Source organism: Taudactylus pleione, unplaced genomic scaffold (assembly GCF_031769625.1).
Source record: "Taudactylus pleione unplaced genomic scaffold, aTauple2 ptg000093l, whole genome shotgun sequence".
NCBI lineage: Eukaryota > Metazoa > Chordata > Amphibia > Anura > Myobatrachidae > Taudactylus > Taudactylus pleione.
Window position 1 is genome coordinate 3,865,481 of NW_028284495.1, and position 288,358 is coordinate 4,153,838.

The 288,358-nt window shown below is 44.5% G+C and overlaps 1 protein-coding gene across 2 annotated transcripts; it reads right to left on the minus strand.

Moving 5' to 3' along the window:
- Positions 1-5,226: 5,226 nt before the first annotated feature.
- Positions 5,227-240,736, minus strand: RGS20 (regulator of G protein signaling 20). Of its 2 annotated transcripts, none has more exons than XM_088469753.1 (5): positions 240,552-240,736; positions 29,571-29,719; positions 15,862-15,948; positions 8,573-8,807; positions 5,227-6,379 (listed from the first exon to the last, which is right to left on the minus strand). In XM_088469753.1, exons 1-5 carry the CDS (start codon positions 240,666-240,668, stop codon positions 6,191-6,193), a joined length of 777 nt encoding a protein of 258 aa, XP_088325879.1. In that variant the 5' UTR covers positions 240,669-240,736; the 3' UTR covers positions 5,227-6,190. The 2 variants fall into 2 exon arrangements, with proteins under 2 accessions (XP_088325879.1, XP_088325880.1); XM_088469754.1 differs by lacking the exon at positions 240,552-240,736 and adding an exon at positions 94,640-95,128.
- Between the last annotated feature and the right edge of the window lie 47,622 nt (positions 240,737-288,358).

Sequence of the window (288,358 nt, forward strand, 5' to 3'; positions counted from 1 at the left end):
CAGCCCGGCATGTCCGTAAAGCCAGGCGTGCCCCCAAGAGTGATCACACACCCTTTTCGGGCACGTGCCAGAATGATCTTTCTCTAGGTCTGGCGGCGGACCTAGAGTGAACAGTTATCTCCCATTTGTGCCAATAGTTCAAAACCTTTTAATATTTTTCTTTACTTCCTCTTTTAAATGGTGACCATCTTTGAATAATGGCAGACAGCGATTTTTGTGTTTCTAGGCATTTGGCAAATTCAAATCTCTCAGGACTGGGATGTGGTAGAGCCTTGGGACAAAAAGCATTGTTCTAAGCAAGGTTTGGGCTGCATTTAGGGCTTGGTGCGGCACATATACAAGATTTTGATATTGCTAAGGCACACCATCAGTCTCCAATGGGAAAAATACACACACACACATTGGCTCCCAGGAGAAAAAAAAACACACTGTCCCCCACAGGAAAAGAACACGCACATTCACCCACACAGGAAAAAAAAAAAAACACGTCCCCCACAGAAAAACAAATATTATTGCCCCAACCCCCCACAACAGACTTACCTGACCTGTCAGTAGCACAAAAGAGAGAGGAGTTCCCAATCCATCCCTGGGACTGGGAGAAGGAGGAGCCGTAATTTGAGAAGGGGTGCTGGGAGGGAGAGAGAAAGACCACAGCAAACTGGAGCAACACTCTACTCATTAAAAGCCTTTGTCAGCTGGCAGAGGAGACAGTCTCAGATAAGTCACTCCCATGAGGCTGTGCTGCTGCTGATCTCCACAGGTCAGAGAAGCATGTGATGGGCTCCTCCAATCAGAGCTCGGCATATGCAAAATCCACCTATCTGGCATTTCCCTTACCTATCAGCCCATCTTAGATCTGTCATAAGTGCCGTGGCAAGACTGATCTTTCTAGCCACTCCACATTTGCCAGTCCCCTGCAAATCCCTACACCGGCTTCCTATAACTTTCAGAATTCAGTTCAAATAGCCACACTTCAAATTAGATCAAGAACATCTATTTATAACTTTTCCAACACAATTTTATTTAAAAACACAACACTAATATTTCATATCGATCAACCATATATTGTCCCATCGTGGCTTTACACGTCCCCTGCAGCTGCTCCTCTGAACAGCTGCAAGGTATCCACTGTGAGGGCTGCGAGTTGCTATATTTACATTTCTCTGGCAGCTGCTCCTTTCTGGGAGGGGGTCCTGCCGGCTTTCCTGATCAGCAGCACGTCAGACACCAGGGAAGAATGCAGGGATACAGAGGGGCTGGTAGGTCCCACGGCCATTGGCGGCTGCTGGAAGATTATTTTACAATAATAATGTATGGCGGTATAAGTTTTGCAAAGTCGAAAACTATCCTATGGTAAATAGACATACAACACACCCAAGAGTCCTCTGCAAAAGCATGATGATGGAAGAAGGGTATGTTCTGTATACATGGTCCATACTGAGTATTGATTTGCAGTGTACTTTGGGGAATCTGTTATTTGATATATACAAACTAATGATACTGCTTTTTATATCATCCCATGCAATGGAACCATAGCTGCATGAAAGCAGCATTTATGTATCCAACGGTGGGCATGCACATACAGATAGAATGCCTGTCATACCGACAGGCATTCTATCTGACAGCCAGCAGATATCACGGGCATACAATGTGAGATTGGCCCCGATATTTGTGCTCCTCCCGAGATATCCACGTTCCTTCCCTGTGAAGTAATGGGAAATGTCTGTCAGTCAGCCGCGGCTGGGTATACACTACTCAATAGGGCTGACTTTCACTTTGAAAATATCGGATCAAATGGGTATGCCCGACCGATCGATATTTTCAGATGTGCAATTATCTGGCCAATCTGCCGATAATAGGCGGATCAGCCATATAATTATATAGTGTATGTCTAGCATTGCCAAGAGAGTTTGTTAGGTTAGACTTCCTCTAACATCAACAACACTGATTATTTTCATAGGTGTCTTGAAGTCTCTCATCTTGTACTGATTTCTTATAGTCCTTTTCATACAGTCTAATGCACAGGTTCTCAAACTTGGTCCTCAGGACCCCAAACTGCATGTTTTCCAGGTCTCACAGAATAACAAATGAAATAATTAGCTTCACCTGTGAATCTTTTAAAATGTGTCAGTGAGTAATGAATACACCTGTACACCTGCTGGGTGACCTGGAAAACGTGACCTGTGTGTGGTCCTGAGGACAGAGTTTGAGAACCTCTGGTGTAATGCATTTCTGATCAGAATCCAGAACATTGCACCAGTGATGGGAATTTCTTCTGATGGACATTTATAAAAACTTATTTACTACAGGTAACTGTAGAAAAAATTGTGTTGTCTCTTCAACAAATCAGTTACGATCATGGTATAGGCACTGTACAATTTACAGAATAAAGGAAATCTCCCTTTGTTTGCTATTGGCAAAAACACCCATCTCATAGTGCCCATGGAAAGCTTGCATAATTAGCCCCAGCATATGGCCAGTCCAGTGCTCTCTCATGGATCAGTTTATTTTCTCAGATCTTTGTGTACAGACGTGAAGGAGTAGAAAAGCTAAAAATGCACTTGCTACTGCGCAATCTTACAAAGACCTTATTGCAGCCGTGACTGCATCGCGACTGGGTCTGTATGCTATTAATGCGGCGGCCGATGGTTTTCTGGCTTTGGCGCTGTGTATTAAAACGCACCATTGGAGATTGTACAAGCCCTATGGAGTTGCAGAATCTCAGTCTGAACGTGTCGCCAGTGTCAGTAAAACTTTGTCCTGTAGGCATAGCTGCTGGCCGAACACGCTGCTTCTGGCTAGCCACCTACCAGGAACACCCACTCTTTCATCCAAATTTCATCTGCACCTCCCGGCAGTAAACATCAGGACGCATACACCGTTATACTCGGACGCATGCGCAGACTGAAAACATTGGCTGTTTGCATGCAGCATCGACGCGATTTACACACGAGTCAGGCCCTATATGTCTTTGAAACATTATTATTACATTGCTTGATGTACGCTCAAAAATGCACTTCTCCACAGTAGCGCAAAAGAACAATTCAAACCACTATACTGCAGAAGAACAACAGTAATCCCGTCGTGAAGCCTTGCACAGATCATTATAATCACTATGATCTGTGCAGGCTTTGTTAGTGTAAAAACAAAATAAATGGTTGAAAAGAAAAATGCATGCTCCCCCTCCTCTGCAAATTTATAACCAGTCCTGTACCTCTGAGCCTAGGCTGGTATCGGAAAATAGGGGGGGGGGGGGGGTAGTGGCGTGAGGTTCCCTCTGTTTTCAAATAACCAGCACTCGGTTGAACCAGCCGGAGGACACACCGCATGGGGTCCCCTATCATAATAGTACCCAAGAAAAAGGGGTTCCCCACCCCAAGGACAAACCTTGTTAGCGGTGGGTGCAGAGGTAATTCTAATTAAGGAGTTAATAATACTTTGTTTGTCAGATGGCTTAAAAGTCCCAGCAAACCTCCCCTGACATGGTGGCACTTATCAAACCAGCATGCCTGGACATTTAGGGCCAGTGGGCACCTGTAAAGAAATATATTAAAATAAAGACCGTACACACACCGTCTCAAAAGTATGTTGTAGTTATAAAATAAACACTTCCCCCACATCCCTCTATCAGAAATCTTAGTAGACTAAGGACCATATTCAGTTAGACGCGAAAAGCCGTTTTCCGCAAAAAAGTATCGCGGATGACGTAATTTCGCCAGGAGGAAACTTATCACCGTATTCAATTCCAAATAGTTTTCGTGTACGCGAAAACGCAATGTAATAGTCGAAAAAGATTCGCCTATGAATAGGTGGTGAAAAAAAGTGCAGAATAGCGGTTTTGGGGTGCAAATGTCAGGAAACTACTCAGCACCCTTGAGACAGCCCTCCAAAGCGTAACTGCATCAAAAAAAAAAATGAAGAACACCCCAAAAAATTACTTTGAAAAAGGGGGCAAAAAAGTACAAAGTTGGAGTACAAACTTAAAAACTTGCGAAATAAGCTTTTGGGGGGTCTGCAAGTATGTGGGAGGTGTTTTTTTTTTTATTGCAGGTGCTTGCTGAAGGTACATTTTTTACAACTTCACTTTTGCGATATTTAACCATCCCAGCACCCATTTTCATGTACCCCAAATTTGCTGGGACTAGTTATTTTCTCCAAAAAAAACTGTTGAATGCTATTCTTCACCACTGTGCAAAGATGCTGATTAGCAGCTATTGAGAGCATTTAAGTACCCCAAATACCTTCAGCAGGGCTATTCGGGGGCATCTACAGTGATCCCCAATGTTAGTGCATCTTTTGGGGGGTGTCAGGCTGATTTCCCCAAATCTGACGGCACTCTTTGCCTATTTGCGTTTTGCCGGGTCCCGTCTTTGCGTATTTTGGAATTGAATAGGACGAAAAGTTTTCGCCTCCAAAACACGCGAAGTCAGCAAAAAGTACGGCAGGCGAAACCTTTCAGACTTTTCGCGTCTAACTGAATATGCCCCTAAACTGGACACAAACCTGGTAGTGAGAGCCCAAAGCATCCAATATTCTACCAAAAAGTACAACATTAAATTCTACTTGGTCAATGCCCATATTTTGTCATTGTAAGCGGTCATCAGCCAAGTGCACTAACTTGGCCCCATGTCACTATGTTGCTTGTCCCTAGTGCTAAATTACCAGATCTGTTCAATTTGGTCACCTATGTGTGTGTGTGGTCAAATTGGAAATGGAACCAGTAAATTGGCCAATCAACTACATACGGCCATATATCATGAGGGGATTGCGAAGGGCTACCTTAAACTCTCCAATTATATGCAGTTAATGATGAGTACTTCTAATAACTGAGTATAATCCTAAAGCTACTAGTGTCCAGCTTTGTTAATTAAATACTCCGATGCATATTGCATAACGGTATATACTACTTTTGCTACCCTTGTGTTTTTGCTGTGACACCCATTACTGCCCCTATTTAAGCTGGTGGTATAGACTAAAAGCATAACTTAATATGTGTACCTAATATGTTCTCTATTTGAAAAAGACTGATCTGGTAATCCTATAATAACCCTGCATTGCAGGAGGTCAGGATATCACAGTTGCTTACCTTTGCCATCCTGTGACGTAACCAAAGTAGCCTACCAGTCATACCACAAAAGGAAGAAGATGAAGAGTGAGGCTACCGGCCTCTAATTTACTAATCCCTTTAAAAATAAATGCAACTATTCGGATAAAACTATTGTGCTTTATTACAGTTTCATACTTTTGTTTTACTAAAGGATGTAAATATTTAACATTGTTCCTTTAATTTCTCTCATTGCAATTAATTATTCAAAATCATTTAAAACATTCACACATTGATAGTAGAATCACTGGTCTTTAACAAAAAGCCAGATTTGTTCAATGCCCCTGGATCTGCTAAATTGGAGGTTGTTCGGAAATAGTTTCCATCAGCCAACTGGTTGTTTATTGTGTGTGTGCGCGTGCGTGTGTACATATACATATCTATGTATACACATACACACAACCATGTATTATATCCCTGAAGACAAGTGGAAGTACCCTCCCTATTAAACAATATGATTTGCAGATCATAAACGTCATCAAGGTGTAAGAGTCCAACCTAGTCCTAGGAAATAGACCAGGGGTTCCCAACCACAGTCCTCAAGGCACACTAACAGTCCAGGTTTTAAGGATAGCCATAGTTGAGCACAGGTTACACAATTAGTACTTTAGTTATTTTTATTTAACCATCTGTGCTTAAGCATGGATATCACTAAAACCAGGACTGTTAGTGTGCTTTGAGGACCGAGGTTGGGAATCACTGAAATAGACAAACACATCAAGGCACTTCCACCAGGGTAACACTTGTCTTTGAATATATACTAGTTACAGTTGTAAAAATACAACTACTATATTTGATATATCATTTATAAACATTTCCAACTCTTTTTTTTTCTTTTCTTACTTGGAAAATACACTAAAATGGAACACTAGCTTCATCAGGCATGGCTTTGAGTAGTGCTCAGCCAGAGATAATATTACATAGTCCATATTAAAATATGCCTGAGTAGAACTTTCAGGTAAATACCACGGTAGCTCTAAACTCCCTGCCAAGTGTAGTACCCATTTTTTCATTTGCTTTAAATAAATAAAAATAACAATAAAAATAATAATATTAATTGATAAAAAACACAAAACGCAAACAAAACTAAGACTCGGTGGTGTCCTCCGATAAGGTCTGAAGAAGGTTTTTGTAGATTACAGAGTTCATAAAACGTGGGTAGGAGTCTCTGTGCATTAAAGTGTAAATTTGGAGCTGGGCGTCGTCAAACGTGTGTTGTGTGGGTTCCAGCATGTTCCTGTTGATGACTTCCCTCACTCTGGAGTCCAGGCTGACCTGAAAATAGCAGTATTTTATAACAATATTTAATCCTTTGTTACAGCAATCTTTCCATGTGTAGCATGGAGAAAGAGAGGACCACTAGCTGATCCCCCTCACTGTGAGCAGGGCAATGCCAGTGCATGCTGTGCTATAACAAGCTACCATCTCTGTATATAAAAAAAATATTTACGGTGAGCAGCTCTAATGATTGACAGGTTTGTTTTCTTGTCTCAAATCGTAGTAATGATTTCATCCTAAATTGTCTGAGAATATAATACTAGAAAGGTCAGACTGTTTCAAGTATAATTGTTGTCTTTCACACCAGGCCTTAAGAAGAATCTCTTGGGGAGAACTCACTTGGTGATCGCCTTAAATGTCTTCCTATTGTTTATATACATAGTAGAGTCACTGTAGACTGTAAATCTTTAATAGTGGGAAATGCATTTGGTTTTATTAGGCTAACGGAAATATTAGAATCCTCACAAAAGTTCTTTCTTGATCCCGAGAGTGACGACAATCCCATGTAATCATATATATGTCTCATGGCTGATGATGATCACAATCACAATACTGTGGTTTGGTTATCCTTCATTGCCTGAAAGACAACTCTTGGAATGTAAATATTATTCCCCACAGCGGAGTAAATTGAGTTTTCAGGACGTTGGAGCAATATGTCTTCTTTCTGTATGATGCTACTGTTGCTACAGAGCAGTATAGAGAGAACTTGAGGATATCACATGGGTGCAGGGTGTGTGGTGCGGAGCCCCCCTGGACCCAGGGGCCCGTGTTCCCCGCACACCCTGCACCCATTATTGATGCGCCCCTGAACCTGAGGGTTTCTCAGATGTCCGTTCAGGCAGCTGATCCGTTGCTGCTTCTTTGGACATAGTAGCGGATCTGAGAAGCCGGAAGGAGGCGTCTTTTTACACAAGACGCCTTTTGCGGCATTTACATTTTGTCGCACAGCTGCTGCTTACAAAGATGCAGCGGATGACACAATAGCCTCCATCTCTGAATAGACCCCACAGTACACTGGTACAAGGTGATACAAGTGATGTTATGGCCAGCACAGTCGCACTGTGGTTAGCATTGCTGCCGCATAGCCTGGGGCCATCAATTCCATATCAGAGCACCAACTATGTACAGTTTGTGTGTACTCTTTATCTTGGCTATATATAAATGTAATAATTATTATATTAGCATATAGCAGCCATCAAGTTATCTTCATGAATAACTACCCAATACCCTTTACTTCTCCTGACTGTCAGCCAAAGAGACATGACTGCTATCAATAGCTGCAGTGATGTCTGCTGAACCACACTTGCAGTTTAGTGCTAGAAAGGAGAAAAGTTACTGGAGAAATGTGGCTCTAAGGTGTGTATACAGCAAGTCTTATCTGTATGTTTAGCTATGCTATGTTTGTATAGTACAATCCTTGGTGGTGGCTGCTACATATATGCCTTCATAACAAGTGAAAGATCTATTGATAGGGAAATATAACACCTACATGGGTTGGGTACACAATCCCAGCGTAATCCCGACGTTGGAAATACCGACACATGCAGGTAAATATTGCAACCTTTCCCCTAACCCTCCCCTCGCCTAACCCTCTCTTCCTGCAGCCTAAACCTAACTGTTCCCCATCGCAGCCTGACCCTAACCCTCCCCTCCCGCAGCCTAACCCTCCCCCGGTGCCTAACCCCTAACCATTTATTACAGCAATAGGCTGTCAAGTGAGCTGTCTTGCTAAAACAGGGCCGGATTAAGGGGGAAGTTGCACCGGGGAGCCCACACACAGAGGGGCCCCACACATCGTCTATGTGATCCTGCCGAGAACAGGTGTCCAGCGGCACCTCCTGTTTTTTTTTTTTATTATTTTACTTATTTTATTTACTATTTTTAACATAGATCAATAGGAATTAACTAACAATAGTACTTAGCACTCAGTCATCCTAATACCTTGTCTAAATCTAACTACTCTGAACTGCTTACATATACACAGTGCAGCATACTATTATCTACCTCACTATGATTCAAAAAAGATCTAAAATTATATGTTTGTAAGACTGAATAAAAATCGTACAAAATAAATGTCACCTGCTGCCGTCAGCATCAGTTCCTGAAAACTATCTTGTTATGCCATAAGCTAGTCAGAATTTCTGAAGACATTGACAAATTGAGGTACCAAAATGTGTCGTATATACGTACCTCTTTTGGAGACAAAATGGAAATGTAGTCCTCATATATTAGCCGGGCTTTCTCCTCTATCACATTTTTGTTGGCTTCCTTTTTCAGATCTTCACAAGCCATCCAGAAGAGCATGTTCTCCTCGCTAAATTCTGTTCGGAGAAATTCCCGGAAGGCATTTCTCCCTGCAGGAGTATTCATAAGCTTGTCGAATGACTGACCCCAAGAGTTGACATCTTCAAGGGTAGGCGTTGGACTAATACCGGGAAGAAAAGATTAAGATTTACTAATGGATAAATATTGCTACTGGTACAATATTTAACTAACTCTACACATCTAAATATGACAAAATATTCCAACTGTGTGGTACTTATCTGGGTGTCCCTTGAAATATGGGCTTCACACACGCAAGTTGGGAGTTAATCCCATTTACCACTTCCCATCCTACTAAATGTAAGCGCTTCCCTACCTGACAGCTATATAATTAACAAGTACTCAGTACATTTTGAAAATAGTTGCAGTCAAGACAACTCCTGAAGGGACAAACAGACTGAAGTGAGTAGGGCTTTTGGTTGTTGATCCCACTTACAAGTGGCACCCGTATAATTAATAGTACCCAAATTACTAATCAGGGTGGGCAACAAAGTAGCTATCTCAGCTGCACTCATTGCAACCTGATAGCATTTCAGTGGGTGTGGTATATTATATAAATGCTCAAAATGTCAACATTCATTAAGTCGACATGCCAATGTTGAAATGGTTATTATAACGACATTGATCATGTCATTCATAATTTTGATATTCACCATGTTGACATTCAGCATGTCAACACTGATTGTCTTTTTATTTTAACCCTAATGCTAACACTAATCATAACCCTAAGGCTAATTGAAATGTTGGCACTATGTCATAATTTTCATGGTGTCGACATTAATTATGCCGATATTTTAACCATGTCAACATCATGAATGCTGTCAACATTCTGAATGTCCAGATGTGATAAAAAAAAAAAATTAAACACACACAATTAATATATACAGTATAATGTAAAGACAATCCAGATGTTCACTCACTCTGATTCACATAAGCTAGGGGTGGGCAATAAGCAGCCCCCAGTTCTTGTAGAACTACATATCCCAGAGTGCCCTGCCACAGTTTTGCTATTTGGCAATGCTTAAACTGTTGCAAGGCATGCTAGGATATGTAGTTCAACAACAGCTGGCGGGCCGCTTATTGCCCACCCCTGTGACTTAAGTTATAAATAAGGCTGGCCAAATTAAAGGGCTGATTCTCAGTTGCATGCAAGTAACATTGTGCATGGATCTCATGGATTTCAGCATATTACACATCGTGCTTAAGAGCAGTAATGCCATAGCACGTACAGTAACTCTCCTGTATCATGGGCAATTTCCTTGCTCAATCCCAGCTCCGAATGGAGATGGGATAATCGGGTGCAGATACTGTACATCCAACTCAGAATCAGCCCCTAAATGTAGGGTGGTACTGAAGTGATAGGACAATGGTCTTTGACATTTCAGGTTTCTGTCTCTGCAGAATTTTCATCTTCTTTACAAACGTAGGATTGTTTCTAGTTAGTGGAGGCACCTCTCCAGAGCAGAAGGTCAGTGTGTAACTTCACGCTAGGGCATAATGCAGTATTAGGTAGACTTGTATAGAGATTTTCAGGCAATGTTTTCTTATGCCATTAGAAAAAACAAACACAGTAAAATCTTGAAGTGCTTGGTACCAACTTAAAGCTGGGTACACACAGGGGCATAACTATGGGAGACAATGGAGGTGCCTGCCGCCGGGCTCCAGTTCTGAAGGGGCACCTCCTCCATTATCCACAACATATTCACCCCACTTAGGGCTGTAACTATGTACCTGGAGTGTACCGTCATGGACTCCCAATACATGGCACCCCTCCACAGCGCCTGAGAAGCCACCATACACTAGTGGAGAGCTCCATGTCAGACCATCAGCTGCTGCCTTCATCTATCTATAGCCTGTCTGCATGTGAACTTCTACATTACAGTGTCAGCGGCTGTGACGGGGAATGGCATCAAATTATAACTTGTCTCCGGGCGTCTGGGATGAACTTACGCCACTGGGTACACACCTTACGATATATTGTATGACACAGATCACAATGATATATCATACATATCGTATAGTGTGTACGCCTGATCCGTCATTCACGACGGTCATTTAGTTAAATTTTGAAGAGAACTGTTAGTTATCAACTCTAACTGTTACTATTAATTGATAATTGTTTGAGCAACAGCACCAGTCGCCCATAGCTAGTTACGGCCCTGGGATGGATGTATAGATAGATACAGATTAATAGGCTGATCATGTGACTTGCTATAGAACTGTAAGTTATCAACTGCATCTATTAATATGTCTACTGACCTTGTAAGCTTATTTTAACCTAAATTATTGATTATAAATACATTATCAAATCATTGATAGCAGTGGCGGAATGCATGCAGGAGGAGATTTTTCTCCTCAGTATACTGACCATGTGACTTGTTACATCATAAACAGCCTTTGTGATGTCACTCAGCTTTGGTAAAAAGGTCTCCATTTTGTAAAGAACTGTCAGTTATCAACTGTATATGCTTGTTTGACATTTCACAATGTAAGGTATGCCTATTTTAACCTATATATGTAAATAATGATAGATAGATAGATAGATAGATAGATAGATAGACAGATATATAGATAGATAGATAGATAGATAGATAAATAGATAGCATTGGTGAAATGCAGGTAGGATACAATTCATAACTTCAATAGGCTGATCTGTTAGTATGTCTACTGACCTTGTAAGCTTATTTTAACCTAAATGATAGATAGATAGATAGATAGATAGATAGATAGATAGATAGATAGATAGATAGATAGATGTTGAAATGCAGGCAGGATATTATTTTGAAACCTGTTAATATGCTTGCTGACTGTGTAATGTAAGCTCATAGATAGATAGATAGATAGATAGATAGATAGATAGAAAGTATTGATGAAATACAGGTTGGATTTGATTTATAACCTTAATAGGCTGATCATGTGACTTGTTATAGAACTGTCAGTTATCAAATGTATCTGTTAATGTCTACTGACCTTGTAAGATTATTTTAACATAAGTGATAGATTATAAATACTGTGACAAAAGCACTGGTAAGGTAATGGTTAAACACGGGAGTTATAGTTGCCACAGGTTTCTGACCCACAATTTATTAAAATCCCAGGAAAATGTCTGTGATAGCAAAACAGACTTCATAGACGTTTGGGGTTTAGTAAAAGCCGGGTAAGGCTTCCTAAGGTTATGGATGGAGAGTGAGGGCGGGCTCTATCTATTAGGCCAGTGATCAGGGAACAGGGGTAAATAACTCCACATGGGGTAAAAATGAAACTCTTGGGGGTAATGGACGGACAGCCGGGCATGCATATGAATGATTCTATAATATAGAATGATTCATATGCATGCCCGGCTGTGCTGCAGGGAGGCTCTAAGCCGGACACCCGCTGAGATGTTATTACCAGCGGGCACCCGGCTCCTTCCCTGCAGCGCCGCGTTAGCCGGAGGTTGGAGTTCTCTTCTGAACTCCAGATTTCGTCTCTCTCCATACGCACTATGGGAGAGACGTCATGACGTCTCTCCCATAGTTTCGAGGAGCAGCCTGGCAGACAGGACGGCGGCGGATGCAGGAGCAGGGATTAAGGTAAGTGGTTTTTTTTTGTACAAGCGGCAGTACAGGGGCATTATATGGGGGCACTACTACAGGGGCATTATATGGGGGCACTACTACAGCGGCATAACTATGGGGGCACTACTACAGGGGCATAACTATGGGGGCACTACTACAGGGGCATAACTACAGGGGCATTATATGGGAGAACTACTATATGATTTCCTTCCTTTCAAATCAAGGGGGTAACGTCGGCGTATCTAAATATATTTTGGGGTTAAAGGTAAAAAAGTTCCCTGACCCCCGTATTAGGCCAATATTTTCCCAAGCATTTTGGTACGGGAGATTCAACCTGTATATGTAAATAATGTTAGATTAATATACAGACAGATAGGTAGATAGATATGGTGAAAAGCAGATATGATACGATTTATAACCTGTTAATAGGAAGTGGTTAATTAGATCAACACTAAAAAGGTTGACAGTGTAAAGATCGACACCACACAGTCAATAGGTTGACAGGGACAAAATGTTGACAGGGACAAAGGTCGACACACAAAAGGTCAATGTGTATGCATGTCAAAAGGTCAACACCTTTTTTTTCTAACCCTAATCTTCACCCTAACCCTCCCCTTGGTCTATAATCCTAACTGACCCTCCTAGTGTCAACCCTAACCATCGGGGTAAGTGCCTAACCCTAATTGTCCCTCTTGTTGCCTAACCCTAACTGTCAGGGTAAGTGCCTCACCCTAAACGTCCCTCCTAGTGCCTAACCCTAAAAAACATACACTATTAGCCCCATTGTCTCCATAAATACATACAAATAGAAAAAAATGCATCATTTTGTGAGAAAACTAGAAAAACTATTTTAATACTTATAAATCATGGCTGACTGTATGACCAGCTAGGCAGCTGGTCATCATCAAGCTGATGATGGGCCTATTTATATGTGGAGGTCTAGAACTGGAGATCCATGCGCCCCATCCATCAGGCCCTGTTTATCGCATTGTTCCATCTGCTGTTCTGCACAGCAGATGGGACGATGAAATGAATGACGCGGTGCTGTTATATGCAGCATGTAATGACTCAGCATGTGCAGCGCACTCAGTGTATCGTTACATTGCATAGCACCGTTGCTGGGTCACACCAGCGTATGGTGTGTACCTAAATTTGCCTGATTATCTCTGTGCCCAGCCTCCAAAGCTGTCCACATAAACAGCAATGAAAAGCACAGCTCAGAGGCAGTGGCGTAACTAGGGGGGGTCGTGCAGGACACGTGCCCTGTGCGGAGGGGGCGCTGCCGTCCCCGGTCCAGGTCAGTGTTTTTAGTCAGTGTAGTGTGGACCGAACAGAGTGCGGTCCGCATTACACAGTAACAAACACATCACCGCCGGTGCCGGGTAGTACACTCATACTACCTGGCGGTAGTGTTTGTTTTAGCAGCCAATGAGAGTCAGACAGACTCTCATTGGCTGCTGTGCCCATTGCCGGAGCCGGGCTGGAGCTCACTCATGAGCTACGCCTTCCGGCTCCCGCAGTGGGTGATGGGAGAGAGACGGCATGACGTCTCTCCCATAGTGCCAAACGGGAGGACGGAGGAGCGGACGGCGACGGACGCAGAAGAGGGGAATCAGGTAAGTGCTTTTTTTTTTTTTTGTGTGTGTCTGTATTATATATATAAGGGGCACTGCATAGGGGGGACCATTACTGGGGGCACTGCATAGGGGGGACCACTACTGGGGGCACTGTATAAGGGTCACTACTGGGGGCACAGCATAGGGGGGACCACTACTGGGGGCACTGTATAAGGGTCACTAGTGGGGGGCACAGCATAGGGGGGACCACTACTGGGAGCACTATAAGGAGCACTGCAAACGGGGGACCCTTGCTGGGGGCACTGTATAAGGGGCACTACTGGGGGCACTGTATAAGGGGCACTACTGGGGGCACTGTAAAAGGGTGCACTACTGGGGCCACTGTAAAAGGGGCATTGTATAAGGGTGCACTGTATAAGGGGCACTGTATAAGGGTGCAGTACTTGGGGCACTGTATAAGGGGCACTACTAAGGGCACTGAATAAGGGGCACTACTAAAGGGGAAATTGCATAAGGGGCACTGCTACTGGGGACATCGCAAGAGGGGCACTACTACTGGGAGCATTAAGGTGCATATGGAATGGAAAGGAATGTTCCCAGAGTAACGAGAAATGGTGGTGTGTCATATTGACACGCCCCCCTTTTTCAGTGGCTACGCCCCTTGTGGCATGTGGCCACGCCCACTTTTTTGGTGCGCGCTAAAAAGGTGCGCACATACTTGGATACAAGCTTAATTTTTTTACTTGCACTGCGCTCCAGGGCCCTCATTCAGACCTACTCTGGAGCGGCTGTCCGCTCGCAAGTGGGTCGATGGTCCCCACTGCGCATGCGCACGACGGAGGGAGCTCCGTCGTGCGCATGCGCGAGACCCGACGAGCGAAGGACTTTCCTTCGCTCGGAGTGTCTCATCAAAGGGGGCGTGCTGTCGATGGTGACTGACAGCACGCCCCCTTTGGTGGGCGTGCCGGGGGCGTGCCTGCCAGACGTAGGCGTTCCCAAAGGAACGCCTACCGTCTGAAGCCGACCCCACTGACATCACTAGTGATGTCAGTGGGAGTGATTTTGGCTCTGATAGAGCCAAAATCACTCCTGGCCTTGCGGTTGAAAAACCCAACCACAGGCTTTTGCTCGCAGTTACGCTCGTATATGCTGTGGGTGGTGACCCACAGCTATACGAGCGTCCAGGAGGACGCTCCATATTAATGGAGATGGGCCCTGATTCAGAGCGAGCGCTCTGGTCAGAGCGTCCGGCTCTGAATCAGGGCCCAAATACCCTAGTTACGCCACTGCTCAGAGGTGACCACAAGGACATCATGCTGACACATACAGCTTATACAAAGTCTTATGTTTTATGGTAACTTCAATGAACGTCTAAAGCTCAAGTCCCACAAGTGTCTTATCTTCCTTCTTAAGTGTACAGTATATTTTTTATATAGATTCAGAATTAGTGCTGTGGAAGGGGCTGCAGCAGCAATTGGACCCTAGCGTGAGGAGGGGCCCATAGCTGCTGAACAATGATCAGTGGCAATAATTCCGCCATAACCTGCATCCACAGTCACCTATGAGCCTATGCAGTGAAGCCCAGCGGGACCACACTGCTGATGCTCTCCCAAGTTTTGCTCTAGGGCTCAGTGATGTAATGTGCTGCCCCTGTAAGTTCCTGGCAGTGACTTTGCTGATTTGCACAGAACAGATATATAGATGTGTGGTAATGTATGTAATCTTGTTAGTAAGCTGAGTGCTGTCTGGTGTACAGAGATAATTCATCCCAAATAATTACAGCTTTGAAGCTTCTGGTGAATGACAAAAGATTTTGTAATTTGTTTTACTATTTATTCTGTGTAATAGTTAAAGGGCATATAATGGGAATTAATAACCTCCTAAACTTGAATAGTTTTATATAACAATTGACAATTAATTTAGAACTTGTTGACACCTGGTTTAATGAGATTAGTGGGGAAATTGCTATTTATTTATTTTTTTAGCTAATATCGGGCCACTCATACAGAAAGCGGTCACCTACCTTTCTTCACAGTTTGGTATGCCTTCACCTCGGATTTCATTGGAAGACCTTCTTGTTCTCTCATCTTCCTGATTTCTGACTGTCAGACTATAAAAAAAAAAATCACAGCAGATTAATGTATATAAAATAAGAAGTCATGATACTTGCCAAAAAGAACCTTCACATTCTATGCAATAATGTGGAATTTAAGTATCTATTTAAATAAAAATGATTGATTAAAAATACATTTGGATTAATGCAGTAACAATTTTCCTGATGGTCCAGTGCTGTCACTAATCTCGAGGGCCCAAATATTGGTTTAGTCTACTATGGCATCTCCCACTGGGCATATGTTATGGGCAGTAGCGTATATATAATAGGTGCATAGAATGTGGTGTACACTGGCCCATGGGTCAAGGGAGCCCCCGCAATAGAAACCATGCACCCAGAACACACTGCTGTCCAGTGGGGCCCCACTTATGCCTGCTACTGGCTGTGTCTTCTTTCAGGTAACATCCTCGGAAAGCTTACACCAGCGTAGGAGATAGACCCTTTGCTATCTTCTGGACATGCACCATCTTTCTTAAGACATCTCTGGAAAGTAGGTATGTGAGGCCAGGAGGGTGCTGCACAGGGAATGGGGAATTCATTAATAAGTCTGAAATGACTAGCCTAATATATCATACACTGGACCATTTGTGCAGGACATTACCAAATTTTGGGGCCAAAATGGCCATAGCTTCCTGATTTAGGGGATGGGATGGAGGCAGCCAGGAGCAGTTTGGAGGATTGAGGAGTTTGGACTGGTCTAAATTGTTTCTATTTCTAGTGTTTGCCACTGTGTATGTTGGCAGGTATAGTAAAATATATATATGTATCGCAATAGGCGGCACTCACGGCGACTTCACAAAGAAGACAATACACTCGTAGGTAAGTATATCAACGTTTCAGAACTCTATTCAAGGTTCTTTCCTCAGGATACAATCTATTCAAGGAAAGAACCTTGAGTTCTGAAACGTTGATATACTTACCTACGAGTGTATTGTCTTCTTTGTGAAGTCGCCGTGAGTGCCGCCTATTGCGATATAGATTTTGTCCCTTTCTTTGCTTGGGAAGGGCAATTGAGGAAGGCACCAGGTGCACATTTCAACTTTAACCAGATGGAGTGCTGGCCATAGTTGCTTAATTGCTGTGAATATATATATATATATATATATATATATAAAATGGTGTGGTATATTGAGAGAGATAAAACCAACATGATTGGACACACTAGATCCAATGACCGTGCATAATTCCCAACGACCACACACCTCAGGCCTGGTCTACTTCCAACTGTAATCTGAACCTCATCACAAAACCACAACTGTATCACTCCACAATAAACAATAACATCTCTCAGAGGCAAAGACTTACACTGCTCACAGAAAAGCAGCATATCACTGCCTCACACATCACTGCCTCACACATCACTGCCTCACACATCACTGCCTCACTCATCACTGCCTCACTCATCACTGCCTCACTCATCACTGCCTCACACATCACTGGCTCACTCTTCACTGCCTCACACATCACTGCCTCTCTCATCACTGGCTCACACATCACTGCCTCACTCATCACTGCCTCACTCATCACTGGCTCACTCATCACTGCCTCACACATCACTGCCTCACTCATCACTGGCTCACACATCACTGCCTCACTCATCACTGCCTCACTCATCACTGGCTCACTCATCACTGCCTCACACATCACTGCCTCACTCATCACTGCCTCACTCATCACTGGCTAACACATCACTGCCTCACACATCACTGCCTCACACATCACTGCCTCACACATCACTGCCTCACTCATCACTGCCTCACTCATCACTGCCTCACTCATCACTGCCTCACACATCACTGGCTCACTCATCACTGCCTCACACATCACTGGCTCACTCTTCACTGCCTCACACATCACTGCCTCACACATCACTGCCTCACTCATCACTGGCTCACTCATCACTGCCTCACACATCACTGCCTCACTCATCACTGGCTCACACATCACTGCCTCACTCATCACTGGCTCACTCATCACTGGCTCACTCATCACTGCCTCACACATCACTGCCTCACACATCACTGCCTCACACATCACTGCCTCACTCATCACTGCCTCACACATCACTGGCTCACTCTTCACTGCCTCACACATCACTGCCTCACTCATCACTGGCTCACACATCACTGCCTCACTCATCACTGCCTCACTCATCACTGGCTCACTCATCACTGCCTCACACATCAGTGCCTCACTCATCATTGGCTCACACATCACTGCCTCACTCATCACTGCCTCACTCATCACTGGCTCACTCATCACTGCCTCACACATCACTGCCTCACTCATCACTGCCTCACTCATCACTGGCTAACACATCACTGCCTCACTCATCACTGCCTCACACATCACTGCCTCACACATCACTGCCTCACTCATCACTGCCTCACTCATCACTGGCTCACTCTTCACTGCCTCACACATCACTGCCTCACTCATCACTGGCTCACTCATCACTGCCTCACACATCACTGCCTCACTCATCACTGGCTCACACATCACTGCCTCACTCATCACTGCCTCACTCATCACTGCCTCACACATCACTGGCTCACTCATCACTGGCTCACACATCACTGCCTCACTCATCACTGCCTCACTCATCACTGGCTCACTCATCACTGCCTCACACATCACTGCCTCACTCATCACTGGCTCACACATCACTGCCTCACTCATCACTGCCTCACTCATCACTGGCTCACTCATCACTGCCTCACACATCACTGCCTCACTCATCACTGGCTAACACATCACTGCCTCACTCATCACTGGCTCACTCATCACTGCCTCACACATCACTGCCTCACACATCACTGGCTCACTCATCACTGCCTCACTCATCACTGGCTCACTCATCACTGCCTCACTCATCACTGGCTCACACATCACTGCCTCACTCATCACTGCCTCACTCATCACTGGCTCACTCATCACTGCCTCACACATCACTGCCTCACTCATCACTGGCTCACACATCACTGCCTCACTCATCACTGCCTCACTCATCACTGGCTCACTCATCACTGCCTCACACATCACTGCCTCACTCATCACTGGCTAACACATCACTGCCTCACTCATCACTGCCTCACTCATCACTGGCTCACTCATCACTGCCTCACACATCACTGCCTCACAATCACTGGCTCACTCATCACTGCCTCACTCATCACTGGCTCACTCATCACTGCCTCACTCATCACTGGCTCACACATCACTGCCTCACACATCACTGCCTCACTCATCACTGGCTCACTCATCACTGCCTCACTCATCACTGGCTCACTCATCACTGCCTCACTCATCACTGGCTCACACATCACTGCTTCACTCATCACTGCCTCACTCATCACTGCCTCACTCATCACTGGCTCACTCATCACTGCCTCACACATCACTGCCTCACACATCACTGCCTCACTCATCACTGCCTCACTCATCACTGGCTCACTCATCACGCTCACTCATCACTGGCTCACTCATCACTGGCTCACTCATCACTGCCTCACTCATCACTGGCTCACTCATCACTGCCTCACTCATCACTGGCTCACTCATCACTGCCTCACTCATCACGCTCACTCTCTCTCACTCATCACTGGCTCACTCATCACTGCCTCACTCATCACTGCCTTACTCATCACTGGCTCACTCATCACTGCCTCACTCATCACGCTCACTGGCTCACTCATCACTGCCTCACTCATCACTGCCTCACTCATCATTGGCTCACTCATCACTGCCTCACTCATCACTGGCTCACTCATCACTGCCTCACTCATCACTGGCTCACTGAGAAATATGTCAAGAAATGTCCGAATTATTTCATGACTCAATAAACCTGACATTAGTCCTCACCAAATAAATTGGACAGGATTTACCTGAGCAGTCACTTCAAAATCCAGCACAGCAAACGGTGAGCAACATGCCGGCCCTGACCCTGATGCAGCATTAACCACTTAACTGTCGATTTTTTTTTCTAAAATCTGCTCAGAAATTGTCTGGGTTTTTTTATGAGTGAATTAGGTAGAACATCTATTTCAACTTATCCAAAATGATTTCATTAAAAAAAAAAAAAAAATTATATATATATAAAATATTTTTTTAATATTTGTAAAAAATTGTTTTTTTCAAACATCAGATCACCACCATCGGAACATTGGGAACATCGGAAACATCGCGACTTACCTTTTCCCAACGGATGCAGCCACGAGGTACACACTAGGGGGCTGAGGGGGATTAATTTATTTTTTCCCAGCGGCTGTTAATCTCTGCAGCCGCTGGGTGGGGGGTCCTGCTGTGCTGAATGATCAGCAGTGATCAACAGCGCCACAGAAACTGGGGGAGGGTGCAGGGAAGCAGAGGGACCGGAAGGTCCCTCTGAGAGCTGCTGCCGCTGCTCGCACTGTTTACCTGACTGGTCGTATTACTGTGACCAGATCAGATAACACATAGCCTGGTGTGGTCAGAAAAATGCGGCCATGCCAGGCGACTGGTTAAGTATTTCCTACCAGTACAATTCACCGTACAACATGTTTTCTTTCCAAAATGAACCACTTTTACACATTGTTGCCCAGTTAAATGTTTATTCATTAAAAATAATTCAAATAAAACAGCCAATTCTGTACAAATGTTTCCTCCTATTCTGTATCTGTGTCACCTACATCATCTCCACATAGAATTATGTTGTCACAACAGGGACCATTTTATTAGATAGATGTACCGTTCCTGGGTGTGCAGTCGCCCTTTACTATACGCATGCCTTGGGTGGCTGAATACACTCGGCCTTTGGCCTCGTGCATCACTAAGGTGTGTGTCTATCAGAGCGTGACTGCACACCCAAGATCTATATATTTTTTACATATAAAGCAAAGATATACTGTATATGTCCAATAAAATGTGTCAATTTGACATAAACTGAAGTTAATTATGACGTATACTTATATGTTTAAACTAGACAGATAAATAACCTCAAATCACTCTTATAATTTTTTAACAACAAATAAATGAAAATGAACATCGGGCCTGATTCAGGTTGGTTTGTAAGGCTGCGTTCTCACACTGCCGGCCGATGTTTGCATTCTGCGCATGCGTATGCATCGCAGTACGCGTGCACGAACCGACCGTTGCGATCAGGAAACGATCGCAGTAAGCACACAGTCCCATTACACAGTGATTGACAGGATGTGAGCGTTTGGGGGTGGAGAGGGGGGTTGGTCGGGCAAACGCAGGCGTGCCTGTGCGTTAGAATGCCGTTACAGGGGCATGCATAATGAAGCCCCTGAGACTGTATACGTAGCCAGACATCTAGTAGGCGACAGGAAGTTTAGCAGTTTGTGCGGCAGGTCATGGTCAACCACAACTGTGCATATGGGTTCCATGTTACTCAATGTTACCCATGTTTTCGCTGACTTGCAGATGCATGTCATGGGATGTGGGCAGCTTTATACAGTGATGGGCGTCTTGGTATGGTGCTGCGGTTGCCGTGCAATTGCATTCATTAGCATATTTTCCCAGCGAGCGGGTGCGTGCGAATGCAGCCTTGCGAACCAACCTGAATCAGGCCCATTGTGTTTTACATAAACATAGAAATTAAATAATAATATTATTATAAGTACAATTTAAAAAATAATCCTTAGCTATTCACTAAATAAGTATCTGTGTGGTATTTAATAGATACTACATGAGAGTTACAGTGCCGGGGGGTTTCATGACTTTATAAATATATTTATCAGGTACTCTGAGATTTCTGCAGAATTTTTAAATAAAATATTTATTCTTGGATGAGTGATATATAGGTCAGAGAGGGAGCTGTTGCACAGTATATATATACTAGACTAGAACATACATTATTTATTTTTTAGTATGTTAATATATATCTGTTTACCTTCAGAATGTCTGTCTTATGGTATGTTATTACACCTACCAGAAATATTTTGGGCTGACAGCAAAAAATAAGTATTAGATACGCTGGGTGTGCGGCCAAGTATGGGGGCCACTTAGAGGAGGGCACCCTGACCCGGCCACATCCACGGCCAGCAACATCTAAATTTAAGCTCGAATGTGAGGGTGGGTGGAGTCAATGTGACACATTCCCACTCACACTGTACTCCTCACCACACACTGTGCTCCCCATCCTACTCTGTGCTCCCCTGCACCCAGGGTTGTTGCTAGATCCAAGTTGGTGAAAGGACCTCTGACGTCACAACTATGTGACTGCTACGGCATGGCCGGTCAGCTACCAGTGTTACTATCCACGTGGGTATAGAGGGGGAATTTAAACCTCTGTCGAGCAAAACGAGCCCTCGAGGGGACACTTTTGACCCCATTCTGAACCTTGCCCCTCCCCCTTTTGCAGCGGGTTGTGACGTCAGAAGTCCTTTACAGCACCTCGTTCTAGACCTAACCCTGCACCCAGGGGCGTATCATGGGCAGAGCTGGTGGAGCTTCTGCTCCTGGCGCCAGAACTGGCATGGGGCGCCAGTCTGGATGGATCAAATGGATCAGTGAAAGGTGTTGGAGTTGAGGAGATGCGAATAGCATCTCCATCAGACCATAACTTGGCACCCAAATTCAGACCGCCAACTTTAAAGGTGAGGTCCCTGAATAGGAGGCGAGGGTGTTGAACAGGAGGGAAGAAGGGGAACAAGAGCGCCCTGTGTAGGCTGGAGAACTGTGTGTACGAAACGTTGTGTAAATGCCGTCTGCTGAGCTGAGCTGATAGGTGACAGAGACAGACGCTAGGTGCAAGGTCAGGGGGTGCTGCAGCTGCCTGGAGGCAGGGCCTGCCAACTGAAGCCCCAGCTTTCAGTTCTTGTCCCCGATGTGAAGTGCATCTGCACAGTGTAGTTGTCAGGCCACTCTCTCACTATTTTTTCTATTTTAAAGTTTGAAATAGTCTGCCAGTACCACTCCCGTGTACAAAATGCCACATGCTGCTATTGGCATATACAGGCAGCATGTGATCACTGTATTGGGGGCACAGCTCTTACATTGCACACAATGTGCCTCCCCAACTCTGATCCCCCACCTCTTCTGTTTCTCCCCTTTGTTCTCCCGGACCCCTGCTCCTCCCCCTGCTTCCCTCACTGTCCTAGCTGCCTGCATTTCTCCTCCCCCAGTGTGTAAGTTCACATCATCCCCCAATACTCCGTATATATACAGCTTTTCCCACAAGACCACAGATCCTTAAATTTTTTCAGCGCACGCCAAAGTACACCAAGCGGTTCTGAAAGCAATATTCACTTACCAAAAAATTTGGGCTAAGGCCTGCCCTGTATACACAGATCCAGTGTTGTAGTGCTCTATTGTCAGGCCCCATAGCATACAGTTTTGGAGGGTTGTAGAAACTGAAAGCCCCAACAGGTCTTCACCGTGCATGCACCGGTCACTGCGTATGCTATTGAGAGCAGAGGGGTCACCTTGAGACCAGATGGATTGCCATCACTGTGCACCTCTCAACTCAGGGGCCACATTGCGACTGCATGCCTTACATTCACATCAGTTGTATCACTAAGCATTTCTATACAGTAAATTAAAATATTTTACTATGTCGTCATAAATAAACAAAACAATGAAAAAATATAAAAACTGATTGAAACAAATCAAAGAATCTGAATGGTCATCAATATCCCCTACTGCATCATAAAACACAATATAAACAATTTAAATAATGTAGGCAATGGATACAGTTAGTGGCCACTATCCATTGGTGGCAGCAGGTGTGGATTTGAAGCTGCACACCCGCACCTGCAACCATAAGAGACACAGCTCTGATTGGCTCTTGACCAGCGCACATTTGAATTATGACAGCGGGCGCTGTGTCTCTGTCAAGGAAAGACTGTGGTTGGCTGCCTTGCCCAGGGTGACAAAACTCCTAGTTTCAGCCCTGGGGGGCTTTTCCAGGTTGTAATTTTTGAAGGTTTACCCCAGTACATATGGCTAGTCATGTGTATTAAAAAGGTTTGTAGCAGTTATCTGTATAGAATTGCGTAGAGATATCTACCATGGACCCCTGGCACAGCAAGCCCCATAGAATTCTATTGGGCTGCAATGTACCCATGTGCATCAAGCTTTGGAAAGTGGACATTTTTCGGAGCTTGTGTCTGATAGGCAATGCCATCTATACAGTTAACCAATGGGCTCCTTTATGCAACAAGTAGGGCCGCTCATGCGTAATAGGACTACCAGGATCATAAACATGAAAGTCAGTACTTTGCCGGGACAGCTCTACATCAGAAAAGCGGGTTCTGGACTATAGATAGACAGTAAAAAGAACGACAATGTCTAGATAGACACCATATGTTAGACAGTCAATAGATCGACTGGGACAAAAGGTTGACAGGGACAAAAGGTCGACACACTAAATGACAACATGTTAGAAGGCCAACGGGTACAAATGGTCGGCTTGGTCAAAAGGTCAACACAAAAAAATGGTCAACCCAGAAATTGTTGAGACATTATTTTTTTTGCTTTTTAGGGTTAGGTTTAGGGTTAGGCACTTACCGGAGGGTTAGGGTTAGGCACTTACCGCGACGGTTAGGGTTAGGCACTTACCCCGACGGCTAGGGTTAGGCACCAGGAGGGAGGGTTATGGTTAGGCAATTACCGGAGGGTTAGGCACTAGAAGTGACGGTTATGGTCAGGCACCTACCCTGATAGTTAGGGTTAGGCACCAGGAGGAGGGTTATGATGAAGATTAGGGCTAGAAAAAAAAAATCAAGTGTCGACCATTTGTACCTGCCGACCTACTTAGATGCCGACCTTTAGTGTGTCGACCTTTTGTCCATTCGACCTATTGACTGTCTAACATCTGGTGTCTATCTAGACACTGTCGACCTTTTTACCGTCTATCTCTTAATCAACACCCCGGAAAAGCTGTCCAGGCAGGTAAGTAATCATGCATACCAGTGTTAAAAACAGGATGTATCTCGAAGTATTTGTGGTACTTGATATATGCCGCCCTCAATCCCTATCTTTTACTATTTAATTGAGTATGGCAGACATCACCAAGTTGAAAATGGCAATTAAAGGTCAGGTAATTATGGGACGTTTAAGTCTGTCTAGCCTAGTGTAGAATAGAATGTGTCTGCTGTGAGAATAAGTAGGGGTAGGGTCATTCTGAGCTCCTTGTTGAGGGGGGGGAGGTCACTTCTTGACTTAATTTTTACAAATGGTAACTTGGGGAGAGCTGTATCAAAGCTTGTATAGAGTGGAGAAGACATATGGAGAAGGTGCCCATAGTAACCAATAAGCTTCTACCTAGCATTTATCAAGTACATTCTATAACATTATAGGCAGAAGCTAATTGGTTGATATGAACAACTTCTCAATTTCTCCATCTTCCCCAGCGTATCAGAGATAAGAGTGGGTGAGAACATGGGTTCCAGTGATCATTATTACATGGGATTTGGGGAGACACATAAAGCATAAAAATAAAAGGGCTGATTTTGTAGAGTGGAATATATGTGCTTATGGGCAGAGTGGAGGCAACTGAATAGAGTGCAGAAGCGGTTGGAAAAATGAAAGAGTACAATTCTAAAAGCGTCACACAGATCAGAAACCCCCAGAAATCTGGTCACAGGAGGTAGAAGACATTGTAACAGCAAAGTGTACAGACAATGAGAAGTCTAAAGATAAAGGGGTCTCTTTATGAAATAGCTCAGAAAATACAGATTTTCTATCACCATTCATCCTGGCAATGGAAAATCTTACTGGGATGATGCTCAGCAGCAATATTGCCAGTCAACAGTAGGCATAGACTAACTGCATTGCTGGCCAGTTAGCCTCCCTTTTGGCAGTGCCAGGTCACACATTCGCACTGCACCTGGGTTCTGGTAACAGGCTTTCCGATGAAGGCTTTTAAAACATAAAAATATTTAAAAAACAAAAAAAAGTTAAAAATATATTTTTTTTGTTAGAGGTGTAATAAAAAAAAACTTTATTTGAATAATACAGCAATATTTCTTGTTTATCACACCCTAAGATGACAATATCATAAGAGGAGAGATGGGATTTCATGGGAGAGATGGGAGTCCATGGTATATATGCAGTAACTAGTTTCTCAGTGATGGCCATCAGAGGCTACTCCTTTTATAGATAAGCCCCAAAGTATTCTATCTGGTTAAGAAGAAAGCTGAGAAAAAACTAATATGCCTAGGCTGCAGCTGAAGAGAAAACGGCACAATCAGTAATTAAAGGGGACAAATAAGTGACAATGCAGAAGAAAAAATAGTAAGACTGAAGATGGAGGTAGAAAGACTTATGCTGCATACACACGTAAAGATTTTCTGTCCAACCAGCCAACTAGTTGATTGGTTGGAATGAAAATCTGGTAAGGTATGAAAGCAAATGACAATCAGCAATTTGCTCCCAAATGCCGGAAAATGGACAAAAACTGTTGTTTGAACAAATTGTTTAGATCAAACATTTAACAAGCTTGTTTGACGACCATTTCATCTGTTTTCTGGCATTTAGGAGCAAATTGCTGATCATCATTTACTCCCATACATTACCAGATTTTCATTCCAACCAATCAACTAGTTGGATGGTTGGACAGAAAATCTTTACGTGTGTATTCAGCTTTAGGGAGAAATTAAATTAACCGCGATAATGCGATAACTTAATGTGTGTTAAGTTATCGCATAGTATTTTTCGCATCTCTTGCCTATGGGGGTCATTCAGACCCACTCGCGAGCGGCAGTACGCTCGCAAGTGGGTCGATGTTCCCCTCTGCGCATGCGCACGACGGAGGGAGCTCCATCGTGCGCATGCGCGAGACCCGGCGAGTGAAGGACTTTCCATCGCTCCGGGTCTCGCATCAAAGGGGGCGTGCTGTCGATGTTGATTGACAGCACGCTCCCTTTGGTGGGCGTTCTGGGGGCGTGCCTGCCAGACGGAGGCGTTCCTATGGGAACGCCTACTGTCTGAAGCCGGCCCCACTGACATCACTAGTGATGTCAATGGGAGTGATTTTGGCTCTGATAGAGCCAAAATCACTCCTGGCCTTGCAGTTGAGAAACCCGACCACAGGGTTTCACTCGCAAGTCCGATGGTCGCGATGGTCAAGACCATCGCGACCATCTTGTTGGACGCTCGTATATATGCTGTGGGTGGTGACCCACAGCTATACGAGCGTCCAGGAGGACGCTCCATTTTAATGGAGGTGGGCCCTGATTCAGAGCGAGCGCTCTTGTCAGAGCGTCCGGCTCTGAATCAGGGCCTATGTCCCCTCCCGTTTTTCGCACATGGGAAATCTGTCCGTACTTCAAAAAAGGCAAATTGAGATAGAAAAACAATATAGAAGTATATTAGTGGATCTAATAAAAGTATTTGGGGTTCTTAAATTATGTCAAATGGCTGTTATATGTATATTTCTAAACCAGTGAAAAAAGATAAAAAGCAAGTATTTTCTGCAAATAAAATGTACTCCTTAAATTGGGGGTGCAAATAAATGCATATACGCAGTATATATTTGTGTCATCTAAAGGCAGTTTTTTAAAAACCTTAAAAATATGCTTCTGGATACTCAATGGCCGACATATCGTGTACACGTCTTCCAATGTGTACAGACGTCGTTCACAGACATATCGTGTTGGCTGTGCAGCACAGCCGATGGCAGATATATCAGCAGATATATCTGCTCATTGTGCTGTGCGTACGGGTGGTCAGCCGCCCGCCCGTACACTTGCTGCAGAGGCCGCCAGGGAAGGGCTCGCGACGCGGGACCACTGTGATGGTTGTTCAGTGTGTATAAATAACCATCATGTGTAGATCAGTCGATCTGCAGATAAATATATCTGGTGTGTACCCACCTTAACACCCACCTGTAATCTTAAAAACGCCTGTCCCTTTCATATAGCACCCCCATATACCTGTCCCACATCAATTAACCCATTTTCCAACACTTTTTACTTTTTCACCCCAAAAATTACATAATTATTGGCCAAATTAAGCTAATTAAAAACTTTTTTGCCTAATTACTCATTAAGGAGGGTATCCCAGTCGTTCCGAATCAAGTACTGATATTTTTACGCTAAAAGAGGGGTTTTGCATAACTTATCACCTGCTCAGAAGGTGGTGAAAACGTTTGCTATGAAGAATTCGCAGATGCAAAAAACGTGGCCAATAGGATTGCCCGATAAGTACAAATTTGCTAATTTTTCGCTGAAAGGGGGCTTATCGTGGCTAATTGAATTCCCCTTTAGGGTTTAGCAGGTCATCTAATAAAAGTTTTCTGTTCACTACTTACAGTAGATGGAGAGCAGCAATAATATGGAAAAAGAGCGAGTAGCCCATTCATAGATAACAGAATCCAATTAGAACTCTCCAGACTGAGAGAGGACAAGTCAGTGAGGCCAAATACATTCAAGAGCGCCAAAAATAAAACCTAAAGAGGTGCTGGATACACCATTAACTGGACATAAGTGGAGGCAGCAAATAGGACCGTTGCATTAAATGAGAGTACCGATAATCATTTATTAGGATACTTGTACAGCTATGACAGATACATTGAGCACTCTACATTCCTCCTGAAAGGTGTGCAAGCTGCTGTTACAAGTACATAACTATCCAGTCTAAACTGACAGTCCTCTTATGAGGGAGACGTACTGTAGGGGTCTATTTATTGGGCTAAAAAACATGGTGAAAGGGCAGTTTCCGCATAATTTAAGCATCATGCAACACAGGAAAGCTCAGAGGGGTTGAGAACGGGATGCTCAGAATCCCAATGCCAGCATCCCAACAAAGTTAGGATACCGGCACCTGCAGGTAAGTATCCTAACCATAACCCTACCACTAAACCTAACCCTCCCTCCCCACATCCTACACTAACCCCCCCCTCACAGCAGCCTAACCCTAGTGCCAAACCCTAACAGCTAACCCTCTCCCTAAACCCAATACTTACCGTTGAGATGCCTACTGCCGGGATATAAACTACAGCCTGCTCAGAGATATCTCATACATTAGGCAAACTAATGCTGCAGATAACAGTATCTATTACTCTCAATGTGGACTGTGGTTTGGGTTCATTTACCAAGCTTGACTCCAATAGCTGACATCATCTTCTGATGATGTCAGCGTTCTAACTCAGGGAGATAAAGTGAAGTTGCCCAAAGCAACCAATGATCTTGTGTCGTTTCATAGACTGTGCTAGATAAATGAGTTACAGTAGAAGCTGATTGGTTGCTTTGGGCAACTTTTCCACTTTAACTTTCCCCAAGGCTTTATACATCTCCCCCCCCCCCTTTCCAATGAGGAGAACATCGCCATAAAGGGATCTCCTGATCTCTCTGTGGCAGACTTAGATGCTCCTCACATCCCCTCAATCACAAACTGATACTGTGCGTGGGCGAATTATGCGAAATGTCAGAACCGGCAGAAAAGTCCAAGCTGGTGAGAGGTCAGGGGAGATTGGTTAATAATACCACTGCTTAGACTTTAATCTCTGTAGTATAATAATAACATCACTACGTACATTTATTTTGAAATGTTGGCAACAATATCTATGATGTATGGCAAATCATCATTTCTCCATTTCTGTTTACATAGATAACTGTTCATTTTCACATAATAGTGTTGATAACAACATTGTAATGTAAAGGGCACTATTCACATACCATGAGCAACTGCAGCAACAGCACCAACAGAAGCAACAGGCGTTCGATCCCCTATTCCCAACTCCCTGTTGCGCCTGAGAGGAGCTCACTGTCTCCTGGTGCACTGACATCTGCCGTTTGCGCATTTCCATCCGCTCTGATCCCATGGGCTGAAACCAAAACAAACATCTGTGTTAGACAAATGAGAAAGAATAAATTTGTTTTGTCAAGTAAATCGCCCCTAAGGACAAAGTTTGAATAGCTCACACTACTATAGGTGTTGTTGTTCAGTATCCATAGACGTATAAAATCCAGGCTGATTTGGATTGTAGTAAAATGTGACAGCCATTAATAGCCCTTCTCTGAAATACATCACTCTGAATCCCTGGTAAATGTAATGTAATTATATAACATACAAAAAGAGTGAAACAATGAATTGTAAATAAACCATTTTAAATAAAATATTCAGTGCGCTTGTATGTGTCTGGGCCAAATCATAATTCAACAACATTTATATTTATTGTGTTCTCTGTTGGTCTATAGATATACTGTACACTGAATAAATAGACCACTTGGAGCGATTGACTACTGTAGACTTGTGTCAATGCTGCATGTAGTCAGCATTCTGGGTTGACCTGTATGGAATCACCAGTTGCAGCAGGGAATGTGGCATATTTATCACCATCCTGCATAGCCCATTGTAACCCGCTGCCTTTTCATTTCATCAAGTTATGTGAGGCTCCACTGTCCTTGGAAAGATCTTCGAATCTAGCAATGTTTATAAGCTATGCCTGGTCCTGGTCCAAGCACAGCTCACTCAATATCTCACAGATCTCCAGCTGAGTAGGTTAGAGGAAGCTGGCCTGGGAAAGAGCAAAACCCATAAGGACCACGCTGGAGTCATGGGTATATGTAACAAAGGCACTAAATAACCCCAAATCCTGTGAAAAAGGGAGCTGTGATGCTTCCCCATGGATAGCAACAGTACAAGTGCCAATACATTCTCCTATAGCATCAGTAACAACATTAGAGCATTTTTTTTGTATTTACATTTTCTAAATTTTTTAATGTATTTTTTTATTGAAAAGCTTATTTTTTTTTATTAGTTTTGCGAAATCTGGAACTGGAAGCAAAGTATGGTAAGCCGGCTCATGCAAGTGTTCCTTTACACTGAACTGGTCTGGCAAACGGTAAGGCTACTCTTACCACCAGAGCCGTAACTAGACTTTTTGGTGCCCTGTGCCAGAAAGAGCATTGGCGCCCCCCTTATTTTTCAAAGGGACATAATGCACCCAAAAAAGGGGAATGGCCTCATGGGGAAGGGCCAGGGAAGAGATAGGGGAGGCCAGGAGATGCTGGGGATAAATAGGGACATAATATAGTGCACCTGAGAGAGGGTCATGGCCTCATGGGGAAGGGCCAGGGAAGAGATAGGAGAGGCCAGGAGATGCTGGGGATAAATAGGGACATAATATAGTGCACCTGAGAGAGGGCCATGGCCTCATGGGGAAGGACCAGGGAAGAGATAGGGGAGGCCAGGAGATGCTGGGGATAAATAGGGGCATAATATAGTGCACCTGAGAGAGGGCCATGGCCTCATGGGGAAGGGCCAGGGAAGAGATAGGGGAGGCCAGGAGATGCTGGGGATAAATAGGGACATAATATAGTGCACCTGAGAGAGGGTCATGGCCTCATGGGGAAGGGTCAGGGAAGAGATAGGGGAGGCCAGGAGATGCTGGGGATAAATAGGGACATAATATAGTGCACCTGAGAGAGGGTCATGGCCTCATGGGGAATGGCCAGGGAAGAGATAGGAGAGGCCAGGAGATGCTGGGGATAAATAGGGACATAATATAGTGCACCTGAGAGAGGGCCATGGCCTCATGGGAAAGGACCAGGGAAAGATAGGGGAGGCCAGGAGATGCTGGGGATAAATAGGGACATAATATAGTGCACCTGAGAGAGGACCATGGCCTCATGGGGAAGGGCCAGGGAAGAGATAGGGGAGGCCAGGAGATGCTGGGGATAAATAGGGACATAATATAGTGCACCTGAGAGAGGGTCATGGCCTCATGGGGAAGGGCCAGGGAAGAGATAAGGAAGGCCAGGAGATGCTGGGGATAAATAGGGACATAATATGGTGCACCTGAGAGGGGGCCATGGCCTCATGGGGAAGGGCCAGGGAAGAGATAGGGGAGGCCAGGAGATGCTGGGGATAAATAGGGACATAATATAGTGCACCTGAGAGAGGGTCATGGCCTCATGGGGAAGGGCCAGGGAAGAGATAGGAGAGGCCAGGAGATGCTGGGGATAAATAGGGACATAATATAGTGCACCTGAGAGAGGGCCATGGCCTCATGGGGAAGGACCAGGGAAGAGATAGGGGAGGCCAGGAGATGCTGGGGATAAATAGGGGCATAATATAGTGCACCTGAGAGAGGGCCATGGCCTCATGGGGAAGGGCCAGGGAAGAGATAGGGGAGGCCAGGAGATGCTGGGGATAAATAGGGACATAATATAGTGCACCTGAGAGAGGGTCATGGCCTCATGGGGAAGGGCCAGGGAAGAGATAGGGGAGGCCAGGAGATGCTGGGGATAAATAGGGACATAATATGGTGCACCTGAGAGGGGGCCATGGCCTCATGGGGAAGGGCCAGGGAAGAGATAGGGGAGGCCATGAGATGCTGGGGATAAATAGGGACATAATATTGTGCACCTGAGAGAGGGCCATGGCATCATGGGGAAGGGCCAGGGAAGAGATAGGGGAGGCCAGGAGATGCTGGGGATAAATATGGAAATAATATAGTGCACCTGGGAGAGGGTCATGGCCTCATGGGGAAGGGCCAGGGAAGAGATAGGGGAGGCCAGGAGATGCTGGGGATAAATAGGGACATAATATGGTGCACCTGAGAGGGGGCCATGGCCTCATGGGGAAGGGCCAGGGAAGAGATAGGGGAGGCCAGGAGATGCTGGGGATAAATAGGGACATAATATAGTGCAACTGAGAGAGGGCCATGGCCTCATGGGGAAGGGCCAGGGAAGAGATAGGGGAGGCCAGGAGATGCTGGGGATAAATAGGGACATAATATAGTGCACCTGAGAGAGGGCCATGGCCTCATGGGGAAGGGCCAGGGAAGAGATAGGAGAGGCCAGGAGATGCTGGGGATGAAATAAGAGGAAGCTACATGTGAGAATGATAATAAACAGAAATTTGACAGGCCCAAACAGCGCCCCCTGCCCTGCGGTGCCCTGTGCGATGGCACCGGCCGCACTACCCTAGCTACGGCCCTGCTTACCACTGCCGGCCAATGCCGCTGGAGAGCTGAATATCACTCAACTGCTCCTGTGACTACTTTAGACAAATCACCGGAAAAAAAGATTTTCAATTGGCACTTTTTGTGATAATTTGATAAATAGGTCCCTGAATGCTTTCTCACAGGCGAGCAGTGCATTACATACATAATAACAGAATTACAGAATAATGTCAGTTCATAAAACTTCATTATAGAAATGTAAGTGAATCGGAAAGAACATAATATCATACCTTATAAATACGACCCCTTTTAGAGGGTCCCTCTTTTACAACATATTTTATGGGTGTGGTATAAAAGATCGTCAGTGTCTAGATAAGCAGTCAATAGGTCGACACCAGATAGTCGACAGGCAGCAGGTCGACAGGATCAAATGGTTGACACTTAAAAGGTCGAATTTGAATAAAGTCGACCGAGTCAAATTGTCAACTGGGTCGAAATGTTGACATACAAATGGTCGACACAGAAATGTCAACACTTTATTTGTTATTTCAACCCTAATCCTTACCCTAACCCTCCCTCTAGTGCCTAACCTTAATTGTCCCCTTCCGCTGCCTAACCCTAATCCTCATCCTAACCCTAAAAATTATGTTGACTTCTTATGTGTCAACATTTTGTGTATCAACATTTTGACCATGTTGACCATTTGACCCATATTGACTTTTTAATTGTCAACCATTTGAACCTAATGACCTTTTGACTCTGTCGAAGTATTGCCTGTCGACCGTCTATCTAGACAATGTAGATCTTCCATCTGGATACCTTATTTTATCTTTCATTTGTTTTTTTTTATTTCTGTGTATTTCTCCCCCCTAAGGGGCATATATATTAAACATTGTGGAAGTGGCAGTTTTTTTCTTCAGTGTTTGTTGCAGCAGAAATAATAATTTTTTTTACATGATTATCTCCGCTATGTACTATCAATTTCTACACAGACAGCACTTTCGATAAAGTGCTGTCCCTGTGAAATACTTCCTGGCACATTGGAGGACTCTTTCGAAAGACTCTTCCACAGTGACTGATGCTGCACTTGTGCACTGTGTCAATCTCTGGAACTCCTCGGTTCTAGATGGAGGCTCGTAAGATGCCCCTCCTACAAAAATGCCCTCTTGGACATAATGTGGCTACCACAATCTGAGAATGGTGTGTTAGTCTTAGGGAACAAACGCTGAAAAGCTACACCTTTTGGAGCTTGGCATATAGCAGGGATCAGACTTCACTCCAGGGGCGGAACTAGCGGCGGTGCAGCTGGTGCATTGCACTGGGGCCCGCTGTGGTGCAGGGGCCATAGCCATTCCTGCACTGCCACTAGTCCCCCGGACCCCACAAGTGTAGGGCAGACCGCAGTGAGAGTGGCCTGCCCTACACAGTTTACAAACACACAGCTGCCAGCGGCAGCTCTGTGTTTGTAATAGCAGCCGGTGAGAGTCAGGCAGACTCTCATTGGCTGCTGCTTCGTCCATGGAGGGAGCCGGCTGGAGCTCACTCATGAGCTCCGTCTTCCGGCTCCCTCTGCAGCGGGTTATGGGAGAGACGTCACGTCATGACGTCTCTCTCATCCCATGGTGCAGAGCGAGAGCGAGCCGGGAGGAGCGTCCGGACAGCGGCGGTCGTCGGCAGGAGCGGGGATCAGGTAAGTTATGTGGTTTTTTTTGTTTGTTTGTGTAAGGGGGCACTTGCACAGCATAAGGGGAGGGGGTGCTACTATGGGGGCATTGGCACAGCATATGAGCTACTGGGGGCACTTTATAGGGTGGGGGGGCGCTACTATGGTCACTGTATAGGGGGGCCGTTACTTGGGGCATTGTATGGGGGGGTGGCCACTACTGGGGTCACTGTATAGGGGGGGACTACTACTGGGGGCACTGCATAGGGGGCATTACAACTGGGGGAACTGCATAGGGGGTCTACTACTGGGGGCACTGCATAGAGGGGACTACTACTGGGGACACTGCATAGAGGGGACTACTACTGGGGGCACTGCTTAGGGGGATTACTACTGGGGGAACTGCACAGGGGGGATTACAACTGGGTGAACTGCATGGGGGGGCTACTACTGGGGGCACTGCATAGGGGGGGTTACAACTGGGGCCACTGCATAGGGGGGACCACTATTGGGGGTACTGCATAGGGGGGGACCACTACTGGGGACACTGCATAGGGGGGGTCTACTACTGGGGGCAATGCATAGGTGGGACTACTACTGGGGGCACTGCATAGGGGGGACCACTACTGGGGTACTGCATCGGGGGGACTACTACTGGGGCAATGTATAGGGGGGACTACTACTGGGGGCACTGCATAGGGGGGCCACTACTGGGGGCACTGCATTGGGAGGCCCAAAGCATATTCTTGCACCTGGGCCCACCACTCTCTAGGTCCGCCACTGCTTCAGTCCCTATTGACAGTAATAGGGACTGCGAACTGCAGCAGTAGGTAGCCTTTTGCACAAATTGCTGTCCAACCAAGGTAAACAAAACCAAAAACCAATGGCCCCCATTTATCAATGAAGCATAACGCCTTCAGCGCTCACTAAAGGGGTTATGCCACCCTTTCTTGATTTAACAAACAGCGGTAATCGAAGATTTCAGGTCTTTGTCATGCATTGATCTCGCCATCTTTTAGATGGCGAGAGCGATGCTGTCCCCTTTGCTGACAATTAAGATCGGTGGTGCCTTTGAGGCTTCAACAAAGCCTTCCAGGCACTGCCAGGTCCCCCCCGTCATGCACATGCGCAGATGGACAGCCGCGCATGTGCATTACATCGGCGATCTACACTTGCAGCGTTAGGCTGCCAGCAGGTGAGCAGAGGACCCCTCCGATGAGGAGGACTTCGCGGGACTTCATCGGAGGGATGAGTATTGATAAATACTAGTGCCATTTTCGTTTATATCACAGTGATACTAAACGATAATTGCCACTGGTATTTTCGTTAGTTTATAAATGGGGCCCAATATATTTTTAAAAGATCAATGATGAGCGTATAAGTTTTCTGACGTCGGTTGTGGTTCCTTACTAAAACTAACCATGTGCTTTATATTGTTATGATATACCAATTGGGGGATATTTCGTATCATGTGTTTAAAAAGAGTGTAAATATAGCACATTATGCTGCTTTGTGGCAGAACAGCTCAAGTGACACATCAGACTGAGGGGCCTATTCATTAAACATAAAAATTCAATGGAGATAATTAGCTTTAGAACTCTCATGGAGTTCTAGCTAATTATAGGTGGAATTCATCATTCCACCTCTCCATAAGTATCTATTCCGAAAAGCTGTCATTTTTGCGATGACAGCTTTTCGGGAAATAGATTCTTTTCCCTGCCTACACTACCTTATCGCGTCTGGAAACAGTGCTGCGCATGCGCTGTTACATCTGTAAAACCAGCGCATGCGCAGCACTGCCTACAAATGCGTTAAGTTTCGTACCCCCCCCAATCCCCCCCACCCCCCTCTGCTCACCTCCCCCCCCGACTTACCTGTCCGCGCAGCAGCCTTCGGCTCCGTCCTGCTGGTCTGTCATGTGGTTTCCCAGCAGACCACATGACAGATTAGAAAAAAAAAATTTTTTTTTTCTTTTTCTAAACTTTCTTGTGCTCTGCTGGGAAGCACACATGTCCGACCAGCCTCCGAAGCCTGACGACGGAGCAGAGCGCCGGAGGGACTCGTCGGGGGACCTGCACACGCTGATACAGGTAAGTGGATTCTGCTATTCGCCACCTCACAGTGGCGAATAGTAACTGCATCAAATTCCGAAAATTGATAATTATCGGAATTTGATGAATACCATAATTTCCACATCCCCATACTAATGTATGGGGATTGTGGAAATGAACGCAGGGGAACTTAGCAAGGAGATATCTGTGATATCTCCTGTGTTAAGTCTGTTATATGTCCTTAAAAACGTTATTTTAGTGTTGATGAATAGGCCCCTGATTGTTAGATTGATAATGATGCATTGTTATGTAGTAGTAGTAGTAATAATAATAATAATAATATATTATATATATATATTTATATAGGACTCTTCTCCCAGTAGGACTCAAGGTTTCTTACATGTGCATTTAAAAAACAAAATACAAAATAAGATTAACAGAAAAGAGAAATATTAGTGAAGGGACATTAGTGGAGTGCTTGTAAATATAAAAAATCATTTGAATCAGAGTACATAAGGAAACAATTAATTAAGGGTTAGAGGGGTTTTACAAATATATTACAGGCTCAGCTACTGTAGCTTCTTTAAACAACACTGTTGGCACAGTAATTTTTATTTCCATCTCTGTATGTGGAGCCTATTCCTCAATTAAAATCCTATTTGATCAGATATGATAGGATAGCAATTTGGTCATCCATTGACCAAGGTTTTGTCTGTGCAATGTCACTGGCCTATCACAGTGCAACAGTCATAAAGTTTAATTGATATACTTTTCACAGTTTAGTTAGTGGGGTCAGTTCAGTTACGGGTAATGTGTCACTAAATACCACTGCAAGGTTCAGCTGCGCACATAATTGCCCGTTACGGTATCCACAAGATTGCTAGTTTTACTGCACATCTCCATAAGGTGCTGAGTAAATCTAGCAATGTTATTGATCACCATGCTTCGTCTTTCCACAAGGGCACATCTGTCATCACATTTAATTGAACCCCTCCACTGAGTCAAACAACCGAATCGCCACATGGTCAGTATACAGTCTAGCCTTTGCTACATGCAGTAAGTGCCTTGGTAACCACTTAGTAATGGTGTGCCATAGGGGTATAAAGTAGATAACTAGAACAGTTTAATTTTCGGTTCTTAAACCAATGAAAAGATCATTTTGTTTTAGTTGTGTTTTATGTTGTTTCTATAAATGTACATGTTTTATCACCTTCAATAGTGCATACCATTTTACAGAAGAGTTCTGCCCACATTTTTCAAGCAGAATTATCCAGTGAAGTATACTGTCTAAGTTTGGTTTCTGATACACAGGGCCTGATTCAGAGTTGCCGATATTTTAGCAGTTGAGCGATTATCAGTAGTCTGCGCATGCGTCTGAGTCACATGGTGCATGCGTCAAAGTACATTACCATATTCACTCGCAGTAGGAGTGCTACATTTTGAGGGTGTTACATCCTACGTCTGCGATCACGAGCACAGTAAAGATGCCTCCGGGCGTCTCAGTACATGTGGCCATTCTAAAAGACCACAGGGTTACTCAGGAGGCCGATTATTGAAGGATCTGCGATCATCTCTGCGTCTTTGGATGCAGATACTTCGACTTGCAAAGCCGCAGGTGGATGTCTCAAAACATTCATCGGCTTCTGTGACATTTGCTAGACAGCTACATAGATCTTGATGTTAGCCTAACAATCAGATTTCACTAGTACAGAGGTTCTCAAACTCTGGGCCTGATTCAGAGCCGGACTCTCTGACCAGAAAGATGATGGTCAAGACCATCGCGACCATCGGGCTTGCAACGAGACCCTGCGGTAGGGTCTCGGTGACCGCAAGCCCTGGAGTGATTTTGGCTCTATCAGAGCCAAAATCACTCCCACTGACATCACTAGTGATGTCAGTGGGGCCGGACCCAGACGGTAGACGTTCCCATGGGAACGCCTCCGTCTGGCAGCCACGCCCCCCGCACGCCCACCAAAGGGGGCGTGCTGTCAATCAACATCGACAGCACGCCCCCTTTGGTGCGAGACCCCGAGCGACGGCTTCCCCGTCGCTCGCCGGGTCTCGCGCATGTGCACGACGGAGCAGCCTCCGTCGTGCGCATGCGCATTTGGGTACCATCGACCCGCTTGCGAGCGTCCTGCGCTAGTGAGCGGGTCTGAATGAGACCCTCTGTCCTCAGGACCCCACACAGTTCACGTTTTCCAGGTCACCCAGCACATGCACAGGTGTATTCATTACTCACTGACACATTTTAAAAGATCTACATGTTGAGCTAATTATTTCACTTACGAATCTGTGAGGAGACCTGGAAAACATGCACTGTTTGGGGTCCTGAGGACCAAGTTTGGGAACCTGTGCACAAGTAGTTCCTTTCTGATGCAGCACATTTGCATTTATGTTAGTAAGCAATCGCTAAAGTGACTTCTTCATTGTCAAAGGTGATAACAATGGCATTCAGAGTCAGGTCTCCAACAAATTACTTATGTCATTCAATCACCACATCATCAGCACATTAAACCTGACGACATCGCATGCGACCGCGTGTGCGTGCATATCAAGCATACACACTGTACGATATGCACAAGATATTGGCCAGAACATAACAACATTGTCTCATCGTACCCAGCTTAAGGGCCTTATTCAGCTTGGAAGTCTGTGAACGCATTTTTGCATTCCGCGCATGCCCCGCAGCGCGCGTGTGCAAATTGCCCACTGCGATTGCGAAAATGAACACAGCGGATATGCAGAGCCATCACAGAGTGATTGACAGGAAGCACAGTTTGGGGGTGGAGAGGGGGGTGGTCGAAGAAATGCAGGCGTGCCTGTGCATCTGAACGCCGTTACAGAGGCATGCATAATTAAGCCCCTGCTATGGCATACACAGCCAGAGGTCTAGATGGCGACAGGAAGTTTCACAGTTTGTGAGTCAGGGTCAGCTCAACCACAACTGTGCGTATGGGTCCGATGTTACGCAATGTTACCAATGTTTTCGCTGACTTGCGGATGTATGTAATGGGAAGTGGGCAGCTTTATACAGTGGTGGGCATCTTTGTTTTTAGTGCTGCAATCGCATTAATTTGCATAATTTTGCAGCAAGGGGGTGCATGCGATTGCAGACTTGATGCAGCTCCTCCAGGGCCTATAATCCTGGCTGCAAACTTTTCCTTTTCACGGGACTGTGGGCTTGATTCAGACCTGGACGCTAAGCTGCGCTTTCTCGCTGCCAAAAGGGGCCGGGTATGCAAGTACCGCGATCGCACTGAATGGCTTAAGAACGCTCTGTACGTCTTAGAGAGCGACAGCAGTGAGCGCACACCGGACTATAAAGACGCCCACCTTTCTTTCTTAGCACACGTCATCTCCAGGAAGTGTGTGATTAATCGGTTACATCGAGAGCCATCGGAGCTGCATGCAGCGCTTGAGGTAGACTCTACCCCACGCAAGCACTGCGATCACTGCAGGGGACATGTACAATGACGCTTCCATGCTAATTATGCACACACATAAAAATGCCGTTTAGACGCCCAGACACGCCTGTGTTCGCAGCACCACTCCCCTATTCACATGCACCTTCCCCTGTTACCACCCACAAACGGCGCTATCTGTCACTCAAAGTAGCGTCCAGTCTGTGTACTACGAGCGCATAATTCCCGAGCACAGTGAGTGACTTGCGCATGCGCATATTGATGCATACGCAAAGTGCGATTATTGGCCAGAATGTGCGTTCGCGGCTTAGCGTCCGGGTCTGAATCAGGTCCTGTGTCTGTGGATGAGAGAATTTTTGGAACCTGCACCATCAGTGTCAGAAGGCCTCCCACATCAACCTGGACAACTTACATCTGTGCCGCCTGTACCTCTCCCTGCCATATAAGAGAATACAGCCCCCTGTACCACGTATTAGAATATCGCTCCCTGCATTTCATATCATAGCAGTCCTCCCCACTTCCCCATCACTGAAAAAATAATGAAAATAATTGGTTCAGCAGATAAATAAAAAATAAGGGTAGAAAAAAACAGCTAGCCTTACATAATAAGTAATAGTACCAAAAAGAATTGAAGCGTCTTGTTTGAAAAATTAGGCACACAAGTTATAAAAAGAAAAAGCAAATTTAATTTCAAATACACAGTTCCTTTAGTGCATAAAATGCAAATCAGTGCTAATGGTCTGCGTTAAAGCTCTAGATATCGATTGAATTAATATACAATAGTATTGCCAGATAGAAAATATTATACTAAAAAAAGAGAAAAACCAATAAAAAATCAATTAAAAGGCAATCAGTTAGTTCGCTAAATGTCCTGTGCAATGGAACTTACTCTCAGGAAACAATATAATCATGCGTCCAATATTATTGATATATGTCTTGAGGATATGTCCAAAGAGCAATTGCACATGGGTACTCCGCTAGGATTATAAAGCCAAGCAGTGTGTAAAATGTTTCCATACCATGTTTTGATATATGCCCGCAGAGTGTAGACACTTTCTGGTGCAGAGTGGGTATACCGTGTTCCACCGCCCCTCCGTGGGGATGCGTACTCACTGCTCGTCAGCGGGAGTATGTACCTGTATCTGTATACGGTCTCCAGTGGGTATTTATGAATGGTGGATTCCACTCGCCGGCTACAAGGCACGGTAAGCCGGCTGGGCTATAGGTGATGAGATCACACTCAGGTGGATGCACCGCTGTATAATGGGCTAGTGGTATGAATGGGGCAGTTCTTTTCACCCATTAGCAAAACAAATTTCCCAGCAAATAGAGCTACGCAAAGAACTCCTTGACGCATTTCTCTGGGTTTGTTCATCCCAGTTTCCTCAGAAGTAATAGGGCAGCACAAACAATAGAAACAATCTATTTTAAAAAGTTAATGGGTACAGAAAGGCTAGTATTTACTTACCTTATACTGTCTGCCTCTCTTTAGGGCCCATTTATTAATGATCGCATTTTGCAATGTGATCAGGTCATGCAGTACCGCCCATGATCGCATTGCAAAATGCGATCATAGTGGCTGAATGTATGATCCGGCACATGCAGGGTGACAGGCTCCAAAAGGAGTCCGTTCCTGCAATGTGGCCAGAGGCTGCTGCGCATGCGCAGTCCCGCAGACTGCACATGAGCGGTACCCATTGCCGGCGGAGGGATCTGGGAGATCCCTCCGCTGGCTGACATGTGGTAAGTCCCCATAGGCTACAGCGGCTAACGCTATCTTCATATGGCGTTAGCTGCTGGGGCCAATATCGGGAATGCTGTGCCTTCCGGATATTGGTAAATTTGGCAGCATCGCATCCCCCATAGAAACCTATGGTGAGGCGGCTGCCAGCGGCAATGGAGGGATTGCAGCAGGTATCGGAGATACCTGCTGTGGTCCCTCCTTCATACATCAGATACTTAGTATTTGAGGTAAACCCCCCAAAACAGGTATTTTCGGGGAATTTACCTCAAATTCCCTTTGACAAATGGGCCCCATTGTCCACTCTCACTCCGCTAGTGTTCTGAACTGACAAAGAGTACAGGAATACAGTTGTGAGTGGACCGCCGCCTGATGCAGCCCAGTGCAGTCTATTGAATAGTGCCACATCATTGATGAGGGCCATTAGCACTGTCAGCAGTAGGCCTGTCATAACAGGATCAGAGGACTGATAGCAACTCCTCCCACCCCCCCTGCTAATTTGCAACAGCTGTCCCTTATTCCATGTGGCACCCTGAGTAATGCAATGGGGCAGGGCCATCCACTTTATCCGGGCCCCTTTCTTGTGTACGTGTACTTGTTGTACCCCCTGATTGCAACCCTGGGTGAGGGGGACATAAATGAGAGACAGGGAGACGGTAGGACAGAAATGAGAGTCAGGAAGTATGAAGTGGACAAAGTTGAGAGACAGGGGAAAAAAACCCAGTGCAAAGCCGGGCATAATAACTAGTGACCCGACATATGATGAGTCGTACATTAAGGTAACATGTCGGCATGCCGGGTTTGACCTCACAATGTCTCCGTTGTGAGTGTCAGCATTTGAGTTGTCGAACTGCTCACTACATAACTTTTCCTTTTCCTATGTATCTAGATTCTAAAGTTTATTTACATCACTGGACTAGTACTAACGAGCAAAATATGAAATAGACAAGTATTGGCAGCACACTAAAGAACCATGGAAAAACTATATCAGAAGAGTCTCTAATGGCTCCGTGGAGTCTTTGGGTCTGAGCGGTCTGTAATTTCTTGTACTATTTGTAAAGAGAATATGAACCATCTAAGCAAATATCTCAGCTATGTAGTTTCCCTTGAAACATTAACACTGAAAACAAACAAGTTTTTGGCAGCACCAGTACTAACAATGGGACCTTTACCCAATATGAACATACATTTGTATTTAGTTTGCAAATAAAAAAGAGAGGTGATAATTAGGATAAACAACAACAAGCAGTGACCAGGGAAATGCATTGCATTGTTCACATGCTGCAAAAAGTTTATCCATAAGATAAAACAATTTGCATGTAATTTGCAGGTGCTCAGCCTGGAATAGCAGCTGAAGTTAGTACTCTCGGGCGTCCCACTAGTTGCTCCTCTCCCGAGACGCCACGTCCTCCAGGCCGCAGGGTCAGACAGTCTCCTCGGTCACCAGGACACGCGGACGCCGAACTGGGGCAGCGTCTGTGGTTGCTTGGAGACCAAGACACCAGGCAGTCACGGGCAGTGGTTAAAGTGAACAGGAACGGTGTGGAACTGAGTTCCGTCACCACTAATGGTAGGTGGAACTAGTTCCCCCTCTGCCACATCCCTGAATAGAAGTCCTACAGACAGAATACCACTGTCTGATGGCAGCCGCCTCCCCATCCTTGGTTTCTGGCTCCATGTTCCTCCTCCTCCTCCTCCTCCACCCACGGCCTGCCCCTCCCTGTCACTCACTTTGTGGCCCTGTATCCTGGCTGCTCCTTTTGCAGCACAGCGTATGTGACGTCATGCCTTCACTGCTGCTGCATAGTGCACTGAGGAGCCATGAAGAGGAGCAAGGGCCAGGACGGGCACAAAGGTGAGCTGCTGCTACAGGGACATGGGGGGGAAGGGATAAGCTGCTGGTGGGAGAGGAAACACAGGGGCAGGGAGCTGCTGGTGGGATAGGAAACACAGGGGCAGGGAGTTGCTGCTAGAGGGACATGAGAGGGATAAAATGCTGGTGGGAGAGGAGACACAGGGGCAGGGAGCTACTGTTAGATGGACCCCGGGGGTATAAATAAACTGCTGGTGGGAGAGGAGACACAGGGGCAGGAAGCTGCTGGTGGGAGACACGGGCAGGGAACTGATGGTGAGGGACACAACGAGGTAAGCTGGAGAGACACAGGGGGTGGTGTTGGAGTAAAGACACAGGAATGAGGTGCTGATGCTTGTTGAACACATGAAGATGGTGCTGAAGAGACAGTGGGATAAAGAACTTTTTTTTTCTTTTTAAGCGACCTAACATTGTATACTCAGCTGATGACAGGAGTGCTAAAAAGGCATCTACAATGTTTTTCACACTGTCATAGCCCCCAAAGCTTCTAGCCCCCAGGCCCAAGGCCATTCAATTTAAAGTTTCCTATACACAACAGTGTGTGTGTGTAAAGATTAGTCTTCACGTTGTTCTGGACGTTTAGAGTTCCTCCGCCTAATGTGTGTGTGTGTGGGGGGGAGTAGGCGGCGCGGGAGGTGAGTTCCACCACCTCTCTAGGACCACTTTAAGCCCTGCTATAAAGGATTTATTAAGAAAATTAAAAGGCTTTAAATTCATGATTACAGTATAAGTAATAAGAAAGTGTGCTTTACAATGACAGGAATGAATATATAGTGATTTGTTTATATTCAACCAGTGTCCATATATCTACCTTTATTCAGTTACTAGTGACCTGCCCCGGCTTTGCACGGGAGAAATTTCATCTCGCCACAGCCCCTTGCATCTCATAACAGCCTACTAATTCTTACTCCATACCCCCTGTATCTCACAGCAGCCTCCTGCTTCTAGCTACCACCCCCTGTATCTCACAGCAGCCTCCTGCTTCTAGCTACCACCCCCTGTATCTCACAGCAGCCTCCTGCTTCTAGCTACCACCCCCTGTATCTCACAGCAGCCTCCTGCTTCTAGCTATCACCCCCTGCATCTCACAGCAGCCTCCTGCTTCTAGCTATCACCCCCTGCATCTCACAGCAGCCTCCTGCTTCTTACTCCATACCCCGGCATCTCACTACACACAAAGTAGTATAACACTACAATTCCCGGCGCTAGTAATATATCTAGAAAGTGTTAATACCTTCTGCAAGTAATTGAGGGTCTAGTTAGGACCCAAAAGATCAAAGGATATCTAGAAGATATGCAAGAATAACAATAATCACTGCGCTGGTATTGATATTTTGTAATCCAATGGTTTCAAAAAGATATAAACGTGTGCTCTCTATGATGCAAACAGGAGGCTGATTACAATAATATGTTTATTCAAACACAAATTAAATATATCCACATATATCTCAGTAAAGAATCACATAAATAGCAACAATAATCTCATGAAATAATTTGTATTCAATTGCATAAAAGTATATAGTAGAAAAGTCTTTGAATAATATTTCTATGGCCAGTAATTAAATAATCACATATCACAGAGCTTACATTCCAACACAGACATTTTATGAAGTGTCTAAAACAACTGGACCAATGCTGTCATTTTGGTTTGGAATACAATGTGCAAAAACCGTGGTAGTATTTTATGGAATGACAAAAAAAATGAGCACATGCTGAACCAAATATGTGTTACACCACGCATACTGTATCTCCCACCAAGTCTCAGCAGGACAGGGGGCTGGTTACATCTCTTAAGAAAATATCTAAGTTTTACAGTTGCACATGGAGACACTTGCCTCCCCCGTGTGTAACAATGCAAAATGCTCCCAACCAGCCCGCTAGTGTGGGAGAATGTCCTAGTCACAGAGCAGTCCTTTCCAATTGTACCTGTCCATTGAAGAACTGTACAGATGAGAGGATTGCACTTTGAACCTGGGGCCCATTTATTTTATATAAAACAGGTGTTTTCAGGGGGTAACCACAAATATTTAGTATCACTCCCATGTCTGAAGGAGGTACTGCAGCAGATATCTCCAATTCCTGCTGCGATCCCTCCATTCCTGCCAGCAGATGCGATGCTGCCAGATTTACTGACTATGGCCCCCACAGCTAACGCCCCCACAGCTAACGCCATCTGAAAATGGTCTTAGCCTGTTGTAGCCTATGGGCTTCACTTTGCATAATTAGCCAGCAGAGGGTTCCCCCGAAACCCTCCCCAGCAATGGTGGCCACGCCCTGGCAACTCTCTGGGCACATCGCACAGACAGGCTCGTTTTGGAGCCCCTGTGCCTGCGGGTACTGGATAATACATTCCAGTGCTATGATCGCATCTTGCAATGTGATAATGAGCAGTAATATCTTGCCCAGATCGCATTGCAAATGCAATCATTAAAAAATGGGCCCCTTGTGTTTCATGAACTGGCAAATTTCAGCAACTACAACATATAAAGAAGGATATTTATCAAACCTGTTAAAAAAGAGAAGTGGCAGTGTTTTCCCATAGCAACCAATCAGATTCTAGCTATCATTTGTCTAGTACATTCTAGAAAATGATAGTTATAATCTCATTGGTTGCTGCTATGGACACCACCCATTTTCCTTTTTAGTGGTTTTGATAAATCAACCTATGGTAAATGAATACAGTTAATAACCCAAACACAATTTCTATTTAGCGCCATATTTGGGTAAGAAGGGGGACCTGCTGAGATAGCTGTACACCTCCTGTGTACTGTACAATGTACAGTCACCGCAACATTGTTATCAGAGATTGTGAGTATTCAGTGCTACAGTATTTAGTAACAGCAGAAGCCCTTTGGAAAATTGTACCCTCAGAGATTACCCAGTTCCTGTCTTGTTTTGCTGTTATTCCCCTATGGACATTGTTTTCTTTTCCACTGCTCACATATGGGTTGTACGTATTTCTGCTGAGAAACAGTACAGCCTTCGTTACAAATTTCTTTAAAGCAAAAGAATCATTTACAGTACTATATCAAGGAGATACAGAACTTAGACCATCCCATCCAAATATATATCCATCTGTAACGCATAGATGTAACTACTTCTATTGATATCCGTATAATTATTACTTATTTTCAGTCAGATTTGCTTGTTTTATCATTTGCAAGTCTGTTTAAAAAAAGGGTGCTGGCTTCCATCTGTTACAGCAGTGAGAGGTGCTGGACACAACATCACAATGGGGATACCAGGACAGGACTCCCCTAAGAAATGGTGTATGGTAGGTGCACCCATGGCCGGATTAAGGCTTGTGGGGGCCCTGGGGCAACTAAATTGTGGGGGCCCCCACCGAGCCACATGGAGTCTACCCCCCCGCCACACGTTAAACACACATATATATGTATATATATATAGCAAATATATATATTATATATAACATACACACTAACACACACATATACAGTATACACATACACTAACACATATACATACATACACAGTATACACACACTAGCACATATATACACATTAACACATACATACACACCATCGCATACACAGTATACACACACTAACACATACTGTATATACAATAACACATACACATTTATTTATACACATAAACACATACATACACATATATAAACAATAAAACAGTATACATACACTTACATTCTATGCAGCTGCTGCTCACTTCATTACGGCTTGTCGTGTTGGCTCCACCCCCATTATGGCTACGGTAGTAGCTGGGGGAATTGGTCCATCAGGGAGGGTTTCTAGGTACCCAGAAACCCCCCTTGCATGCTCTAGTGGTGGGGGTCCCTCTGTGTGTGGGGCCCCAGGACGACCGCCCGTCGCTAACAGATGACATACGGAGCTTGACATAGAGAGATTTTATTCCTTGGGTTAATGGAGATACAGTAACCTCTTTATCAACTTTGCATCTCTTCCATGATTTTACGGATCCCTGTGAACATTTGGCATCCCACCATGGAACTTTTTACAATACAGTTTGAGTCTCCCATATCCAAAATGCTTGGGACCAGGGGTATTTTGGATAACGGAATATTCCGTATTTTGGAATATTTGCATACCATAATGAAATATCTTGGGAATAGGACCCAAATATACACACAGAATGCATTTATGTGTTATATACACCTTATACACACAGCCTGCAGGTCATTTTATACAATATTGTTAATAATTTTGTGGCTCAAACAATGTTTGTGTACATACATGAAATTCATTTATGTATCATATACACCGTATACACACAGCCTGAAGGTAATTTTATACAATATTTTTAATAATTTGTGCCTTAGACAAAGTTTGTGTACATTGAACCATCAAAAATCAAAGGTTTCATTATCTGAGTCATGGCAAAATTATTCCGTATTTTGGAACATTCCGTATTTCTGAATATTTGGATATGGGAGACTCAACCTGTACCTCCAAATTAGGCATTTTTACACATCTCTAGTTCACTCTCTGGGCCTGATTCAGACCCGCTCGCGAGCGCTGAGCGCTCGCAGGCGGGTCGATGGTGCCCTAATGCGCATGCGCACGATGGAGGGAGCTTCGTCATGCGCATGCATGAGACCCGCATAGCGACAGCCAAGCTGTCGCTATGGGTCTCGCACCAAAGGGGGCGTGCTGTCGATTTTGAGTGACAGCACGCCCCCTTTGGTGGGCGGGCCGGGGGCGTTGCTGCCCAGACGGAGGCGTTCCCATGGGAACGCCTTCCGTCTGGAGCCGGCCCCACTGACATCACTAGTGATGTCAGTGGGAGTGCTTTTGGCTCTGATAGAGCCATAGCACTCCTGGGCTTGCGGCAGCGAGACCCTACCGCAGGGTCTCATCGCAAGCCTTGACCATCGCGACCATCTTTTTGGCTGCTCGCATAAGCTGTGGGTGGTCACCAACAGCTATTTACATTTTTAGGTAGGAGGGCCCTGATTCAGAGGAAGCGCTCTGGTCAGAGCATCCGGCTCTGAATGAGGCCCTCTGTCTTTAACGTTCAATCATCCTGAGCTAGCCTTAGGGATTCATATGGTGGAGACCTTGGCTCTAAAGGAGTGGACTTGGATTAGTGAGTCATCTGCAAAATCTTCCATGCCCAAATAACGGAAAATACATATAAGTGGTTATACAGATGGAATCTAGTTCCTACCTCTCTGCAGTCAATCTACCCCTCATTGTCTGACAAATGTTACAGAGACTGCAATCTTGAGGGCACCCTGGCCCACATATGGTGGTTTTGCCTGAAATAAAGACCTTGATGGAAATATGCCTACAACTCGTTATACATTATAATTATAACATTACCGGGTTCCGCCTCCTCTCCTACTTGTCATACTCACTTTTATCTAGACTGATCCTGAATGTACCTAACCACTCCCATATATTACTTTACCAGATGCAATGACGTCAATTGCTCAACAACTACAATCTGGATAAGATCAGAAACTCTTTCCACTTCCATATTGATTAATTTAATTTGCAATATATAGCACCTCAAACATATTACAAGCATGCTGCACCATCATCCCAATAAATTCACCAGTGTTTGGTCCCCCTGGACATCACATCATGAAACTCCATTATGAAATTGACTGTGCTCCGACCCAATATCAGTAGACTCATCCTTTTTAGTTTTCTCATCTTTCCCTTACTAACTTCCCCGTGTCCTTTCTCCTCCTTCTATTTTACCCCTCATATCTTTCTCCCTCCGTTTCCCTACTCCAATCTTGCTACTTCATTTCTCTTCAATAACCATTGCAATTTTTAGGTCTCACATTGTGCTTTTTGGGGCCAACTTTCCTCTCACTGTATATGTAGCTTGGCTTTGGTGTATACTCATCCCCCATCTTCACTTTTGTCATTCTGCACCCTTCCCCCCATTCTTGTTTGAGAAATATAAAAAAAAACCTTTGTTTAAAAATGCAGCCTAGTGCTTCACAAAGGGTGCCCCTGAAATTATACAACCATGCTGGGTTGATGCAATGCAAGCACTATGGCCCTGATTCAGAGCCAGACGCTCTTTCAGAGCGCTCGCTCTGAATCAGGGCATTTTTTTTTATTTTTGGAGCCGGCCTCCTGGCCACTCGCTAAGCTGTGGGTGACCACCCACAGCTTTTGCGAGCGGCCAGGTGATGGTTGCGATGGTCGTGACCATCGGGCTTGCGACAAGACCTTTGTGGTAGGGTCTTGTTCCTGCAAGCCTCAGTGAGCTTCCTGCTCTAATAGAGCAGGAAGCTCAACTACTGACATCACGAGTGATGTCAGTAGGGCCGCCCTCAAATGGCAGGCGTTCCTTCGGGAACGCCTCCATTTGGCCAGCCACCCCCCTCCCCTCCTACAAAACAGGGCGAGCTATCGATCAGCCGGAGGGACAGCCGCCCCATTTTGTTGCGAGCCCCGGAGCGAGAGATTTCTCGTTCGCTCCGGGGCTCGTGCACGCGCAGTCAACCTGCTTGAAAGCGCATAGCGCTTGCGAGCGGGTCTGAATGAGGCCCTATGTGCAAATAAAGAATATTTCTGTCTACGCAGGTTTATATAGAGAAGAACACAATAATGTGTCCTGTATTTAATGCAGAGGAATTAAACTGGTTTCAATCTCCCATTACATGCAGATTATAGAACGCTGTCTACAAACTGCTACATGCAGCTGAATAAAAGTTATTTCCATGGATAAAAGCAGCTTACTGCTGTTTGATGCAATCAGTTATAATATTTCTTCATTCCACTCAGTACCATTCAATGCAGTGGTAAAGGCACAGAGGACACAATATTTAGTATATTAACTACTCAATGCTGATACTATAATAAAAATGGTAGTAGATGTTATACAATATTGGGTTACGAGCAAAGCAAATTTAATATGTGCCGACAGATTTAGAGTTGGGAAGGAGTTTGGCTGGTTTCATTATAAATTGCTTTGTAACTATAAAGCTGCCCAATATTTGTGGGCTACATGCAAAAGCAGCCCATATTTACCCTGCATGCCATAAAATTTAATGCATTTACAACTCTTGCACTGCAACATGGTTTCCCAGGAGCAAAGTTGTTCCTGTTTTTTGCTCCTAACTCTGCAATAGCTAATTAAGTATGAATGGAAATGTGATTTACATATATTTAAAAAAAATCAAGCTATTTTGATTGGAACTCTCAGAAATCAATATTTTTCTTTTTCTTTTAAATCCCTTTACCTGCAACAATATAAGAAAAAAATGCTCTGTTACATACATGTAGCATGAAAGTGCATTACCCCACTCAGGGCCTGATTCAACTTGGATCTCAGTTGCTACGCAATTGGCCGATTGTTGCATACCGCGCATGAGTATGCCATGTAGTGTGTGTGCGACCAGCCACTGCCATTGGGACTGCAATCGCAGTGATTACGCAGACCCATTGCAGAGTGATTGACAGGAAGTACTGTTTGTGGCTGGTGACGGGGGAATAGTTGGAGAAACGCAGATGTACCAGTGCGTTCACACGCCGTTGCATGGGCGTGCATAAATTATCCACTGCGATGCCCTACGCAGTCTGTGGCCTCATAGCGTGCGTGGAAGTTAGCAATTTCTGAGTAAGGTCGGAGCTTGTGCAAGTGTGCATGAGGCTGCGATGGTACTCGATTGTACCGATGGTTTTGCAGTCTTGCTTATGTAGTGCTGCAGTGGCATAGCGATTGCAATGACTTAGCATACTATCGCAGTTGAACTGAGTGCGTAATCGCAGCTGCAATCGCAATAGCGATCCAAGTTGAATCAGGCCCTCAGTCACTTACCTGCACTTGTCCAAACCGTGACCCCACATAATGCAGTTTGGTTAGTTTGACTACACGGACCAATAATTGTACCGTTGTGTTCCTATCATACCCAATCACAATGTCACTTGGATTAGATCCCATTGTTACGTTTGAGCTGGAGGATCAGATTACAGTGGTGTAGGAATGATCTAAATGTCCTGTAAAATATTGCTCTACATTTGGTTGCAAACATCTGCATATTTCACTAGTGACATGGAACTGTGCCTGTGCAAAGTTGTATGTAAGTCTAAATACTGTATGCATGTTTTCAGACATGCTTAGGTCGGTGCAAGTCCACACTGATGATGATGATGATGATGATGATGCGTATTAAACCAGACACATGGACAAGGGCAGCCCACTCACAAAGTTGCTTACAACCTCTGCATATGGGCACATAAATCTCTGCAAATGGGTATTCCATGTACAAGGCGTTGGAGCATGTACGATCCTCTATGTTTTTGATTAAATGCTCTATGAGCATTTTAATCACAGCGCAAAAGTTCCCATGTCAAGCCATCCTTAGCATTGGCGGATTTTACCTAGGGGCTGCAGTTCCCCCAGGAAAATACACCACCTCAGTGAGACAGTTGCAGTCTGAGACTGCATTGGCTACTCTGTGACTGGCAGTATCTTCCCATTGGAAGCTCTACCTGCCAGTCACATAGAGGACAGACAGTCCCAGGGGGAGATGTTTTCTCCCAGATCCATTGAGCAGGCTCCAGGACCTGGCCTGCAGCCCCCCCTCCTCTCCTTCGGCAGCAGCAGCAGCTCTCCTCATCCAAGAGGGTAGGAGCCGCTGGTGATCCTTAGGATACTTATATTGCCATCACTGAACTTTGTGAGAATGCCGCATTAAAGCCCAGTCACACCTACTCAGTGGCAAGTGGAGATGTGATGGAAATGCATACCTCTTTGCATCCAGGGCCAGCAATAGAAATCTTGGGCCCCACCCCAACAGGGTCCCCTATCCCCAACTGTGTCTTTCAGCCTTCTCACTTGTGTTGCATCAGCCTCAACCCTCGTCTCTCCAGCCTCATCCTCGTCTGTGTCGCTCCAGTACCATCCCTGTCTCCAGCCTCATCCCCTATGTCTCTCCATCTCCAGCCATCCACTAATTTCCTTTCAGCTTCATTCCCCCACCCTGTGTCTTTCAGCTTTATTCCTCACTCTGTCCTTCAGCTTCATCCCCAGCCCCTGTGTCTCTCATTTTCATTCCCCAGCCCATGTCTGTCTGCCTCATTTTCCACCCTGTCTCTCATCTTCATTCCCCAACCCGTGTCTCTCAGCGTCATTCAGCCCTTGTCTCTCAGCTTCATACCCCAGTCCCCATCTCTCATCTTCATTCCCCAGGCCCTTTGTCTCTCAGCTTCATTCCCCAGCCTGTCTCTCAGCTTCATTCCCCAGCCTGTCTCTCAGCTTCATTCCCCAGCCTGTCTCTCAGCTTCATTCCCCAGCCTCTGTCTCTCAGCTTCATTCCCAAGCCTGTCTCTCAGCTTCATTCCCCAGCCTGTCTCTCAGTTTCATTCCCCAGCCTGTCTCTCAGCTTCATTCCCCAGCCTGTCTCTCAGCTTCATTCCCCAGCCTGTCTCTCAGCTTCATTCCCCAGCCTGTCTCTCAGTTTCATTCCCCAGCCTGTCTCTCAGCTTCATTCCCCAGCCTCTGTCTCTCAGCTTCAATCCAACACCTGTGATTCCTCATCCCTGTGTCTTCTGCTCCTTTACCCCCTCCTTCCCTCTCCCTTCATCTCCAGCCCTACACCACCCAACCCATGTCTCTCCAGCTCAGCCCAGCCAACACTTACCTGCTGCCTGCTGTCCTGTGTCTCTTCCCTGGTAGCTTGGGCCTGACATCATGCACGCTGCGTCGGGCGGCCAGTCTCCTTCACTCTACATGTGCATGTGCCCTACTTACAGCAGTTGCAAGGGGGACACATGAGCTTGGCTCCCAGGATTCCTAAGGGGGTAGGACCCCTCAGAAACTTTGTACCCCCCTGTCACCAGGCCTGTCTGCATCCCTTGTCCTAGTGTACTCTTAGTTTCGGAGTTTTAGGAGTGTGAACACATGCAAGATATTCTTTGTAAACAGGCATATGATCAACTCATCAGACACAGGGTATGACACAAGCAATTTGCTCTGAAGCTGCTTTATAAGTGCAGCAAGGAAAGTGTGAAAGCCGTTTACGTTAAGTTTTGTTCATTAGGAATCCATTTTATTATGGCAGACTTTAAACACTCAGTCAAAGCAATTGGCTTTAACAGCACTGCTGTCTTGTAACGGCATTTAAACTGCTTGGTAAGATCTGGCATGAAGGTTTCCATAGCTGAAAAAGCTGTAGCATTTAAAGTGAACATGTTACGCCAACCTAAACTCACTATAATGATTACTCATTACATATTCATAAGAGAGACTATTACAATACAAATCTTCTTCAATGTGTTGCCAAAGGTCTGTGCTTATACAAATGTGCAGACATTATTGCTAGCATTTAGGTTTAGGGTTACAGATCAACAGTAAATCATAAACCGTAAAATCAAAATCATATTTACAATAAAGGTTAGATAAGTGCGATTATTAATATACTTGATTTTGGGCCTGATTCAGAGATGTATTATAATGCTGTCGCAGCAGCGAATTTGTACACTGAGGATATGGGTAAATATGCGAATGTTATACATTATAAAGTGGGTAACAATGTGTTTTGCTTTTATTACTATTACATATTAAATTATAAGTAAAAAAAACTGGTTACTATTAAAAATTAAGTTGTTTGTAACTAATATCCACAAAGAATGAAAAACTTGTTTATATCAAATAACATGAAGCCACAATTAATGATGAAATAGTAGTAACATGTTTTAATAATAAAAAATAACATACTACTATATACAGGGATGATGTAAGATCGACACTTGTACATTTGCAACTAACCATGGATACTTTTCTTCTTATATACTGCATACTGACACAAGGCAATAGGGACCACATCGCTCTCACCATCTAAATCTTAGATTACCTCTGTTTGTTAAATACAGAAAGCATGACATAACCCCTTAAGTGAGTGCTAAAGGAGTTATGTATCATTGTTAAATGGGGGCCTTAGTGCCCAAGGGATATTCAGAAAAGTAATTTGCCTAAGGTCAAATATACTGTACCTGAAACAATGCTAAATCATTTCTTCCCATAGAAGAGACAGATATACTGTACATTTGTACTTTGTTTTCTCATTTGTTTCCCACTTAAATCATCAAATTCAAGAATACAAATGAACAAAACAAATGTTAAGTGAAAACATTTGTTTAGTTTCTTAAATGATCATGTCTGAAGTTTTTTTGAGGATTTAGGGCTGACTGTGGGCCTGATTCAGAGCCGGAAGCTCTGACCAGAGCGCTCGCTCTGAATCAGGGCCCTCCTCCCTCAACTTGGAGCGGCCTCATGGACACTCGCATAGCTGTGGGTTACCATCAGGCTTGCGACGAGACCCTGCAGTAGGGTCTCGGTGACCGCAAGCCCTGGAGTGATTTTGGCTCTATCAGAGCCAAAATCACTCCCACTGACATCACTAGTGATGTCAGTGGGGCCGGACTCAGACGGTAGGCGTTCCCATGGGAACGCCTCCATCTGGCAGCCACGCCCCCGGCACGCCCACCAAAGGGGCGTGCTGTCACTCACCATCGACAGCACGCCCCATTTGGTGCGAGACCCATAACGACGGCTTGGCCGTCGTTATTCGGGTCTCGCGCATGCGCACGACGGAGCTCCCTCCGTCGTGCGCATGTGCAATTCGGCACCATCGACCCGCTTGCAAGCGTCCTGCGTTCGCGAGCGGGTCTGAATGACCCCCTGTGTGTTTTAGGACTGGACAATTGCCCTTTAAATGTAGTTAGCCACCTGAAGTATTACTGTCAGTCACTGAGTATACTCACAGTTGCTGCTATCACACTCATATATTAATGTTACATACATTTTCACACAATATGTATGAAAGCTGTGTATTCAAACACCACCATAACTAGAAATTTTAGCATGTGGGACAAGAGAGAAAATGAACACCCCCTTGTCCTCGAGCCAGATTAACAATGGGGAAGATGGGACTACAGCTCCAGGCCTCCACATAAAAATAGGCCAATCATAATGACAGGATGAGAATACTGGATAGTAGTCCAGTTTGCCACATGGTCAGACATAAATCATAAATATTTAATTTGTATGTAATTTTACTGCTCTTTATTTATTTTTATTTAGTGAGACATTGTGGCTGATAATGTTGGGGTGGACACGCCCACATGCCCACATGCACTGGCCACACCCACACAGGGCTGGTCATGGCTCTTATGCTTATTACAATAGGCCAACAATAATTTTCAACCCCAGGTCCACGTGGCTCTTAATCCAGCCCTGATTGTCCTCAACTCAATTTAACCTAAAATATGAGTGAGCTGATGTTGGAAATACAGACATTTCCATTCCTCCTCACATTTATTTTGATGAATCTGGACAAGGAACACGTAGAACGTTAACCAATAGTGTATCTCATATTACAGGAGATGTGTTAAAAGTTAAAACTATAGTGTGCGGATGCAGCAAAGCAAGAAATGCGGTCAAACCGCATTTATCATATACATCAAGTCCCAGAATGCGATATATTCCGAGGCTTTGATGTGGTGGGCAACGCCATCTTCAGATGGCATTGCCCAATAGAAGGCTATGGGCTTCTATTCGCAAGACCCACAATTGGATCCTTCCTAGTACCCCCGCGTCGCGCATCCTTCTGCGCATGCACAGAAAGACGCCAGATGGAATTCTGGTTCATAAACCCGGAAGTCCCTCACTTGCAAAGGACAGCTCTTACCGAGAGAGCTATCCTTTGTGTCGCCATCATGCATACCAGAGTAATTAACGCCGGCATGCATGCGAGGAGTAGCGGGATGCATCGCATCCTGAATGTTATGTGTCATGCATCCCATCCCCAAGAGAGATAAAATGGAGAAGTTGCAGTCTTTAGAATGACAGCAGCTTAGTTGCTATGGACAACTTCTCCACTTTATCTCTCTTGAAGGTTTGCTATATATCCCCAATTGTGAGTACAGCTTCAGACAGAATAGCTAAGCTGCTCGCAGTCAGCTTAGCTATTCCGTCTGTGCTGATATGGTAATGTAGCAGGAAGCATCACACCTCCTGCTGCATTACGTACCCCGCAGTATTGGATACTCTGTAGACCATCGGCTGGCTAAGGTGACCCATGGGGTCATGCAGCTGTGAGGAAGAGGCCAGGAAATCTCTGTCAGCCGACGAAGATCCTGACCTCTTCCCTCCCCTCCCAACGGCGGCGACACGCTTCTGTTTGAGGAAACGGAAGGCATCGCCACCCCTTCCCCTCCCCAAACAGCAGCAAACTGTCAATCACTGACAATCTGCTGCCAGTTTACGTACGGGCTCGCAGACCTGTTCTGCACATGCACAGAACGGGTCATGCACCTGCGCAAATTCCCAAACATCGGGAATCGGCGTTCAGCAGTGCACTAACATGCACTGCTGAATTAGGCCCTATGTACTAAGCCTTGGAGAGAGATAAAGTGGAGATAAGTACCAACCAATCAGTTCCTAGCTTGCACTTTACAGGCTGTGTTTGAAAAATGACAGTTAGGAACTGATTGGTTGGTACTTTATCTCCGTCCACTTTATCTCTTTCCAGGGCATAGGGAACCATTTATCAGTGAGTCTTATCATACGCAAAGAGTTTTAAAACTCGCTGTGCATGATAATGGTGCTCCAGCCAATTGGCTCCTTACTGTCATCTGTTTGGAAAATAACAGTTGGGAGCTGATTGGTTGAGCACCATTTATCATATGCAACAAATTTTAAAACTCGTTGCAAATGATAAAATTCTTTGATAAATGGGCCCCATAGAGCCCTATGTAATTTGTCTGACTGTATTAATTTTGTCTCATGGCAAACAATGAGAGAGATTTGATTATAGCAGTGTATAATGGAGGGCACAACACACACCCGCACCTCCTACCTGGGCCTCCAACTTCTAAATCTCTTGGAGGCTACGGTAAAAAGATGTCGATTATGATAGACAATCAGGCAGGCTCCAGCATGACTTAAAACTGAGTTTTGTAAACATTATATTGAATAACTTGTAAAGGGGAAACACAAGTCAAAGGTGATGCTAAATAGTCTTAGGATTTTTGTTGAAAAGTGTTTGCAATTTTTTTATATTCTCTACTTAAAAAAAAAAAGCACTAAAAAGCACAATCAAAAAGGATTACAGAATAAACTGTTTTAACCAATATTCTTACCTTAGTGGTACACTATTAAAAAATAGAAATCTGGCTCTACTTTGTTCTCTGGGTTATAGTGAAGGAGTAAGAGTCTCAAGTTAATTTGCAAACATTACATAATACATCAATGGCTACAAGTCCCTGTAAAATACCATATATGTTTCATGATACTACTGAGAGTATAATCTTTCAATTAAAAGTAATGATGTGCTGGTTCGGATTAGTTTGGATTTTCCCGCCAAATTTTGATTTTTCCCCCCAAAAATCTGGTCTCAGCAAGAGGCAACATGTCATCTTTCATGGACCAACATCATCTTTCATGGACTTTTGCCTCTTTGTGAGACCCGATTTTTGGCGGCAAAAATGCAAATTTGGCGGGAAAATCTGAACTAATCCGAGCCTGTACATACCTAATTAAAAGCAAGATATTTTTGGATGATAGTTTCCATTTAAAATAATCACAAAAAAGTTTTGTTTTCCATCAAAAACAATGTTAATAGTTTTACAACATAATTAACTATAAATACAGGATGTCAACAACTTGTGAGACATACTTAGAGGCAGGGTGCAGACATTACCACAGCAAAATAAAATAAAGAAGAATGGCATATGCGGTACAAGTGTTATTTATAATTTCTTCATGCAAAAGTATTGATCTTTATGTAACTATGTCCTGGAAACCTTGGTGATTATTTTTTGCAGTGAAGATAATGGTCCTCTGGAGGCTCAATGCTGCATCGTATAATCATTGTGCAATTAGCATGTCCAAGTGACACAGTACACCACTACTCACTTTCTACCATGGAAAGTCCTACGCATTTAGAGATGAGCTACATTTTCAAATCAGAATATTTACCTCAAGGCTGATTTGGGCATGGATTTCTGCACGTTACACAAGGAATGGCAAAGCAAAAGTGTATTTTGAAGACTAAATACATTTGTGGGAGATTCTGTCGCAACTTCCCTCATATATAGTCCTAAAGTACAATATAAAAAGCCAATAATATCATTAGGCAAATCTAGGGTGTCAGCGGTTGGTGACATCTAAAACACTGGATGACATGTGACACTGGCGAAGCCACGTGGTGCGCCAGATGCTGACACAGAGTAGAATCAACCAGCAGCTTCCTACCAGATAAGTTTCCCACTGCTGCTCCTCCATGTCTGTGATTGGCTGGGTGTGGGGCACTTGGTTTTGATGCCTCAGCTGAGGAACAGAGATTATTACTCCCTCCTCCCAAGTTAAGAAGCCGTAGGAGGATGTGCCATTTCCAAAGCTGGAGAGCTGCTACCTAGGGCTCCCCCAGAACTAGTAATGTGTGGGATTGGCCAGTGATATGTTGGCGTGTACACCTCCTACACCTCAATGTCTCCATAAATATTAGAACAACTGCATCATTTTGTGAGAAAAACAATTTGATACTTATGGCCAGCTGGTCATCATAATGTCACCTCCCCCCTGGGAATGCCTGTCCTGTGTGTGACTGGCAGGTAGCGCTTCCAACGGGAAGTCACTGCCAGTCACAGAGTGTAGCCAGTGTAGTCAGAGACGGAATCGGTATGATATACCGCTGCACGGGATGCCGGCGGTCAGAAGACCAACAGTAGCATCCTGATCCTCAAAATCCCGGCAGAGGCTGGTAATTACCCTAACCCTCCCCCTCTCACTCCCTAACCCTCCTTCAGTGGTGCCTAACCCTAACCTCCCCACGGTGGTGCCTAACCCTAACCCCCCTTCCTGCACCCTAAACCTAACCCTCACGGAGTGGTGCCTAACTCTAACCTCCCCACGGTGGTGCCTAACCCTAAACTCCTCTCCCAGCAGCCTAACCCACCCTGGGGGTACCTAATCCTAACCCCCCCATCCCTGGCCTAATGCTAGTATACCTTCAGGATGCCGATGTTCAGGATGCTGACTTCGGTAACTTGATCCCTTCAGGATTGTGGCGTAGACTTCCTGACGGGCATCTGGATTTTGGAGTTGGTATACCGACGTCCGGCATCCTGTCCTCCAGCATCTTAACCGCATCCCTCACAGACTGCAACTGTGCTAAATCAGATGGTCTATTTTACTTTTCCCCACTTAGAAGCATAAACATTGGCAAGTGCACATTCAGTATGTCGGACACTGTCTCTGTACTTAACAACAAAATTACGAGTGCAGTCCAATGAGATGACTGTGTCAGTGAGTCACTTTATGACTCACAATACTTGCAGCGGCACACGATCCTTCACCTCGTGCCATAATTATCTTCACCCCAGGAGGTGCTAAGAATGAACCAGTGCAGTGAGTTGGATGTTACACAGTTTCTACTTGACATAAAATAATTTGGGGAAACTATTGTGTGGTAGAATATGGTTATACATAAGTAAGGTGATGGAGTTGGGGGATATGATGATATTGGGGGAGATTGGATGAGACATGATGGTGAGAATGAGATTGATGACATGAAAATAGAACTATACATGCCCCGTTGTGGTGCTTACATGCCCCTCAGCACATAATATACCCTCTCTAGGTTCTAAAATATTTTTTTGGTGCAAATTTTGCTTCTTGCAAGTTGAATTTTCCCTACTCATACTTCCCAACATTTATACACAAATATAACAAAATAAGTCTGCTTAAGCTCAGACTGATTAAACCAAGACCCCATTCCTATCTACCAGAAAACACCCACCTCTTTTTGCAAAATCCCATCCCTGGGGACTGTTTGGATGTATTTTCTCTTGCAAACACCACTTAATAAATCACCCCATATATACAACAATCTGCATTTTTTGAAAGTCAGCCAAATAGTTTTTTTTTTCTTTCTCATGCTGCCCGTTTTGTCTGAGTTGCACCCCTGTACCTCAGTGAAAGTAGGGGTCCAAAACAAGGTTAAACATCTCTAACAAAAATATAGTGCAATGTAAATAAAGAAATTAGGAATTGTAAATGAAATGTAACAGTATTTTTCTTGCATCTTACTTGTAATAATTTATATAACGGTAACCTTGAAATATGAACCAAACTGCGCATAATTCAATTTGAATAAGGAACATCCACATACAATTGTAGTTGTCGGTGTAGTGATAGCTTATATAACAAATGTAGATATTACTGCTAGCTGGTGTGTGGAGTAGCAGTGTGATACAGGTATGTATTTCCCTTGCTGCTTGAGGGAATCTGCTTACATCCCTCATTGGCCCATTAAGCAGCTAGTTGCTGTTGCCGTGCATTTCCCGATGCAGAAACAGGACATGAAATATCACTTACAGAAGTTCAACACATGATACATAGAAGGCATGTATGAGATCAGCAGCTGACCGGATGTGCTGGTCTTTGTAGTGTAAATTTGAAGTTTGTTTGAGGTACCTTCTAGTAAGTTAGCTCTGAATAAATGACCTAATAAAGGGGCTCTCGCTGTTTTGAGCGAAGACTACCTGAAGTCAGAAATTATGTGAAATAGAGCATTTTTCATCATTGTAAATGCATGTAACTAAGCTTTGTGCCATATATGCAGAAATAGAAAGGCAGCTTTTTTAAGGGTTTACAGTGTTGTGCTAGGGGAATTTCTGTGTGTGTCTCCTCTTTAGAATTGCATAGCATAAAGGTATGCAGATCTTTTCTGTTTTTGTAAATGTGTTACATCACAATATCATACCTCCCAACATTGGGGAGGTTGAGATTGGAGCATGGCCTCGCGGTTTGCGGGCTCCTGAGCTGCCCCCAGTCTTACTTCATAGTGTATGGATGGTTGCACACAGTATCCATTCACAGTTGCTCGGGTGGGATGGCAGGATAGTGTCCGAAAAGCGCGACTGCCTCACCAAAATCAGGACTGTTGGTAGGTATGCAATACTGTACCACCCAACACTAGGAATCCCGGAATTGGGACATGTCTACGGCATGCTGGGTGTGTAACTATATCATAATGAGTATGGTCACCGTGGAATGCCTGCTAGGCCACTTCCTCATCTATAGAACCACCATTTAGTATGGTGAATGCACTGGAGGCACCTGCAAGAGAATACCTCTCAACCCTTCACAAATTGGGAGAGTGGAACAATGCTCTAAAATGGGGACTGTCCTTCCAAAAACTGGAATAGTCAGGAGGTAGGCAATATGGCATTTTTGTTGATTAGATGGCAGAATCTATTTTAAAGATGTTGATAAATGTGAACAGAGGTTATAATTATTCCAGCATGTTTATAAAGTGTTTATTCAAGAATAACAGACACTGTATAACACTAAAAGAGTTCTCCAGTTATTATTATTATTTTTTATCTAATCTCTCTTTCTAAACCATCTTATTTAGTAGGAAGCAATTTCTGATTAATTTCCCAAATGTTGTCTTTTCCATATCCCTGATAACGGTAACTAATTATAATGCTCTATACTGTAATAGCAAGGGACATATTATCAAGCCAAAATCACCTGGAAACAGCTGTATCTGCAGGATTAAGGCACCTCTTTACTATTGGGGCAATTTAACAAGGACTGAATGCAAAAGATATCAGTCTGCGTTCAGCTCAGTAATGTAAAATACCATAGTCCTCATAACTATCAATGGAGAACGCAGTCTACACTAATTTATCAAAGTCCTAAAAGCATAGCTTTACTGAGCTTTACCCCTAATAGCTGTTGACATCTTTAGATTACATTAGCCAAAATAGCTTTTCGTATCCCTCCCTGGCAGCTTGGACCAGGGCAGTAACTAGGGCTGTGCGAGCTGTGCCGTCGACCATGGTGCAGGCCCTGGGGGGTGGCAACTTCACTGTCCCTCAAACGGCACCCATTAGTCAGTAGTGTTATTGCAGAGCCACCTGGAGCATCCCAGGGATGCTCCGGGCATGCCCCCTGCAGCCTGTAGAGCCACCCGGAGTGTACTAAGAGCGCTCCAGCCAGTGCTCTGTTCCTAGAGTCTTTCTCCTTACCTGGCCTGGAGTTTGTGGGTGCACGGTCCAATCACTACACAGTACAAGCACCTTATTTGCCACTGCTATAAGCAAACAGTAAAGGAGGTTTTAATGGGGCAGAGTCATAGCTTGGTCAGTATTCTACCAGATAGGCATGAATTCTTTATAAAATTGCCACATTTATTACTCCATTATTCCTGTTAATAGCGGTGATAACAGATGCTAATTAACACAGATTATAGGTGGCCCTTAATACACAGGCCCCAATAATTATAATAATATGAGTTACAGTATAATAATGGAATGTGTGGAAGCTAGAACGTGGGCACAATATCAAAAACTGTGAGGTTTCCGTATTACAGCACAGGGTCTGCAGTTATTGAGGACCGTGGTGATAAGGTTAAATAATACCAGTGTTTCCTATTTTAAAAAGTTGCTTTAGAAACAGGGTTGATGGGGGAAAAAAAAATAATTTTACATGAAGACCACTTTGAAGTAGAACTTTCACCTATACACAACACATTAAAGAAATATCCGGTCCAAAAACAAATATATACTTTACTTTTTTAATGTATATTCTATTTACATTTACTGTGTTACAGACGTATACTTTCTTATATATATAATATAATATATATATACTACTGTTCAAAAGTTTGGGGTCACCCTGACAATTTTGTGTTTTACATGAAAACTGACTTTTATTTATCAAATGAGTTACAAAATGAATAGAACATATAGTCAAGATATTGGCAAGGTTAGAAATAATGATTTATATTTGAAATAATAATAATTTTGCCCTTCAAACTTTGCTTTCGTTAAATAATGCTCCTTTTACAGCAATTACAGCATTGCATTCTAGCTGTTAATTTGTTGAGGTAATCTGAAGAAATTTCACCCCACGCTTCCTGTAGCACCTCCCACAAGTTGGTTTGGCTTGATGGGCAATTCTTGTGTACCATACGTTCAAGCTGCTCCCACAACAGCTCACTGGGGTTGAGATCTGGTGACTGCGCTGGCCACTCCATTACAGACAGAATACCAGCTGCCTGCTTCTTTACTAAATAGTTCTTGCATAATTTGGAGCTGTGCTTTGGCTCATTGTCCTGTTGGAGGAGGAAATTGGCTCAAGCGCTGTCCACAGGGTATGGCACCTACTCTGGTTAGAGCCTGTTTCTGCTGTTGTCTGAAGGGAGTAGTACACACCGTTGTTTTAAATGTTCAGTTTCTTGGCAATTTCTCACATGGAATAGCCTTCATTTCTAAGAACAAGAATAGACTGTTGAGTTTCACTTGAAAGTTCCCTTTTTCTGGCCATTTGGAGAGTATAATCGAACCCACAAATGTGATGCTCCAGATACTCAACTAGCTCAAAGGAAGGCCAGTTTTATAGCTTCTCTAACGAGCAAACCCGTTTTCAGCTGTGCTAATATAATTGTACAAGGGTTTTCAAGGGTTTTCTAATCATCCATTAGTCTTCTAACGTGCAAACACAATGTACGATTTGAACACTGGAGTGATGGTTGCTGGATGTGAGCCTCTATACACCTATGTAGATATTCCTTTAAAAACCAGACGTTTGCAGCTAGTATAGTCATTTACCGTGTTTCCTCGATAATAAGACACTGTCTTATTTATTTTTTTTGGTCAAAAATACTACATAGGGCTTATTTTCGGTGTAGGGCTTATTTTAATTAACACTGACAGCATCATGCCCTCAGTCCTGCTTTATCCCCATCATGCCCTCAGTCCTGCTTTTATCCCCATCATGCCCTCAGTCCTGCTTTTATCCCCATCATGCCCTCAGTCCTGCTTTTATCCCCATCGTGCCCTCAGTCCTGCTTTTATCCCCATCGTGCCCTCAGTCCTGCTTTTATCCCCATCGTGCCCTCAGTCCTGCTTTTATCCCCATCGTGCCCTCAGTCCTGCTTTTATCCCCATCATGCCCTCAGTCCTGCTTTTATCCCCATCATGCCCTCAGTCCTGCTTTTATCCCCATCTTGCCCTCAGTCCTGCTTTTATCCCCATCGTGCCCTCAGTCCTGCTTTTATCCCCATCATGCCCTCAGTCCTGCTTTTATCCCCATCATGCCCTCAGTCCTGCTTTTATCCCCATCATGCCCTCAGTCCTGCTTTTATCCCCATCATGCCTTCAGTCCTGCTTTACAATTCTTTACTTACCATTATTTTTTTCCTCTTTTTTTGTTAGGGCTTATTTTCGGGGTAGGGCTTATTTTGGACCATTTTTCAAAAGTAAGGGTAGGGCTTAATTTCGGGGTAGGTCTTATTATCGGGGAAACACGGTACCACATTAACAATGTATAGAGTGTATTTCTAGTTGAATGTTATCTTCATTGAAAAAAACAGTGCTTTTCTTTCAAAAATAAGGAAATTTCTAAGTGACCCCAAACTTTTGAACAGTAGTACGTGTATATATATATATATATATATATATACACATTCTACACTGACTGTGGGCCATTAGCTTCTGCTGTAAGTTGTTGCTAATTTGTTCTGTTCATTCTGCCACCACCTGGACAGTACTCTTCTCTCTGGCTGCCACAGAAACTTAAAGCATCATAGATCCAAAATGTTCTCATTTTTAAATACTTTTAAAGAAACAGAAGTTGAGTATCTTTTGTAGTTGTGACCAAAAAGATACATTTCTGTTTCATAAGTTTACAGAACTTTGGGGTAAATGTATGAAGCACTGAAAAGTGTGGAGAAGTTGCCCATAGCAACCTTCCTAATATTTTATAGACTCTACTTGATAAATGCTACTTCAAAGCTGATTGGTTGCAATGAGCAACTTCTCCACTGGTCCACCTCTCCACGCTTTCCACTGCTTGATACATACACTAATGTTTTTTAAAAATGACAATTAGGAGCTGATTGGTATTCCTTCACGGCCACAGCTGCATCTTTTGCCTCAGCTGTGACTGTGTCTATATGATAATGCCACGACCAATGATCTTCCTACTGAGACTCCCACTGGCTACAGAGCTGAGCCATCTGCTCCATCAATTGCACCACCAGCCCAATAGCAGGAGCAATTTCTCCATCTGTACATGGCATCCTGTGCATGCGCTATTCTGGTATAAGACACAGTCTCTGTCAGTGTCATGCCCGTGTCTGCCTAACCATCCCCCTGTTAACTCCCGGGAACACCCATTGAAATCCTGGGCCGTTGCCTCTAAATTTACTCTGTGTCTCCCGTTAGTAACCATCAGGACGCATGTGCAGACATAAATCACTTCCTGCTTGCATGTGACACAACACTGCATGCACCTCCAAATCAGCCCCCTTAATGTGCTCCTGAGAAACTTTCTGTGACATTACCAAACTGCAGGAAGTCTGACTTGCTCATGATTGGCTCTGAATCATATGAGAATAGTGGCACAGGATATCCAACCCACACCAATAGCTACATTAAATAATGCCTAAGACATTATAGCAAGAACTGCAGCAGACAAACTGTGTGACCTGTCCCACACAGTCCGTGTGACCCCCCCACCTCCTATCCCTACCTGCCCCTGCTCGCCCACCTGTGGAATTTTAATAAACGGTGAATAAAAAAAGAGAGTCTGCATAATGCAGTGGGTTCCAGGCTGGGTCGGCAGGCCCCCTACGCTGCCGGGCCCCATAGCAAGCGCACCCCTTGCACCCTCTATAGTTACGCTAGTGTACAGCTGCATAGCAGTGACGTATGGTGAGGTCAATGGCTGGGCAGGCACACATGGAGATGGTTCTGAGTGCTGGGAGCCTGTTTCACCCCCTACTCCCTGTAACTCTCCTCTCCCTACACTAAGCTGCAGTGTCCATTGATTATCCTACCTGCATCACTGTTCTTCTCTTACTGCTGCTAACTAAACTCCGATCTCTAAACAATGCAGTGCACTTCCTGGTCACATGACACATCCAATGTGTCCATCAGTGCTCAAGGCACGTTCACCATACTCAGAGGCATGCCTCTATTAGCTCTCTTTCTGTGCAGCTTACTGCTAGTGGTGTGGCCCCAAGTGTCTGCTGAATAACATTCTTCATCCAAGCCATAATCCCTTCCATAGGCCGAGGCATCTCCTGCTGTACGTTTTCTGAAACACATGTAGGATATATTCTTTTACTATGTGCTTCTGGTAAACTCTTATCAGAAATGGGGCGTACTGGCCACCTAGGCATATGTCTTAAGATAGACTGGGGGGGGGGGGGGGGGCATATGAAGAAGGAAATCCAGATCCTATTTTTCCTAAAACTAGAAGATTATACATTAGTCCTGCCAGTACTACTATGGATCCTAATTAGCCTACAGCAAATAAGGATATATGGTCTATGCGGGAAAAACTGCTAAGCTCATACTCTCCCCTATCATAAAACCTTCTGTGTTTAATAATAATGGTCAGACAGCCACTGGAGAGGTAATTAGGGATAAGCAGCTTCTGAAGCATGATCAAGAGTAGTCTAATATAGACTTGCAAGATGCTGACGAGCCTTTAGCTCACCTCTAGCGCCACACCTGACGTCATACACTCAACTCCACTGAGCATCATGGATGCTTTAACCCAGAAAACAAGCTGTGCTTGCATAATCCAGGCCTAGTGGGCTACAACTACAACAATTTATGTTCCTTTCAGTTCACATTCACAGCAAAATGCAAAGCAGATTGTTTATAAGATTTGGACTTTTGTTGAACTGTAATACTGGGAGTAACAGTCTCTTGCCCCATGAACTTTGTCTCATTTTTACTCAGATAAGCTAATATCCTCCTTTTATCCATTACTTGTATTTATTTATATTTAATTAATTGCTATATGTCCACATTGTATTGAATGATGTATTATTGTATTATTATATTTATCATGTGATTACCTTCTGTGCATTTATTTGTTTTTATCTCTACCTCTATAGAATACATTATATATATATATATATATATATATATATATTTTTTTTAATATATTTCATTGTTGCACTTTACATTTTTTAAACCACTGCATTATCACGTACAGGTATTTAATTATTTTGAATGTGACTTATTAGCTTGTTATTTTATGCATTAGCACTTTTTAGCAAATTGGTCGCCCACTTGTCAATCACAGTATTCTTTTACATTTTTAATTAAACACCATTAGCTCACGATTATTGACTTAAGGCTGACGCCCATTTTCTTAGGGCAAGGGTTGCTTTAGTGAATTTATATATGGTTAATTTAATCTGATATATTGATTGATCAACCACTGTGTGTCTTGGTGCCGTATCCACATATTATTTTGTGTCTTGGTGCCGTATCCACATATTGTTTTCATATATACATATATATATATATATATATATATATATATATATATATGTATTGTGACACAGTCAGATTAGGGGTCCCTCTCCTGGGTAGAGGTCTCCTTCCTTACACACACACACAGCAGCAGGGAAGCAGCACACCAGTCTGGATGCGAGTACAAGCTGGTCGGCGCCAGTCTTTATTGTACCATGTCAGAAATAACATAAAGAAAACATAAACATAAATCCTAGCCCTGTCGGGGCACTAACTTCACAGGTGGTTCCCTCACTACCAGAACCTGGCAGGGCCTAATGCCCTCACCAGCAACAAAGGCACAGCACAACACTCACAGTTAGGTTTTCAAGTGTCTCTGAGCAAACTTCCTGCCTGCTCTCCCACGTGAGACACTCAGCCCTAAACACACAAGGCTTATATTGGCCACTCTCATGTGGGAACCCTAACAAGCCTGTTACCAGGCTGCGAGAACCAAAACCTGGAGTGGCCGTGGGTGGAGCCCTCCCTCTCCTCTCACCCACAACCCCCAGGTCCCAAACCGGCTTTTCAAAAAGCCGAGACTCAAGCCTGCTACACTGCAGACTTTCTCCTGGGGGTTTAGAACACATAAGACAGGAATCTGGGACAAATGTACCTGCCACAGACCAATTTACCAGTGATCCTATCACAGTATATATATATATTAGGGGTGTGCACCGGCCACTTTTCGTGTTTTGGTTTTGGATCTGGATCTTTCTTCGTGTTTTGGATCTGGATTGGTTTTGCCAAAACCACCCTTCCGTGTTTTGGGTTCTGGGTTTTGTGTTTTGGATCTGTATTTTTTTTTTTAAAAAGCATAAAAACAGCTAAAATCACAGAATTTGTGGGTTTTTCTCCTCCTATGCTATTATTAACCTCAATAACCTTAATTTCCACTCATTTTAAGTCTATTCTGAACACCTCACACCTCACAATAGTGTTTTTATGTCCAAAAGGTGGCACCGAGGTAGCTGGATGACTATGCTAAGCGACATGAGTGGGCGGCACAAACACGTGGTCCATCTAGGAGTGACACTGCAGTGGCAGACAGGATGGCAGTTTGAAAAACTAGGCCCCAAACAGTACATAATGCAAAGAAAAAAAAGAGGTGCAAGATGGAATTGTCCTTGGGCCCTCCCACCCACCCTTATGTTGTATAAACAGGACATGCACACTTTAACAAACCAATCATTTCAGCGCCAGGGTCTGCCACACGACTGTGGCTGAAATGATTGGTTTGTTTGGGCCCCCACAAAACAAGCTGGCAATTAATCTGTCCCTGCACAAACTGGCTCTACGGAGGCAAGATGTCATCCTCATCCTCCTCATCCACTGATTCCTCACCCTCTTCAGTGTTGTGTACATCCTCATCCTCACAGAGTATTAATTCGTCCCCGCTGGAATCCACAACCACAGGTCCCTCTGTACGTTCTGGAGGCTGGTCTCCCTGGAAGAGTTGATAATTAATTTTTATGAACATCATCTTCTCCACATTTTGTGGAAGCAACCTCCTACACCTTTCGCTGACAAGGTTCACGGCTGCACTAAACACTCTTTCGGAGTACACACGGGAGGGGGGGCAACTCAGGTAAAATAGAGCCAGTTTGTACAGGGGCCTCCAAATTGCCTCTTTTTCCTGCCAGTACATGTACGGACTGTCTGACATGCCTATTTGGATGCTGTCACCGATGTAATCCTTTAACAGACAGACGCACGCTTGTCGCTGCTGCTTTGAGGATGCAGGTGCGGCTACAGCCCACAAAATTCACAAAGACAGAAAAAAAAGATTTTTTTATTTTTTGTGGAGCGCACTTTGAGGGTTACACCACCCTTTAACAGACAGACGCACGCTTGTCGCTGCTGCTTTGAGGATGCAAGTGCGGCTACTGCGCATACATTTCACACACAAACACAGAAAAAAAAGGATTTTTTATTTTTTGTGTAGCGCACTTTGGGGGTTACACCACCCTTTAACAGACAGACGCACGCTTGTCGCTGCTGCTTTGAGGATGCAGGTGCAGCTACAACCCACACAATTCACAAAGACAGAAAAAAAAGAAGAATTTTTTTATTTTTTGTGGAGCGCACTTTGAGGGTTACACCACCCTTTAACAGACAGACGCACGCTTGTCGCTGCTGCTTTGAGGATGCAGGTGGAATCTAGACGGCATTTGGAACCGGGGACACACTACCTCCATCAATTGTCTAAATCCCACTGCACTAATGGCGGATACCGGACGCACGTCTAACACCAACATAGCAGTCAAGGCCTCAGTTATACGTTTTGCTTCAGGATGACTGCTGTCGTACTTCATCCTCCTCGCTAAGGACTGTTGGAGGGTCAATTGTTTAGTAAAAGTAGTGGTGTTCCTACTTCCTCTCTGGGATGATGAACAACTCCCAGCAGCAGCAACAGCACTAGGAGGAAATGGTTCTTGATCTTTCCCTATTTTATTTTTATCAGAAAAAGTTTGGTCCTCCATTTATGTTATATTGATATATACGTGTGGCTAAGGCGCACACAAACACAGAAAATATTTTTTTATTTTTGTTGGAGACTAGTGCACTTTGTGGGTTACACCACCCTTTAAGAAATGAGCCAGCCGGCCCTTTACTTATGGGACACAGGCGCACGCTTGGCGCTGCTCCTTTGTTGATGCATGTGCAGCCACAGTGCACACAATTCACAAACACAGAAAATATTTTTTTATTTTGTTTGGAGTGTACTTTGGGGGTTGCAGCACCCTTTAACGGATAAGCCAGCCGGCCCTTTACTAATGAGACACAGGCGCACGCTTGGCGCTGCTCCTTTGTTGATGCACGTGCAGCCACAGTGCACACAATTCACAAACACAGAAAATATTTTTTATTTTGTTTGGAGTGCACTTTGGGGGTTACAGCACCCTTTAATGGTCAAGCTATCCGGCCCTTTACTTATGACACAGGCGCACGCTTGGCACTACTTTGTTGATGCACGTGCGGCTACTGTGCACACAATTCACAAACACAGAAAAAATATTATTTTTTTTGCACTTGGGGGGAGCACCCCTGATGGACAGAGCACCGCCTGGACAACACTACAGCACCCCTTTAGGACTGGGACACTGCACAACACAGTCCAGCCAGCCCCTATGGACTTTGGAGGAGTGGACACAGCCCCTATGGACAACAGCAGCACAGCGCAGCACAGCACAACACTGCACTACACTACACAGCCCAGCCAGCCCTAACTCCCACCCTCCCTCTTCACTGTCCACAGCCGAGTGAGAAAATGGCGCTGAAGCGAGTACCTTATATAGGATCCAAAACCTGCGAGACCCGGAAGGCGGGATGATGACGTTTTGCCTCAATTTCAGATCCGAGTCAGGCGGGAAAAGTCGAGCCTGACTCGGATTGGGGGGGCTCGGGGGGGTTCGGATTTCAGAAATCCGAACCCGCTCACCCCTAATATATATATATATATATATCTTATTACTGTTGGGGATAAGGTAATTTTTTCTCGTGCAGACGGTGTGTTCTGGAGCACCTTGTCCACAGTTCTGACGTGTCCCACTCGATGTCCGCAGTGAGGGGTTAAACAGTCCAGGGAAATCGCTACAAATGTATGATACCCATAGCAAAAATGTTACAAGCCCCCCTACACACCCAGCACAATGTCTTCCCCATCCCCAGTCAGTAGTCTTTAAGGCAGAGAATTGCATTAGAAGTAAACTGGGACATTAGAAGGAATTATATACAGTATACAGTTGTGTATTTTGCATATAGCATACCTGTCAGGACAAAGTCATTAGACAGCCATATTAACCTTGTACTTTAAAGCATATTTTTCCTCTGGGACAGGACCCCTGTGTTGGTGCTGCCAGACACCAAAGTAGTAGCATAGCCTGCTATAGCTATAATTACACCCTTGACAAACTGCTTTAAGTGTAAGCTTATATCATCATCTAAAATGTATTATTTCTTTTATGTTCCTTAAGGTACTATTAATTGTTGTAGAATATTTTGCATAAATAAATTAGAATTTTAGATTTACTTATTGTATATACTGTACATGAGGCTCTTCAGAGACCAAAAATACAGATCACAACTGTCACTATGATGGGTATTATGAATGAATGTAACAACTAACTGTACCACAACCTGACTAATGTTGTTTATTGCATATTACAACATATTGCTTACTGACTCACAAAATGTGAGCTACATTTCTTATGACTAATGCTATGTCTCCTATAGGCAGCTGTTTCCTGAAATTTACCTCTGACTCACATTAGATGTGTTTTTTTACATTTAACTGAACATGTAGTGAATTTAACTCAATTTGCATTGTATGCAGTAGACTGACTCACTTGGTAAATACTGTATCATTTCAGTATGCGTTTCTAAGACATGACTGTTTTAGGATTTGTGATCTTACGGATTCTTTTTGATAGTTTGATAACACACATATTACAAATACCATCAGCTAGCATGAAGTCATTGAAAAATCTCCTATTAGACTGAATGGGCTTGTGACATCAGAATAAATAACAAATGTCAGATATGTACGAGAAGTCTGTATAATACATACATCCTCTAATCAGTTACTCGGCGGATAAAAAACAAATGGCCGCGACTTTTTGCTATTTAATTAGGTAATCTGTGTTAAGTTAAAGTGGGTCTCAATGGGAGTTTATGCAGCGGTTAGCTTGCAGCCTTTGAGTGGGGATAAAGTAGTTAAAAGTCTATCAGGGGTATTCAATTTGGAGCAAAAATTTCGGAGTAGGCGATAAATAATCGCTGAATATGTCATTTTCGCCGATTTCAATTATCCCCGTATTCAATTTCAAAGACTTTTTGCAGGTTCGAAAAGTCTTTGAAAAAAAAGGGGTTTAACTTTTCACCACTGAATAGGTGGCGAAAAAAAGTGCACAATAGCCTGCACCCCTGGGAATGAAATTTTAAAAATAACTGTGTCAAAAAAAGTTTTTTAAAAAATTGGGACACCCCGAAATATTAATTTAAAAATTGGGGTGAAAAAAAAAAGGAAAAAAAAATAAAAAAATAGGGAAATAGGTTCAGGGGTATTCTGCAAGTATGCGGAAGGTGTTTTCTACAATAGGCTATTAGCGGCAGGTGCATTTTTGAAGAATTTTAAAAAATTACTTTAGGGACATAAAAATATGCTGGTACCCATTTTCATGTACCCCAAATTTGATGGGACCACTTAAAAAAATGAAAAAAATAACCTAAGTGCTCTTCTGCATCACTTCTTCAATGTCGGAAAAAAAAGACCTGCCGCGGCTATTTAAAACCCCGACTTTCATTTGCAGGCTAAAACGGGGGTACCCATAGTGATCCCCCATGTTTTGACAGCTTTAGGGGGATCCTACAATTTTTTCCAAGTAAATCCCGTTTTTTTTCGCCGATCCTATTTCGCCGGCTCCCATTTTCGTAGATTTTTAATTGAATACGGGGATAAAGCGGGCGCGCGCCTGATACTTTATCCCAGGAAAAGCTCCAATGTGGAGCGAAAAGTCCAGCATGGACTTTTCGCTCCCGTAGAAAAAAAAGTAGTGACCAAGGGCAGAACTGTTGGAGCACTCCTCCTAATAGATAATTATGCATTTGGAGACATTTAGATTTGTTCAATAATTACAAGTAATTTTTCAGGTGATTTTCTGTAACAAGCATAAAAATGTATTTAATCATATATGACTGTGGCAGATTTTACCTAGGGGTGTCAGCAGTGGTGTCACAAGGAGGTTGCGGGGGCAGTGGCGTCACAAGGAGGTGCAGAGCAAGTCCATCCATCACTGAGAGACATATCCTCCCTCTGGGCAGGTCAGTGTAACTGGTGGTGTCAAAAATGTTTTAGTGTTATCTAAGGGGGTTGGTATTTGGGCGGGGAGAGGGGTGGTATTAATGTTGTATGTGTGTGTCGGGGTGGGGTGTATTAATATTGTGTGCGCAAAGGGTCATAGGCGTCTTTATAATGGGTGCAAGGTGTGCGGTGCACACAGGCCCCTGAGTCCAGGGGGGCCCACACCGCACACCCCGCACCCATAGTTAACATTATACTTACCCCTCCGCAGATCCCGAAGTGCTGCGCCGCGCGGCAGAGCAGCAAACACTCACTGGGAAAATGGCGGTGACCATTTTCCCAGTATTTGCGCATGCACAGAAAAGATGTCCCTGGGAAAGTAGGCGCGGGTGCCATTTTCCCGGAGACCCACACATGTGCAGTAGATTATGGCATGAAGGCAGAAACTACTGCGCTAAAAGTGTGCTTAGCCACTGACATAGAGGAGGGGGCCCAAACAGAGGCTGCACACAAGCCCCTTCCTCCCTTAAAACGCCCCTGTAAAGGGTGTATTAATTTTTGTGTTATATGTGGGTCACTGATGCTCTCTGTATTATATCACGTCCACTGCGACACTCTCTGCATTATATGGCGGGCATTGTGACACTCTTTGCATTATATGGTGGGCACTGCAGCACTGTGTATTATATGGAGTGCACTGCGGCACTTTATTACATGGCGGGCACTGCGACACTCTCTGCATCTCATGGTGGGCACCTGGGCACTCTCTGCATTATATGTCGGGCACTACAACACTCTGCATTATATGTTGGGCATTGCAACACTGCATTATATGGTGGGCACTGCAGCAATCTGCATTATATGGTGGGCATCGCATCACTCTGCATTATATGGTGGGCACTGCGGCACTCTGCATTATATGGTGGGCACTGCGGCATTCTGCATTACATGGTGGGCACTGCGGCACTCTATTACATGGTGGGCACTGCGACACTCTCTGCATCTTATGGTGCGCACTGCAGCATTCTCTGCATTATATGGTTGGCACTGCGGCACTGTGCATTATATGAAGGCACTACAGCACTCTATTACATGGTGGGCACTGCGGCACTCTATTACATGGCGGGCACTGCGGCACTCTCTGCATCTCATGGTTCGGCACAGCGACACTCTGCATTATATGGCAGGCACTGCAGCACTCTGCATTATATGGTGGGCACTGTGACACTCTCTGCATTATATGGCGGGCACTGTGACACTCTGCAATATATGGTGGTTTGCGACACTTTACATTATATGGTGGGCACTGCATCACTCTATTACATGGTGGACACTGCGGCACTCTGCATTATATGGTGGGCACTGCGGCACTCTGCATTATATGGTGGGCACTGCGGCATTCTGCATTACATGGTGGGCACTGCGGCACTCTATTACATGGTGGGCACTGCGACACTCTCTGCATCTTATGGTGGGCACTGCAGCATTCTCTGCATTATATGGTTGGCACTGCGGCACTGTGCATTATATGAAGGCACTACAGCACTCTATTACATGGTGGGCACTGCGGCACTCTATTACATGGCGGGCACTGCGGCACTCTCTGCATCTCATGGTTCGGCACAGCGACACTCTGCATTATATGGCAGGCACTGCAGCACTCTGCATTATATGGCGGGCACTGTGACACTCTGCATTATATAGCGGGCACTGTGACACTCTGCATTATATGGCGGGCACTGTGACACTCTGCAATATATGGTGGTTTGCGACACTTTACATTATATGGTGGGCACTGCATCACTCTATTACATGGTGGACACTGCGGCACTCTGCATTATATGGTGGGCACTGCAGCACTCTCTGCATTATATGGTGGGCACTGCGGCACTCCCTGCATTATATGGTGGGCACTGAGGCACTCTTTATTATGTATATGGTGGGTACTGCGACACTCTGCATTATATAGTGGGCATTGCAGCACTCTGCATTATATTGTGGGACTGCAGTACTCTATATTACGTATATGGTGGTCACTGTGACACTCTTTGCATTATATAGTGATTAATATGACAACTCTGCATTATATGGTGGGCACTGTGGCACAAAGTGTAGCAGATGCTGGCACCTTAATGTAACGGGACTAAAATGGGTTTTTCCCTCACCGTACATACATTTCAGACTTACAATGCTGATAGCTGTATACAAGGTAGTCCAAGGTTACTAGAGCTACAGCTTCTAAACCCTATGCCTTCTGGAGACTGGTCGTAAAAATTATTACTTATCTAGTTTTAAACTATAACGAGAATACCAGATTCAGCGCTATTATTGTTATTATTTTTATTTTTAATTTGGCTCTGGACCTGTGCATTTTTCTAAATTTTACTTTTGCTCCTCTGCTAGCTAGCCACACCCCTGGCTAGCTAGCTTTGCACCGCCTCTCTTCAGTGGGCCCCTACCATTGCATTCCCCCTGTGGGCCCTTTGTGTCCCAGTCCATCACTGCCCTCAGTGAAAGGAGCCGGGTGCTGCTCTGTAACATTAAGTGGTCCCCGGGTGCAGTCCGCAACTCCGGGACCTCCCCTCCACCGGAGTTCCCCAGTTGTTGAGGGGTTTGAGTTGTGAGGCCACACCCCCTTTCACGAGGCCACACCCCCTTTTCCCCAGCGCCGCGCGCACTGAAGCCCTCCCCACACCGGGTGCAATAGTGGGGAGGGATGCCACTGGGCGGCAGACCCCCAAGTAATATCTGCCACCTCCAATGAGCCAGTTGAAGCCCCTGCACTGGCTACAAAGGCGAGGGAAGCACTATCTCACACACAGGATAGGCAATTTTGGTGCGCCACCCCCCCCCCGATCCAACTATATCATAATTAATACTTTTATTAATCAAAAAATCAATTTCCTTATTTTTAATTACATAAATTATTCCACAGAAGACAATTCCAAGAAGTCTAGAACCCACAGTGGAAAAAAAAAACACACGTACATACACACACTGGACCTCATTCAGACTTGTCGCAAGTACTGAGCCCTCGCAACCGGTTCGATGTTAAGGCCCTGCCAACGTGCAGCGGCCGCACTGTGCGTGCACAAGCCCCGGAGCGAGAGAGAATTTCTCTCACTCCGGAGCTCACTACAAAAGGGGCGGCTGTCGATGTTGATCGGCAGCTCGCCCCGTTTTTTAGGCGGGGCGGGGGGGTGGCTACATAATCGGAGGCATTCCCAAGCGAACGTCTGCCGTTTTGTGGGCGGCCGCACTGACATCAGCAGTGATGTCAGTGGGGAGCTTTCTGCTCAATCAGAACAGGAAGCTCCCTGGGGCTTGCGGTTGCCGAGACCCAACCTTAGGGTCTCGTCGCAAACCCCTATGGTCGCGATGGTCTTGACCATCGTGACCATCAACCTGATCGGTCGCTAAGCTGTGGGTAGTAACCACAACTTAGCTAGCGACCAGGAGGCCGCACTAAAAAAAAGAAGCGGCCATCCTCATTCAGAGAGAGCGATCGCTTCTTGCGACCGTCTCTGAATGAGGGCCATAGTCCTAGACAGGGAGAAGAAAAAAATACACACACATTGGCCCCCACACTGAAAAATACACTTATTGTCTCTCACAGGGAAAAAAACATTGTCCCTGACAGGAAAAGAAATACACACATTGGCTGCTACAGGAAAAAAAGCACACACCCACATTGACCCCCACAGGAAAAAAAATAAAACACACTGATTCCGTAATAGCCCTACAAGAAGAAATAAAACACATTGATTCATTGCCACCACAGGAAAAAAAATATAACACACTGATTTAATGGGGTCAATCCAATTACATGAGAGTTGGGTACTGCGAGACGTTCTTATGGTGAACTCGCACTGCAAATTTCAGTTGCAACCTAATATGCATGTCTGAGCTGGTACATATAAAGTTATATATTCACAATTGATTGCTATTCATTTCTATGTGCTTAACTATTGTGTATAGATATCAGTATACTTTATTTTATATATGCACTCTTCTGCCTGTGTTTATGTGGATGCACAATGGGCCTGGCCGGCGGCACAACACGGGCAGTCTGGAACTCCGAACGTCCGTACTGAAGCACAGCGGGTTGCCCCCCTCATGAAGAAGGGTAGGAGCAGCTGCTGATGTGGGACATTTATTTTGGGATGTTGTGCTTGGGAGTGTTTTTCCCTAATATTTATTAAGCTTGCTAAAAAAAAAAAAATCGCATTACAGACATTTTTTATGTACAATAAAAAAACATTCTACAGGCTTTAATTTGGTAAACAACTGTTTAACTATGATTTTTCCACTGTTAATAAAAAAAGGTAACAATTATCCATTTGACACCTTCTAAGAACCTCAATTAATTTGTTTGCTTATGGCCACTAATAACTTTCTATACCGTTATCAAATTTTATTTGCCACTTTTCTGCTGTACAGGGCGCTTTCACCACTATTTCATGCACTTCCCCCCAGCAGTACCAGATTAAGGTCCACTTGGGCCTGGAGCTGAAATTTATGAAGGGCCTATTGTGTGTGACCAATTTTGAGGGGGTGTGGTCTACACAGGGGTGAAGTCAGGGCGGTGTCAGAGAGGTAATGGGGGCCATGGAAGGCTTCATGGGGGTAGTGCAGAGAGGTAGTGGTGGGCATAGAAGGGTCAGGTGGTAGTGGGGAGAGGTAGTGATGAGTATGAAGGGGTCAGGGAGGAAGTGTAGGGAGGTAGTGGTGAGTATGTAGGGGTCAGGGAGGAGGTGTAAGGAGGTAGAGGTGAGTATGTAGGGGTCAGGGAGGAAGTGTAGGGAGGTAGTGGTGAGTATGTAGAGGTCAGGGAGGTGGTGTAGGGAGGTAGTGGTGAGTATGTAGGGGTCAGGGAGGAAGTGTAGGGAGGTAGTGGTGAGTATGGAGGGGTCAGGGAGGTGGTGTAAGGAGGTATAGGTGAGTATGAAGAGAGGTCAGGGAGGTGGTGTAAGGAGGTAGTGGTGAGTATGTAGGGGTCAGGGAGGAGGTGTAAGGAGGTAGAGGTGAGTATGGAGAGGTCAGGGAGGTGGTGTAGGGAGGTAGTGGTGAGTATGTAGGGGTCAGGGAGGAGGTGTAAGGAGGTAGTGGTGAGTATGTAGGGGTCAGGGAGGTGGTATAAGGAGGTAGTGGTGAGTATGTAGGGGCCAGGGAGGAGGTGTAAGGAGGTAGAGGTGAGTATGGAGAGGTCAGGGAGGAAGTGTAGGGAGGTAGTGGTGAGTATGCAGTGGTCAGGGAGGAGGTGTGAGGCGGTAGAGGTGAGTATGTAGGGGTCAGGGAGGAGGTGTGAGTAGGTAGTGGTGAGTATGTAGGGGTCAGGGAGGAGGTGTAGAGAGTTAGTGGTGAGTACGAAGGGGTCAGGGAGGAAGTGTAGGGAGGTAGTGGTGAGTATGTAGTGGACAGGGAGGAGGTGTGAGGAGGTAGAGGTGAGTATGTAGGGGTCAGGGTGGAGGTGTAAGGAGGTAGTGGTGAGTATGTAGGGGTCAGGGAGGAGGTGTAAGGAGGTAGTGGTGAGTATGGAGAGGTCAGGGAGGAGGTGTAGGGAGGTAGTGGTGAGTACGAAGGGGTCAGGGAGGAAGTGTAGGGAGGTAGTGGTGAGTACGAAGGGGTCAGGGAGGAAGTGTAGGGAGGTAGTGGTGAGTATGTAGTGGACAGGGAGGAGGTGTGAGGAGGTAGAGATGAGTATGTAGTCGTCAGGGTGGAGGTGTAAGGAGGTAGTGGTGAGTATGTAGGGGTCAGGGAGGAGGTGTAAGGAGGTAGAGGTGAGAATGGAGAGGTCCGGAGGTAGTGGTGAGTATGTAGGGGTCAGGGAGGAAGTGTAGGGAGGTAGTGGTGAGTATGGAAAGGTCAGGGAGGTAGTGTAAGGAGGTAGAGGTGAGTATGGAGAGGTCAGGGAGGAAGTGTAGGGAGGTAGAGGTGAGTATGGAGAGGTCAGGGAGGTGGTGTAGGGAGGTAGTGGTGAGTATGTAGGGGTCAGGGAGGAGGTGTAAGGAGGTAGTGGTGAGTATGTAGGGGTCAGGGAGGAAGTGTAGGGAGGTAGTGGTGAGTATGTAGGGGTCAGGGAGGAAGTGTAGGGAGGTAGTGGTGAGTATGTAGGGGTCAGGGAGGTGGTGTAGGGAGGTAGTGGTGAGTATGGAGAGGTCAGGGAGGAAGTGTAGGGAGGTAGTGGTGAGTATGTAGGGGTCAGCGAGGAGGTGTAAGGAGGTAGAGGTTTGTACGGAGAGGTCAGGGAGGTGGTGTAGGGAGGTAGTGGTGAGTATGTAGGGGTCAGGGAGGAGGTGTAAGGAGGTAGTGGTGAGTATGTAGGGGTCAGGGGGGTGGTGTAAGGAGGTAGTGGTGAGTATGTAGGGGTCAGGGAGGAGGTGTAAGGAGGTAGTGGTGAGTATGGAGAGGTCAGGGAGGAGGTGTAGGGAGGTAGTGGTGAGTATGTAGTGGACAGGGAGGAGGTGTGAGGAGGTAGAGGTGAGTATGTAGGGGTCAGGGTGGAGGTGTAAGGAGGTAGTGGTGAGTATGTAGGGGTCAGGGAGGAGGTGTAAGGAGGTAGTGGTGAGTATGGAGAGGTCAGGGAGGAGGTGTAGGGAGGTAGTGGTGAGTACGAAGGGGTCAGGGAGGAAGTGTAGGGAGGTAGTGGTGAGTATGTAGTGGTCAGGGAGGAGGTGTAAGGAGGTAGAGGTGAGTATGGAGAGGTCAGGGAGGTGGTGTAGGGAGGTACTGGTGAGTATGTAGGGGTCAGGGAGGAGGTGTAAGGAGGTAGTGGTGAGTATGTAGGGGTCAGGGAGGAAGTGTAGGGAGGTAGTGGTGAGTATGTAGGGGTCAGGGAGGAAGTGTAGGGAGGTAGTGGTGAGTATGGAGGGGTCAGGGAGGTGGTGTAGGGAGGTAATGGTGAGTATGGAGAGGTCAGGGAGGTGGTGTAGGGAGGTAGTGGTGAGTATGTAGGAGTCAGGGAGGAAGTGTAGGGAGATAGTGGTGAGTATGTAGGGGTCAGGGAGGTGGTGTAGGGAGGTAGTGGTGAGTATGGAGAGGTCAGGGAGGTGGTGTAGGGAGGTAGTGGTGAGTATGTAGGGGTCAGGGAGGAGGTGTAAGGAGGTAGAGGTGAGTATGGAGAGGTCAGGAGGTAGTGGTGAGTATGAAGGGGTCAGGGAGGAGGTGTAAGGAGGTAGAGGTGAGTATGTAGGGGTCAGGGAGGAGGTGTAAGGAGGTAGTGGTGAGTATGTAGGGGTCAGGGAGGAGGTGTAAGTAGGTAGAGGTTAGTACGGAGAGGTCAGGTTGGTGGTGTAGGGAGGTAGTGGTGAGTATGTAGGGGTCAGGGAGGAGGTGTAAGGAGGTAGTGTTGAGTATGTAGGGGTCAGGGAGGAGGTGTAAGGAGGTAGAGGTGAGTATGAAGAGGTCAGGGAGGTGGTGTAGGGAGGTAGTGGTGAGTATGTAGGGGTCAGGGAGGAGGTGTAAGAAGGTAGAGGTGAGTATGGAGAGGTCAGGGAGGTGGTGTAGGGAGGTAGTGGTGAGTATGTAGGGGTCAGTGAGGAGGTGTATGGAGGTAGAGGTGAGTATGGAGAGGTCAGGGAGGTGGTGTAGGGAGGTAGTTGTGAGTATGTAGGGGTCAGGGAGGAGGTGTAAGGAGGTAGTGGTGAGTATGTAGGGGTCAGGGAGGTGGTGTAGGGAGGTAGTGGTGAGTATGTAGGGGTCAGGGAGGTGGCGTAAGGAGGTAGAGGTGAGTATGTAGGGGTCAGGGAGGTGGTGTAGTGAGGTAGTGGTGAGTATGTAGGGGTCAGGGAGGTGGTGTAGGGAGGTAGTGGTGAGTATGTAGGGGTCAGGGAGGAAGTGTAGGGAGGTAGTGGTGAGTATGGAGAGGTCAGGGAGGTGGTGTAGGGAGGTGGTGGTGAGTATGTAGGGGTCAGGGAGGAGGTGTAAGAAGGTAGTGGTGAGTATGTAGGGGTCAGGGAGGAGGTGTAAGGAGGTAGAGGTGAGTATGGAGAGGTCAGGAGGTAGTGGTGAGTATGAAGGGGTCAGGGAGGAGGTGTAAGGTGGTAGAGGTGAGTATGTAGGGGTCAGGGAGGAGGTGTGAGGAGGTAGTGGTGAGTATGTAGGGGTCAGGGAGGAGGTGTAAGGAGGTAGAGGTTAGTACGGAGAGGTCAGGGAGGTGGTGTAGGGAGGTAGTGGTGAGTATGTAGGGGTCAGGGAGGTGGTGTAGGGAGGTAGTGGTGAGTATGTAGGGGTCAGGGAGGAGGTGTAAGGAGGTATAGGTGAGTATGGAGAGGTCAGGGAGGTGTTGTAGTGAGGTAGTGGTGAGTATGTAGGGGTCAGGGAGGAGGTGTGAGGAGGTAGTGGTGAGTATGTAGTTGTCAGGGAGGTGGTGTAGGGAGGTAGTGGTGAGTATGTAGGGGTCAGGTAGGTGGTGTAGGGAGGTAGAGGTGAGTATGTAGGGGACAGGGAGGTGGTGTAGGGAGGTAGTGGAGAGTATGTAGGGGTCAGGGAGGTGATGTAGGGAGGTAGTGGTGAGTATGTAGGGGTCAGGGAGGTGGTGTAGGGAGGTAGTGGTGAGTATGTTGGGGTCAGGGAGGAGGTGTAAGGAGGTAGAGGTGAGTATGGAGGGTTCAGCAGACTATGACATGTCTGTACCTTTAACTGCATGTGACAGGTATGATATGTGATGAGTCCACCTTAGCCAGAATATGGGGTAAGAAAGCGCACGAGGGACATGTATGGGGGTGAAACTGCTGGAAGCTGGCTTCAGATAGTAGGTACCTGGTGCTGAGATGGGGACAGTATCCCTCCTTTTGATAGGCTGGGAGGAGGGGTCTCACTGTGTAGAAATGGGGCTATTCATGCTAGCATCTGAGCATGCTATGCCTCGAGCCCCCCCCCCCTTGCACTGGGAGCAGCTACTGAGACTATACTCAGTAGTACAGACCACTTACATTACTGCTAGCAAAGTAGCCACTGTACTGACAACCTGGCAGCAGCAGGGAGGAGCTCTAGTATGTCACTGGATGGTGGAGGTAAGAATTTACCTTCTTCCGTCTCCCCTACAGCAGCCCAGTAACCCCTGCATTGCTGGCACTGGCCCCAGTACATATACACTGTCAGCTGCTCAGTTACTAGTACTGACCTCTGCTCTTGCTTCAGGCTCGTTTCATTCAGTTTCATTGACTCGTTCTGGCTCCTCCCACTCTGCCCGGCATTTAACCCTGCATCAGGTGCCACAAAGCTGTTCTCGCTCACCTCTCCGCCGCAAGGGGGCACAAGGGCCTGCCCCTCCTAATACTTTCCTATCTCTAGGTGCTCACCTAGTCAGTTTTCCCGCCACCTGCGTGGAGTGCAGTAGTGACCTTCCTGGCCTCTCAGGCTCATTGCGCCCGAACTCGTCCGACTTTTAAAGGTAAGTATTCTCTTTATTTTCTCACAATATTGTGTATTTTGCTCATTTTATGAATGAAAATTACATTATTTTGCTGAAATATGTAGGTTTGTCCAGGGTTGCCTCTTAGGCACACTGCACCTCTTAAGATTTAGTATTTGTTGTTTTACTTGCTTTAAGGTTAATAAATGTGGTTTTGTGAATCAGATTTCCATATTTTCTCTCTTTGTGCATTGTAATGAAGTTCACTGATCACTTTAAGAACATTAGAATTGAGTTAATTAGGTGCTAATGACGATTTTATAACAGGCACCTGTCAGGCGCACCGCCCGAACCTGACGCAGGGTTAAACACCGGACATTGGGTGCTTCGGGCGGCTGCTGTAGCCTGTAACCGGAAAAAAAAATTGCAGATCTTGTGGGCCTATTTTGATGGGTGGGCCTGGAGCTGCAGCTCCACCCGCACCATTGTTAATCAGGCACTGCTCCCCAGGTCGCATACTGTAGAATTACTACAGTGGTGCCGAGGAGGAGGGCGGGGGAACAGGTACGACTTGCCTGGGCCAGTTAAAGGAGCCCAGGTCAGCTGCTCCCCCACCCTATTTCGGTGCCCCTGGGGATAAGCAGTTAGGTGAGAGTGTCGCCAAGAGTAAAGATGGGCATCTCAATTGATGTCACACGACAGGCTGGGAGTGGGGACAGGGCTAATGCAGCTGGGCATAGTGCTGGTAGAGGAGGAGCACTTACTGATGAGCAGGGCAGTTGCAGCCGGGATAGAGGAGGCTGAGAGCAGGGATGATGCCACACATGATCAGTAAGTGTCAATAGCACTAGAACACATGCAGGCCAGGAACAGCGGGACACCCCCCTCTGGAGCTGTCCCTTTGCTGACTGTGCAGCACCGCACATGAAAAAAAAAATTGGTTAGGGAGTGTGGCTACATGTTTTAGATTTAGCCATGCCCCCAGTACCCGAGCCCATCTGAGCTCTCGATGGCCCTGCACATGTGCTGTGATAATCATTTTCGAATTGAATAGCACGGCAGGTCGAGGGAGAGCACATGCTGAAAACAGCCTGCAAAGTGCGCATTAAGTTTACATGCACTAAATTCTCAGCTTTACATGGCTAATTCAATAAGCCCCTAGGAGAATTTTTCAAATTTCAGACTGACATTCCATCCCATTACATGAACACAGACTGCATGGTCTCTCTCTGCAGCCTCACTGTACTGTATCTTTTAATAGTACATTGTCCTTATAGGGTTTACTACCCTGCTGATTGGTCATTCTTGTCGTCACAGATTTCTCTCCAATGTGTCATACTGCAACTAGCACAAATTTCACCCGGGACTCTGTTGCTGGACCAGGTGGAAGAGAGGCCCTCAGAGACTTTGCCTATCTTTGTGGTTTATTACCACCATATATATTTAGCTTTTACATGATTTAGAAATATTACATATTAGTTTTATTTTTCTGTTTCTCTTTCAAAATATACAAGTAGTCAGCAGTGTTTCATTGTTAATACAATGTTGCATCTCTTTTGATTTTATTTATCATTAATCATGCATTTCCTTTATTTTTCATATACAGTATTTACTCTTACACTGGCCAAACTAACAATCATTTAAAAACTATTGGTCCAATGTTGTCTATATGCTTTGCAGTTTGGTATGGCTGCTTAGTCATTTTCCATCACACAGAGATTATATTTCACAGTGACAGTATGACCTAGAAATGACTGTTATGCACAAAATATGCTAGTATAATGACTACATCCATCTACTGTACTACTGTATGTATGCCATCACTGGCCTTGAGGAATGCAATGGCACACTTGCAATGTACAGTACATGTCTGTGGCCAGTTTGTCAATCTTATGATTTGCTTATGTGTAGCTAAAGAAATCCATCAAGTGTAATGATCCAGCAGATTTATTCCATCTGGCCAGTGTGGCAACTACATACGGACTGGGCTCCAGATCATATTGTGAGCTTGGGCTCCCATCATATTACCTATCACTAACATCAGCCACCATACACGTACTGCATTTATTTTCACAGCACCCCTAGGCCAAAAATGTCCTATTAAGAAACTCAGCAAATATTATTATATTAAGTAAATTGTACTTACCTGTCATTATTACCAGTTATTTATATAGTGCACAGATATTCCGCAGCGCTTTACAGAGAATATTTGTCCATTGACATCAGTCCCTGCCCCAGTGGAGCTTACAATCTATTGGCCTGATTCAGAGCCGGACGCTATTTGTGCTCGCTCGTTCAGAAAAAAGGGGTGGCTATTCAAATTAACCGTTCGCTCTTTGCGGTCTGTTCACGCCTCTAGGTCTGAACGAGCGTACAAAACATGCGGTCGTTTTTTGGAAAACTAAGCCCCCTGGCCGCTCGCATCCTACGTCATGTCCGCTATTTATTAGATTAATCGAGTACATCGACCAGCGTATGAACTGCTCGCTATTCTTGTGGTTGGTTTTTCCTATCACAATCTTGCAAGCAGTTCTGACTATAAAATAACCCAGTGACGTGGTCAATGACGCTGCTGTATTAATTATGCACACCCATAAAACGCCCGTTTTGACCTTTAAGCATGCCTGCGTTCGAATCTCCACTCCCCGTTTTCAAGCACCTTCCCCTGTTACCACCCACATATGCATCCTCCTGTCACTCAAAATAGCAGGCATTCGCTATTTAGCGAACAAACGATTTTCGGCCGCACTGACTGGTTCGCGCATGCGTATTACGATCCGTACGCATGCGCAGTTGTGCAAACATCGCTCGGAATGAACGAGCGGCCGCTTACGAGCGGCTCTGAATCAGGCCCTATATTCCCTACCACATGCACACACTCACAAGGGTTAAATTTTGTTGGGAGCCAATTAACCTACCAGTATATTTTTGTAATGTGGGAGGAAGCCGGAGTACCCGGAAGAAACCCACGCAAGCACAGGGAGAATATACAAACTCCGCACAGTTAGGGCCGTAGTGGGTATCGAACCCACAACCTCAGTGCTGTGAGGCAATAATGCTAACCATTACACCATCTGTACTGCCCATTCTCAGTTATGTGGTGGTGGACAGAGCTATGCTTTTTGTCCACATAATTTAGATAGGCAAAACCAGTGCTTATGGCTGCCAATCACATTGACCAAAAATAATTTTATTTGGTACTGGACCATCAACCCATGGCACCCCTGTAAGAGACCTGTGGCACCCCAAGGTGCCATGACAACCAGTTTGGAAACCACTGCACTATACAATTATTGGGACGATTTGCCAATAATCAGGTGATGTTTCTTTGTATAGTGTGTAGGCATGAGCGTTTTGGCGGTCCGCTGATAAAATGATTAAAAAACATCCACAATTGCATTCCTTCAATTATCCGATCAATCGGCCAAGACAGAAAATCTCGGCCTCAATCTTCGAGCAGTATGTGTCCATTCTCGATAATCTGCCCATATTTCCTATATTTACCCATGACTACGTCAACATCCTTCTGGGCGGACATATGCAAAATCAGTGTGTTGTGGCCAAAATCGGTAGCTTCTAATAAAAAAATTACATAATGTTGTATCACAGATATTGGGGCTTTCGATTTGTCGAAAAATCACCCGTTTGTTGGCCCAATCAAAAATATCGGACAGTGTGTACCTAGCTTCATGCCTGTCCAGAGTCTATTTAGCATACACGGGCATTTGTCACACTAGAGATTGTTACCACTACCCACTGAATAAGGTGGAATTACTTTATCGACACATTTAAAAATCTCAGAATGAATCCTTCATCCCTCATGCCATAACTCACTCCTGAAATCCTCCACAGCATCAATTGGCAATGCCATAAATAACATAAGAAGTAATCTGGCTGCAAAGAGCAGTACAAAACTCCTTTGCAGTGTGGCACAGTAGCAGTGATGTGCTCTGTAAATATATTGTAGCAATCACCTTACAAATATTCCGACTTACACGCTACTATTTAAAATCAGCTGTTTTTGCCCATGTTTAGTGGCATTCACATGCTAAGATGACAGCCAGTGTTTCCTGGGTCTTGTGCACTACCTAGAAGTTGACGTCTACACACAGTTTAGTTTGCACACAATTCTTTAAGGCTTCAACCTTGATTGCCTTGTTATACTTTAAATGAACCAAGTTGAAGACAATGTCTCAGGATGCTGTGCGCCTACATTCAGTGACGGAACTTCATCAAGGTCTCCTCCAGGGCATCCGCCCACATTGAAAATGCCCATGTGCTGAGTCTCTAACACTGCACGTGGCTCTAACGTAACAGACAGCACAGATTACAATGACAAGGCACCGTAGGCTGAAGACCCAAGTTTTCAGAATGTGCCCTCTCAGCATCCCTGGTGACAACCCCTGACACTTGGCGTCCGGAGGCGAACACTTCAATTGCCTCCGAGAGTTACATCACTGGCTTGACTCAATGTCCATGGGCTCCTCTAAGCAGCTGACAGCTTGACAATAAATTACAAGTTACTGTTGCAAAGTAGAGGAGGACTATAAACAGGTTTAAATGACACTTGCATAGTGGTCAATAGTGCAGCACTCCTTACACAAAAAATTACCTACATTTAGGAGTTGGCAGAAGAAAACCTCCTTATAGAAAAACTTCCTATAAATTATACCACTTTTCTACCAAATTCCTGGCCCAACCCGGAATTTGGAACATGCGTCTAAACTGGGTCAGACCCAGGACAGACTCCTTTCATACCGTTGCGCTGACCCAAGTTATTCATCTGCAAGTGCCGGTAAATCCGGATCACCCCATGCTGTAAACAGAACACTGATCGTTTGGCCTGAGTTACTCATTTAAACTGCCCCTTAACCCGGTTCCATCCTGTGTCCAACGCTGGTTGCTACCCGGGTTGAATTCCCAGGTCACTGGACCTGGTTTATTTTTTTAGCACCCTTTTCCACTGAGCCACAATCCAGGTAGACTCAGCAATAACCCGGATTATTATGGCAGTGCGAAAAGGGGAATTAATAACAAAAGTCAATGTCTGAAATATGCAAGGCAACCAATCAGCTTTGAGGTTGCTTTTATCAAGTAGAGTCTATAAAACATAGGTATGGGCTGATTGATTGCCGCTGGCACACTTCTCCACTGGCACGCTGGCACACTTCTCCACTGGCACGCTGGCACACTTCTACACTGGTCCACTTCTCCACTCTTTTCACTGCTTCATACATCTACCCCAAAGTTCTGTAAACTTCTGAAATAGAAATGTACCTTTTTGGTTACAACTACTAAAGATACTCTACTTCTGTTTCTTATAAAGTATTTAAAAATAAGAACATTTTGTATCTATGATGCTTTATGTCTCTGTGGCAGCCAGAGAGAAGAATACTGTCCAGGTGGTGGCAGAATGAACAGAACAAATTAACACCAACTTAGAGCAGAAGCTAATGGCCCACAGTCAGTGAGGACATTTAAGATGCAAAAAAATTGAATATTTCAGCAACACATTGTAGAAATCTTTTAACGTTTCTGCGGTAGAAATGTAGAAATGTTTGACCCATGTTCCATTTAAAAAAAGTTACAAATTATGCACAATTCACAGTGTGTTTACTGAAAATGATCAACAGGCACAAATTGCATAAAATAAAACCCAAATAGTTACATAATCTGTTCTAGGAGCACAAATCCATGGTCACAATTTGAATTCTAAGATGCTACAGAAGGGTAAGAGTTAAATGTATGGTATTCCCATCACTGATAGGATTAATTGACTTTATTGAACCAAATATATATGTGGTAGAGGGGTGGGACATGGAGCACCTGTGTATGGATATTTTAGAGGGGTGGGACATGGAGTACCTTTGTGTGGATATGGTAGAGGGGTGGGACATGGAGCACCTGTGTGTGGATATGGTAGAGGGGTGGGATGTGGAGCACCTGTGTGTGGATATGGTAGAAAGGTGGGACATGGAGCACCTGTGTGTGGATATGGTATAGGGGTGGGATGTGGAGCACCTGTGTGTGGATATGGTAGAAAGGTGGGACATGGAGCACCTTTGTGTGGATATGGTAGAGGGGTAGGACATGGAGCACCTTTGTGTGGTAGAGGGGTGGGATGTGGGGCACATGTGTGTAGATATGGTAGTAAGGTGGCATGTGGGGCACCTGTGTATGGATATGGTAGAGGGGTGGGGCATGGAGCACCTGTGGGTGGATATGGTAGAGGGGTGGGACATGGAGCACCTGTGTATGGATATGGGACCTGATTCAGAGCCGCTCGTAAGCGGCCGCTTGTTCGCTCCGAGCGATGTTCGCACAACTGCGCATGCGTATGGGTTGTAATACGCATGCACGAACCAGTCATTGCGGTCGGAAATTGTGTGCTCGCAAAATAGCGAATGCCTGCTAATTTGAGTGACAGAATGAGGCGTTTGTGGGTGGTAACAGGGGAAGGTGCTTGAAAACGGGGAGTGGAGATCCGAACGCAGGCGTGCCAAATGGTCAAAACGGGCGTTTTAAGGGTGTGCATAATTAACAAAGCAGCGTCATCGACCACGTCACTTGGTTGTCTTTTAGCCTGAACTGTTCGCATGATTGCGGTAGGGAAATGCTACCACAAGCACTGCGAGCAGTTCATACACCTTTCGGTGTACTCGATTTATCTAATAAATAGCGGAGATGACGTAGGATGCGAGCGGCTAGGGGGCGTTTTTAAAAAAATAGCGAGCGCATGTTTCGTTCGCTCATTTAGACATAGAGGCGTCAACAGACCGCAAAGAGCGAGCGCTCTATTTAAATATCCGGCCCCTTTTTCGGAATGAGCAAGCGCAAATAGCGTCCGGCTCTGAATCAGGCCCATGGTCCGTGTTGTAGCTAGGGTAATGTGGCCGGTGCCATCACACAGGGCACCGCAGGGCAGGGGGCGCTGTTATCAAATTTCTGTTTATTATCATTCTTGCTTGTAGCTTCCTCTTATTTCATCCCCAGCATCTCCTGGCCTCTCCTATCTCTTCCCTGGCCCTTCCCCATGAAGCCATGGCCCTTCTTTGGGTGCATTATGTCCCTTTGAAAAATGAGGGGGGCGCCAATGCTCTTTGTGGCACAGGGCACCAAAAAGTCTAGTTATGGCTTTGGATATGGTAGAGGGGCGGGATGTAGAACACCTTTGTGTGGATATGGTAGAGGGGTGGGATGTAGAACACCTTTGTGTGGATATGGTAGAGGGATGGGATGTGGGGCACCTGTGCGTAGATGAGAGGTGGGATGTGGGGCACCTGTGTATGTATATGGTAGAGGGGTAAGTCATGGAGCACCTGTGTGGATATGGTAGAGGGGTGGTACATGGAGCACATGTGTGTGGATTTGGTAGAGGGGTGGGACATGGAGCACCTGTGTGTGGATATGGTAGAGGGGTGGGACATGGAGCACCTGTGTGTGGATATCTTAGAGGGCTGGGATGTAGAGCATGTGTGTGGGAGGGGCATATCTATAATGGGTGCAGGGTGTGTGAAAAAACAACAGGCCCCTGGACCAGGGGGGCCCACACCGCACACCCTGCACCCATACTTCCTAATAATTACCTCTCCGAAGTCCCACGTCGGCTGGAGAGGTGCTACACAGAATGCCTGGAAAGTGGCCGCAGCGAACACTTTCCCGGCATTCTGCGCATGCACAGTAGTAAAATCGCCGGGAAAATGGCTGCTGCACCATTTTCCCAGTGTCCTGTGCATGCACAGTAGACTCCGGGCACAGACTAGTGCCTGGAATCTACTGAACCTGTCAGTATGCTGTGGTCCCCGGAGAGAGAGGAGGGGGCCCCGGATGTGAGTGAACATGGGCCACCTCCTCTCTAAATACGCCCCTGGTGTGTGGACATGGTAGAGGGGTAGAATGTGGGGCACCTTTGTGTAGATATGGTAGAGGGGTAGATGTAGAACACCTATGCGTGAATTTGGTAGAGAGGTAAGACATGGAGCACCTGTGTGTGGATAAGTTAGAGGGGAGGGATGTGGGGCACCTTTGTGTAGATATGGTAGTGGGCTGGGATGTAGAGCACCTGTGTGTGAATATGGTAGAGGGCTGGGATGTGGGGAACCTGTGTATGTATATTGTAGAGGGGTGGCCTATGGAGCACTTGTATATATAAATAGTAGAAGGGAGGGAAGTGGAACACCTGTGTGTAGATGTTGTAGAGGGTTAGGATGTGGAGCAACTATTTGTGGATATGGTAGAGGGGTGGGACACGGAGCACCTGTGCGTAGTTATGGTAAAGGGGTGGGAAGCGTGGAGAACCTGTGTGTAGATATGGTAGAAAGGTGGGACATGGAGCACCTGTGTGTGGATATGGTAGAGGGGAGGGATGTGGGGCACCTGTGTATGGATATGGTAGAGGGGTAAGACATGGAGCACCTGTGTGTGGATATGTTAGAGGGGAGGGATGTGGGGCACCTGTGTGTAGATATGGTAGTGGGCTGGGATGTAGAGCACCTGTGTGTGAATATGGTAGAGGGCTGGGATGTGGGGAACCTGTGTATGTATGTTGTAGAGGGGTGGCCTATGGATCACTTGTATATATAAATAGTAGAAGGGAGGGAAGTGGAACACCTGTGTGTAGGTGTTGTAGAAGGCTAGGATGTGGAGCAACTATGTGTGGATATAGTAGAGGGGTGGGACACGGAGCACCTGTGCATGGATATGGTAAAGGGGTGGGACGTGGAGAACCTGTGTGTAGATATGGTAGAAAGGTGGGACATGGAGCACCTGTGTGTGGGTATGGTAGAAAGGTGGGACATGGAGCACCTGTGTGTGAATATGGTAGAGGGCTGGGATGTGAGGAACCTGTGTATGTATGTTGTAGAGGGGTGGCCTATGGAGCAGTTGTATATATAAATAGTAGAAGGGAGGGAAGTGGAACACCTGTGTGTAGATGTTGTAGAGGGCTAGGATGTGGAGCAACTATTTGTGGATATGGTAGAGGGGTGGGACACGGAGCACCTGTGCGTGGTTATGGTAAAGGGGTGGGACGTGGAGAACCTGTGTGTAGATATGGTAGAAAGGTGGGACATGGAGCACCTGTGTGTGGATATGGTAGAGGGGAGGGATGTGGGGCACCTGTGTATGGATATGGTAGAGGGGTAAGACATGGAGCACCTGTGTGTGGATATGTTAGAGGGGAGGGATGTGGGGCACCTGTGTGTAGATATGGTAGTGGGCTGGGATGTAGAGCACCTGTGTGTGAATATGGTAGAGGGCTGGGATGTGGGGAACCTGTGTATGTATGTTGTAGAGGGGTGGCCTATGGATCACTTGTATATATAAATAGTAGAAGGGAGGGAAGTGGAACACCTGTGTGTAGGTGTTGTAGAAGGCTAGGATGTGGAGCAACTATGTGTGGATATGGTAGAGGGGTGGGACACGGAGCACCTGTGCGTGGATATGGTAAAGGGGCGGGACGTGGAGAACCTGTGTGTAGATATGGTAGAAAGGTGGGACATGGAGTACCTGTGTGTGGGTATGGTAGAAAGGTGGGAGATGGAGCACCTGTGTGTGAGTATGGTAGAGGGCTGGGATGTGAGGAACCTGTGTATGTATGTTGTAGAGGGGTGGCCTATGGAGCAGTTGTATATATAAATAGTAGAAGGGAGGGAAGTGGAACACCTGTGTGTAGATGTTGTAGAGGGCTAGGATGTGGAGCAACTATGTGTGGATATGGTAGAGAGGTGGGACACGGAGCACCTGTGCGTGGATATGGTAAAGGGGTGCGACGTGGAGAACCTGTGTGTAGATATGGTAGAAAGGTGGGACATGGAGCACCTGTGTGTGGATATGGTAGAAAGGTGGGACATGGAGCACCTGTGTGTGGATATGGTAGAAAGGTGGGACATGGAGCACCTGTGTGTGGATATGGTATAGGGGTGGGATGTGGAGCACCTGTGTGTGGATATGGTAGAAAGGTGGGACATGGAGCACCTGTGTGTGGATATGGTAGAGGGGTGGCGTTTGAAGCACAGGTTTGTGGGTATCATAGAACAGTGGGAGTAGAGCAACAATGCGTGGATACAGTAGAGAGGTGAGACATGGAGCACCTTTGTGCAGATATGGTAGAATGGTGGGAGGTAGAGCAAATGTGTATGGATAAAGGAGAGGGGACAGTGACTTTAATTTCCCTTCAGATAAATACTAGGCATACATACAAATTGCATGCCAGTCATTATCTTGTCGCTATGGAATTAAGTAACAGAGATAATCAATGATTGTCCAGCAATGTAAACCTCCTATTTTAGAGATCCCATGCACACAAAATTATAGACAGATCAAACTGCTGTTTGATCGAGGATTTATTTAAAAACAACCCAGATTACACAACCTAAATGTTTATACAATCGATTCCGTTGAAGCTTGTAAGTACATCTCTCACTCCGGACCGATTCATTAACTGCATTTCTGTACAGCTGCATGGTGAGGCTATGACTGCAGTCCGATCTCAGCCTCTGCCCATCCTGTGCCCAACGTGGGCATCCCCGCCATGCCAAACACTGACTCTCAATCCAGTTATAAATTCATTATGAATGTCAAAGTATACCAAATAACAACGTACTGTAGCATCTGAAAAACATGATTACCTAATGTGCAGGGCGACCTACTACAACTATATCAAAGGAACCCGCAGTGCGATCCTATGAATCAGGTCTAAGCAACCTGTGGCATGCCCACGCTACTGGAATGGAACTACAAAACCCAGCACGCAGATGGCGGTGTAGGGTAGGACATTCTCACAATAGCTCTACCGTTGCTACATATTTTGCAAAAGTGCTATGATTGCCAGTTAATGCAGCGTCCTTCTAATTACACAATATACTGTTAATTATACTAAAAGACAAATTATTGAAAAAGAGAGTAGAATCTCAGTAAGGGAAGGGTGGTCAGATGAGAGAGGACTGTCAATGCACTAATAAGGCACTACACTGGCATCTGGGAAAATGGGGCATGCTGTCTGCACTGGATGCTTTCACAATGCAGGGAAGAAGTGCTTACAGTGTACCAGAGTCCAGACATACCTGTAGAAGGGCTGCATAGTCCCTGTGTATCAGCAGCAGCCAAGATGCGCTAAAACGAGCGCGACAGGCAATGCTAAACTCACATGTCACTGCAAAGAGGAGAGCAGCAGCCCAAGATGCACACATGCTGGTATTGCCTGCACACTATATCTAAGCATATATATGTAAATGAATAATGCCATCAAATAGAAATATGGCATTATTCGATTCAACTTGCTAAACTGTGCCCTTTGCCAGTTTTGCCAGCGTGTGTGTATTAGATAGATAGATAGATAGATATAGATACATATATATTATCCTGGTTTCCTATGACAAAATTCTCTGGACATTTGCATCTTCTATAAGACATGAGATCTGAAAATGGAACCCGTTGCCATTGATGGGTAGCAAAACGTTCCATATAAGCAGTGGTTTGGATGGCAATACATTATAGTGTTGTATCATGCACACTATGGATAAAGGGAATAATAGAGCCACGATAGCCATATACATCCCAACAGAACCAGTTTTTGGCCACATATTGCCCGGTGTAGTCAGCCTGCTATTGCCAATACGGAATACTTACAATTTCACCATCAATGCTGGGGGATTGCTGCAAATCTTTGCCTTGATCACATCCGTTGAAGCTGGGCAGATCACCCAGGGCTGGCTGCTCATCATCCATGCGCATGCGTCGGAGGCTTCTTGTAATATTATTAGTATTGTTATTATTATGCTGATTATTAGTAGTATTGTTATTATTCCACGTTATGTCCCTTAGTTTGTAAACACACACAAAAAATTATCCAGAGAAAAAAGAAGTGTGATGTCTGGCTGTAAGACAGATCACTGGGAAGGCTGAGGCAGGGTGTTGCTTTCATGTAGCTACTGTGGCTGGAAGAAGCCCAGAAGAGGGGATGCAAGTGGTTATATTGAAGAAAACGAGAGGTGAACAGAACAGCCTTCCTTTCTCGCTGAGTCCCTTGACATTACCCTGAGCTCACAGCAGTGTGTGTGCATCCTGTCTAGGTGTGCACAGAGTAATGTGTGTGTTTGTAGGAGTCTGTCAGCCTCACTGATTCATACATACACAAGGATGGGTATTATCCGAACATCCTCAACTGCACATATAAACATAGCATAGGATCTACTCAATATTATTAGTGCTACCTGCAGACTATAACATACCTGTAGAATCTGCATTTGTGCTACAAATATCTGAAGTCTCATTTGTTTTTTTAGAAACGTAATTAATACAGTTAATCCATTTTAGTTACGAGTTCAATCTGTGCACCCCAGCATATGTCTTACAGTAAATCATAGAATTATTGTCGTAATGCAACTTTAATATTTGTGCCCATAATTGCCCCCTGGCACTGATTAACCATGTAAAGTACTTGCAATAATGTGTACAGTTATTTCCTTGCGGGAATCAGTGTGCAGGTATCAGTTCCTATTATTTCCACCCATAGTACATGAAGCTTTTTCTTCAGACAAAGGACTTGTCACAGCACTATGCACAGCAGCTCTGCAATGTTTCCTGCAGCAAAAATTCAGTTGATATATAAATAACATTCACGTCACTTCCTCTAGTGTCACCGGAGCAGAAAACAGGGTTCCCTGGTTACTAAGACAAATCAAAACAAGGATTTTGGACCAGTTACCCATTTCCTTGTATGGAAAACCCCTATGGTGCCTGTTAGCTCTCTACCTGCACGTGATGCACCCTTATATCATAAAATAACCTTTACATCAACAGGCAAGAAGCTGGACTGTTGAAGCGGTCTAACTATCTTTATATTAGAACAGGTGTGATGGGAAATTTGATACCTATATTATTATACTGTATGTTACGTATTCTAATAATGTATTAAAATATTTTACATATATACATATGTATGTGTATATAAATATATATATATATGTGTATAAAATCAAGAGCCACTATAGCCACTCTTTCATATTTACAGATAATAATCAGTGCAATTACAATGTTGTATCAAAGTATCTACATTTATTATCACAGAAGCTCACTGAAATACACTCAACATTTGCACAAGTCTGCAAATCAATGTGGATAAACAATGTAACTCTGGACAGTTTTACTGTGTATGCTATTGATAAGAGACAAAAACACACGTGTGCATCAGCTGTTTCAGGTGTGTTGTTTGTTAGTCTGCAGATTGCCTGATTGCAGACTAACCTGTCCCAGAGGCTGCATCTACAGGTGCCAATTGGCACACTCTGTGCAGGAGTGAAAGCTGGGCTGGTTGTCATCTAGGTTTAACCTCTTCAGGCTCTGCTCTATGGCCTATAATGATAGCAGTGCATATACTGCTAATAAAGTTCATCTAATGGATTTCACAACAGCATCAGATTATTACTCAGATGTATACAGGTACTTTTTGTAGATAGTGCTATGCAAATTTACTAAATTGTATATATGCGGGAAATTTTGCATGTGCGTTTTGTCAGTACTGCCACTGCTTATATTTTATTTTCTGATAACGTTATAGAATTGATGAGGAATGTCATTGCTAATGTTTTAACTTTAACGTATTGCCCTCCACTCCATAGCACTGATAAACCTATGCACACACAGTAGCTGCAACTGGTATGGATTTGTGTTCAGCACCTCGGACAGCGCAGGACACATTGCCATCTCATTGCTAATGCGCTGTTACTGCCACTGCCGCTAATTCATTATGCCTTATATCTATTTAATGAACCTATGCTGTTAATGCATGCTGCTTCCATTAAGCACTTTGCACATAATAATATCCAGCCAACTCATAGTTTACCTCATATTGATTTGCATCACAAAACCATAAATACATATTTTATTTGTTTCACCCTGTATATATGGGGATTCTGAGGACTTCGCCGATTATATATATTAAAATGGTTACAATCAGACATGTAATACAGATATACTTTACTTTAATTAGTTATGTAATTATGAGCCCCCACCCCAAGCCTTCATTTGAAGAGAAAAAAAAGAGACACTGTGTTATCTTTTTGCACCATGCTATGGTCTCATCGTAATGACAAGTGCAACTCTACTTGCTACTACATTATATATGTATAAATAATCGCCACGTACTTTTACTGCTGTATGTACAGTGGAGGGACATGGAATATACAGTTGGCTTAATGAACTACTACAGAGAAGTCTGCTTTATACCTTTCTAGCCACTAAATTAGACTAGTTAGAGCAAACACTAATTTTCATAAATGTGTATGCTATCATATAACTCAATTTGTAATCCTTAGCTTATTTTTGCAATGTTTGCTTTATTTTACATTTTGTTTTTATAAAATAAATCACCGGTGACATTTACAACAAACATAACTCGTATAGAAGTAAGATGGATAGTTGAGATATTTATAACCAGCAACTTAAGTTATTTATTTTCAATTATATCTATGCAAGGTGTGCTGGTGGTGCTCCCCTGGGTATACCAAGTACACATAAAACACATTGGAATAATTATCTGAATGAGATACCTTTATTTGAATCTGCATAAAGGTAGCATATGATACTGTATAGGTTTTGGATTTACATTGAGTATAAGATATCTATTTTCAGTTTCATGTTTTTGGATATTTTCACCATCACAATATCAGGTATTTAGCATCTACAATTTTTTTTTAATGTGGATTGGGTAAAATTTACCTTTTTAACTTAAAGCCATATAAATATTTGTCTTTATTGTGTTTTTTTTCTAAGTAAGGAAACACTTTTGTCTACTCACTCCAGGGAACATAAATTTTCCCACCAATATTTTAAATAAATAATTAATAAAGTTTATTTTAATTCATCAAACACTGTACATCATTACACATACATATATCAGTGTGCCCCCAATACCAGTTTTCTTTCTTTGTTTTGCTTCTTGCAAAAATCCCCTCCCCCTTTTAAAAAAAAATGTTTTACTTTACCACATGTCATTTTAAATATATACCTAGAACACTACAACATAATAAACAGGCTGAAAATCGACCTTTATTTAGCAGCCCACTTATTGACCTGAATAAAGTGAGTTTTCATGTGATCACTTTGGTGATCACTAGAAAAGCCAGTGCTCTATTAGTAATAATGCACCACCAAGCATAAACTATTTATATAATAATTGAGTATTGCATGTCCTGAGTTGGACATGCGTAGTAAGAGCATAGGTTCATCTCCCCCTCATCTGCCTCTCCTTACTAACATCTCTCACTGTTACAACATAGAAGGGGGAATCCTGCAGCACAAGCTCGGCACAGGGTAAATAAAGTGGGGCGGGTGGGGCTGAGGTGACCTGGAATGTACTACGTCCATATTAATTGTTACATATATTAGAAATCACCCCAGATATCTATGGCCTGAATAAATCACCCATAGTTTATCTATCTATCTATCTATCTATCTATCTATCTATCTATCTATCTATCTATCTATCTATCTATCTATCTATCTATCTATTGCTTTGCTTAGTGGCCCTGTCACGGGAGTGGCCCCTGTGACCAGCAGTGTTATATAGACTGGTGGCAGCAGCACCTTCACCCACCACTCACACCAATGTCACTGTGTGCCCTGTGCACAGACTGCTATGCAGCCTATCCTATTCAAGTGAACGTGGGCCCAAAGCACCGCTCCCCCCACCCCTTACTGGCTGCGGACATGGTGCCACACCTTTCTCTAGCATTGATTATGTCAATTAATAATCATCCAACAGAGCTCCACAGCAAAATGTCAATGGGCAGAAACTGCAAAATACAAAAAACAAAAATAATAACAAAATACTCGTACAAATATGACAAATATGACAAAAAGGAGTCACTAAATATGACAGAGTAAATGCAAATATGCTGAGTATAAACAAAAAAGTTGACCAGAATTTAAACAACTATTATCAAGTATCTCAGACTGAATACAAATGAATTTAAACACTGTAGTAATAAAGAACTCTAAAGGGAATTCCAATCTCATAAATCACATAGAAATTGTAAAGACTGAGATCTTCTCTTTTCCAAATTCTGGTATTTTGTGAAATAAAAACAATACATATCGTTAACAAAATAATACAAAATAGTACAATAATATAGATACTAAAACAAATATATATAGACAATATTCATAACGAAGGGGCAGAAATAAAAGGAAATAGAATAGAGGGGGGGGGGGGAGGATATAAGTATCCATAATTCTAGGTGCCTCTAAGGCAGAGCCTTCTATAGTAGAGACATTTAATATTTCAATACAAAAAACTTGAACAAAATTCTTCCAAATCTCTCAAGGGAAACAGTCACAGTATATGAACTAAGTCAGCCTTTGGTGCAAGTACCACGTTGTGGTTTCAAAAATGTTATTAATATGGGATTGGGTGGTGTTATCCAAATGTGATATATAAAATCCCCATTTTCTTTGGAAACGCTCTACACCCTTCTCTATATCTGGTAGAGTGTCATGCCGGTCAAAGTAGAGTACTTGAAGTAACATACGTTTGACATCACTAAGAAAAGGAGGGGTCTTTACCATCCAATTTATGAGAATAGCTTTCTTAGCGATCATCACTATTGTCGTAAGGAGCGGTATAACTGTTTTTTTATTGTGTGGGGATACATCCCAATTACTAAAATTCGCTAAAATTAAAGCTAAAGGGTATTTTAGCAGACGTAATGATAACAAGTCATTTATAAAGCACATAAGTTTATCCCAGAATTTGCGGATGCGTCCACATTCCCATATATTGTGCCAGAAGGTGGCTTTAGAGGCTTTACATTTCACACACTGTCTGTCACGTCTGAAACTGGAGAAGAGGACGTGGTGGGCCTCAGTTGGGGAAAGAAACGGAGACGAGGGGCCTGGATGTACGTTCTCCTCATCCACAGGTCTTGAGTGTTGGCGAGACCTGGCAAAGGTGCGGAGTCTAACCCACAGGATGGTGTTCGCCAGTGACCCCCCCAATTGGGATATGGGCTTAGCTGCACCCCGTGAGCAGGTCGCGGTCCTTTGACCAGGTACCCAAGCCCTGCAGGGATAGAGACACTACACCCGTGGCCCAGCGAGGATATGCCTGTTAGGCACAACACAGTCCCTGAAAATACTGTATAAACAAGAACTTGACACGAGGATCAAAAACGTCAATAAGGCTTTTAAAGTGGGAAGTGACTCACGGTTACTTGAGACGTCACCAGAGATAGAAGGCACACGGGTAGAGGTGGTAAATGTTGTAGCACGGATGTCCACGGGAGACGTGAAGCACATAGGTGGGGATGGTCACACTGCTGCACGGGTATTCACCAGAGACGTAAAGGCACACAGGTAAAGGTGGTAACACTGCTGCACGGGTATTCACCAGAGACGTAAAGGCACACAGGTAAAGGTAGAAACACTGCTGCACGGGTATTCACCAGAGATGTTTAGGCACACAGGTAAAGGTGGTAACACTGCTGCACGGGTATTCACCAGAGATGTTTTAAGCACACAGGTAAAGGTGGTAACACTGCTGCTGTACGGATGAATAGGAACCTGGACCGGGAACTCACTAAGGCACGCTAAGAGACAACCGTTGTTCAGGCAATTTCCCATAACCTGTGGGACAGTTTTATACCCAGGGGAACCCTTAGACAGGTGCACAGCATCAGCTGGAAATGAGCCTATCAGGAGGAAGGATCCAGTCACATGGGCCGACTGTCATGGCGGCGCCCATGTCCGGATTTGAGATGCCGGACACCAGCCCTCCAGGAAGCCACAGCCAGCGGGGAGAATCGTCAGTTTCTCCCCCGCCGTTGCGCAGGCCGACCGACCACCCAGGATGAAAGGGGAAGCCGGCGGTGCGGTAAGCTGGCGCCGATCCCCGGCTGAGCCCTGACAGTACCCCCTCCTTTAAGGGTGGGCACTGAACACCCACCAGGCTTATCTGGGAATCGCCTATGAAAACTCTGGATTAGTCGCGGAGCGTGTACATCAGAGGCTCTGATCCAGGCCCTTTCCTCGGGGCCGTAGCCCTTCCAATCAATGAGATATTGAAGGGTGTGCAATCTTTGCCGGGAATCCAAGATCTTCTCCACCTCAAATTCAGTGCCTTGTAATGTCTTGACTTGAGGCAATTTAGGGGAACACTTCTGAAAACGATTGAGCACCAGGGGCCGTAAGAGAGAAACGTGAAAAATATTTGAAATCTTCATTTGAGGGGGAAGTTCCAATTTATAAGTTACTGGACTGATTATCTTAATGATACGATATGGACCGATAAAACGCGGAGCAAGTTTCATGGACGGGACTCTTAAGCGAATATTTTTAGAAGATAACCAGGCCCTGTCCCCGACTCTGAACAGGGGAACCGCCAAACGTTTCCTGTCCGCAAATTTTTTGTAATTCCTAGAAGATTGCTTTAGAGATAAGTGAATTTTATTCCATAGAACTGAGAAGGATTGAATCTCTTGATTCACAGCTGGAACATCTATAGACGGAAGCTTCTGGAAATCTGGAACTCGTGGATGTCTACCAAAAACCGTAAAAAAAGGAGTGGATTTAGAGGAAGAATGAAATTTAAAGTTATGAGAAAACTCTGCCCATGGCAGGAGGTCCACCCAATCATCCTGGGAAGAAGACACAAAGAGCCTAATGAAGGTCTCCAGCTCTTGATTGACCCTTTCCGTTTGACCATTCGACTGTGGGTGGTAGGCTGAGGAAAAGTTCAGTTTGATTCCACAGGTACTACACAGGGCTCTCCAGAATTTGGCTGTAAATTGAACACCTCGATCAGAGACTATTTCCCTGGGGAGACCGTGTAATCTGAAGATGTCTCGAATAAAAATTTTTGCCAATTGAGGAGCAGAAGGAAGGCTAACGAGCGGGATAAAATGTGCCATTTTAGAAAAGCGATCCACGACCACCCATACCGTGTTATGTCCCTTGCACCGAGGTAATTCAGAAATAAAATCCATTGAGATGTGGGTCCAAGGAGCAGTTGGGATAGACAAGGGACGAAGAGGACCAACCATCTGTCTACGCGGAGTTTTATGTTGGGCGCTTTTGATACAGGAGCGGACAAACTCCGTGACATCCTTCTTCATGGTCGGCCACCAGTACAATCGAAGTAAGAACTGGTAGGTCTTGGTGATTCCAGTGTGACCTGCGAACAAGGATGCATGAGCCCAAACCAGCAAATTTTTACGTAACTTAGGAGGTGCAAAAATTTTCCCAGGTGGCAAGGACACTACTTGAGTAGGAGCAAATACAATTGGGTCAAAAATGGAACGAACTTGAGAACACTCCTCCTCCTCCAAGTTAGTCATGAAGGAGTGAGATAATGCATCGGCCTTCTTGTTCAACACACCAGGACGAAACTGGAGTTTTAAATCAAACCTAGAAAAAAAAAGTGACCATCGCGCCTCCCTGGCATTTAACCGGTGTGCAGTTTGTAGATAGATCAGATTCTTATGGTCTGTAATAATCGTGACAGGAAATTTGGCCCCTTCCAGAAGATACCGCCATTCCTCTAAGGCTAGGCGCATGGCTAGAAGTTCTTGGTCGCCAATAATATAATTTCTCTCGGCAGGGGAAAATTTACGGGAGAAAAATCCACAAGGATGCATCTTCCCATCTTCAGCAGACTGAGATAATACCGCGCCTACTCCAACGGAGGATGCGTCCACCTCCACAATGAATGGTTTGTCTATTTGAGGCTGACAGAGAATGGGAGCTCGAGAAAAGGCACCTTTTAGGTTTTGAAAGGCTTGTACTGCTGGAACAGACCATTTAGAAGGATTGGCTCCTTTCCTTGTGAGGGAGGTAATGGGTGCTACCAGTGTAGAAAAGTGTGGAATAAACCTCCTGTAATAGTTTGCGAATCCTAGAAAACGCTGAGTACCTTTTAACGACGTAGGCAGGGGCCATTCAGAGATTGCCTTTAGTTTATCAGGATCCATCTGGAGAGTCCCCCCGGAGATAATATGGCCTAAAAAAGGTACTGAAGTTTGGTGAAACATACATTTGGAAAGTTTCCCGAAGAGGTGATGAGTGCGAAGGCGGAACAATACCTCCCGTACATGAAGACGATGACTCTGTAAATCTCTGGAATAGATTAAAATATCATCGAGATAAATCACAACAAATTTATGAAGAATATCCCGGAAAACCTTGTTGACGTAACCTTGAAAAATAGCTGGTGCATTACAAAGACCGAAGGGCATTACGAGGTACTCAAAGTGTCCGTCTCTGGTATTGAACCCGGTCTTCCACTCGTCCCCGGCTTTAATTCGAATCAGATTATACGCACCACGTAGATCCAGCTTCGTGAAAACCTGAGCCCCTTGAACCTTGTCAAACAGTTCTGAAATTAAAGGTAGCGGGTAACGATTTTTTATGGTGATTTGATTTAACCCTCGATAATCTATACAGGGCCGGAGTCCACCATCCTTTTTCCCTACAAAAAAGAAACCTGCCCCTGCAGGAGAAGAAGGCCAAATGAATCCTTTAGCAAGGTTTTCCTTAATGTATTCCTCCATGGCCGCGGTCTCAGGCACGGACAAAGGGTAAACACGGCCACGTGGAGGACTTTTCCCAGGAAGCAAATCAATGGCACAATCCCAAGGTCGATGCGGAGGCAGTTTATCTGCGGCTTGTTCACAAAATACGTCAGCGAAGTCTTGATAAGCCTCAGGCAAGCCCGGCTGGGGGGAGTGTTTAGAATACTCTGGTCGAAGGGACTTCTTAGCCGAGTTGGCAACCATCGCTTGGTTACATACTGGAACGACCTTGGTCAAACAATCTTGGAAACACTGTGAACCCCAGGATGGGATTTGCATAGCATCCCAGTTGAACACAGGATTGTGTTTTCTCAACCAGGGCAGCCCTAATACCAGCTCATAGGAGGATTCGGGTAACACAAAAAATTCCAGCATTTCATGATGTAGGCACCCAATTTGGACAGACACCGGATGAGAGAGTGAAGAAATGGGTAACCCCACCAGAGTTTTACCATCTAGACCAGACAGTAACAATTTATTAGGTAGGGAAACGACTGGAATACCCAAGGTGTGAATCAGTGTCTCTGCAATAAAATTATCAGCAGCACCAGAATCAATTAAAGCGTGAACCTTTCTTGTCCTGGACTTATGGGAAAGCGACACTACTAAAAGACTTTCAGATAATTGGGATGGCTTGAGCATAACCCCCAACTGAATGCTCCCTACTTCAGTCAGGGTTTCGCATTTCCCGCAAGTAAAGGACAATTCCTCAGAATGTGGTTAGGTGCAGCGCAATAGATACACAATTTATTTTGGAAGCGTCTATTGCGCTCTGCCGGGGTGAGTTTGGCTCTGTTGACCTGCATGGGTTCGTCTTCACTAGCTAGGGTGGGTATAGGCGGACTAACAGCTGAAGAGCGGACTGGTAGACGTTCACCTCTTCCCCTACTAGCCCATCTTTCCCGATGGCGAAGGTCAATTTTGATACAGAGAGAGATAACGTCAGCGAAGGATTCTGGCAAATCTCTGGAGGCGAGCTCATCCTTCATCCTCTCAGAGAGCCCATGAAGGAAGGACGCTTTAAGAGCTTCCTTGTTCCATTTTAATTCAGATGCCAGGGTCTGAAATTGGACTACATACTGCCCCACGGACCGTGTGCCCTGTCGCACTCGGAGGAGGTCAGAGGATGCAGAAGCAGAACGGCCTGGCTCGTCAAAAATTCTCTTAAATGCGGAAACAAATTCCTCGTAGGTAGATACGATGGAGTCGGCCCGTTCCCATAGAGGGGAGACCCAGTCTAACGCTGCTCCTCTTAATAATGAAATCACATATGCTACTTTGGCCCGAGACGTGGGAAAGTTCTGGGGAAGGCATTCGAATTGGATTTCACATTGGTTGCTGAACCCGCGGCACCGCCTGGGGTCGCCATCAAACCTTTCTGGAGTGGCAAGCTGTAGTCGGGGTTTGGGAGTAGGAACCACCGGTGGAGGACCTGATGGAGAGGGTACAGGAACCGCAGGCAGGGGAACCGGGAGAATAGAAGCCAACGTGGTTTGGATCGAAACCAGTTGCCTCGAGAGCTCCTGTAAATACTGAGCCACTTGTTGTTGTTGCGCCTCCTGGTTGTCCATCCGAGAGGTCCACTCTTGCAGAGACCCAGTACCTTGGGATCCTGCAGCCTCCATTGGGCCTGAACAAACTGTCACATCTGAAACTGGAGAAGAGGACGTGGTGGGCCTCAGTTGGGGAAAGAAACGGAGACGAGGGGCCTGGATGTACGTTCTCCTCATCCACAGGTCTTGAGTGTTGGCGAGACCTGGGCAAAGGTGCGGAGTCTAACCCACAGGATGGTGTTTGCCAGTGACCCCCCCAATTGGGATATGGGCTTAGCTGCACCCCGTGAGCAGGTCGCGGTCCTTTGACCAGGTACCCAAGCCCTGCAGGGATAGAGACACTACACCCGTGGCCCAGCGAGGATATGCCTGTTAGGCACAACACAGTCCCTGAAAATACTGTATAGACAAGAACTTGACACGAGGATCAAAAATGTCAATAAGGCTTTTAAAGTGGGAAGTGACTCACGGTTACTTGAGACGTCACCAGAGATAGAAGGCACACGGGTAGAGGTGGTAAATGTTGTAGCACGGATGTCCACGGGAGACGTGAAGCACATAGGTGGGGATGGTCACACTGCTGCACGGGTATTCACCAGAGACGTAAAGGCACACAGGTAAAGGTGGTAACACTGCTGCACGGGTATTCACCAGAGACGTAAAGGCACACAGGTAAAGGTAGTAACACTGCTGCACGGGTATTCACCAGAGATGTTTAGGCACACAGGTAAAGGTGGTAACACTGCTGCACGGGTATTCACCAGAGATGTTTTAGGCACACAGGTAAAGGTGGTAACACTGCTGCTGTACGGATGAATAGGAACCTGGACCGGGAACTCACTAAGGCACGCTAGGAGACAACCATTGTTCAGGCAATTTCCCATAACCTGTGGGACAGTTTTATACCCAGGGGAACCCTTAGACAGGTGCACAGCATCAGCTGGAAACGAGCCTATCAGGAGGAAGGATCCAGTCACATGGGCCGACTGTCATGGCGGCGCCCATGTCCGGATTTGAGATGCCGGACACCAGCCCTCCAGGAAGCCACAGCCAGCGGGGAGAATCGTCAGCTTCTCCCCCGCCGTCGCGCAGGCCGACCGACCACCCAGGATGAAAGGGGAAGCCGGCGGTGCGGTAAGCGGGCGCCGATCCCCGGCTGAGCCCTGACACTGTCCTGTCTCATCTAATACCATATGAGCTCTACTACTTTGTGAAATATAAGCCCTGTGTAAAATCTTCACATGGACTTCCTGTAGGCGGGCTGAGTGTAAGATTCTCAAGGTGTTCTCATAATATCTCAAAAGAGTTTCAGGAGAATTTACTGCAGGGATATCCATTGCCCACCTCACCACGCATTTGTGCCATAGGGAGTTTGCTTTAGATGAAATTAATTCAGTTGTCAAAAATTTGGTTTTGTAATTATTTTGTATTGTGAACGTAAATATAGAATCTAATGCATCTTTTGCATCTGGGTCTTACAAAGCAGGAGGTATGTGTTGAATAAAATGTCTGACTTGTAGATACATAAAGAATAGCGAATTAGGGAGATTACATTTTTCTTTAAGAGTTTGAAATGTAAGAAGGGAGCCCCCTGGGTCAAAAACATCTTTGACTTTCGCAAGACCCTTAGTTTTCCAGACGAGGAAGTGGGAGTTTTTTAAGCTCGGGCTAAACATAGGGTTACCCCAAAGAGTGGTGTATTTTGTAGAGCTGGCGCTTCGGTTGAGTCTCCGGTTAATGGCCCACCACGCCTTGTAGGTGTCTCGAAAAATTATATTATTTAAAATTGAATTGGGGAGTTTGGGTTTAGGTGTCTGTAAAAGGGCACTTGGAGCAAAGGGAGAAAGTAGATCTGTTTCTAAAGACAGATCCGTGTATATATTACGTTCAAGACACCAATCTAACACATATCTATAAAATACAGCTTCTGAGAAATCTTTCAGATCCGGGATACCAAAACCACCCTTCCTTCTATTACATTGAAGCTTGGCTAAAGCTATTCTGGCTTTCCCGCCGCGCCACAGCAAAATAAATACTTATGTGTCAGTCGACTTCGGTCCCCTGCCAGACCGTTCAGAGACATCCAACAATCAATATAGATTGTTGCGTCTCCTGTGTGGGCGCTTGCTAAGAAGGGCTAAATACAGTGTTGTGGTGTCCCCTGTGTTGGCGCTTGTTAAGGAGGGCTAGATACAGTGTTGCAGCCGGCTCCTGTTAAATCCGCTGCCTCTAGCTGCTGCAGTATACGCTTGCTGTGTCTCCTGTGTGGGCGTTTGTTAAGAAGGGCTAATTACAGTGTTGCGGTGTCTCCTGTTTTGGCGCTTAAGGAGGGCTAGATACAATGTAGCAGCTGGAAAGGAAAATAAAACGACATGCTGGTACGCATTAAGCCTTTTATAACCTACTGCAGCGTTTTTCAACCACTGTGCCGTGGCACACTATTGTGCCTTGAGCTGTTGTCAAGTGTGCCAGGAGGTCAGAGTAGTCAGAGCTGAAATTACTTGTACTGCTTGCCCTGGCAGTGCTGGGCTCTTCAGGGAGGCTCAGGTGTGCCCTGGCTGTGCCCTATGGAGACACAGTTGTGACATAGGTCATGCCCACCTGCACACTGCTCCCAGCTCTGCACTGTGTGCTCAGTCACTGAGTGTGAGTGAGCAACCCCAGCCGATGAGGGACAGGACAGGGATGACAGTAAGCCTTCTCAGCTGTTTTTTTAATTTTTTCGGTGGGACCAATGTGTTTTTTTTTATTATGTTGGGAGCAGTGTGATTGTTTTTTTTTCTGTGGGGGCCAGCCAATCTTAATTTTTTTTTATGAGTGGGCCAGCAAATGTAATTCTTTTTTTCTGTGGGGGCCAAGGTGTGTGTTTGTTTTCTTTCTGTGGGGACCATTTTGTTTTATTTTTTTTTCTGTGGGGCCCAATGTGTTTGTTTTTTGTGGGGGCCAATGTATGTTCTTTTTCCTGTGGGGGGCCAATTTATTAGTGTTTTTTCCCGTGGGAGCAAATGTGTGTGTTTTTCCCATGAGGGACTGCTATTGCTAAGGCACACCACCAGTGAGGGACTGATGGTGTGACTTAGCAATTTTTAAATCTTGTTCGGTGTGCTGTGAGTTGAAAAAGGTTGAAAATCACTGATGTGCTGGATAAAATACCTAACGAGTGTCTTCCCTATGGGTATTTAACAGAGGGGTGTGTAGGGTGGGCAGTGGAGATAGCAGGAGCTGGCTTTCCTAATGGGAGTCACTGGACAGTCTCACCACAACGGGGTGGCTTCTCGCCTATGCTGACAGACCACATAGGGCATAACCACTACCTTTATTTAAGCGGATGATAACCTCAGATTGACACTGATAAACAAGGTGAGATTAATCTTTATACCTGCAGTTGGGCATGGCTGCAGGACTGAGTATTTCAAATGCAGCTTTGTGCATAAATGTACTGCACTGTTTTGGGACTCTAAACCACGGACAAAAGTGATTACTTTTATTTCTATAGCATTACTACCTCATATTATAGATTATCATACTTCCTTACAATGAAATGCACAATTAAAGGAAATTGACCTTTCTGGTTTATGAGAAGCGCAGCCACCTATGGTTTAACAAATTGTTTATTAATGGTGTATTGTCTTCCACGAATGTATCAGTTTGTTTTTATTGCTAGTATTCAGTGTACTTACTTGTTCAGTAACAATTTTATATTGAATAATACAAATTATTGTTGCATTGGATGTTTAATAATCTTTTCAGATTGGAACATTTGCACTTTATATAGTTTTTATATTATTTATTAATTATTATATTATATTTATTAGAAATGCTTCTATACTCTTATAGTGCTGTTTTTCTATATTATTCACTTCTGTTTTCTTTTGGTCAGCAACAAATTATTACAGCATCTTGGTGTATGTGTCTCATGTAATTGTCACTTATATTTAATATTTTTTGTATAATTGTTTTATTCCTTCTATAGCGCCTGAGGCTATTTTCTTTTATATAGATTATCCTTAGTATTACCTTTTTTATTTTCATCTCTACTATTGTACTTTTTTGAATGTCCTCTACAGAGTGATTTTCACTTTTCTCCTCTACAGAGTGAGGATTCTTTCTGTTTGTGACATAATTTTCCTTTGTTATATAACAGCAGTGTTTAGAGACTGTAGATGTGTGTTATGTCATAACTATCTGGAAGAACATCACTGATACTGGTGGGAGGGTTCAGAGTTCAGACCAATAGTCATTACATGCAAACGCTATTACATCATTTTTCAGCTTTACATATAAATATGTACATATATGTATATCGGGCCCAATAAACTAGTACATATATAAACAAACAAGTAACAATGATACTCTGGAAGAGGTCATAATAAAAACATAGGTTTATTTGACTCCAATGTAACGTTTTGGGTCAGTGTTATGGTGCACACACACGGTACAACGGGGGGACAATCAGATAACGATAACGATCGTTATCTGATCGTCCTGCATGTGTTGGATGATTGTTCTCGAACATCCAACACATGCTGCAAGCCCCTTACAACTATAACGACCCGCGATTAATGATCGCAGATCCCTATAGTAAACAGACTAACCTGGTCAATATCGACCAGGTATGCCTGCTTGCACGGACAACCGAAGATGGTCGATAACGACCATACGTGGCCGCGCACGACCACCGTTTGCTCGTTTGCAGGGCACAGAAGCTGTCAGATTTAAACGATAACGATAGGATCATTATTGTCATCGTACAAATCTGACAGCTTACCTGACCGTGTGTACGCACCATTACTATTGCTAACACTAAGATATTGCATTTGATTCAAATACACCTGTGTGTTTTTAATTTAACTCTCCTTCTTTTCACCCTACCTAAATGGATAAAAGCCATCTATATATTTGAATTATAGTTTGTAAAACTTTCCATTTATTTTTTAAATCATTCATCAAGGGATATTGCATCACAAATAATAGACATTGAAATTCCATATCTAAAAAATACATTTTTCAAAAGATATTTTTACAATTCTGATCCTTTTTTCGGATATGGAATTTCGATGTAAATTATTTGTAATGCAATATCCTTTGAGGAATGATTTAAAAATAAATGGAAAGTTTTACAAACTATAATTCAAAAATATGGATGGTAGGGTAGGGTGAAAAGGAGGAGAGTTCAATTAAAAACACTCAGGTGTATCTGAATCAAATGCAATATCTTAAGGTGCATACACATACAACGATTTTTTTAACGATTATCGATAACGATATTGTTTATCTTTCAATCGTTGACAAAATCGTTCACTTTCTGAGTTAAAATGATGAATGATTATCGTTCATGCGCGTTCACTTTTGTAGATTGTAGTTCAGTCAGACTGACCAACTCAATGATTTTCAGTAAGGGAATATGCAAAAATCGTTTGTAGTTCAAAAAAATCGTTCATTACATTTAGTAAATGAACGATTTTAGTAAACGATTTTTGTTAATTTTTCTATTGAGAAAATGAGCGAAAATCGTTTACTAAAATCGTTCATTTACTAAATTGTTGTGTGTGTATGCACCTTTAGTGTTAGCAAGAGTCACACTGACCCAAAATGCTACATTTGATTCCAATAAACTATGTTTTTATTATGACGTCTTCCAGAGTATCATTGTTACTTTTTATTGGACCCGGCATGCACATATGTATATATTTATATGTAAAGCTGAAAAAAGATAAGAATGATGTAATAGCGTTTGCATGTATTGACTGTTGGGGGTAAATTTACTAAAGTGAAAGTTTTTAGAAGTGAGTTTTAGAAGAGATGTTGCCCATAGCAACCAATCAGATTCTACTTAACATTTAACTAGCACCTTCTAGAAGATAATAGCTAGAATTAGATTGGTTGCTATGGGCAACATCTCTTCTAAAGCTCACTTCTAAAAACTCTCACTTTAGTAAATGTACCCCGTGGTCTGAACTCTGACCCCTCCCACCAGTATCAGTGATATTCTTCCAGATAGTTCTGACATAACACACGTCCACAGTCTACAAACACTTCTGTTATTTCCCCTACTTACACATAACATACAACATCATGTTGAAAAGAACACAGACACAGAAAATCAACCAGTAATAACATTATTGACAAAGGAAAATTATGTCACAAACAGAAAATTCACTCTGCAGAGGAGAAAAAGTGAAAATCACTCTGTAGAAGGCATCTCAAAAAGTACAATAGTAAAGATGAAAATAAAAAAGGTGATGCTAAGGATAATCTATAATAAAGAAAATAGCCTCAGGCGCTATAGAAGAAATAAAACAATTATACAAAAATATTGAATATAAATGACATTTATATGAGACATATTCACCAAGCTGCTGTAATAATTGGTTGCTGACCAAACACACGCTACACATGCTACACACCCCTCTGACTAGATTCCCATAGGGAAGAAACATGTTAGTGATCTACTGACCAGCACTCATACCAGCATGTGGTCTTCCTTTCATTCTGCTGACCCAACATTTCAATGTATGATTGCTGACAAAACACATCCTACATTTCAATAATTAGTTGCTGACCAAACACACCCTACACACGCTATACACCCCTCTGATGAAATTCCCATAGGGAATAAACACATTAGGGCTTATATCCAGTGATCTACTGACCAACACTCATACCAGCATGTGGTCTTCCTTTCATTCTTGCACCCCTATTCACGTTAAGTCACACAGTAGTGCTCAGTATTCATGTTACACCACACAGTAGTACCCATTATTCACGTTATGTCACACAGTAGTACTCCTTATTCATGTTATGCAACACAGTAGTACCCATTATTCACATTATGTCACACAGTAGTACTCTTTATTCATGTTACAACACACAGGGCTCTTTTTACTACAATCCGCATATTGAATGTAGATTGTAGTGTGATATTAACGACTGAATTCGCATTGCGAATTCAGGCAATAGCACAGGGATTTACTACAAATCCCTTGCAGGGACAGAGCTTGCGATAAAGCTCTGTTCCTGCAAATCTCCTTCGGTGCCTTATCACGGTATTTTCGCCAAAAATACCATGACTAAGTGCCCGCACATGCGCCGACCTGCCGCCGCTGCTAACCCCTAGCACTAAGCCTCACCCCCCGCGATCGCGGACCCCCCACGACCCCCCCTCCCCTCCTGCCCTTAATTACACTTACCTGCATGCTCTGGGCTTCCGCTGATGTTCTCCATGCCTCCGGTCAGGTGATCTCCCATACTGCACTGGGACCCGATCACCTGATGACCGGGCAGCAGTGCACTATGGGAGACCAGCTGACCGGAGGGTAGTCATCACCGGAGGCCCGGATCACCGGTCCCTGGAGTCAGGTAAGTCAATTTTTTTTTTTACTATTTTTTTTTCTTTTTTTTACAGTAATCAGCTTGCGGTCTGTTTAGACCACACAGCTGATTACTGGGACCGACTCCTGGCTCTGCTCTCCCTGTTAGAGCGGAGCAGGAGTCCGGTAACCGGGGGAGACCATGGATAACACCACCTCCAGGTGGCGTTATTATCACAGGGCTTTCCCCGATATTTTTTTACAATTTATTTTTAGTAACTCTGGTCGGATCACATTTCCCATTACAATTATGGGAAATGCAATCTGCTTTACTAAAAATAAGTGATACTTAGGGGTTGGAGTAGAATTTTACGAATTCTATTCCAATTGCCCTGTAATAACTATAGGTGATACTAAAATTATGTGAAAAGGGTGTGAAAACACCCTTTTTCACTTTATTTTAGTCAAAATAATGTTAATAAATAGAGCCCACAGTAGTACCCATTATTCACATTATGTCATACAGTAGATCCCCTTATTCACGTTATGCAACACACTAGTAATGCCCCTTATAACATAATGCCACATTGGAGTAGTATCCTTACTCTCCACTAGGGCACCATGCACTGGGTTGCTTATGCTCTGTTGCTTTTTTGGATTTTATGGTCACCAATGTACCAATGTATATTATCCATGTCCTTGTCCTGCATTGTATTGTACTGTAAGTCACTCTTTTGATTATGTATTGTGTAAGGCGCTGCGGAACACTTGTGGCGCCATATAAATAAATGATAATAATAATAATATCCCTTATATACATAATGCCACACATTGGTAGTGCCCTTATGCACAGGTGTTAACCAGGGGGAAGGGGGGGGACACGCGATCGTTAGGAGGGATGGTGCAGGAAGATAATGAAGGTGTAAGGTGTTGCTGTTTGCTATTCAGGGGGGTATTCACAGGGGGGTGGTGCCATGATTGCAAGGTGGGGATGGGGTAGGAAGATACTACAGATGCTGCTGTACAGGTTGGAGGTGCCGCAATCGCGAGGGGGGTATGGGGCAGGAAGATACTGAAGGTGCTGCTGTTCGGGGGTGATCGCGGGGGGGTGTCATGATCATGAGGAGTTATGGGGCAGGAAGATACTGAAGGTGCTACTGTTCAGGGTAGCGGATCATGAGGGGGAGGGTGATATAATCGCAAAGGGGGGATGGGGCAGGAAGATACTAAAGGTGCTGCTGTTCACGGGGGTGTTTGTGCGGGGGGGGGGCCCGCGATCATGAGGGGGTTGAGTTATGGGGATACTGGAGGTGCTTCTGTTCGGGGGAGGTTGGGGGTACCTGAGCTGCTGAAGTCCGCTCACAGCCTCACACTCTTCCATCACTATTGGCCTCTGCCCCACTACTCCGCTGCTGCCATTGGCCCATTGATCTGTCTGGGAAGCTTAACTCCGGACTGCATGAAAGCCGGGCGCACTGCAAGTGATATGTGGGCACCCAGCAAACAGAGATTGTGGTGGCGGCTGGTTCCTGCCCCAGTACATCCCGTGCTCTGTGCGGCGGCACCGGCTGCACCACCCTAGTTACGGCCCTGCATCTCCCCCCTGTTAGCAGAGTATGCGGTGATACCATAATGAGTGTCACAACCTGTTAGGGTTAATGTGAGTAGCAGTGGCGTAACTAGGGTATTTGGAGCCCAGGGCAAATTTGAAAACGGAGCCCCCCCCTAACATACGGATATGTGCACACGACGAAGGCGCGCGCGGGAAAAAATGGGCGTGGTCACTTAAAAATGGGGCGTGTCAACATGACACACCCCTTTATTTTCACGCTGAACATTCCTATCCATATGCACCTTAACCCCAGTAGTACTCCTTATACAGTTAGGGTTAATGTGACTATCAACATGAACCACGAGCAGATGTGGTAGTAGCAGTGGCGTAACTAGGGTATTTGGAGCCCAGGGCAAATTTCAAAATGGAGCCCCCCCCCCAACATACCGATATGTGCGCACGCTGAAGGCGCGCGGGGGAAAAAATGGGCGTGGTCACTTAAAAATGGGACGTGTCAACATGACACACCCCTTTATTTTCACGCTGAACATTCCTATCCATATGCACCTTAACCCCAGTAGTACCCCTTATATAGTACCCCCAGTATGCAGTTGTGGTCCCTCTTATGCAGGCCCATAGTAGTGCCCCTTATATAGTACCCCCAGTAGTGGCCCCCCAAATGCAGTGCCCCACGTAGTGTTCCCCTTATGCAGTGCCCCCAGTAGCAGTCCCCACAATGCAGTGCGCCCAGTAGCAGTATCCCCTTATGCAGTGCCCTTTATATGGTGCCCCCAGTAGTAGTCCCCCCCTATGCAGTGCCCTTTATATAGTGCCCCCAGCAGTAGTCCCCCCCCATGCAGTTTTCCCAGTAGTGGTCCCCTTATGCAGGCACCCTGTAGTGATCCCCCCTATCCAGTGCCCCCTGTAGTAGCCCTTCCTATTATTGCCCCCAGTAGTGGTCCCCCAAGTGCAGTGCCTCTAGTAGGCCCCTTTCATAATGCCCCCAGTGGTAGTTCCCCCCCAAGTAGTAGTCCCCAGTAGAGTAGGTCCTCCCAAAGGTGCCCCCAGTAGTAGCCACCCCTCCCCCAGTAGAGGTCCCCCCAGTAGTAGGCACCCCTCCCCCAGTAGAGGTCCCCCCAGTAGTAGCCACCGCTCCCCCAGTAGAGGTCCCCCCAGTAGTAGCCACCCCTCCCCCAGTAGAGGTCCCCCCAGTAGTAGCCACCCCCCTCCCCCGTTGTGCAGATAGGTTACAAAAAAATATATATATATATATCTATAAAAATATACCTGAATCTCTGCTCCTGCTCCTGGTCCTGCTCGCGACGCCGCTCCCGCCCGGGCGGGCGCGCTCAGCATTATGGGACAGACGTCATGACGTCTGTCCCATTACCCACTGCAGGAGCCGGACGGAAGTCCGGCTCTTGCAGTGGGTGCTGCAGCAGTCAATGAGAGTCTATCTGACTCTCATTGGCTGCTGTTTAACCCACGCATCGCCGCCAGCACTGGCAGCAATGCGTGTGTTATGCACAGCCTGAGCCCGCCTCCTGGAGGAGGGAACGGGCTCAGGCGTGCAGCACAGGACCGGCGCTGGAAGCCTAGCGCCGGTCCTGTGTAAATGTGTAGCGCTGACCGCACTCATTGCAGTCGGCGCTACACTGGCTAACTAGGGCGGGCGGGCCGGTACCGTGGCCGGCGGCGCCCACCCGCGCCGCTGGTCCAACGGCGCCCAGGGCACGAACCCCGCCTGCCCTGCCCTAGTTACGCCACTGGGTAGTAGTAGTCCCCCAGGCAGAAAGTTAAACCAGGGTATGATACACCTTGGCGAAGATCAGGGGCATATCTATAATGAGTGTGGGGTGCACACAGGTCCAGGGGGGGCCTGCACCAAACATCCTGTGCTCTTATTATCTAAAACTTACCTCTCCGGGGTCCCACATTGGGTTTCTCAGCGATGAACAAAACCCCAGAAAATGCCCGCTGCGGCCACTTTTCCAGCGATTTGCGCATGCGCAGTGAGGAAATCGCTGGGAAAATGGTGGCCACATCATTTCCCGATGATCTGCTCATGTGCAATAGACTCTGGGCACACTCTAGTTTCCAGAGTCTATTGATGCTGCACTGGCCGGCCAGCCACTTTAGTCGGCTGCTGGCCGCTAAGGAGAGAGGAGGAGACCCCAGACGGGGAATGCATATGGGCCCCCTCCTCTCTTAAGACACCCTTGGTGAAGGGACAGATCATGCTAAACGTATAATGCAGTTGTTGGTGCTGGTGGCGGTTAGCCCACACATGGTACAGCTTAACCAGTTCTTAGATTTATTGAATCAGGTAGAACAAGAAGCAGCATATGGCACAGCGATATCAGAGGTGTAACACGGCATGCAGAACATATAAGTTATGGCAGCCTGGAGCTTAGCGTGTTGCTGGATGTTGTAGTGTGCCTGGCATGTTTGCAGTAAATACACTGGCAGATGGTAGCACTGGTGCCCTGTACACTACAGTGGTGATACAATGTACTTCCTGTTCTGTATAGCTCTGTATGCTATGAGTATCATGGGTCTGACCATACGCATGGAGCGCCAGGGAGTAAAACGTGAGGATATGACACTAATGCACAGTAGCACATGTTAGAAGCGAGGCCTGTCTGACTGAGCTCTGGCAGGTTATAGTGACTGGTGAATTACCCAACCTTATCAGAGTACTAGGAAGAGTCAGTGCAGGAGTGATCTTCTTCCAACACCCCCAAACAAGGGGAACCTGCCACATGGGAGGAAACTATAAAGTTCTCAAGAATCATGGTGCAGTCATGCCCCTTCCTTGTACTGGGCAAACTCAATGCCATTCATAAGTCTCAACAAGTAGTGCTACACCTTTATTGCCTATCTGACCTACTCTGTTAGTTGCTTACAAAATCATAATGTGGGTTATGGTTCTCTTTTATTTAATTACAGTTATGTATATTGCTCACACACATTTCCCAGCGCTTTATAGAGAATATTTTAAACTTGCTAGTATGTTTTTGCATTGTGGAAAGAAACCAGGGCACCCAGACGAAACCTACGCAAACATGGTGAGAACATGCAAACTCCACACATATATGACCTGATTCAGACCCACTCGCTAAGGCGCCATCGCTCGCTGGCAAGCGATTTTTGATCAGTGCGCATGCGTATAATTCGCAATGTGCGTGCGCAAGCCAACTTCAGCGATGGGGAATTGTGCGCTCGTAGTACACAGACTTGCCGCTACTTTGAGTGACAGATAGCGCCGTTTGTGGGTGGTGACGGGGGAAGGTGCTTGTGAACAGGGGAGTGGTGCTGCGAACGCAGGCGTGTCTGACCGTCAAAACGGAGTTTTGAGGGCGTGCATAATGTAAAGGCACCGTCATTGTCCACGTCAGTTCCCATCTATTACAATGGAAGTACTCGCAGTGCTTGTGGTAGCCCAGGGTCTACCACAAGCACTGCGTGTGCAGCCGATGGTTTCTTCCTCTGCCGATGTATGCAGTCAATTAATAAAGTAGCAGGTGTTGCTCATTGCATTGTATAATAGCAATGTGGATGCGTAAATTAGCATTTTTTTTAAAACTCTTTTTGTTTGTTATTTGGATATTAAGAAAGATACCAATCAAGAAAAAAACTTTTAATTCACAAACAATAGTCCATATATTTTTAAAGTTCACAAATACATGTTTTTTTGTTTTTTGTGGTTTTTAAAGTGAAATTGTCTCAAAGCCATAGCCTATTACATTTACCCCCAGGTCAATGTGAAAAAGCTCCAACAGGTGTATGTTCAACTCTGCATCAGCCTTATAGTACACAAAGCCATATATTATTAATATGGGGAAGGTTGAGGAATTTTATAATTGAGCATTCATCTGAAACTTATGCAGGAAACAGTCTGTCCCTCCTCTGTGTGCTGATGTCATATCTGTAATTACTGCTCCTACTCTGTGTACTGATGTCATACCTCTAATTACTGCCCCTGCTCTGTGTGCTGATGTCATATCTGTAATTACTGCTCCTGCTCTGTGTGCTGATGTCATATCTGTAATTACTGCCCCTGCTCTGTGTGCTGATGTCATATCTGTAATTACTGCCCCTCTTTTGTGTGCTGATGTCATATCTTTAATTGCTGTCCATCCTGTGTAGTGATGTCATATCTGTAATGACTGCCCCTCCTCTGTGTGCAATGTCATATCTGACTGTCTCTTCTCTGTGTGCTGATGTCATATCTGTCTGTCTGTCCTCTGTATGCTGATGTCATGTGTGTAATTACTGCCTTTCCTCTCTACTGTTAGAACCTGAGTTTGTTGTGGACCCGGGGTGGTAATAGGAGCAGACACCTGAACAGAATTAAATTGAAAAGTGTGTTTTTTAATGGGTGAACTTGCAGACATATACACGGATAAAATAAAGTCCAGAATATTAAGAGGATGGTGATGATTAGAAACTGTAGTGAAGTAAGAATAATGTCCGGGTAGTGGCAGAACTAATAAAAAGTCTTTGTAATCCAAAAGGTCACTGCAAGGCTGCACACAGGGTAACAGTTACTGATTGATACTGGTGAGATGAAATCTAGGGAGGTTATAGAGTAATTGGATTAGCAGCAGCTGATGAATTGAATGGAGAGTTGTACTGAGACGGCTCAGTGTAGAATCAGAGAGCTAGGTAAATGGAGGCAGTGTAGGGACAGGGTTAACTGCACACTCAGGTCCTTTGGCAGGGAAAGGGTAGATAGATGGTCTAGGATGGTTCCAGCAGAAGACTGGGAGCAGGCAGGGTGATGTAGGCTGCTTGGAAGATGGGATTCAGCAAAAGCACAGGTGAGCACTCAAATAGACAGGTTTTCAGGAGCACAGAAACTCTCTCACAGCATGCGCTGTGAAACTTGTTGCATTGGCAACTATGGGAAGCTCTGAACTCCCTTAAGTACCCAGTGCAGAATCATGATAGGTCAGAGAGAGCATGTGACACACCAGGATTGGAGCAGCTAAGTCACATGACCAGAGGCAAAATGGCAGCACCCATACCAGAGCGGAATGAAAAAACCACCAGGCTTACCCCGGCCAGAATGACACTTGGAACACTGTGCACAGCCAATGTCCGCTGCCAGACACCAGCCCCTCCACTGGAAGGACCATGCCACAGCACCCTCACAGGTAATACTCATTGTCCCCTATGCCGAGAAACACGATAGTACCCCCTCCTTATGGGTGGCCTTAGGATACTTACCATGCTTCTCTGGATGGGCAGAGTGAAACTTGATGAGTGTAGGAGCATGAATGTCTTGGGCATTAGTCCAGCAGCATTCTTCCGGGCCATAGCATCTCCAATCCAGAAGATACTGTAACTGACCCCTTCGGACACGGGAATCTAAAGCTTGGGACACTTCAAACTCCACACCTCTCTCTGTTTGGACACGGGGAGGAACTGGAAGTAATTACAGAAACTTGTTGAGAATCAATGGCTTGAGTAAGGATATGTGGAAGGAATTAAGAATTCCTAGATAGGAAGGAAGTTGGAGACTGTAGAAAACTGGATTAATTACTTCAGTAATGGAAAAGGGTCCAATGAATCATGGGAAGAACTTCATTAATGGAACTCTAAGGTGCAAATTACGGGTAGAAAGCCAAACTTGATCCCCAATTTGCATTTGAGGCACTTTCCTTCGCTTCCTATCCATCTGAATTTTGCAACATGAAGAGGTCTTCTCCAAATTGGTGCAAACTTGAGCCCACATTGAGGCAAACCTCTGTACAGTGTCATCCACAGCTGGTATGTCAAAGACAGGCAGACTCCGGAATTCAGGGATTCGAGGGTGAAGGCCGTACACAATAAAAAATGTAATTTGATTGGTGGAGGAATGGTAAGAAGCATTGTGCGCAAACTCAGCCCAGGGAAGAAATTAAACCCAATTATTCTGGGAAGACGACATGAAGATTCTTAAAAAGGTTTTGAGATCCTAGTTTACTCTCCCAGTAAATCCATTACTTTGCGGGTGATAGGCTGTAGAGAAATTCAGTTTCACTTGCAAAACAGAACAGAGCGCTCTCCAAAACTTTCCTACAAATTGGACACCGCGATCTGAGACAATCGCAGCAGGAAGTCCATGGAGAGGAAATATGTGTTGAACAAAAAGATGAGCCAGATCCGAAGCAGAAGGTAATTTCTTCAGAGGTACATAGTGAACCATTTTTGAAAATCGGTCTATCATGACCCAGATGGTGGTATAGCCATCAGAATTTGGTAAATCTGTTATAAAATCCATGGAGAGGTGTGTCCACAGGAGAGATGGGATGGGCAGAGGTAAAAGTTCACCAGCTGGCCACCAGTAAGATCTGCTTAGGAACTCCAGAATCTTCCGAATGCCAGAGTGACCTGCGAACCGTGAAGAATGAGCCCATGTAAGTAGCTGCTTCCTTAACTCCGGGGCCACAAATGTTTTCCCAGTAGGAGGTTGTAGTTGTATTGCAGCAAATACTTTCGACTATAATACTGGAGTACTACGTAGAATCTCAGAATTGTTGTCACAGGATATGGATCTTGACAAGGCATCAGTCTTAAAGTCAAAGTGAACTGGAAACAAGCAAATATATTGCCCATCGGTCCAGACTAGGACTCATGCACTGGATATTTTTTAAGAACAGAAGATTCCTATGATCAGTGAAGATGGTAAAGGGGAATTTAGCCCCTTCCAAAAGGTATCGCCATTCTTTTAATGCCAATTAACTACTAAAAGTTTTTGTTCTCCTATGGCATAGTTTTTCTCAGCTGGAGAGAACTTCTTAGAAAAAAAAAACGCATGGATGGATTCGATTATCATAAAATCACTGGGAAAGAACAGCTCCCACTGCCTCTGAAGATGCATCCACTTCTAATAGGAAGGGTCTATCCAAGTCAGGTTGTCTTAAGACTGGAGCTGTTATGAAAGCCTGCTTCACAAGTTGAAAGGCTGTTTCTGCCTCAGGAGGCCACAGAGCGGGTTGACATTTTTGCGGGTCAAAGCTGTAATGGAAGCCATTAGAGATGAAAATCCCTTGATGAAATTTCTATAATAGTTGGCGAATCCAAGAAGTCTCTGAACAGCCTTCAATGTCTGAGGTCGAGACCAATCCAGAATTGGCTGAACTTTTTTGGGATCCATTTCTATACTGGAACCGGAGATGATCTCTGTGGCCTCCTAAGGCAGAAACAGTCTTTCAACTTCTGAAGCAGGCTTTCATAACAGCTCCAGTCTTAAGACAACCTGACTTGGATAGACCCTTCCTATTAGATGCCATTTTCCTCATAGGTCGTACTTTGGGAAGACAAGATTGCTGACAACTTGTACTCCATGAGAGAACCTGCATAGTGCATCAGTCAATCCTGGGGTTGTGCTATCATAACCATGGTAATCCTAGAATAACTTGATGGGAAGCCTTGGGTATCACTAAGAACTTAAGATGCTCAGAATGGAGTGCTCCAATACGAACCAAGACTGGCTGAGTCTCCTTAGAGACAGTTCCATTTACCAGAGGTTGTCCATCTACAGAGGTCAGGGAGATAGAGAGATGTACAAGGAATTTGTAGCTTGTCAACAAAACTAGAGGTCACAAAGTTTCCTGCTGCTCCAGAGTCTAACAGAGCAGTGACAAAAACAGGTTTAGGCTTAAGATCTACGGCTAAGATCAAGACAGAATCTATAGATTTTGGGGATGGACTTATTACTCCTAACTTGATGTCCCCAGGAACAGTTAGGATCAGGCGTTTCCCGGCTTATGGGAACAGGTGACCACCATGTGCCCCGATTCTCCACAATATAGGCAGAGGCTTTTTAAAATTCTTCTCTGTCGTTCCTCTTTAGAGAGACGGGTATGATTCACCTGCATGAGCTCTTCATCTGTAGGAGGAGGTAGGCGGGTAGGAGTGGATAGTGGGGGTGACTTGTAACGGTCAGTTCTATGGTTCTCAACCTGGCGTTCTCTAAATCGTAGATCTATTTTATTGCAAAGAGAAATCATATCGTTAAGATTAGTTGGAAGCTCGCGGGTGACCAAATAATCCTTTAATCGATCAGAAAGTCTGTGTCAAAAAGTTGAGGTAAGGGCTTCTTCATTCCATTTGGGCTCTGATGCCAAATCTGAAACTGTACAACATACTGGCTGACAGGAGGGGTTCCCTGTTTTAAAGTCATAATGGATGAGGCCAAAACTGTTCTTCCTGGCTCATCAAAAATCCTCATGAATGATGTTATAAATTCAGTATAATTGTCCAGAAGAGGGTCTGAACTGTCCCAGAGTGGAGAAGCCCAATCCAAAGCTGAGCCGGTCAATAAGGACATGATATAGGCCACTTTAGTTTTAGCAGAAGGAAAGTTATCTGGTTGCAAAGTAAAATGCACATCACACTTATTCACACTTATTCAGAAATCCGCGACATAACTTGGGACTGCCATCAAATTTACTTGGCATAGGTAGATGCAATTGGGGAGATGCTCTGTAACCTGTATTATCAGATGGAAGAGCAGGTGTAACCACTGTAACATTTGAAGTAGTCAAAATAGTTTGCATGATATCTTGACGTTTAACCATTTCTTGAAAGAACTGAGCTATTTGATGTTGCATAGCTTCCAGGTTTTCCAAACGGGTTGCTATGGTCTGAATTAAATCCATTCAGGACTCGTGTCCCATGGCCGAGTCCATTGGGTCAGTGTAAACTGTTAGGATCTGGGTTTGTTGTGGACCCGGTGTGGTAATAGGAGCAGACACCTGAACAGATTTAAATTGAAAAGTGGGTTTTTTAATGGGTAAACTTGCAGACATATGAAGATGGACGGTAGAACAGCGCTCTCGTTGACCAGGGGGTGGTGTGTTATGGTTTCGGGGTGCTGCACCTTTGTGTGGGAGTACCTTTCCCGCACTGAATACGTATGGGGGTAGGGGGGGTAAGATGCACTCTCCCTTCTAGTAGTGGTGATGGTGATGACTTGTGTGTGTTTGTGAGTGGTGTTAATTGGAATGTTTCTTCTGGTGGTGGTGGTGTTTTGGGAGTGAGAAGGAGGGTGTGATTGGGTATGGAGTGTAGTTTGGAGTAATGTGAAAAGGGGAATAGGATAGGATCAAAATGAGGCCAGCGAGACACAGTAGTTTGGGGCAAAAATATTTTATTGAGTAGTCACAATGCTGCTCTGTTGAGATCCCGGGCAGGTGGGTGGGGTTCAGTGATGAGTGGTGATGAGACTGGGGAGGTAGGTGGACCCTTTCAGGGGGCTCCTTCCCATGCGGTTCAGTGACCTTGCACGTCACCCCTGCTGGACCTATGGTCGACAGTCTAGGAAGTCTCAGGGGGTGGGGGGATGTGAAGAGTGGGTTGGAACACCTGTGCGGCATCCCGCGTGTTGGTGCGAGTCTTGGCAGCACTTACCTACTAGTAGGTTTTTTGCTATGGTGATGTAGGTCGACGTTGCGGCTGTTGCAGGTAGGTTGGAAGCTGCAGGTTTGTTGGTGAGCTGGATCAGCATGTTGCTGGTGCGCTGCAGGTGCATGGCTGTTCTGATTGGTCTGTGGAGGTCAGCGACTGGAGTGTGCAGCTGAGGTTGGCTCTTGGTCATGCCGCTGGTGGTGCGGAGCCAGAGGTGTGGATGGGTGAGCTGCTGGGAGGCTGGGTTGCAGCGTGTGTGCTAGGAGGGGGGGTGGTCTGCCCGGGATACTGATTGGAAAATAGCTGGGGAGGAGGGGGGGATATGGAAGGTGTGACCGGGATGGAGCTGGTCACTGGCGATGTTGGCTGTGCGGACTTGCGGCCGGATGTGCAGGGTGCTCTTTGCACTGACGGTCCCTCGTGGAAATGGTGATCGATGGTGGAGACAACCCTGGCCAGGAGTCAGTTGTTGAGGACGCCTGGGAGGGGGGCGGGAGAGAGGCTGGTCTGGGTTTGAGCCAGACACTGGAAGTGTGAGCAGTGCGGACCAGCGGGCGGGTGGACTGAGAGCTTTCTGCACTGGCGGTCCCTGGTGGGGATGGGGATCTTAAGTGGAGGTCAGCCTGGATCGGTGTCAGGTTTGATGTGAGGGTCTACAACGCGTTTTGGCACAGGTGCCTTCTTCAAGACATGCAGACATGTACACGGATAAATTAACGTCCAGAATATTAAGAGGATGATGATGATTAGAAACTGTAGTGAAGTAAGAATAAATTATGTCCGGGTAGTGGCAGAACTAATAAAAAGTCTTTGTAATCCAAAAGATCACTGCAAGGCTGCAGACAGAATAACAGTTACTGATTGATACTGGTGAGATGAAATCCTGGGAGGTTATAGAGTAATTGGATTAGCAGCAGCTGATGAATTGAATGGAGAGTTGTACTGAGACAGCTCAGTGTAGAATCAGAGAGCTAGGTAAATGGAGGCAGTGTAGGTACAGGGTTAACTGCACACTCAGGGCCTGATTCAGACCCACTCGCGAGTGCTATGCTCTCACAAACGGGTCGATGGTGGCCCAGTGCACATGCGCATGACGGAGCCGGCTCCGTCTTGCGCATGTGTGAGACCCGGATAGAGATAGCCAAACCGTCACTCTGGGTCTCATACCAAAGGGGCGTGCTGTCGATGTTGAGTGACAGCATGCCCCCTTTGGTGGGTGGGCCGGAGGTGTGGCTGCCCAGATGGAGGCATTCCCAAGGGAATGCCTACCGTCTGGGGCCGGCCCCACTGACATCACAAGTGATGTCAGTGGGAGTGCTTTCGGCTCTGTTAGAGCCGAAAGTACTCTAGGGCTTGCGGCAATGAGACCCTACCACAAGGGTCTCATCACAAGCACGATGGTCGCAATGGTCTTGACCATCGCGGCCATCTTCCTGGCTGCTCGCTATAGCAGTGGGTGGTAACCCACAGCAATTCGAGCGGCCAGGAGGCCACTCTAAAAAAACAGAAGGCTGGCCCTGATTCAGAGCGAGCGCTCTGTCAGAGCGTCCGGCTCTGAATCAGGCCCTGAGGTCCTTTGGCAGGGAAAGGGTAGATAGAAGGTGTAAGATGGTTCCAGCAGGAGACTGGGAACAGGCAGGGTGATGTAAGCTGCTGGGAAGCTGGAATTCAGCAAAAGCACAGGTGAGCACTCAAACAGACAGGTTTTCAGGAGCACAGGAACTCTCTCACAGCATGCTCTGTGAGACAAGTTGCACTGGAAACTATGGGAAACTCTGAACTCCCTTAAGTACCCAGTGCAGAATTGTGATAGGTCAGAGACAGCACATGACATGCCAGGACTGGAGCAGCTAAGTCACATGACCAGAGGCAAGATGGCAGTGCCCGTTCCAGAGCGGAATAGAAACACCACTAGGCCTACCCCAGCCAGAATGACACAGTGCCCATGTAACACTTTGCACAGCCAATGCCCACATCCAGACACCAGCCCCTCCGCCAGAAGGACCATGCCACAGCACCCTCACAGGTAATACCCATCGTCCCCTATGCCGAGGATCCCTGATCGTGACATCTGTGTTCTGATGTCATATCTGTAATTGCTGCTCACCCTCTGTGTGCTGATGTTATATCTGTAATCACTCTCTCTCTCCTTTGTGTGCTGATGTCATATATGTAATTACTGCCCCTCCTCAGTGTGCTGATATCATACCTATAATTGCTGCCGGCCCTCTGTGTGCTGATGTCATGTCTGTAATTACTCTCTCCTCTGTGTGCTGATGTCATATCTGTAATTACTGCCCCTAAATTGTGTGCTGATATCATATCTATAATTGCTGCCCCTCCTCATTGTGCTGATATGATATCTATCATTTCTGCACCTCCTCTGTGTGCTGATGTCATATCTGTAATTACTCCTTCTCTTCTGTGTGCTGATGTCATATCTGTAATTTCTGCCTATCCTGTGTAGTGATATCATATCTGTAATGTCTGCCCCTCCTCGCTGTAGGCTGTTGTCATATCTGTAATTACTACCCCTCCTCTGTGTGCTGATGTCTTATCTGTAATTACTCCTCCTCCTTTGTGTGCTGATATCATATCTATAATTACTGCCCCTCCTCTGTGTTTGATGTCATATCTGAATGTCTCTTCTCTGTGTTGCTGATGTCATGTCACAACCACACCTTTGTGTGCTGGTGTCCTATGTGTAATGACTACTAGTTCTCTGTGTGCTGGTGTCATCTGTAATTACTACTACCCCTCCGTTTGCTGATGTCATATCTGTGGTGACTGCCACTCCTCTGTGTGCTGATATCATATCTGTAATTACTACCCTCCTCTGTGTGCTAATGTCATATCTGTAATTACTATCCTCCTCTCTGTGTGCTTATGTCATAGCTGTAATTACTACTCCTCCTCTGTGTGCTGATGTCATATCTGTAATTACTCCCTCTCCTCTCTGTGTGCTCATGTCATAGCTGTAATTACTACACCATCCTCTGTGTCCTGATGTCATATCTGTAATGTCTGCCCCTCCTCTGTGTGCTGATGTCATAGCTGTAATTAGTCCCTCTCCTCTCTGCATGCTCATGTCATAGCTGTAATTACTACCCCTCCTCTGTGTGCTCATGTCATAGCTGCAATTACTACCCTTCCTCTGTGTGTTGATTTAATATCTGTAATTATTCCCTCTCCTCTGTGTTCTGATGTCATATCTGTAATGTCTGCCCCTCCTCTCTGTGTGCTGATGTCATATCTGTAGTTACTACTCCTCCCATGTGTGCTGATGTCATATATGTAATGACTGCCCCTCCTCTGTGTGCTGATGTCATATATGTAATGACTGCCCCTCCTCTGTGTGCGATGTCATATCTGACTGTTTCTTTTATGTGTGCTGATGTCATGTCTGACTGTCTGTTCTCTGTGTGCTGATGTCATGTGTGTATTTACTGCCCCTTCTCTGTGTGTGCTGATGTCATTTCTGTAATTACTGCCACTCCTCTGTGTGTTGATATCATATCCGTAATTACTGCCACTCCTCTGTGTGCTGATATCATATCTGTAATTGCTGCCACTCCTCTGTGTGCTGATATCATATCTGTAATTACTGCCCTCCTCTCTGTATGCTTATGTCATAGCTGTAATTACTACTCCTCCTCTGTGTGCTGATGTCATATCTGTAATTACTGCCCCCCTCAGCAAGATGTCATATGTGGAATTATGGCCCTTCCTTTGTGTTCTGATGTTATCTCTATAGTATCTGCCCCTCCTCTGTGTCCTGATGTCATATATCACTGCCCCTTTTCTGTGTGCTGATGTCATATCTGTAACTACTACCACCCCTTTGTGTACTACTGGTGTCATATGTGTAATGACTACTACCTCTCTGTATGCGATGTCATATCTGTAGTGACTTCCCCTCCTCTGTGTACTGATGTCATATCTGACTGCCTCTTCTCTGTGCTGACATCATATCTGTAATTACTGCCCTTCCTCTCTATACTGATGCCATATCTGAACTTACTGCCCCTACATGTGTCCAGTTCTGCTAAGGGGAGCAGCATGGGAATACTTTTCTGTTCATTTTATATACTCGTATTATGTTTCTTTCTTTTTTTCATACTCTGGGGCCTATTCATCAACACTAAAATAATGGTTTTAAGGACATTTTCCTTAATTCCCATTATTTTAGTATTCATTAACACACTTAGCACAGGAGATATCACTGATATTTCCTGGTTAAGTCTGCCTGCGTTAATTTCCACACTCCCCATACATTAGTATGAGGATGTAGAAATTAGGCTATTCATCAATTTCAGAAAATTATGTATTTTTGGAATTTGATGGTGTTACTATATGCCACTCTAAGGTGGCATATAGCGGGTTATACTTACCTCCTGTCAGCTTGAGCAGGTCCTACTCGGCTCCCTCCGGCGCTCCCTCGTCCCTTCTCAGACTCCCTCCTCCTGCTCTGGCTGTCTGTTCACCCCGCTGCCGCATGCTGCTGCTGCCAGGCAGCGTCTCCCCTCTGTTCCCGGCGGTGACACTTGTAAGGGAATCGGTATGATATACCGCCGGACGTTAGCACGGCGGATGTCATACCATACCAATGCTGGAAAGCAGACAGTGAGGATCCCGATGGAGGTGAGTACCCCACTATCACTAACCTTTCCCCCCTAACCCTCCCTTAGGGGTGCCTAACCCTAACCTCCCCCCTAGTGCCTAACCCTAACCCTCTTCTAAGGGCCTATACCTAGCCCCCCCTTCCCCACAGCCCAAACCTAAGTCTCCCAAGGGGGTGCCTAACTCTAACCTCCCCCAGGGGTGCCTAACACTAACCCCCCCTTCCCCTAGCCTAACCCTAATCCACCCGGGGAGGTGCCTAACCCTAAGTCCCCCCCCCCCCCCGGGAGCCCCTAACCTAACCCTCTCCGTTCGGTCTGCCCGGCGTCAGGCTTCTGGCGTAGGTATAATGACAGGCGTCAAGATTTCGATGCTTGTCATTATACCCCTGTCGGGATTACACAGTCGGGAAGCCGGCGGTCAGCATTTAGACCGTCGGCTTCCTGACTGCATCCCCTTTTAAGTGCTCCTTCAATTAACTGTTTATTACAGCTGGCCGGGAAGGTGGTGAGTGCGGGGGAAATAGGATGGAGGGGAGGGATGCCGGAGCCACCAACACTGCCGGAGATCCATTCTTGTATAGTGGAGTGGCCAGTGGGAGAAGGAGCGGGTCCTGCAGTCGGGACCTGGCCAGAAAAGTGGTGAGTGTAGGAGACATATGATGGGGGGGGGGTGGCAAGGGGGCCGGGGCCACTACCATTGCTGACAGATCCATCTTTGTATAGTGGAGCGGGCAGCGGGGGATGGAGAGGGCCCTGCAGTCTATGGCAGCCGGGACTGGCCGGGAAGTTGGTGCGCGGGGACATAGGATGGAGGAGGGGTGTGGAGGGCATAGAGTGCGGGGGGGGGGCGGAGCAGCTGCCGCCGCCATGTCTTTGTACAGTGGAGCGGGCAGCAGTGGTGGGAGGGAGGGGGTCCCACAGCTGCTACATTCAAGCCAGGCTGATCCCGGAGACAGGCAGAGGATGCAGACGGGCAGGGAAAAGTATATATTTTCTGAAAAGCTGTCATCGCAAAACTGACAGCTTTTCGGAATAGATACTTATGGAGAGGAGGAATGATGAATTCCTCCTGTAATTAGGTAGAACTCCATGCGAGTTCTAAACCTAATTACCTCCAGAGAAAGTTAAGTGATAATGAATAGGGCCCTCTGTCTTTAGCAAAAAATTATTTTTCCAAGGAATAATAAGGAGAGAAGCTATGATAATAATGCCATGGGCTGCGTCATCACAAAGCATCTTTGCTTTACTTTTCTGCTGTATCCAAACTGTGCCGTGATGCTACATAATAGATCCAATATATCGGTAAAGTGTCATTCCCCCTTCATGCTCGACTAAATGGATAAAGGGGCCTATTTACTAATCAGTGTTAGGAGACAGAGTGAAAAGTGATAAGAAAGTGATGAGATGCCAGCCAATCAGCTCCCGACTGTCATCTCACAGGTTGTGTTTGAAAAATGACAGTTGGGAGCTGATTGGCTGGCACCTTATCACTTTCTTATCACTTTTCACTCTGGGCCTGATTCAGAGCTGAACGCTCTGACCAGAGCGCTTGCTCTGAATCAGGGCCATCCTATTTAAATGTGGAGCGGCCTTTTGGACGCTCGCATAGCTGTGGGTTACCAATTACAGCTTATGCGAGCGTCCATGATGATGGTCGCGATGGTCAAAGCTCGGATCTCCCCCTTAGGGATATAACACTGCTATCAATTAGGGAGAAGGTGTGTAGATTTATAATTCTATATGGAAAAGCATATAAGTCAAGTCACTTTGTGGTTAGGATGCAATGATAAGTGCTGTGGGTTCTTCCTGTCTAATCACTAGTATTATTATTTTTATAGTAAAGGTGCGTACACACTATATGCTCCCTGAGCGATATCGTGTAGTGTGTCCCCGGCTCTCTCCCCCATTCCCCAACATGCAGCAACCTGACGAGGTCGTCAGATTGTGCTGCATGTTCAGGCGATAAATCTCCCCACAGCATGTAAAAAGGCAGTTAGAAGCTGATTAGTTGGCACTTTAACTCTCTCCAAAGCTTGATCCATCACCCCCTTAGTTAGTTATGGTTTGGTTAGTAAACAATGTATGGTACTGTAATTATAGGTCTGATTTTTTTTTATTAATTAAATGGGCTTTGGCGAGCAGTAAGCGCATGGTTGCTTAGTAATAAAGCTGTCTAACTCTCATTTTATACTGCAGTGTGTGTAAAGTTATACGGCACAAACATCTTTGACACTGGTAAGTTATGTTTCCATTAGGGATGAGCGGGTTTGGTTCCCTGAGAACCGAACCCACCCGAACTTCGGGGATCCGGGGCGATCCGAGACCAAGCTCGGATCTCCCTGTGCCCCGGATCCCTCTCCTGAGGCAAAACCTTGAGATCTGCTGTCGGATCTCGAGGTTTTGCCTCGAGCGGCCATTTAAAAAAAATGCCTTTGACTTTAATGGGCAAAGTGCTGATTGGCTGACAGAGCCGCCTGTCACGGCTCTCAGCCAATCAGCATTATGGTGCTCATTTGCATGTAGCACGGACTCGTGAGATCTGTGCTACATGCATCTGTGTGATTGACAGTGACACAGAGCACAGATGGGTCAGTGAGACCCGTCTGTGCTGCTGTGTATTTCAATGATACAGATGCACGCAAGGACCAGGAGATCCGTGCTACTTGCATCTGTGTCATTGACACAGAGCACTGACGGGTCCGTGAGACCCGTCTGTGCTGCTGTGGTAAAAAAAAAAAAAAAAAAAAAACCTGTGTAAAAAAAGAAAAAAATGGCATGCACCCCCCCAAAAAAGAGCAACCAGCCCTGGGCATTAGTGACCCAGTGCTGGGTGTGCTTAAATACAGGGGACAAACGACGTAGGGTCCCCTGTACTTAAGCACAACCAGCACCGGGCTAGTCAGAACCAGCGCTGGTTGCCAAAATACGGGGGACAAACGATGTAGGGGTCCCCCGTATTCTACGCAACCAGCTCTGGGCTCTGATCCGGTCCTGGTTCTGGAAATACAGGGGAAAAAATGAGTAGGGTTCCCCTGTATGTTCCAGAACCAGCACTGGACTGCTGGGGGAACACGTGTCAGAGCAGACACTGGAGCCGGAGGTGCTGCAGCGGGCAGGTAAGTGCGGGACAGGGGGAAGGTATGTGGAGGGGGGAGGGTGAGGACACACAAAATTACCGCAGCTGTAGTCAGTGCTGCGCATGCTCTGGTTTTAAAAAATATGCACAGCACAGATTCCAGCTGCAGTAAGGTAGTGTAGAGAGGGAAAACTATCTATTTCACGAAAAGCTGTCATCACAAAAATGACAGCTTTTCGGAATAGATAGTTATGGGGAGGAGGAATGATGAATTTCTCCAGTAATTAGGTAGAACTCCATGCGAGTTCTAAACCTAATTACCTCCATCAAATTTTAAGTTGTGATGAATAGGCCCCATAGACATATGGATAGCCATTGACAGGTTTACCATCAATGGTCATGATTAGTTGTGGCTCTAACTAACTGAATGGGAAGAGGGATTTGGTGGGCAGTGGGCCAATCAGGGAAGAGGACACTGCTATTGGATGCATAAGGGGGTGGGCTCCACCAAGTCGTGATAATGCCCCTTTTTCCTTTTTGGCAGTGACAACTTTGTTTAATTAGATGTCGCAAACTATTGCACTCATTATAAATGCAGTCACTTTGTACCCAAAATCCAAGTGTTCATACACAAGCATTTACCCAATGATAAGTGCATGATGTTACAAAATTGCATTTGCATGCTCATAAATGAGCTTTCTTTCTTCTTATTTTTTTTGACATTTAAACATGATTAAAAATAAAGATTCTGGTATTTTGACACGGTAGACGGATAAGAGATAATCCCAGAATAAATACAGTCAGGTCCATAAATATTGGGACATTGATAGAATTTTCATATTTTGGCCTCTATTCACCACCACAATGGCTTTGAAATGAAACAAACAAGATGTGATTTAACTGCAGACTTTCAGATTTAATTTGAGGGTAATTACATCCAAATCAGGTGAACGGTGTAGGAATTACAACGGTTTCTATATGTGCCTCCCACTTTTTAAGGGGCCAAAAGTAATGGGAGAAACTAAACAATCCTAAATCTAAACTTTCACTTTTTAATACTTTGTTGCAAATCCTTTGCAGGCAATTTCAGCCTGAAGTCTGGAACGCATAGACATCACCAGATGCTGGGTTTCATCCCTGGTGATGCTCTGCCAGGCCTGTCTTCAGTTCCTGTTCTTGGGGCATTTTCCCTTCAGTTTTGTGAAGGGGTTTTTCTTCACTAGGGAAATAATTCTTTTGTCATCCACCACAGTTGTTTTCCGTGGTCTTCCCGGTCTTATGGTGTTGCTGAGCTCTCCGGTGCGTTCTTTCTTTTTAAGAATGTTCCAAACAGTTGATTTGGCCACACCTAATGTTTTTGCTATCTCTCTGATGGGTTTGTTTTGATTTTTCAGCCTAATGATGGCTTGCTTCACTGATAGTGACAGCTCTTTGGATCTCATATTGAGAGTTGACAGCAACTGATTCCAAATGCAAATGTCACACCTAGAATCAACTCCAGACCATTTACCTGCTTAATTGATAATGAAATAACGAGGGAATAGCCCACACCTGTCCATGAAATAGCTTTTGAGTTGATAGTCCCATTACTTTTGGCCCCTTAAAAAGTGGGAGGCACATACAGAAACCGTTGTAGTTCCTACACCGTTCACCTGTAATTACCCTCAAATTAAATCTGAAAGTCTGCAGTTAAAGCACATCTTGTTTGTTTCATTTCAAAACCATTGTGGTGGTGAATAGAGACCAAAATCTGAAAATTCTGTCAATGTCCCAATATTTATGGACCTGACTGTATCTAGGAGTATCCTAGTACAATTAGTACAGTTACTGTAGGGTTTTTGCCTCTACATAACCAGGTTAATTTTATGTTATGCATTTGTTTATATTTTAGTCTATATATGGTATATTTTGTCAGAACAGATTGGGTTTTCTTTTGCCAGCTTCTTCAAATAAATATGGTTTTATTTTATGAGCTTTTTATAGGGAAAATGTGTTGGAAAATACATGATTAATACATGCTAAGTATTAGCAACAATAAAAGGAATTGTTTGATCAGGAACATGCTGTGACAAGTTTCAGTGTAGCACTAATTCTCAAAGTGCTTTGTGCCTCCTCCATTTATTATTATATGTGTGAACAATTAGTGCAAGCTCAAAAATGTACCCTCTAATGTAACCAGTCTCATCAGCATAAGAATATAAAATCTGTTTATTGTGTACATGGCCCATACTTGCCTACACTCCCAGGAGTCGTGGGAGGCTCCCGATTTTTGGGTAATCCCCCGCACCCCCTAAGGAGTAGACAAGTCTCCCGCATCACGCCAACTTCCTAGTGAAGTGGTCAGGATGGGGAGATTTTTTTAGATTTTCAGAGAATCGCGCAGTTTAGCCCCGTACCCTCTTCCCGGCCCCACAAATCGCTGGGTTTTCATGTAAAGGGGCGGGGCCTAATGACGGCTATAGTAGGGATGGGACATCGAAAGAAAACATTGGAAGCACCAATGTTTTTAACATTGAATACAAAACATTGTTTAGTCCTAAACATTAGTTCTGGAACATCAATGTTATCCGATGTTAACCGATGTTTCTATTTTTTTAATTAAACTACCTACTTAAACATATAGGCCCTCATTCAGAGCCACTCGCAAACAGCAGTACGCTCGTTGCGTTCCGATGTTGACTAACCACGCATGCGTCGGTGTTACACTGCGCATGTGCGTACGGCAGATTGCGAGCTTTTTTTCTGTCGTTCCTAAAATAGCGTACAGGAAGTGACATGTCAAATGTGATTGACAGAACAGGGCGTTTTTGGGTGTTGACGGGGGTGGAGATGGAAAAACGCAGGCGTGGCGAGGCGTTTTTGGGGCGTACATACATTAGCAGATGCGAACGTCAAATGTGTTCGGACCGTCACATACGTCACTGGAACATCCTCTTTCCCCTCAAAATGCTCGCACAGTTTAGGGTCTGGATTACTCGACCACATTGGCGATGGCCTTCTCCTCCGTCCCGGGACTCCATGATGTTGCAGCGATTAATCGCGGGTGGTCACAAAAGCAATTAGTGTTGTATTGAAAACCGGCTTGGTATGTGTTTGGAAAGCAGTTTATTGGGATAGCACAAAACCGTACGCAGGTGGAGATCATACCTGCTAATGTCAGGATTACACAATCAATTGGCGTACATTTTTGGGGGTTTTTTTTGGCCTCAATTTGTTGTTTATGGCCTATTGTGACAATAATGTCATCATGTTTTAATTAGCTCCCCTTTTTTTTTTTAATGTGCAATTTGCATCGTTATGTGATTTTTTAAACGTTCCTTCAAGAGGCCTTTTTTTTATACAAATGAAATGGTTTTTGGTGTCCTTTTTTGCCTTTAGGGCCAGGATTAAATGTAACCCATTTGTACAATAATGTCACAATACAATGTCAGATTTTTTTCATAAATTTATTGTTTAAACACAAACCAATTGGCATAATTTTTTTATTTTTTTTTTCTGCCAAAGATACTTTTTATCCAAAAAAAATAATCAATAACTGATAACATAAACGTACAAAAATAACTTAAAAACATTTCACAAGAAAGGAGAGGGAAGTTTTGACCAGAAAGGAATATGAGCCAAGCACAGAAGGAGTGTGGGAAAAGTCGCCATTGCTGTCACCGTTTTTTCGCCCGTTTGGATGGGGGAGGGTGGGCGCCAGACCGGGTCCGGGATGCCATCGGGCTGGCCTGTCCAGAGGCAGATGTTGTGGCCTCTGGACTAGGCACAGGGCTAGGCACATTTGGAGGATTGGCTGATGTTGTGCCAGAGGTGGAGGATCCTGATGTTCCGGCAGGAAGGGAGGTCGGCTCCACCATGTGCTGGCGAACGAGCTGCTCCAGGGCATCGGCGATGCGGATGTTGGCCCTGGTATTTTCCGCCAGGGCCTGACCAATGGTCACGTTGGCCGCAGCATTTTGCTCCAGGGCCTCAGCCACCCGTAGCAGACTGGCGTCCATCCTCTGCAGAATCTCCGTATGGAAATCCGATTTGAAATTGAGTTCTGTGAGGAGGCCCACTGCCTGCGAGGGGGCACGCCCTGGACTGGCTTCTGCAGGGTCCTCAGCCGGATGTACTGGTTCCTCCCCTGCAGAGCCAGCAGAAATTCTGCGGCCAAGGCTTCCCTTTAGAGCAGACTCATCCGCCTGTGTCTCTGTTGGAAAAATGAGAAAAGAGTCACATTAGAATCTACATATTGGCACAATAGCATTTCAGAGTTGGTGACATCACAATACTTACCTGGGCCAACATGAGGAGCCGCAAAGTCTGGCATGTCCGTATCCATGTTGGACACGCCAAACACCTCCACAGGCTGCACACACCCCTGTGCCAGCTCTTCTAAATCCGTCAACTCCAATGACACAGGGGTGGGACCCCCACCTGTCCCCCTTGCATGCCTAGCCCTGTCCGCGAGTTTTTGCTTTAGGCGATATTTGAAGTCGCCCCATCTGTGGGGAAAAATGGAAGCCATTATCCTTTGGTTTAAAATGGGGTTTGTTTTTAGGGGGGGCAAGGGTTTACTTACCGCCGTTTGACATCCCGGGCTAGACGGACATAATCACCCACTCTATTGACAGCAACGGCTACCTCTTCCCACATTCTCCACTTCTGGCTTAGACTCATATTCCTGTCTGCCTGTGGCAGGATGTCCACACACTTCTGGATCAAAACCTCCATCTCCTTTCTTGTGAAATGTGGCTGCCTTTTTTTTTTGCCCGCTTTGGCCGGAATACTGGGCCAAGCAGCCTCTTCCATGTCATCCTCCTCACCTATTTGTGTAAATTTACAGAATTCACAAAATCACAACTTGCCTAATCTTATGTTTCAAATTAATCGTTGATAGAAAATGCATGAAAGACTTACCGCCTGACTCTTGTGCATTTTTTCCCTGGTCTGTCGCCATGTCTGAGGTCCAAACAAGAAATACACCAGAATTTGAATGTGTTTTCGTGACGTATTTATACATGCGTCCTTATTTTGCGGCCGCATCATTGATTGTGCGGCCCTATGATCCCTCCTTAATTTGTGCGGGAAACGAAACACTATTTATGGCTTGGTGTGTCTCAAGTCGAGGTGGCGTTTTTGGATTGTTGGAGGTTATCTTCGCTGGAGTTTATTGATTGCTTAGAAAGGAGTTGGAGGTTGGAGATTCGTTTGTTGGTTAGATTTGCGTTTTTTTTTCCGTTATCTTTGTTGGTTTATATTTTTGGGACCTCGTTTGTTGATTTGGTAAGTTTTGTGAAGTCTAACTTTTGTTCAATTGTTGTTTCATTGTGTTTCGTATATTTTGTAATTTTTGGATACCTAATTTATTCTATTTTAGATTTTGTTTATTTTCGACCCCAAAGACCTTTTGATTTTGCATCTTAGATATTTGCTCTTGGTAAGTCCATTTTTTATCTTGTATTAGCGAACTAATTAGCGCATTTTTAGTAGTTACTCTTGTGACTTGTATTAGCGAACTAATTAGCGCATTTTTAGTAGTTACTCTTGTGACTTGTATTAGCGAACTAATTAGCACATTTTTAGTAGTTACTCTTGTGACTTGTATTAGCGAACTAATTAGCGCATTTTTAGTAGTTACTCTTGTGACTTGTATTAGCGAACTAATTAGCGCATTTTTAGTAGTTACTCTTGTGACTTGTATTAGCGAACTAATTAGCACATTTTTAGTAGTTACTCTTGTGACTTGTATTAGCGAACTAATTAGCGCATTTTAAACAGCTTAATAATCATTCTAACTTTTTGATGGTTTAGCTTTCGCTTTTTGAGCCAACATTTCGACCCGTTTTGATGTACTGTGTTAAATGTCGCTTTGCGGTTTTGCTAAATGGGTGTTTGGCATATTTGAACTTTGGTCTAGCACAAAATGTATCCACAAAAATGCAGAGTGAAATGTGTCAAGTAATTTTGTTGTTTATTTTCAGTTTGGACGTATCATGACAATACCCCGGCATGTAAGCAGCAATGGATGGTATCATCAAGCTAAGTTGTTTTAATATAGTTTTGGGGTGGGTCAAAAGCCTTACTTTGAAATTTTTGAATTTCAGGTTGATCTGGGGCGGATTGTTCTGGCCATGCTCCCGGAAGCCGACCAACCTCAATCTCATCCCAGGCGTAGGCATCGTAGGCATGCAAGGCCCCAGATATTTCGAACACGTGTCACCCTTTTTGGAATGCCCGATGATGAGGTTTTAAGATGCTACCGTCTACCTCCCAAAATCATCATATACACTCTCTCATTAATAGAAAGTGATCTTGAGCGGCAAATTGACAGTCCAACAGCAATACCACCACTGACGCAATTTATGGCGGTGTTACATTTCTGTGCCTCAGGATCGTTTCAAACAACGGTGGGAATAGTGGCGGGCATCTCCCAATCCTCCTTTTCCCGGATCCTGAGGGCAGTGATGGAGGCACTTTTCAAGCACCTCCATCATTTTATTCAAATGCCTTTGGATATGGGTGCCCTTAGTGTGGCCAAGGCCAATTTTTACCAAATAGCTGGCTTCCCACACATCATAGGGGTTGTGGATGGTACTCACATACCACTTCAGCCTCCAGCACGGCTGGAGGCAATATTTAGAAACAGGAAACACTATCACTCCCTGAATGTAATGGTGGTATGTGATGCCTCCCTCCAGATCCTGTCCCTGAATGCTAAGTTACCAGGAAGTGCACATGACTCCTTCGTCATCCGGCAATCCGGGATATGGCAGAAATTAACCAACCTACAAGCTGGTGATGCGTGGCTTCTGGGTAAGTGGAGACCTTTAGTACATAACAATGTTAAGCTTGATACACAGTGTTCCTGATGTTGTCTCTTATTTTTCACAGGAGACAGTGGATACCCTTGCATGTCCTGGCTGCTCACTCCTTATTTGGCTCCCACACCAGGCCCACAAAGTGAGTATAATTCCGCACTTACAGCCACCAGGCAAGTGGTGGAGCGCTGTATCGGCCTTTTAAAATGCCGATTCAGATGCCTCCACTGCTCTGGTGGCGAGCTCATGTATTTGCCGGATATGGTGTCGAAAATTGTGGTCCTGTGTGGGATATTTCACAACATCGCCATAAGGAGTGGTGTCCCAATGCAGCCAGAGGATGCCTTACCTGAGGATGGCCCCCCCGAGGTTGGTCGGAGGTCAGTATGTGGGGGGGCCATACGCGATGATGTGGTGGCCAGATTTTTTAGGTAAGTTTGACCCAAACTACAGTGTTTATACCTAATGTGTTTGTGTTTGTTTGCGAACATCTAATTTATTTATTTTTTTTCACCATCTTCTGTTTGTTCACATAATCTTTGCCACTCCAACGCTCACTACTTCCTGCTACCCTTACCAAACCTGGATCTGGTGATTTTGTCCATATATTCTGGAACCCATATCGCAACGCCATGTTTGTGGAATCATGTTGGCATGGTCCTTCGTCAACCAGTTCTTGATTGTTTTTTTTAATTAAATATTTTATTTGTATGTGTTGTATTTGAGATTATCACTGTTTTTTTTTTTTGGGACTGACCACTTTGATTTCTCATTTATGTTGTGAATAAATGTTTGGAGAGTGAAATGGTCTTCCTTTTTTTGGACGTTAACAGCAAGTGTAACCAGGTTAACACACCTTACATTTGACTAAGGGGTAATCCAGTACTGACACCAGTTGATGTAAACTGAAATATGTTAGCAGGTTCCCAACCCACACCAAAAGGAAGCCTGTCCAAACCTTTGGATTTTGAAGATTGGCCTAAGCAGCTTGCACACCAACTAGGAACCTGTAAAATGGCGAAATATCTAATTGACACTACACCCAAAAAGGGAAATGACATTGTTACTGTTATGTGTTTCTTGTGGCTGTTTAACATACAAATACAAAATACAATCTAACTTTTAAAAAAGGGAAATCCTTGCAGGAACAGTCTACTTATGTCAGGGAAAACTATTTTTTTTTTGGAAAAAAAGAATGAGCCAGAACGTATATTAGAACTACAAAATTTATTTACAATACGAAAATAAACAAAAAAAACTACTGGCGAAGGATGCCAGACAGCCGGTCAAGGGCCACAAGAATGCCAATGACATGTTGGCGCATCTGGCCAACACAATCGTCCACCTCTTGTCGACGCCTCTGTTCCTCTGTGGGTGAGAAAAGTGTGTGGATTAATAAAACAATAGGGAATCCACATTAAAAAAACAAAAACACAACTAAATCACTCCTAAACCGAAAAAAGAAAAACCAAAACAAAAAGGGGGTGCTGGCAAAAATACAAGGCCTATGTACAAATTCACACAGGTGTGATATGTGTATGTTGAAATCAGCAGGAAGAGGTAAAGGCAAACTGCTAAATCACCAAAAGTAAACCAAACAAGCACGAATAAAGGCACGACACATGATTACATACAAACAGTTTGTGGTTAAAAAAAATGAGAAAGAAAAACATACCGGGAGCCAAAACGGGAGCTCCGGAAGTCCCTCCATGTTCCTCCTCGGAGGAGCCTTCATTCCCCAAAGAACGGGGAGGGGTAATGATGGACTCCGGGGAGGGGGTAATTGGAAGAGGGGTGGGTGGAGGAGAGGGGGAAGTGGGACGGAGGGGAAGGAGGCCCGACAGTTCCGGGAGAGGGTCTGGGAAGGCTGGGGAGGAGTGGGGTATAGGGGAAATATTTGGGGTGGAGTGTTGGCTGGGGGTTGGGGATAGTGGCCGGGAACGCCGTCTGGCCGGACAGTGACGGCGTAGTCTTGGCTGTCCTCCTAAAATATGTCAAACAAATTGAGGTTAGTTTCTGGGCAAATCCGGGGCCCAAATAAAAAAAAAAAAACCAGCAACAAAAAACATGCAAAAAGGAGTAGAATGAAAAAAACAGAAATAGAGGGAAAACAAGCACACGCTGATATGAGGACAAATAATTAATTAAAAGACAGACAGGAAAACATGCACACGCAGATATGAGGACAAATAATTAATAGGACAGACAGGAAAACATGCACACGCAGATATGAGGACAAATAATTAATAGGACAGACAGGAAAACATGCACACGCAGATATGAGGACAAATAATTAATAGGACAGACAGGAAAACATGCACACGCAGATATGAGGACAAATAATTAATAGGACAGACAGGAAAACATGCACACGCAGATATGAGGACAAATAATTAATAGGACAGACAGGAAAACATGCACACGCAGTTTGCCCCACAAACACAAACATGAAAACCACAATACATAACACTTACTTTCAAGGATCTGCATGCGAAAGCATGCCAGCAAGCGGGGCGTTCGCCGTTGCAGGTCTGACCACCTGCGCTCAAGCTGCCCGATGTTGCGGCGAGAACCCAACGACCGCAGGCGGGACCATGCCTCCGCATACGCGGAGCGCTTCTGCCGGTTGGTGATGGGTGGAGGCTGGCTGGTGATCCGCCTATCCATCACCTCCGTAAGCACCAGCAGCTCGCGCCTGGTGAATGCGGAGGCTCATGATGGCAATGGAGTTTTTCATACAAAACATTTTTGATAAAGTGTGGCAAAAATTTCTGATTGGCTAATGTATTTTGGAAATTAACAGGAGCAATTTTATTGGTTAGTGTATGAGTCATGTGTTCAACAGGGCCAGAAATCTCTGGAGAGTTATGATAGGCTTGATGCAGTGACATGCGTTTGCAAATTTAAATAAAGAAATGAACCCCGGAAAATATGCGGGGATCCACAGCAATAGAACAATTGTTTAATTGTGGTTCACATGTTTTTTGAACAATAAAAGCGAATGTTCCATCCGTACGTATTCTGCGGGTAAACACAAACACGGACAAGAGTAAAGTTTCTTGCATTGTGTTGAAAAAAAAATAAAAATTAAGCTAATTGATACATTGATTGGCCTGATACGATTGAGGGAGGTAGGCAGAATAAAGGAGCAGGTAATCGACATCTGACAAGGCCACTTCCGGTTTCACTTGTGCGTGCGTTCCCTTCAAGCCATTTCGGGGATGTACGCTCGCTATTTCGCACGCTCGTTAGTTAGAGGAGGGGTCGCCTGAGTTTAGGGAGGAATTTTAGATGCGAACGAAAATACGAGCGAGCCATTGAATTTAAATAATTTTGTACGTACGCCTAACGTACGTGCGCCCGCTTGCGAGTGGGTCTGAATGAGGGCCATAATACACTAATAAACTTTTGAAATCATACTTATGTTTATTTGATGGCGGCTTATAGTATGTGTGACTACTGCACAAGCAGCAACCTGCAGCACCCCCCACCCCCTCTTTCCCGCTTTAGCTCTGCCTCTATCCAGACCACTGCTGGACACAGTGATCGGGCAATATATCGTGTGATATATATATATATATATATATATGTACTAGTATGCACGTGGCGAACATTTCGCCAATTTGAACCCAGAACATACAGCACATACAGAAAATGCTTTGCTAGATAATGGCTAGATCATATGTTAATATGATGGCATCGGGTAATAAAAGATGTGTCTGAAACATAACCGGCTAATGCCCTTTTATGGTTTTTTGGGATTTTTTTATTGTAACATCTCGCATATTGTAAGTGTGATGATATATTTGACCATGGACTCTGAAGCAAAATGGACCGTTTCCAGGGGAATTGCAAGCTGAGCCCCTATAGATGCAATTGATAATGCACTGTTACTCTGCCTCACCGTCTCCCAGCCTCCCGCCAATCAGCGGCTGCCGGCACCTTTCATGGAAACCAGAGAAAAGAGGCATTGCTTTCGAGGCGCAAACCCAGTGCTGAGTGATTGGGAGTTGCAAGCCTGCATTTTTTATTCATCAAATCAGAGAAAAGAGGCACTGCTTTCGAGGAGTGTGCTGATTGGCTGGGAGTTGTGAGCCTGGAATCGACGTGTTGGAGAAGTAGGTGAGGAAAGACCACCTGCAACGGCAGCTTCCTCACGTGTTGTGCCGCCCGCACCCTCCCTCATTATGTAATAGCTACGTCATGCAGCCAGTCGGCCAATCAGGAGCTGAACTGGGCAGTACATAAACATTGTCCGCACATGGCTAGGGTGCTGGGTCCATGTGAGAGCACAGACCACCAGTAGTGCGTGAGAACAGAATCCAGAGGCGGTCACCCCTATCCCGCTTCCCCCAGATCACTGTGCCGGCTCTGTGTTCTGGTAGTATTCTTGAGATTTTTAGGTTAGCTATACCAAAGCATTTATTATGGTTTTTGTAATTTTTTTTCATCAAATTTTATAGTTTTATTCCAAATTCTGTAATTTATTACTGATTGTAAACCGTTGCAAAAGAATCACATTAATATCTTAATTAGTCTTTGAGATATTCAAATTCAAAGAGCATTTTGGACAAATGGGATATATATATATATATATATATATATATATATAAAAATCTGTGTATGTATGTATATATATATATATATATTCATATATATATTATATATTGTGGTGAGAGGTGTTGTCTCTCACCTGAATTGCCCACATTCTGGTGCAATCTGTTCCCTCCTGTGTGTTCTGCATTAGCAGTGGAGGTGTGGAATTCCAGGTTTTCACATTTACACAGACCCAGCTGGAATAATCACTGGAGCACAGGAAGGGTTTAAAACTCACACGCCTGATGCTCATTGCCCTGATGCTGAGAAGCAGCCAGGAAGTAGGGACAGTGTTGTAATGCCAGGGTCCAAGGGCTATGCTGAGAGAGCATGCCCAAATTGTGGCTGCAAGCCACTGCTGACTGATTAGCACAAGGAGTGCTGAGACTTTAATGTTTGTTTGGTTATTTTCTGTTATGTGCCTGTATGTGAGCAGGCCTAAACTCACATATGCTAAAGTGCAGTGTCTGGTGCCAATAAAAGACACTGCTTTACCGAGTACCCGCCTTTCTGGATTCCTCACTTCAATACCCTGTGTTACAATATATATGAAAAATACACATACATACACGCACATATATATATATATTTTTTTTTCAAAAAAAGTCCCCAAAATGGTCATTTAATTTATTATCACATTATAACTCTTTATAAAGCTTTATTTGCCCATCCTCCTAACCTGCTGGACCAGGATTCATTTTCATCAAGAAAAAAGACAGTGGCCTTCGCGCTGCATTGACTACCGTGGGCTTAATGATATAGCCATCAAAAACCATTATCCACTGCCTCTTTTCATTAAACGTGACCTTCAAAGGGTCTACAATTTAAAAAGATGAGTGGAAAACTGCTTTTAATACCAGGGATGGACACTACGAGTACCTTGTGATGCCTTTTGGGCTCAGCAACGCCCCAGCTGTGTTCCATCAATTCTTCATCAATTAAATTTTCCAAGACCTGCTCTCTCATTCTGTTGTAGTGTACCATCAACAATATTCTCATCTTTTCTCATGACCTTCAAATACATCGGAAGCAGTTTAAAAAAGTTCTCCAATGGCTGCAAACTAATCATTTATATTGCAAGTTTGAAAAGTGCATCTTTGAAGTTCCATCCATTGCATTTTTGGGTAATATTGTATCTGGAACAAGTCTTCAAATAAACCCTGAAAAAGTAAAAGCAATCCAATTTTGGTCCAAACCTTCTTCACTGAAAGCTACGCAAAGATTCTTAGGGTTTGCTAATTATTATCGAAAGTTTATCCGTTGGTTCTCCACCTTGAGAGCCCCCATAACTGCTCTCACACAGAACGGTGCGAACCCAACTCAATGGTCTCCAGAAGAAAAATCAGTTTTTCAACTCCTTAAGCAGGCGTTCATTATCGCACCTGTTCTCCGACAACCAGATGTTGCACACCCATTTATCATGGAGGTAGATGCATCTACTAAGAGAGTAGGAGCAATTCTTTCTTTTTAACCCTGCAGATTCTTTTCCAGAAAATTCTCTCCAGCGGAAAGAAATTACCCAATAGCGGAAAAAACTTCTTGCCATAAAAATGGCATTTGAAGAATTGCTAGAGGGTGCTCAATTTCCCCTCATATTATTCACGGATCATAAGAATGTTCTTTTCCTAAAAACCGTGCAATGTCAGTCTCCTAGGCAAGCCTCATGGGCCTTATTCTTTTTGCTCTTCAATTTCAAGTTGACTTTCCGTCCATGATCTCAAAATGGGAAGGCGGACACTTTATCTTGCTCTTTGTCACAAGAGGAAGATTCGTCTCCAGAGGAACTTCATCCAATAATCAACTGTACAGTGTTTGCGTCCACCAAAGTGTCTGAGACTCATCCATTGGGAAAAATCCTTTGTGAAACCTGAGCTACTTGAAAAACTCATCCAATGGGGGCATGCCTTTCGGTTCTCAGGTCATGTTGGTGTAAAGAAGACTCTAGAATTCATCAAAAGGTCTTATTGGTGGCTGTCCATGAGAACAAATATTCAAACTTTCATTCCCTCTTGTGTAAAGTGTGCTCAGCACAAAGTTCCTCGTCAAGGCCACATAGGTCCTCTGCATCTTTATCCATTCCAATTCAACCTTGGTCCCATATTTCAATGGATTTCGTGACTGATTTGCCACCATATAAAAGGGTTCAAGACAATCTGGGTCATAGTTGACTGGTTCTCAAAATTGGCTCATTTTATAACTTTGGCCCTCATTCAGAGCCGTACGCTCTGAGCAGAGCGCACGCTCTGAATGAGGGCCGCCCTCCATAAAAATGGAGCGTCCTCCTGGATGCTTGTATAGCTGTGGGTCACCACCTACAGCCTATACGAGCGTGCATTTTGATGGCCGCGATGGTCGTGACCATCGCGACCATCGAAACTGCGAGCCGGAGCCTGCGGTTGAGGTTTTCAACCGCAAGCTCCGGAGTGATTTTGGCTCTATCAGAGCCAAAATCACTCCCACTGACATCACTAGTGATGTCAGTGGGCCGGCTTCTGACGGGAGGCGTTCCCATGGGAACGCCCCCGTCAGGGAGGCACGCCCCCGGCACGCCCACCAAAGGGGGCGTGCTGTCAATCAACATCGACAGCACGCCCCCTTTGATCAGACACAACGAGCGAAGGACTTTCCTTCGCTCGTCGCGTCTGGCGCATGCGCACGACGGAGCTCCCTCCGTCGTGCGCATGCTCAGTGCAGAACATCGACCCACTTGCGAGCGGACAGCCGCTCGCGAGTGGGTCTGAATCAGGCCCTTTGTCTGGACTTCCCTCGGCTCCCCAGCTGGCCCATTTGTTCATCTCAGAGATTTTTCATTTTACATGGCATTCCAGTCAAAATCATCACGGACAGTGGGATTCAATTTGTCACAAGGTTTTGAAGATCCCTCTGTTCATCTCTTCAAATCAAACTAAAATTCTCCACAGCCTGTCACCCTCAAAGTAATGGCCAAACAGAACATGTGAATTAAGACCTCAAATCCTTTCTACGTTTGTATACTTCATCATCTCAAGACAATTGGGTAGAACCATTCCCTTGGACCGAGTTCTCCCACAACAATACCTATCATACGTCTTCTGGATCCACTCCATTCTTCACTGTTTACAGCCCTCATCCTAGAGGGGATGCAGTTAAAATAACAATGATGGGCATTCTGGCAGTCAGAATGCCAGCTCTGGAATCCCGACACCTGTCAGAATCCAAGCATTGGCATCCCAACCGCCAGACTCCCAAGAGTAAGTAGTGGGGTTAGGCGGAGGTTTAGGGTTAGGCACTAGAGGGAGGATTAGGGATAGGCACTAAGGGGGGGAGAGTTAGGTTTAGGGTGCAGGGAGGGGAGGTTTGGATTAGGTACTAGGAGGGGTGGTTAGGGTTAGGCACCCAGGACAGATCGTTAGGGTTAGGATACCGACCAACAAAGTATCAGTATTCTAACACTGTCGGGATGCTGGCATCTGGATTTTGACCCCTGGGATCCCGAACGCTGGCATCCCATTCCCATCCTATTCAAGAGTACCAGAGTTTCAGTCCCTTCCTGCTTTTGATGTCCCTGCAGCAAGTTTACCCTTGCAATGATTTGCAAGAATCTGAAAAGTGTCTCATGCTGCTTTGAAAAAAATCTTCTATTTGCTATAAAATATTCACTGATAGGAGAAGGAAAGCAATACTGTACCTCAATTGCAAATAGGTGACAAAATATGGTTATCTACACGGAATCTTCTGTTAAGAGTACCAATGAAGTTTGCACCTTGTTACATTGGACCATTTCCAATCATAAAAGTCTTAAACCCAGTTGCTTACCAACTTAAATTATCTCCTTCACTTTGGATACCCAACACCTTCCGTATCTCACTGCTTAAGCCTCTTGTCCTGAATCACTTCCAAACTAATTCCCCAAAGGGGCCTCAAGTTCAAACCCAACGTGGAGTGGAATTCAAGATAGAAAGAATTCTGGATTCTCACTTATGTTACGGATGTTTTCAATATTTAATTGACTGGAAAGAATACGGTCCCGAAGAGAGGTCCTGGGTTTTTTCAGAAGCTGTTCATGCTCCTCTTCTTATCAAGAAATTCCACATCAAGTTTCCACAAGCTAAGGCTGCTTCTAAAGGAGGAGGGACTGTCACAAAGCAGCTGCAACCAGGTCTCCCCAGCCTCGGTCTGTCTCACCTATCCTGCAGGTTAAGGATATCCAGATTTGCCTGGGATATCTGTTCAGCATACAAGCTGCAGCATGTGTCTGTGTTGCTGGATTCCCTTCCAGGCTGACTATGCACCTGAGAGTCTCTCGGTCTGTGAGGTCTGCAGATTCTTGATTATAGCAGAGTTTGAAGTCCAGCTGTTAGTGCTGGACCTTAACTGCAGATTTCATGTGGAAGTATCCACAGTGTTCCCCACGCCAGAGTTCCCTCCAAAACTCAGTATGGGCGCAGATCATGTTGGACTTAGTCACACCAGCTGCACTGCTACACCTGTCCCTCCCCGGGGCACGACGCCGATCCCATGGGAGCATGGGACCACCTGAAGCATGTGGACCTCCGCATCACCCCACCACCACCCAGTGGCTGTAACCAATCACCCTCGTGGCCACCAGTCCACCTGATTAACCCGCGGGACCACGGAGGCCAGGAACATCACCAAGCTTGGCATCAGGACATTTACTACAACTGCTACCCACCGTGGACCCCTCCCCAACTACCGGTAGGTAAGTCCACCATTAAGCAGAGCGGGACGCCGCCATCTCAATAGACTCCCTGGTTCACAGCCTACACCATACGCCGGTTGCCATAAGTCTGTCGACCAAAGGTCCAGCAGGGGGACATGCAGGAGTGAGGACCGCATGCCAAAGGAGCCCCCTAAAAGGGTCTACTCACCCCCCCAACCATGGGGCGTACCGAGACTATTAGTATCATTCACTGGATGTCAGCATACGGAACCACCTAGGGAGCATTGTGTCTACCCAATAAATAGGTTTGGATCCAATATCATTTGTCAGTTTTCATTCTATCCACCCACCTACACAACACCACATCCTCTCCATACTCCCCCCTTACCCCCCCCACCCACAGACCGCTCCACCACACATCCTACACCTATGACCACATTCTCTCCCCTTTTAGGAGTACACGTATACCCACCCCCTTTTGTCGCATTTACTTAGCAAGAAGTGGTACTCTTGCATACGTTGCAGCACCTACCAGACCCCCTTTTTTTCCCCAGCATATAGGTCCTACTTCATCACCACTATTGGAAGCGCGGCCTACCTCTTTCAAGCTTACATGACTCTCCTCCACCACTCAGAGTGCTGCTCCCAGATTAGCTGACCACAGCAGCCAATCCCCAATGGTCCAGGGGTATGTAAGGAACTTCCTGGCAGTCTGCTGGTTCAAGTGCTTAGTTGTTAATATCCTGCTGCAAGCTGCTAGAGTATTATCTCCAGTTCCACCAGCATTATGACTTCTAGCGCAGTTTCCATACCCAGCGCTCCTGGCTCCAGCATTCCGGTTCAATCATGGTGTCCAGTATTCCGGTTCAATCCTGGTGTTTAATTTCTCTGGTTCAATCCCGGTGTTCAATACCAGACTTTAATACACCACTCTACTCCTCTCAACTGCATGAAGAAAAGTTATGTCAGACCCCCAGCTTCTTCCCAGACCTCACTGACTCCATTCCAGCCAGTGCCCTCAGTCTGGGTCCATAGCCAAACACATCCGTGACTTGAGATCAGAGGTCTTCACCAGTGTCTCACAGGGGGAATTCTCAGGTGACATTGCGAGATGCCACTAACTTGCTCAGAGTTCAAACCTGGTGGAATTCATCATTATTGCTCATTCTGTATTCTGCTGTTTGGGTCTGGTATTACTATGGGAACTGGAATTCTATAACCTTTCATAGAGGGTTGGGTGTGATTATACACCTTTCCACTTACTGTATGTGAGGGTTCACCTAATTAAATTATTGCAAGTTGTATACATGAACTTAAGTGAGTGAAATAGCAAATATATTGTGACTTTGTATAACATTAACATTCCTGATGGCTAAGTTTGGTTATATATACTTCATTAGGTGGCATAGTAGTTAGCATTGCTGTCCCATAGCTCCGGGACCATGGGATAAATTCCGACCAGGGGACTACCTGTGTGGAGTTGGTATGTTCTCCCCATGTTTGCGTTTAACTACATGAAACCCTGTGTGTTCATGTAGCAGATAATTTATACTAAACATTCTAATAACGTCAAGAACAGATTTAAATAACTAAATACAGTATTGTCTTTGGCACTATATAAAAAAGGCTAATTATGATGGGAAACTGTTTTGAAGACTGTTTCATTGTATTTTCTTCTTTGCTAGTCACTGTGAATAGTACCGTAGATTATGCATTGTGAATCTTGTATCCCTTTATAATCCTAGAATCATTATTATATTTAATATATTACAATCATGTTACTATCAATTTATTTAAATTCAAAATGTATTTCAATAATGTCTAAATAACACCCTCCTGCTGCCACTCAAATCTGCTGCATTGCGCAATAAGTTGCACCATCTGATGCTCTAACGGGCATTAAAGCAGCCCTATGTTTGCTCAGAATGTCTGTCTGAACATGGCTGCTGGTGCCAGCTGTGAAAGAAGATGCAGTTACTGGCCGTGCCACACGCCCATGTGTAGCTAGTCAGCCCCCTGTTACTATACAGGAACGCCCACTGAAATTGTCTTTCACTCTGCATCCAAATTCATTGTGTACCCCCCGGCGGTGACCATCAAGACTCATGCACAGTGTGACTCAGACACAAGCGCAGACCGAATGCGACCAAAATTGACACTGCATGCACCTATGGATGTACCATATTTATAATCTGTCCTCCTAAAACTAAACTTTTACCTGGTCTATGATCTCAAACCATTGGATAAATTTGGGTTATGTACAGTGGTCCAACTGAAACTTTATAAATTACAGTATGGCCGGGGCCACAAAGCCCACAATTGTATATGTTTAGACTACTAAAGGCCTAATTTTAGATGCTTCTAGAAGAGAGAGATAGAGAGATAGATATAGAGATAGAGAGAGAGAGAGAGAGAGAGAGAGAGAGAGATACGGGAGAGGTTGGGGACATTTTACTGAATGCTACTAGTAGCATGCACATCATATTTGCCTATTCTGGGAGGTGAAGTAGTCTCACATTTTCCAGGTAGTCCACTGCACCCCCAGAAGAGTTGCCGCATCTACTGTACTGCACCCCGGCCATTTCCAAGTGAAGTGGGCAGGATGGAAAGATAATTGGGGTTAAAATGCAGGTAATCGGGTCATTTTAGATCTGCCGCCTCCCCACTGACCCGTGACTCCAGACATTTTGCCATAACGGTGCAGCATCAGATCATCATTGAGAACATTGGTGACGTTCTGAGTAACCGTGGGTTACTCAGAATGTCCATCATAAGTAAGGTACCGAGGATAATGAACTTGCATCTGAACATGCAGTTGCTGGCATTGGCATGCCTCTAAAACACCTGCATTTTGGATGCTCCTCCCAGGGACAGAACTATGGGAGACAATGGAGGCACCTGGCGCCGGCTCCAATACTTAAGGGACACCTCCTCCATTGCCCACAATATATTCACCCCACTTAGGCCTGTAACTATGTACCCAGAGTGTACCGTCATGGAGGTCCAATACATGGCACCTCTGAGAAGCCTCTATACACTAGCAGACTGCTCCGTGTCAGACCATCAGCTGCCGCCTTCGTCTATCTATAACCTTCTTTTGTCAGTGTGATATGTCCGGCGCCCCCCTCACCCACAACTTTCTGTCTTACCAAATTATAACTTGCCTCCGGGCGTCTGGGTTGAATTTATGCCACTGGCTCCTCCCCATCGTTGCCCCCAAACCACAGCCTATCACTCAGGCTGCAGCTTCCGCAGCTTCCCCCCCATTGCGACCAGAGCTGCAGCAGCATTGCGACACATGCAGTCATTAGCGTCCGGGTCTGAATCAGGCCCTTAGTGTCATAGCTATGTGCTGTTTCTGAAGGAAGCTATGGAATCTTGGGGCAATTAATATAATTGACAAAGGACCAATAAACCTGTCAAAGTCTGGTTTATTGCAAGATAACCAGCTCCTATGTCACAGAGCAGAGAATTTGAACAAAGAGAAAATGTTTTTAAAGCAATGAAATACTATATATTACAAATTGTCATTTTCTGGGGAATCAGGGTCGCTCGCAAGCGGGTCAAGGGTACCCAAATGCGCATGCGCACGACGCAGGGAGTTCTGTCGTGCGCATGCGCGAGACCCGGCGAGCGACGGGGTAGCCGTCGCTCGGGGTCTCGCACCAAAGGGGGCGTGCTGTCGATGGTGAGTGACAGCACGCCCCCTTTGGTGGGTGTGCCGGGGGCGTGGCTGCCAGACGGAGGCGTTCCCATGGGAACACCTACCGTCTGGGTCCGGCCCCACTGACATCACTAGTGATGTCAGTGGGAGTGATTTTGGCTCTGAAAGAGCCAGAAGCACTCCAGGGCTTGCGGCAGCGAGACCCTACCGCAGGGTCTCGTCGCAAGCCCGATGGTCGTGATGGTCTTGACCATCGCGACCATCATCATGGACGCTTGCTATAGCTGTGGGTGGTAACCCACAGCTATGCGAGCGTCCAAGAGGCCGCTCCAAATTGAGGTAGGAGGGCCCTGATTCAGAGCGAGCGCTCTGGTCAGAGCTTCCGGCTCTGAATCAGGCCCCCAGCCTGTTGATGAGAAATCGTCTCAATTCAGCTAATTTTTTTTCCTTGAGCATCAGATTACACCAGAAATTTAGTGAGGTCTGCAATTTCTGTGTTTTGTTTCTGTTTTATTAAAAACTAGCTGGGATACCCGGTATTGTCCGGGTTGAAGACTGGACCATGAAGTACACCTGGAGCTTTTATTTGCTTACATTTCCTCACCTATAACCCCATTCCATTGATCCTAAAAAGGACCCCACTGTTTGTTAACATGCATGCAAACAGTGGTGTAACTACTGTGGGTGCAACGGGTGCGGTTGCAATGGTGCTCAAACTGCCTCTATGGCCACCCGCTCCCCCTGCACCCATTCACGTACACAAGGTGGGCCGGTCCAGTCAGGACCGCTGAGGGGGCCCCTTGTGGAAGCGTTGCATGCAAACACAGACGGGTGACTAATACATATGGTCACTTAAAAAAGGACTAAGGCGGGGTATCTAATTATCCGCATTAAATTACCGCGGCTAATTACATCACCCAGGGCTATCCAATTAGCCCCGAAGTCGGCCTGACACCGGCACTTATCTGTTTCCCTTATCTGTTTCCCTGAGTCCCTGAAAAGAATCCACGATAACTGCCATTTTTTTCACCTGAAAAAAGGCGAAAACGCATAGGTCCGCGATCTTTTCGTTGCATCTATGTGTTTTTGGGAGAACTATCCTATTATTTCAACCAAAATAATAGGATAGGGTGAACAAACCATCGGCGAAAATCGGGGCTAATCGGTGAAAAATCCCTGCTTTTCGCCGATCCCGATGGTCAATTAGTGCCCGAACAATGGCCCTGATACAGAGCCGGACGCTCTGACCAGAGCGTTCGCTCTGAATCAGGACCCACCTCCATTAATATGGAGCGTCCTCCTGGACGCTCGTATAGCTGTGGGTCACCACCCACAGCATATACAAGCGTGCAAAATGATGGTCGCGATGGTCTTGACCATCGCGACCATCGAAACTGCGAGTAAAAGGCTGCGGTTGGGTTTTTCAACCGCAAGGCCAGGAGTGATTTTGGCTCTATCAGAGCCAAAATCACTCCCACTGACATCACTAGTGATGTCAGTGGGGCCGGCTTCAGACGGTAGGCTTTCCCTTGGGAACGCCTCCGTCTGGCAGGCACGCCCCCGGCACGCCCACCAAAGGGTGCGTGCTGTCAGTAATCATCGACACCACGCCCCCTTTGATGAGACACTCCGAGCGAAGGAAAGTCGCGATGGCTTGTCATTTATGGGCATCCAGAAAATCTGCCCTAACTGGAGAGGAGGTGACATTTCAAAAGAATTGAGAAAAAAGGAAACAAAATTAATTTTCTGGATGCAAACCTTGCAACCTGGAGGTTTAAATATGGATATAGAGATAAATGCTTTCCTTTAAATACCTATTAATCAATTAATTCCATAGATTGCTTAAATTTCTCAAATTTTTACATCACTTTTTAAAATATAATACCATTCTCATAATAAAAATACAAAAACGCAATACCTTAATTTTTATTTATTTCTAAAAGGAAATTATACCTAATTATAGAATTAGGTTTTTAATTGAATCAATTAAATCTTTCAATAAAATGGAGCACACGGGATGGAACGCTATCCTTGAAAAAGGAGCCTGAAACACGTTGGTTTTAGCGCACATCTGACACACAGTGGAGACGCAGTGACATCATCACACTGCACCTTTGCAGCATCGTGCCGTTTACACGGACGAAGAAGACGATCACCCCGTGCAGGGAACCAGCCGGACGTAGCGGAAGCCTTTAAAGGTAGGCAGATATAGGGAGAGACAGCTAGTTTTTCACGTCTGACTCCATTATCACACCGCACCGCAAGGCATGTAATCGGAACCCTGATGTCAATTATGGACTTCCCTAAATATCTTTTACTAATCCCCTTTCTTTACAGGTATTGCGTTACATTTATACATGTTTATTCACAAGCGCTCTTTATTTGTTACATAGCGATAAGATACTGTATATATGATTTATGTAGAAACTCTTTCCGGGACAGTGGTACTAATTAATAATAATAATAATAATAATAATTTGTTTAGTAAAGTGATAGCTTTTTATTTTTGTTTAACTTCCAGGTTCTGACACAGCTTTTTCACTGCTCATGTTTTGTCGGGTGGAGTAGGTATTACCCCCGGCCACTGGCCGGTGGTTCAAATCCCGACAGTGGAAGCCCGGCAGGGGTGAAAATCCTGATCGCTAATTAAGGTAAGTACCGCTAATCTAATTCCCCCCCTAACCCTAACCCTCCCTTAGGGGTGCCTAATCCTAACCTCCACCCTAGTGCCTAACCCTAACCCCCCTCTAAGTGCCTAAACCTAACCCCCCTTCCCCGCAGCCTCAACCTAAGTCTCCCAGGGGGTGCCTAATTCTAACCCCCCCTTCCCCTAGCCTATCCCTAACCCTCCCGGGGGGTGCCTAACCCTAAGCCCTAAAACCTAACCCTACCCTGTCCGCGCCTGGCGCTTGGCCTACCTTTATTTGGTATGCCGGGCGTCGGGCTCCCGGGTAAGGTCTGATGACAGGCGTCGGGATTTCGACGCCTGTCATCAGTACCTTGCCGGGATTAGACAGTCGGGAAGCGGCAGTGGGTATTTAGACCGTCGGCTTCCTGACTACATCCCGTTTTATCATTAGCAGAAAACATTAGTGACCGGAGGGAGGGGTGGATCAGGAAGTCTGTCAGAGAGGGGTCAGAAAATCCCTCTCTAACAAAGATCTTCCCACTGCTTAGAACAGTTATCATCAGTGGCGGCTCCAGAGGTGCACAGTACAAAATTCAAATAGGGGATCCACACCAACTGCCAAACGCTGCCAAACATCACCGGCCGGGACTCACTGGCAGTTGGTGTGGCTCACCTATTTGAATTATGGACTGCACTGCAGCCCCACCCCTGGAGCCACCACTGGTTATCACCATCTTCAGATAGCATTGACTCTTTCTGGGCCAAATTTTTAAAAGCTTATTGGAGCTTGGAAAATTGTCACAGAGCACAGAGAATAATAGGGATTGTGGTATTCTGGGTTACTTAAGTGATATCTCCTGTCTTCAGCGTACAGTAAATTGCCTTAATCATGCAGAAACAGCCATTTTGGCTTGAAAAATACGAATACTGTCAACCCATGAAAATATCCTTACTGACAATTTTAAGAAAATGTAATGATGAGTATACATTACTAACACTTCAAATCATACTTACCTACTCTCCCAGAAGTTGCAGGAAGCTCCTGAATTTTCAGGTATCCCCCCTCACCCCCGGAAGAGTGTCTGGATCTCCCACATTCCACACACTTCCTAGTGAAGTGGGCAGGATGGGGAGATAATTGCCGGAAATCGTGGCTCATTTTGAAGGGTTCAGAGCTAAATGATTCAAAACTACATTTAGCCCCACCCCCTCCCCACAGTCCTACAATTAGTGGCAGTTTGTCATGGCGGAGGTGGGGCCTAATGACATAGGAGCCTGGCCCCGCCCCCGAAGTGGCCAGCATCGTCACCTCTCCGGGTTTTTCTCAGAGAGGTGATTAAAAGAGTTGGCAAATATGCTTTAAATACAATTCTAATGGCAAAACAAACTAAAATATTAGAAATAATGTTTAACAGTCCTAAAAGCAAAAACACTGGAGCATCTTCAGTATAGTTTAGTAATGTAGGAATGGGATTGAAATACCGGTGGCCGGTTCAAATCCCGACTGTAGAAGCCCGACAGGAGATCCCGATGCCGGCTGGTAAGTATCCTAAGTACCCGGACTTACCTCGTTCAGAATGGCGTCTGTCAGGATTCCGGCGTATGGATTAAGATACAGTAGGCGTTGGTATTTCGACGCCTATCTTAAGTCCCGTGTCGGGCTTGAACCATCAGCATTTAGACCGCTGGCAACTCGTCCAGCGTTCTAATAACTACATCCCGTAATGTAAGTACAATAGTTGTCCTTTCACTGTGATATTGCTTCAGATCATTTACTGACAGTTTATACCCATTCCTTGTATCACTAAATGGCATTGCCAAGATTCAGATCTAGTTTATATTAAATATATACTACAAAATAAGACAGATGCTGCTGGCATTGAAACAATAGAAGTAGTACTGTGGAGCTGATCAAGCTTTATGAACAGAAATGTTGCCAAGTATGAACAATTATGCTGACAAATCTTAACCAACACCGTCCCTGAAAATCAGCTTCAGGTGACCAGTATGAAATGTATAAATGAATCTGTATTTCAATATATATATATATATATATATATATATATATATATATATATATATATATATATATGATATATATAGTTACATTACAGATAAGATACATGCTGACATGTCATCTAGATGTTCCAGCCCCTTCACTAATGGATTGGAAAAGCAAATTATAGACTGAATGTCAATCCACTGATATATCCCATGTGCCTCATTTTCCATTATTACCTGAATAATTTCCTTCTTTCCACATCTATGTGACTGTCTGAGTTTCCAGTAGTGCATTAGGTTGTATAACTAAATCCAGAACAGATCATTGCTAAAAAGCCATAGAATGTCTCTCTCTACTGGAATAGGTCAATTGGATTGCTGAAATAATATATTTACATTGTGTATGTACATTATTGAAAGCCACATGTCTCAATGCACATTGACCATTTGGCCCCTATAAGAAAAGTGTATAGTGTGATCTAGACTTCAGTATGGATCGAACTGGCGATATTGGGCCCCATTTACAAACGAAATATAACCCCTTTAGCACTCGCTAAAGGGGTTATGCCAGGTTTCTGTATTTAGTAAACAGCGGTAATCTTACATTACTGCTGTTTGTACAGCATCGCTCTCGCCATCTTTTAGATGTCGAGAGCGATGCTGGCCCCATTGCCGGCAATGGAGACCCGGCGGTGCCTTTCCGGCTTCAGCGAAGCCTTCCAGCCACTGCCGGATCTCCGTGTCATGCACATGCAGACGGACAGTCACGCATGCGCATATCACTGGAGCCCTGACGCTGGAGGGGTAAGTATTACTAAATACCAGTGGAATTTTCGTTTGTGTCACAGTGACACTAAACGAAAATTCCCGCTGGTATTTCGTTTCGTTTGTAAATGAGGCCCTTAGTGATTTGTGCTGCTTATCACTATGGCATCTATAGATGGCCTATAATCAGGCAGGGTGACAAGGGGGGACTACGGGTACACCCATACCGGGCCCCAAGGTCCTGAGGGGCCCTGAGGCCCAGACAGGCACAAAGCGGGGCCACGGAGGGAAGCAGCAGCAGAGCGCCGCACACAGGACAGGCCAGGGTCCTGAGTGGCAGGGGGCGGACACGCCAGACCCGGGGGAGGGGGCGGGCAGCACTGTGTTCCTGCAGGAGCTGCTGGCGGTGTCGGTGCAGGCTACAGAGCTGGGCGGCATGGAGGTGAAGAACGTGTGGGAGAGCGACAAGCTGAGTGCCTTGAATATCCCCTCCTCGGTGTACACTGTGCCCCCTGGTGCCTCAGGTGCGCATAAGGACTGGACTTGGCAATACCCACTCCGGGTCCCTCTCCTCACAGGTAATACATATCATTGTGCAGCCCCCTCTCTGCACTGTAATGTAATGCAGCCTTGCGGTGAGTGTGTATCTAAACAGTGGACTGCGGTAGTAAGGGGCTGGGTGCAGAGAAAGGGGAAGGGGGTAGGGGTTGAGTAAGGTGAAGGGGTTTGGGGCTGAGTAAAATGAAGGAGGATAGTGTGGGTGCTGGGTCGCAGCTGGCGGTGTGAAGGTGGGGCCCCCAGAGACATCAGTGTACCGGGTCCCGAGATTTCTATTGCCGGCCCTGCCTATAATAGCATCTTCTGCAAATTGGTTTATATTATACTACAGGAAATACAGCAGTCATTTACATATAAATAATGGAATAGAAACAATATCACTGCTACTGCAAAGCATTGACAAAATTGCAAAACCAGCTTGTTTGAAATATGTTTTACAGGACATCAAATAGTCTAACACAGTGGTTCCCAAACTGTGCGCTGTGGCACCCTGGGGTGCCTCAGGACACTTGCAGGGGTGCCTCAGGTTGGTGGTCCAAATCAAATTATTAATGGTCAATGTAATGTAAATATGTGGACAAACAGAAGCACAAACCTGTCCACCACCACATAACTGACCCTAAGGATGACAGGTAAGCACAATTTACTGCACTTTACTACTTTAATAAATTTTTTTCTAAATATCTAAATTACAAACTTTTGGCTTAGGGGTGCCGTGAAATCAATGTTGATACTCTAGGGCACAGTGATTCACAAAAGTTTGGGAACCACTGGTCTAACACATTGCATGCGTGCATTTTATGCGTGTTTCCCTGCTCCAAAAAAGATTAACTGCTGTGCAAATAACAGTTTGTGACATTATATACATATTGTTGTAGAAACATATGGGACAAATTCTGATTAGCCGGCTATAGCGATATCTGCATGAGTGCAACATTGCTTTATGAGAAGAGCAGATGTCACAGCGCTGCCTGCTACCAGGAGAAAACATTTGGCCAGGTTAGTTATCAGAGACATGTCATAACTAACCAAGCTACTTACTCCTGTAAGGATGGGTCATAAGCAGTGGTGTAACTAGGGTAATTGGAGCCCAGGGCAAGATGAAAAATGGTCCTCCCCCAAGTATAAGTGCGTGCCAAAGTGGGCGTGGCCACTGACAATGGGGCATGTCAACATGACACACCACCATTTCTCGTCACTCTGGGAACGTTCCTTTCCATTCCATATGCACCCTAATACCACCAGTAGTAGTGCCCCTTAATAAATGCCCCCAGTAGTAGTGCCCCTTATGCAATGCACCTAGTAGTAGTGCCCCTCATGCAATGCCCACTGTAGTAGTGCTCCTTATTCAATGTCCCCAGTAGCAGTGCCCATTATGCAATGCCCCCTGTAGTAGTAGCCCTTACGCAGTGCCCCTTATGCAATGCCCGCTTGTTGTAGTGTACATTATGAAGTGCCCCCAGTAGTAGTGCCCCTTATGCAATGCCCCCTGCTGTAGTGTACATTATGCAGTGCCACTTATGCATTGCTCCCAGTAATGCCCCTAATACAGTGCCCCATATACAGTGCCCCCAGTAGTGCTCCTTAAACAGTGCCCCTAGTAGTGCCCCTTATGCAGTGCCTCAAGTAGTGCCCCTTATACAATACCCACCTTACATATATAACACACAGACACACACAACACAAAACACAATATTTATCTGAATCCCCACTCCTGTGCCCGCCTATGTCCGCTCCTCCCGCTCGCCACTAAGGGAAAGGCGTCATAACTTCTCTCCCTTCACCCACTGCGGGAGTTGGAAGGCGGAGCTCATGATTGAGCTCCAGCCCAGCTCCGACCCTAGGTGCAGCAGCCAATGAGAGTCTGTCTGACTCTCATTGGCTGCTAAAACAAACACACCACCGCCGGGCAGGCAACAGTGGCAGTGTGTTTGTTTTACTGTGTAGTGCGGACCACCCGACCTCCTCTAGTTATGCCACTGGTCATAAGGGACAAAGAAGTAGTTGATGGACTGGAAAAGATAGAATTATGAGGGGCAATGTTGAAGAGTTGGAGAATGTAGAATCCTGAGGGACAAGCTGAAGTTAATAAACAAGCAAAGAAAACAATACTCTTGAAGCACCAGTTGGGAAATGCAAATCCAACTTTGATCGAGGGAGTGAAGGTCTTATAAAGGCTGCATACAGATGAGGTCTCACACCTAAAGATTAACTGGTTGGCTAATCAGAACAAAAATCTGGTAATGTATAGGAGCAAATGACAATGGGCCTTTTGCTCTCAAATACTGGAAAATAGACACAAATGGTCAGTCAGACAAGTTGGGTAAATTTGATTATACCAATTTGTCTGAACAACCGTTTTTGTATGTTTGGGAGCAAATGGTCGATTGTCATTTGCTCCCATACATTACCAGATTTTAGCTCCAACCAATTCTTTAGGTGTGTGGCCAGCATTAGTCCTAATTGACTTATGGAGCGTACACACGGTCAGATTTGTCAGACTTGTCAGATTTGTCAGATGAACGATTGAACGATTAAACGATCTGAACGATTTGAACGATTTTGCCAAAGTTTTGAACGATTTGAACGATTGAACGATTTTTGACTGCATAAAAATGAATGGAATCGTCCAAGTCTGACTGCAAACCCATCAGATGTCAGATATCGTTATCTGACAAACGGGAACGCGCATCGTTGATCGTCCATCGTTCAGGCATGTCAGATATGAACGATTTTCCTTCAGATATGAACGACTGAACGATTTTTAAATCGTTATCGTTCATATCTGAAGGAAAAATCTGATCGTGTGTATGCACCATTAACCTTTAGAAAAGTTTTGATTGCAGTGCAGTTGTTGATGTGCACTGCCACCTGTGGTTTGAAGCTGTTATTGCAGCGGATTGGGGTGTTTCTTGCTAATGCGGATTAGTTGCATTTATTAACCTAATATAATGCCCAAGTGGAAACACAAGATATGTTGTGCAGGAGAAGATATTTTAATGTTATAAGTTTTATAGATAGCACATTACAGGGGCATCTCCCCTGTTTAGTGGATGGCTTAAAGGCTAAGGAAATGTAATTATTCATGGTAATTTACCGCAATCTAATTGAACCCCAGGGGCTATTCAATTAGTACCGAAGTGCAGCACTTACTGGGGATTTTTTTTCACTCTTACACAGGCAGTGAAAAAAATCCCCCATAACCAGGTGGTTAATGGGTGCCACAACCCTGTTAACGAACGAATCCATGAACTCTTCATTGACCTGTGTTAATGCCCGTTAACACATGAATTTAACATGTTTTAACAAAGGTGTCGGGTGATTTAAAGAAGGTACAGGGGGAGACATTCTTCAAAGGAAGAGAAGCATTAGAACCGAGGACATTAAGACAGCAGGGAAGCAGATTCAGAGGAAATTTGAGGAAAAATGACTTTACAGATACGGTAGTGGATAAGTGGAATAGCTTCCCCTCACGGGTAGTAGAGGCTAATTAGAGCAATTTAAACATGCTTGGGATAGACGTAAGGATATCCATAGAAAGAACTAAGGATCAAATAGGGGTTGATTTTACCATAACATTAAAAAAGGGGCAGACTAGATGGGCCAAGAGATTCTTATGTGCTGTCAAATTCTCTGTTTCTATGTTTTAATGACCTTACTCCTTCCAAAAAAAAAATGATCTGAACATAAGAGTCCAAGCCTGGACCTATTCTTGACACCCTTTACCACCCTCCAGGTACAGATTTCAAAATATGTACAGTAATACAAATAGCCAGTTTTACTAAAGCAAAAAAAAATTACATGATGGTGATTTCTCATCACTCTCATGTAAATGTGGACATTAATGATAGTTACTATGAAAAAGTTTAAAAATGTGCCTTATAGTTTTAGTAGACAAGACTTTGAAGTGATGTTTTTTTAACTCTTTGCACTGTGCGCTTTTCCAGCTAGACCCACAAGTCTAGTAAACTAGCAGCAGATTTTACAGACCACTCTAAAAAACAATGGATTATGGTCTTAAATCTATACATTGCACCAAGTGTACTGATATTTACATTGTCCAGTTCATCAATATGCACCATCCTGATGGGAGACTCTGCATGAGATGAAGTGTTCACAAGCAGACTAAAAGGCTGATTCATAGGTGGACGATACGCAGCGGCAGTGCTAAAATATGTAAACACCACAGGAGGTGTCTTGTGTAAAAAGACTCCCACTCCCAGCTTCTCTGATCTACTGCTGCATCTGAAGACACAGCATCACATCTGATCAACTGTGTGAACATCGCCGAGCTATCGGACATCTGAGTAACCCTAAGGTTACTCAGGATGTTCTGCAAAACTATGCTGCGTCTGAGGATGCAGCCACTGGCGTCGGCACACCCAGAAAATGGGGCCGACATTCCCCCATTTTTTGAAACTCTCCCCATCACAATCCTCAAACACCAGCAACACGTCAATCATACTGCGGCTTTCAGGGGAACTGTGACCAAGGTTGCAGGACCAGATTTGTACAAGCGCAATGCGGCTACTGCACATGTGCAGATCTAAAAATCAGATTTGTGTGAATATCTATTCAACTTAAATCTCTGCTTCAGCCTCTGTGTGCAGGATGGATCCTCATTCTGCACCTACATGGAAATACAACATTTTATGTAGTTCGGCAAGATGGCAAAAGAACTTCAGGTGTAGGGGATTGCCTTTTTGGGATGACATTCCCAATACAGTGGGTGACTGCAGATCATCCTCCCCTCGAACAATGAACTCAGGTGTACATGTGCTCAGATATAATGGAGGTCAGGTTTTAACCTATACTTTCGGGGGGAGATCTTTGGCATCACCAGGGTGCGTTTAGACGGGAAAGCGAGTGGCTGGCGCGCGGGGGGGGGGGGAGCGGGTGGTTAGAGGGTGGTTCGAGAGACTTGCCCACTTTTCCAGGTGGCTAGGAGTGCCACCCAATTTTCGGGAGTCTCCCTGCCATTCCGGGAGAGTAGGCGAGTATGATAATACCCTAGCCCACTATTAGCCACTGCTCATGAAAAGAGTTAAATCTGGCTTTGTACTAATATAATATACTATTTCCTTATTAGCACATCAGTCTGACTGTCTGACATATCATTGTTAATCAGTTCTGGGTCAGGCGCATCCACGGTCACTTTTCCGTCTGGCCACGGATGTCTGCTTCCTACACTATGGTAATGTCCGGATCCGCCTGTGTATACTTAAAATCAGTGTAACTGCATCTAGAAGCCTATCCCACCCACTGATCTTATCAGACGCACTTTAAGCAAGGAGGGGGCCCGTGCACAGGCTCGATCGGGCCCCCTCCTCTACGGTGCCGCAGTAGATTCTGGCACTGTGCCAGAGTCTACTGCGGATACTCAGGTCTCCGGGAACATGGCGCCGGGACATCTCTACTGCGCATGCGCGAATCAACACGGAAATGGCCGCAGTGGCCATTTTCCTGGTGATTTCTGCAGCGCCAGGCCGAGAGAGAGGTAAGTATGTGATATTGTGTGCAGGGTGTGAGGTGCGTGAGCCCCTCTGGACGTAGGGGCCCAGGTGCACCACACACCTTGCACCCATTATAATTACGCCCCTGGATCTTATCATTGGTATCAGGAATTACACCGGCCCCATGCTGGGTGCGAAAGACCCATCTGAAACAGACGTTCTATCTCCGTTCGCATGCTGCCAATGATCATTGAAGTTGCCCTAAATGCCTATTACACTCCCATAAAACAGATTAGTTCAGTGTGATTGGAGGCTTGCATCCTAGATACTGCCCAGAGCAGGGCTGGATTAAGGTTTGAGGGGGCCCTGCGGCAACAACTTTATGGGGGCCCCTATCAATATAATTGTATATATTTATATATATTTATATATAGTTATATACACATACACCACACATATATATTTATATACTTACACATACATACAGTCACACAGAAAAACACATATATACACCACACATGCATGTGTCACACATACTGTACATTACACACAAACATACATACACACTCACACACACACATTTCACACACACACTTACCTTGCACCATCTGCACTGCATGTTGTGGATGGGGAGGGGACCTGGCAGGAAGGCACCATGTTATTAAGCTCCGCCCCCCCTAGCGGGTTTGGCCGTGATTCGCGGGTCAATCAGAAAGGGGCGGAGCCAAATGACACAATTGTAATGGAAAAATGCATCATACTGGCTCCGCCTCCGGCCGATTGACCCGCGAATAGCGGCATTTTGCCGCGAGGTGGGTGGGGCTTAATAATTGTGCCTGCTCTTGTGCAGCTGCTGCTGCTGTGTGGGGGCTCTTTAGGCCCCTGTCGACCCCCTTATAATCCGGCCCTGGCCCAGAGACATCCATCTCATGGATAGTGTGGTCCATCGAAGGATGATTCAATTATTACGGACTACCATACTCTCTCTGATATGGTGCATACTCAGTCACTGATCTCTTTTCTTTAGCACATGCAAAGCTTGCCTAAATCCACATAAATCTGCCCGCATTGCACTAGTGTTCCACTCAGAGTCAGCTCTAACATTAGTATGTGTCACAAATTGCAGAACTGGACGCAATTGTTACATATATTACGCTCTACCCCTTAAAACACAAAACAGTATAAACATGTGAGAGTAGAGAATTTCTATATCCCAGGGATTATGCTACGTACTCACAGCAGCAGTCAGGCAGGTACATCACGGGCCAGCAGATCTGGTACTCCTTTCATTTATTTATTTGTAGTTTGCACTTTGCAGTAAAAACATATTAAAACAGCTAGAAAAACAATCTAACAATGTCTAATTAAAATGTCTTATTAAACTGAACGCAGTGCTCCTCTGTGACAGGATTCACCACCCAATACACAGCCAAACAGAGCTTCACAGTGTAATGCTTACTTGCTTTGTTACTGGGCCTCTTTCTAGGCTAGCATTACCTTTCTGGCCTACAGCGGAGAGCACCTTCCCTGCCATTGCACACCCCTTTAATAGTAAGATGTGCAAAAAAAATGGTAGTTGCTCAAATCAGCTTAATTGCATAACACAGGTGGTTGTAAAGGGCGGGGTTTACACTGAACACAGAAAAAAAAGGATAGTAAGATGTGCGCCAGAACATTTTTGCAGGATTTGTATTTGGCTCTGATTCATTGTCCGGCTTTGGATTTGGATTTGGCAAACCACCGTGACTGGTTTTGGATTTGGATTTGGGTTTGGATTTTTTGACAAAAAAAGCTAAAATTACATAATTTAGGCTTTTTTTTTTGTTCTTGGAGTATTATTAACCTCAAAAACATTCATTGCCAGTCATTTACAGTCAATTTAGACCACCTCACAATATTGTTTTCATCATTATTGGCCAAAGGCTGCAGTGAGCTGGCTGGTTACTAAGCGACAGATCAGCGGCACAGACACCACAGTTTAAAGCACATCTATGACACATGCCACACAGCAGTGGCAGAAATGAAAGGTAGAATTGTCCTTGGGCTCTCTCACCCACCCAGTTGGGTACGGCCAGCAGAGTCACAGTACTTGTATACACAGTGGGCTACAGCCCAAGGAGTCAAAGTGCTTGTATACACAGTGGGGTACGGCCAGCAGAGTCACAGTACTTGTATACAGTACACAGTGGGGTACAGCACAAAGAAACAGGGTGTTTTTACTTTTTTTAAAACTTTTATTATTTCTTTAAAACTTTTTAAAACTTTTTTAAACTTTTCTTGCGTTAACTTATCACAGTACTTGTGTGCTATGAACATGCAGTGGGCTCCGGCCCAAGGAGTCACAGTGCTTGTATACACAGTGGGGTATGGCCAGCAGAGTCACAGTACTTGAATACACAGTGGGGTACTCTGGACACAGCACAGTTATTATAATAATATATATAGCAGAGTCAGCGCAGCATACAGCAGTGTGCCCCCTATAAACACTGGCTACAGCACATTTGTTAAATTAATATATTAAATATAATAATATATAGCAGAGTCAGCGCAGAAACCAGCAGTGTGCCACCTATACACTCTGGCTACAGCACAGCCCCTTGTGGGACTCTGGACACAGCAGCACAGTTGTAAATTAATATATATTATTAAATAATAATATATGCAGAGTCAGCGCAGCAAACAGCAGCGTGCCCCCTATACAGATAATGGCTACAGCACAGCCCCTTGTGAGACTCTGGACACAGCAGCACAGTTGCTAAAGTTATATGCAGAGTCAGCGCAGCAAACAATACAGACTCTCCAACATGACCCCTTCCATACGGTACAAATTGCTCTGCTCCAGGACTTCCTTCTTAATTGATGAATGCAGACACCTGTGCTGAAACACCTGTCTTATCTATTAACTAGTTCTGCAATCATTAATTAAGTGGGAAGTCCAGAAGCAGAGCATTTTGTACTGGGTAGAAGGGGTCATGTTGGAGCAGGACCGGCAACGGGGAGACTAAGGGGATACCCGTACTGGACCCTGAGGTCCAGGACCGGATGGGGCTGTGGACGTGGTCTCTGTTCTAGCCGATGGGACCCATAGCAGCCGCCCAGCCCAAGAGTCCCCTGTAGCCTGGCCTGGGCAGCACTGAGCTCTTCTGGGTGGCTCAGGTGCGGCTCAGTCTGAGCCTGACCTTTAGGTGAGCAACACGGTGGCATGACATCATAGTTCACATTGCCGCACATCAGGCAGGCTGTGGTGTTGAGGGGAAGGGAATTTAGACATTACTGTTGACGGGATGGAAGTGGATAGATCCCCAGATGGTAGAGGAATAGGGGCTGGGGAAGATGATGGGTGCTGGGGACGGAAGAAGGTGAAGGGGGCATAAGAAGCAGAGGAAGGTGATGGGGCTGGTGACAGTGGAAGGTGATGGGGCTGGGTATAGAGGGAGATGAAGGGGCAGAGGAAGGTGCTGGGGTAGAAGTTGACATGGGTTGGGGGTGGAGAAAGGTGAAGGGGACAGGACGATTATGGGGGCAGAGGAAGGTGATAGGGGATGGGGCAGAGAGAGGTGCTTGGGGCTAGGGATGGAGGAAAGTGAAGGGGCAGAGGATGGTTGATGGGGCTGGGACAATAGGTGATGGGGGCTGGGGCGGAGGAAGGTGATGGGGGCTTCCTGGCTGAGGATGGTGATGAGAGGCTGAATTTGAGGAAGGTGATGAGTACTGTGGATGGCTGGCTGCAGACACCCTCCCTCCTACCCCTGAGGCATCCACAGCATTGTCATCAAGAAGACCTTAGTAGAGACAGCAGACAAGAACTACAGCCAGTATCATCCGTGATAGAGAGACAGTGTGGTAAGTCATAGTGTATTTTTATTTTATTTTAAGGCTAGCATATCTTTCAATTAACATTTTCATGCTTCACATATCACACATGCAGGGAAGGGATGTGTGGGATCGGGGGTGGTGGTGAGAAGGTGGGGCCCCAAAGACATCAGTGTACCGGGCCCCGAGATTTCTGTTGCCGGCCCTGTGTTGGAGGGTTGGAACAGTAGCGTGCCTCCCATACACAACCTGGTTGAAGTTTAACACGGCCCCGAACACAGCAGAGTACGCGCAGCATACAATAGCGTGCAGTGAAAAGGTGCCAATCCACGGTCACGGCACCTATACAGAGTCCAAGTCCCGTGAGAATCCGACTCTGGTAAGTTGACGTTCGGCCTCGGCTGGGGATCCGAGTCTGGCTGGAACACCTGAGCCGCGGCTTGGGTAATCTCAGATTCCCACTGTTCGGAGCGGTAGGGATTCCTTGGAATCCGGAATGCTCATCTCTAGTAAGAACACACCTGCTTGCCACGGTTTGACATATTTAATAGCCATGGAGTCCTGAGTACTAGACTACAGCACCATTTACATTGTTAAGCGCATGTTTGTTTGCACAATTGTACTTTCTTTTATGAGTCTTTATATACACAATTCCATGTCTATTAACCAAGTTCATGGTCCAAATGCATATATCAGGAGTGAAATATGCAGAATTTCTACCTTTTTATGATATTTACATGGGCCTGATTATGTGGGAGCAAAGCAAAAAACAAGCAAGTGACTTTGTACCTTGGCAAAACCATGTTGTACTGCAGGTGGGGCAGGTTTAAAAGGTGTGATATATTAGGTTGACATTCATAATGTTGACATTTATAAGGATAATATGAGAAGTTTGACAAGGTTGAAATGTTGACATGCAGCATGTGCTTAGCATGTCAGCATTCACCATGTCAACATTTATCATATGGACACTGCTGAAATATCGACATCATAGCATGTCAGCAGACCATCCCTGGTGGTGTAGCAGTGACTTACCTGGTGCTGGCGGCAGCGGCATCTCCAGCGGCGACTTCCCAGTCCCACGTGTGGAGCAGTTCCGGTGCAGACATGTGATGTACAATGATCCGGGGAGTATTCCCCTCTATACCTAACCCTAATCCCTCCCCCTCCCCCTACTGCCTAACCCTTACCTCCCCCCGCACCCATTTGTCCTGAAGCCTCACCTCTGAGGATGTCGACATGTTGGCTGTCGACATTTCAACAATGTTGACATCATAACTGTGGACATTGTGGTGTCAGCATTGTGAATGTCGACCTTATGACTGTATCTCGATTTAAAATGTGCACAGATATTTAGATTTGGGAGGGGTGTGTACAAACTGACATCTAGGGGTATATTTACTAAAGTGCGGGTTTTTAGTAGTGAAGATGTTGCCCATAGCAACCAATCAGATTATACTTAACATTTGTCTAGCACCTTCTAAAAGATAATAGCTAGAATCTGATTGGTTGCTATGGGCAACATCTCCACTTCTAAACCCCCACACTTTAGTAAATATAGCCCCTACCGTAAAAAAGTGTAAAAATAAAGCTGCCCAGCATTTGTGAGCTACATGCAAAAGCAGACGGTATTTACCCTGCAGGCAAAAAAATAATTGTATTTGCATCCTTTGCATTGCAACATGGTCTGTCCAGGTGGTGCAGAGTTACTTGCTTCTTGTTTGCTTTGCTTCCAACTCAGACCCCTATTCAACAACGAAGCATAACCCTTTTTGCGCTCACTAAAGGGTTTACGCCACCCTTTCTGGATTTAGCAAACAGTGGTAATCAAAGATTACAGCTGTTTGTCAAACATCGCTCTCGCCATCTTTTAGATGGCGAGAGTGATGCGCTCCCCATTGCCGGCAATGTAGACCCGGCGGTGCTTTTCCTGCTTCAGCGAAGCCTTCCAGGCACTGTCGTGTTCCTGTGTCATGCACATGCGCAGACGGACCATAACACATGCGCATTGCACCATCGCTGGCAGCGTTAGACTGCCAGCAGCCCAGTGGAGGACCTCGCCGAGGACGAAGACTTTGTGGGACCTCGCCGGAGGGATAAGTATTGGTAAATACCAGTGAAGTTTTTGTTAGTATCACAGTGATACTAAATTAAAAATCCTGCCGGTATTTGCCTTGGTGGTTAAATGGGGGCCTCAGAATCAAGCCCACTATGAGGGGTATTCAATATGAAACGTTAACTTCACTGTCGAAGTTAACGTTTCATATCGGATTTTTTTTCAGCGTTAAGTCTGGTGCGCCTATTCAATGGTGAAAACTTATCACCGTTTTTTATCAAAGACTTGTCAAAACTGCGATAAGTCTTTGAAATTGAATAGGGTGTAAAAGTAAAACCTGCGATAATGACGTCATAATTGCGATATTAACGCAAAAACGATGTTATCGCACCCATATTGAATACCCCTGTATGTGTTGCTAATCCTTGTAAATCAAATATTATTCCCTGGGAGCATTAACTATAATATTAATTCAAAAAAAGAAATATGTTGGAAACTTAGGTTTGACTAGTGTTATACTACAACTCACAGGCAGATGTCAGCATTACACCATCAGTTCTCTTAGGAAGTAGCGTACAGGTTTTCATAATATACTGATTTACATTGCAATGTATTGCATGTACTAAGTATACATTATGAGTAGGTTTTCTAAGGAAAATCCCATTTCTTCCACCCAGAATGGTACATTTCTTATTTCCCTACTATTCATACTCCTGTTGTGTATTCTGGGCCTCATTCAGCACGCATTACAAGTCTGCAATCGCACGCATCCGCTCACTGCAAAATTATGCAAATGAATGCAATGGTAGCGCTATACCAAGACACCCACCACTGTATAAACTAAAGCCGCCCACTTCAAATTACATATATCCATATATCCGCAAGTCAGCGAAAACATTGGTAACATCGAGTAACATCAAACCCATACGCACAGTTGTGGTTGAGCTGACCCAGACTCACAAACTGAAACTTCCTGTCGCCATCTAGATCTCTGGCTGCATATGCCATCACAGGGGCTTAATTATGCACGCCCCTGTAACGACGTTCAGAGGCACAGGCACGCCTGCATTCCTTCTACCACCCCCACTCTCCACCCCCAAACCGCACTTCCTGTGAATTGTTTCCCGATGGCTCTGCGTATCTGCTGCATTCACTTTTGCGATCACAGTGAGTGGTACGCGCATGCACGATGCGGTGCATACGCATGCGCAGAATGCAAAGATCAATTCGCTGCGTGCGTCCGCAGACTTGCGATCCAATCTGTATGAGGCCTTCTATCCAGAAAGGATCATTTTTTTATTTTTTTTTATTTAAGGTATGGTGCAAAAACATTCCGTGAGAGTGACTTTTTATTGTGGCATTCACCAGATCGCACACATTATTTTAGTCACTAACACAAAAAGATGCAGAAAAAAAAAGGTTATGGAATATGTAGCACCATGATTGATAATCTGTCTATTCCTTAACTCTTAGCATATCCCCCTCATTAGTCTTATTCAGAGTTAAGGCCCCCATACATCAGAGATTGATTGCAGCAATCGTGCAATTTTCAATCAATTGTGTATAAAAATCTTTCCCTTTTTCAATCGATTGCAGATTGCAGAATTGCCACAATCGATTTGAAAAGAGAAATATTTTTATACACAATTGATTGCAAATTGCACGATTGCTGCAATCAATCTTTGATGTATGGGGGCCTTAAGAAGTAAATCTGGCTAGAAGGATATCACTTTGGGCCAGGGGCGTTTTAAGAGAGGAGGGGGCCCGTGAGCACTCAGTACGGGCCCCCTCCTCCCTCTAGCGGTGCCGCAGTGGCCGTCGGGTGCAGTACAAAAATCTACTGCGCATGTGCAGGTCTCTTGGAAAATTATGCCCGTGCCATTTTCCAGGGGGCAGCAGTACTGCACATGCGCAAGACACTGGGAAAATGACCGCTGCCATTTTCCCAGTGATTTTTGCTGCTCTGCAGTGCCAGCCGGATGCTGCAGAACAGCAGTCTGGAGACAAAGGACAGGTAAGTATAGAGATTAAATGAGTGCAGGGTGAGCAGCGTGGTCCCCCCTGGACCCAGGGTCCCGTGTGCACCCCACACCTTACACCCATTATAGATATGTCCCTGCTTTGGGCTCTGGCATGCTGTACTGTATATAGATTTAGGCCCTGATTCAGACCCACTCGCGAGCGGCTGTCCGCTCACAAGTGGGTCGATGGTCTGCGCATGCGCATGACGGAGGGAGCTCCGTCGTGCGCATGCCCCAGACGCGACGAGCGAAGTACTTTCCTTCGCTCGTAGTGTCTGATCGAAGGGGGCGTGCTGTCGATGTTGATTGACAGCACGCCCCCCTTTGGTGGGCGTGCCGGAGGCGTGCCTGCCAGACGGAGGCGTTCCCAAGGGAACGCCTACCGTCAGAAGCCGGCCCCACTGACATCACTAGTGATGTCAGTGGGAGTGATTTTGGCTCTGATAGAGCCAAAATCACTCCAGGCCTTGCGGTTGAGAAACTCAACCACAGGCTTCTGCTCGCAGTGGCGATGGTCGCGATGGTCGAGACCATCGCGACCATCATCCTGCACGCTCGTATATGCTGTGGGTGGTGACCCACATCTATACGAGCGTCCAGGAGGACGCTCCATATTTATGGAGGTGGGCCCTGATTCAGAGCGAGCGCTCTGGTCAGAGCGTCCGGCTCTGAATCAGGGCCTTAGAGTTGGAGGATGGACCATCCAAGCTGTGTTCCAAATTATAGTGTAAAAATAACATTCCAACTATTTTTGTGCTACATGAGAAAACTTCATAGTCCGGGCTTACCTGGATGTGCTCCTAACTCTAAATGAGGCCCTATGTGTACAGAAATAAGGGATCATCTTATATATAAAATTCATTGGTCTGTTTGTTTGTCTGTCCTGTCATGCATTCGGATACCCCTGCACCGATTGGGATGAAACCAACGCAAGGTGGTCCAGTTGGATTCTGGCCAGGTTTTAGGGAGGTTAGGGTCTCGTTTGGACCTCCCGTTAGTGTATGCTGGGCAGAACTTTGACTTGGGGAGCCTGTTCTTAGCCTTCCACTGAATGGATTTGGATGAAAACTTCGCAGAGTGGTGGCAATTGGTCTGGGATGCCTGGCAATCGGTCTGGGATGCCTAACTTAATAACTTGAAAATTAGGTCTTGGTTGGACCTCCTGTTTGTGTACGCTGGGCAGAACTTTGAACCAGGGAACCTGTTCTGAGCCTTCCAATGGATGGATTTGGATGAAAACTTCACAGAGTGGTAACATTGGATCCCAGAAGATATGCTAGGGGGTTGAGGTTCCTATCAGACCTCTTGTTGATGTACACTGGGTGGAAAATTTAACCGGGGAGCCAGGGGTGTTTCTAGAGAGGAGGGGGCCCGTGTGCAGTCTCTGTCTTGGGCCCCTTCCTCTCCGTCTGGTGGCTGCGTGGCCAGCGCCGCACTTATAGACTCTGGGCACTAGAGTGTGCCCAGAGTCTATAGCGCATTTGCAGGTCACCTGGAAAATTGCCGCGATGGCCATTTTCTCTGTACTGCGCATGCGCAAATGACGGTAAAATGGCCATGGTGGCCATTTGCCACCCATATTTACAGCGCAGACACCGGCACCGATGTGGGACTCTGGAGAGGTAAGTATAATATGGGTGCAGGATGTGCAGTGCGGGCCCTCCCTGGACCCATTATAAATACGCCCCTGCGGGGAGACTGTTATGGGCCTCCCACTGGGTGAATTGGGATGAAAAACTTCAGAGTGGTGGCAATTGGTCTGGAATGCCTATCTTAATAACTTGAAAATTAGGTCCCGGTTGGACCTCCTGTTGGTGTACACTGGGCAGAACTTTGACTCGGGGATGCTGGCCAGAACTTTGATCTGGGAAGCCTGTTCAGGGCCTTCCACTGGATGAATTTGGATGAAAACATCACAGAGGGGTGGCAGTTGGTCTGGGATGCCTAACTTAATAAGCTGAAGATTTAAAGCCGGGCAACGCCGGGTTCTTCAGCTAGTACAAGTTTAAAAACACTGATGTACATACAATCATGTAGCAACTGATGATTAACTGCTAAATGTCTGACACTTCCATATAGATAGTTTGGAATAGTAAAATAGAGATAAGTCTGCAGTAAAAAAGAAGAAGAATTCTTACATTATTCCCCTGATCTTAGGGCTTGATTCAGAGAAGGACGCTAATCCGATCGCAACTGCGAATTCACACAGACCGCAGCAGCGAAAATATGCTAATAATTTCAAAGTTTACCCGAGCATAGGAATGCCCACTGCTGCCTTCTCATATGCGTCTGATGGCGCATACTAGCATAAATATCGCTAATATTAATGCACATCGACCAGCCATGCAGCCCTTGCAGCAGATATGATCTGTCTCAAATACAGTAGCTTTCCTGACACACAGACGGCTCTCATGCTGCATAGGAGATCGCAATGGCTAATTTATGCACGCCAATGTAACAGCATCTAAATGGTAAAACACACATTTGTTTTTTCTAGCCACCCCCTGTTACCTCCCCCAAACACTAACTACATGTCACTAGCTTTGCAAATGAATTCTCTGTGCATGTGGAATAGCAAGACAATCTCTGAGTATGCGTAGTGCAACTTTTATGCATGCGCGCAGTAGAAAATATCTTGTTCTGTGTAAAAATCGCCATTGCGTACATCTTTGAATCAGGCCCTTAGACACATACTGATGAGATACAGAACCAGCCAAGGAGGTATTTAGGAGAGGATACATATGCGTCTCTTACCTAATCTCATTCTTAATCATCAAATGATGACCCTAACCCCAGCATAAATTATGGAATCCCCCCACCCCCTCTACAGCATATCACATTATTATAATCTCAGGTCACACTATTTAACAGGAGCAACATATTGCACTCAGATTTTTTGATCTGAACATTGTCACGGCCAGGGTATTTCAGCATGGCGCTAGGCGAGTGTTACCTGTGAGGTCATTGTGGCGCGGGCTGTCTGGTGGCGGAGCTGGTGTCTGGCGGGGGGCTTTAGTCTGCCTTTCATCTTCTAAAACAGGCCTTTATCTCAGCACCAGTTCTTCGACAACCAGATCTGGACAGGCCTTTTTTGTTGGAAGTAGACGCATCATCTGAAGCTGTGGGAGCAGTCTTGTCTCAACGTTATGAGGACAACCGAGTCCATCCGTGTGGGTTCTTTTCTATAAAATTCTCACCTGCCGAAAGGAACTATGCCATAGGTGAGCAAGAACTACTAGCCGTAAAGTTGGCGTTGAAGGAATGGAGATATTTGCTAGAAGGCGCCAAGTTTCCATTTACTGTATTTACGGACCATAGAAATCTCCTATTTCTCAAAAACCTCCAATGTGTGAGTCCTCGTTTGGCCCGCTGGGCAATATTCTTTGCCAGGTTTCAGTTCACCCTAACCTTCCGGTCTGGAGCACTTAATCAGAAGGCTGATGCCCTATCGAGATCTCTCCTCTGTGATGATCAATCTGAAAATCAAAGCAATACCCCTGTCTTGGAATCAAGAGTTTTCGCCGCATTACAAGTTCAGCCTCCTACGGGAAAATCATTTGTGGCCCCGGAATTAAGGAAGCGGCTTCTCACTTGGGCACATTCCTCTCGCTTCGCAGGGCACTCAGGCACTCGGAAGACCTTGGAGTTCCTGAAAAGACACTATTGGTGGCCTTCTATGAAGGCAGATATCATGGAGTTCATCTCTTCCTGCTCCTCCTGTGCCCAGCATAAATCATCACGACAAGCTCCAGCTGGGGAATTGCTTCCATTACCTACTCCATCAAGTCCATGGACGCATCTCTCCATGGATTTCGTCACAGACCTGCCAGTCTCTCAAGGCTTCAACACTATCTGGCTTGTAATAGACCGATTCTCTAAGATGGTACACTATCTACCGTTGAAGAAGTTACCTTCTGGCCCTGACCTGGCACAGTTGTTTGTCCAACACATATTTCGTCTACATGGCCTTCCTGCTGAAATTGTCTCTGACCATGGTGTGCAGTTTACTGCAAAATTCTGGAGGGCTTTGTGTTCTGTTCTTCAAGTGAAGTTAAACTTTTCCACGGCCTACCGTCCACAAAGCAACGGCTCCACCGAGAGAGTTAATCAAGATCTAGAGACTTTCTTAAGAATTTTTATGTCATCTTCCCAGGACAATTGGGCTGCCTTGCTGCCGTGGGCTGAGTTTGCACATAATGCTTCCTACCACTCGTCAACTAACCAAACGCCATTTCAGGTTGTATATGGCCTTCATCCTCGTGTTCCCGAATTCCGAAGCCTGCCTGTTTTTGATGTTCCGGCCGTGGAGGACACGGTGCGGAATTTTGCTGCCATCTGGACTCAAGTACGGTCTGATTTGTTGAAGGCATCCTCTCGCTATAAGACCCAGGCCGATAGAAAGCGTAGAATAGTTCCACGCATGCAAGTTGGAAGCCAGGTCTGGTTGTCCACCCGGAATCTTCATCTGAGGGTTCCTTCTATGAAATTTGCACCATGCTTCATTGGTCCCTTCTCCATAACAGAAGTCATTAATCCAGTGGCCTATCGTCTACAGTTACCCCCATACCTAAAAATCCCTAATTCCTTCCATATTTCCTTATTAAAGCCCCTGGTCCTGAATAAGTTCCATAATGCTCTACCTGCTTCTCCTTGAGTCCAGACGGAGAGAGGAGTTGAGTTTGAGGTCGCCCAGATCTTGGACTCTTGTCTACGCAGAGGTCATCTACAGTATTTGCTGGACTGGAAAGGTTACGGTCCAGAGGAACGTTGCTGGACCGATGCTCATGATGTCCACGCTCCCACGCTCATCAGGAGATTCCATTCTGCCCATCCGGAGAAGCCTGGTGAGTGTCCTGAGGCCACCCCAAAAGGGGGGGGTACTGTCACGGCCAGGGTATTTAAGCATGGCGCTAGGCGAGTGTTACCTGTGAGGTCATTGTGGCGCGGGCTGTCTGGTGGCGGAGCTGGTGTCTGGCGGGGGGCTTTGGCTGCGCGCGTTGTTGTGCGGGCCTGTTGTCACTCTGCGCTGGTAAGGCCTGGCGGCGTCTCCATTCCATTTGGCATGGGCGCCGCCATCTTGCCTTCTGGCCATGTGATGCAGCAGGCCAATCCTGGTGAGTCACATGTTCCCTCCAGACAGTAACAGCATGGCATGGGGTATTTAGGAAGGGTCATTGCCTTCCTTCTTTGCCAGTGCAACGTGTATCTCAGCCTAGCTGAGAGGGAGTTCTCTGTGCTTATCCTGTTCCTGTGAATTCGCTGTCTGCCAGTCTGCCTGTCAGCTCCTAGCTCCCACTGGACTACCCCGCTTCCGCCATCACCCTTGCCCACACCTGAGTGCCTGAGCCTGCTGACATCCTGCTCATTTTGCTTCAGTTCACTACCTGCATACCTGGCTTGATTATTTTCAGTTCACTACCTGCATACCTGGCTTGATTATTTTCAGTTTCACTACCTGCACAGCTCTAATTGTTTGTACTTGGACATTAACCCATTACTCCCACCACAGAACTCTTGTGCACATTTATATATTCCTGGACTTTTATTTACTGCCACATTATGTTTTAGGCTTGGTAAATAGACCCATAGGAAGGATACCTAGCCAGCATTTGTGCAAACATGCCTACATTTTCACCAGACAGATAGGAGGAGTTGAGTAGAGTATAGTACACCAATGTAGGGATGGCCATCAAATGGTGTCATCAATGTTTTACCATTGTGCCATCATACCTGCTTGTAAACAGCAGTGGGTGGCATATCAATCATGGAAGGGCATGGCAGCTAAGAAGGTTGGCATAAGGGTTGGCATATGGGGGGGCTATGTGCCATGTCCCCTGCGATGGGGGAAAAACCATTGCTGCACTCTCTTACATCGATGGAGGAGAAACATTGGACGCCCACCATTGATGGCAAAACCTTCGATCATCAGTGGCGAACCAGTGGCAATCCAGTGGCAAACCAGTGGCAAACCATTCATTATTAGTAACCACAAAAGATGCAACGGTGTAGGCATGACCACTGATGGTCATGCCTACACCGTTGCATCTTTTGTAGGGAAGTAGTGCACAAATTAAACTTAAATTTGCAGTGCAAAATGGGGTAAAGACGGGTCTCATGCAGGGGCATTCCTTGGGTGCCATCACCCTTGCCCACACCTGAGTGCCTGAGCCTGCTGACATCCTGCTCATTTTGCTTCAGTTCACTACCTGCATACCTGGCTTGATTATTTTCAGTTCACTACCTGCATACCTGGCTTGATTATTTTCAGTTTCACTACCTGCACAGCTCTAATTGTTTGTACTTGGACATTAACCCATTACTCCCACCACAGAACTCTTGTGCACATTTATATATTCCTGGACTTTTATTTACTGCCACATTATGTTTTAGGCTTGGTAAATAGACCCATAGGAAGGATACCTAGCCAGCATTTGTGCAAACATGCCTACATTTTCACCAGACAGATAGGAGGAGTTGAGTAGAGTATAGTACACCAATGTAGGGATGGCCATCAAATGGTGTCATCAATGTTTTACCATTGTGCCATCATACCTGCTTGTAAACAGCAGTGGGTGGCATATCAATCATGGAAGGGCATGGCAGCTAAGAAGGTTGGCATAAGGGTTGGCATATGGGGGGGCTATGTGCCATGTCCCCTGCGATGGGGGAAAAACCATTGCTGCACTCTCTTACATCGATGGAGGAGAAACATTGGACGCCCACCATTGATGGCAAAACCTTCGATCATCAGTGGCGAACCAGTGGCAATCCAGTGGCAAACCAGTGGCAAACCATTCATTATTAGTAACCACAAAAGATGCAACGGTGTAGGCATGACCACTGATGGTCATGCCTACACCGTTGCATCTTTTGTAGGGAAGTAGTGCACAAATTAAACTTAAATTTGCAGTGCAAAATGGGGTAAAGACGGGTCTCATGCAGGGGCATTCCTTGGGTGCTTAACCCTTACCCAGCAGGTCAGAACAGGACTGGTACCCCTATGGAAAGGTGTAGTGTGAAAAAACAGAATCACCTCCCCCCACCCCCATCATTGCACTGAAAAGCTCCTGAGCTCTTCCTAACCTTCTTGGCTGTGGAGTAACTAACAAGATTTGGGCTCCTAGTTTAACAAATTTGCTATGATAGTGGTCCCAGTATACAGGGAAGATGACCCTAAAACTTTAGTTCACCACTTTATTATATATCTCTTGATCCATCATAGTCAAAGACTAAATGGAAATAAATTCCACATAAAGACTAAACATTACCAAGGAGTACATGGGGACTGTGTTATTACAGCTGGTGAGTGTGCCTGCAAATGTGTTTCTCTACTGAACGGCATCCATTAAAGGGATCCTGTGAAAAAATAAACAATTCACATTCTAAATTGATGTAATGAAACTAGTGGAATCGGTATGAAATACTGCCGGCCGCACGGCCGGCGGTTCGATTCCCGGCAGCGCCTGGCCAACCACAGCAGAGTTCCCGGCAGCGGAAGCCCAACAGCGCTGGAAATCCCGATCGTCGATAGGCAAGTATGTTCTAACCTAACTCCCTAACCCTCCTTAGGGGTGCCTAACCGTAACCTCCCCCCCAAGTGCCTAACCCTAATCCCCCCTCTAAGTGCCTAACCCTAACCCCCTCTTCCCCGCTGCCTAAACCTAAGTCCCCCGGGGGGATGCCTAACCCTAATCCTACCTCCCCCTAGCCTAACCCTAACCCTCCCGGGGGGGGTTCCTAACCCTAAGTCCCCCCCAGGTGCCCTAAACCTAACCCTCACCCCCCGTGGTTGTCCGCTCACATCGCCCGGCATCCCTTCGATCGGGATACCAGGCGCTGGTCTACCGGCGTCGGGGAAATGTCAGGTGTCTGCATCTAGACGCCCGGCATTTCACCCTCGCTGGGATATGACAGTCGGGAAGCCGGCTGCCGGTATTAAGGCAGCCTGCTTCCCGATTGTATACCAAACTAGTCCATGATTTATTTAAGATATATACAGTATATGGCTAAAGCGAGCAATATTATAGGACAAACACAAAGCCTTTATTTAATTGAAAGTGTTGACATTAAAGGAGTAGGAGTTTGGTTTGATGTATTGTTTATGTTGGATGAGGACCACTCTACTATGCCTCATATACATAAAGCAGTATAGGACCTGCCGAGGCTCAGCAGCAGTCTTGTCCTCTGACATACGCTACTGCTCATTTGCGCCGTCTTTCTTCCTTATCGTTCCCAGAGACTGGACATGCTTTCTGAGGCTCCAACCATAAGAGCCATACAGAATACCACAAGTACCCAATACTGCCACCGCTATTACTAAGGGGCATTGTGCCACTAACCACCAGGGCATACATCATCCTGCCACCTGGTGCACTACGACACCCAGCAATACCCTTACACTCCAGACTGCTCCAGTATTGTTAATATACCTGTTCATCCCTGTGTCTCTACGCCAACTTGTTGTTCTATCTGGTTAAATAAACCTGGTTAAGCTGTACCACGTGTGGACTAACCGCCACCAGCACCTCTGCAACCTCAGCAACTCACTAAACATCCTGTACACCCAGGGCCCAGTGTACACCCATTGTACTGTCTGTGGTTATATACATATATTTATATGATATAATCAATCAAGTAAAGGACCCCAGTTTCCTTCTCTGGTCACTCCAAGAATACTGTTGGTCATGTGACCAAACGCACTCCACTATACACTGCTGTTAGTTTACAATACACTTTCTTTGTTGTGGTCTTGAGTGCAGTGAGATAGCAAGCACCATTATCTGCCCTGAGTAGACCATTGAGTGTCACTGGTGCAAAATTACTGCAATGCACAATGGGAGTAAATTTACTAAGCGACAGCTTGCAAACGTTTCTTGTTATTGGGGTGTTTAAGAAGGAAACTGAAAATGTCTATACTATTCAAAGCAAAACAGCATTCTTTGCTGTGAATAATTCTGCTGTTCTTAATTTCCTGCTGAAACATGCTGAGAAGTGACGGCTTCTTAGTAAATTTACCTATGGGAGTGATTTGTAAATGACAGCCACTGATTAGTCCAGCTGTTAGTTGAACCCGCCCCTTTAAAGGCTAGCCTACATGAGTGATTTCTACTTGCACACTCTTAATATATATCAATCTCCCCATATTCATTCGCATTATAGTGTCATGAGCTCCGTTGAATATTAAATATTGTATTTAATCACTACAAGTTAATTTCAGGTGATTAATCTTCTCTGTAAGATTTTTATGGAATAAGCGATTAATCAGTCTCTGAAGAAGTGACTCGGGGTAGGAAATGCTCATTGAAACGTAGAACAAATGAATGTTTAATTTTTCCCTATGGGTGATTAATATCATGCAATTTGATATGATTCAAGTAACAGTATATTTTCTTAAGAGACTGAAAAACACTATATAGCTCTAATCAAAGCTAGAAGACTAGAGACACATTTTCAGTCTCTGAAATTAATCTGTTAGAAAACACTGTGATACATTGTTCTACTTTGTATTATAACCTATGTATATCTCTGAGATCAGGTGGATGGCATTTCCTGCCTAAACTTTTTTTTAACAAAGTATGTTTAACTATTTAATTCTCTGTTAACATGTATTTATACAGCGCTAGCATATTGTATTCTGACTGGATGCCTAGAATCACTTGATCTAATGTGGCACAGTTAAACAGTGGCATTACGCAATCAAAGATGATGGTCATACTATGGGATGCAGTCAGAAAGCCGAAATGCAGACAGCCGGCTTCCCGACTGTCAAATCCCGGCAGGGTACTAATGACGCCTGTCATTATACCTATGCCGGGATCCCGACGCCTGGCATACCGAACGAAAGTAAGCCGGACGGCGGGCGCGGACAGCCGCACGTAGGCTAGGGGCTCCAGGAGGAGGGGCATAGGGTTAGGCCTCCGTCTGGGAGGGTTAGGCTAAGGGAAGGGTGGTTTAAGGTTAGGCACCCCCGGGGGGAGGTTAGGGTTAGGCACCCCCCCGGAGGGCTAGGTTTAGGCTGCGGGGACAGGGGGGTTAGTTTTAGGCACTTAGAGGGGGTCAGGGGCACTGAGAGGGGGTGGGAGTGGGTACAAATTACCCAGGCCCAAGCTTGCTGCAGAGGCCCGACGGGGGCCCGGGTCCGGCACCGCTCCCCCTCCCTCTTAAGTCACAGCAGCCCAGCAAACGCTGCTGTGTGCAGGGCTGCACTGGAGGACTGCTCGTGGTTGCTATAGCAGCAGCTGGAGCAGTCTCCTATGTCTATGGGGGGAGTGATCACGCTGATTGCTTCCCCCATTGGCTGTGCGCCGGGCTGAGGGGCACACAGTGCCGCCCTTCCCAGCCCCAAATTTTCTAAGGGGGCGTGGCCACACCTCCTGCAATTAGGCCATGGCCTCTGTCACCTGGTCCCTGCGCGGCTCTTGTTGGCCCTGAGGGGGGGGGTTTAGGGTTAGGCACTAGTGGGGGAGGTTAGGGATAGGCAGTAGTAGCATGGGGATCGTTATGGAATCCCGACACCCGGTGCCGGCAGCAGTGAAGACCCCGACAGCTAAAATGGTAAGTATAAACTAACTGTACTCCCCCTTAACCCTAACCCCCTAAAAGAAGTCCGCTCAGTGGGCGTGTTATGGGAGTATCGCTGGCATGCCAATGCAAGTGGCTGCGTACACAGGTGCACAGCCACAGGAATAGGAGGCCATAGTCAGATGGAAAATCTGCACCTGTCATAGGAATTGGTGCGACTATTGGTGGAGTCTAAAGATGCAGCAATCGGTGCTACTGCCGGTACAGGCACTGAAAGCGGGCACCTCAGGCTTTGCATATTTAACTGTACTGATGTGCGTGCCATTCTGCGTCCACTTCTGAATTAGGCCCCATATATTCTATTGCACCTAATTATTTATTCCCTTATCAATGCATCTTTCTGCATTCCCTTGGTCATCCTATTATCCTACTGTGGCAAAGTAATGGACTTACCACAGGTCTCTAGAAAAAATCTTGTTCTCAAACCTGCTGGCAGACTTCAAGGTGTTGCTGCAGCCAAGCCGAACACTTGGGGGTAAATTTACTAAACCATAGTTTTGCAGGGGTATACAATTTGATGAGGATCGCCATTAATTGATAGTGATTTATAACTTAAAAATAAAATAACCTGTCGTCGATCCCCTTTGGTTTCTAAACCCCTATCCCACTGTGGTCCCACCACAAACCTGACATAAATCCAGAGCAGTTTTGAAGCAGTACACAAATCCCTGGGATATGTGCATGCTTCTATAGTTAAAAAAATAAAAAATTAATGACAAAATGAAAAAGAAAAATGGAATGGGGTTCCCCAAAACTAATAACTAATTCTATGCCTTAAAGCCTCAGTTGGTAAAATGGAAAAATATGGAGGGATTAAAAGAGTGTGGTCCTCCTTATTTTTCACTAACCAGTACAAGGCTTTACCAACCTGGGCTGGTGGAACCATAGAGGGGAGGCCCATAATGTGGGGGTTGCCCTAATATGAATCTAACTAGCCTTAGGCTAGTTAACATCATGCTCTCTGTTCTCCTGATTTATATACTGTCAACCTGGTTATCAATTTTGGGCAAGGACAACCCTACGGATCTGTGTCGTGCTTTGGACAAACCCATCTGTCAGAAGCAGGTCATTTATTTAGGCAGGACTTCAACAAGTTTGTGGTGAGTTCTAAACCTGGGCTATCTATTATTTTACTGGGCCAAAACAGTAATGGTGATTTAATGGTGATTTCTATTCTAAAGTGTGGTTTGTCTTCAGGATTTCAGTGTTTTGTGTTTAGTAAATCAGCAAGGTGCAATCTCGCCAGGAAAACACCACAATGCAGTTGGGATTTTAAACCCACCATGTAGTACATATAACACCTGGGCTAGTTAACTCTATATAGGGTGAGCCCTCAGACTAAGGGGTAAATTTACTAAGATTCGTGTTGGTCCCGATTCGATCCGTTTTTAAACACGGATAAGATCGATCAAAAACAGCCATTTTTTTCACAAAAAAAATGTGGAATTTACCAAGCTCCTGAGGTGGTCAGGATAGTGTTGTCCAATGGTGTATTTGATCGATCATGTCTGTGTTAAAACCCCGAGTTTACTGCCCAAGTTTCCCTCCTGAACAGGCTGTTTGTGTATGTTAGTGTACTGTAATGGGTTAAATTTAAAAACAAAAAATTATGTAGGACCCCCCCCCCCCCCAAAAAAAAAAAGACGTAACCAGCCCTGGGCTGCTCACCCAGTCTTGATTCCTAAAAATATGGGGGGAAAAATGAGTAGGGTCCCCCCCATATTTTAGTAACCAGCACCTGGCTGTTGAGCCAGTCCTGGTTTTAAAAATAGGGGGGAAAAATTGTGGGTCCCTCTATATTTAAAACCAGCACCAGACCAAAAATCGACCAGGGTGTAATGCCACAGCCAGGGGACCCTATCATCAGGTCTCCCTGGCCCAAGCATTATCACCCCAAGCCGGTCAGCCCAAGCCTGGGATCTCAGGGGAGGTGGGAACTCCCAAGCATCCCAGGCTTAGATAAACTATTGTTTTTTACAGTGGTTCTACAGGTGCCAGCATGCCTGCCCTTTGGCACTTGTGGAACTACAAGTGCCAACAGGCGGCAGGCACCCGTACCCCAATGTAAAATAAATAGTTAATAAACCACAACACTGACACACCGTGTCAATCATAACTATATTACATACACCTACCTCACTCACACATGGCTGCCAGTTGATTTGTCCCCTTCTCCATGTAGAAATCCAATAAGAGTACCTGGAAAAAAGATGTTATACTTAACACTATCCTTGCGCTGGTCTCCGTAGAATCCCCGGACTTTGCAAGAAAAAAACGAGTGACCCGATCCATGCCGGACAAGTATTGGTATGTGTTGTCACATATACCAATACTTCGAATGACAGGAGACAGGCCTGTATTGGAAATCCCATGGCCTGCCAGCCAATTAGAGGCCGCTTTACATGTAGAGGCCGCTCATTGGCTGTAACCATTTATTGGGGGGTTCCCACCTCCCCTGAGATACCAAGCTTGGGCTGACTGACTTGGGGTGCAAATGCTTTGGCTGGGGAGAACCGGTGATAGAGTCCCCTAGCTGTGGCATTACACCCCGGCCGGATTTGAGTCCGGAGCTGGTTTTAAATATAGGGGGACCCCTACATAATTTTTCCCCCCATATTTTTAAACCAGGACTGGCTCAGCAGTCAGATGCTGGTCCTTAAAATAGGGGGGGACCCTACACGTTTTTCCCCCCGTATTTTTAGGAACCAGGACTGGGTAAGCAGCCCTAGGCTGGTTATGTCTTTTAGGAGGACCCTACGTAATTTTTATTTTTTTTATTTAACCATTTACACACTGTTTCCATGCTGAATGAAAAGTACTTCTGAACTGAGTCAATGGTATTTTCATTTCTAGTGAAAAAAAATGGCCGAATTTACGGGGTTAACACGGCCGAATTCACCCCCCTAAATTAAAAAAAATAGTAAATTTCCGTGTTGGTAAAAAACAATATTTTTACCCGAGTTTGCAATCTCGGATCAACACGAATCTAATTGTGGGAACACACCTGGAAGATATATCTGCAGATTGAGTGATATGCAGATGTATCTTTAGATGATGGTCGTTCATACACAATGAACGGCCATCATCTATCCAGCAGCTGCGGGTCCCGCTGACAGGAAGGCGGATCAGGGCCGCGCCCTTCCCCGCGGTTGCTGCAGTGTGTGTACAGGCAGTCTGCAGACTGCCTGTACACACTTGCCGATGGACAGATATGTCTGCAGACATATCTGTCCATTGGCTGTGCAGCACAGCCAATGCAATGTGTCTGTGAACGACACGGTTCACAGACATATCGTCTGTACACACTGGCCGACGACCAGCAGATAAATTGGCTGATCAATTGATCAGCCAATACTGTATATCGGCCAGTGTGTACCCAGCATTAGTAAATTTACCCCTAAGGGAGAAAAAGACATGGGTTTCAAAACTAAACACTTGGTAAATTGCTGGGGTTGAGCTAATAAGTTTGCTCTTTTCTCATGGGTGAGTGATCGATGATGGATAAGCTGGCTGATCTGATAAGTGATTTGTGTTAGCTTAGTGATAGGAATTGTCAAGGTAAATTGTATATATGTTTACATATTGTGTAACATCCTTACAATAACTTGCATGATTGTTTCAACACTAATACATTGTGAGTGTTAGCTTGATGATGTCAGTCAGGGCCTTAATTAGGTTTGGGAAAGTGGCGTCACCGCCCAGGGTGGAGTACCCAGGGGGAGGCACCATATACCTGCCTGATGTGTTGTATTAAGCCAAAGTTACGAATGCACTGCTGTCTTCACCTCTTCATCAGACGTGAATCTTCATCCTCTTAGGGCTTGTTTCAGGGGACCAAACAGGTGGTAGTCTGTTGGGGCAAGATCATGACTATAGCAAGGATACTTAAACACCTCAAAAAAAGTTTTTGGATAGTGTCGACAGTATGAACAGCGGTGTGTGAATGTGCATCCCTTGGATAGCAGTCCTCTGCATTTTGTTTGAATTTTAGGCTTCAGCTCTTCACTGTTGTTGAACCTGTTTCCTGATAATGTTCCAATACTGGCCTTTGAGAATCCCAGAAAACTGTAAGCATAACTTTTCTAGCTGATGGTTTCTCTGTACTCTCATAACCTGACTACTATATAAATATTTTTTTCTTGGTCGACGATTGAGGATGTTTCTATTCCACACTCTGCCGTGTACACTCAGGCTTGTAGTGATGAATCCACGTCTTGTCACCAGTAATGATTCTTTTTAAGAAACTTTCATCTTCCTTAGAGTATCGGTCCAAATTTTGTTTGCAGATGTCCAAATGCTTCTGTTTGTGCTCTTCCGTGAGTTGTTTCGGCACCCATCTCGCACAAACCTTTTGAAACCCAAGTCTGTCGTAGATTATTGCATAGGCAGAGCTATGGTTGATTTGAAAATGATTTGCAACATAATCCACTGTCACTCGTCTATCCAACAGAATCAATTCACGTGCACGCTCTATGTTCTCATCAGACATGGACGTACACAGGAGTCCGGCTCCTTCTTCATGGCTGACACTTGTGCGGCCTTCTTTGAACTTGTATATCCATTCATACATACTTCTTCATGACAGAACACTTTCTCCATTCTGTGCACAAAGTCTTCGAGAAATATCGGCATTAGACTACAAAAAACTAATCACTGCACACTGCTCTTCTTTCGTGCAAATCACAAGTGGGGCAGCCATTTTTTCTGGCACTGCTGTCACAAATGAACTGACGTAACATGTGTAAACCTGCACAGTGACCTAGTACGGAAAACGTTGATAAGATGTGCGGCCAACAGAAGTTTTAATATAACTGGAGTGTGAATAATTTTTGACTCACCCTCGTATCTATTATATACTGTATATATATATATATATATATATTAAGAAAAGCGGCAGCACTCAGCAGGACTCGTGAAAAAAACACTCACTACGGAGGTATGGTGTCCAACGTTTCAATCTCTTTTAGTGTGAGATTTTCATCAGGGAACAATAAACAAGTGAATACATACATCTTATTTATACATACAGGGTAATTACTCACCCATGTGTTGTGCATAACGCGGTCCAGGCTGCCGGGCAGGTTAAGGTGACGTCATCACAATGCGTATACCCCACGTGCCACAGCACGTGATTACACCCAGTGTTAGGTAACTATGGTGATAGTGCAGGTAAAAGCTGCCAATAGCGGCAGTAAAGTTTTTAGGTAACCAAGATAATATGGATGAAAACTAATCTTGCGAGCAAGTCAGGGTGACCTTATCACAATGCGTGCACGCAACGAATTATAGCACGCAATCGAACTCAATGTAAAGTGACTGGAATGATGGTGCAATTAAAAACTGCCAATGACGGCAGTGAGGTTATAAGTAACCATGGTGACATAAAACATAAACATAGCCAAATGACTCATATATAATAGCCGATCATGGCTGTAATGCAATATACTTTAGAAAATAATGGGCCATCTGAATGCACATATAACACAATTCGGATACAAAGTAACATCTTATAACTTCAACGAGAAGGTATATTAGAGAGTCAAACCAATGCAAATAAATATATGAATATAGCCAAAAAATCTGAAAATGAACAAACAAAAAACACAAATTACACATATTGGAATACTTATAAAAAACAAGATAAAGACAGGTTTTCATTTAAACCATAGGGTGCAACACAGTTCATGCGGTCGATCCATTTTGCCTCCCGTTGTAAAAGTAATTTCTCTCTATTGCCTCCTCGTAATAGAGGCGGAATATGGTCCACAATTTTGTAGCACAGGGTGGCAAGGGAATGTTTTTTTTTTTTAAAATGTCGTGCAACCGGTTGTTCGCTGTCACTTCAATTGAGGGCTAATCTAATGGCCGATCAGTGTTTTGCCATGCGCTCTCGAAATTGGCACACCGTCTTGCCAATATATAAAAGTCCACAAGGACAACGTATGGCATAAATAACGAAAGAGCTGGTGCATGTTAGAACATGATTAATACAGATTTTTTTTCCAGAATAGGGGTGTGATATATAGTTGCCGGTTTCCATATATCGGCAGGTTGTACAACCGAGACAGGTGTAACAGCCAGGTCTTTTGTGCAAAAAGGTATTTTTTGAAATTGAAGGTTTATTGAATCCCGTGATATCATTGTGAATAAGATGATCCTTTAGATTTGGGCCTCTGCGATAACAGGACAACACTTTAGAATTTTTGAAAGCCGATAAAGACCAATGTTGTTTCATGGTTGAGTTAATTTGAGAACTCATAGTAGAAAAAGTATTGACAAAGAACATTTTTTTAGATGTATCAGTATTACGGTTCGAAGACTTAAGGCACTCTTCTCTTGGCATTGATAGAACTTTAGACATGGCTTTATTAAGCATTTGCAGGCGATAGCCTCTTTGATGAAATCTGTTTAACATATTTTGTATTTGTTTTCTCGCTTCTAGGTCATTGCTCACTATGCGTCGAATACGCAAAAATTGGGAGTAGGGTAGTCCTCTTTTAAGGGAGACTGGATGGTGACTGGCAGCATGTAGTAGGGTATTTTTGTCAGTTGTCTTAGTATATAGATTGGTTTCTATGGTGTTTCCTGTCCAGTATACCGTCACATCTAAATAGTTGATTTGTGAGCAGAAATGATTAATCTGAATTTCCAGTGACTCCTTTGGTGTATGCACGTCCCAAAGTGCACAAAAATCTTGCCTCCCCCTAGGTAGATTAATCATTTCTGCTCGAGAATCGATCTATCAACCCATTTCGAAGTATTTGGATTTTTACCTGCAACCATTAATCTCAGAAGAACCTTGTTTCCTTAAAGATACTACGGCATTTTTATTGAAATTAAATGAATTAACTAATTTACCAGTCACTACTTCTTTGTGTACTATTTATGTCATCAATCTATACACAAGTATTCCACACCATGAAGGCTTAAACACCATGTCCGAATACTTAAATACCAACTCCAAATATTCTGGACCTGACATCAAGTTTTTTATAGATCTATTGGAATTAACTTTATGTAGAAATAATTTTTATTTTGACGGTAAATTTTACTTACAGCTTCAAGGTTGCAGTATGGGATCAAATGTCTCTCCTTCATTGGCCAACATCTTTATGTTCAAACAAGAAAGAGAACTTTTTTTCAAAGAACCTGATTTTGTCAAACATTTATTATTTTTTGTTTGTTATATTGATGATATCTTCCTACTCTGGTCTGGCACTGCTGAAGATTTTGACTTAGCTATGAATAAAATCAATACTCGCCATTCAACCATCAAATTTACTTGGGACCACAATGCTCACAAATCAACTATTTAGATGTGACGGTATACTGGACAGCAAACACCATAGAAACCAATCTATATACTAAGACAACTGACAAAAATACCCTACTACATGCTGCCAGTCACCATCCAGTAGCCCTTAAAAGAGGACTACCCTACTCCCAATTTTTGCGTGTTCAACGAGCAATGACCTAGAAGCGAGAAAACAAATACAAAATATGTTAAACAGATTTCATCAAAGAGGCTATCGCCTGCAAATGCTTAATAAAGCCATGTCTAAAGTTCTATCAATGCCAAGAGAAGAGTGCCTTAAGTCTTCGAACCGTAACACTGATACATCTAAAAAAATGTTCTTTGTCAATACTTTTTCTACTATGAGTTCTCAAATTAACTCTACTATGAAACAACATTGGCCTTTACCGGCTTTCAAAAATTCTAAAGTGTTGTCCTGTTATCGCAGAGGCCCAAATCTAAAGGATCGTCTTATTCACAATGATATCACGGGATTCAATAAACCTTCAGTTTCAAAAAATACCTTTTTGTACAAAAGACCTGGCTGTTACACCTGTCTCGGTTGTACAACCTGCCGATATATGGAAACCGGCAACTACATATCACACCCCTATTCTGGAAAAAAAATCTTTATTAATCATGTTCTAACATGCACCAGCTCTTTCGTTATTTATGTCATACGTTGTCCTTGTGGATTTTTATATATTGGCAAGACGGTGTGCCAATTTCGAGAGCGTATGGCACAACACCGATCGGGCATTAGATTAGCCCTCAATGGAAGAGACAGCGAACAACCGGTCGCACAACATTTTTTAAAAAAAAAACATTCCCTTGCCACCCTGTGCTACAAAATTGTGGACCATATTCCGCCTCTATTACGAGGAGGCAATAGAGAGAAATAACTTTTACAATGGGAGGCAAAATGGATCGACCGCATGAACTGTGTTGCACCCTATGGTTTAAATGAAAACCTGTCTTTGTCTTGTTTTTTATAAGTATTCCAATATGTGTAATTTGTGTTTTTTGTTTGTTCATTTTCCGATTTTTTGGCTATATTCATATATTTATTTGCATTGGTTTGACTCTCTAATATACCTTCTCATTGAAGTTATAAGATGTTACTTTGTATCCGAATTGTGTTATATGTGCATTCAGATGGTCCATTATTTTCTAAAGTATATTGCATTACAGCCGTGATCGGCTATTATATATGGAGTCATTTGGCTATGTTTATGTTTTATGTCACCATGGTTACTTGTAACCTCACTGCCGTTATTGGCAGTTTTTAATTGCACCATCATTCCAGTCACTTTACATTGAGTTCGATTGTGTGCTATAATTCGTTGCGTGCACGCATTGTGATAAGGTCACCCTGACTTGCTCGCAAGATTAGTTTTCATCCATATTATCTTGGTTACCTAAAAACTTTACTGCCGCTATTGGCAGCTTTTACCTGCACTATCACCATAGTTACCTAACACTGAGTGTAATCATGTGCTGTGGCACGTGGGGTGTACGCATTGTGATGACGTCACCTTAACCTGCCCGGCAGCCTGGACCGCGTTATGCACAACACATTGGTGAGTAATTACCCTGTATGTATAAATAAGCTGTATGCATTCACTTGTTTATTGTTCCCTGATGAAAATCTCACACCAAAAGAGATTGAAACGTTGGACACCATACCTCCGTAGTGAGTCTTTTTTTCACGAGTCCTGCTGAGTGCTGCCGTTTTTCTTATTCTGTGCATGGAGTAGTTCATTCTACCCGGGGAGGGCATCCAGGCAAGTAAAATACATTTTCTATTTAAAACTGTTTTTCATTGAGTGCCGGTCTCATGGACATATATATATATATATATATATATATATATATATAGTGTATATTATATATTGTATGAAATATATATATATATATATACCAGTATGTACAGAAGGCGGCACTCGAAGACTCAGAGTAAAGTGAAATAGTGAAATACCCCCAACTGGGGTGTCCTGAGAAAGGGGGTTCCATCCCCAAGACGTTGACAAATATAACTCCCCAGTTGGGGGTATTTCACTTTATTCTCAGTCTCCGAGTGCCGCCTTCTGTACGTACTGGTGTATATTGAGGGTGCTGTCCCTCCAAAAAGGAACTGAGGCAGAGTAGTTTGGATTTTTACATGAGTGCCGGGGCATTGCTGGCTATATATATATATATATATATATATATATATATATATATTCCATAGAAAAAAAACCTTACAGTTTCACGTGTCCCATTAAGGCTTCATTAGACATGATCTGAAATTTCACAAAACCTACTGAATTTCTGCCACTCAAACTCAGAAAAGCAATGAAATTTTGATCATTAAGGCTAATACCTTAATGGACTTGTTGCTTGCGCTCTACAGATATGGTATGCCATCACACCCTGTGGTTAACTGCAGATTCAGCACTCTCACAGAGTGAGATTGCAGTCACTCACAAAATGGTGGAGCTGCTAATTCACATAATTGTGTGCTCATTGGAACACACACATGCAGTCTATGCAACTGAGGTCTGAGATGTTATGTGACACACACATCCTACTCAGTGCCCATAATCTTCCCATTCGTTCACCTCAACAATCCCACTGGGTTCCAACATTTTTCTCACTCCATAAATCCATCTCATTCAGTATACACATTCATCTCCCTAATTTCTAAAACTATCATACTCTGTCTATGCATGTACACTATTTGTGCCTCCATGCTGTTCTATCTTCCCCAATCCCTAGAGCTATGTGGTCTCCTAACTGTGCTAGTTCTTTATTCCCTCATTCGCACCAATCTGTCTTTCCACATCCATGCTCCCCTGTATTCTTGCATCTGTGCCACTATGTTTCCTTCCATCTGCACCACTACTTTCCCCCCAGCCACGGCTCTATGTCTTCGGTAATTTCCCCCTGACCTCTACCCGGAGACATGATCCGGACTGGTCTCCTCTCACTAACCCGGTGTGTCCTCCTGTGCAGGAGTGAGTCAGTGTGACAGCCCCAGGCCTTGTACTGTTTTATATATATGTGTGTATATATATATATATATATATATATACCATGCCCCCATCTTATGAACTCCTTATGGGACAATTCAATTTATTCCATTCAGCCTTAATATAAGGACATGACCATGCCCTTATAATAAAGCACTTTTGAATTTTCTGTTGACTTTCCTCCTCTGAATAAATTAGTAATGTCATGAACACGTGCTTTATCAGACTCCTCTGGCACCGCTCGAACCAGAGGACTCATTAATGTGAGCCAGGGTTTATCACTGTGATAATGTGCCCACACCAACCCCAAAACACCCCCCTGCCCCACTGTATCACAAAAATGTATGTAATTCCCCTCCAGTTCACTTAATAAAAACAAGGTGCAGGCTAAAATGCAGCCATGTTTGTGCACCCAAGCGAAGCCAGAGGAGGAGACCACCAACTGACATTGCTCAGCAAGTTGAAACTCCCTATCTCTATAATGGGGCACTTGTGGGCTAATAGTTTAAAAACTGTAACTTTATCTTTACCTGAACCTCAAAAGTGCCTACCCTGGAACAAGAGCTACCTAAATAATATAAACCCCAAATATAAATTCGCCCTGTACCTTGACTAAAGCCTTCCCAAAAATCCCCCATAGACTACAGCAGAAAAGTGGTTCTAAGTGAGAGTGGCCGAAAAAACTGACAGTTGAAACTTTAGATTACTCCCAAATCCTCATTTTTTTGCCCTGAAATTTGGCATACAGCACCAAGCGACAGTTCTACTCACCCATGCCAAATTTCAACTTGGTACCATCAAAAGCTTTTGAGGTGTAGCCCCTTAAACACCATGCCCCCCCCTCAGGAATTCTCTATGGGAGAATGACGTTTTCTTCCGATTCAGCCTTAATATAAGGACATGACTGTGCCATTATAATATATATGCCATTATAATATATATATATATATATATATATATATACATATATACTATATATATATATATATATATATATATATATATATATATATATATATATATATATATATATATATATATAAAAAGCACTAATCCACGGCACTCACCATTCCTAGATTTGGGGTGCAACATGGTATGTGACCACATGGACATTAGTGTTAAACTCAAGGTATGCTATCAAGGTTTAAAGCTCACAGCAACTTTGCTTTTAAATGTGAGACAGTTACCAAGCACACCTGTTGCAAAGCACCTAGGAAAATAGCTGACACAAGTTAGATAACTAGTTAAAAGGGGTGCATGAGAAAATGTGATCACAAAAATGATTAATTATAAAAATTAATCATAATAAACAAAAAGCACTAATCAGAATTATAACATGGACATAGCCATCACATTAGTGCTAAACACTAATGTGATGGCTATGTCCATGTTATAATTCTGAGCAATAGAGTAGGGACTTGCAGTAAAGTGGGGTCCCGTGAAGGGGGCTGCAAGCTTAAATGCATTGATCAATTCATGAACCAAAACCCCACTGTTTATTATTATTATTATTATTATTATTATTATTGTTAGTTATTATGGCGAGTGCAGAGCCCTGTGATTTCTATTTAAACAATGTGGTCACATACCATGTTGCACCCCAAATCTAGGAATGGTGAGTGCCGTGGATTAGTGCTTTTTGTTTATTATGATTCATTTTTATAATTAATCATTTTTGTGATCACATTTTCTCATGCACCCCTTTTAACTAGTTATCTAACTTGTGTCAGCTGTTTTCCTAGGTGCTTTGCAACAGGTGTGCTTGGTAACTGTCTCACATTTAAAAGAAAAGTTGCATCCGTGCCACTATGTTTCCTTCATTCTGCACCACTACTTTCCCCCCAGCCACGGCTCCTGGGGGGCTGGGGGGAAAGTAGTGGTGCAGTATTCTTAACTATATGTAATCTAAGGGTGGGTACACACCTGCATGATTTGGGCCGAGTTGGCCGATATAGCTATATCGGAATGACAAATCAGCCATATCGTACAATGTGTATGCCCGATTTGCGTGCTCCCGCAGTCACATGCATTATCGTGTAACTGGCTGTGCAGCACAGCTAATCACACGATTTCGCATGAGGCTCCATACATAACAATGAAGGACGGAACAAGTAATCGTTCCGTCATTCATTAAATCGTGCAGTGTGTACCAGCAATCCTGCAATATCGTCCAGGGTGAAGGCAAATCGCCCTGAACATCTGCACAATTGCCGGTCGTTTAGATGTGTACCCACCCTTACACTCCTCTGTCGCAGGCTGTGGGCTGATGGCTAGTATCCAGCCCTTTAACCTCTATATAATCCCATGAGGACAGTGGCCTAACTATGAGCAGCGCCGCAATTAGGGGGGGCTAAGGGGGCACCAGAGTAGAGGGGGTGACGAGGAGAGGCTGCCAAGGTAGGGGTGCCCCAGGTACCTGCATGTGTAAGAGACTATAGAAAAAAAATTGAACACCCACAGTGCGCTCACTAGCAGCCTTCGCTTATGGTATTCGAGAAAAATCACCAAGTTCTCAACATCGATCTAAATTTCAAAATAAGTTGAATACCACACTGGGAATGGTGCTAGACATATATAAAAAAGGGAAAATTTTCAAATCACAAGGATTAATGACAATAACAAAGTTTCATATGTAAATGAATAAATGCAGAGGATATTCTTCTCCACAACAATAAATAGCATATACTTAGTCCATTGTCAGTCCAATATAAGCAAGTTTTCATAGACTAGATATCTAGTGAAATTCCTCCACTCTTTATTCCTCAAACATGGATGACCGATAAAGAAAAGCCAGAAGATATATTCATAATGTAGTATGTTCTTTACCTGCTAAAATATAGAGTCTCTCTTATCAACACACAGTGAAGAGCGTGCCCCAACTCACAGGAATAATCACCACTGAAATCATGTAAAGGTTTCTTTAATCTCCACCTTAAGTTGTGTACCCCTCAAATGGTATACATAGACGTACCACACTTACGAATTAAAGGTACTAGAAGCTCCTATAAAGGTATCTTTTTTATAGGGATCTCTGTTGTTCACTTCTTATCCATTCATTCATCACCCAGGGAAAAATCGTAAACCTCAACCAAATATGGAGAAAACTTGTATCAGAAAACAAAATGCTTCTCCTTCCAAAAGGAATTTTTTTTTTTGGTAAAAACAGGTTTATTTATGATGAAAAAAGATACAAAAAACACATATATAAAAAATTCAGGAATCCAAACAGTGGCGAGTGAAAATACCTGACCTGTGCAAAGCTGTTAGTATAGTCCGGATTTCCAGGTCAGGAAAACCACTACAGCCACCACAGACGAGTCCAAAATAACAGAATAAGTCCTCTCCCACCGACGCGTTACGATACTACTGTGTCTTCCTCAAGGTATGGAGAGGACTAATGTAAAATACCCTTTTATACCATCCTTCCTATTCCTAAAAACTAGACATGGAACAACTAACCCAATTCACCCTCACATAACCCAAATAAGCGTGGAAAAGATCCATCTCAGGTATTACACCGAAGCCTAAACGATTCTAAACAGCGGGTGCCATTTTGTCATGGATTTTCTTATTCACACACTGATACTTTCAATCCCCGGCATGAATGAATCTATAACTTAAATAGAGATCCATCAGTATACCCATCCAAATATAATCAAATACAGCCCATAAAAAACAGTATGAGTATACATAAAAACATATAAAAAAATAATGATCATATAAAAAACCAGTGGAATATAATAAACCTGAATAGTAAAAGAAGGAATCCATAAAAATCATTTAAGCTTGAAATGCTGGTATATTAATACCAATAAAAATATACATAAACATACTTTAAAATACTGATCATATAAATACCAGAGTGAAAAAACAACAAGAGAAATATGATGATAAACCAGAGTAATAAAAGGAGAAATTCATAAAAACCATTTAGCTCGAAATCAAGATTAAGACCCAAAGGTGCTAAAGTATTAAAAGTATAAATAAGTCTAATTTCTTCCTTAGTTAACCTTTTAAGAGTGTCCTTGCACCTCTTTGAATCCTCAATTTTTCAAATACCATATAAGTTTTTAATATCTTGTACCGAGCAATTATGTACTTTTTTAAAATGATCAGAAAGGGAATGGGTTTCTAACCCCTTCCTTATATTATTCAGGTGTTCCCCAATTCATACCTTCAAACATCTTTTGGTGCGGCCAATTTAAAATTTTCCACATCAACATTCTACCACATATATCACATTTTTAGAGTGACAAGTAATAAAATCCAACACTTTTAGGGTCCTCCCATTAATGATAACTTCATCTATTTTCTTTGTGGTAGTATTTTTTGGTATATTCCTACATCCAATACAAACCCCACAACGGAAGAAACCAGTAGATTTAATTTGTACCCCCTTAACCCCTATAGATGGATGTAGGCTTCTCACCAGCTTAGCTCTCATATTGGCCGCATTTTTATATATATGCACCGGTTGTGATGGTAAAGCTTTTCCTATCACTGGATCTTTCATCAGGATGGTCCAGTGCCTCTTAAAGATCTTTTCTACTTCCTTATATTGCGAGTTATAATTAGAAACAAAGGCCCACTTAAATCTATCATGTTCCCCAGAGTTAAGTTTAGGAATCAATAAGTCTTCTCTATTTACCTCATATGCTACTTTGAGGCCTTCTTTCACTTTATTTTTATCATAACCGCACCTTAAGAAGGACTCTTCCATCTTGGTGGCTTGACATTCAAAAACCTCTACATCTGTACAATTCCTGCAGGAATCTGGGGAACAGCAACTCGCGAGTGGGTCTGAATCAGGCCCTTATTCTGTTATTTTGGACTTGTCTATGGTGGCTGTAGTGGTTTTCCTGACCTGGAAGTCTGGACTATACTAACAGCTTTGCACAGGTCAGGTATTTTCACTCGCCACTGTTTGGAGTCCTGAATTTTTTATATATGTGTTTTTTGTATCTTTTTTCATCATAAATAAACCTGTTTTTACCAAAAAATAAAATTCCTTTTGGAATGAGAAGCATTTTGTTTTCTGATACAAGTTTTCTCCATATTTGGTTGAGGTTTACGATTTTTCCCTGGGTGATGAATGAATGGATAAGAAGTGAACAACAGAGATCCCTATAAAAAAAGATACCTTTATAGGAGCTTCCAGTACCTTTAATTCGTAAGTGTGGTACGTCTATGTATACCATTTGAGGGGTACACAACTTAAAGTGGCGATTAAAGAAACCTTTACATGATTTCAGTGGTGATTATTCCTGTGAGTTGGGGTACGCTCTTCACTGTGTGTTTATAAAAGAGACTCTATATTTTAGCAAGTAAAGAACATACTACACTATGAATATATTTTCTGGCTTTTCTTTATCGGTCATCCATGTTTGAGGAATACGACTCAGAAGAATAAAGAGTGGAGGAATTTCACTAGATATCTAGTCTGTGAAAACTTGCTTATATTGGACTGACAAAGGACTAAGTATATGCTATTTATTGTTGTGGAGAAGATTATCCTCTGCATTTGTTCATTTATATATGAAACTTTGTTATTGTCATTAATCCTTGTGATTTGAAAATTTTCCCTTTTTTATATATGTCTAGCACCAATCCCAGTGTGGTATTCAACTTATTTTGAAACCTACATGTGTAAGTTTGGAGCCGCATGCCGGGACCTGAAGGCAGCCATGAGAAACACAGCACCACCATCAGACTAATGTGACGCCAGGCGTGAGCCAATCAGAGTTGTGGACCGGCAGCCAATCAGCAGTGGCTGCTGGTCCGCAAGCTCTAATTGGTTCGCAACCAGCGCCACATTAGAATGACAGTGGCACTGACCGATCCCCAGCATGTGGCTTCCCCACCCCATGCCGCCAGAACTCACCCACCACGTGGCCCTGGCAGGTAAAAAGAATGAGCTGCTTACTAAGAGATCTCATTTTAATGTGAAAGTCCATTTTTAATAGTTTCATCTGTCATTTCTGGGACTGCTGCTGTCACTGGGGGGCATTACTGTGGCAAAATGTGTAAGGGGTCTTACTGTGACATAATGTGTAGTAAGGGGAATTACTGTGGCATAATGTGTTGTAAGGGGCATTACTGTGTGGCATAATATGTTGTAAAGGGCATTACTGTGTGGTATAATGTCTAAGAGGCATTACTGTGACATAATGTGTAGTAAGGGGCATTACTGTGGCATAATGTGTTGTAAGTGACAATACTGTGTGGCACATTGTGTTGTACGGGGCATTACTTTGGTGCATAATGTGTTGTAAGGGGCATTACTGTGTGGCATAATTTATTGTAAGGGACATTACTGTGTGGCATAATGTGTTGTAAGGGGCATTACTGTTTCACATAAACATATAAACACACATCCTTTTTGTCCTCTATGTTGTGGTTCCTGTTTTCTGGGGAAGGAGGGGGGGCAAATTGCTGTCTTGCCCCAGATGACGAAAATGCTAGTTTTGGCCCTGCTATGAGAGGAGCATCAGTTGTCTTTAATAGTTTGAAATGGTAATACTACTTTTTTTTTTACAGAGCTGCAGTATAATATTACTTTAATGCCACCTTCACAGTTCATATCTGAAAATATATGACACCACTCAATACAGTGGGGGATATATCTCTAATCTTGGAGATAGATTGCGTGGAGAGAGAGAAAATACCAGACCATCAGTTTTTAACTGTCATATTTCTAGCACGACTTGTAAACTGACAGTTAGAAGCTGATTGGTTGGCTTTATCTCTCTCCAAGATTTAACAAATCTCCCCTAATGGCTCTTAAGTAGTACATCAATGTGAGTTAAGTATGTGATACTACTGTGTTTACATAAAAACAGGGAAAAATGCCTCTAATGTGTTCTGTATACAGCACTCATGTGAAGTCGTTATTGCATGCTAATTGTTCCACTTCAGTTCAATCCTCATTTATTTATTTACATAAGCAAAACATCTGTTCAACAAATGATTTGCTTACCTTAGTATACTGTATGCGTGCTACTAAAGGTAATAGTGAAAAACTTAATACTAGATTATGAAGCAGATTTCTAGCTCCTCTGTATACTCAGGATTCATTTCTTTCATGGTATATTGTATATTATAATTGTATTATTTGTTGACTGAATTTTCTTAAAAGTGAATTAGTACTAGAGCTGGAGACACACTGGTTTGTTTTCTAAATATGTATGTTGAAGATCAGGCATGGTGTTTTTCAGGAATATGAATAGGGGGGGGGGTAATGTGTATAGTCCCAATCATTTGAAAAAATTGGCCCCTATACTTGGGACCCCTTACCAAGAGTTATTTATCTAAATTGAAATTGGTCACACTATTAAATTAGGCCATCCTATGTTTGACAAGATTAGTCACAGCTCTTATCAACAGTTAGGCCATGTAACCAGATTTAATGTGTGTCCATACAGTAAAACTAATTGGTCCAACCTAAACAGATGTTGTATGAATATGTAAAAGTTCCTCTGCCATTACAGGAACTAAGGGCCTGATTCAGATCTGCTCACTAGGATGCGTTCGCATGTAGCCTGCCGATGTTTGTAATCTGCGAATGCGTATAAGATGCAGTGCGATGGCGTGAACCAGTCCCTGTGATCGCAAAGCGATCGCCACTTGTACACAGACATTCCGCAAGCATGAGTGACAGGTCGCGCCGTTTGTGGGTGGTGACAGGGGGTGGTCGATGGTAACGGGGAGTGGTGGTACAAACGTAGACGTGTCTGTGCATCTGAACGCCATTGCAGGGGCATTCATAAGCAGGGCCGGATTAAGGGGGGGGCGACAGGGGCGGTTGTCCCTGGGCCCCCACACACGGAGGGGCCCCCACTAGCAGCGGTGTGCTGTCTGCAGCCGCCGCTAGTGTCCCCTCCTCTAGTGTAGTGTATACCGCGCAGTGAGCGCGGCCACACTACACAGTGACATACACACAGCTGCCGGCGTCAGCTGTTTGTATGTTACAGCAGCCGATGAGAGTCAGACAGACTCTCATTGGCTGCTGCACAACGGAGGGAGCCGGCTGGAGCTCACTCATGTACTCCGCCTTCCGGCTCCCCCGGCAGCGTGTGATGGGAGAGACGTCATGACGCTGACGTCTCTCCCATACTGAATAGGGGGGCCGCTACAGAGGGCACTGAATAGGGGGGCCGCTACAGAGGGCACTGCATGGGAAGGGGGGGCGCTACTAGGGTCAGTGCATAGGGGAACAACTACTGGGGGAACTACTACTGGGGGCAATGCATAGGGGGGACTACTACTTGGGGCACTATATAAGGGGCACTGCATTGGGGGGGCACTACTGGGTCTGGGGGCACTATATAAGGGACACTACTGGTGGATTGTATAGGGGGACCACTACTGGGGGCATTATATAAGGGGCACTGCATAGGGGGGAGCACTATTGGGTCTGGGGCACTATATAAGGACCACTACTGGGGGACTCTATAGGGGGACCACTACTAGGGCATTATATAAGGGGCACTGCATTGGGGGGGACCACTACTGGGTCTGGGGGCACTATATAAGGGACAGTACTGGGGTACTCTATAGGGGGACCACTACTGGGAGACCACTACTGGGGCATTATATAATGGGCACTGCATGGGGGGGACCACTACTGGGGGTCCCCCCTATGCAGGTCTGGGGCATTATATAAGGGGCACTGCATAGGGGGACCACAACTGGCTGCACTGCATAAGGGGCATTACTACAGGTGGCACTGCATAGGGGGGACTACTACAGTGGCACTGCATATGGGGACCATTACTGGGGACACTGCATAAGGGGCACTGCTACTGGGGACATTGCATAAGGGGCACTACTACAGTGGGCATTGCAAGAGGGGCATTACTACTGAGGTGAATAAAAGAAAAAAAAATGTTCTTAGAGTGACGAAACTGTGGTATATAGGGGCCCCCACAAGTTTGTTGCCCAGGGGCCCCCACAGACCTTAATCCTGCCCTGTACATAAGTAAGACCCAGCGTTAGCATACACGTCACATGGCTGAAATACACACAGCAGCACTCACAGTGCTTGTGGTATTGTATGGTCAGCTACAAGTGCTGCGTATGGGTCCGATGTTACTCGATGTTACCGATTGTTTCATACACTTCCTGGAGATGACGTGTGTTACTAAGGGAAAGTGGGCGTCTAAAATCCTAGCGAGCCGGTCCGAATCAGGCCCTAAAAGTTCTAGTTATCTTCATATAGTTGTTTTCTTAAAAAAAAAAAAAAAAACTGTTCTCCGCGCCCTATAAAAACTCAAGTTTCTGGTTAGTTTATTAAATTTTTATCAGTGGCAGAACTAGAGAGTGGTGGGCCCAGGTGCAAGAATATGCTTTGGGCCCCCCTATGCAGTGCCCCCAGTAGTGGTCCCCCTATGCAGTGCCCCCAGTAGTGCCCCATATACAGTGCCCCCAGTAGTGCCCCTTATACAGTGCCCCCAGTAGTGCCCCTTATACAGTGCCCCCAGAAGTGGTCCCTTCTACACAGTGACCCCAGTAGTAGTCCCCCCTATGCATTGCCCCCAGTAGTAGTCCCCCCTATGTAGTGCTCCCAGTAGTAGTCCCCCCTATGCATTGCCCCCAGTAGTAGTCCCCCCTATGCAGTGCTCCCAGTAGTAGTCCCCCTATGCATTGCCCCTAGTAGTATCCCCCCTATGCATTGCCCCCAGTAGTAGTCCCCCCTATGCATTACCCTCAGTAGTAGTCCCCCCCGTAGTTTGCAGTGCCCTCAATAGTAATCCCCCCTATGCATTGCCCCAGTAGTAATCCCCCCTATGCAGTGCCCCTATGCACTGCCCCCAGTAGTAGTCCCCCTTATGCAGTGCCCCCAGTAGTATCCCCCCTATGCATTGTCCCCATTAGTAGTCCCATCTATACAGTGCCACTAGTAGCGGCCACCCTATGCTGTTCCAGTTCCATGCCCCCTTACACACACACACAAACAAAAACACAATTTACCTTAACCCCCGCAACCTGCCACGACCGCCACTGTCCGCTCCTCCCAGCCCACTCTGCAATATGGGAGAGACGTCATGACATCTCTCCCATCACACGCTGCGGGGGGAGCCGGAAGGCGGAGCTCATGAGTGAGCTCCAGCCGGCTCCCTCCATGGATGCAGCAGTCAATGAGAGTCTGTCTGACTCTCATTGGCTGCTATAACAAACACACAGCCACCGTTGGTGGCCGTGTGTTTGTTGCTGTGTAGTGCTGACCGCTCTCACTGTGGTCTGCACTGCACTTGTGGGGACACTAGCGGCTGGTGCAGCAGCGGCTATGGGCCCCTGCACCACAGTGGGCCCAGTTGCAAGCCACCGGTAGTGACAGTTAAGCTAAACACAAAAATAGTGTAAGTCAGGCACAACTGCAATAGAGTCAGAACTATGGCTGATAATATAAAGATGGATGGCCAACTTGGACAAATCAAGTCAATGAATGTGTCAACATGGTCCCTGTCATAACTTATTCAGACTTGGCAGTGATGCTGGGACTTCTGAGGACTGTCTGGTGTAACTTTTTAGACTCTCCATGGCGGTGCTGCCTGTGGCCCTGATTCAGAGCCGGACGCTCTGACAGAGTGCTCGCTCTGAATCAGGGCCGGGCTATTTTTTTTTAAGAACGGCCTCCTGGCCGCTCGCATAGCTGTGGGTGACCACCCACAGCTATAGCGAGCGGCCAGGAAGGTCGGGCTTGCGACGAGACCCTTGTGGTAGGGTCTTGTTGCCGCAAGCCCCAGAGAGATTTCGGCTCAAACAGAGCCGAAATTTCTCCCACTGACATCACTTGTGATGTCTTTGGGGCCGCCCCCAAATGGAGGCGTTCACATGGGAACGCCTCCGTTTGGGCAGCCACTCACCCGGCCCGCCCACTAAAGGGGACGTAATGTCACTCAACATCGACAGCATGCCCCCTTTGGTATGAGACCCGGAGCAACGGATTGCCCATCGCTATCCGGGTCTCGCGCATGCGCAAGACGGAGCTGGCTCCGTCATACGCATGCGCACTGGCCCACCATCTACCGGGTCAGAATCAGGCCCTGTATTTGGTGTGCATGGCAGTTCTCCGTTATTGCCCATCAGTCTGGAGGCTCTATCATGAACTAGCTCCCCAATGCCATTGTGCATACTTATTCTCTCTCCTGGGGTAAGCAAGTTCATATGCTACCCTAGCCTTCCTGCAAGCATATTTTGAATTGCCACCTCTTCAAGCTCTAAGCAAATTGTGCCTTTTTTCGTGACACATTTTTTGCTTGTAATTTAGATGCAAATTCCATTCAACTTTGTACTCACAGCTATATCTGATTAGCTGTATGACTTCAAGTAATAGCCAACACAAAGGTGAGAGTAGTCAAACAGTCTTTGTCAGATACTAGTAGTCAAAACAATGGCAAAGCTCTGGGTAGAGGCTTCAGTCAACAAACAGGCAGTCAACAAAGTTCAATGATTAGGGAACAAAACAGGTGTCTGGCAATAATATATCCATATAAACAGTAGCACACATGTCAGAAAAGAGAACCTGTTATGTACACCTAAATGATGCCTTGCCTGGATTTATATAGGCACAGAGCACCAATTTAGGTCATCCGCACTTCCTACAACTCAAACGTATATTAGGCAAGGGCTAGTTAGACACCCCCTTCTTCCCACTTCAAGTGACCTTTGCATGGACATTTATTCCTCATCTCCCCTTCATCTTACCTTGTGAGGAGCAGGGATGAGGTAGAATCTTTTCTTTTTGGAAGTCTGGCACTGAGCTGTGGCATCATAGCCCTATTGATATGATCTGTTGGTGTAGAAAATGGGTGATTACAATTAGAGATGAATGGTTCGGATCTACTTAGTTACATTCCGAAGTAGTTTGGATAGCCAATAAGATAAATCCGAACTTGTGCTGATTTGGCGAAAAGAGCCAAGTAGAATTAATCTGCTCATCTCTAATTACAATAGGTACCAGCGGAATATGAAATGGAGGTTAATCCACACAATGGGTCCTTAACCAGGCTTGCAGGTTTATTGGTTATAGCGTTAACAGTGGTAACACCCACAGTGGTGACAGCGGTACACTGTAGTGATAACAGCAGTGGCTATAGCAGCGGTATTGCAGGTAATATTCCACGGTAATCAGTCTTACCTCTGAGGAGCTAAGACACCCTCTAAACCTTAACCTCTTAGAAGACCATAAGCCCAGCTCATGTAAACTCTGCTGAAGTTTATCCCTAATGTTCTTTAGCAGAACATTCATTCTAGGAAAGGTTATTAGTAGAAAAATAGATTTTAAGTTTCTAAACAATGCTGAATTGTAGTATTATCCACTGTTAATACAATATATAACTCGTACATTATTCATTTGCAGTATTTGATTGTCAAAGTCATTTTATTGGGTAGCTGTGGTGTTTTTCAAGCATACCCAGGGCCAACCTGACCATTACTCAGTATACGCAGACATGTAGGGAGCAAAGCAACAGCCGCCATGCTCCCTGCACGGAGCAGCAGTGAAAGCACCACCCATCCGCCCAGTCTCCGGGCCACTTTGGAGTGAGGTGAGAGGGAGGAAGGGGAAGGGGCATTCAAGAGATGTGCTGCTTACCTGATGTAATTGGGTCTGTTCGCTCCTGTGCATACCTTCCTACGCCTGAAGTTTTGGGAGCTCGTCCTGCTTCCCGAGAGAGTAAACCTGCTGTAAGGATCCCTTGATAATGCAATTGGTGGTGAATCCCAACATCGTAGCCCAGCCCCCTGCTGCTCAATGGTAAAATTGTGAAATTGAGCAGCCGGGGGTGGAACTGTGAGGACATGAGTGACAAAACCACACATCTTCCTCACAGGTATGTGACATTTTCCTATTTCACATATCTCTGACCTGTACTGTACTCTCCTTTCAATAAATTAATGTATACATACTGTGCAGCCAATCTGTTTACTATTCTCCCTTCTCTTGTATGTAACTGCATTGCGATGGTGGGCTTTATGTAGCCTTCATACAGCAACTGTTAAACAAATAACTGTGAGAGGAGAGAGATAGTAAGTGTATTGTGACATCTGAAATATTACTATGTGCCATACGTCCATGCTTAAGGGGTGTGACCAGCCTCCAGAGGGGGTATGGCCAGCCACCACAGCGACTCGGCTAAACATTAGAGGGTGCATGGTCTGGGCTCCTCTATATATATATATATATATATATATATATATATATATAAAATACTGATAGTGGATGCATGATAATGTACCAGATTGATAACTACAATGCACTGTAGTGAATACACCATAGTCCTGGAAATGCCATATTATGTAACATATGTACAGTCTGGAACCAGGCCCCTAGAGGAGGGGGTGGGCCCTCAGGCAGTGGGGCCCACCAGGGTTTTCCCCTGTACCCCTGTGGGCTAGTCCGACCCTGCATACGTTGACACTTTTGCAAGGAGTTTTATTGGAGTCTATGGAAGAGTTTTTGCATTGCTTCAAACTTCAAAGCAACAAGTAATAATGTACTAATTAATATTGCTCACTTTTTTGTAACCTGTAGTTTATGACAAGTGTATCACAAATATTACCATTTTATTATTACAGAATTGAATTAAGTTTCTTCCTTGTTATAGATAATGGTGCACTGAAGAAGAAACAAGCATACTCGTTATTTACAGTTAAAAACTTTTTATTATACCTAACAGTGCATGTTTTATTCCACCCTCCCCCACCCCGAAATCAACCATTTAAAAAAAAGAATAAAAAAACCTTTTGCAAATTATTATTTTTAACTGATTGGTACAAATAATAAAAGCATGTATAAAACATGTAAGATATTAAAAAGATGTATTGTTTTATAATTAACATTTGGCTGTTTTTCATTTTCATTTCACCCAGATTAAATTATTCTGCATTTGCACAGAGCGTCTTTATTCATTTTAGCAATATATAAAAGTCTAACGAAATCATATTTATGAATTTATGTTTGTGAATAAATCATATTTTAATTAAATCTGTGGGAGAAGGATACATTCCCTATGTCGCCATAAAGTATATCTGCATAACTTAGCAAGGGACTGTTCTTGTCTGATCAGTGAGAGCATCCAACATAAGTGGCTGAAGAAAATATAAAGATACAGGGCCTAATTCAGAGACGGACGCTCTGAAAGAGCGCTCGCTCTGAATCAGGCCGTTTTTTTTTTTTTTTGTGCGACCTCCTGGCCACTCGCATAGCTGTGGGTGATCACCCACAGCTATTGTGAGCGGCCAGGATGATGGTCGCGATGGTCAAGACCATCGCGACCATCGGGGCTTGCGACGAGACCCTTGTGGTAGGGTCTCATGGCCGCAAGCTCCAGAGAGCTTCTGGCTCTAATAGAGCCGGAAGCACTCCCACTGACATCACTGGTGATGTCAGTGGGACCGCCCACAAACGGCAGGCGTTCGCATGGGAACGCCTCCGTTTGTGAAGCCACTCCCCCGCCATGCCTACAAAATGGGGCGAGCTGTCGATCAACATCGTCAGCCGTCCCTTTTGTAGTGAGCCACGGAGCGAGAGAGCCATCAACCCGCTCGCGAGCGCTCAAGCGATTGCGAGCGGGTCTGAATCAGGCCCACAGTACAATGTATTTGCCGTCCACAGAGAAATGCATTCAACTTGCACACTTTGCCTTAAATATACACACTTCGCCTTCATGAGTCACCCAGAGCCGGCCCTAGCTAATTTGGTGCCCTAGGCAACATTTTGACTGGTGCCCCCTAGCAGATAATCCCACCACCATGGTTATGGCTGGTACACACTAGACGATGACTAGTGTGTACCGACCATGTAAGTGACTGGACCCGGTGGAGAGCTCACATCGGCAAGCACATACAGACTTGCAGATGCTAGCAGCGACGAAGTGACGGTGGGGGCCATGCTGCATTCGGCAGCATAGCCCTCGCTAATGATGTCGCCATTCAGACCTGCATCTAGGTCCGAGGAACGACTGAGTTTAATGCACTCCCATCTATATCTTCACAGAAGTAGGGTGCACAGCTGCTTACGCACACATACATGTCTATAAAAATATACATATATAAACTAGGGATGTGCAGGCGCGGATAGGTTCGAGTTTGCACGTGGAGTTCGGATTTTTCCCTCCAAAAAAACGGAACTCAGAACGAGGCAAAACGTCATCTTACATGGACGAACATCATCATTCCTGGACAAAAGACCAGGAATGATGATGTTCGTCCATGTAAGATGACGTTTTGCCTCGTTCGGAGTTCCGTTTTTTTGGAGGGAAAAATCCGAACTCCACGTGCAAACTCGAACCTATCCGAGCCTGCACATCCCTAATATAAACATGCACAGTGCACTGGCCGCCAGGGTAAGTATAGGAGTGGTGGGGTTGTTGATATGGAGTCACTATGGGGTGGCGGTCAGGAGGTGGCTGCGATGGGGCTTGGGGCGGAGGAGGACAGCAGAGAGGGGGTGGTATCAGCCAAAGAAAAGATAGAGCAGAGCGGGAAGGGGGGGGTGTCAGAGACTGAGGTGACAGGCAGTTAAACTATATACAGTGTGATGCATATATAGTTATATATATATAACTTGGCAATTGGTAATTATGGCAGGGTGCCTGGCTGTAGCGTCCGCAGGATGCTACAGGCAGCACTGCTTCAGTGATGCTGGCTGCAGGGCGCCATTACAGGCACCCTGCAGTCAGAAGCAGAGGCCGTGGGATGTCGACGTTGCCACCCACAGAGCACTGCACTCTGTGCGGCCGCACCGGCCGCACACCCCTAGCTACGGCCCTGAAGGTCCTCATGGACCTGGAGCTGAAATTTCTGAAGGGCTTACTGTATTCCAACACAGGGGTTGTGGCCGGTGCCACTGGAGTATGGGTAGGACTCCGATAAGAGCCTGTCCTGACTATCAAGAAAAAGTGATTGCATACAATTAAGCATAACATATATATATATATATATATATATATTATATATATATATATATATATATAGCATCCAAGTGAAGGCACTCCATGTCACATTAACAAAGAGCTGCAGCGGTGCTCAGGCTTGTAGCAAGAGATACAATCAAATCAGAAAAATGGCACTCCCAGCGGACTTTGAGATACATACGACAAAGCACTAAGTTGATATCGACGTTTTGGATTTTACTCCTTCATCAAGATATACAAGAACATGTATATGTTCATATACACACACACACACGTAACTTAAAACCACTTTGGTCATTACTTATCTAATTTGGTGTTTTGCCGAATCCCAATGTATGCATAGAAGTCCGTATCTCCATTACAACAATAGCCTACCAACTCTACACATCACAGCAATCGGCAACACCAGCTCCACATTACAGCAGTACCACACATTTCCTGCACATTACAGCAATCGGCAATACCAGCTCCACATTACAGCAGTACCACACATTTCCTGCACATTACAGTAATACTACTATCCCCACCAAATATAAATGCTCCAATCCTACCACAATCACTCCAAAACTACCCCAAAATGAGGTGCAAGGGAAAACTTGCAATGTTGGCACTGGTCGACATGTGCACAGCAGCACTTTACACTAAACCGATTCGGCCACTATGGACCGGATTCAATACCCCGCTGTTAATAACCATGCCGGGAATAGGGTGGTAGCTATTCAATTGCAGCCCCTTTTCCTTGCACAGTAAATTACCTGCTAACGCACGTTATCCATAGGATCCAGGATAAGTTCCCGGAGCTATGGGATAAAAGTTTCCGATCAGGGCACTTACTCCTAAGGTTCGAGCTGAAATCTATGTTAACTGCAGATCGTGGGCTATAATTGAATAGCCCCAGCAGATCAATTAGATCGGTGGTTATTAACCGTTGCTAATTGAATCCAGCCCTATGTGTTTAAAATATAAGTCACTTAATACACAGACATAATTGGAATACATATTATAGGTGTGCTGTAGGAATACTCAGGGCCTGATTCAGAGGTGTACACTATTGCACTGTCACTGCGTCTTTTGCCCCAGCCCGACTGCATCTTTATGTTAATGCCACTGCCAATGGTGTTCCTACTGACATGTCCAACGGTCGTGTCACTAAAGCACCGCTGTGTACACAAAGATACACCACTGGTCGCACCATTGGACATTGCACCGGCCCTATGGAAATGCAGAATCTCCATCTGAACATGGTCACCGATGCCAGCGCAACTGTGGGAAAAGACTCGGTTGCTGACTGTGACACACCCGCATTTGGCTAGATACCACCCTGTCACCTCACAGGAACGCCACTGAATTGCCTCTCTCTGCATCCAAATTCGTTCTGCATCTCTTTATGGTAACCATCTGGACGCATGTGCAGTGTGACTTGGATGCATAAGCAGACTGAAAATATCGGGCACTTGCATGCGGCATCGCCATAGCGTGCACATCTGATGAGGCCCTCTGCTTTTTGATTAAGGATGTCTTGGGAAATCTACTAATAGTGGGAAAGTACTTTAAATACAAGATGCTAATAATATAGACTACCTTAAATTTAAAGCTGGGTACACATTAAATGATGTGTACCTAGCAATGCGATGGACAACCTACCCTGCCGATGGGCCGACATATCGGGTGGCCGGTTCACATTAGACGATCCGGTGCCCAACCGACTGATATGTCAGCCCCTGTTGCATCCCGCTGCATGGGGTCATCAGTCGCATCGTCAGGTTGAGCTGCATGTAGGGCCGACCTGACGATGCAACTGACAATCCCACGGGAGCGCGCAATGGCCGACATAGTGGGTACACATTAGACGATTTTGACGATGTCAGGCCAAAAATTGTCTAATATGTACTTATTTTAAAAAAATTGTTAGACCATATTCCTTTAACTGCCCACTGTCACCCTCCACACTTCTTCAACACCCCCCACCCACCTCCACACCAATTCTCTCAATAGGGCGGGATGAGGTAAAACCACTGAAAATTGTGTTGCCGTTTTCAATGAGGTTTTACTGCATTTCCAATATGTACTAAGAACCGGAATGATTACAACAGGAGAGATGGGAGAAAAACAGGGAGAGACAGGAGGAAGACAAGGGGAACAATATGGAAAGACAGAAGGTACACATGTGGAGATGGGAGGAACATGGGGGGTGGCAGAACACTCACAAAATATATACATATATACACACGAATATCTATACAGACATTTACATTCACACATCTATATATAGATGCACCTGATTTAATTAGTCCTGGAATCTGGATTGCTGAAGCTGGATCACTCCTTTACTGAAGATCATTGAGTAGAAGTAAGAAGGGAAGGAGTCAGGAGTTGAACTCTCCCACTTTGCCCATGTACATCCATCATCATTAGTTAGTTACATGCTGTGCCCACTACTACTGCACAGTGCACAGTCAAACATGGGGGAGGGGCTAAGTGGAATAGAGCGAGGAGCTCAAGGAAGTGGAGTTGTGCTTACGCTGCTGTGACTGGCCCCCTCCAGCAAGTAATAAAATACTGGCAGTCATCACTACACTACAGTAATTGCTGTGGCCCATTCAGTAAAGCCTCAGGTGGGGAAGGGGGGGTCGCGGCCCGTGGATGGGGGTGGGGCCTCAGTAAGGGGGCGGTCACTGGCAAGCTGCTATGGCAGGGAAAAAAATCCTGTTTGCAGCAGCAGCACAACCGTGGAGGTCTAGTGGAAGGGGGGTGGCAGGGGGGCATCGCCGGTTTTTAAGTGGGCGGGGCTTTGGACGGCCTCCAGCGGGGCATCGGAGGCAGGCTGCGTAGCAGGAAAATAAAATATTCCTGACTACAGCAGCATAGGCAGCTTTAACGGAGGGGAGCAGCAACAGAGCTGCCCACCTAGGCTTAGAATGCCTATGCCTAGGGCGGCTCTGCGTGCACCCAAGATACACACAATTCAATTAGAAAAGCCAATTCGCACTACTCACAGCAAGAGTGTGCAAATTTTGTCCCAAAAGAGCGAACAGGAAAAATAGCATAAAAAAGTGGGGAGAACTTCCTGGACCCCAAAAAAGTGAAAACTTTGTTAACATAATCATATAGAAGACTGTTAGTGGCCATAAGGAAAGTACTGTACTTTTTTAAATGGTGTAAAATGGGTGATTTGTGCATTTTTTTTTAATAAAATAAGTAAAATAATGTAAAAAGCTGCAGAATTTTGTTTAATTACAAAGGTATTAAATGGAAAATGCAAAAAGAGTAGAAAAAAGCATGCTTTTGGGGTAATTTGAGGCAACTACTAAAACGATAAAAAGTAATTTTTAATTTTTTTTGTTGAAATAAATACTTTACAATTTTGGGTGCATTATTTAGCTAAAAAGCTTATTTTATTAAATTGTAAATTGAGGTCAATTATTTTTTTTTCACCCTAAAAATTACATGTAATTATTGGCCCAATTAAGCTAATTGAAAACTTCCAAATGGCTAATTAGTCATTTTTTTTTTGGGGGGGGGGGGAAGGGGGTCCAAGAGGTTCTGAAGCAAGTCCTTACATTTTTATCTTAAAATAAAGATTTTATTTATTTTAATTTATTTATTAACAGTTTCTTATATAGTGCAGCATATTTTGTTGAACTTTACGATTTTCCCTACCTTTTCACCTGTTCAGAGAGGTACAGTACGAACACAAACGGGCAAATTTACTGTGAGAAAAAAATGCTAATTTGTAATTGAATAGTAAATGTAATTCGCAATGCAGGGAAGGCACATAAGCCTGGGAACATCCCCAGTGATAATGTTGTAGAGTTGTGTCACCCCTTTGAGCAATCTGATCATAGATCCAGAGCGGGAGGTGAGGGAAAACTCCTGCTTAAAGCATGGCCACAGGGAACACAATGCGATTTCTGTATGCATTTCACTTAGAACTTCAGTTTCTGGCAGACCAGTGTTAATAGTGGGTTACAGGGAACCTGGAAAACAGATCAGTGGTTTTAAAAAGGCAAAGCTTGTTGGCAATCTATTGGACTTGACAGCTGCCAAGGGAAGCTGGGAGATATAAATCATGAATAGGGCCTGATGGTCTCTTGCTGTCCTGAGCACAAGTTAGGCAGCTCTTACATGTGCAGTTACATTATTGTCTGCTGAGCCTGGTTAAGGCTGGCGTTTCACTTATAACACTTTCAGACCAAAGCCGGACCTTCAACACTGCTTTTTCCTAGGTTATCAAACATGGGTAGGATCCAGGTCACAGCTCCTACATCCCTTTCACACTGCACCTTAGTCCCGGGTTATTTCAGGGTTGAGCCCTTTCACACAGAACCCGTGTCAGCCCTGCAAAACAGTGTGTGTCATAAGAAATTTACTTTTTTGGGACACACAAAGTCGAGGTAATGAACAGTGGGTGGTTTCCCCACAGGCCCCCGGCAATTTGGACCCAGGTAGATCCTTCACACAGAGAAAGGACCTGGGTTGACCCAGCTTGACTCGCCAATATCCTGGGTTCAAATCTCTGTGTGAAAAGGGTATTATATAGTTTTGTGGTGGGTAGTTAGTGGCAGAATAATTTGCTTCTATGTCTAAGTTGTGATTGCCTGCCTGCGCATAGTTAGGCAAACTCCTTATTTTTCCAGTGAGTGGCTGTCTTGGCAGTCTTGACGGCCATTCTGTACTATATGAAGGTGACTTCCACTTAGTAAATACCTGGGACAGTACTCTTTCCCTTGGTATTTTCAAAAGGATCCCTGTGTATCATCACAGGACACTGTACATGTTTGCTTAGTCACCAATAGTTTGACCACACTCCTTATCAGATGGCAGCTGCTATACTTGACAGATTAAGAGAACTCAACTTACTTAAAAGTTTTGACCCCAAACTTTGTGGGGTGTGACAAGGGACCTTATATTGACCGTTCCGTGCTTACAAATTCTGCACTAATTACTGCAACATTCATTTTAAATGCTGTGAGCACATTGAAGGCAGCAAATGCTGTATTAATGATAGTGCATGATGATGTTTTAAAGTATTAGGACTAGTATGTAGAATTTTTATTGTGATAATCTTGAAAAGTAATTTTAGACTTCTGCACAAGATACTTGTTTTACTCCTCATTTTTCTAATTTCATCTAGAGATGAGTGAAATTTTCTAAACTTTTCAGTAGACTATTTGCTTTCTCCCCCATTTGACCACAAACTTTTGTATGTTTTGCCTGTGGAATTAGGCCATGCCATGCCATAGTCACATCACACAGAAGAATGATCGACCTTGGTTGTTCAGCTCTATTCATAGTAGTAACTATCTATTCGCTTCTAACCATTCACCATGACAGGGCTTTCTCGGAAGCTCTTTCCCAGGCACCTCTAGAATGATAAATGCAAGCAGTTATTTAAATTACAGCCTTTCGATTAGGGGTGATATTTTCACACAAAAACCACATTTTAAATGTGCATTGTGGTAAAACACAATTGTTATATTTCCCTAAATCTAATAACAGGGGCGTATTAAGAGAGGAGGGGTCCCAGGTGCAGTCTCTGGGCCTAATTCAGACCCGCTCGCGAGCATAGGACGCTCGCAAGTGGGTCGATGGTGCCCTAATGCACATGCGCACGATGGAGGGAGCTCCATCGTGCGCATGCGCGAGACCCGCATAGCAACAGCCAAGCTGTCGCTCCGGGTCTCGCACCAAAGGGGGTGTGCTGTCGATGGCGACTGACAGCACGCCCCCTTTGGTGGGCGTGCTGGGGGCGTGGCTGCCAGATGGAGGCGTTCCCATGGGAACGCCTACCGTCTGGGTCCGGCCCCACTGACATCACTAGTGATGTCAGTGGGAGTGATTTTTGGCTCTGATAGAGCCCAAATCACTCCAGGGCGTGCGGCCACGAGACCCTACCGCAGGGTCTCGTCACAAGCCCGATGGTCGCGATGGTCTTGACCATCGCGACCATCATCATGGACGCTCGTATAAGCTGTGGGTGGTAACCCACAGCTATGCGAGTGTCCAAGAGGCCGCTTCATTTTTAGGTAGGGGGGCCCTGATTTAGAGCGAGCGCTCTGGTCAGAGCGTCCGGCTCTGAATCAGGCCCTCTGTCCGGTGCCCCCTCCTCTCTCTCCAGCGGCCGGCAGCGCATTCACACCAGTGCTGCAGCAGTTGACTCTGGGCACTAGTCTGTGCCCAAATTCTACTGTGCATGCGCAGGCCACTGAGAATATGGCTGCCATCGGCCATTTTCCAGGCGATTTTTACAGCGCTGACATTGCAGCTGTGGGACTCCAGAGAGGTGAGTATTTAAAATATGGGTGCAGGGTGTGTGGTGTGGGCCCCTCATGACTAATTAGGATCTTCTCCAATCAATACCACAAGCCAGTAAAAGCACTTTAAGTAGCTGGATTTATATCACCCACAGGACTTTGCTCCATGTACATGAACTGCCTCTTGAGCGAGTGCCAAGGTTATTATTATTATTATTATTATTATTGTTATTGCTATCATTTATTTATATGGCACCACAAGTGTTCTGCGACGCCTTACAAAGTACATAAACAAATAGGGGACTAGTGACTTACAATACAATACAATACAATGCAGGACAAGGAAATGGATAATATACATTTCTACTTTAGTGACCATAATACCCAAATAAGCAACAGAGTATAAGCAACCAAGTGTTAGTTGCCTAGTTGGGAGTAATGGTGCGTACACACTAGATGATATGCTCCCTGAGCGATATCGTCTAGTGTGTCCCCGGCAGGGTGTGCTCAATATCGTTCATGACATTGAGCACACCCGCTGAACGATATCATTAACTATATCATTCAGCGCCGGGCTCTCTCCCCCATTCCCCAACATGCAGCAACCTGACGACATCGTCAGGTTGGCCTGCATGTTATCCCGATGAACGATGATGACGGGAACGCGCGTCGTCGTTATTGTTCATCGCTTTTGTGTAAAAAATGGACGATAAAGTGGACGACTGAACGATAACAATATCGTTATCGTTCAGTCGTCCACTTTAATCGCCCAGTGTGTACCCACCATAAGAAGTAGATGAAAGTAAAGTATGGAGAAGCACAAGAGTGTAGAGGGCCCTGCTCATAAGAGCTTACCTTCTAGAGGGGAGGAGCAGAAAAACTAGTGTGACACAGATGGGGTAGACAAGGAGAAAGGAGTAAGATCTTATTGGTTATTAATTAATCGTATGTATAAGTTTTTATTTCGTGTTTTTGTCTATGCATGACTGTCCCCTTATGTCAATTCTAGATATTAAATGAACCATATATTTTATTATCTTAAATATTATTTGTAGCGCTGTTTTTCTAGATTTTGTATTTATATTTAATTATTATGACCTATTATAATTTTCTTTGCCTATAAAAAATACAAATGGCTATTTTCTGTGTGATGGTAAATACTTCTATATGATTTTTTTCCCATCACAATGAACAAACTGATGCAGCTGTCACATTCTCTAAACTTCTAACGCTCCATTGTTGTTTCAAATGCTATTTTCTTATTCAAAACACAATCTAGTCATGAAAGATTTATTCTTGTGGTTCATGCAATGGACAGAGAATATAATACAGTGCACAATGCATGTTTATGTTTTAATCATTTGAATGTGCTGCTACATATTATTATTGTAGATATTTTGACAAGTAGATTGTCTGATTCATCTGCTACTAAATATATATTCCAGCTCCCTGGGGAATTGTAGTGCGTACAAAATACAGGATTCTGATGTAAGTTAGTACAGATTTGCGCTGACCCCTGCTATTTGGTTTTGGATCTGGATTCATCTTCATATTTTGGGTTTCGTTTTTCAAAACCACCATCAAGTGTTTTGGTTTTGGATGTGGGTATTTTTTTAAAAAATTGATAAAAAGTTTTTAAAAATAGCTAAAATAATGTAATTTGTGCAATCCAAAACCCAAAGTTTGGATTTAAAATCTGAATTTCGAACTGTGAAAAGATCAGAACCGCAACTTGGATTTATCTGGATTTCCACAGAAGATCAGAACAGAGACTCAGATTTATCCGGATTCACGAAATTCGGTCAGATTTGGACTTCTGGGGAACCCGAACTGCACATGTCTATTATTTAGTTCATTCTATCATTCATTCTAGAATTCATTCTACTATTTCTACTAATAATAATACAATGATAATGCAGCAATATTGAACCATTTGAACACAACTGGTAAAGCTGACCACTTCTTTCCATATCAATTATAATATTAGAGTATTTAAAGTTTGAAACATCACATAAGAATTTTCCCAATTGAATGAAAATGAAATAACTTTGTATGTCGCTCCCAAATGTAGTGTAACTATTTTCATTAAAAACAATGCTTATTTTATGGATTTATTTTGTTTATTTAATTATACTTAATGATATTAAAGGTTTGATTTAGTAAAGAGAAATCGCTCCTAGACTTTTTTTTTAGCTGGTTAGATCTCTAGTATAACGGTAGAGGCATTCTTTGGGGAAATAAAGAGATTGGCAGTGAATTGGCCATTGGATGAAATAACAGGGGGAGATGTACTAAGCCTTAAAAAGTGATAAAGTAGAGAGTGATAATGTTCCAACCAATCGGCTTCTAACTGCCATATTTCAAACACAACCTGTAAAGTGACAGTTAAGAGCCGATTGGTTGGTACTTTATCAGTCTCCACTTTATCACTTTTCAAGGCTTAGTACATCTCCCCCAGAGAGGTGTGTTTTTAAGGGCTACTTCAGGCATTTATGGCAGAGCGCTGTGTAGTAGAATGAGAATTTTAGAGCAGAGGAGCAGAGGAGGAACATCTTTAGTTAAGAAATAGCAGGTAGAACAAAATGTTACTTTATGGAAATGGAAAAGAACAGCGCAAATGGGAGTGGGGGAATGTTGCATGTCTACTTTTGCTCTCATGCACCTATTTTTATATGTCAGTACATGGATTTCCAGGTGAAGATGTCTACAGAGGTGCAATGTATTTGTTATATGATATAAGGAGTTGGGCAGATTTTAGGCAGATCCCGATCCATGAAAGAAGGTCAGGCACAAGAGTGCTCCTTCTTATTTACCCACACTGAGCAATGAGAGTTTGTGTTGTGGGAAAAATAAGAGAAAGGGGAGGAAAATATGCATTTAGAGGAAAATATCTGCTTTGCGGAATGGTGCATAAACTTTTTCTCCCCATAAAACAACTGTATATTTCCACCACTTGTGAGCCGTGATCGGATCCTATACTTTTTTTCGGATAAATTTTTCTCCTTCTAGTTGAACTGTAATATAAATACACAAAAGTGTAATAAAGACAATCCCACTGTCTCTATACTTTCACACATTCATGATTAAACAATAAATGGAACTAGAACAGCGGTATTGTAGCAGAAAACAGAAATTATTAAATACATGTGTATGCAGAAAGTGTTAATAGAATTGACTTTGAAGAGATATTTATATTTCCCCGAGTACATTTTCAGATATATACACAGAGCTAGGCAGACATTAATTTTCTCGGTCAGTTCCAAGGGCCATGGAACTTGCTTGATGGACAAGTAGACAGTCTTGCTCAAATAAAGAAGTTTTGTGGATCAGAAATGAGGCAAAATGAACAGTGCTGTGGCCCTGAGATTGGACAGAACAATCAGACAAAAGCTGAGTCTGTGCAGAAGTCTCATCTATGCACCATAAAATAACTTAATCAAATGTGCTTTAACAACCAACTGAGCTTTCCATTCCTCTACAGCGTACAGATTACGCCATCTCAGGATGGCGTAATCTGTGCTGTGAAACCATAAGAGCAGGGAAGTTGAAAACTTCCCTACTCTGGACCCAGCACCCGCTGCTGTCTCTGCCCCCATTAGCCCAGCATCCATTGCAGCATGTCTGACGTGACCTGCTGCTCCTTGACCCCGGCACATGTGCAGTGGTAAGCAGACATATCGGGCTCCTGATATGTGTGTCTTCTCACTGCTTCTAGGGATCGCGGAGGGGCCAGTTACCACACGAAGACGCCCAGGTGAATCTACATGAATGGCTACAAAACATCACTATGGGGTCTATTTACTAAGCAGTGTTAGGAGACAGAGTGAAAAGTGATAAGGAAGTGATAAGGTGCCACCCAATCAGCTCCCAACTGTCATTTTTCAAACACAGTCTGTGAGATGACAGTTGGGAGCTGATGGCTGGCACCTTATCACTTTCTTATCACTTTTCACTCTGTCTCCTAACACTGCTTAGTAAATAGACGCCCAAATATCGCATTGATGTGATAAATAGTGATTTTTTTTCATGTTCTACATGAATAGACCTCATTATCCCATTACATGAGCTACATCAGATATTAGCTTAACTTGATATATTTTCAAAGATAGACTTTTCAAAATCTTAATAACATCCATTCAATTTCCCATATGGATATGATCAAATGCAAAACAAACAAATAAATAAACTAAATAAAAACTAGTTGTCATTGATAATTAGAGATGTGCGTGTCCGGTTCCCAGAGAACTGACAACAACCGAATTCAGGGGTTTCCGAGTCAAGCCGAGACGTACTCACTTTGGGGTATGGAGTCGAACCGAGTCCCGGTTCTAATCTTCCTGCGGTTCGGAACTCAGGTTTAAAAACCGAACTAGGGTGTTGGATTGCATGCTAACAGGTCAAAATTACGTCATTTTAGCTGTGTTTTTTTATGTTTCTAATTTTTAAATAAAATACAGAACGAAAACTAAAACACGAAGATGAATCTGGATCCAAAACCAAAACACGGGGCTCAGCACACATCTCGGTTGATAATATTTAGGGTCTTTTTAGTAGCACTAAACATGGCGACTGAAAGGGGCCTACAGGGAAAGTAGACTGATTCCATAGAATGAGTGTAGTTAGGGTGGATCAGTGCATGCCCAATCATGTCGTTGGATCTGTGTGCAATGTGACCAAATGTAGTAGAAACATATTGACCCTTCATATTGCAGCTTTAATTATCCTAGCATAATTTAGGAAATCAAAGCTAATGTCTGGTTACTGCAGGTTATATCATATATGTAAGCATTAGTGAAAATCCATGACACTCACCACAGCAAAAATCCAATACAATGGGGGAGATGTATCAAAATTTTTACAGAGTGAAGAAGTGGATAAGTAGAGAAGTTTCCCATAGCAACCAGCTTCTTGTTACTTTTTCAAGTACATTCTATAAAAATGATAGGTTGAAGTTGATTGGTTGCTATGAAAAACTTTTCTACTTCTCCACACTTTAGAAGGTTTAATAAATCTCCCCCACTGTATTCAAAATGGATTGCGTTATCCCTGGGCAGATTGTGAAAATAGTCCCTTACCAAACAGCTGTTGTTTTCTAGTGTAAGTACAGTTTATTTACACTTCTGTTTTATGTTCTTATTTGTTGTGTACTGTGATTTTAACCATGTGCGTACTGAAGTTCAGTTCCGATATTCAGGTACTGTATATGCACAGCGATCCCAGTCACTTACCTACTACCACAGATCTACTTGTGTAGTGTTACATAAGCCCTGTTTTTTTCCTATATTTTTCATAATGCAGTAATGTATATTGACTTTAAAGTAATTAATTTCAAATGTATTAATTTGACATTTACCCACAACAGCTGTTGTTCTTATATTATTGCTAGTGAATTCCAGGTTTTTCCTGTTACAAAGAGCAACACTAACTTATAATAAATGGCTCGACAGACAAATCCGGTTGTGCTCTAAATGTATTTTTACTTACAAGTAGGACGACGAGCAACTAAAAATAATCTGTCTGACATTCGGCTTCTGGTACTGTACATTGAATTAACTAGACTTAGGGTTTTAGTACTACATAAGATCACAACCAGCTGTGGCACAGTTTATATTAAAACCCACAGCACTTTCACACAGTACATAGAGAAAACAGATCATCAGATGTTCTAAGATCTGGAATAATTATTATTAAATGTGTGTGTGTTTAATGTTAGAAGGCAATGAGCAACGTGTATGAAAATGGTCCAGCTGATGACATTCTGCGAAAAGTGTGCAAATTAGCATACAATATTAATCTTAAAACATTGCAAAGTGCTATAAAAATGTCATTCAAACAGAGAAAAACACACAAGATTATCCTTTAGACTGAAAATAGAGTGATAGAGCATACATCCAGGGCATCAAACAAATTAGATTTTAAAAAGTATATAATCATGCTGTCCAATCTATCTATCTATCTATCTATCTATCTATCTATCTATCTATCTATCTATCTATCTATCTATCTATCTATCTATCTATCTATCTATCTATCTATCTATCTATCTATCATCTAGGCCAGTTGAAATATCAAAATGTTTTTTCAGGCATCCTCATACCCCTTATTCTCTTTCTCTGTGTAAATGTATATAGGGAGCATACTAACAATCTCATAAAGTAGAGCGCACGGTGAAAAATACAGTAGTTACAGTTTGTCCAATCAGAAATAACTCAGGTAAACCGCAGTGCCATTGTGGGATAAACCAGACAGCTGTTTCACCACCGAGACAGCTGACAGGTATATCCCCACCATGGCGTGGTGGTTCAGATGAGTAGGTGCGGCCGGTGTTCTCCCCATTAAAGTCTATGGCATGCACATGTATACGCACGTGCACGCCATAGATGCGGGCACACTAGTCGCGCCTTCCATGCCACATCGCGGGATAGATGAGCGTGGCTACAGCTGTATAATCATTTATATACAGTATATATTAATGGCTGCTCTAATAAGATTATCATTTAGCATTTAGCATTGTTTACAGCGACTGCTATGAAATTATAAAGCATGCATTTATCTAAGTATGATTACATTAATATTTAAAGTTTAGGAAGCTATTAAGATAATACATATCATTTTGTAAATATATACAAAACTAAATAGAAATAAATAATGGTAGGAAGATGAAATATAAATGAGATGGAAAATTATAGGAGGGAGGTGGAATGACTTTGGGAAATGTAAATGTTGGGGGATAATTGGAATAATATGGTTATGATATAGAGGAAGAGGAAATACGATGAGATGAAAGCAGATGGAGCAGTATGAGATGAATAGGGAATGTTATGACAAAGTAGGAAGGCGATGCAATGCATGGGTATCATGAAATGACCCACAAATACACCCCTGTGAAGATCCTAGATTGTTTGCAGACCAACATCTCTGTTTTATATGCAGAACATTGGGCATTGTCTTGTGCTCCAAAGGGCATTAAGCTTTTTAGCAGATGAGGCTTATTTAGTGCACACAAGGCTCATGTAGCATTTACTACTGACACAGTCATGTCTCTACTGGGTGTTGTCGACATCATATGTCATTGTCGACCTTTTGACTACATTCTCTCACTACTCTATGCTTCCTGTAGGTGTAGGTATATAACTGTACACTTGACGTATGTCTGGTGCAAATACAAATTTTTGGAGCTGGAGGCATGTTGAGATGGGTCTGACCAGTGGCGGGTCCAGAGGTGGGGATGCAGCACAGTCCAATATTCAAATAGGGGAGCCACACCAACTGCTCTTCAAAAACACTGCCAAACATCGCCAGCCAGGTCTCACTGGCAGTTGGTGTGGCTCCCCTATTTGAATGTTGGATTGTGCTGCAGCCCCACCTCTGGAGCTACCACTGCACCTGACTTAATATTTACACATACAATTTTTTTGCATGTGTCTTTTCCATTTACATTCACAGTGAGCCCTCAATATATAAATTAAAGTTTTTATATTATATTGCTTGCAGGAAAATATATGTGCTTGGCTCATTTGCATAGCAAGCAATAAGGGGTTTATATAGCAGTGTAGCATTTGTACATAGATGCTCCGCTAGTATGAGTGACAGGACGAGCCATTTGTGGGTGGTGACAGGGGTTGGTCGATGGCAATGGGGGTGTGGTGGTGCGAATGCAGGCATGTCTGTGCATCTGAACGCCGTTTCAAGGGCATGCATAATTAAGACGCAGCATCAGCATACACGTCACATGTCTGAATTACACACAGCAGCAATCGAAGTGCTTGTGGTAGGGTATGGTCAGCCACAAGAGCTGCGTATGGGTCCGATGTTACTCGATGTTATCGATTGTTTCATACACTTCCTGGAGATGACGTATGTTATGAAGGGAAAGTGGGCGTCTTGTGTCAGGCTGGTGGGCGTCTTAATACATAACCGCGATCGCACGGCAAGACATAGTGGACGTACTAATGTCTTGCTAGCGATCGCGGGATTTGCATATTCAGGCTGCTGACGGCTGCTTGTGAACACATCCTAGTGAACGGGTCTGAATCAGGTCCCTGGATTGACGTCCCGGCTCTGTGTGAAAGTGCTATCAGAAATAATACTTTTGTATCCAAGAAAAAGGGTTATTACTTAATAAGAAGATAGGAGGTCTGTTTTATGTGCAAAAATGCCTTTTTCAAGTTAAATAGACCCCTTAGTATCTTGATAAAATTTCTAGGCACAATATGTACATCTTTGCACAAATCATATAAAAAAATAACAGAAAATGGTCAATGCTGTAATTAAACAATGGACATTTAATTTTGTTTTTATCTAGTATCCTATACATAATGTGTAAATTACTTAGAATACCATCACTTTCTATTTCCTTAGCTAGTCTGAAAAATAAATATAATAGTTTTCCCCCACTGGCTGTTATCAGTTAAAAAGTAATCTGTTATATCCACAGCAGATTGTAGTAACAATGCTTTTTCATACACCTCATGAGCACTCTGTTATTGGATTTCATCCATGTGACTTCCTGTCACAACCGGGCACTAGGGATACCTCTGTAGAGGTCAAGAACCGGTGGGTTAGGGTGGTAGAGCAGCAACTGACAGGGGTGACAGTGATAATGTCTTCTTATTGGGGCCATACCCAGGTTTGACTAGACCTGCCCAGAGGTGCAGAGTCTAACCCACTTGGTGGTCTTCACCAGTGACGTCTCCTATTGGGATTTGGGTTTTGCCGCACCAAGTGAGCCGGTTGCGGCCCTCTGGACAGGTACCTGGGAGTGACAGAAGATAGAGATATAATACTAGAGATTAATTAGCACTGAGAATTATTGGTAATGTTATAGCACTGGAAATTACTAAAAACTGTTGTATCAATGGAGATTACTAGCAATGAGACAGTACTGGGAATTATTATTATTATTATTATTAGCATTTATTTATATGGCACCACAAGTGTTCCGCAGCGCCTTACAAAGTACAAAAACAAAATGTATACAAGTGACTTACAGAACAATACAATACAGGACATGGATAATATATATTGCTACACTAGTGACCATATCAACCAGATAAGCAACAGAGCATAAGCAACCAAGTGTTAGGTGCCCTAGTGGTGAGTAAGAAGTAAATGACACTATAGTAAGGAGAAGCACAAGAGGGTAGATGGCCCTGCTCGTGAGAGCTTACATTCTAAAAAGGTGGGGGAAGACAAACTGGGTTGACACAGATGGGGTAGATGGGGACGAATGAGCATGTACCAAGGAGTTAGAATGATAGCTGGAAGGCTTTGATGAAGTAGTGGGTCTTGAGAGCCCGTTTGAAGGATTGCAAACAGGTGGAGAGTCTGATGTGGAGTGGGAGAGAGTTCCAGAGGTGGGGAGCAGTGCGGGCAAAATCTTGGAGGCGGGAGTGGGAGGAAGTAATCAGCTGGCATGAAAGGCGGCGTGCATTAGTTGAGCGAAGAGGGCGGAGAGGAGCGTGAAGGGAGATGAGATCAGAGATGTATATGGGAGAAGATTGGGTGAGGGCTTTGTGAGCGAGCGTGAGAACCTTAAATTGGACTCTGAAAGGGAAGGGGAGCCAGTGTAGGGCTTGTAGGAGAGGGGAGGCAGATACAGAATGTTTGGAGAGGAAGATAAGCCGTGCAGCAGCATTGAGGACAGACTGGAGAGGAGAGAGATGGGATTTGGGGAGGCCAGATAGGAGGAGGTTACAATAGTCCAATCTGGAGATGACCAGTGAGTGCATGAGGGTTTTAGTAGCATCCTGGGTGAGATAGGGTCTGATCTTAGAAATATTTTTGAGATGGAAACGACAGGACTGTGAAAGGTTCTGGATATGTGGTTTGAAGGAGAGGGATGAGTCCAGGATAACTCCAAGACAGCGCACCTTGGGACTAGATGAGATAGAAATGGGATGGTACTGGAAATACTGCTAAATGAAGTGGAAGCAGGCTTACTCCGGGAAACACGGGAGATCGAGAGATTGACTTGCTGTAATGATAAATGTATAGTAAGTCCAAACACTGAATGCTGTAAGAAACACCGGAGATCCAGACGCAGCCTTGCTCTGAGTAACTCTGGAGATACAGATGTGGAAGTACTTTAAAAAGCACTAGAGATCCAGAACTGGATTAACTATGGGAAACACTAGGAATCCAGATGTAGACTTGCTCCAAGAAATACTAGAGAACAATGTGAGACCTGAACATGTAAGTCAGCATGAGAGGTGAAACTTGGAACAATGGTAATTAGCTAACAGCCGAAACATGCAACACAGGGAGTCAGCATGAGAGGTGAAACTTGGAACACTAGTAATTAGCTAACAGCCGAAACATGCAACACAGGGAGTCAGCATGAGAGCTGAACAGCACACCAGAAATCAGCATGAGAGCTAATACATATAACACAGAGAACCCGCTTGAGAGCTGAACTGCACACTGCAGAGTGAATCGCTGGAAGTCACTGAAAGTCGAAGACAACAGTGAGCCTGGAGTGAATAAATAGTACTAAGTCACTGGAACACAGAAAAAATGAAGTAAATGAAGAAATTTAGTTAATCAGGAAACTTCCTGTTCCTGGAGTCAGACCTAAATACCCATAGGCAGTTGGTCATTGCATCAGGAGATCAGCAGGACTGCCATTGGGAGAGACTAGTCAGGTGATATGGACCAACATGGCTACGCCCATGCCCGCCACCACAGGAACTAGGACACACGCACAGAAGCCCTAGCAGACCCCGTGGAGAATACTCAGCCATCACTCACCTCCACTCCCAGCGACTAAACACCTAAGCCCAAGGACGCCAGCGCAGAGCTGAGTAGCGGCCGATCCCAGGCTGCATCCTGCCACTTCCAGTTTACAGTGGAAATTAATTTTGCAAGCATCTTCAATATAATTTTTAAGATAAACATCATTATAATAGAATAAATATATTTATAAAGAACATACTTTGTAGTAAGCAAGGATGGCGATATAAAGAATGATATAAAGTAGAAGCGCAGAGTTAAGAGACAACAGAACGCAGTGGCGTATCTATGATTGGTTTAGGGTGTGCTGTACACAATGTCTCCTGGGTCCAGGGGGCCCACACCGCAAACCCTGCACCCATTTGTTCAATACTTACCTCTCCAGTCCCGCTTTGGCAGTGCCAGTGCTGCACAAATCAACGGCGATTTTCCTGGTGGTTTGCGCATGCACAGTACAAATATTGTAAGTAAAATGCCCACTGTCCCATTTCCCCGAAGACCTGTGCATGCGCAATAGACTCTACTAGTACCCACTAATGCGCTGCAGTGCAGTGACGGATAGAGAGGAGGGGCCCAGATGGAGAGGCTGCACATGGGCCCTCTCCTCTCTTAATACGCCCCTGGGAGAATGTGTATGTACAACATATAAGCCCAATATAAGTACAGTACTAAACAACAAATAGTGAATTACACAATACAGCACAAGAAAAAACTGCTGCTATGTGTAAAACAACTGTGTGACACTTTTCTATCAAACCTTTGAGAGATAAAGTGGAGAAATTGGCCACAGCACCCGATCAGCTTCTAACTGTCATTTCATAGACTGTGCTAGATAGATGATAGATAGAAGATGTTTGGTTGGGGATATAGTCTGTATCCCGGTGGCCAAAATGCCGGCACTGATATTACTGCCACCGGAATCACGACTCCTATCACAATCCCGGCGCCGACATCCCGACTGCCGGGATACTGATGGTAAGTAGCAGGGTGGGGGCTGGGGGTTATTGTGCGGGGCTAGGCACTAAGGGTAGAAGGTTAGGTTTAGGGTGCGGGGAGGGGGGTTAGATTCAGGCACTAGGGTGGAGGTTAGGGTGCGGGGTTAGGGTTAGGCACTAAGGGGGGAAGGTTAGGTTTAGTTTGCGGGGAGGGGGTTAGGTTCAGGCACTAGGGAGGAGTTTAGGGTGCGGGGTTAGGCACCAAGGGGAGAAGGTTAGGTTTAGAGTTCAGGGAGAGGGGTTAGGTTCAAGCACTAGGCAGGAGGTTAGGGTGCGGAGTTAGGCTCTAAGGGGAGAAGGTTAGGTTTACGGTGCGGGGAGGGGGGTTAGATTCAGGCACTAGGGAGGAGGTTAGGGTGCGGGGTTAGGGTTAGGCACTAATGGGGGAAGGTTAGGTTTAGTTTGCGGGGAGGGGGTTAGATTCAGGCACTAGGGAGGAGGTTAGGGTGCGGGGTTACGCACTACGGGGAGAAGGTTAGGTTTAGGGTGCGGGGAGAGGGGTTAGGTTCAGGCACTAGACAGGAGGTTAGGGTGCGGAGTTAGGCACTAAGGGGAGAAGGTTAGGTTTAGGGTGCGGGGAGGGGGGTTAGATTCAGGCACTAGGGAGGAGGTTAGGGTGCGGGGTTAGGGTTAGGCACTAAGGGGGGAAGGTTAGGTTTAGTTTGCAGGGAGGGGGTTAGATTCAGGCACTAGGGAGGAGGTGAGGGTGCGAGGTTAGGGTTAGGCACTAAGGGGAGAAGGTTAGGTTTAGCGTGCGTGGAGAGGGGTTAGGTTCAGGCACTAGGGAGGGAGGTTAGGGTTAGGCACCAAAGAGGAAGGGTTAGGGCAGGAAGAGGGGGAGGGTTAGCATACCGAACAATAAGTGTTGGTATGCTAGCCCTGTCGGGATGCCGGTGTCGGGATTCTGACAGCCGGGATCTTTGACTGCCGACATCCCATACTGATTCCGTTTGGTTGCTATGGACAACTTCTCCACAGAATCCCTCTCGAATGTTTGACGCATCTCCCCTTTGAGACATCTTGATATGCAAGATATGGTTTCCCCTCAGCGCTGGGAAATGAGTTGCATATGACTTCAGTTGCAACTTATTTCAATGGAAAATGTGAGAAAATACACAAATAAAATACTGTAGTCTAATATGTACAAAAGAGGAAAAACATGTATTAATAAAACACCCTATAGTGAAGTAAGTCCAAATTGAAAGGGGTGACATATGGCATTTCCTCTGATGCCAAAAGAAGAAAAGAATTCTCAGTGATATGTGATGATTTGGCATCAATACCCTTACTTGTTCTACCTATGGAAAAAGATATAATGGTATGAAAATACGTTCAGGACCAAGGGACAAAGCCATCCAGACCGATAAGGATCAACGGCAGTCATATGGATCCAGCATTCCTTCTTTAAATGTGTTTGAAAAATGATAGCTAGAAGCTGATTGGTCGGTACTTTACGTCTCTCCACTTGTCTTTCTCCAATGTTTGATACATCTCCCCCCTTGTGACATGCAAATATCTTTCTGTGTTCTGGTATGGATCCATTTGTGGGCAAATCTAACATAACCTTGAGATACCGTAATTGTTATTTTAATGTTACATTAGTGCGACTATTAATTAGTTTTTAAGTGGAGTACTGGCATCAGTGTACTATATTTCTCCCCTGTGGTGGATGTGAGAAACTGGGGAAAATCAGAGAATATTATGAGAGGCACTCAACATGCTTGGCTATGTATGTGACTGTAAGCCAAATCATCAGATATATTCTCACATGTTTTCCAATGAAACCATTTGCAGATGAAATCCTATGGGAACCCAGATAACAGAGCTGAGTGCAAATCATATTCTGTATATCAATATAAGAACAGTGTGTAGGCATTCATAATATTATCTTGTCACAAGTAATTCACTTCAACTAGAAAATATTGTGCTACAGAATAGGAATTATAGGTATTTCTCTACTGTGACTCTATCTTGCAAGCACAGTCTTTTTTTGCCACTGGAAACACTCAGAATGTGATTTTACAAGACTTCATACGTACAGTGTGTATCTTCAGGAGATATTGCGGAGGACTGTCGACATTGACTATGCCAACATTTATTAAGTCGACACTAGAATGGTTAAAATGGCAACATAATAAATGTCAACACCTGGAAAATGTCAACATGGGCAAAATATTAGCGTTAGACTAATATCTAAAATATATTGTCGACATTATGACCATGTTGGCATTTTTATGTTGACATTATGAATGACAACATGCAGAATGTCAACATAATATACCGAACCCTCTTCAGGATTATTGGAAGAGGTCTGTGTAACTTATTTTATTGCATTTAGAGGCCTCAAATGCTGATATTGGCTTCTTTGTATGAATTGCAGGAATTTGGGAGCTTATTTAATTGGACACTAGCGTTGTGCACATAAATCAGAGTTAGGAAAAGGAGCAAACAAGGAGGAATCTTATCCTGGAACAAACCATGTTGCAACTCAAGGGATGTATTTATTATCTGCATGCAGGAAAATACTGGCTGCTTTTGCATGCATTGGACAAATACTGGGCAGCTATGTCTTTACACAGAAATTTTAACATAAGCAAAAAACACCCCTTCCAAACTGATATCTCTCAATTTTAAGTCTGCCCCACCTTTAGTGCAACAATGTTATGCCAAGGTGCAAATTGCTCCTTTTTTTTAATTGCCCTTAACTCTTAAGTTAACTCTGATTACACTAGCTGATCTCGGCTCACAACTCCAAAGGTTGTCATCAGAAAATTAGCGAGAGACACATCACACCGTAAGGCATTCAGGTCGCTGTTTGCAGTCTATTGAATTGGCCCATTTATATCTAATGGGATTTGTTGGACTACAAATTCAAAATGTAGGGAGCGTCACTGTTAACAAGCAAGGGTATAATATGCAAAGGATAATAATAATAATAATAATAATAATTATTATTATTATTATTATTATTATTATTATTGTTATTATTATTATTGTTATTTTTATTTATAAAATACTTTTCTCCAAGGGACTTCTATAATAGGTGGGTCTTGCCATCATTGCAATACCTGGGTCCCTAATAGCTGTACTGCTTCTGGGGTCATTTGTTAACATATTTATTTGAAGCAGCTGATGTTTTTTTATTTTTCCACCAAAAAAGTGAACGCCATCAACTAGAAACAGATGGCGTTCTTACCAAGTGCCTGGTGATAGCTGTTGTATGGAAAAAGCCTGATAATTTTTTTATTACCTTGATCTGGGTAAAATAAACTTATTTTTGTTTTAGTACATATTCAGAAGATGACATGACCAGCCCATAGGCAGGGGGAGAAATTACATCTGAGAATGTTAAAATTAAATACTGTTAATAATACAAGTAATAGAGAACTTATAGTAAATTCCACTCTTATCTTAAACTTATTAATGTGATCTGCATAATTTAGACAAATATTACTACAAAAAATAGCTTAGTTTATTATGTATGTTAGTAACAGTGTTGCAAATATATAAATCATCTCTGAATTTACAACTACAGTATCTATGGAGAGTGAGACGGCTATTGTCATGTTTCTCGTACGGTATTTCATATGTTTTTTGTGTGATGTTCTGTAGAAATAATTTTTGCCCAATCTGCAAAAACCTATACTAGTAAACAATCTCCTATGGCACTTTTCCAAGACTAAATAAACTCTTATGGTTGGTACACACTGTGCGATTAAAGTGGACGACTGAACGATAACGATATCGTTATCGTTCAGTCGTCCACTTATCGTACAATTTTATCACAAAAACGATGAACGATAACGACGATGCGCATTCCCGCAGGTCGTTCGTCATCATCGTTCATCGGGTTAACATGCAGGCCAACCTGATGATGTCGTCAGGTTGCTGCATGTTGGGAAATGGGGGAGAGAGCTCGGCGCTGAACGATATCGTTAATGATATCGTTCAGCGGGTGTGCTCAATGTCATGAACGACATTGAGCGCAGCCTGCCGGGGACACACTAGACGATATCGCTCAGGGTGTGATGTGCCGTTGCCATGGCGTCTAGACACCGGCAACGGCACCGCATCTTGCTCCACTTGTGGCCTGCTCTGAGCCCGAATTCACATAATTTTGCTCGGTGTCCTATGGGGCTGCCAGCACTTTTATGCGAATTTAGGCTGCTGCAGGGTGCGCCATGACTGCGATGTACATCGCGTGCAATCCGATTGAAAGTATGTCTTTATAGCTAAAATGCTTCCATACCATCCAATACTGTGGTTTCCTGTCTCTGCATGATCTCCAATACTTAGGGCCATATTCAATTTGAGGCGAAAAGTCTGAGGTCGGACTTTTCGCCATCATCGCCGTTTTTTGCAGGGATAAAGTATCGGGCGCGTGCCTGCTTATCCCCGTATTCAATTTGGATCCGGAAAAAACGTGACCTGGCGGAAAGGTAAGTATCGTAAAGTCCTGTCACTTTAGGGGAAATCAGCCTGTCACCCCCCCCAAAAGATGGTCTGACATGGGGGATCACTATGGGTACCTCCGATTTGGCCTGCTGAAGGTAACCAGGGTTTTTAAACAACCGCGGCAGGTGCATAAATGCGCCTGTGAAGAAGTGTTGAAGAATAGCATTTATCATTTAAAAAATAAATAAATAACTATGTCCATCAAATTTGGGGTACATGAAAATGGGTGCAAGCATATTTTTAAGTCCCTAAAGTGACTTTTTAAAATTCTTCAAATATCCACCAGCCGCAACCTGCCGCATTCTAGAAAACACCTGCCACATACTTGGAAACCCCTCAGGAATCAATTTTGCTAGTTTAGAAGTTTGTCCCCCATTTTTTTTTATCACCCCCCAAAATGAAAGTACATTTTTTGGGGTGTCCAGGGGACATTTTAAAAAAAAACATTTGACACAGAAAACCTTTGGGGGACATTCCAAGGGATGCAGGATACTTTTTAAAGTCTGCACCCCAAAACCCCAATTCTGCACTTTTTTTCGCCACCTAAACAGTGGTGAAAACTTATCCCTGTTTTTTTTACAAAGACTTTTTACACCTGCGAAAAGTCTTTGAAATTGAATATGGGGATAAGTGAAAATGGAGAAAATGACGCCTCTAATTGAATATGGCTCTTAGTATCCATTTTTGGTAATTTGGTGGCCAGAACTGTACCAGATATTCCGGTGTGGACTCATCAAGTACTCTATTTAACAACACTACTACTAAATAAAAGTGGCATATTTAGTTTAATATGACAGTCAGGGCCACTGAGAGGGTGGGGAGTGGGTACAAATTACCTGGGCTCTGGCTTGTTGGAAGGGCCCTGCAGGTGACCGGGTCCAACGCAGTGGCTCTCTTACCTGTCACCCCTTCTCTCCCCATAATGCAGTGGGGTGAAGGAGGCTCCTGCCGCTGAGCAGCAGTCTTCTCTGCCTGTGATGGGGTGAGGGGGGGGAGTGATCAAATTGAGCACCCTCCCCCCCCTGTATTTGCCTCTGGCTGAGGGTCTCACAGCGTCCCCTGTTCAGTGCTGTAAATATTTCTCTATTTTTTTTCCTAAGGGGGTGTAGCCACGCCATCCACGATTAGGTCACACCACCCGAAAAGTACCCGGGCCAGGCCAAACTTTCTACGGCCGTGATTATAGTGATACTTATGAATATGCCTTCGGCATTTAACATTACAGTATTTCTGCTGTCATCAGTGAAAACGCAGTAAGACAGACTACCTGGTCACATTTCTACCGGGCTTCACCACAAATCCCTGCTCACTTCGGCTGCAGAAGGCTCCATGCAGACAACAAACGCAGGGTAAGACAGACTACCTGGTCTGCTATTCACCATATTGCTGCCGATTTTTGCTATAAAACCCTGCTTACTCTAACTACAGCTGTTCCATATAGTTAGCAGCAACTCTCCTTAACTGGCAAGAACAAGACAAGATATATTACCTAGTCTGCGATCCATCGGCATATGCACTTTCTGTTTTCACCCTTATAGCAACGTTACTGGCTTTTTAACTACAATTCTCTGTATATAGGGCCTGTTTCAGCAGCGAACACAAATGCAATAGCAATGGATCGCTGTTGTTAAAATATGCTATTACCGTATAAAGACGCCCACAAATGCCTTTCTCATATCCGTCCAATATCGTAGAGCAGCGTAAACATCGGTCCCTTCGATGCACATCGAGCAGCCATCTTGCCCTTGTGGAAGGTCTGACCTCAAAATCAGCGGCTTCCTGGACACGCAGAGAGGTCTCATGCTGCTTAGGAAGCCACAGCTGCTAATTTATGCACGCCGATGAAACGACTAGTAAATGGTCCGACACGCCTGGCTTTTTCTGACAACCCCTGTTACCTCCCCCAAACACTAACTGCCTGTCACTCATGTTGCAAATGGATCCTCTGTACGTGCGTACTCACAGTACAATCGCCACACGTGCGCAGTGCAACTTATACGCATGCGCAATGGTAACCAATCACTGAAACTGCATAAACATCGGCATTGTGTCCACTGCTGAATCAGACCCATAGTACATGGAGTAGCTACAGTGGCTGCAATTTTTGCTAGCTGTGGCTAGCGTTGTGTAATACAGACTGCAGGGTCTGACCAATAATCTATATATATATATATTTTTTTTTTCCATATTGTTACCAGTTTGATGTCTATTGCAACAAATACCAACATTACTGCATTGTGTCAATAGTTACTATTATAACATAAAACCTGTTTGGATTTATTGTGAGACACATTGGAGCATTGTATCAATCAAAACACCGGCTGACTATTAGTACTCTAATTGACTATTCACCAAATATATTGGTAGTTTTTACTAACTCTAACTTCCCTGTCTTAGTCGATGTTAGAAGTTCTTTTATGCTCATAAGTACACAAGACCAATCTAGCTTGATATTTTGAACCTCCTTTTTCCAACAGTTTCATTTTATGTATATGGGTTCACTCATGGGTGTAGCTATAGTGGGTGCAGTAGATGGCATTGCTATGGGGTCCAGATGCGTAGGGAGCGTGGACCCAGGTTATATAGTTGCATACCAATTTCCCAGATTTGCCTGCTAAGCAATTGGGTCAGACCTGTTGCACAGCCTGAATGGGGTGACCTTCCATTTTCAGTAAAAGGTGTGTGTAGTGGATGCTATAATGGTAAGGGGGCACTGTAACGTGGCATAAACTGAACTGGAGGGCAATGTAATCTGCCACAATATGAAATGGAGGCATACCTGGTCAACTGACTTTTTTTATGTTAAATTTTTTTAATATTTTTTTTAATCTACATATACGCATATGTTCTTCTACATTGTGATACATTGTGTTCATAATAATTTTTTAATTTATTTATTGTGGTTATCTATACATTATTTATATAACTATTATCTATCCATATTTAATTAAATGATTATATATCCATTTGCGCTCCGTTTCTCTTCTTTTGTCAGGACCGGGTATGGTTTGTTTTAGGCACAGTAGCCGGGGAGTTGGAGGCAACAGACGAGGAGGTAATGTATAAGTCTTCCTCATAGGTTACTCACAAAAGTGGGCGAGCATTACTCCAGGGCGCGGAGTCTGATCCACCTGATGGTATTAACCGGTGACCCCTCCAGGTGGGATATGGGTTTCGCCGCACCAGGTGAATAGGTCGCGGCCCCTGGAGTAGGTATCTGAGAGTAGCAAGAAGACAAGGAACAAGACCACAAATGTACTGGAAGGACAACTAGAAGGACTAACAAGATGGGGCAGTTGCCAATAGCGATTGGGACAACCCTGGCACTCCAGATAAATGTTTGCCATGGATAGCTGCACTGGGACACCAGATGCTGTATGGTGAATTAGTACTACTGGTTGATCCGGTCGCTGAATAGTGGAGATGAGACCCTGAGTATCCAGACGCTAAATAGCGATGGGTAGCAGCTTGGAGTGAACCAGATGCTGTATAGCGATGGATGACAGCTTTGAGTGAACCAGATGCTGTATAGCAATTAGAATCACAGGAGTTGCAACTTGATGGAGAACACTAGGGAATAGTGTTGAGCCTAGGACGCAGTCTCAGCAAATGAACACCAGAGAAGCAAAGTTGCACATGAAACTTCCTATTCCAAGAAAAAGACTAAAATACCCCTAGGTAGTTGGTCAGTGGTCGAATGATTCAGCTGACCGACCGCAGGTTACCATTGGAGGATACCAATCAGATGACATGAACCAACATGGCAGCGTTCATTTCCACACCAGTGATAATTAAGAAGCACACATAAGGATTCTAGCGGACCCTGGGGAGAATACTCAGCCACTACCGGTTCCTAGGCCTGACATCCACATGCCTCGGAGCATGCAGACGCCGACGTAGGGGTGAGTAGCGCCCGATCCCAGGTCACATCCTGACTTTTATTTTTTTATTCTTGTTCATATTTCTGGGGATTAGTTCCCCAATTGCTAAGTTAGCAGCATTTGGTTATATCTATTTTCATTATTTTTTTTGATTAGCACATGGTGTAGTTTTTCCTAAACACTTACCTATCCAGCAAGGTTTAGTGGCATTCTCCTCCTCTACAGTGTCCTTTGCTGAGCACCTAGTAGTCTATGGCTGACAGCTGCAGGTTATTAACTACTGTGCATGAGTGATGGTTGTCTGTGCATGTACACTGTGCTTCAACCCAGCAGGGACAAAGCAAAGCCCAGAAGTCTTAGCTGAAGCTGGAAGATCTTTTGCTGGGTCCCCATTGCTAGCTATGGGGACCATACCACTAATGACATCTATAAAGGGCGGAAGCGGTACAGTTCCAAACAGCAGTAAGCTAACCTTACCACTGTTTGCTAAATACAGAACGGATGTCATAACCCCTTAGCAAATTCTAAAGGTGTTATAGTTTTTCTTACATAGAGTTAAGATCATGCCTGCTGACTAGAAAATATTTACATATTTCAAGTAGACATATTATCTGCACACATGGGTATTGGGATGACCTAATACTAATGAGAATGTAACATATCACTTGTATTGGAATAAGTACCTCATGAATATTAAGTGGCCACTCAGTTACATCATTGAAAATTGATAGGCTGAGTGAATACTGATTCAGCCCACACAATGTATTCCACAACTGGGCATCCATTATGTGAAGCATTCAGTGCATACTTGCCCATATTTTGAGTCTCTCTTCCAGGAGCAGCCCAGAGAAAAGACACAGCTGACCTGACAGGAGCCGGAGCCCGGCGATATGCATCACTAAGACCCACCCACTCACTGGAAATGCAGCTAATTACGGGTTAATCGAGAGCAGGCAGGGCCAATATGAAGTTATTTTCTTAGAAACACGTTACATTGGCTCCGCCCTTTCACTGTTTACCCACGATTCGCGGGATTATCCTCCCCATAGTGCCCACTTCACTAGGAAGTTTGCAAAATGTGGGAGGGCTGCCTACTCTTCCGGGGGTGTGGGGGAATGCCAGCAAATTATGGAGACTCCTGCATTTTCTGGAAGAGTAGGCAGGTATGGTTCAATGCACACCACAAAGTGCTTTACTTTTGCGCCCCTACACCCTAAATGGTCTACCCTGTACATATCAAGGTGCATGCCTACCCTCTGCCTTTGGGAGATACTTCTACAAACTAGAATGTGCCTACAATATGTGTACAGAAATGTTTAACCTTCTCTATAGAAACACTGTGCAAAATTGTGACTGTCACATCAGATTCCAGTCTACTACCAATTGAGAACTGTCTTTTTCATTAACTTACTCTTAATGTTTTCCAACTAAAAATACTGTTCAGTTCAGCTCATTTAAGGCTTCAGTAAATCATAAGAGGGGATTTATTGTTTCATGCTTTGTTTAGCATTGGGGAAAGTGCTAGTAGAAGGCATAGGATGCGCCCAATTAAATTGTAAGATAAGATCAGGCCAAATTTCTGTCAGATGAGTGCCTGGGCAAGAATCAAGTACATGGAAAGGGATGTGCCTATAGAATGTGGCCTTTGCAACCATTTATCTGATTCTGATAATATCACTCTTCTATATGAAATCTAATTTTCACTTCTCATCAAAAGCATGGGCCTGATTCAGAGTAGTGTGCAAACCTGATGGTTTGCGTACTACTCCGATTGTGAGAGACCTGCGCTTGTGCAGGATCTGTACTGCCTATGTGGAGGCTTCCTTTGCGAGATCTCTCACAATTTCCCCAAGCCACAGTCTGATTGTCATGCTGAGGCCGTTTGGGGGTAGTGAAGGGGGTGTGGGTGGCCTCCGTCCCCAGAAACCGGGGCGTGACGCCCTCATTTTCTGGGAGTGCTGAAGCCAGGGTCTTTGTCTTCTGATGCAGATTTGCTGACCTTGGCACCGGAGCTGTGAGGGGCCATCTGAGTAACCTCAGGGTTTTAGGACGCAGCACTCGGATCTGAGATGCATCAGACGCCTCCTGCTGCATTTGCATATGAGTTGTACGGTATTACACAGCCACTTCCCTGCAGCTTTGCAATACCATACAACTCTGAATTCGGCCCCATGTGCACTGTTACACCTACTCTGTACTTTGCCAAGAAATCCCTTACTCCACCTAACTCTCCATCCTATCAGTACAAAGGCCCTCATTCAGAGCCGTACGCTCTGAGCAGAGCGCACGCTCTGCATGAGGGCCGGGCTCCTTTTTCATGGAGCGTCCTCCTGGACGCTCGTATAGCTGTGGGTCACCACCCACAGGCTATACGAGCGTGCATTTTGATGGCCGCGATGGTCGTGACCATCGCGACCATCGAAATTGCGAGCCGGAGCCTGCGGTTGAGGTTTTCAACCGCAAGCTCCGGAGTGATTTTGGCTCTATCAGAGCCAAAATCACTCCCACTGACATCACTAGTGATGTCAGTGGGCCGGCTTCTGACGGGAGGCGTTCCCGTGGGAACGCCCCCGTCAGGGAGGCACGCCCCCGGCACGCCCACCAAAGGGGGCGTGCTGTCAATCAACATTGACAGCACGCCCCCTTTGATCGGACACAACGAGCGAAGGAAAGTCCTTCGCTCGTCGTGTCTGGCGCATGCGCACGACGGAGCTCCCTCCGTCGTGCGCATGCTCAGTGCAGACCATCGACCCACTTGCGAGCGTACAGCCGCTCGCGAGTGGGTCTGAATCAGGCCCAAAGTCCTGATTCTCAAGAAGCACGGCTCCTCAAAAAAGGGTTTTGCTCTGTGCATCGCTGTTTTGCTCAGGCCACTGTGTGCAGGTGACAACTCCACTTTAAAATATGCTCAGAGCCAATCTCCAGGCTGTGCCTGACCACCAATTACCACCCACTGCTCATTGTTCTTACTACTGTATGCTTACTAATTGACAGGATTATTATAGTCTAAAAGTTATGCTTTAACATGTGATTTATTATAAAGAGTGCCCCCACAAAGGAATCGCTGTCTTCTCTTTGCCCTTCTGCAAAGATCCAAACAGTTGTAACTATAATTTTATTGTAAGCTAACAACAAAACACCACTTTCATTTACTATCATTAAATAATTTAGAAACAAGTTCCGCAAAGGTAATTACTTATTTGAAAACGATCTGTAAGGTGTGCTATCATGCATAATTGCAAATGGATAAAAGTGCACTTTAAAGCAATTTAGCTATTCAAAATAATTAAGAAGGAAAAGGAAGAAACATACTTATATTCTCTTGATTGGAGTTTTTGCTCACAGGCAAATGGTTCATTGTAATTGACAGGATGTGTTTCATGTTTGCAAATGCACCAAGTATAGGTCTATTTTTGTGCTTCTGGATCAGTTGTTTGAGGGTGAATGCTGATGTCCAAACAACACAACACTGCGGCTCACAGAGTAACTGGTCACTGAGCAGGCACTTATTGGGGCCAGTGATTTTGGGCATTGCAGTTACCTATGTCGGGAGATTAGGAACCCAAGGTTGACAACTGACTATTAGTAATGTGTGTATAACAGTAAGAAGGTCTAAAGGAAAAAGCGTCATAGAAGCTAGTAATGATTTGACACACAGCAATAAATACTTCACCTTTGCCGAAATATTATGAATAGCATTACTTGAGTAAAAAAAATATTTTACCATCCAGGGGACTGACCCAGTAAGAAAGGGAATGTAAGTATAGTAAATATCTGACACGCTCTTATAAGGATGATTGGAAAAGTAATCATATCACCATGACCAGTGCCGTAACTACAGTGGGTGACGTTGCTATGGGGCTCAGTACCTTAGCTTCCCCCTGTAGCCAGCTCACATTGGTATCAGTGCTGAACACTGGTGGGAGAGATGCTCCCAGCATTCCACTAACATGTCCTGAGGTCATATCTGTTGGTTGCTCCTCTGTGTGTCTCTTCGCTACTTCAGTACCAGGAGATGAATGAAGAAGCCATTAGATGAAAAGGAACCGGTCCATAACGTATTTAAAATTGGGGAATGGACAGGGCCTGTGTGAGTTTAGAGATAAAAACGAAGGGTAGTGGTGTGCAGGAAGACATACTATATAATGGGGCAGGGGCTTATTATGAAATGAGGTGGGGCACTACTGTGGAGGATACTATACATAAGGGGCATTATTATGGGGCATAAAATTAACTAGGGCACTATTATGGGACATACAATGTACTAGGGCACTACTATGGGACATATAATGAACTAGGGGCCTGATTCAGAGATGTACGCAAACGCGATGGGAGTGGGGGCATTTTACAAAACCGGGTTGTGTTGAGGCCAAGGTCTTTCCAGGCCCCGGAAGAAAAGTTCCGGCTTAGGCTTACTCAGATGGCATGTGGCTGCCCGATAGTGATGAGATGCTGCATCTTCGACCAGCAGTGGGTGTCTTTTGCCTTCAGACGCCTCCTGCGGCATTAGCATTTTTGCGCATTGCTGCGTCCAAAGATGCAGCAGCGATTTGAATAGCATACAACTCTGAATTAGGCCCTAGGACACCACCATGGGACATTATTTTTGGTGGATATTATGGAAGATGATGATGGTATGATGGGATGTGAAGATGAGGATGAGACTTGACAATGTTAATGCATGCCCGCTGGGCAGCACTTGGCATACTCAATCTGGTGGAGTGCTTCAGAGAGAGAGAGAGAGAGAGAGAGAGTGGTGTCTTTGTAGAAACATTGGTGAACATGTACATGTACTGAACAGAAAACACTGACAAGTCTCGAAAAGATTGAAACAGTCTTCTAGCAAGAATTTGTCTTTGAACTTGGTCGTGTCATGCTCTGCAAATGTTGCTACGCAAGCTCAGTTTCTTAACAGTATCTTCTCCTGAATATGACCCGTTTGACACATTACCTAAATTTTTTTTATTCTTACAACCAAGTTATTTTTTTATGCATTGCAAGCCAAATACCCTATACTGTACTACACGGACAACCGTAACAAGTGTCAGCAATTTTGATACTTGGCATAACAATTATAATATGAATTGTTGATAATAATCTAATGTATATCACTCCTCTGGTGGTTACAAATATATCATATCATTGGCTACATACATACTGGTAACATCATTATGGGTGATATACAGTAACTAATGAGATCCCAGTATGTGGAAAACGGCACAGTCTCTATAGTATTGCTTCTATGTTACTTCTACATGGCAGAGCATAGCATTGTCCGAGGGGGTTGAAGCTTAAAATATTGTGGTGCTGCACTCTGGGGAGCTTATTGACAAGATGCTCAGTCTAGTTCATGACCATTCATCTGCTGGTATCATGACATTGCTCCTGTCATATCCATGCATCCATCCATGTCCTCAATAATATTGTGCTACTGTGAGCATTCTGAAGATGCTTGCTGCAGGTTGTCCTATACTCGCCTACTTCGAAACTGAGAATATATGTAGAAGTAGGAAATTGTAAGCTCGCAAGAAGGGCCTCTTACTGCTTTGTCTTGTTTTATTACAGTATTTGATCCTAATAGTAAAGGACTACTGAATATTCTGGCGCCATACGAATAATACTAGGAATAATACTAAAAATAATATAATATACAGAATAATAACAAAATTTTGACCCTAGTCAATAACACTATAAAACAGAATAAAGCACTTTGTTTGGTTAAAGCTTTTACGTTAGACTTGTTCATTCAAGTTTTAAAAAATGTGTCTGATGCATGTCCTAGGGAAGAGGGACAGGTTTAGCATCACCAATGCTCCACGACATTGACTATTGAGTAATGGTGCACTAATTATAGTAAATATCAGAAGCATATCAATAATTGTCAATAAAGTTGCTTGCTTCCATTGTGCCCAACCTTTTCCAACTTTATCAATATCTCTATATAACAATATAACTTTTGGAATTTCTGTTATTAAGTGTCATCTGTTTAAATAAATATGTATGTAGCACATAGTGATACTGTGGTGCCAGTCTTACAATTTAGTTAACTTTAAATGACAAAACTAGCCAAAAACACGTAGCTGATGGCTGATTCCAGCCTAAAGAGATAATTCATCAGATGGAAATTCAGCATCTGACAGGTATTGAATTGTTCCTTTGGCTTAGACACTGTTGATGAATGATAAGTACCATCTGGAATAATGCCTTTTATACTTCATACCTACTGTGATTAATACAATGAATTTAAACTTAGCTTATATGCAATCCTCAGTCTCTTGGGTGTTCACTTATAATTGAATAATTCGTTATTAATAAAATGACTAAGTTGTGGCCAAGTTCCATACGATACTGTATGTATAGGACATATAAACACAAAATGAGCTAATGTGCATCAGGACATGTATTGTTTGCCTCAGTCTGACCCCAGATCAGCCCCATCATGTTCATTCTTGGTAATGCCACCTTAACTAGGTACAGCCCTTGTACAAAAGTGCATAAAAATGTATTTATTACAATATATTTCACTCTCTTTATAATGACACTATAACAACAGTTTTGTGTCTACTGTATGTTTTAATTTATTGTTAATTCACAATCTCAAAGGTCAAGGTTTGCAGATCCTTGCAATTCCTAGACAAAGTAATCATTTGCTGACTGTCACATTAATAAACTTTTTTAGATATCTCCCTTACTTCTTAAGCACCTTGGTTTCTAATAACATTTATTCCATGTTCCTCAGTTATAGGCACCACAAAGAAAATGTTCAGTTATTTGCTATTAACTTTATCTCCTGGAAATTGCTAAATTACATCACAACACAATTATAATGCTAGAGAGACAAACATTTCCGTTCAATAATTCTGAAGGTGTGACAAACCCTTTTGTGTGTAACTTAGAAATATGCCACAGTTTTCATATTGAACATAATAATATAAATAATTTGAATTGACACTTGACTTTTTTTTTATAGCATTTCAACACAGGTAGCAAATTAAAACCAATTTATAAAATATTATTTCACTTTAAATTCTGTACATTAAAAGCAAACACAACATAATATCCTTATATAGCAAAGTTATATTTAAACGCTTGCTTGTTTTAAACAACATTATCAATTACCATACCAATGCAGCCATGAAATGATCAGTAAAATTACATTTAAAAAGAATAAAACAAAACAAAACAAAATAAATCTTTGACTAAACAATACAATATCTAAGCAAAGTGCACTATAATGTATCTAAACATAAAAAAGTAATACAGGTATAATGCTTTGTGAAATTAATAAAAGCACATACTACCGAATGTAACATGAATGTATTTTACCTTGTAAATCTGCAGAATATCCTTATTATTCTCCTCTTCATGTTCACGTTTCTGATTCTTACCCACGCGGAAGCTGCCTGCATATCTCCGTGCTCGAAGTGGAAACTGTCTCCACATTAGAAATGCAGGGCCTTTGTAAGCACTAGGCCCTTCTTCACTATATAAAACAAGTAATTTTTTGCTGTATATTTCGTCAGAAAAATGGTTGAAGTCCAGATTAAACTGCACAGTGGCACAGTGGATCCCCTGCCACTAATTGATTTTTGGCAAAAAAAGATGTTCCCATTTTGACTGCTCTTTTGTATCCGTGTTTACAGACATCATGAAAGCATAAGAGATTATCTTCCTGTCTCTGTACTAGTGCCTTGCTTACTTACTCTGGGAGCATTAGTAAAGTCGTCCGGCTTACAGATTAAAGCTATTACATTGAATACCTTGGTCTAGTCAGGCTAGTGGCAAACAAAAAAATGTTACGCTGTCCAACAAGACAAAACAAAGCATACATCAAACTGTGAAACATTTAAATGTTCATATTGTAAAACTACATACTAAAAACAGAGATACAGGGGGGTTCTCTGCATCAATGTTTCTCAATGGTGTGATTCTACTTAGACAGATGGCCCATTCTACAATATAATCCTTTATGCTTCACTGAAAATAACATTTTAGCTGAATTAGTGGAAGGTCCGTCTGTAAACTTCTAATTAACATGACACAAGCATTGCCTGAATGCAATCTCATATTATGAAATAGATTTATACTGACAGTTCACTGTGTTTTGTTAATCACAATCTTTTTTTCTTTGTTTTGCAAAGGGGTATTAAGATGGCAAATTGCAGAAAGCATGGAACAAGCCGTCATTGCTGCAGTTTTCATTCCAACAAACGGCCCAGTGGAAACAATACTTCGGCATCAGGATATGTACATGAAAGGATGCAATCTGTTGGGGCAGATGTACTAAGCTCTGGAAAGTGATAAATTGAAGAGTGATAAACCACCAGCCACTCAGCTCCTGTCATTTTTCAAACACAGCCTGTAAGATGACGGTTAGGACCTGTGTGTCTGGTAGTTTATCACTTTCCAGAGCTTAGTACATCTCCCCCCGGCCAAGGTTCTGTCTGTGATGGTAAACTTAAATCCTGTGTTGTAAAGTTGTTATATTATTTGAACTCTCAACTTTTATTATGTGATGCTAGTACTTAACATGCTGTATTTTCGTAAACAGTAAAACTAACTAATTACCACTATAACTTACCAAATGTACAAGAAAAAGATCACAAACAAACAGGGGCATTTCAAGAGAGGAGGGGGTCCGTGTGCAGACTCAGTGTGGGCCCCCTACTCTCTCCGGCGATCCCTTGGTGCAGCACTGGCAGTAGCTTCTGGCTTATTGCCAGAATCTACTGCGCTTGCGCGAATCACCAAGAAAATGGCCACCACCATTTTCCCAGTGATTTTTGTTGCCCTGCAGTGCCAGCTTGGTACTGCAGAGCAGCACTACGGACAGGTAAGTATCTGGGGTATATTTACTAAAGTGTTTAGAAGTAGAGATGTTGCCCATAGAAACCAATCAGATTCTAGCTATTATCTTCTAGAGGGTGCTAGTTAAATGTTAAGTAAAATCTGATTGGTTGCTATGGGCAACATATCCATTTTTAAAAACTCTTTTATCCAGGGTCTCCCCCGGTTACCGGACTCCTGCTCCGCTATAATGTGCAGAGCAGAGCCTGGAGCCGGCCCCAGTGATCAGCTGTGTGGTCTAAACAGACCACATGCTGATTACTGCTAAAAAAAAAAAAAAACTAGTAAAAAAAAAATTAACTTACCTGAGTCCAGGGACCGGAGTTCGGGGCTCCAGTGAGCAGTGAGGTCAGCTGGTCTCCCATACTGCACTGCGGCCCGGTGATCAGGTGACCGGGTCCCAGTGCAGTATGGGATGTCAGCTGACCGGAGGCATGGAGGTCATAACCGGAGCCCGGATCATGCAGGTAAGTGTGCGGAGGGGATTTGCAGGGACATAGCTTTATCGCAATCTCTGTCCCTGCAAGGGATTTTTAGTAAATCCCTGTGATATTGCCTGAATTCGCAATGTGAATTCAGTTGGTAATATTACACTACAATCTGCATTCCCAATGCAGATTGTAGTAAATAGAGCCCTATGTGGTAAAATTAAGAAGGGTACACATATCACCAATGTCACCTTGCCCTTAGGAAGGGATTGATCACAATACCCAGAGTATGGTTTCTCTCTTCACTAAATAATCAATACAAAACAAAGATGCCCTCTTTAAGATGTAAAAATCACCAATGTCACCTTGCCCTTAGGAAGGGATTGATTACAAAACCCAGGGTATAATACAGTACTGTATTGATTATTTAGCAAAGAGAGAAACTATACCCTGGTTTTGTAATCAAGTCCTTCCTAAGGGCAAACAAGGTGAGGTGACATTGGTGATTTATACCATCTTTGTTAATTTTACAAATTCTACTCCAATTGCCCTGTAGTAACTTTAGGTGAAACTAAAATAATGTGTAAAAGGTGGGAAACCCCATTTTTCACTTTATTTTAGTAAAAATAATGATAATAAATAGAGCCCATAGGGAGGGAGCCTTCCCAAGCTCAAATTGGTAGATATTAGTTTCACTACTTTTAATTAGCTGCACAGCCACATAGTAATGACACGGTTTCCTCACTACAACACTGGCAGCCAATCTAGAGTAAAATGTTGAATAAAGTCATACCTGCTGTATGTATTGCACATTTTAGCAACCTGATTTTCTTTTGGTTCTGGTCCTGCTTATGCCACCTCTTTATACGGTGTAATAGATATAAATGCTAATTAGATCAATGTATTCGCTCCTCTAAAACTAGCTGCAATAAACAGCAAATTAGATCAACCAAATCCTTTATAGAGCACAGACCTTCTGATCACTTTCTATGAAGGGGAGGGTGGAGGCACGATAAACTTTTTTGGCAGGGCGGAGCAGAATTTATAGTTACGCCACTGCATGCGCCGGACATTGCTGGCCCTCAAACGCCCACTTTCAATTCCTGTGGATGGTGCAACTCTGCCTGGGGTTCTAAACACCCCCCGTCGGCGCTCCATCAGATTCCCCATTGGCACTTGCATCAGTCTATGGCAGGCGCAGTGTTTCCTTCCGAAATTCCACTGAACATGGTCTCTTTGGCCTCTGCTGAGCAGCTGGGAATGCAGCTGCATTCACTGACATGCCGGTGACACTCCCATAACACGCTCATGAGCCTTTTTCTGTGTTCACTTCAGGCCACCTCCCACCGATGATATTGCCTAGCTGGTTCTAATGCCTGTGACTCCATATGCAAAAGTGTGAATGTCGAAAAATGTTTTTCGATGATTTTTAGGGTTAGGTTTAGATTTAGGGTTATGCTAAAATAACTAAAAAAAACATATCAAAATTATGGTGTCGACATGCACTTGTCGGCTTTTAAACCATGTTGATCTAAGTGTATGTTGACATATTGGTTGTCGGCCTACCGTCCATGTCGACATTCTGGTGTTGACATTCTGAATGACGACTATTCATACCACAACCTTTTGAATCAGGTCCATTGTTTCTGTCATCATGAGGTGAAAATAACAAAAAGCAGCTTATTTATGATGTATATACCAAGGATCAGACCGCCCAACAGGGGTACAGGGGAAATCCCAGGTGGGCCCCACTTCTCTTAGTTTTTAGACAGTGCACTTGAATTATACACTGTTACTCTTTTACAGGGTGAGTTACCTGGTAGAGCAAGAACATGGATGAACAGGCCATGCACTCTAGCATCCATGTTGTGTGCTGCAGTCTATGTCCTTTATAATGTTAGCCAAACCTCTGTGGAGGCTGGCCACACCCCTCTGCAAGCTGACCACAGTCTTGAAGCATGGGACCCTACCACTGCCTTCCCCCAGTGGGCCCTTTATGCCCCAGTCCGACACCGTATATACCCCAGAAGATACACCTTTTCTGTACTTGTACCCTATGTTAGGGCCTTCCTTTACTTAGGCCAGTGAGGTTGATAGCTCAGCTGCAATGTGTGCTGCATAATGTATGATGACAAAGATAATAATACCGTATATACTCGAGTATAAGCCGAGTTTTTCAGCACAGTTTTTGTGCTGAAAAAGTACCCCCTCGGCTTATACTCGAGTGAAGTGTAGCGCTGACCGGATGGAGTTCGGTCAGCGCTACACAGCACAAACACACAGCCGCCGGAGCCGGCAGCTGCGTGTTTGCTGTAATCAGCAGCCGCTGAGAGTCTGTCAGACTCTCAGCGGCTGCTGCTGCTCCTACTGCGGGAGCCATCTTCTGGCTCCCGCAGTGGGTAATGGGAGACACGTCGTCATGACGACGTCTCTCCCATGCAAAGCGGCCGGAGGAGCAGATAGCAGCAAGACCAGGAGCGGGAGTTTCAGGTAAGTGATTTTTTTTTTTTTTATTCTTATCATGTCTCTCTCTACTGGGGGGGGGGGGGGACTACAGGGGGCACTACCAGGGGGCGATTACTACAGGGGGCACTACCAGGGGGCGATTACTACAGGGGGCACTACCAGGGGGCGATTACTACAGGGGGCACTAAAAGGGGGGATTACCACTAGGGGAACTACCAGGGGGGGATTACTACAGGGGGCACTATAAGGGGTGATTACCACTGGGGGTACTACCAGGGGGGGATTACTACTGGGGACACTAAAAGGGGGGGATTACCACTGGAGGCACTGAAAGGGGGGATTACTACTGGGTGCACTACCAGGAGGGATTACTACTGGGGGCACTGAAAGGGGGGATTACCACTGGAGGCACTGAAAGGAGGGATTACCACTGGGTGCACTACCAGGAGGGATTACTACTGGGGGCACAACCAGGGGGAATTACTACTGGGGGCACTACCAGCTGCTGCCATTTCCCACCCTAGGCTTATACTCGAGTTAATAAGTTTTCCCAGTTTTTTGGGGTAAAAGTAGGTACCTCGGCTTATATTCGGGTCGGCTTATACTCGAGTATATACGGTATCTGCTTTTAAAGTAATTTATTTTACAACAGTAATTAAGGTATATGAGTTTATTGATACAATTCCAATATTTGTTCCCAATAATCTATGTTAAGTGGTAAATTTTTACAGATTGATTTTTACTTTTCAATTTAAATTTTATACGTTTTTGTTTAGGTCAAGTATTCTTGTATTTGTGGCTGTCATTGCCCAGGTTTGTAAGGAAATCAGCAGCTTTAGAAAATACATCTCCACTATTCGCCTGAGCATCTGAAAATTAATTTCTATGGGACTTGAAATATGCTACAACTGGAATGCCTAGCATGGATTTAGGGAGATACCAAGTGTCTTCGCATACTTGTCCTCCTTGCATTGTGTCATCTTCCTGCACAGTATCTTTGCACTTTATAATGCAATCTCTCTGTCTCTCTCTCTATGTTCTCCTAACACTGCTAACTTCCATTCCATGTAGCCCTCTGCTGTTCATTTTCCCCATTGCAGTCTAGTCTTATGTCAGCCATTCTAAGTTGCGCAACAGAATAAAAATCGAGACCGTTCGTACAAATATGGCGCTATGTTGGTATATAATAAAAAAAATGCAAATATACAAATATACAATACGTTCATTTTACAAGTGAACGGAATCCTCAAGTTATTCTTCTCCTTCTATTGGTGGTGAATCACTCCATTCCAATAAAGATCACATAGAAAAAATAACATAAACAGAGAAAGTCCAATGTGTTGTAAATTCTTAATACATCAGATGAAGTTCCATAAAAGGTGTAATTTGATATACTGGTGCTGTGTATAAGCGTACCCCACTCACAATGTAACACCGCTTGTAAATGCATATAAAGGTTTCTTTTCAGCTACTGCAATTAGTAACGTGCTTGTACCATCACCCAGCCTTTTATAGATGAATTTGCAGACCTCACTCACATAAAGGGAGGTCAAGAACAAGTATGTAAAGGTCTCTTTATAGATACACTAGCTTCAGTCTCAACTGATTAAGTGTACCCGACTCACAGTTTCTCGGGCGTTTTCTTTCACATAAAGGTATCTTTACCAGCAAGGACACTTGTTAAACCCACCATATATTCATTGGTACTCAGGGTATAGTATTTCCCCCAAAAAAGATTGAAAAAAGGTATGCTCCAATATGTGTATATAGTTTAAACAAGTTTATTCATACCCATGAAATCCCATAAATGGGATATGAACATACAAATACAAAACACTCATAAAACAAAAAAAAAAAACTCAGCATAGTTTACCTGTGGTAGTCAAAAGAAATGTCCACAGCATCCAAAATGTGTCAATGCGTTTCAGCCCAATCCTGGGCCTTTATCAAAACATTCTAGGTTGCGGCCCATTAGAAGCAATAATATGCCAGCACTCTCAGACCTAAAGCTGGGTACACACTTATATAATCTTGGCCGACGATTGTATAGGTGTGTACATATAATCGATGCAGGAGCATTAGCCGATAAACAGCTTAAAATGCTCCTACAACTGTCGGATCAGGGAGAATAGCACCCTGGAAGTGTAGGCAAATCTCCCGAGGTGGTGGGGCTAAATTATACGATTTGCACCATTAGGCCTAATTGCATCACCAGCCCCCCCCCCCCCCCCTGGAAAGCATTCACAAGAAGTCGGTAAGTGTGTCGGGGAGTCACATCTTATGTGTGGTTTAATATTTTAGATGCCGACTTCGGTCAAGCTGGGTACACACTGCTCCGCTAATTGGGTGGCATTTAGCCCCATCAGCCAAGTGATCGCAAAGGTGTGTACACAGCTGATGTCTTAAAAACAGTTTCTTATCTCTTGGCAACAAAAGACTCAAAGGATGGAATTGTGTAGAACAATTTCTGTTTGAACATCAGTGTAAAATTCATAGCACTGAGAAAAAAAGATTCACAAGTGATGCTTAGGCTTTTTTGGAATTTAATTCAATGTATATGATCTATTCTCTACAGCTCCAGTCCAAGTTTCCATAATCTTCTGCCATCTGACCACTTTATTCAGATCAGGTACTTCTCCTACATTCTCTCAGGTCACTTATGGCTGCATCATGCCTCACCATGGCCACTGCACATCCCTGAATCCTGCTGTGCCACCTGTACTCTGGAGCCCTCTTACTGTTAGCTGTCTCCAGCATAGAGAGAGCACAAGAAAGAGATCAAGAGGCTTTAATTTCAATCTGGTCCCTCGTTTCACAGCATCTGTCAGAACCCTGGAAGAACCCGTGCAATTTGGGAGATTACGGATACCAGCTGAGGAAAGAGAGAGGAGATTGAAGAACAGTCTGTGTTTATATTGTAGGGATTTAGGCCACCTTCTGAACTGTCCCAAGCATTCGGGAAATTAAAAGGCCTAACTGATCATTAGGTTGTCAGATTAGGTACAATTCTACACGCCCCAAAAGAGAAAGGTTTGTCTCAATTCACCATTGAGTTGCTCTTACTATACAAAGGTCACCCCGAATTGCTTGAGGCCTTTGCCAATAGTAACTCCATTACGACCAGAAAAGTTCAAGAATATGGAATTTCCTGTGCGCCTCTGCTGGTTCCCCTCTGCGTAATTGGGGTGGATGGTAATAAGATTCCTATGGCTACTATTCGTTACCAGACCCATGGTCTGACCATGCAAATTGGTGCTCTCCATAAGGAATAGACTTCCTTTTATGTACTGTACTTCCAATCATCCTGGACCTTCCGTGATCATGCCTGCATGCTCCTACCTTGGATTAGAACAAGTCACAAGCCACTGTCCTGGGGTTCCTGCTTTCATCAAAACTGTCTACCCAAAATTAGTCCTTTAATGAAAGTTGTCCTAAGATAGGTCCTCATACAAGACACTTCACTGCCAGTTCTATACTTGGACTTTTGTAATTTATTTAGTAAAAAAGTTGAAGAGACCTTTGCTGTCCATCGGGAATGGGATTGCCCAATCGATTTATTGCCTGGAAAAACACCTCCTCGTGGAAGAGTATTTCCTCTGTCACTACCAGAGACCCAGGCAGTTACTTAATATGCAAAGGAGAACCTAGAACATGGGTTCATCCGAGAGTCTAAGTCATTGGGAGGGGCTGGTCTCTTTCTTGTTAAAAAGAAACATGGATGTATCAAACCTTGTATATACTATCTGGGTCTGAATGCCATCACCATTAAGGCCCTTTTGTCACGATCTGATGCAAATGTTCCTCTGTGGAGGACGGTTAGCCGTGGGGTTCGGGTGACCTGGGAAGTGACTGGACTAGGTCTCCTAGTTGCGGCCAAACACAGGTTTGGCTAGACCTGCCCAGAGGTGCAGAGTCTAACTCACTTGGTGGTTTTCTCCAGTGACCCCTCCAATTGGGATTTGGTTTTCCGCTGCACCAAATGAGCAGGTCGCGGCCCTCTGGCCAGGTACCTGGGAATGGCAGAAGACCGGAAACTATATTTAACAAAGCAAATGCTAGAGCACAGGAGGTAAACTGGATGCTTAGATATTGAAACGCTGTTTAGAGATCCTAATCACAGGCTAGCATAGGAATACTGGAAAGTGTACTGAGAATCACTAAGAAATCCAAGTGCTGATTGCACAGAAAAACAGAGGCATATATTGGGAATTGCTAGATATGTTTAGAGCTGATTTGCAGAGACAAGACACAGAGCAAAGAACACCAACATGCACTGGAAAGCTATAAATGTAGGTGTTGACTGCACAAACAAGACACAGAGAGAAGTGGACACAGGCACATGTAGTAATCCCAGTCGCAGGCTAGCTTGGAAACACAGGAAAATGTACAGGAACTGCAACAGATTCTGGAGCTGATAAACACAGTAAAACACAGAGGGAAGGCAGGAATAAACTGGGGAATCTAGTAATGCTGGTACTGGACAAAGGCAATTACTAGGAGAGTGTTGGAGGTCCAGCTGTGAGCTAATTAGTACTAGCAGGTAATCTGACACCTCAGTGACACAGGGTAATAGCCACAGAAAAGCTGCAATAGAATTAGCAGCACATATACAAAGACACACAGGGAAGGGACATGAAACACTGAAGTACTGTGAGAAAGCTAAAGTCTCAGAGTAAGGGTTAGCATGGAAGCTAATACAGGAAACTGGAAAACTGTGAGCAGGCTGAAGCAACACGCTGAAGGATTTAGCACAGAGCAACAGAGGGAGTAACACAGGCACTTGGAATAACGAAGTTGAACAGCATCTTCCTGAAGTTCTGGGGGCGGATTTATACCCAGGGGTAGCAGATTATTGGAGCACAGCGTCAGCTGACTGAGATCATGCTACCATTGGTTAGGAGGACTGTCACATGAGAGGAACTGTCATGGCGGCGCCCATGATGCGAACTCCGATTTCCAAAACACACAGCCGACCATGGAAGTCAGCTAAAGCACCTAAGGTAGAATACTCAGCATCTCACCCCTCACTGCACCAGGCGTCTGACCACAAGGAAGTCAGGGGAAGCCGGCACGGAGGTAAGAGATAGCCGATCCTAGGCTGAACCCTGACAGTACCCCCTCCTTTTAGGGTGGGCACCGAACACCCATAAAAGCTCAGCTGGAACTCCTCAGAAAGACACAAAAAATACTTGAAAACACAGGAAAGTCAAAAATCTTTGAAGACATAAGATGTTTTTGAAGATTAGAAGAACAAGGTACACAACTACCAGATGGTCTCTCAAACTTCAATTGGGACTAAATAATTGGAAAAAAATGGTCAACATGTCATAGAAAGGTTGGTCACCAGGAAGTCATCGACTCTTCTTTTTCCGAGACTTTTTCGAACCACTAGAAGTAGAAGACTTAAGTTGCAAAGTGTCTTTCACGGGAACTACCGAAATTATTTTTTCATCGTACTCAGGATCGTAGTCAGAATCTGTATTATAATTCATCATCCTTATGCCTCCTTGAGTCTTATCCTTTGGGACAGGTTGTTCTTGTACCAGATCTATTTGAGAAGGACTCAAAGAAATGTATCTGAGCTTAATAGTAGAGGGTGGTACCCCAGAACTTGAGGCTTTGTTGAGATGAGTATTCCAGAGAGAACTGTCAGGATAAGTTGGACCAAATTCTTTAATGACTGCCGCAGAAAAGGCTACTAAATCTGACAGCATCGGATCCTTTGAATCATAAATAGGCTCAACCCAGTCCCAGGCTTTACCTCGGAAAGATGAAATGATAAATTTTACTACATTAGTAGGCTTGATTTCAGACCATGGCGAGGATTCCATAATAGCGATGAAATGATCCACCAAGGCATAATACTGCATTATATCTCCATCAAAAAGAATGGGCATAGAAACATCAGATGGATCCTGAGGGATACCTATAGTGGTAGCGTCATTTTGTGAACCTCTTAACTGATGGGGCACTAAAATGTTTGACTTTGACATAACACCAGAAGACTCTTCCTTGAGTAAAGAACCGGAGATCCTTTCTTGGTGCAAGAAATTTGAGATCTTTCCCTGGGATATGGATTTTGAAACTCCTTCTTGGGATGTTAGACTTGGGACTCCCTCCTGAGGAGTAACACTGGTAGCCTCCTGCTGAGGTATGACACTAGAACCCCCATCTTGGGGAGTAACACTTGTAAACCCTTGTTCTTGGGGTACAAGACTTGAGACCCCCTCCTGGGGTAAGACACTTGCACTCTCCTTCGGAAATGTAATACTCAAAATCCCCCCATGGGGAATGGCACTAGGAATCCTATCTTGGAGTATAATACTTGAAACCCCCTTTTGGGGTAAAACACTTTGAAGTCCCTTTTGGGGAATAACACTGGAAACCCCATCCTGAGGTGAGACACTTGAAGTCTCGTCCTGGGGAAAGACACTAGGAACCATCTCTCGGGGTAAGAGGCTTGAACCCCCTCCTGGGGTAAAGAACTTGAAACAAGGATTTTCTCTTGGGATGTAACACTTGAAATCCCCTCCTGGGGTATAACATTGGGAACCCCATCCTGGGGTAAGACAATTGAAATCCCCTCCTGGGGTAGGATACTTGAAATCCCTTTCTGAGGAATAATACTTGAAATGAAGATCCTCTCTTGGGGCGTAAGACTTGAAATGAAGGCCTCCCCTTGAGGCGTGAAACTCGAAATGAAAACCCCCTCCTGGGGCATGAAACTCGAAGCGAAGGCCCCCTCCTGGGGCGTGAAACTCAAAGCGAAGGCCCCCTCCTGGGGCGTGAAACTTGAAACAAAAGTATTCTCCAAGGGTACAACACTTGTAACCTCTTCCTGGGGTAAAAGACTTGAAATGAACGCCCCCTCCTGGGGCACAAAACTTGTAACATCCTCCTGGGGTGAGAGACTTAAGACCCCTTCCTTGAGTACAGAACTTGACACTCCCTGTTGAAGTATGAGACCTAAAACCCCCTTCTGGGGAAGCAGACTCGGCTTTTCCTTTCGGGGTATGGAACATGAAACCCCCTTTTGGGATGCCAGAACAGAGACTTCCTCCTGGGGTGAGTGAATCAAAACCTCATCTTGAGATTTGAAACTTGAGACCCTTTCTTGGGGCGTAACACTTGAAATGAAGGCCCTCTCCTGGGGCATGAAACTTGTAACCCCCTCCTGGGGTGAGACTTGAAACCCCCTTTTGGGGTGCAAGACTTGAGACCTAGTGCTGGAATGCAAGACTTGAGACCCCCTCCTGGGGTGCGAGACTTGAGAACCCCTCCTGGGGTGCGAGACTTGAGACCCCCTCCTGGGGTGTGAGACTTGAGATCCCCTCCTGGGGTGCGAGACTTGAGATCCCCTCCTTGGGTGCAAGACTTGAGACCCCCTCTTGGGGTGCGAGACTTGAGACCCCCTCTTGGGGTGCGAGACTTGAGACCCCCTCTTGGGGTGCGAGACTTGAAACACTCACTTGGGGTAAGGAAGTTGGGACCCCTCCTGGGGCTACTGACTGGAGTCCCATATTGGGAAAAACAGAATCTGGGCTGGGACTGGAACAGGCAGAATCCGGGCTGGGACTGGAACAGGCAGAATCCGGGCTGGAACCGGAACAGGCAGAATCTGGGCTGGAACCGGAACAGGCAGAATCCGGGCTGTGACCAGTAGAAATGGAATGAGTAGTGTCCCTGACTTTAGAAGGTTGAAATATCCTCCCAACATTTCTTAGACAAGGGTTGAAGCATCTTGTAACAGGGCCCCAATCAAAAACTTGAACTTTCTTTTGCTTAGTGGACATCACCTCCTTATCTGTAACTGAAGAAATGGAAATCACTGATGAATGATGGGGAGAACTGAAAGCGCAGATGTTGGGAGTCACAGACTTGCCACCACTTCTCAGTGGGCACAGAGTACAGTCCTTAAGAAAGTGATCATCATAACCGCAATATAAACACAGATGCAGTTCCCGGCGTCGCTGACGTTCAACCTCAGTAAGTTTAGGGCGCAGGAAACTTTGATGCTTTACTGTAGTTTGCTTGGAAGGGCTGTTAGTCAAGTCAGGAGTAACACTAGAAAGCTTGGGAATAACTCGAAAAATTTTGGGACGGAGATTTTGTAGTTGTTCTAGAAGCCAGTAGAAACTCTTGAAAGGTTCAGGGTCAGGAATATCAGAAAATTGGGGAACCAGAGGACACTTGAGAGGTTCACTAGTATACACGGAAACATTTTCATCAGTAGGGGTAATTGGAACTTCAGAACGAAGCTGTGCAGAATTCATTGGTGGAACTTGTGGTGTGTCTGTGGACAAAGCAGCTAGAACCGAATGAAAAATCATCATTTGACTAGAGAGTTCTTGCAGCTGCTGTCTGACGGATTGCAGAGCTGTCTCCTGTGCAGTCACACGAAAAAGTAAATCCTAAAAACCTGCTTCACCCTGGAACCCGGCGGCTTGCATATTTTTGGGCTGTTCAAACTGTCACGATCTGATGCAAATGTTCCTCTGTGGAGGACGGTAAGCCGGGGGGTTCGGGTGACCTGGGAAGTGACTGGACTAGGTCTCCTAGTTGCGGCCAAACACAGGTTTGGCTAGACCTGCCCAGAGGCGCGGAGTCTAACTCACTTGGTGGTTTTCTCCAGTGACCCCTCCAATTGGGATTTGGTTTTCCGCTGCACCAAGTGAGCAGGTCGCGGCCCTCTGGCCAGGTACCTGGGAATGGCAGAAGACCGGAAACTATATTTAACAAAGCAAATGCTAGAGCACAGGAGGTAAACTGGATGCTTAGATATTGAAACGCTGTTTAGGGATCCTAATCACAGGCTAGCATAGGAATACTGGAAAGTGTACTGAGAATCACTAAGAAATCCAAGTGCTGATTGCACAGAAAAACAGAGGCATATATTGGGAATTGCTAGATATGTTTAGAGCTGATTTGCAGAGACAAGACACAGAGCAAAGAACACCAACATGCACTGGAAAGCTATAAATGTAGGTGTTGACTGCACAAACAAGACACAGAGAGAAGTGGACACAGGCACATGTAGTAATCCCAGTCGCAGGCTAGCTTGGAAACACAGGAAAATGTACAGGAACTGCAACAGATTCTGGAGCTGATAAACACAGTAAAACACAGAGGGAAGGCAGGAATAAACTGGGGAAGCTAGTAATGCTGGTACTGGACAAAGGCAATTACTAGGAGAGTGCTGGAGGTCCAGCTGTGAGCTAATTAGTACTAGCAGGTAATCTGACACCTCAGTGACACAGGGTAATAGCCACAGGAAAGCTGCAATAGAATTAGCAGCACATATACAAAGACACACAGGGAAGGGACATGAAACACTGAAGTACTGTGAGAAAGCTAAAGTCTCAGAGTAAGGGTTAGCTAATACAGGAAACTGGAAAACTGTGAGCAGGCTGAAGGATTTAGCACAGAACAACAGTGGGAGTAACACAGGCACTTGGAATAACGAAGTTGAACAGCATCTTCCTGAAGTTCTGGGGGCGGATTTATACCCAGGGGTAGCAGATTATTGGAGCACAGCGTCAGCTGACTGAGATCATGCTACCATTGGTTAGGAGGACTGTCACATGAGAGGAACTGTCATGGCGGCGCCCATGATGGGAACTCCGATCCCCAAAACACACAGCCGACCATGGAAGTCCGCAAAAGCACCTAAGGTAGAATACTCAGCATCTCACCCATAGGCAAACACAGGGGGGGGTTTCCGGTTGCCTGGAAACCCCCCTTCCAAGCCAACACCATGATGACTACAATAGAAATAGCATATAATACTAAAGTTGCATTTTTTTAAGTTTCCCTCAGTGTCACAAATTAAATAATTAGCACCACCTGTTGATCTGTTAAAATGTCTGAGCCAGTAATAAATACAGCTGTGCACCAACTAGGAGATCTGGAAAACATGCACTGCTAGGGGTGCACTGATATAGACCATCGATAGGGTTAATTAGTTATACTGTATAATAATGAACTAACCAGTACATAAAGAGACCAATCTGTACATATATGTCCAGGGCAGTGCTAGGTTCTTTTGCTGCTCCCCCAGATTCCCGAACTTGCTGAAATTATCTGGAATGGAGCCCACATCTGAAATAAAAACATTCAGCTCAGGCAGGATGGCCCTACATACGCATATAATGGAATAATGTGATTGTTGGTCCTGTATATCTCAGAATTATTACATACATTATACTTTGTATGATGTATATTATAGCTGGTTAATTGCTGATTATGCCCTCTTCGTGGACTGGCCACACTGCTTTAAATTCAAGCATTTGGAAACCCCCCTCTAGAAATCCTGCGTTTGCCACTGTCACCCCTCACTGCACCAGGCGTCTGACCACAAGGAAGTCAGGGGAAGCCGGCACGGAGGTAAGAGATAGCCGATCCTAGGCTGAACCCTGACACCTTTACTGTTAATCTCTGAGCTGTATGATAGAATTAAAGGAGCAGAGGTTTTTACCAAACTTGATCTACGTGGAGCTTATAACCTAATTCCATGTCAAATCAACACACTGATTTTACCTCACAAGCTCAGATTTTGATAAAATGTGGTATTTGGAAAGTATATATGTAGTCTAATAAAAATGCTAAATATTATTTAAATATATCATGCCATTTCCAAAATTTGGCTATGTAAGGTTTTAAAAAATCTGTCAAAAACGCACAACCAGCATATTTTCAAATCGACATAGCAGCTCTCCTAATTAAGCTAGAGATTAAGCAATAGGCTTTGTGAAGAAAAACTTTTTTCAAATTCAAACTGAAATGTTTGATCATGATTATCTCAAAAACTGCATCGTCAAAAAGTTTTAAAAAAATTCTGGAAATAGTTTATACTAATGTTAAATGTTTGTCAGAATTTAAAAGTGGGAGGATAATGGGTTCATAGTTAATAATTTTAAAGCAAGGTAGCTTATTCAAAAAAGCCAGGTGTATTACAAGTAGTAATAGGTAATAATAGATTTGATGACTTCATTAGTTATATTATATAAATCACGTTGAATAGAAATACTTGACATTGTATTAGTCGGTCAACAATGTTAGCTGAAGATAGTACATCAGGCTCCCTTGGATAGAAGTAAGAAAGGGAGTCCAGGTGCTGAGGAGTTAAATTAGCCTTTTTAGATTCGATGCGGCTGTGTGAGGGAGTCACTCTCACTATAACAAATATACAAAAAATAACAACAGCACCCGCAGAGTCTAAAGACTAGAGTAATTTCCCTCAAAACAGTTAAAAGATTAAAATGAATAAATTATTCAATAGAAAACAATAATAAAAAATGAAGACCATATCTCAAAATAATACCAGCTAGGTAATGCAGAACTGTAATAGGTTACAAACATTACAACAAGTAATTACAGAAACAAGCAATTTCAAAAGTCCTGGAATCTGAACCACTGCAATATATGGGCAGAGCTGTAATGTTCCTTAATAAAAAGCAGTTCCAAACTGGAAACGTTAATGAAAGTACTTAATCAACAGCATTGTAGTTGGACACGTATTGAGTGGTCATTTATAGCAGCATGTGTATTACCTGTAACTCGGGTCAAATTGTCCTGTAAGGAGCTAAATGAGAGTCCGGCAGTAACGGTGATGGCAGACAGCATGAATGGATGGCTGGCTTCAGTGCTCGACCTGTCCTGCGGGGAACAGGTTGATGGTAAGATGACAAGCCACTGTAATAATTCTGTACGGCTGGAGAAATCCGGAAGGTCTCAGAGGTTTTTAGCCCGCAGGATTGTTTGGCTAGTATAGGCTGTAGGTAGAGGCGTGCAGGGACCCTGATGACAGGGGCAAATATCTCCATCCCGATCTCGCTGGGGGGAGTATGACCATTTGCAGTTGGTTCTCACAAGATGTAGTGAAGCTGGAAGTGAGGACCTACGCGTTTCGATATCCACCTGACGTCTATTTCAAGGTGAGTGTATTTTCCTCTACTCTTGGAGATTTAAATAGTATCCATAAATGCAATCATTGGAAACAGCTTATGATAATTAGTAACTGTTTTGAGTGAACCAAATTGTATCAGTTTGAGAGAGTATTGATTGGAGACAAAGGCCCTCATTCAGAGCCACTCGCAAACAGCAGTACGCTCATTGCGTTCCGATGTTGAATAACCGCGCATGCGTCGGTGTAACAGTGCGCATGTGCGTACGGCAGATTGCGAGCTTTTTTGGTCTCGTTCGTCAAATAGCGTACAGGAAGTGACATGTCAAATGTGATTGACAGAACAGGGCGTTTTTGGGTGTTGACGGAGGTGGAGATGGAAAAACGCAGGCGTGGCGAGGCGTTTTTGGGGCGTACATACATTAGCAAATGCGAGCGTAAAATGTGTTCGGACCGACTCATACGTCACTGGATGATCCTCTTTCCCTTCAAAATGCTCGCACAGCTTAGGGTCTGGATTACTCGACCACATTGGCGATGGCCTTCTCCTCCGTCCCGGGACTCCACGATGTTGTTGCGATTAATCGCGGGAGGGCTGAAAAGCAATTAGTGTTGGATTGAAAACCGGCTTGGTATGTGTTTTGAAATCAGTTTTTTGGGATAGCACAAAACCGTACACAGGTGGAAATCAGAGCTGCTAATGTCAGGATGACACAATCAATTTGCGTACATTTGTGGGGGTTTATTTTGCCCTCAATTTGGTGGTTAGGGCCTATTGTAACAATAATGTCATCATGTTTTAATTTTCGCACCATTTTATTTTTGCCTCTTGAATTTGCCTCGTTATATGATTTTTTAAACGTTCCTTAAAGAGCCCATTTTTTTTTTTTTTTTCCCCAGTTTTTGCCTTTTGGTCCAGGATTAAATGTAACCCATTTGTACAATAATTTCACAATCCAATGTCAGATTTTTTGTTTCAATGTATTGCTCAAACAAAATAAAAAAAAATAAAAAATTTGGGAACATCTTTTTTTGCCAAAGATATGTCCCAAAATCAAACAAATTGGCCCAACATAACTGTTGACATAAACATACAAAAAAAATGTAAAAACATTTCACAAGAAAGGAGAGGGAAGTTTTGACCAGAAAGGAATATGAGCCAAGCACAGAAGGATTGTGGGAAAAGTCACCATTGCTGTCATCGTTTTTTCACCCGTTTGGATGGGGGAGGGAGGGCGCCAGACCGGGTCCGGGATATCATCGGGCTGGCCTGTCCAGAGGCAGATGTTGTGGCCTCTGGACTAGGCACAGGGCTAGGCACATTTGGAGGATTGGCTGATGTTGTGCCAGAGGTGGAGGATCCTGATGTTCCGGCAGGAAGGGAGGTCGGCTCCACCATGTGCTGGCGAATGAGCTGCTCCAGGGCATTGGTGATGCGGATGTTGGCCCTGGTATTTTCCGCCAGGGCCTGACCAATGGTCACGTTGGCCGCAGCATTTTGCTCCAGGGCCTCAGCCACCCGTAGCAGACTGGCGTCCATCCTCTGCAGAATCTCCGTATGGAAATCCGATTTGAAATTGAGTTCTGTGAGGAGGGACACTGCCTGCGAGGGGGATTGCCCTGGACTGGCTTCTGCAGGGTCCTCAGCCGGATGTACTGGTTCCTCCCCTGCCGAGCCAGCAGAAATTCGGCGGCCAAGGCTCCCCTCTGGAGCAGACTCATCCGCCTGTGTCTCTGTTAGGAAAAAAGAGAAAAGCCTCACATTAGAATCTACATATTGGCACAATAACATTTCAGAGTTGATGACATCCAAAGATTTACCTGGGACAACATGAGGAGCCGCAAAGTCTGGCATGTCCGTATCCATGTTGGACACGCCAAACACCTCCACAGGCTGCACACACCCCTGTGCCAGCTCTTCTAAATCGGTCAACTCCAATGACACAGGGGTGGGACCCCCACCTGTCCCCCTTGCATGCCTAGCCCTGTCCGCGAGTTTTTGCTTTAGGCGATATTTGAAGTCGCCCCATCTGTGGGAAAAAATGGAAGCCATTATCCTTTTGTTTAAAATGGTGTTTGTTTTTAGGGGGGGCAAGTGTTTACTTACCGCCGTTTGACATCCCGGGCTAGACGGACATAATCACCCACCCTATTGACAGCAATGGCTACCTCTTCCCACATTCTCCCCTTCTGGCTTAGACTCATATTCCTGTCTGCCTGTGGCAGGATGTCCACACACTTCTGTATCAAAACCTCCATCTCCTTTCTTGTGAAATGTGGCTGCCTTTTTTTTTGGCAGCTTTGGCCGGAATACTGGGCCCGGCAGCCTCTTCCATGTCATCCTCCTCACCTATTTGTGTAAATATTCAGATTTCACAAAATCACAACTTGCCCAATCTTATGTTTCAAATTAATCATTGATACAAAATGCATGAAAGACTTACGGCCTGACTCTTGGGCATTGTTTCCCTGGTCTGTCGCCATGTCTGAGGTCCAATCAAGAAATACACCAGAATTTTAATGTGTTTTCGTGACGTATTTATACATGCGTCCTTATTTTGCGGCCGCATCATTGATTGTGCGTTCCTATGATCCCTCCTTAATTTGTGCGGGAAACGAAACACTATTTATGGCTTGGTGTGTCTCGAGTCGAGGTGGCGTTTTTGGATTGTTGGAGGTTACCTTGGCTGGAGTTTATTGTTTGCGTATAAAGGAGTTGGCGGTTGGAGATTATTTTGTTTGGTAGATTTGCGTTTTTATTTTCCGTTCTCTTTTTTGTTTTTTATTTTTTTTACCTCGTTTCTTGATTTGGTAAGTTTTGTGAAGTCTAACTTTTGATCAATTGTTGTTTCATTGTGTTTCTTCATTTTTGTAAATTTTGGATCCATAATTTCATATATTTTAGCTTTTGATTAATTTCGGACCCAAAGACCTTTTGATTTGGACTCTTATATATTTGCTCTTGGTAAGTCCATTTTTTATCTTGTATTTGTGAACTAATTAGCGCATTTTTCACAGTTTGTATAGTGACTTGTATTTGCGAACTAATTAGCGCATTTTTACTATTTACTATTGTGACTTGTATTTGCGAACTAATTAGCGCATTTTTACTACTTACTATTGGGACTTGTATTTGCGAACTAATTAGCGCATTTTTACTACTTACTATTGGGACTTGTATTTGTGAACTAATTAGCGCATTTTTACTACTTACTATTGGGACTTGTATTTGCGAACTAATTTGCGCATTTTTAAATGCTTATTAATCATTTTAATTTTTTTGAGGTTGCCCTTTCGCTTTTTGGGCAAACATTTCAACCCATTTTGATGTACTGTGTGCAATGTCGTTTTGCTCTTTTGCCAAATGTGTGTTTCGCATATTTTAAGTTTGGTCTAGCACAAAATTTAGAAACAAAAATGCACAGAGTGAAATTTTTCAAATAATTTTTGTGATTAATTTCAGTTTGGACGTATCATGACAATACCCCGGCATGTAAGCAGCAATGGATGGTATCATCAAGCTAAGTTGTTTTGAATTTTCTTTTGGGGTGGGTCCAAAGCCTTACATTACAATCGTGCCATTTCAGGTTGATCTAGGGCGGATTGTTCTGGCCATGCTCCCGGAAGCTGACCAACCTCAATCTCGTCCCAGGCGTAGGCATCGTAGGCGTGCAAGGCCCCAGATATTTCGAACACGTGTCACCCTTTTTGGAATGCCCGATGATGAGGTTTTAAGATGCTACCGTCTTCCTCCCAAAATCATCATAGACACTCTCTCATTAATAGAGAGTGATCTTGAGCGGCAAATTGACAGTCCTACAGCAATACCACAACTTACGCAATTTATGGCGGTGTTACATTTCTGTGCCTCAGGATCGTTTCAAACAATGGTGGGAATAGTGGCAGGCATCTCACAATCCTCCTTTTCCCGGATCCTGAGGGCAGTGATGGAGGCACTTTTCAAGCACCTCCATCATTTTATTCAAATGCCTTTGGATATGGGTGCCCTTAGTGTGGCCAAGGCCAATTTTTACCAAATAGCTGGCTTCCCACACATCATAGGGGTTGTGGATGGTACTCACATACCACTTCAGCCTCCAGCACGGCTGGAGGCCATATTTCGAAACAGGAAACACTATCACTCCCTGAATGTAATGATGGTATGTGATGCCTCCCTCCAGATCCTGCCCCTGAATGCAAAATTACCAGGAAGTGCACATGACTCCTTCGTCATCCAGCAATCAGGGATATGGCACAAATTAAACAACCTACAAGCTGGTGATGCGTGGCTTCTGGGTAAGTGTAGACCTTTAGTACATAACAATGTTAAGCTTGATACACAGTGATCCTGATGTTGTCTATTCTTTTTCACAGGAGACAGTGGATACCCTTGCATGCCCTGGCTGCTCACTCCTTACTTGGCTCCCACACCAGGTCCACAAAGTGAGTTTAATACCACACTTACAGCCACCAGGCAAGTGGTGGAGCGCTGTATCGGCCTTTTAAAAGGCCGATTCAGATGCCTCCACTGCTCTGGTGGCGAGCTCATGTATTTGCCGGATATGGTTTCGAAAATTGTGGTCCTGTGTGGGATCTTTCACAACATCGCCATAAGGAGTGGTGTTCCAATGCAGCCAGAGGATGCCTTACCTGAGGATGGCCCCCCCGAGGTTGGTCGGAGGTCAGTATGTGGGGGGGCCATACGCGATGATGTGGTGGCCCGATATTTTAGGTAATTATTGATCAAACAACAGTGTGTATACCCAATGTGTTACGGTTTTTTAACGTTCATCTTTTTTTATATTAATTCTTGCACCATCTTCTGTTTGTTTGCATAATCTTTGGCACTCCCACGATGACTACTTCCTGCTACCCTTCAAAAACCTTTCTGTGGAAACTTCGGGAATATATTCTGACACCAATATTGCAACGCCATATTTGTGAAATCATGTGGGCATGGACCTTCGTCAAACAGTTCTTGATTTGTTGTGTGTTTGTTTAGTGTTTTTGGTATGTGGAGTTTTTCTGATTATCACTGTGTGTTTTGTTTGTGAGTGACCACTTTGTATTTTGATTTCTGTTGTGAATAAATATTTGGAGAGTGTAATTTGTTTCCTTTTTGGGCACGTTAGAAGCAAGTGTAAACAAAATCCCAAACGTTAATTTTACCTAAGGGGTAACCCAGTAATGAAGCAAGTGGAGCTAAAATGTAATATGTTTTTGGGGTACTAACCAACACAACAAGGAATCGTGTACAATCAGTTGCCTTCGTAAGATTGTCCTAAGCAGTTTGGCCACCAAATAGGAACCTGAAAAATGGTGTAAACTATCATGCTGACCACCACAAAAAAGGAAAATGACATTGGTACTGGGAGGTGTTTCTTGGGGCTGTTTGCATTCAAAATACAACACACAATCTGTAGTGAGTTTCTGGGGCAAACCTTGCTTGAAGAGTCTACTTATGTCAGTGTAAAGAATCTTGGATTTACTCCAAACGCATGAGACAGAGCTTGATTTTAAACAGATTTATTAAGAAACAATTTGAAAAAAAAAAAAAAAAAAAACTAATTCCGAAGGAGGACCAACAGATGATCAAGGCCCTGCATTAGCCCGGTGACCTGCTCCCGCATACGGCCCACACAATTCACAATCTGTTCCCGACGCCTCTGTTCCTCTGTGGGTGACAAAAGTTTGGGGATTAATAGATCGATAATGAAGCAACATTGTAAAAAAACAAAAAACAAGCAAACACAAACTTACAAGCTTGTGGGCCAAAAATAAATGACACGGATAAAACCCAGAACCCCAAAATGTCGTATGCCAAAAATACAAGGGCCCTAAAAAAAGGCACACAGGTGTGATATGTGTATGGTGACATCAGCAGGAACAGGTAAAGACAACCCCCAAAAATACCCTAAGGCGAAAAAAAGACAAAAAAAATGGGGACGACACATGATTACATACAAACAGTTTGTGGTGTCCAAAATAAACTTTAAAAACATACCGTTCGCCAAAACGAGAGAGCCAGAAGCCACTCCCTGGACCACCTCGGAGGTGGCTACATTCCCCAACCCGAGGGGCAAGGTGTTTTCGCGATCCTGGGAGGGGGTATTTGGAGGAGGGACGGATGGAGGAGAGGGGGAATTGGGCTGGAGGGGAAGTAGGCCAGAAATTTCGGCCACAGGGTCTGGGGAGGAGGGGGGAATAGAGGAATTGGGGGTTGGAGAGAGGGGCCGGGACCGGCGTCTTGTGTGGCGATGCCGCCGTAGTGTTTGCTGTGCCCCTAAAAAATGACCAAAAAATTGTTGTTAGTTTCAACAGGAAACAAACAAAAAAAAAAAAAAAAAACACAATAGGACAGACATGAAAACATGCACATGCAGATATGACTACAATGACTCAATAGGACAGACATGAAAACATGCACATGCAGATATGACTACAATGGCACAATAGGACAGACATGAAAACATGCACATGCAGATATGACTACAATGGCTCAATAGGACAGACATGAAAACATGCACATGCAGATATGACTACAATGACTCAATAGGACAGACATGAAAACATGCACATGCAGATATGACTACAATGACACAATAGGACAGACATGAAAACATGCACATGCAGATATGACTACAATGACTCAATAGGACAGATATGAAAACATGCACATGCAGATATGACTACAATGACTCAATAGGACAGATATGAAAACATGCACACGCAGTTAGGGCCCACAAGATAAACTTGAAAACCACAGTCCAGAACACTTACTTTCCGCAATCTGCATGCGAAAGCATGCCAGCAAGCGGGGCGTCCGCCGGTGCAGGTCCGACCACCTGCACTCCAGCTGGCCAATATGTCGGCGTGAGCCGAAGGAGCGCAGGCGTCGACGTACCTCCGCATATGCGGAACGCTTGCGCCTATTGGAGATGGGTGGAGGCTGACTGGTGATCCTCCTGTCCATCACCTCCGTCAGCACCAGCAGTTCGCGCCTGGTGAATGCGGCGGATCTCATGATGGCAATGGTGTTTTTTTGACAAAATATTTTTAATAAAGCACCACAAAAAAATTTGATTGGCTAATGTATTTGGGAAATTAACAGGACAAATTCTATTGGTTAGTGTATGAGTCATGTGTTCGACAGGGCCACAAATCTCTTGAGAGTTATGATAGGCTTGATGCAGTGACATGCGTAAGCAAATTTAAATAAAGAAATGAACCACAGAAAAATTGTGGGGAGACAAACAAATAGAACAATTGTTTAATTGGGGCTAACATGTCTTTGGAACAATAAAAGCGAAGGTTTCAGCCGTACGTATTCTGCGAGCAAATACAAACACGGACAAGATTAAAGTTTATTGCATTGTGTTGAAAAAACAACAACAATTAAGCTAATTGATACATTGATTGGCATGATACGATTGAGGGAGGTAGGCAGAATAAAGGTGCAGGTCATCGGAATCTGACAGTCCCACTTCCGGTTTGTACTTGTGCGTGCGTTCCCTTCAAGCCATTTCGGGGATGTACGCTCGCTATTTGGCACGCTCGTTAGTCAGAGGAGGGGTCGCCTGAGTTTGGGGCGGATTTTTAGCTGCGTAGGAAAAAACGAGCGAGTGCTTGAATTTAAATATTTTTTTACGTACGGCGAACGTGCATACGCCCACTTGCGAGTGGGTCTGAATGAGGGCCAATGTATTACATTCTCCGTGGACAGAATTTATCCACTGGTCATAAATAGAGACTCATGTAAAGTTTAAAAAACTAGTATTCATTACCCTAGTATTTTGACTAATCATTTACTCTAGTCTTTAGACTCTGCGGTTGCTATTGTTGTTCCATGGATAGAAGAATGATGGTGAAGGTCTAGCTGGATGAAGGAAGGTCACTTTTAATTCATCTTCATTCTTGTCCATCACATAAGCAAGCCATCATTTCTTGTTATACACAATGGATATATAGTCAATTATTTGTGTCAACTGGAGTTTGTCTAGAGATTATGATACAAATACTGTAGATGATTTTATAGCCTTAGAAAAGGTTTTCATAGATATTTTTGATGTACTTGAATCAACAGGTATAAAAGCATGATATTGTTGTGTTCCCAGAATAGTTACTGACTAGTTGAAACGATCATTCAAAAATGTTTCAGACTCAATATAGTCTTCTTGCGTTGTGAATGTCAAATTAATTCCAGATATATTTTCTACTGCCCATTCATAAAGTTGGAGAGGTGTGAGGATTTGGTTCTCATATGGACGTTGTAGGCTGGCTCAGTATCTTGACTGTGCCGCCAACTCCATCACAGGGGCCTTTCCCATGCACTCTAGCCTGCAATACTGAGCATGATTCCTGACCATTGATTCATGAGAACAATGATTCATGAGCATAATTCATAAACAATGCATTAAATTATTGAAGATCATTATTTATTTTCTTGCAAGCATTAATCATTGTTTTTAGTTAATAATCATATAGGAACTTATATAATTAGGCCTACAGTATTTAAATCTATATTATATATTCTCACATGTAGATATTGACAAAAAGTAAATAAGAGAATTTACAATTAGTTAAAATATTAAGTGTTGAGCTAATTTAAGTTGTTTCCTCATATAATTGGATTTAAAAGTAGGCCCGATTTTTTCAAAGTACTGCCTACTCCTGTTTAAATTATTTTTTAACTATGAACCCATTATCTTCCCACTTTTAAATTTTTAAAAACATTTAATATTAGTATAAACTATTTCCAGAATTTTTTTTTACTTTTTGAGATAATCATGATCAAAAATTTCAGTTTGAATTTGGAAAAAGTTTTTCCTCACAAAGCCTATTTTGTTGTATATCATAGGAAAGGGAATAAAAAACTCTGTAAAATTACGTAACTCCCACCTCTTTAGCTTAATTAGGAAACTGCTATGGTGAGTTGAAAATATGCTGGTTGTGCATTTTTGACAGATTTTTGAAAACTTTACATAGCAATATTTTAGAAACAGCATGAGATATTTCAATAAAATTTAGTATTTCTTAGACTGCATACAGTATATACTCTCCATATACCAAATGTGAACAAAATCTGAGCTGGTGAGGTAAAATTTTAACAAAAACTGTGTTGATTTGACACTGACTGGCTCTAATCAGGATCAGGCCAGGAGACAAGTGGGAGACAGCCTTCAACACTTGGATGGGCATTTTGAGTATTTGGTTATGCCTTTCATGTTAAGCAATGACCCAGCAGTTTTTCAAAAATACATGAATAATATTTTCTGGGACCTTTTATACAAATACATTGTCATCTATCTGGATGACCTTGTCCAAACGGCAGTCACTGCTGTTGTCTCCTTCCCGATGTTGCTGGCACCCAGGGAAGAGGCGGCTTCATTTTAATCCAAGATGACCAATGTGAAACTGCATGAACTTGACATTTCTGTTCCATAATGCTAGTGTGACAGACAATAGAGATGGAGAGATACAGATAGAAATAGGCTAATATTGTTTGTCATATAGGAGAGCAGGTGGAAATGCCTTCAGACTATCAAACAAGAGATAGCCAGTGAGTGGATGAAGGATGTAGCATCTTGGTGAGAAAGGGTCTGAACCTGGAAATCATTTTTGAGAGGTACAGTACTAAATGTGTGGTTTGAAAGAATAGGAGGAATTGGGCAAGATGGGGAATGTCTGGCCCCCATCACCAGTCAGCATAAGTAGATATGTTTGGGTGGGTAGAACTCAACGGCAACACATTTTCAGGTTCCATGAATAAATTACATGGACAAAACCAAGTAGTTTATTCACAAAAAGGTTGATTCTGAGTTGAGAATAAAGCAAAAAAATAAAAAGCAAGTAACTGCACCCAGGCAAAACCATGTTGTACTGCAGGTGGAGCTTTAAAATGTGCAGAGTGATTTAGATTTTAAAGAAGCATGTCCAAACTAAAAACTAAATTGTAATTTAAAAAAAAAATCGGTAGTTGTTGGCTATGGGCATGATTCAGGAATGGACGCAATGCCGATTTTTAAGCAGATCGAGCGATTGTTGTAAATTGGAAAAATGCAGCTTAGAGCAGATAGAGATCAAATTCCTGATATATGTTATCTCAGATTTCAGTCTTCAGATGGATCCTCAGAAGCTTGTCACCATTGCCAATTGGCCTCGAACGACTGGATTTAAAACCATGCATCGTTTCCTAGGGTTCTGTAAATTCTATAGACAGCTTATTAAAAATTACTCTATTGCAGTTCCCATCACGACACTCACCAAAAAAGAGCAAGATACCAGGGTTTGGCCTTCTAAAGCTGAAGAAGCGTTCTATTGGTTAAAGATATTTTATCTCAGAATCCATCCTCAGACAACCGAACTGTGATCAGCCTTTCATCCTGGAGGTGGATGCCTCTATGATTTGGATTAGGGCTGTCCTTTCACAAAGTGATGTAGCAGGAAAATGGTATTCTTATGGCTTCTATTTTCGCATGTTCTCAGCTCCGGGGAAAAACTACTGTAAACTATAGTAGTCAAGGAATTACTAGCATTCAAGTTGGTCCTAGAAAAGTGGCAGTATTTGCTGGAGAGGGTGAACTTCCCAGTAACAGTCTTCACAGATCTTATCATACCTCAAGACAGCTCACTGTTTAAATTAGCATCAGGCCAGATGGTCATTATTTTTGATTGGTTCAATCTAATTATCACCATTTGTCCAAGTAGTAAAAATACTAAGGCTGGGCATTTAGCACCACAGAGAAGACAGTCCCCTCAAGGATAAGACAATCCTAAACCCAGCCTGCTTTGTGGCAGTAACCAGCCAAATTAAGATTCTTCCTGGGAAGACATTTGTAACAGAGTTACGTACCAAGTTACTCAAGTAGGCACATATGTCATGGTTATCCTCAGAAGATATTGGTGGCTGACGGTTCACTGTGATGTCAAAGAATTTGTGGCCGCCTGCCCTACATGTGCTCAGCATAAAGTTTTACCTCAAGCCCCTTAGGGTCTCTTACAACCAATGCTGGTGCCCGATTGTCCATTGATCCATAACTCCATGGACTCTATTGTGGATTTACCTTCCTGCCAATGTTTCAATATGATCTGGGTTATGGTGGATAGATTTACTAAAGAGGCTCATTTCATCTGACTAAAGGGTTTACCCTCAGCTCCAGGGCTGGCTAAGGTGTTCATAAAAGAGATCTTCAGATTGCACAGGTTTCCCAAGGACATAATTCGAGGGGTACAGTTTACCTGAAAATTCTGGAGAGAGCTGTGTAAATATTTTAACATCAACCTGAGTTTTTCTTTGACCTACCATCTCCAGACCAATGGTCAAATGGAATTAATAAATCAGGATTTGGAGAAATTCATTAGAAATTACCTTTCCGCAACCAAGATGACCGAGTTTACTTGCTTTCATGTGCCGAGCTACCAAGAGACTTCAGGACATTCTCCTTTCTTTATTCAATATGGCTTTCATCCTAAATTACCATGACTAAATTGCCAGTCAGTATCTTTACTAGCCATTCAATGGTTGAACATTTTATCCACATTTGGAGGGTGTGAGAGCTCTGTCTGTTTGCTATGTTTCCCTGCTACAGGAGCCCCCAGGGCTCCTGCTATGTGAGCTCAGCAGCGCCCACTAGTCTTCACCAGAGGTACTGCTCTCTGGACTCAGGTGTCACGTAATTATGATTTATCCAGGGCCGGTGCTACCATTAGGCAGCTTTAGGCAGCTGCCTAGGTGTGTTGACCAACTATATACTAACATAATATATTGTACCGGCTGTGTGGTATAGCTAAGAGACTCAGAACTACAACATATATTTGTATATACTGCAAAGCTAAGAAATATTTACAATAAGCATTGCATGGCAATACATAAGGAAAATACATCTAAGCATAGGAAGAGGAGACACTGTATCAGTTTGGAGTACTGACTATACACATTATCAGTCACTTCATTGTTTGATCCAATTTGCTACTTCCTTTTAAGGAGCCGATGAAGGCATTTAGGCTCAGGAAATAATTATTTGCAACATAAATAACAGAATAAACTATAAAGAGTAGTGAACCACTGTGTTACTAAACACTGATCGTTTTGCAAGATAGACAAATTGATAACGGTTTAATTTTGCATATTTTATTATACACATTAATTTTCATCTCTTTTGCACTATTCCATCTTTTTATATTTCACCATCTTAAAAAATGTAATACAGTGAGATATTTTAATGCATACCTATTAAAAATATTACATTTTAAATTACCAATGTGGGTCCCAGTGCACCCGTTAAAACGACTTACTTTTCTTCTTAGTAAAAAGAATAGATAGGGTTAGCAGCTACCACAGCCCAACCCAGGGCCGCAAGTGGACTCTCCCCATAATGGGCACCAGACCTCCCATTGCTTTGCCTGCTCCAATTACAATAAAAATAAAAAATAAAAAAAAGACTATAAACATTGTGTGCCCTAGGGGGCAGTATATATCAGTGCATTATTTTTTACTGCAACTTAAATAACAGTGCAGCACACTATAATTCATACTTACCGACATTTGGGCAACCTCCTGCGGGAGGGAGCTGCCAGGTCGGTGCAACGTGGCTGGTGGGGGCTGTTTATGTAGGCGGAGTGGGGGGGTGCCGATGAGATTGAGTCATCGTGTCCTCGCCCCCCCGCTTTATAATGTCGATAGTACTGGCATTATAAAGCATGGGGCGGGGCTATAATGAGGCGATTCAACGCGAATTGCATCATTGCACCCCCAGACTGCCCACTTTTTCGGTGATCAGGGGGTCGTCCGCCATTACGAGGGACTTGATTACTCCTGCGGGGCACTGGGAGCAGCACCCTATTTTAGGTAGGCTCCTGGCCGTCCTGGGAAAGTAGGCAAGTATGCTATGCGAGGCATGAAGGGAGCCAGCATTGGGAGGATGTGCTGGTCCATATAGTGCCATTTGGAGGTTTCTGGGGTACCTCCTAGGTGAGTCAGCTCTCGGCTTATACATTTATACATGTGCTGTTATTTTGCAGTACATCAATATGTAATTATATGACCCAGAGTGGGTGCCACTATTAGGTAGCATTTATTATTTTGGGGTGAGCGTTTGGGCGTGGGGCCCCCGGAGTTGATCTGGCTGGGCTTTTTTCAGGGCATCACCACTTAATTCACATAGATACTTTTTCATCACCTTTCTATTTGTTTGTTTATTATTTATTTAATTTTAATTATTTCTTATTATATTAACACTTTATTGACTATCTTTACACATCTATACGTTACACTTCACTATCACCTTCTTTCCCTTTTTCGTGTGATGCCTTGGGGATGGTCCTTGGCTGGCCACTTTTGGGGTGCCCTGCGCCGTATACGTGAACCCCTGAATGTTAGGGACGCCGGTATAGAGAAGCCTTGATGCTGGCACGGCGCTTAATCATATATTTGCAAATGTATGCAACAAATACCTCTGAACTTCTATTATCATGTACGGTTCAAGTATTTTTTTTCCTGATATTGTTGCAGTGTGCTGGAGGGAATATCCTTTTCTTCTGTGGTTCAGAGTAAACCCCGCCCTTTACAAGCACATGTGCCAGTGGCGTATCTATAATGGGTGCAGTCTGTGCGGGGCCCCCGGGCCCCACACCGCACACACTGCACCCATATTTTTTTTAAACTTACCTGTCCGAGGTCTGGCGTCAGGTGTCACTGGTGTTTTGTGCATGCGCAGTAGACTCCGGGCACACTCTAGTGCCCAGAGTCTACTAACGCTCCGGTGGCTGGCCAGCCACCAGGGAGAGAGGAGGGCGCCCCGCACGAGGAGTGCACCACGGGCCCCCTCCTCTCTTAAAATGCCCCTGACCTGTGCAATATCATTAAGCTGATGTGAGTGGCTCTATATATATGTTTTGAAGTATGTTATAATGTCTTCCTTGCCAGCCAGTATTTAACTTACATGCAAAAACAGCATGGTTTGTCCCAGTGCAAAGTACTTGCTCTTTTTTTTTTTTGCGTTGCCCTAAAGTCAGAATCAGTTGGGAGCCCGAAGTCTATATGCAGTGGATCAGCAAGGACAGGATAACGTAATGATCACACTGTAGACACTTGTCTAAAATGACACAAGAGATTGTTAATTATTGTCTGGCACACATAATGCTGCAACCTTGGCATAAAAAAACACCATAGTAATAACTCTATTCCTATTATGTGTAATTGACTTTGGGCCTGATTCAGAGATGAACACTAATGTAATCGCAAATGTATACTCTCACCATTGCATTTGCTAAAATATGCTAATGGCTTCCAAAGCATAGCCGAGCATAGGGACGCCCACTGCTGCCTTCTCATGTCCATCTGACGATGTACAAAAGCATACATATCGGTACTATCGTTGCACATCGGGCAGTCGCGCAAACTGTAAATCAGATCTGATCAGCTGCAAACACTGCACCTCTCCTGACATGCAGAGAGCTCTCATTATCCAAATGTGATGGCAATGGCTAATGTATGCAGGCCCATGAAAAGGCGTTCATACAGTCAACCAAGACACACTGAAAATATGTGTTCATGTAGTTATCCATAATATACTACATTGCATTAACCTGCGTTTATTGCTATGTGTAAATGAAAGTATATATAGTATGTCAGGGAGGGTAAAGATTGTATAAAGGTATAGCAGCCAACATGCTGAATTATCCATGCTTGGACTATCCGTTTGCAGCCACTTTGCCAACACTGAATTAAAAGAAGTGCGGTTACTAATACAATCTGATACATGTTTAGCAGTCTTCAGGTGTTATTAGTGATAATAAATCAGTTGTGAAACAACAGATTTGTATCAGTTTCTAAAATGTTCAATCTAAAGTACTGAAAACCTATTCAAGAAACTTCTGTGTGCCATGCTATTATTCCATACCTTACTGTACTGGAATGACTGGGAGGCTCCTGAATGCTGAGGAGATCCCTAGGACTTCTGAGAGAGTAGGCCAGCCTCTTAAATTTGCTCACTTTTCCTAGACAAGTAGAAGGTCCTGGTGTCTGATGATGCAATGTGTGGTGAACCGTGTCATTGTAGCCTTGCACAATGCTGTAAACTGCAGTATTGCACAGTGGGGGCAGGACCATGATGATTCACGGCACCATGTCCCCCATCTGGCCCTCTCCCTCCAGCTTCTCCCAGATGGCCTGGCTAGGTCACCTAACATTTTCCTTGCGCTACATGCTCTTGTAGCTGATGAGCCTCATTATACATTTATCAGAGGCGTCACCGAGTCTGGTGACACCCGGTGAGCACCCTGGATACCCCCGGAGGTGCGCCTAGCTAAAAAAGGGAGGTGGCTCCTGGTTGATCCCGATAACATCACTACGGGGGCAGCCCAGCATCACCGGAGATGCTGACTGCCCCCCGGAGACTGGGCAGATTGTACTGTCGGCTCCTCTTCTATGCAGGAGCCGGGTGCTACAGGAGAATGTCACACTGCAGCACTTGGCTTCTGTCACTGCAGATGAGCTGGCATTTTGGTGTCACCCCACCCCCCTCCCCCAAGGGTGATACCCAGGGGCGGTCAGCACCCGCCTCATGATACCACTAACACTTATTATATTATGGTCTATTTGCTGCTTCAGTATTACAGTTTAGCAGAAAAGCACATTTCCAGGTGTGCACCAATATAGCAAAATGTCTCACACAACCTTGCAATTACCAAGACAATGCTGATGTCCCCTCACTCTCATTATAATGAGGCTAACTGGCAGCTTATTTTATTGATAGGAGAAGTTCTGCAGTGGTAGAAGCTTTGCACAGTGCGCCTCTTCCAAATGTTCTGTCTCTTCACATAACTAGTGCACTCCTTGGTTGCTGAGGCCTCTCCTGAGAGTGATAGGCAGATGCACCCCTGGGAGTGCACTGGAAACTATAGATTAGGTACGCTTCATAAATGATCTCCATATTCAATTTATTCCTTGTCTCCTACATCTTACTTCAGCGGAATAAAACATCATGCCAATTTCTGTTCTCAGACTCCCACATCTTTATTGTTTTTAGGTACCTTTGGTGTCACTTTGTCACTTTACATCATAGCACATTTACTGTATATTGTCCTTATGCATTCATTCACCCACAAAGACATATTCAGCAGCTCAGTTTTCCCTGCTTTTATCATCTTATTGTAAACTGTAATGTGCATCTACATATAAGGAGGATTTTTGATCAACTTACCATCGAGTCCTTTTCTCTTAAGCAGGCTGGGGAACACTGAGATCATGGGATTGTAGGTTGGGGTTGAAGCTGGCACTTAATGAAACTGTATCTTTAAATCCTAAACTCCTCCCCCCTGCAAACCCGCAATTCCAGTATTTCAGGTTTGGGGTAGTAGAATCCCCTACTGAGGGGTTGTGATCTAGTTTTTGGAAGAACTTGGGGAGAGAGGCCTGGATACAAGAGCTCCTCGTCCACAGACCTTGGACTTTGGCGAGACCTGGTCAATGGTATGGAATCTAACCCAGGGCCATCTCTTCCATTGGGCTTGTTGGGCAGTTGCCCAAGGGCCCGAATCTTGTAGGGGCCCACCAACCCGCCCCCATGCAGCTGCGGACAGTTGGTAAATTTGTGATGCTTTTATAAGCCAACCGCCGGTGCAGTGTATTCTGATCTAACCTCCCCCCCCCCCACACCCCCTGGTGGCGAGTACTCACCTCGGTCCCAGTTTAAATTTTTATTCCCCGTGAATGGGTGGGTAGGGGCCCCAGTGCATTGCTTTGCCCAGGGCCTACACTGCTGTTAAGACAACCCTGATCTAACCTGCAGGGAGGTGTTCGCCAGTGACCCCTCCAATCGGGATATGGGCTTAGCTGCACCCTGCAGGCAGGTTGCAGTCCTTTGACCAGGTATCCAAGATCCGTGGGAATAGAGACTCGAGATATCAGTGGCCCGGGAGAGTGCCTAACCAAGGCACTGTTACACAGAGAGATGATGCTTGAGAGTATTCCTGGAATGAAATACTGACGCACTTTAGCACAATTGGTTGATACTAGAGAGGTATTTGCAGTAATACTGAGAGGTTCACTGGAATCACACCTTAAGAAGTACACTGGGAGTGGTACTTGAGAAGACACAGGGAGTGACGTGTGGACACCCTTTGTCAGACGGAATGGCACTAGAGGAATACACAAGAAATGCTGTGCAGACGCACTTTAGCACCACAGGTTAACTCACAAGGGATACACAGGGAGAAGGCGTATGGACGCACTTTTGCACTGTGGGGTGGCACACGAGGGAAACACAAGGAGTGGTGTGCAGATGCACTTTTGCACCAGGGGTTAACACACAAGGGATACACAGGGAAAGGTGTGTGGACACACGTTTGCCACACGGAATGGCACTGGTATTCAATACATAGGCTGAGATGAAATTGCACTGTTGCTCACAGGAGACACTGGAGGCTAAATACACAGGCAGAGCTGTTGGTCGCACTGCTGCTCACAGGAAACACTGGAGACTAGGTACACAGGCAAAGATGTAATTAGCACTGCTACTCACAGGGAACACTTGTAGCTTGTAAACAAGGAGAAGATTGCACAGTGGTGCAGCTGTGATTACAAGCTACAAGGATACCCTTGTAGCTTGTAATCACAGGAACAGCATGCACAGGCAGGGATGTAATCGCACTGCTGCTCGCTGGAAAACACTGGAACTTAGGCACACAGGCAGAGATGTAGATCGCACTGCTGCTCACTGGAAAACACTGGAACTTAGGCACACAGGCAGAGATGTAGATCGCACTGCTGCTCACTGGAAAACACTGGAACTAAGGCTTGGAATCCAAGGGAACCTGGAACATAACTCAACTAGAACACTAAGAGTGACAATTGTTAATCAGGCAACTTCCTGGAATTCTGGAGCCAGATATATACCCAGGGGTAGCAGATGATTGGAGCTCAGCATCAGCTGACCAAGATCATGCTACAATTGGTTGGGAGGCTGTCACATGATAGGAACTGTCATGGCGGCGCCCATGCTAGGAACTCCGATCTCTAACACACATAGCCGACCATGGAAGTTCACAAGCACCTAAGGCAGAATGCTCAGCACCTTGCCCATCACTGCACCAGACATCTGACTGAATGAGAAGTCAGGGGAAGCCGGCACAGAGGTGAGAGATAGCCGATCCTAGGCTGAACCCTGACACAGTACTTCTTTAAAAGAGTCTGGAGAGGAGTAGCAGGAACCCAGTGAAACTGTTTAGAACAACCAAACAAACCAGTAGGGAAAAAGACAGTCAAGAACCAAAACCTTGAACGACTGAGTGTGAGGGAAGGATTGCAGTATTCCCCAGCCTGCTTAAGAAAAAAGGATTCAATGGTATATTGACCAAAAATTCTATTTTCTCTTGCAGCAAGACTGGGGAACACTGGACCATGGGGCATTCAGATGCCACCCCCAGGGGAGGGAATGCTCAGGCTGCCTGACGGGAGAACTGTATGCCCATCATGGGTGCCGCTGGAGGCAAAAAACCTGAAATGTAAAAATGAGCAAACAAGCGGACAGGAGACCAGAGAGCTGCACAATGGACATGTGCTGCTGAAGTCTCGTGTCACGCTGCCGATAAGATCGCTGCTGCCCTAGTGGAAGGCGCTGACACCTGGTCTGGCGGTGGTTGCCTCACACCAGAATAGGCTTGTGTAATGACCGAGCAGTTCCAATGCGCAAGGGTCTGCTGAGTAGCCAGCCAACCATGTTCCCACGCGTCATAAAGAACCCACAGAGAACAGTATGGCGTACCAAAGATGACATGACCAAGGAAATCTGCAGAGCTCAGCCAACTAGCAGAGCCAGATCATGCCAGTCTGGGGAAGTCGCAGAGGAGGAAAAACCGTAAGGACAATATCCTGTGTAAGTACAAGGCTGAAGCAAGGGTAGGCTGGAACATAAAACCTGTATGGAGCAACTGTACAATCATCATGGAAGACAAGAAAAAGTGGCTTGCCAACCCCAAACAATGAACTATGACGAAGGAAGGCAATAGCCTTAAGGAAAATCCGCTTCCAAGCCACTAACTGAAGATCCATTGGAGCCAATGGAGCCTGGGTGAGAGCCGATAAGACTAGATTAAGCTTCCACGGCTCCACCTATGGCTAAATACGCAGCACACTTTGTAAAAATGATTTGGACCCTCGGAAGAAGGGCCAAACGCTACTGGAAAGAAAATTAAAAACCTAAAGCTACAACAAATGGCTGCATAGCAGCCCTCCAAAACGTGTCCTATTCCTTAAAGCACTTAAAGAACACTGGAATTGTGGGATTGCAGGGGGGAGGAGTTTAGGATTTAAAGCTACAGTTTCATTAAGTGCCAGCTCCAGCCCCAGCCTACAATCCCATGATCACAGTGTTTTCCAGCCTTACTGCAAGATAATTTTATTTTAATACCAGTTTCTATGCAAACAATAAAAATCAGTTGCATAAGAAATTACACAATTAACAATAATAATAGCCTAAAATGTGAAATATAAATCAATGGAATAAAACCATAATTATAACCACATAAAAATATGTTGAATGTTGTCATTAATAGTCCGCAGATAATGCTGCATGATTTAACTTTCAATGGTTAGCTTTAATGTAGCTAATTTTAAACAATTAGAGACTTTGTAAGTACTTGGTCTCCTTTAAAACTTAGGGCCTGATTCAGAAATGGACGGATTTGCAGAGCTGCACACAAGCGGCTGTGCAAATCCATCCAATTCAGATGCAAATCTTTGCTGTATTTGCGATCCCAGCACCGCGACCGTCGTCGCAGGCAGGGATCACCCTCGCAACTTTCGCGACCATCGTTGCGCCTTTGGTCAGCTCGGGGAGCTGAAGCTTCCTGCAGCCTGACTGGGTGCTGGTCACGTAAGAGGTCAGGAATCTGCATCTGGCGAATTGTCCCTCCACGTCCTGCTCCGGCCCCCAAACGCCGCAGCATGTCAATCATGCTGCGGTTTGGGGGTGGGGTGTTTGCGAGTGTAATCACAGGACCCATCCTGCACATGCGCAGAACGTGTCCTGCACAAAGGCAGACCAAGAAACATTGGAGATGTACGTTCATCATCGGATGAACGTACATCTCTAAATCAGGCCCTTAGGTCCTTGTTTCCTCCTTTGTATAACCACTGTATCTATTGTATCCACAGCGGTGTTATCAGTAGTAGGAGTATCACAAGCACTGCAGTGATCACATAGATAGCCACTTATTAAATGATATGACGGGGTTCAGATGTTCCAGCCTCTTTGCCATGAAATAGTCTATACAGTTGATAGTCTCTTTTCTAATGAGCGGCATCTCGCTTAGAGAGATTTTCACTTTTACTTGTTGTATATATACAATCTACTGAGGGATGTGACATATAGTTTTCTCACTCAAAGAGGAGGGGGGACCACTTTTCATGAAAAAGGCAGCAGAGTTTGTCTCACATAGGCAGCATGGTCAGATCTGTTTCCAATGAAAAAAAATGGTTGCAAAATTTTTTTGGGCCAAAATCCCGCGGGGGAGAAAAAAAAGGTTCTGTCAGCCTGCACAGCCCCGCTCCCCACCTCCCATCATCTCTCCTCATCTCCCACAGATATGTATGCCCTCACACACACCAAGCAGCACCTCACACACAGCACACATACACCAGTGGTACCCTACACACCCCAGTGGCACCCCACACACTGGCACCAGCTGCACACAGACACCCCACACAGCCCAGTGGCACCCCACACGCACAGACACCAGCAGCATACAACACCCCAGCGGCACCCCACACACAGACACCAGCAGCACACAGACACCCCACACACCCCAGCGGCACACAAACACCAGACTGCCCTCACACAAACACCAGACTGCCCTCACACACACCAGCAGCACCTCACACACAGCACACACACACCTCATCGGCACCCCACACACAACAGCAGCACCCCACACACACCAGCAGCACCCCACACACACAGACACCAGCAGCACACAGACACCCCACACACACCAGCAGCACCTCACACACAGCACACACACCTCAGCGGCACCCCACACACAACAGCAGCACCCCACACACAGATAACAGCAGCACAGAGACCCCAGCAGCACACTTACCAGAGTCCTGGGTGCTCAGGCAGAAGACGTAGGAAAACTGCAGCATGTCGGGGTGGAGGAGGAGGAGGAGGAAGACAGCACTGCCAGAAGGTAAGTAATTATGAAATCTTCCAATTAGGGTTTAGGGGTTGCGGAACAAGTCTCATCAATTTTTGCTTAATCTAACAATTTAAGGAAAAATCTGACTCTGGGGCTGTGAGAAAAAAAGTGCAGTGATATCTATAGAAATCATCGCGGCTCATTTTCTCTCCTTCAATTGAATAGGGTAAACCTTGCAGCTGTGGGAAAAACCCAGCGCTCTAGGGTTTTCCTAATATTTTGCCCCAGTTGAGTATGCCCCTATGTATTACAGTTATCTCCATAGTCCTTCCTTTAGCCTCCTGTTGTTACATAAAATACATTGTCATAGCTTGTACTTCAAGTCAGGTTTCCACATTAAACATCATAGTTCCAATTACCTATTCTTTAGATTCAACACCAGCTTTTACACAGTTCCCTCATTCCATTCATATGTCAATTCCAAAGAAATATATATTGACCAGTTTACCCAGTTTTTCATTTTATTAAAAACTCTATTTTCCGTATCCTCAATTTCATTTACATTCATTCTTTCTTATGATATTTGATTCATTCTACAGTTCTCTTGTCCAGTCTGTGTAACAGTTTCCCATACCCTTTTTATCAATCAGTTTTTCCAGTCCATTATAATATACTCCTATGAGGTAATGTGAGTATTCAATTATTATTATTATTATTATTATTATTATTATTATTATTATTATTATTATTATCATTTATTTATATGGCGCCACAAGTGTTCCGCAGCGCATTACAAAGTACATGAACAAATAAGTAACCAGTGACTTACAATACAATACAAAGCAGGACATGGACAAGTATAATAAACATTGCTATATTAGCGACCTTTACACGCACATAAGCAGCCGAGTGTTGGCTGCCCTAGTGTGGATTAAGAGGTAAATTAAATTACAGTAGGGAGAAGCGGGTAGAGGGCCCTGCTTGAAAGAGCTTACCTTCTTTAAGGGAGGGGCAGATGAACAGGAGTGACAAAGATGGGGTAGGCGGGGAGGAAGGAAGATGTAGATTCAATCAGATGTAGATTCAATCACTCAGACTAAGAACTGGAGCTGGTTCAATAAGGTTTCTTTATTAACTCACAGAGAGTATGTGCTCACACGGCAAGACCCAACTCCTCCACTGACAAAAATAACCAACACCCGAACATTAGGATGTTGACCCAGAATGAACTTTAGGTCGGCAACTGACTCTGGGCACTTCGAGGGGAACTGTTGGCTGTGGCAGCCAGACTGCAGCCTACTGATGGACTGCTGCAGCCAAAGAAAATAAGGGTGTGCAGTCCCTTCAAAATGCAAAGAACAAAACAAATTTTAGCTGTGCAGGCAACAACAGAAAGGATTAGTTGTGTGATATTATACAACCGCTTCTCAATGGATGTGCAATACTGTACAACTCTGAATCAGGCCTATAGACAATAAATACAGTATTATACCAGTAGCAAAAATGGGTATTATGTAAGTTGTGTAGGATGAATTTATTATGAAAGCATAAATTTCTGCATAAAATTCTACTGTATGCTGGAAAGTCAATGTGTGCATATACTGTAGCTAACAGAGAAAAGGGTTAGCATTTTTCATGGCTCGCATTCCATCCTATTACCGGTTTCCCTTGTCCTTTATGTCCTTCATTCAGTATGTCAATGCCTATCCACAGTTCTTCAAGCACTACAGCCATTCATACCTACAGTTCTTCCTCAAGTCATTATTACAAGTACATTTGTAAACACACCTCACCAGTAGGGTAAAAAGACTGGGGAGGTGTGTAGGCGCTTCAACGGGACAGGCTGCAGCCTTTTCTTAACCGATAAAGAAATCTATCCCTAAAGATCTGAAAAAATGAAGTATATATATAAGGACGGTAAAAAATCTGTTGTGTCACAATAGTGCAAATGTGACTGTGATATATACAGGCCTGGAAGGTGACCTTCTTGAGGGGAATCCTGCACTGGTGTCTGGACTGAGGTATGTGTCTATTTTCTATAACTTTCTGACTGTTTGGGAACCAGACCTTTAATGGGCAGATTTGACACACCTCTTATGTATCACAGTGCAGATTAGACCCCTTGAGAACATTTTAATTTTATATGTTTGAACTTATTGGAATATTGTCATTTGAAGGAGGGTGAACCGCGCTCACTGGTATGGCTGTGGGGGTGGATTGGGGCAGGGGGGGGGAGGGGGGGGAGGGGGGGGGGAGAGAGGTCGGGAGAGGGAATGTGCGTGTCTCTGGGGGGTATGGAGGTTGGGAGTATGAGAGTGCTGCGCCTATGGTAGGAGTACCTGTTCCTACCTTGTTTAAAGACTGGTAGAATTTGGGTAAGGCGCACTCTCTATTAGATGGGGCAGTGTATAGTGTGCGTAGGTAAGAGTAAACTGTATGACAGAGAGACGTAGATGGTAGTGTTGGGTCAAAGGTTTTATTAAGTAGGCACAATGCTGCTTGAGGACAAATGACCCAGGGGCAGTGGGGGGTAGAGCAGGAGGGTGCACGGGGGGGAAGGCGGGTGGACCCTTTTAGGGGTCTCCTTACCGTGCAGTTCTGGACTAGCACGTTGTCCCTGCTGGACCTTTGGTCGACAGTCTTATCGCCCGGCAAAGTAATGGTGGAAGTCTGTTAGGGGTGGATGGTGTAGCAGCGTCCCGCAAATAGTACTACTTACCTACCAGTAGGTGCCTTGGTAGGCGTTGCGATATGGGGATGGTGATCGGCAGTCTCTAGTGGTGTGTAGAGCCAGGTCAGTTGACCGTTCTTTGTGTGCTGCGGCTCCTGTTGCTTCTGTGCCTTGTGCTGCTGACACCGGCGATCTTGTTTGTGCTGGCAGACAGGCTGGTGTCGCAGACTGAGTCAGTGTGGTGACTGAACCCGGGTTGGGTAAGCGGACTGCGACGGGCTGGCGGCTCCGTGAGGTGTGATGCACGCCGGTTCCCTGTGCATGTGCCACGTGGTGCAGCGGGACGACCGCGGGTGGATGTCCAGATGTGGGATGCCGTCTGCTGGCGGTATTGAACGGCTCCTCGTGGTTCCTGCGGCTGATGACACCAAGTGTAGGGCGAGGGTGAGAGGGCTTGGTGCCGGAAGTGCTGCGGTCACAAGGCGGGGGTGCCGCTCACTGGAGGTACTGGCGGCTCCTTGTGATCAGCAGTCACTGTGCGCGGCAGGGGGGGGGGTCTCTGGCGATCAAATGGGGTTCCAGGACGTGGTTCTTTGATGGTGGCTGATGTGGATCTCCAACGCGTTTCAGCTGTGCCTTAATCATGGAGGTTACTGTTACATGGTTTGGCAGCGTTTTAAAGGTTGGTGTGGAGGTGGGTGTGTCTGGAAATGGCCAATGCTGGGGGAGGTGTGTGTGCAATGGGCGTGGTCAGAAGGTGATGGAAATCTGAAGGGGCTCTGTTGCAAGGGACCAATGGGAAGTGTTGGAGTGTTTGTCAGATGGGAGAGGAAAATGACAGGTGTGTGGGCGGGCTGGATAGGGAGTGTGCAGGTCTGTGGAAGGTGACGATTTGGGGAGCGGAGTGGTGGGTAGTAGTATGTGTGGATGGTTAATACATATCAAGGATGAACGGGTTTGATAGGGAGAGTGGGTGTGACGACTTGGGCGATTACATGTAGAAGCTGAGTGATGGCTGGGTGTGCAGGGGTTAAGGGCAAAGTGTTGTCGTGGGGACGTGGGGGTGGTGGAATGCGGTGAATGCATTGGGATGATGGTGCCAGGAGATGAACCGGCTGCACTGGGGGTAGCTGGGGAAAGGGGGGGGGAGTGAAAGAGTAGGTTGGGGTTGGTGATGTTGAGTGTGTGTAGTGTGCTACGTGTCAATGGGATTATGTGTAGGTGTATGGGCTCAGCGAGTAATATGTATGTGTCGGACTTGGTGGGGTTGTGTGGTGTATGAGGAGGGTGACTGGACTGGGGGAACTGTGGGTGATGCGGGGTTGTGGACGGGCAGGAGGATTGGAAGTATTGATCTAACATACGGGTGGGTGACTTAGGTGTGGAGGTTGTGTGGGACTGTGTAGATGTTACTGGCGGGTGAGTGGGCTGGGGGGGGTTGCTGTTGTGGGTGGGTGCGGTGGTGGGGGCTGGTAACTGGGTGAGTCGGTTGTGGATATGTTGTTCGTATAATGTTGGTGTAAAAGGGGGCTAGGTGTGGTTGTATGGGTGTGTGGGGTGTGTGTGGGAGGAGTTGTAACGGAAATGGGTCAATACCAAGAGGAGGGGAGTTAAGGAGATTACTTACTAATAACGGACTTGATCTCGTTGTCGATGTTCAGACCATTGGATGCGAGGGTTTGGAGTTTGATTATCCATTTGAGTTCTTCCTTATTGAGTATTCTTGTGTGGTCTCCCCCTCTCCAGTTCCTTTGCATGTGTCTGATCCCTATGAATTGCAGGCCTGTGGTGCTGCTCTGGTGATGTTCGAGAAAGTGTACCGGTATGTTGTGGCTGTCTGATTTGTTAATGATATTTCTGAGGTGTTCCTTGATTCTGGTATGTAATGGTCTTATGGTTCTCCCTACATATTGCTTGTGGCATGGGCACTGTATGAGATAGATGACATTCTTAGTGGCATTAGAGTTGTGTACTATAAAGCTAACCACAGAGATGGTATCTGCTAATTTTTTGCAGTTTCAAGAGCACATACCTACAAATTCTGTCCTGTTATCTAAGAGTTCAAAGCACAAAATGTTTATGATCAGGTGTTTCAAGTGGTCCAAGCTGGGACATAAGGCCTCAGATTGCAGACTGAGAGTATCAAGAGGCACTCATCACTTAAATGTATAATTGGGACTGGTAAAAAGCCAAATATCAGCCACCTACGTGTGTATGGAAGTAGATCTTATGCTCAAGTACCTAAAGAAAGACACAAACTTAATTAAGTCCCTAAAATGCATTATGCTTGGATACTGTAATAAGGACAAAGGCTACAGTTTTTGGAACTTTAACAGAAAATGTATACTATAATGGGACATTGTTTTCACTAGATTACATCATTTAGTGGGATGTCTTCCAGCCACAGGAACCTGTGTCACTGGATATCACTGCAGGTGAAAGCGCGTCTCAGAAGAGTGAAAGAACTAAAGTAAACAACCATCTGAGGAACAGGAGTTCATTGAAGAGCAACAAGGGGAAACTTCCTAGAAAGTTTAGTGATGGGCTTGCTGGACTTGTTCACTGTGTACCTCAGAGACTCCATGGTCCAAAACTAACATGTGAATGGTAGGAATGGAATTATGCTATTGATAACAATTTCCAAGGCAAGTGCTTGAAAATAATGAATGTATCAAGTGTTGCATATACAACTACAAGGAATGAAAGTAAATGAGCCCCTGCAGTTACTTATTTGTTTCTGGGACTAAAAGTGGTTTAGGTCTGTTTAGTTCAGAGAGGACCATCAACATTGCTAATGAAGACCACTATCAGGGATTTGAAAGCTTTAGTCATTTACTGTATCAGGGAAGAATGCTTTAGTAAGGTATCAGGGATCTAATGAAGAAATCTTTAGTCAGTTATCAGGGATCTGATGAAGAATGCTTTAGTTAGTTATCGGGAATCTGATGAAGAATGCTTTAGTCAGTTATCAGGGATCTGATCAAGAATGCTTTAGTCAGTTATCAGGGATCTGATCAAGAATGCTTTAGTTAGTTATCAGGGATCTGATGAAGAATGCTTTAGTTAGTTATCAGGGATCTGATGAAGAATGCTTTAGTTAGTTATCAGGGATCTGATGAAGAATGCTTTAGTTAGTTATCAGGGATCTGATGAAGAATGCTTTAGTCAGTTATCAGGGATCTGATGAAGAATGCTTTAGTTAGTTATCAGGGATCTGATGAAGAATGCTTTAGTTAGTTATCAGGGATCTGATGAAGAATGCTTTAGTCAGTTATCAGGAATCTGATGAAGAATGCTTTAGCCAGCTATCGGGAATCTGATGAAGCATGCTCTAATCAGTTATCAGGGATCTGATGAAGAATGCTTTAGTCAGTTATCAGGGATCTGATGAAGAATGCTTTAGCCAGCTATCAGGGATCTGATGAAGAATGCTTTAGTTAGTTATCGGGAATCTGATGAAGAATGCTTTAGTCAGTTATCGGGGATCTGATGAAGAATGCTTTAGTTAGTTATCGGGAATCTGATGAAGAATGCTTTAGTCAGTTATCAGGGATCTGATGAAGAATGCTTTAGTCAGTTATCAGGGATCTGATGAAGAATGCTTTAGTTAGTTATCGGGAATCTGATGAAGAATGCTTTAGTCAGCTATCAGGGATCTGATGAAGAATGCTTTAATCAGTTATCAGGGATCTGATGAAGAATGCTTTAGTCAGTTATCAGGGATCTGATGAAGAATGCTTTAGTCAGTTATCAGAGACCTGATGAAGAATGCTTTAGTCAGTTATCAGGGATCTGATGAAGAATGCTTTAATCAGTTATCAGGGATCTGATGAAGAATGCTTTAGTCAGTTATCAGGGATCTGATGAAGAATGCTTTAGTCAGTTATCAGGGATCTGATGAAGAATGCTTTAGTCAGTTATCAGGGATCTGATGAAGAATGCTTTAGTCAGTTATTAGGGATCTGATGAAGAATGCTTTAATCAGTTATCAGGGATCTGATGAAGAATGCTTTAGTCAGTTATCAGGGATCTGATGAAGAATGCTTTAGTCAGTTATCAGGGATCTGATGAAGAATGCTTTAGTCAGTTATCAGGGATCTGTTGAAGAATGCTTTAGTCAGTTATCAGGGATCTGATGAAGAATGCTTTAGTCAGTTATCAGGGATCTGATGAAGAATGCTTTAGTCAGTTATCAGGGATCTGATGAAGAATGCTTTAGCAGTTTATGTTTCAGGTGAAGTGCTCAAATATTTATTTTGCAGAAATGTGGAATGTATTGAAAATGTTTATGCTTTGTTTTGCAAAATGTCTTGGTTTACTTAACCCTCCATGTCGATCATTAGAGGAAAGAAACATCAAATGTGATATGATGCTGATGTTGTTGTGTCCGGTGAGGAATGACAGTCTTGAGCAAGGGGTTTAGTGGAACTAGTGTGCTCCTGCTCTGCCTCCCCCTAGGAATGAGCTGGCTGTCACTAGGACCTGCCAAAACTCACTTAAGAAAGGTCTGACCTCTGACATGCACTACTGTGCATGCATGATATCTCTGTAAGTCTTTACTCCCTAGCATCCATGAGGACAGGTCTTGCCCTGCTGTGTGCTTGCCAGTACACCATACTACCACCATTGTAAACTAGGCCACCATTGCTACCATCTGCAGGTATCAGAACATCGCCCAGCAATATCCAGAGTTCCAGGCTGCAATAAACAGTGTATTACTGAAAAAATTTATATTAGGTCATTCAGGCATTAAGAATGATGAATAAAACATTGAAATTAAGTCAATAAACTAAGTGCAGGAAACCTAGCTGTATAAAATGGTGCTTATTTATTAAGCATAGTAAATGAGATCATTAGACGTCTTAAGAAACAATAGATTGACAGTCTAATGTATAACATGTATAAAAGTGGAAGGAAAACAACTAGTCTAGCAAAAATAACAGCAGTATGTAACATTTGTCAGAGTCCATAAACGTTACCATAATCTGGTGTCCTTATCTGTGACATGCTTGCCTACTCTCCCAGTATAGCCGGGAGGCTCCTGACTACCCAGAAGAGTAGGCAAGTCTCCCTGAGCCGGCCGCCACCTGCATGAGCATGCAGGGACACCGAGAGGGGGAGGAGCGGGTACTAATTACCCAGGCCCGGTATTGCTGGAGGTGCCTGGAGCTGCCCTCCCCTGCCTCTTACCTCACAACAGCCCTGCACACGCTGCCTGGTACTGGGCTGCAGTGGGAAATTGCTTGCGGCTGCTGTGCAGCAGCCACAGCAGTCTCCTATGTCTGTGTAGGGGAGCAATCACACTGATTGTGCCTCCCCTGGCTTTGCGCCGGTCTGAGAGGCTCACAGCCACCCCCTCCCCAGCGTTCAGTGCCGCTGCAAAAATTTATTTTTTAATCCTCAGGGGGTGTGGCCACGTCTCCCGCGATTAGGAAATGCCCCCGGCGCGGCTCTCGGCACTCCTGTGCACATGCCTAGGAATCACACAACAGGAGGTTCCCTGTAATCCGAAACAGCGATAGGTATAAAGTAAGTACAGTATGAAGACAGTACTCATATACCTCAGGTGGTGACAGCAGTCTACATAGCAAGGCTTAGTTACTGGCACTAGGTAGCGCTGGTTCTCTGCCATTGATGGATTACTGGGAGCTGATGTTTTTTTTTCCTTTCTCTCTTTACAGGATGGAGTTTAGCACCTCCCCCGGCTGCCTCTAAGCCCCACCCCCATTTCTGATTGGCCCGCAGCCCGGAATCCCCCAGTTTTCTCCCATTAGATCAATTAAAACTGGACAGTCATGTCTTATAAATTACATAACTCCACAAAGTAGAGGTGGAGATATCACACTCCAACAGGGTTTAATGACTTGCTCATATGTGCCAGATATTCCTCATGCCACAAACATTATTTATGGAGTTGGATTCTATGCTTCCTGCAGGGTCACCATCAGGAAGGGATGGGGGTATATTCATACTTGCCTACTTTTGAAAAACCATTTCAGGGAGATTGTGAAAGCAACACCTATGAGTGCGTGTTACAGTGGGCGTGTACTGATAAATCTGAGAGGTGTGTCCTAAACTTGACTTACATCCAAATGTAAACCAGCCCAAAAGCAGTTAGTAAGATCTGTTTATTGATGAAAACACACTAATACTTTGCAGAAATTCATAGGGATCATTGTGCATTATAATAACCAATGCAAGGAAATGACACTAATGATCACATTTGAATGTATATATCTCTGTTTTTTTAATATAACAGCTTCATAATGGGGGTAAGGATGAAATGAGGGAGATTGCTAGACTCTTCAGGGAGACAGGGAGATTGCTACAATTTCAGGGAGTCTCCCTGACAATGAGGGATAGTTGGCAAGTATGCTACAATCCCTTCTCCTCTATATAATAATACCACATATCAATGTATGCTGGGAGCTGTGTTATTACCCCTCATATATCCATACTTGCCGACTATCTGGCTGCTCCTTTCCGGGAGGGAGCAGCCAGATCGGCAGAACAGGGGGCGTGGCCGGGCGGGTTGAAGGCAGTTTCTGGGTGTGACAGGGGTGGGGCCACATGATCGCGTAATTTTGGCCCCGCCCCGCTACACAATGCCAAAATATAGGCATTGTGAAGCAGGGGGCGGGGCCAAAATGACGCGAATCGCGTCAGCGCCCCCCCGCTGAAGGGGGTTTATCAGGTACTGGCGGGGGGGAGACAGGGGATCGGCGGCATGTGGGAGGCTTGCCTGCCTTTCCGGGGGGGCGGGAGCTGCACCTGTTTATCGGGAGGCTCCCGTCTGAATCGGGAGGGTAGGCAACCCTGGGTATATTTGTGAGGGCCTTGGGCTATCAAGGGACCCCGGTGCTGATGATACCATCTGACAGACGGCCTGATTCAGCAAGGATTGGTATTGCGATTACGCATGCGGACGACCGACTGTTGCATACTGGGCATGCGTTTGCATTGCAGAACACGAAGGCTCAAAAGCGTCGGTATTACGATCACAGAGACCACACAGACACAACGCAGAGTGACTGACAGGAAGTGAGCATTTGGGGGTTGATGACAGGGGGGTTGTCGGGGAAATGCAGGTGTCAGTGCGCTTGAACACCATTACAGGAGCATGCTTAAATTAGCCACTGTGATGGCATACGCAGCTTGAGCTCTCACTGCATGCGATGAGGATAGTAAAATCTGAGTAAGGTCAGACCTGTTGTAATTGTGCTTGAGACTCCGATAGTACTTGATGTTACCGATGGTTTTGCAGCCTTGCAAGGTATTACGGCTGTGAGTAAGGAGAAGTGGGCGTCTTTATGTTGGGCTGCGACGACATTGCGATTACAAACATTAGCATATTTTCGCAGTGGGTCTGCGTGCTTAATCACAGCTGCGATCGCAATAGGGATCCATAATGAATCAGACACAGAGTTTTGACCTTTAATCACACTTGGTTATCAGTGTTACAATTACTTTGGCTCCAATTCTGAAGCCATAGTGGCTGGTTTATTTACACAGTGTACTTTTGGTCTCTATAAATAATATGCCTGCCACTTGTTCAACTCAGTCAATAATAAAGACACACTGGAAGTTAAATCACCTGACACCAATGTGCCCAAGAATTTATATAGGAATCATCCCTCAGCAGAATGAACAAGCCTGAAGTTCTACGCCATAGGCAGGTACT

Coding starts and splice junctions, on each gene's coding strand:
- RGS20 (XM_088469753.1), bottom strand. CDS start 240,668: ATGTGGAGACAGTTTCCACTTCGAGCACGGAGATATGCAGGCAGCTTC. Junction 29,720..240,551: donor ATATTCTGCAGATTTACAAG/GTAAAATACATT, acceptor TTTTGGTTTCAG/CCCATGGGATCAGAGCGGAT. Junction 8,808..15,861: donor ATACCAAACTGTGAAGAAAG/GTAGGTGACCGC, acceptor TCCCGGTATTAG/TCCAACGCCTACCCTTGAAG.